At 33.0% G+C, this 226,862-nt stretch overlaps 11 protein-coding genes, 1 long non-coding RNA gene and 1 other non-coding gene across 18 annotated transcripts; 8 read left to right on the top strand and 5 right to left on the bottom strand.

Moving 5' to 3' along the window:
• Nucleotides 1-6,551: 6,551 nt before the first annotated feature.
• Nucleotides 6,552-45,190, bottom strand: LOC123714521 (neuroglian). 4 transcript variants are annotated; one of them, XR_006754319.1, is made up of 17 exons: nucleotides 45,031-45,190; nucleotides 44,625-44,706; nucleotides 41,664-41,790; nucleotides 31,512-32,129; nucleotides 30,019-30,209; nucleotides 25,078-25,353; nucleotides 20,530-20,671; nucleotides 16,547-16,674; nucleotides 15,955-16,236; nucleotides 14,754-15,121; nucleotides 14,079-14,240; nucleotides 13,196-13,399; nucleotides 11,436-12,213; nucleotides 10,622-10,826; nucleotides 10,036-10,133; nucleotides 8,889-9,616; nucleotides 6,552-8,574 (listed from the first exon to the last, which is right to left on the bottom strand). XR_006754319.1 is itself a non-coding variant. In XM_045668793.1 (16 exons), exons 2-16 carry the CDS (start codon nucleotides 44,677-44,679, stop codon nucleotides 8,459-8,461), a joined length of 3,750 nt encoding a protein of 1,249 aa, XP_045524749.1. In that variant the 5' UTR covers nucleotides 44,680-44,706; nucleotides 45,031-45,190; the 3' UTR covers nucleotides 6,554-8,458. The 4 variants fall into 4 exon arrangements, 2 of the variants coding, with proteins under 2 accessions (XP_045524749.1, XP_045524750.1); XR_006754320.1 differs by having other exon boundaries at nucleotides 6,553-8,574; nucleotides 11,445-12,213; nucleotides 45,031-45,189; XM_045668793.1 differs by lacking the exon at nucleotides 8,889-9,616 and having other exon boundaries at nucleotides 6,554-8,574.
• Nucleotides 45,191-46,467: 1,277 nt separating this feature from the next.
• LOC123714199 lies at nucleotides 46,468-48,014 on the top strand. Its single transcript, XM_045668387.1, has 2 exons — nucleotides 46,468-46,634; nucleotides 46,778-48,014. The coding sequence occupies exons 1-2, from the start codon at nucleotides 46,631-46,633 to the stop codon at nucleotides 47,809-47,811; spliced, it is 1,038 nt and encodes a 345-aa protein (XP_045524343.1). The 5' UTR covers nucleotides 46,468-46,630; the 3' UTR covers nucleotides 47,812-48,014.
• LOC123714198 (scm-like with four MBT domains protein 1) lies at nucleotides 47,824-53,252 on the bottom strand. The gene is made up of 7 exons (XM_045668386.1): nucleotides 53,000-53,252; nucleotides 51,746-52,156; nucleotides 51,520-51,642; nucleotides 50,917-51,045; nucleotides 49,786-50,648; nucleotides 49,000-49,175; nucleotides 47,824-48,689 (listed from the first exon to the last, which is right to left on the bottom strand). The coding sequence occupies exons 1-7, from the start codon at nucleotides 53,069-53,071 to the stop codon at nucleotides 47,872-47,874; spliced, it is 2,592 nt and encodes an 863-aa protein (XP_045524342.1). The 5' UTR covers nucleotides 53,072-53,252; the 3' UTR covers nucleotides 47,824-47,871.
• Nucleotides 53,253-54,181: 929 nt separating this feature from the next.
• On the top strand, nucleotides 54,182-57,616 carry LOC123714232 (CSC1-like protein 2). Its single transcript, XM_045668429.1, has one exon. The coding sequence runs from the start codon at nucleotides 54,441-54,443 to the stop codon at nucleotides 56,682-56,684; it is 2,244 nt and encodes a 747-aa protein (XP_045524385.1). The 5' UTR covers nucleotides 54,182-54,440; the 3' UTR covers nucleotides 56,685-57,616.
• Nucleotides 57,617-64,578: 6,962 nt separating this feature from the next.
• On the bottom strand, nucleotides 64,579-65,951 carry LOC123714134 (translocon-associated protein subunit beta). Its single transcript, XM_045668289.1, has 3 exons — nucleotides 65,840-65,951; nucleotides 65,298-65,674; nucleotides 64,579-65,014 (listed from the first exon to the last, which is right to left on the bottom strand). The coding sequence occupies exons 2-3, from the start codon at nucleotides 65,667-65,669 to the stop codon at nucleotides 64,814-64,816; spliced, it is 573 nt and encodes a 190-aa protein (XP_045524245.1). The 5' UTR covers nucleotides 65,670-65,674; nucleotides 65,840-65,951; the 3' UTR covers nucleotides 64,579-64,813.
• Nucleotides 65,952-66,049: 98 nt separating this feature from the next.
• Nucleotides 66,050-66,616, top strand: LOC123714193. Its single transcript, XR_006754283.1, has 3 exons — nucleotides 66,050-66,208; nucleotides 66,281-66,416; nucleotides 66,496-66,616. It is a non-coding gene; the product is annotated as an uncharacterized LOC123714193 (long non-coding RNA).
• Nucleotides 66,617-66,637: 21 nt separating this feature from the next.
• On the top strand, nucleotides 66,638-73,445 carry LOC123714192 (centromere/kinetochore protein zw10 homolog). Its single transcript, XM_045668379.1, has 5 exons — nucleotides 66,638-68,271; nucleotides 68,491-68,697; nucleotides 69,342-69,471; nucleotides 71,173-71,314; nucleotides 73,193-73,445. Exons 1-5 carry the CDS (start codon nucleotides 66,756-66,758, stop codon nucleotides 73,406-73,408), a joined length of 2,211 nt encoding a protein of 736 aa, XP_045524335.1. The 5' UTR covers nucleotides 66,638-66,755; the 3' UTR covers nucleotides 73,409-73,445.
• A 969-nt stretch (nucleotides 73,446-74,414) lies between these two features.
• LOC123714426 (RCC1-like G exchanging factor-like protein) lies at nucleotides 74,415-77,534 on the top strand. Its single transcript, XM_045668666.1, has 7 exons — nucleotides 74,415-74,628; nucleotides 74,818-74,993; nucleotides 75,304-75,495; nucleotides 75,889-76,091; nucleotides 76,541-76,713; nucleotides 76,824-76,988; nucleotides 77,135-77,534. Exons 1-7 carry the CDS (start codon nucleotides 74,517-74,519, stop codon nucleotides 77,470-77,472), a joined length of 1,359 nt encoding a protein of 452 aa, XP_045524622.1. The 5' UTR covers nucleotides 74,415-74,516; the 3' UTR covers nucleotides 77,473-77,534.
• Nucleotides 77,535-77,738: 204 nt separating this feature from the next.
• Nucleotides 77,739-79,370, bottom strand: LOC123714427 (mediator of RNA polymerase II transcription subunit 27). Its single transcript, XM_045668667.1, has one exon. The coding sequence runs from the start codon at nucleotides 79,287-79,289 to the stop codon at nucleotides 78,393-78,395; it is 897 nt and encodes a 298-aa protein (XP_045524623.1). The 5' UTR covers nucleotides 79,290-79,370; the 3' UTR covers nucleotides 77,739-78,392.
• A 739-nt stretch (nucleotides 79,371-80,109) lies between these two features.
• Nucleotides 80,110-83,270, bottom strand: LOC123714395 (15-hydroxyprostaglandin dehydrogenase [NAD(+)]-like). The gene is made up of 5 exons (XM_045668635.1): nucleotides 83,158-83,270; nucleotides 82,536-82,769; nucleotides 81,810-81,986; nucleotides 81,009-81,169; nucleotides 80,110-80,263 (listed from the first exon to the last, which is right to left on the bottom strand). Exons 1-5 carry the CDS (start codon nucleotides 83,251-83,253, stop codon nucleotides 80,110-80,112), a joined length of 822 nt encoding a protein of 273 aa, XP_045524591.1. The 5' UTR covers nucleotides 83,254-83,270.
• A 3,690-nt stretch (nucleotides 83,271-86,960) lies between these two features.
• On the top strand, nucleotides 86,961-162,083 carry LOC123714005 (neuronal acetylcholine receptor subunit alpha-7). Of its 3 annotated transcripts, XM_045667991.1 has the most exons (13): nucleotides 86,961-87,089; nucleotides 135,210-135,349; nucleotides 140,482-140,526; nucleotides 140,862-140,906; nucleotides 142,863-142,972; nucleotides 150,459-150,639; nucleotides 151,574-151,649; nucleotides 152,273-152,467; nucleotides 152,972-153,058; nucleotides 155,095-155,204; nucleotides 155,306-155,532; nucleotides 156,899-157,102; nucleotides 157,881-162,083. In XM_045667991.1, exons 1-13 carry the CDS (start codon nucleotides 87,044-87,046, stop codon nucleotides 157,963-157,965), a joined length of 1,551 nt encoding a protein of 516 aa, XP_045523947.1. In that variant the 5' UTR covers nucleotides 86,961-87,043; the 3' UTR covers nucleotides 157,966-162,083. The 3 variants fall into 3 exon arrangements, with proteins under 3 accessions (XP_045523947.1, XP_045523945.1, XP_045523946.1); XM_045667989.1 differs by lacking the exons at nucleotides 140,482-140,526; nucleotides 140,862-140,906; XM_045667990.1 differs by lacking the exons at nucleotides 140,482-140,526; nucleotides 140,862-140,906 and having other exon boundaries at nucleotides 156,914-157,102.
• A 35,956-nt stretch (nucleotides 162,084-198,039) lies between these two features.
• LOC123714237 (juvenile hormone esterase-like) lies at nucleotides 198,040-200,575 on the top strand. The gene is made up of 4 exons (XM_045668434.1): nucleotides 198,040-198,295; nucleotides 198,656-198,930; nucleotides 199,176-200,213; nucleotides 200,347-200,575. Exons 1-4 carry the CDS (start codon nucleotides 198,089-198,091, stop codon nucleotides 200,555-200,557), a joined length of 1,731 nt encoding a protein of 576 aa, XP_045524390.1. The 5' UTR covers nucleotides 198,040-198,088; the 3' UTR covers nucleotides 200,558-200,575.
• Nucleotides 200,576-214,321: 13,746 nt separating this feature from the next.
• On the top strand, nucleotides 214,322-214,401 carry Trnal-uag. Its single transcript has one exon. It is a non-coding gene; the product is annotated as a tRNA-Leu (tRNA).
• Nucleotides 214,402-226,862: the final 12,461 nt, after the last annotated feature.

Genomic DNA, 226,862 nt, shown 5'->3' on the forward strand with positions numbered 1-226,862 from the left:
ATTCTTTGTCAAGTGTTATTTATGCATTTTAATATGTTAAGTGCGTGTTTAAATGTTGTATTTAACTTAAATGCCAGTTTGTAATAGTGTATAAATCAGTATTGTACCAGGATTTTAATAATGCAGAGAATTTTAACATCAAAACAAATATATTATCATATTTTTTTTAATTTGTAATTCCTTGGAACCTCTTGCTTCACACAATGTCATATAGATAATATTAACATTATCTATGCTTTCTATATCGGAATAACAATCAACAGATGCATAATAAAAGTAATGTAGAAAAATGAAACCGTTATTTTCTTAGGCAGCATTTGGCCTGGTCGATCCCCATCCTTGTGCACCAATGGATTTTCTGTCTATGTGCGTATTTGACATTTACTCGAACGGTGTAGTTAAATATCGTGATGAAACCGACCTTTGACCCAAAAAGCCGACGGCGTATGTCAAGCAGAGGATCGCCTACTTGCCTATTAGATTGATAAGATGAAATGATCATGAAACAGATACAGAAATCTGAGGTCTAGAACTAAAAAAGGGTTCAGCGCCACTGATTTTTATATACATAATACGATAGGTATTATTTACCACTAGTAACATGTGTATCCTCAAAAACTATCGAATCGATTTTGATAAACTTGAGCATGTTTCCGATTTTGATAAAGTTAGAATATACCTAGCTACTGATTCAATTCAATACAATGGAACGTTTGAATGTGACTTGACCAGGAAAGTTAGCAAGTTATGTGATAATAAAATTCTATTTTATTCGCTTTAAGTTTTAAATCATCCAAACTACATAGTAACTATTTATCCTACACATATTATATTAGGTTTGTATGTGACCGAGTATTATATTAGGTTAAGAAATAGTACTTTGTGACAAACTAAAGTAGACTGCACTTTTGTGAAGCCATGGAATAGATAATGCATTACAAGTACAAATATAAGGCGATTTAAGATCAAATAATCATACTTTATAGATTGTATGAGTGAACTTCAATGCAAACGGTAACACTGGTATCCAATAGAACGTTACTAATTCGTGTATAAAGCTAGTAATTTTATAATCTATTCTTATTTTAAAGCTGATGAGTTCGATTCTAAGTCTCAAAAATTACTGATCGAAAAAAATATTTTTAATTTAGTACATTTATCGAGGAAGGTCATTCGGTTTACTATTATCAGGAGTAATGATTCCTTTTTGAGAGCCGGAGCGTGCGCTTTTTAAATGGTTAGTTAAACAAAACGCATGAAGCAAATGTTCCTCTGTGAATTTCCAAATAAATTGCAACAGTAGGTTTATCTTTTAAGGTAATTGTGAAGGAAGGATGGTGAAGAGCTTTCCTCTGACCTATAGGGAGGATCCTTGACTAGTATAATAGCTGGATATTCCAAATGCACCGGTGGCTAAGTCGAGAAATTGTATCCTTAAAATTCGGCCGGAATTATTTTGGTTAGCGCGTTTCAAGGTATGACGTCATTGTAGTGATTATAGGTGAAATTTTTAGTCGTCGCTTCATAGTCAACCAACTATAATATTTTTATGGAAATAAAGTTTGTTCATACATGAATATTTATTAGCTGTTTTTATTATCATAACTTTAATTCTTATCCAATTAAATAAAATAGTATGGAATTGTGCGCTTGACATTGTTGGATTTCAATGAATATCTCAGAAAATATTAGTTTTAATATGACCCCGTTAAAAATAATAGTAACCTCTGCGCATACAATCTATGAAGGTGAAACTAGTTCGCATACATACGTCCAGTTGCGCTACATCCCTTAATCCAGAGCATAGCCGCAAGCTCCTAGTACATTTTCTTCGGTCCGAGATGCGAGTTTTGATAACCTTTATAATATTTTAAATACGATCATTAACAAGTGAGTGCCAAAAGAACCCCTAATAAGTATACGAACACTCAAAACTTTACGGAGTAGTATAGTGAAAATTTTCATAGTTAAATAAAAGGAACAGCTTTAGATGTTATAGTTTTCAGAAAGTTATTATCGATTCGAAGTCAGCTGCATTACCTTACAAAATAACACCATATGATACTATGAAAATAGCTGAGATAAACGAGCTTTGCTGTATTCTCATCCGTAAGATCTCGTATCTTTTTCACTGCGAACGCTACTAATCCTATTCGAAAGATTATTTGTATTAAACCGATGAACTTCAATGGAGTACTCTTTACATTCTCAATTGGTTCATGTAGAGAAGTTGCTATTCAAAATCTAACCTAACAGCCTCGGCCACGAGACGTAAAAATAAAATAAAATATGTGTTATTATGGAACATAAGATACAAGTATCACTTATTCCACATCATTAAATTTAAATAGGTAGACATCCCTACTCATCGACAAGTAGTTGATCATCATAATTTGGGATGTGTTTTGAATCTACATATCATCCGCATATTCGTTACTACCGGAGCGCATATCAGAAGGAACCGACATCATCCTTGTATACCTTACATATAGGTGGGCAGAGGCAATTGAGTTCAAGCGGGAGGCCCTGGCGGTAAGTTTGGACATAGCTAAAGCTTTTGGCTGTGGTACAGAGCACTGCTCTCGAAGTTTCCAGCCTATGGGCTCCCCGAGAAATTATGGAACTGGACTTCCAGCTTTCTCGCTGATCGGATTAAGGTCGTCATTGACGGAGCATGCTTCAACCTTAAACCCGTCAATGCTGGTGTCCCACAAGGCGGTGTCCTACAAGGCTGTGTCCTATCCCCGACCCTGCATATCTTAATATATATAAATCTCCTGTCACGATGTTTCTCCGCGATGGACTCCTAAACTACTTAACCGATTTTAAATTAAATCGGCACACCGTGAGCAGTCTGGTCCAACTTAAGAGATAGGATAGCTTAGATCTTGAATTATAGTCGCAATGTTATTTTATTGCAAATTATTTGTCTATAATTAATTGACACTCACAATTATCTGTTAACTCCAAAAGATTGTAACATATGTCGATACTTTTCGACTGGATTGAGTAAGTAATCAATAGATGGCACTGCTATGGTAAACCGACAAACGTGTCATATAAGCTACAATTCAATATCATGATTACCGTGTGTTATTGAGGCTAAAGTATGAAATAAATTTATTTTGTAGTAAAAAAATACCGTGAAATTCAATTATTTCTACTTTTTTAGTTTTTGGTGTTAGCATAGCCAACCACGTGTTACTTAGACCGAAGTGTAAATCAAATTCAAATTATAGCGACGATAATACAGTGAAATTTTTCTTTCGTGTCACTGTATTAAGGCTAACTAAAACCATATTAAGGAGAAACGAAGTTCGCGGGGGCAGCGAGTCAATGATATGTTGCAACTTAGCAACATTCATTGCTATGCGTATGACAGCACTGGGAATACTTTTTACATTGTCCAGGCAGATATTTCTCGGGCTGTTGTCGACGAGTGCCGGTATAAACTTGTGTCTGAAGTCGATACTCTTTTACGTGGAGTCTCGGACTGGGGTAGACTAAATCTAGTCGACGTAGGGAACGTACCAAATCTTTTCTTGAAGTTCTTGAAAGGCCGGCAACGCACTTGGGAGCCTTCTGGCAATGTGAGTGTCCATGCAGGGCGGTATCACTTAACATCAGGTGAGCCTCCTGCCGTTTACCTCCTATTACATTTAAAAAGATGTATTTTGGAAAGCCACATTGATTTAGTATCTTTTCACCAGTCTTACTAACTTACTTGGGATACCAAGTTCCAACATGCCAAGGAGTGTTCCTGCGCTTTACTTTATCGAAAGATCTTCGTATTTCTACAATAATGCATCACCTTTTCATATATATAAGGCATTAAATAAAACCACAATATAATTTCTTAAAATTTATTTTCTATGCAACATAAAAAAATATCCATCATAGTTACAATAAATTACCGTCACTTAATGCGAAACAAAATGTAAATTATATTTAATTCGTGAACAGAATCTCACGTACCACAAGAGCGATCATGTTACATATAAATGCAAACTATTTCAAACTGTATAATTTCGACTTAAAAATATTCGCTTCCTTTTAATTCCCGAGTACTTCAAGGCAGTGCTGTTCCATTTAAAAAGAAGCGCTTATTTCACCGCACTACCATATTACATATTACTTAACAGTAATTAACTATGACATCAAAATCTCAACTATTAGATACATTGCAACATCAGATCTACATATATACACTTGCCAGTTAATATACTGCACTTGTGACGTCATAAATGCATTATTGTGCATATCTTACGTCGGCTGTCACTTAGCGTCACGCATGTTAATGTATGATTAATCATGTACATTTAGTAAGAAAAAAAACCGCGAATCTGACATTTCTGTCAAAACATGCCGGGACATGTTCTAAAGATACGGCGATCCATTGACGCTAAGTGTACAGTGGACTACTTATTCATAGTTAAGGCAAGTGTCGACTAACGGGTACTAGATAGATAAATGAACACATACATAAACATCTTAGGGGAAGGCAGTGATGAGTATCACCGTAATTTTGTGGTCAACAACTTTCATTTTGAATGCTAACAAATTCGAAACAACGCGGTTATAAAAAGCAAAGACGCGCTCTACATTAAATATTAAACTGGCGAACTCTCCAAACAATCGTATGAAATATCCGTAATTATATATTAAATTCTTACTAGACAATAGACGTGATAAAGACTCCTTAACAAACAACTCAAAGGGACTACAGTAACAGTGCCATCAAATATAATGAATATAAGGTACGAATGGTTACAAAAGCTCTAAAAGGGAAAGTGCTGTTCGCAAACAATATACAATTTGAAATTACCGCTGACAGTTCATAATCATTGCTTAGTTAAGACATTTTTAATCAAAGAAATCCTGGATTTAGTATTGTCTTATGTTAATATAGCTTTTACACATTAAGAAAACGCTTTTTAAACGGATTGAAGCTATGTATTATTATTATAAACTTATAATTATTTACACCGTGACCACGCACGTTGTAAAGCACGCGAAACGTCGGAAAATGTTAAATTATGTAAATAATTATAAGTTTTTAATAATAAAACATAGCTTCAATCCGTTAAAAAAGTGTTTTCTTAATCCTGGATTTATTAATCATATGAATAATCACAATGTTCCTCGCTGCCCGAAATTGCAATTATCGAAACATCTACTAAATACAATGCTTATACATGAGTTTTTTTTTTAAATCAACTAAAATACCTGCAGTGACACTACTAAATAGGAATCAAGATCTTGTTTTCTTTATGAACGTCAGCACAGCGTCAGTCTAAGTTTTATAAACAGACCGACGAAACAAATTAAATCAACATGGTCATACCGTGGAATGTATTAGGACCCGACACCTTTCAGGCGTTGATAAATAAATACATTGATAGACAAAAAGCCAAGAAACTAAGTTTTATCTCTTTATATTAAGTACCAACATGCACAGGTAACGTTCGAGTGTACGCCTTGGTTTTTTCTCTATCGATATAACATGAAAAGGCATAGTATAATAAATAAGGGATGCGAAGCGAACGCGTTAGCTGCCTAACATTAGTTAACACGAATCCTTACAACTAGCACATACAATTGTCCCACGAGATAACGCAGAGGGAAATTAGTTTTCCAGTTTCAATGACGAAAAGCTTTAAATGGGAATTGAAACCCGAAACTTCTTCATCCCTACTCTAGTTAATCGAATAATGAATTAAATCTTTATCAGAAACCGCAATTGTCTCGTGGATAAATTGAAACATCAACTGGTAAATATGTGAGGTGCAAACTTCACGAAGTCGATACGAAATAGTTAATACAAAAAGCCTAAATTACATAGCTAATAGATCATTTCCGCCAAATGTGATGGCATCTGTAAAAATATAGAGAGCATAGATCCAATAAACCGTTGAGATTCATGTAAATATCATTTACGATGCGTTCCTACCCACAAACTAAGTACACTTTGGGAACGCTTCGGGCCATCAAGCTAGCTGCGACCGCGTCTTTACTATGACACATAAATATGACATTAATTAACTTGACAATAGTAATGATTATTATCCGCTTACAATTCAACAAACTAGTAAACTGCACTCATATTTGGAACATCAAATATCCAAGATGAATAAACGATCGAAACCTTATACACTTTGTCCTAAGAATATACGTTCGGTTAAAACCCGCAATGCAGGAGTGCCGCCTCATACCTCATATTACTGTGTCATGGCCTAGTGTGCGCATACGTCTTACACTACGTACAATCACAAGAGCGACAGAACGCCATCATCCCCGCAAAGCACCAACATCGTCCGGCGGTCAAACTTTGCTTTCTCATATTCTGTATTTTCATACAAAAATATATTTTAAATAGATCCTTCGATGTTTGAACGTTGTTTTTCGTCATGTTTATAAAAATATTGTTGATTATCATAAGAATAATTGAAGAGGTACAAAAAGAAAGTTCGAGGCATTACAAATAGTGTGAAGTTTTTTACACCAAATGGAACATCCAAATGGTCCTATTTAGTACTTGAGGATAACAAAAGAAAATAAGGTAATTTTTATTCTTTATTCAAAAGTGTTTTACCCTCATTAAGCTTAAAATCTTCTTTTAATAAATTTTCGATTAAAAATTCCAACAAATAGGATGATATCATAACTTGATATCATAACATAAGTTATATTGCATATGTTTTAAAACGATTGCGCTATTGTTTAAAAAAATGAGCAAAAATTTCCGTAATTTCCCTTTGGTGTAAAAAGACTCCACACACCACGTTGTGAATAAATTCACATTCAGTTTTATTTCACAGCTAGATGGCACTATTTTTAATTATGTTTAATCTTTAGATATAACTTTGCTACGCATATTGGAGTATAGAATATAATTTAAAAGCGGGATACAAAATAATCTGCGTAATGGTCCTTCCGATATGATTTTCATATAAAAATAATTCGTTGATTTTACGATAAATTGACTCTGACGTCATGAAGCAAGTCTGACCGCCGGCACTCAGAGCTAAAAATTTACATTCTTTATCATGTCACAAAAATAGCTTTATCAGCCTGTAGCGAAGCGACGGCGATTTAAATTTTTTACTATGTGGATGATATTGTAGTCACTTAAAATCATTGATATATTTTAAACCTTTGTTTAACCTTCGCTTCGCTACCGGATACTTTATTTCTCGCTTTACCATCCTATTTAATTGATATCGAGCCAGATCTTAACCTACATATTAAATCGTATGAAATGCCAGGGACTCAAAAGAGGAAACAATTTTTTTTTACTTAAAATCAGTCTCATAAAACAAATCTATGTTGGTTTCTAATTTTCACTATTGTACCTGCGGTAAACAGAGCCTACTAATAAGGCCCATATCAATAAATTTCAACTAAAATGTCAATTTAAGTAAAATTAGCTACACAATTTTAAATATATTATTAGGGAGCGTTCAAGTATTACGTTACGAATTTTGGGTCTCGTCATGCGATACGGAAATTAAATTACGCGATTGGTTTGACACCATATCACCTTGTTCAGTATTTTCTATATAGAATTCGCTACTGCAACGCAAACTAATCGGAATCGTAACGGAATCGCCCCGCCTTAGAACAGACTCCGAACCGCAATGCGGGTCAACTTGCAGTTCTCTCCGTACCCGAACTCATGTCTCTTTGTCCACCGTTGCCCCTGTCCCCATCCTCTTCAGCAAGGTCTATGGCTATGATAGCCATCAAACTGAACTGGTGCCAAGCAGGTCGGCAAGCCGTAAGCGCGGTGTTGCCTAGCCGTAGTCGAGTTGACGTACAGGAGCTACTGATACGTTGCGTACGTGCGTACGTTGACGGCGAGGCGATATGGTGACGATCCCATTCCGAGTTGATTTGTGTATTTGTGTACTTGTTACCTTAAGTGTTAATAATATTTGTAACAATGTTACGTACATTGTTTTTAATGCAATCAAAACAATAACAAAAGTATTTTAGCAACATGACCAGATATGACTCTTAGGTAAAATGGTCACTGGGTGGTCACAGAACGTTTTAATATTGGGCTTAGAAAACCGTTACGGCGCGTTGATTGGTGGAGACGGGGTCGAAAAATTGCGTTACGTAATACTTGGACCCTTAAACGAAAAATACCATGAAGAAATTGTGACAGTATAGGAACAATATTAATTCCATTGGTTACAAAATCACTGATATTTTCACTAGCTTATCAAAAGTTTCAAGCATTGACGGTAATACAGATCTGAAAGGCAAGACTTGTTAATACTAACAGCGATTTCGCTGTTGTGATAAATAGCAGATTTTAAGCAAAGGAAAATATCAGTGATTTCGCTTCGAAGCTAACACGGATTACACGTTGACCGGTTAAAAATTATGGTGTGAAGAGCAGGCCATACTGAGGAACTGTGAAAAATAACAGTGATTTGTGAAATTGACAGTATTAGACGTAAGTGGGCGGTTGTTGCGCTGGAGCTGTTTGCGGCGCGGGCGGTGGAGGCAGAACTCGTGCGCCAGGCACGTACTGACCGATGAACGAGCCGTCCTCCGTGAAACGACCTGTGAATGATTATTCATACAAATATACATATATTTTATCAAACAATTTACTTGGGGTGACGTAAGCTTCGCTCCAAAATAATACAAAAAACGAATTTAATATTGTATCACTTATTATTTTCATAACTGTGAGAACACAACAAAAAACGTTATTAGTTTTCATGTACGAAAGATTACAGCTATATTTGAAATATTACGTCACTTAAAGTAAAATGCTTTAAATAATTGTAAACTAAAATATTTAAAAATATCAAACACATTATGCAAGATTCTTACAAAAAAAGTCAAACAAGCAAAAAAAAACAAAATCATACCTCACAAAAAATAAATAAATGAAATAGCTGCTCATACGCCGACGAGGAAAGGAAGGGAAAAGGACGGAAAACTGGACACGTCTATCTATCTATTCTAACAATAAATGCAAAACGATAAAAACAACACAAGCTCGTGCTATAAAAAAAACTAAAAAAAAAAACATTCACTGATCACTCAAAATATACTTAAAATCTTTTTTACAGACTACATTTAAATGTGTACTTAATAATAATCTAAGTAGCATTAAACTAAACATAAAGGACGCGTTGAGTCTTAGATAACTATTTTTTAAATAGTTGAAAGACTGCGCCCTATAACGAGTGAGATAATTTAATAAAATATGGTATAGCATACCATATTTTATTACATTATCATTCGAGATTCATACACAACCAATAAAGAAATGGACAGTAGAATTTCGGCGGGCGATCTTTAGAGAACAATATTTTTTGTATTCCAATATGGAATGGAAAGCCTTGGGCCTTAATTATTTGCATTAGATGCTGTGATTTTGTATTCAGATCTGGGTTATGTCATGAGTGGTTAAACAGTTGGGACAGGTTAAACAGGCCACAGGGATAGTGAAGTGAAAGGAGTCAAAGGGATAGACAATGTGCCTAGACGAGCGTGGCGAAGGCCTGCGAAGCGGAGTCTTGGTGAGAAGCCGCAGGGGGGCGCCTCTTTCTACCGTACTGACCGATGAATGAACCGTCTTCGTTCATACCAGCTGCAATACATGCGTACACACGGACATGCCACATTACATGCTTAAACAATGGCGATATACAAAACCTATACAAATCTTTATAATAAGCCTTTTCAAATATTATTTAGGCATTTATAGTCTATAGCTGAATATCTGATATGTCATGTTAACTATAGTTTATACAATTGTCTACGATAGAGCGCATTCATCTTATCTGTTGACGTAAGAATGTGGACAAACAAACAAATGCGCATTTGGGAGTTTAAAGGCAATCAAAAGTTTTGTATATCGATAAAAAATAGCTTATCTAGCAAAATATTGAACTATAGCTCAAAAATAGCTATAAACAAGTGTGTAAGCATAAAATTCAAATAAAACGAAACGAAATTGAATAATTTTATGCCAAAATATAATAAACACAAGTAATGGTCACGACTTACCCGTTTCTCCCTCGCCATACTCGGCCATCGAGTCAGTGTCGCTCTCGACACCTGGCTTGGGACCACTACTCATAGAGTGTCGGGACTTGCTGTCCAATCTGAAATTATTTATTTATTTTTGTCACTGTCATGATGACGTAACTGTCAACTGTCAAGGTTGTTTGAGATACCTAGAGGATTAAATTTTTTGTATTTAACATATTTTTAACTGAACAATCAATGACTTTAGAACCCGAATAGTATAGAATTGGTGTTCATAAATAAAAGTATCACTTAGTACCTACGTGGCAGTGTACGTGAGCTATAACAGAGGGAAAATGGGCAGCCCATGGACATTAACTTAGCCAAAAGGTTCGCATGAGCGCCGGCCTTTTACGAATTGGTACACTCTTTTCTTGAGGGACTCTATGTCGAAGTGGTTCACAAATAGGTCAATGGGCAGGTTGTTCCACAATTGCGGTGTGCAAAAACTATTTTAAGTAACGTAAGTTACTGAACGACAGACGTCGAGGTACTACGGGAATCACTTAACATCAGTTGAGGCAATTAAAATAACACAAATTTGGAATATTTAAAATAAACTTACGGATGATTATATTCATGGAAAGCGGCGTCTGGATAATCCGCCCGTCCGTGAGCGAGTTCGCGATCGTGCACGTCGTACTTCCCGCCTCGGTTACGACGCGCAACGCACACCGCTACCAGCACGAGAACTAAGAAAGCCAACGCCACCATAACCCCGATGAACCATCCAGCCGTGGCCATCGCCTCTTCCCGCATGATTACTGGATCTAGAAAATTCATTACTCTAGTTAAAATCCTTTAATTTTTTTATTGTAAATGCACTAAAAATCATCGAATAATATTTTATTTGTATTAATTTTTGTTAACACCTTTAAGTTATCGGAGGGTATCTTGAACCCAATAATATATACACAGTATGCCTCGCTTTTGATCCTGCTGCGTCGTTTTAGTTTATAATAAACAAAAATAATATTTTTCGCTATATGTGGTATAAATGATTTCAATCATTTTTGAGAATGAAAATACACAGAAAGGACTAAAAAAATGTTCACAGTCCCAATATTGTACTTTTTTTACTAGAAGACTATTAAGGAAACTAATTTCAAACTCAAAATAACTTTATTCATATAAGTAAACAAGCACACTTATGAACATCAACAGAAAAGGTGTTAAATTAATTTTTAATTTACATTTACTACCAGTGCCCAGTCAAGGGCGTAAAACGGGAGGGAAGAACTGGCAAGAAACTCTCTGCCACTCTTTTTAATAGCTAAGTTTTATTGACAAGCCAATGAAAAATACCAAAAAAGTTAACAATCAAAATCATATTTAGGTATAAAATCTCTATCCAAAAGGGATCTAAACTTGTAACTTACATAACTTACCGGTTGTCGTATCAACATCCATTACTTCACTGGTGCTGAAGTATTCTCCGTCATGAGCTGTCACTTTCACCTCATACACTTGTCCGGGCTCGAGGCCAGTTAGCACGACATAATCGTCTTCAGTTATTTCATTACTTCTCAACCAATTAGGATGACCCTTGAGCCGGTACCAGGCTATAAAATGGCTTCCGGCGTGACCGTCTAAGGAAGGCAACCAGCGAACCAGAATATGAGCTGACCCCTCTTTAGCTGGGAGGGTACTCGCTTCGAATAAGGGTATATCCGGAACGGCATTCACCATCGCTTTTGTGGTCTGTTCCACGTAGTATTTGTCTCCTTCCCCAGCCTTGGTCTTAGCCCGTATTTCAATACGGTACTTGGTGTTGGGTTCTAGTCCAGCTAGTTTGGCACGATCCAGTTTGGGGTCGATTTCCTTCTTCCTCTCTTGAAGTGGACCTAGGGCTGTGCCGGTGACTTTTTGGTAGTAAATTTTGTAGCCGGTTAAAATTCCATTTTCGTCCATGGGTTTGTCCCACTTGAGGAGCATAGCTGAGGAACCGATGGGGTAGGCTGCGAAGGATTTGACTGTTCCTGGTTTTCCCTCTGGGGTAACGAAGGAGAGGATTTCGCTAGGTGGTCCATTGAAGCGTCCATTGTAGACGAGAATTCGTGCGTTGTTTTTCTTGAACGGTTTGAACGCGGTTATAAGAGCACTGGACGCATCGGACTTCACGAGCACTTCCTTTAACCTGTCTTCTTCACCGTCAACCTGAAAATCCATTAAAATATTAGATTCAATAGTATAAACATTTCCAAAGTAAACTAATCCTAAATAGATATACATGTAATTTTATAATAACTTTCAGAGTTAATATCTACTACTTTAAAATGAATATATAGTAGTATAGTTAGTTATGTACTTTCGGCTTCGAACTCCAAATAGGGAAACTTTCTATAAAACATATTACACGTAGATATATTTATAGGTTATGTTTTCTTATTGATAAGTTGCTTTTATAAAATAAGGATTTATTTAATGTCGTTGTACATAGACAGTTTGTCTGCATTTAGCGAAAGTCTCTCAATGGCTGCATTGTTTCCATATTCATACTCTCCCCTAAACGTCAAAATTCACTTCAACCAGTCGTCGTCCAGTATATATATCGCAGTAAAGTATTTAATCAGATAAATAATTAAATCTCTAGACAGTTAATTAAATGTCCATATTCAATCAAGTAAAACAAGACTCTGCCATGATTATTTCATTTGTTATTGTTATTTCGGTGTGATCGTGAAGAAGAGCTTGGAAATTCCGTGTTTTGCTTTATTGTAAATGGTTATATTAGGTTAGTCTTGTTGCCGAACGTTTAGGAAACTAGTTAAACGTTACGTTCACTCACTTGTCTGACAGAACTTTGGCTACTTGATTGAATATCGATTTTTAATTAACTGTCTCAAGATTCAATTAAGTCTCTGATTTAATTACTTAACAGTCAAACACTGTTAAAACTACATCGTATGGACTCATATTTGGTCGTCAAAACCGATGAAGTTATTATTTAGTACCTAATACAATAGATTTCCGCCGGGACGTTTGATTTTGATCAATTTAACCGGTACGTTGTTCTAAACGATGCCTTTGTAAACGGTTTTGACCGTATATACTATTGTTCATATGAATTCCACAAGGCTTAAAATATTAAAAAAAGGACAATTAATAAAAAAAACATCCCTAAATTCAAGCTACATACCCAAGTCTGAATCTTGTACCCCTTGAAGTGTCCGCGTACAGTTTCAGCTGATACTGGGTTCCAGCTTAACAATGCAGTAGTTCCTGTAGTGACCTGCACTAGAGAGAAGTTAGCGGGAGATTGTAGGGGCGTGTCCTCACCAGACCAGCCGATTACTTCCACAGGAGCCACGTTTGATGTTCCCTTTGAATTTACTGCTATCACCTGTAAAGCAAATTCCAGTTATAATAATCTCCGGGATTGGGCATTATCATCACCGCAGCGACCACAAACCCGCACAACTAACCTCTTATAATTTCTGATCAGATTTTACTTGATCATTGATCAACTACTGACACGGCTCATGTTTAATAGCTGAAGGTGCGTAATAAGGTAATTTTATATACTTGAAAGTAGTATTTTGATGTTGTTTTATAACAAATGTGATTTGAATATATGAATAATATTCATTTCTCGCTTCCTCCCAAAGCGGTGAAGACACCTTGAAACCCTTAATTATCGTGAACCTGTCCGATACCCTTGAGATGATTCCACCAACTTGAACCTTTGATCCTAGGGCTCCATGTGTTATCTTAGGACTCTTTGTGCAGACATTACTCGTATTTTTTTTATAGTATAAGGTCGCAAACGAGCCTACGGGATGCCTTGAATTGGCAGCCATCACCACAGCTCATGGACACCCATTTTTTGTGGGTGCGTTACCGGTCTTTGAGGGAGGAGTTATATTCACTATTTATGTAATTAGGTTCTTAGGTATAACCCTCTAATAATTTATGTATCTGGTGTAGCTTGCTAATACACACACTACATATTATAATATACAAATATTCCAGATATTTATTACATATAAATTAAAATACACATTTCACAGTTTCTTTCTTACCTTAATTTTATAAGGCTGGAATGTTGGCGTGTTAAGGACAATATACTCCGACTGAGTCCAATCGCGTATTTGCTGTTCGCTCCAAGGCGTTCCGCTGATGTTACGTCGCCATGACACTTGGTAGTAGAAACCGGGGCCGTTGTGCTCGATTTGAGGCATTTTCTAAATAAATAAAAAATCAAATCATATCAGTATTATTCTTAGATTAAATATTGATTAATATTCAAAAAATAATAATAATAGTGTCACAAAAATTCGCCTCTTGCTTTTTCAAACGCGTGATTAGAGAAATCAAAAGCTAGAGTGAGTTCAACTATCAACTACTGAATTGTATGACGTTATCCAAATACAAATTGATGTTACTTCTTAATTGTTTATAGTAGAAATGGAAAAAACCCGTTGTGTCCTTATACTTATATTGGCGTAAAATCTCAATTTATAATTAAAACACTAACAAACTTCGTTTCACCTTCATTTTTTTAACTTAGCTCACAATACTTTTTTCCAATTATTCTCCATAAAATCTTCCTCACAGATCAGAAAATCAATTTAAAAAATACTCGAATTTGTCCAGTTAGTCCTCGAGATTTGCATTTAACAACATATTATATATGCGATTAATGTTTATTCCCATAGATAATATTGAAAATCACTCAATAAAAAAACCTCACTTACCGACCAAGATATGACCATATTAGTAGGATCCCGTCCTTTACCCTCAACATTATCCGGGTTCTTATACGGTACATCCGGCTGTGTGGTACAGGCATCCGAGTGTCTCGACGGCGTAGACGGTCCAATCTTATTCAAAGCTATGACCCGGAATGTATAGTTCGCCCAGGGGCTCAGTTCCGCAGTCCAGGACGTATCTAACCCGGGAACAGAATCGGACGCCGAAAGCCATGTATCGGGTGTAAAGGAGGTGTTATATTGTATCGAGTAACGGAGAATAGGGGCCCGATTGTCACCCATTGAATGCCAGCGTATGGTTGCGACTTTCTCGTGACACTCGATGCCTTCCAAGGATGGTGGATTGGGTTTGTCTGGAATTTAAAAAGTAAGGCAACTACTGAATAACGTAAAAGTATCAACACAGGTGGTCCATTATTACGCAGTAAGTCAGTTTACGAGAAGCTGGTCAGTCTGGTCAGTCTTCTCTACTCATTTAACACTTCTTCTTTCTTTGTGTTCGAAACATCCCAAGTATCAACACAGATATCATAAGAGACGTTTGCGTGCTGTATGACTATAAATTGTGGATTTGTGTGTTATTTGTCAAATGACTTTTATTTTGCATTCATTGTTATTTCTATGTTGTGTGATGGAAACAGTTAATTGTCGGGGCAGAGATTAATTACAGGTACACAAATGTATGATTCTTTTTAAAGTTGTAACAGAAATAAAGTTCTTCAACCATAATGGATATCAGCACCTCATACTCTATAGTGCCGTTACTTAGTTAAACAATGTAATAGATTAGAAATCCTGGGTTTGATTTCTGAGCAGGAACAAATTATGACAATTTAGTTCGTTGTAAATACGACTAACGAAAATAACATCTTTTTTGACTATTGTGAAAAGCATCATACCAAATGTCATAAGCAATTCCTGTTGATAAGGAATTCCTTTTGTCTTTTAAACTACTGTCTTTTTTCATTAATTTGATACGATTACCAAATATGTAATTATTCTAATTTAGCAAAAAAAATAGTCATCCAATAGGTCACCCACACCCACGCACTCGCTCTCTTATATACACACCCACTCACGCACCCTCTTACACTTACGCACACACACCCACTTTCTCTCTCTCTCACTCACACAACATGCATATACATACACACAGTTAGGCGCTAAATCTTTTTAATAAACATACCTTGAACAGTTAAAGTAGCCTGAGCCCTCGCTTCATCTATAGCTGTTCTCGCAATACATGTATATTCGCCGGAATCGAGCTCCGTTGTGTCGGATATTAGCAGCGAGTAGTCATTTGTCATTCTAAACCGCGGCTGGTTGTCAAAGTCAATTGGCTGTCCGTCATTGAGCCATATAATTTCTAGTTTTAGGGAATCGTCCGCATTCGCATTACACCTGAATGTAGCTGAAGCACCCGCTGCAACTTCATACGGCTCAGGTTTGTCCGTTATTACCGTGTGCTCTGGAAATTTGAAATTATTTTCAAATGCTATTTTTACAAGTATTTTAGAAAGTTTTATTAAAATAATAGAATGATAAGAACAATACTTCATATCTAATAAAGACTTATTTTATATTTTTTTAATAGGTTTATAATATCGCGTAAATTCATATACAACAATATTTCTAAGAACATATCTACTTAACCTTTCTTCGGTTTAAAATATATTGTTAATATTGACACTTATGCCTTTAAGAAAACAAAATAATATCTAAATATAAGAAATAAATAAATTATTTCTGTAATTAATTTCTTTCAATATGATACTCACTCTTGACAGACAAGGAACCGAAAGCAGATTTCTCGCCAAACTTGTTTTTAGCATAACATTGGTAGGTGCCCACATCGGTGTACGATACGTCAGCGATTACCAAATCACCTTCCGCTGTTATGTTGTATCTGTGAATATAAAAATAGTTTATCTACCACCATTACTATAAGCGGCAAACAAAAATGATCCAGAAAGGTGACAACAACAACTAAAGACGAAACGATTATGCTCTCTGTACGAATGTGATTGGTGAACAGCAAGACGTTGACACGCGACATGATACGTCCGTTCGACCAATCAGAATAAAACGCTACTTCGCGCCTTTTAATTTTGGGATAATATTAACCAGTAATAGTCGAATACGATATATTTCTACCAATTCCTGCAAACCTGCAATAGATTTTGGCTAATAGATTATCTCTCTACTAAAACACCATTATACAAAAGACGATACCTGACAACTCTATAGTAAATTGACTGTGTAAATAATAATTTATACTGAATTTAAAAATTCCTTCGTACATTTTCGCTTTGAAGAAAATTGTTATAATTTTAAAACTAGAACTTTTCACGACGTCCTAATTGTTTTAAGTACGCCTAACTACCATTGAGTATTCAGGCCATGCAATTTTAAAGTCGGAAACTGGAAATCATAATTGCCTACTACAAAACTAACTGGACCATTAAAAATTACGCCCTGGTTTTTTTAACAAATCAGAGCAAATTGGACCATGTGATAAGTCCTTGCTGCACCCATGTCCATTACACATCATTTATGTCGATATAGGACCCTGATTTCAAGGGCTGGGATGCAGGCAAGGCATCGCTGTTACCGTGTCCTGCCTTGGGCGATTGCTGGTAGCGCCGTGGGATTTTAGTCAAGCGACACAACAGCGAGTCCCACATAACCCTTGGCGATTTTTCTTAATATTTGACGAGCCTTCTGTCGTTAAAATGAGACACTACCTCAACCTGTGTTAAATATTAAAAACACTGCTACTGCGTCATTAATGTTAATTTAACTTATACTAATTATATTTAGTGGTTTGTTTACGTATTACAAATCCCAAACCCAAATCAAAATAAACTATAATATTCTAATATTAAAATGTTTCATTAAATAAAAAAATTGTGTTAAGAAAAATTACAAAATAAGGACATTCCTGTATTGTGGGTGAACACTCTTCTGAGGTACAGATAAGAAGAAAAAAGTTACAATAAAACAAAAAAATATTGAATGAAAACTTTAACACATAGTAACCAACCAAGGTTAAACAAAGGTTTCAGTGTACGCGTGTGTATATGCGTAAATTTTCTTTTGAATTGTCTCCCGTCTGCGTAAATCGTCTCATATAGGTTAAAACAATCTATTTCTATAGTAATTTCAAAGCATTTCAAATATTTATTTTAACTTCGATACTATAAAATACGATTTCCGGAAATGGAATATAATAGCAAACGTATTGAATTAAGTGTGCGCCTATGAACGCGCGGTTTCATATTACAGTGAATTAATTATAGCCACTCTCAGTGAGTGAGGGAAATGAGTTAATAAAATTATCCTGGTATTTATAAATGCCAGGGGTGGGTGACGTTAAGTTTATTGTGTATAGGTGACTTGGTTACATAAGGGCCATGTCACTGACCCATAGTGTTAACAGGGGTAGCGACAAACTCGGCCAATACGGTTTTATTGTTTATTCAGTTCCACATTACATAATAGCCAGTGTCAACAAGGTGTTAGGATTTTTATATGGCAACAATATCAAACGTGTATCAGACATGTATGTGCGTATACACGCGATGCAAAATTAAATGAAGATTTTGAGTTATGAAAGTAATATTAGAATAACAAAAATGTCAGCCGTAACCGGTTTGGGTTTCATCTGGAATTTTAAAGGTATTTATTAACTAAATTAAGTATAAGCACTGGAACCTTTTTAGGTCTGGACCTCAGATTTCTGTATCTATTTCTTGACCATTTGTCAATCTAATAGGCAAGTTGGTGATCGGCCTTCTGTGCCTGATGCTCGCCGTCGACTTTTTGGGTCTAAGGCAAGCCGGTTTCCTCACGATGTTTTCCTTTACCGTTAGAGTAAAAGTTAAATGCGCATATAGCATATACAACCTCAAGGATGAAAGCACGCTGAAGCCACTAGGCTAAATTTATTTAGTAAAGGTTTAGAAATAATAATTTTATGTATTTCACATAGTCTTCATATCAAACACTCAACACATAATTACTGAAAGTCGAGACTTGCGTCTCATTAAGGGCACCCCATCCTGTTAAATCGTTGGTTTTACGTCACAACTTCGCCTGATACTAATAATGGAAAATTTGAATATTCACGAAAACAAAATTGATGATTGCTACCCACGAGCCTTTTGTAGCTAGACCTTCACTGGAGGTACCCACATTTTACTATTATAATTTTTTATTTTTGGTTTTACCTAACCTACCGAATTACATTTAATTAAGATAACGATGATATTTTATATTATACTAAGTAAATAACATTAACAATTACATGACCATATAAAAATATATCAAATTAAACCTACATCCCATGATTTACCTATTATATGTTTACTATTACACGGCGACTTTTCCATTAATCTTTTAAAGACAATAAATCTTCGGCAGTGTTAGTTTTATTCGAATATAAGAATCTTGAGGACGATTGATTGAGAGAGGCGTTGACTTTGAACAGTAAATTATGAACGTTTTATAAAAGGAAAAATGTAATAAACCGTACACACAGACGTTAATTAGGAGATAACGGAAAGGCATTTGATTATTAAAATAGTTTGTTTTTCTCCGCTACGCTTGTCTATTTAATATCGATTTTTATATAAACACGCAATTATGAAACAAACTTCGTATCGAACTGAATTTTAGTACAAAAATAGATAGTACTAATAGGACATTATTATGACGTAAATAGTTTCGTTAAATTGGTACTTGTGATTGGATCATTATTGCCATAATAAGACCTACATTCACAGACAAGGCCATGTAAAAAATCAATTATTAAACGATTTGAAAGACACGCCTTTCAATTACCAACTGATCTGAGTGGCTCTAGTATTTTTTTTAATTCTTAGCTGCCAATCAATATTTTCTTTTTTTAATCTAAATGGCTTCGATTCTATTGCCATAATATTATAAAAAATGGCTTCGATACATAAACCTCCTTTTTATTAATAAACGTCAAATTAACATTAATTTTACTCTTACGCCGTTAAAATTGTGATCTGACCTTGATGATTGAGATATCAAATGATTCGCTTTATTTTTATATTAATAGAATTTTATTTCCGGAGGAAAAAAAATTGGATCCTTCACTATAGAGTCTCCAAAATTGTATTTATCTACGCATAGATGTTGATGATATAAGTTTCAATTATGAATATGCTGTAGGTATAATATTAATTATACCTACAGATTTAAAAAAGACTGTTATTGGACACAAGGATTCTCCCATGCCTGGTTTACGGGACATGGACGTTCACGGAAAGAGTGAACTCAATGGTGCCATGTGCTCAGAGAGCAATGTAGCGGAGTATCCTAAAAATAAAAAAGATTCACAAAATACGAAATAACCACATCAGAGCGAAAACTGACGAACGATCACTGGTGCAGTAACCCACGCTTTACAGCCCAAATAGAAATGCCGGCTGGACCTCCAGGAAAAAGAAACGTGTGAAGACGTGTACTGGACTAACGACATAGTTAAGCAAATAACAGATTCAAATGGAAAGTTCAGGAGAACGTCTACCCAAAAGAGGCGGGGTCCATACTGCACATAATAACTAACGTAGACTAAGTGTAAAGCTAAAACCCATTCGATATGTAATTTTTCATAGTATGAAATTAGAGTAGTTTTATAATTATTAATATTTATACCTATTAAGAATTTTGTGTTGATCCAGTATGGATAATAAATGTTATTTGGCAAGCTTAAATAGAAAATCGTACTCACTTTCCACCAGTAACATCGACGTCATCTCTCATCCACCTGACAATGGGTTTGGGTGCTCCAAACACACGGCACTTCAGCACCGCTTCTGAACCATCGACTTTGGTCAAGTTCTCTGGGCCTTCCTTGATCTCCGGTGGTATGGCTACAAACATGTCACAAAACATATTTAAAACATTATTTTATTATAATATTAGCTGCCCGCGATTGGTTAGTTCTGTCGCCTTCGAATAATGCGCTTAGCGAAATATATTCTATATAGATATTTTGATTTTCGTTTCGGAGACCTACACTAAAAAGATTTTTTTGCAGAAGAGGTAGGAGGCTCACGAGATACAAGGTGAGGTGTCCATGAACACTTTTAATGCCAGAGGGCTCACGAGTGCGTTGACAGCCTTTTAAGAACTGGTACGCTGTTTTCTTGAAGTACCTTAAATGAATCTTAGAATGTTAAAATTCTCAAGCTTTCAAAGTACGCCATTACTCTATACTATCACACACGCGAGCCCTATATATTTGTATGATTGTATACGAAATGAAAATGGTGTCTGCAAAATTAGCGTGGGCGTACGCTGACCTGTAGGATGTCGTATATTTCAGCTGACACACTGACATTTGTCTAGTTTACAGCAATCATTATTAAATAATATCCGTAATATAGTACTCTTAGGACAGTTCAGATAGTCGCCGAGTATACGTAATGGTTATATCGTTAGTAATAACATATTGTTTTCGTTTTCCATTCGTATTCTTCAATTTCAATTCATAAGCCCGTAGTCTCATACTTCTAAATACGCCCACAAAACGCTGTTTACAACTTTATGTTACTACGATTATGCTATTATTATTTTAATTCCGAAAAATGAATGAGATATTCAACAACAATTGTAGCAAACCTTAAACAATGATATTAAATTACGTATCAAACGCTTGACTAGTAAAGCCTAAAATTGTACATTACGCCATTGCCAGCTAATATTTTCTGAATAAAATCATAATATAGGCATTTAACTAAAACTATCTCTTCATTTGTGTCGCGATCTTATCGATAGGTAGCCTGTGTCGAACATAATTATTCAGTCAACATTATGAATCCTTTCTTAAACTTATAGTCTTCGCGATTTTCTAAACGTCTAGCGGACCCGAAACACGTCCTGTCTTAGTATGTATATTGATTTCAAATTGGTATAATTAACTAAAAATGCTTTATGATATACAACATTCTTTGTTTTGTTTTTTTGGCGCGTATATAAATAGTTTTGTTGGTATTCCGACATGTTACTGGCCATGTGAAAAATATAGATTTCCAAGATTAATGCCACAAACAATTAGCGACTATAATTATTTTATATGTATTTTCAATATCAATTTAATAACTCCGATCGAAGCATTTATTTTAAAATATTTGCAGCACCCATTCTGTCAATGTTATATCAAATGTCACAAGGTTACATAAAAAAATTGAATGAATTGAAAAAAAAATTACAATAATATTCTTAAATTATCTCATTGTCCGCGCAATTTTCTTAACTATTTCTTCATAAGAACCTTCCTGACCATAAAAAAAACACAACAAAAAAAGAATGAGCGATCGGTCCAGCCGTAAACGCGTGATGCCGCGATGACCAAGGGAAATAGGGATTCATTTTTATATATATAGATTGTCTCACGTGTTCATTCACAACCATCTCAGACCCTATTACGGGGTGGATGAGAAATATTTTTACGTCGCCCGGTCACTCACCCCATTCGCACCTCAACTATCGATTCACTCCAACTATTTGCGATACCGATCGAGTGGAGGTTGAGGGCAATCTCGTCCCTGTTATAATTTCTCCCTGTCTCTTTGTAAAGGATTTTTATGTCTGCTCAAACAAACCATATGTTTGAGGGCATAATAATTACATTTACAAAAATAATATCGTCGAGTAATGCCCAAGGTGCAGTTGCTAGTATTGCTAATAAAAAAGAAGAATATAAAGTTGTATTTAAGAGTGCCCTATTATCTTTTACGAAGCTTCGTGGCCTGATTTTTTAATATCAATAGTCAAGGCGAAAACTATAGTCTCGATCGAAACTAAAAGTTAAAAGATACAATTTTTTTTTTAAACTGTGTGGTGTTCTATGATAAATACACAAATTAATTGTAGAAACTAAGGGTCGAAATAGCCAGGTAGCGTGTTAGACACGTGGCCAGAAAAATGCAGCTGCACCTATTTCATTGTCACGCAACCGCCTTTAAATAGATCCTTAGAAAAAAGAGTATAATAGAATTTTATTATTATATTACGTACATTTTCAACGTGACAACCTTTGCTTATAATCGGCTAATTTGTTCCTACCACGGTTACGAGGTATTTCCATTTAAAATAGTATAAATAAAATTTACTTAATGAAACAAACAACAATTCATATAGATTTCTGTTTTAATTTTTCAGATTACTTTTCCGGAACGCTGAAGATCTGTTACCTCAGGACTTCTATAGTCATATATATATTCTTTAGACATATATAGGCCACCTCTTACAAAGGCAATACTTACTATTTAAACTTTATTATTATTTCAACCATAAAAGACGATGGCAAAAAATGTGTATTTGCGTTACTAATAACGCAGGTCTAACGATCTAATATACTTATATCAAATTAAATCAATGCAATTAGTGATGTTCATATACGATGACATCAATCTTTAAATTGATAGAAGGACTTTTGAATGGAGTTATTAACATTTTTTTCAATTAGCACACCGCGGATGGAATACAATAGTCATGCCATGTCATGCCATTGGTTGACGTTTTGTAGATTGTCTTGTTATTGATGTACTTGAATCGAACCTATTCTAGATTAAATATTAAAGAAATATTACAACACTCCTTTGATTTTTCAAGTGTTTAACTATGCTCACGTTCGCATAAAGCGGTAATTTTTTATCATAAAGTAGTTAAATTGTGTGTACTTAAATTAAATAAATAACTAAAGCTTATAACTTTTTGTATGGAAAGGTTTGATAAATTAATTTGAGAATATACATATGTTATAAAATAACAATGTAAACATTATCATGCTAACGTATTACTAATATGTTTCTCAACCATACGGAAACAATTCATACAATTTCCACTAACAACAACTGTCACATTGCGCAATTAATTTTAACGAGTTTTTGTATCTTTATTAAAGTTTAGGTATATAAATACCTACCGCATTTAACAACTAAATCTGTCTCTTTTCATCACAGCGTAAATACAATTCGATGGAAAGAAACAAATGAGTACTTTAGTTAAAACAAGAGTGGAATAACAGTGAGATTTCAAGATGTGTAAGAGTGTAACATAAAGCCGATATAAACACTCAGGATGATTATTTCTTTACTTAATAACTTATCATTCATTATATTATATAGATAAATCGTCTGCAATTTCCATATTAATAATAACAATATTCAATTTTAATTGTCACAATTAAATTTCTTATGTCAGATAATTAAATTTATAGTTCAGATAGCAAATAATCTTTTATTAAATATATAAACTAACGCAACGTAAACGTATAATACAAAATAAACAGAACAGAAATAACAAATTTCTTTACTTGTTATTAAGAGAGATTTGGATTAGTAAAATACAAACTGTAATTCATAAATTGTACAGTAGATCTATGATTAAATACTTGTAATCCCCTTACACTAACATTTTTATTGCACCCGGCCGTCACCCCACGCAAAGATGCTACCGTATCAGCAGTTTCTTTGTATCTACCCTCAGTTTGATTTTGGTCGATTACCCTCCCCTTTCAGTAAGTAACTCTTGATTTTCGTTCTTATTGCTTTGAAAGTTACGATATTGTTAATGGACATTGACAAATTATTATTTGCTTTAGCATTTCACTGATTAATCCTCAACACGAGGAAAAACGTACAACGTAAAAGTTTGTTTTTATATTGATCCAAATTTAGATTCTAAATATAAATCAGAAATCGATCTTAAATACATTACGGGAAGAGGTGAAACGACAGGATTAGTGTGAGCTGATTTAAATACATTGTAAACACTTCCTTAAGTCAACTAAAGGTTTCTATCGAGTTAGTAATATATTTATAATTCAAATGTATAAAGTCTGAAATAGCTATGATTTCTCCTACATTTAAATTGTCAATTTAGAAGATTTTTAATTTAAAATATAGATTAGTAGAGAATCCCGACCTTAATCAGATTATAAACGACTCTACACTTTTCGATCAATTGAAACAGCTATATTCGATTCCAAGATTCGTTATTATATCCAGGATTTTGATTAAAAAATCTATATCAAATCTTTCACTCAAGTCCGTTAAAGAACCAATTACGTATTAGTAACGCCAGCTTCGTGGCACAGTAGACACAGTTCATAATCAAAGGTATTTAACCTTCCCAACGGCCTGGAGTAATAATAATAGTTCGTAGAGAGTTGATCATCAACTTACGAATTATTATTAGTGAATCTCATGGCATCGTCCCTCCCTCTCCCTCGGAACTTCACAAAATATTCAATAAATTAAAAATAACTCACATTGAACATTAATGTATACATCCTTGTACACGTAGCCGTTCGAGTTAGTGGCGTTACAACCGTAGTTGCCTGTGTCTTTCTTCACCAAGTCCGTGATGAGAATCGAATTTGATGCCACTTGACGTCTGGAGTTGGGCTCCGCTTGCTCTATAGGCTTTCCGTTGTGGACCCATGTGATCGAAGGCTCTGGGGTACCGCCTGCCTTACAGTGGATGACTGCTGTCTCACCTTCGGCCAAGTTTTGGAACTGCGGTTCCTCGATGAAGAATGGCGCGGCTGTAAAATATAATGTAATTAGAAAGAATTTTAGGATAAGGATATTTTTTTTAAATACTGAAAAATATACAGTCTAGATATTTTAAATTAAATTAGTAATAATAAGGTACACTTGTGTAAATATGATATGTTATAAGTTTATGTCAAAAAATCTCCCTCGTCAAATTTCTGTCTGTTTCGTGTTCATTTATTTTCTTGAATGTAATACGCAATTTTTGAGCTGTTCCGGGTTACTTCACCGTACGAGCCAGTGTTAATTGCGAACAAAAACAGAAAAGTCCATTGGTGCACTGCCAGGGTTCGAACCTCAGTGATGAGAGTGGCACACTTAAGCAAATAGACCAATACTGTCCTTGCCAATCAATTAATGTGGAACTGGGAGATCATACGTCGTATATACAGTTCTTACTGTATTTTTATGTTATCATGATGGCAATAAATTATTATTATCGGACATTATTTATGAATGTTCATGGCTTTTAAGTACATACACTACTTTAATAAATATGCATATTTTTTCCTCTGACTGCTCATACAAAGTACAGAAGATTCAAATCTGATTATTGAGTAAACCACGCATATCTAAATAAGTAGTTTAGTTCAGACGTAAGCTTTATAAATGCGATTCAATTATAAAAAGTGTAATATGTGTTCAGTGTGTACACAACCACAAAAATAACACATACATGTGTGCGATCAGTAAAAATTCCTCTCATGCTCCACACAATTGCTGTTATGAAAAAACTGGGGCATTTGTATACGAAAATTCCAACGTACTAAATCCAGTGTAGCAATGTATTGCATTCGATGAGATTATTACCACTGCCCGTACGTCTTTACGTAAAATACCAAATTAAAAGTCATAAGAACAATCTAGATAAATCTTCAGCAGCTCTCTAGAGATTAGTTATTCCGTTTATATGTGATTTGGACCGTACTGAGAAAATCTAGAAATGGTTTAAGTAGTAAAAATCTATTTAAAATATATTTAATATCAAACGTTGTCTTAATTCCTTTCATTAAAGACTAGCTGAGCTCTGTAGTTCCACCAGGTTGTAGCTCGTAGTACGATGTTCTTTATATAGCCTAAAGCTTTTGTAGGAAAGACTTTTAAATGCAGAAAGCTTTTTTTAGACATATGGGTTCGTGGATTTTTTTGTAGATATTGAAGTCTTCTATAAAACTGTAGTACATTTCCTCTATGGTCAATAGTTACCGCAGCATACGCGATTAGGAATTTTCATTACACTTTGGGTTACACTATCGTGGGTGAGGTGAAATTTTTCAAATCAGTGCTGCAATTTTAAATAAGGAACATTTGTCATACAATATATAGCTCGGTAAGAATAAAGAGCACACAATGGGCCACTTAACATATCGTCAATAGGAAGCGGAGTCCGAAATAACGAGCTGTATAAGGCGAGCGGCGCTCCTCAATTGTGTGAGGGCATTTCCGGAATTTATTATTTAACTTGATCAAATTACTGCTATAACTATTTGTCAGGATCATTGTCTTCATTAAACTATGTAGTTGAGGGGCTTCCTTTCTCGTACGACGTAATTTATGCCTCACATTTCGTAAATATTATTTAACAGATACATCATCGAATTGAGGATTACGAAAATTTTAATGGTTTGATTTAAATGAAACCCCATCAATATGGTACATAATAGGATAACTAAATACATACATGTATGTATATATACGTGTATAATTTTTTTGGTTAAGATTGAAAAATTCGTTATTGAATGGAAATTTTTATGGCAAAGCTTTTTAGTGACAATTCAACTTAAAATAATGATCGCAGGTATTTATATTCTGCTACCTGATGTAACTTACAATGTATTAATAAGAACTGTTTTCTTGATTCGTAACATTTGATGCCAAGAGATAGCAATAACGAACCCTAAGTAAACTACCCCACTGGGACAAAATAACTTCTATACAATCACATTCGGAAGTTATATCATCGGGGGGCAATCAAGCATTTGATTCAATCAAAAATATATATACACGAATGCTTGGATTTTATGATATTAATTTTTGATGTGCCCTGCGGTGTAACCTTAAAACTCAGGCGTATAATAAAATTTATGATATTTATTTCTCATAAAGAATATCACAAAATTCATTTACATTAGAGTATATACTAAATAATTAGAATTATGAAAAAGTATAACAGTAGACAACAAACAGAAAACTTATTATAGAAACACAATTATAAATTAAAATAAGAAATAAGAAATAAAAGAAATAAGATATAATAAACTTATATTAAATAGTTTATCCCCAATAAGTGGAAAGAAAGAGAAAATCATTTTATTCATATTTCTATTCCGTTCAGCCAAAAAATTTGCTTTAAAATAGTTTAACTTTAGGAACCCCTTACATAGATAAAATCGCAATCAACCACATGACTAGCCTTTTCTAATTTTGTTTACGCTGAGATTAAAATGTGTACGCTGTACGCTGACGATGTCTGATTTTAAAAGTTTATTCTTTATTTAGAAAAACTACAGGAAACAATCAATCACAACACAAACATGAGATAAAAAAGCCTTTTAATTCTTACTTATAAAACAAGGAGTTAGATTAAGTTAGTTTACTTACATACAATTATTAGCTTTGTTAGTTATTAAGTTTGTATCCTAAATTTACTTGTGTTAGTTTTTCCATAACCTTACTATTAAACTATTATTCTGTAACTGTAACTGTAAGAACTTCTAGGTAGGTGAAGGCCTTCTCCAAAGATAGCCAGTCCTCTCTAGATTGGGCTACTTGAATCCAGTTGCAAACATGACATAATATAGGATATAATCTAATTTTTGACTACAGCTAAGTACCAACAGTTTAAATTAGGTACTGCAAATATAATAATACAATCGCGCTAAAAGTTCCCTAAAGGCCTATAGTTATGGCCTTAAATTACACCCGTTTCTTTGATCATATACTTAAAAGAGACATTTTTTTCCAACAACCCCAAGTTTCAAAAGTACAGTCGCCATGACAGTTCACGCACCATAATCTACCACGTTTTTTACTTGTTAAATATTTGAAAACTTTCTTCCCCTTATTTTCTTGCATGTGAATCATTCTATAATTTAAATAAGACGATTTGAAGTTTCGCTTCTATATATTTCAGAATGAAAACCATAATAAAAATGTATTTAGTTAAATCATCTGTTCCTAATGTACCTCATAAGATGGCGTAAGGCATAGAATATAATGCGTTATTGTTTATATTTAAAAATAGAATGAAACCATAAAAAGTTTAGACTGCACCCTTCACTAAAAGGCTGGGTTCTAGGAATTCACCTTAAACGCAATTAACTTATTTAGTTTCAGACATATGTTTTAGAGCTAGCAAAATACAATTTACAATCCGACCGGGATCCGAACTCGATATCCCTACATCACGGGACTGTTACGAAACCTTGATATTTTAATTTCTGTCGCAATTTGGGTGCAATTGTGCACGTGCTCATGAGTTTTAAGTGATGACATGACTCTTCTCAACTCTAGCAATATTTTTAACTGCCTCCCCATTATACCATTCCGCAAAACAATCAGCATCCCTCAACCCTTGCATCATTATCATGAACCCCTAAATCATGAAAAATTAAGGCTCACCCCTAGCGCAAAAAACTCACCCTTTTATCATCCCCCATAACTATTTAATGCGAATATGAATGGAGTTCTAATACTATAATCCTGGTACGCATATGTAATTTATGGGTATGCTTTATACCTGTGCGATTAAAAGTATCACAAGACCCCTACGGGGTATGGAATAGGGGAACCTTTGGTTTATCCCACGGGATTAATGCTAAATCGTTTAAAATTAATTAGAAAATTGAATTGCAATTCACTTAAGAGTACAAAGGTCACAAAGATTCATTCGATATAATCAGCGCTCTTGTGCGTAACAGAAATACAAGCTTCGGTGTTATAAGTAAAAAGCAAACGTCTCTAAAATAACATCGAGAGATAGACTTTGAGCTTCGGGTACAGAAAGGTGAAAGGTTCCACAAAATTAATTATGAAAAATTTCCATTGGGGAGTTGTGGAACTTCAAAGCCTCTTTATATATATTAAATAGTGATATAATATGAAAGGTACAAAGTATAAAACATGGCCTGTATGAACATAAGGCTCTTAACAATTTGTAGACGTGTAGAACTCACATGAATTTTTCAAACTGGAATGGGAGCCACCCCTGCGTTTAACGTTAAACTTTCCGCAGACATATGGTATTGAGATGTATGTCGAAGTGCAGACGGTACTCAAGTTAAATTACGCGTAATCCAGAGTGTGCGCATTTGACGAGAGCTCAACTACTACACAATATATAGATTATAACTTTAAATTATTGAACTAACTTAGTAAAATCATAATTTTTTTAAAGAATTGATTTAAAATCTAAAGCATTAAATTAATTATTTCGTTAAATATATCTTTAACAGTTTATAAGCATTTGACTATGCCCAACTCTTTTAACTATGCTTTCCAGTTTCCAAGCGAAATGGCCAATCGCCAGATACTAATACATAATTAAATCCTACACGAAACATTTCTTTGAATAATATCCCATGGACCGACATATGGTATAGACGTTAAATTCAAAAATTAAATCTTAAAATATGATTTATTTTTGAAAAACTCACCTTCAACATTAAGCTGTATAGAGTAAGATTGCGCTTGACCAACTCCGTTGCTAATTTCACACGTGAAGGTTCCTTGGTCTTCATACCCAGCACGTTTTATCACTAATGTCTTGCCGTAGTTATCTTGCGTTATTCGCTGTGACGATAGTATTGTTCGACCGTCTTTCTTCCATACCACTTGCGGCAGTGGCCTGAAAATTTGAATTTCGAATAATATACTCATAAATTAAATACCGAAGTTCGAAGACAATAAAATAATGTATGAGTTTTAATTTGCACAATTTACGAAAATAATATTATTGCGTAATTAAGTATAAAATGAATCACAAGTTGAATTGTATATACCAATTAAGTTGATTTTATTAGCGCGAAAATTTTCTGAATACAGGGAAATTGCGAACGAACCGAACTGAATCTTTAATAGGTCTGACAATTTTGCAGATAAACAAAAAAGTACTTATGGTAACCCAAGTAATAACCAACCAGCTTGTAACCTAAGACGTCCTTCCAAACCACTAATTCAAAAACAACCAAGTTATTACAACATTCTAAAACTAGGTTTAAAATGCCTCAATCCAGCTTTACATCGTACACGTTCTCAACATAAGGGTCTTAAAGCTCATAATCTCTGAAGTGTCGTTTTCCTTTAGCGTTTTCCATATACGAGACGTAATATTAACATTCCATTAAGAGATACATTTTTATACAATTATATAGGGATAATAATGTCTGCTACTCTTTCATTAAAGGTTTGAGCTGATTTTTTATGTCATACAAAGGAAGATAGAGGAGGTCTGTATGACCCACTAATATTAGCTGTGATCGGCACGTCATATTAACGAGAATAATAATTAGAATGACGTGTAATGAATCACGGTATGAATATTAATAGTCTTTATCAATGTTCGCAGGACAAGCTGGAGTGACGCATCTCAGCATGAGGCGCCAGTATCAGAGACTGATTTATGAACATGCAATAGTGACAAGTTTAGGGGACCCAGTTGGCATCACTGCACTGCTTTGGTTTGCCAATGAGCTCGTTAATTGCTTATGTAAACCTTGAAGGTTCTTTTTAAAAGTATATATAACTCGGAATCCTCTACCAAACTATGAATAGTAATTTAATAGACAACCTAATGTGTAAATATCTGAGAGAACTAAAAATTTGTATATTTTAATTTATGCGGGGTGATCATCTTATTTTATACAATTAATGGAGAATATTGTGTCAAGAGCGAGACCTAGTTGGCTGCGGTGCCAAATTGTTACATCGTTAATATCATCTAAGACACTTATATGGAGATAATAACATGCCACTAGCTTTATTCTCCTTTAGCTTTATATTTATCCGTGTAAATAAACTACAGGGATAAAGATCTTAAGCCCATACTAGAAAATACTAATTGGGTTCCTCATTAAAATTTTCAAGTAAAGTAAAGTAAAGTTAACCCTTCATGTCTACATATTGACCCGAAGAAAATTAAAATACTTACGTTCCGCCATAAATGCAGTAGAGTTCAACTTTTTTGCCTCGCCATGCCTTTTCAACTCTCCTGGTAGTGTACTGTCTGACTGGTTCATGCTTGTTCTGGGTAGGAGATATTCCCGTTTGCTGCACTTGAAGATATACTTTATTACCTAGTTTGTACTCGTTTCTGAAGACAGATTTAGCTGCGCAGGTATACGCGTAATCGACGCTAGCATCGTATCGAGTGACGTTAGAGAACCAAAGATTGCCTTCTGGATCTAGTGTCATTCTGGAGTTGTTTATGGTTTTGAGCTGACCTTGTTCACCTTGCAACATCCAGTATACGTTTGGGCTGGGGTGACCATCGGGAGGGTTACAGGTCAGTTTAAAGGGCAACCCCTCTTGGGCTGTGATCATTGTCTGCGGTCCATCTGTATCTTTGAAAGAATTGAGCTCGGCTTTCCGTACAAATACGGAGTTCGATGTGGCTGTTCCCCACTCGTTGTATGCAAAGCATTGATACTGCCCGAGGTCTTCATCTCTTGGTCTACTGACCACCAGAGTACCACGGCCAGGTTGCTGTGAGATTCGATTGTCGTAACTCGTATATTCGAATGATTTTCCGTTTTTAATCCATCTGTACCTGTTGGACAAAAATAACTCGGTTAGAACGTGACGTCAGGAGCATAATGGATGATTTATTGCCATTGAGCGGTAGGCCTATTACGTAGGCGGATGGGAAATGACTAGAATTATGCCTAGGAGCCAAGGTAGGCAAATAAAATCAAAATGACTTCTTCCCATAAATGTTTTCTTTATCATCAGCTTTACAGGTTCATAATAGAACATATCAAATAAAATGAGAGTCCTACACGTTGTGAGTAAATAATAAAAAATAAACATGACATAATATTTCCGATGGCAGACGAGATCGCCTGACTCAATCAAGGCTGACTCATGAATAAATTATTACTATACGCGTTTCACGACCGTAGAGGCCCTCGCCGTGTCTTCTAAATACTCTCCGAGAACTTTATAAAATATTTTTACAAATCCAGCCTGCGATTTTAATGTAAGTAATGAGGCTAGATGAAAATGCAGTTGGGAAACTAATTTTCCTCGGGAAACTGCTACAAAGGACTCCAGTCACACTTGACCGCTTTTCATCCCGCTTGCTGAGGTCGGGTTAGTAATCAGGATAAATTTAAAAGTAGATCAAATACATGCAAATACGAAAAAGTAGGCTATTTTCACATTCGTTTTCACATACAATCTGTATGTATCATATATTCAATTTGCAAAGTGTTTAATTAAGTAATGTATGTTATTATTTAATTAACCTAGTGAGTATGTCGTTCGTAATATTGAAAGAGGTCAAACAAACGTAAAAAAATAACTTTTTTATATTTCAAATGATACAATATTGATCAATAAAGCATGTCTGATAAATACGACCAAATATATTACATCACTGAATTAATATAAGTTTTCCATTCCATAATAATTACAAAGGAGACATTAAAAAATCCTTTAAAAAATAAATCTATGGTGCTACAACCTTTTTAGGTCTGGGCCTCACATTTATTTGCTTCCTGAGGTAGTAACTGATTTGTTTTTATATAGTTTTGTAAAGTAATTTAATCCTGCTTCATGATTAAATTCCTTTACAAAACTATATAAAAACAAATCAGTTACTACCTCAGATCTCCAAAATAAGATACAATCTGCTACAGTAAATATACAAACACGGACAACAGTTCGTCGAAACCCATTAATATCCATTATCAACACGTCCTAAGTCACCTCAAGGATCAAGACGATCTTATACATCAGTATATCGAAGCATGCGCCCAACGGATACTGCCACTTATGGCTGCTAGGAAGTGCATTGCAAGCCGATTAGGATCCCCTTACCTGACCTTCGTCGAAGGCATATGGCGGAAAATTTAGGGTTCTCTGTTTTATTACAGTATATCGATTAATGCCTAACAGATTAATACAAATCCTAATTACTACAATGCCTCACAAGCTATAAAGAAGTAGCCCTGCCTTTTAAAGTGGCCGTTCACGAGAATCGTAGCTAGTTGTTTTCATTCGGGTCACGTACCAACTGCGTATAAAGGCTTCATCTTAACTACTGTATTCACTAGAGTTCAAATACTCGTAATTTGTACCAAGTGTTCGTTCGCGCTATCATAAAAATGTAAAAATATATTAAGAGAATGCATCCTGTATTCATACAGGGTTTGAATGAGAAATCCCAACTGAATACAGTGGATGTCATCGTCAGAGCTTTTGCATAAAATCGCTGAAGCTTTTGCATAAAGCTACGTAGGCAGGTTGTTCAACTTTCCTTCCTTAAACAATGCTGTTGGAATTTTTCGGTTTTTAAGGAGTAGGGCGCTTGCAGTATAACATTAAACCTGATGCAAAAGTAGGAAAAGACGCAACATGATTTTTTCCTTGGTAACAATGAAGTTGGATAAAAACTAAAACACTTATATGACTTCCAATGTTTGTTATAATTAATTTAATATAATGAGCTAGCGTATTAAAATCCTACTTTACCGATTATGAAATATGTTATATCGATCCTTCCTGATTGTCATTTGACAGCCGTCTAGTTTTAAAAAAAAGAATTATGGTATCGATTGAAACTATAACAAATTCCATTGGATGATATAAAAGCAATACGGTCGCTGTTAAGGCCAATCCAACCACAGCGAGATTCCATTAAAAAAAATTAAGAAAGGACAAAACAGTGACAGTTATTATAAATTGTAGAATATAGTCAAATTCGCGTGTACAACCCTAATATATCCAGGGAAATAGACATATAATAAAATTTTGTTTACATATCCCTCGCCGAAGCACGCGTGCGGAAGGCAATCATACACCGGATATATATTCTTGCTGGCCGTTATAGGGTGTAATGGCTACACTCCTATGGGCATAGTAAGTACCTTAATTTTGAGCTCTAAAAGTTACGACAGCGACATAAGTACCCGATAAAAATGGTCTTTGTATAATAAAATACATGGAATTTGAAAAAATATCAATCGATTTGTTAATAAATTTATATACATATATACTAATTTGGTAAAGTATACGACATTAAAATTATGTCATTTTCTGACTGACGTTTACTTTTTTTTTAGGACAACGGCAACGAGCAGGCGCAAGAGCCAGGGTCACTTTGAACGGGGCTAACGGGTGCGACCTTTCAGGGAATAGTGCGCTCATTTCTTGATGACTTCTATCGTCGTATCGCTTTGGAAATACCTCTACGGGCATCTGGTTCCAACAAGAGGTGCTCAGCAGAAAGTGCACTAAAAAGCGTTGTGTTGTGGAACCCCAAGCGTCGAGATGGGAATTCGCATTCAGTCTCGACGTCCGATTATGGAATTCAGCCCCGGTATTAGTCCGAACAAAAAAAAATCGTTTCGTTACGACTACTATTCAAGTATATGACCGTGCTTTAACTTAGTTCCTATATAAAAACCTTTCACAACTATTATATTGCGTTAACTATTACATTTTTCAAATTGTTCGTACGAACTGTGCTTTCTCCATAGAGACTTTACCTTTAGTAAGAGTTAGTAAAGAAATCGACAGTAAATGCATTGACATTCAATTTGAACGTATTCATGCACCGTATGATGTCACTAACCTTGCCTTTTAGTGCCTTTGCAGCTAAATGACGATTGCGACTAAATACGGTGTCAGATGACGTAACGTTGTACATTCGATGCATTGATTATTTAAACTTTACTAAGTCTTGATATACATATTTAAATTCCAAGGTTAGTATCATATAAACTATTCGTACGATCGAGTAGTAAACAAGTAATGTTACTAGTAGCTGGCGTGCAATATATATCATCTAAGCCGAGGTATTCGTAAAACTGAGAAAGTGTTTTTCGAATTGTATTCGCATACTATATCATAGACATTCGTATATTCAAACATTCGTACTGCTAACATTATCGAATTAAACTATCCGATAAGGTTTCGTTTCGAGAACTTATTGCTCGGATTACTTGATCTTATTCAAAAATATCTCGAATAGATATTGTATATAACACAAACAACATCGTTGGCAAGCAATAAATTATTGTATTGAAAAATAATGTACAATGTAACATAATCGTCTAACTCTCGACCGAGAAAGCTGTCTGCGGTTACTACTGATAATTCAATAATCGCATTATCTGTAAGAAAAGGAAGTAATATAATGAATACAACTATATTTATCTCTTATCAAAAATATATGATATTAATAATTATATTGATATTAGTAGTGTTAGCTTTAACATGCGACTCTCATCCTGGACCAATGTACTTTCTGACTATGTTCGCATTTGACACGGTAAACAAACACATCGTGAGGAAACGGGTATGCCTTAGACCCAAAAAGTCTTCAGCGTGTATGTGAGGCATAAGGCTGATCACTTATCAGTAAAAAACAAACGATCAGAACAGGCCCGCAAATCTCAGTTTTAGACCTAATACATTGTAGCAACACTATTTCTGTTTTTTTTTCTTCAATAACATAAACAAACTAGGATGTCTTTCGCACCCTGAATCTTATGATGTGCATATGAGACGGATATATTTAATGCACACTGGCTGAATGAACAAGAATTGCATTATCTATAATTAGTTGTAAAAAGGTTTAGGTTTTATGTTTTCTTCTTTTGTTTATATTCTGTGGTTAGTTTACTTTTTATATTAATAAGTTTTCTATTGTATGAGTATTGAGTAACTGTACAAAATAGAAAATAAATAAAAAGCACACATACCATTCAATATACTATCAGTGACTGAGTTGTCTATCCAACAAAACATATTTTTATTGCATTTTATCGGAAAGCACACTTTAAGCCATAAATTATTTAATAGGTATAACTCAGAAACAAACAACGTGATATAAGTTAATGAATTTCACGTTTTACGAAACTAATTATCGAAATATCAAGTTATCATCAGATTGTAACAAGGAGGAAATATATTCCGAAGCGAGTGAAACTGGTCTGAACTACTTTCGCAAAAACATTTAAGACAAGAAGCCTACCTATCGCAACAAAATTAGATATAATTTTACCCCCTGCTCTGGACCAAAAACCATTATATATATTCAATACTTAGGTAGATATTACATTACTCAAAGAACCCTTATGACCCAATTTAAATGTTTCGACGTTTGTCTTTTAATATCCATAAACTGTCGCAAAAAGTTATTGGTATTAAAGTCAAAATCGGGATTAGAAACGTTATTGTAAGCTTAGCAGGTTTGTATTTTTTTCTTTGTATCCTTTTTTTAAAAGTGAATCTTTTTGTGGATATATGTGTGATAATTTTATGTGTTTTTTTACTTTTATTGTATAGAGATGTATCTGTTTTGTTTCCTAAATGAATAAACATATAATAAACTCGTGGGTTATACACGGGTACACTACGTTCCCGATACTCAACATTATATATCTATTGACCTAGTATAAAATCCACATCGTAGTTTTAATAAATGCGCCTCAATTATGCATTCAGCGTTATCCACTTCTTGGAACACGACCTAGTAAAACAGGTCGCTGAAAGTTCAATAAAAATTACATAGCTTTCCAGACAACTTCAATAATATAATCCGTTAATACTGGAAACAACGCTTTCTCACTTAGTTAGCATTTAGGCTTTATAAACAAAACTTAACGCCAAGTCTAAGTAAACTATGTAAAAAACGAGATTTTCGTCTAACAAAATAAACATATAAATTTTAGAGAATTAAAGAAAAATTTATAATCTTTCGTTTACATACGAAGTAAGATTCACATACTTTATTGCAAGTGAACAAAAAAGTGCAAGCCACCTGACCATTTGAGCGAACGTAGATCACTATAGTCAAACTCACACAAACGCGTGAGAAATATAAGTTTAACGTTGTCCCATATAATCCGTAGCAGTAAAGTTTTAATTGGTTTTAAAAGTTCGCTCGCCCTTCAATATCCGTTGACGCTTACATCAGCCAGTTTCTTGTTATGCGTCTATATTTAACTCGAAAACATGACGATATACGCGTGCTGTTAACTTCGTATATTACCAATATTTATTAGTTATGTTCTAGAAGAAGGACTAGTCAAATGTAATAAAAGTACGAGAGAGGCATGTCAGGGGAACGCAGCAAACCTTCGGGAAAGAGGTGTCAGTGTATAAATATATAAAAAAAAATAAGTAATATACAACTTCCTAGAAAGAAGACGAAAATCTAATCATAGTGGATATAGATAGGGTCTTCTAGTGACGAAAAATGACAATTTTAATACTTTTTAAAGTAGCAAAGTTTTTAATTATCGTTACAATTTACACGCTTACACTCTACTACTAATTCATGAGCGATTCCAAAATTACCATAACCGATTGCATTGATTAGATGGAAATGCATAACCCAAGCGCGCCATACAAAAAAAAACATCACAGAAATTGCATAGCTCTCGTTCAAAATACAACTTAAAGCTCTATCAACCTTTTTATCTATTCCATTACTAATTTGAAAGACATTATCAACATGGCCAATATTAGAGAAGCGTGAGTCAATATCGAAAAAAAAATTCTTCATCACGCATTATTACACGCAAACTACCAAACTCCGAACTACGAAAATATAAGCGGAAACAAAGCAACCTTTAACAAAAGATCGCGAATTAAAAGTTTACGGGGTGTTTTGTAGTCCGTTGCTTACGAGCCGCTTTCGAAACACGCTAACAAAAAAAAAACACAATGGCTGCGGATTCTACGCCGGAGCATTATTATAGTGAATTGAAAGAATATATTGAAAATTGCATATCAGAAATTGGCTTTTACCTTCAAGACAAACGGTGAACTAATAATTCGTTTATAGTTTACTCTATAAAGTAAAAATGTAATCAATTATTTATGAACTTAGACAGAGAAAGACTAGGATATATTAAAATTAGGTAAAGATTTGGAACTAGTCTCAATTCAATGTCTCTTGAATTTATCAGTACCAAAGTTCGCGCTAATTCTCGTCCCTGAATCTTACCCTTAAGACTCCGTTTGCCAAAATGCAATACGTTTAGGGGCGTCATAGTCAATGCGCGTAACTTGGCCACTTTATGCGTGATTAAAGTCTCGCATGTAATAAGAAAAATCGTAAGAACTATTTCAGTATATTCACTTCTGTCATCCATACTGAACATATTTTCCGTGAATGGAAATAAAGTACAAATCAATTACGCTTCTCGTCCTTATCTAAAATCACAAATCTACCGTAAAATACAGATTGCGTATATTTTTACCCTAAGGTTAAAAGCTTAACGCGATATTTGTATTGCAATGCAAAACCGTCACGTAAGGACCCTCGTGGAGTCGCGAGCATCGTTACGCTCCAACGAGTCGATGGCTTTTGGGATTTTGTGCATTCAGTATATTTCGCAATTTTGTTACCGTATTCCGATAATACGTATGACTAAGGGCGATAACTTACATGCTGCATATGAGCACGTACAGGATTTCAATGTAAAAAAGAACAAAGTGAAAATTATGTTTTTAAAAATATTATTGATCTGCTTGTGTGGAATTTATTTTATTGGTTTGTTTATTTATATACAATTTATTATGAAAGGTACACAAACCAGAATTTTAGTTAATGCAGAAATAATTTTATTTTGTACTCATGTATCTATTTTCATATATATATTTAGTTAATAACATTGAGTGATAAAAAAAAACAAATTACATTTAAAATTATTTAAACTATGATATAGTACACTCATAAAATGTTTGTTTAACATCATATACAGTCGCTTGCTTCGAGGCCTCGTAGGCACTCACAAAGCTTAGGTATCCACGCCTTGACCTAGTCCTACATGGATCTGGTTTCTATAGACTATCCAAGATGGACACCGAAGCCAAGGCAAGAGCTAACAATAAACTTACTAGACGTTTATAACACTAGACTTTATTATTATATATAATGTATAAGCAATGATAGCGTAGAGGCTTCAGCGTGCCACTCTCAACCTTGATAACAACTTAGAAAAAACTTGTTTGGCGTAACAAGAAGAAAATCTTTTCAAAAATTTCATTCTACGTTTGTAGAAAAAACGACACTAACAATAGAAAAAACTAAAATGTTGCCTATGGCTTTTAGGAAAAAGCCGGCTTTTTTATTACTTGTAGGTAAGCGACGTGCGCAAAGGATTAAAATGCTTTGCTCGTTATATTCAATGATTCTATTCAATGTATGAGTGGATAATATTATTAAAAAATCACTGAATATAAATAAGCTCCGGTTTATTCATAAGTTGTATGTTATTGCCCCACATAGTAGATATTTTTATAACACGTAAACAACGATGGGAAAAACATCAGTTGTAACAAACATAGGCCCATCGTCACAATCTCATATTAAGGCATGCATCGAACAAATTTTATTTTGACACAATCATACTAAATCACGTTACTCTTACCATAAATGTTAAAGCAAATAGGCATGACCGTAACACAGAGACAAGTAGTCGCAGCACATAAATGCCACATCAAAAAAACTTGAATCAATTAAACGCAGACCACTTACGGTTACCAATTATACCGGCTCACTTTTCCGGCCAGCGCGATGCAAGATTGAAGCAAAATTTTCAGAGAAAATTCGATATGTTTGAACAACTAATGGACCGAGGGCATTGACCGGAGCTTTATTCGCTTCAGGAAATACAAGCTTTGGGCAAAAGTCATGGGGACATATAATATATTCGTGAGGTTATTTCGCGTCCATGTGTAGAGGTATTGTATAGAGACATGATTTAAAAATATATATGTATATACTACTGTGTTTTGTTGCATATATTACGTAATCATATATCCGTAAATAAGTAACGAATGAAAGAGTTGATATTTTTAACTCATGTCATCACTACGTACCTAAACGCTATTTAACGGAACGGGACGAATGAGCGCTATAGTTAAAATAGTTTAATTATTATTAACAAATGAAAGACAAGCGTTTTCACGAACAAATCCACGAATCATCCCATAAGGTATGCGGATATGAATGCGGATATTAGGTTTTTATCGTTTGTAATCGAGGGCCCCCTTCTGAAACGCTTTTAAAAATATTGAAAATAAATGAAGACAAATTATGGATACTCAGCTTCGATCGTAAAGCAGGTATATAAAATTAGAATGCACGTTTGAGTTAAAACAAAAGCTTTATAAACGTAGAATAAATTTCCCTTTACTATGCAGCTAGTTTTGCTCTAACAAATTAACTGTATAACGCATCGACCGACTTTACTGTACACACAAAGACTGGTTCATATTGCGGTTTCTATATTATATACAAATTAATAATATTGTACTAGGACTAAAACAAAATTATTGAAATTTAGCGACCTGTTTTGGTTTCGGCTGTGGAATAATTTAGCATTGTAATGTTTAGTTAATATAGACAATTTTTCGTGAAATTTTGGAGTTTATACGTTAATATATTATAGGTATATTTCTATACAAATATATAGAAAAAAATAGGTCACAAGTTTCTTGTTTATTTTATTCCTTTAATACCTATTTTATATATTTAATTAAAATGACAGTCGTAAATTTCAATTCATACATATCTATTGTTAAATAATGAATGGTTTGACTGATTCAAATGGAAATTATGTTTCCGGCATTTCCCTGATAAACGAAATATAGGGAATTTTACATTACATTACAAAATAATTGGCCAGTGCTGCGTGGGCCAGACACATGCATTTCTTTCGACATTTCTTAATGTCTAAGCGACCAACCGTCCAGACGTCTCAAACCGAAACATAAAATAACAGTCAAAACCGTTTATGACGTCATCGTTTAGACCAGCATACCGGTTATGTTGACCAAAATCAAAGGTCCCGGCGGGTAAAAGTATTAGGTACTTAATCGTAACGTCATAACGTCATCGGCTGTTACGACTATCGGTTTTTACGTCCAAATATGAGTAGTCTCTTCGATCTCGATTTTGACTGTATTGCTAATCCCATATATAAGTACACGAATAATACTGAATAAATTCAAACATACCTGTTATAGGTTAGTTAATGCGTGGTCGGGTTTCGTATAATTTATTTTTTAAGACAAATGCATGAAAAATACTACGGAGTAATTAGTTTAAAAATATACATACTTAGGCGCCGGCTCTCCTTCAGCTTCACATTCTATTATAAAGGGTTTGTCAACTTCTCCGGGTTGTGCCACTTGGAACAGCAGTTCTTCCACCGTCGGTTGCTTGACTATCCGTGGTGGTGACGTCACTGTAAACACAATCAATTAATAACAAGATGTTACTCACCTGTTTGTATGAAAGCACAGCCCTGAAGTATACCTTCTTTGGATAAATCTACGAATTGGAGTTTTTTTTTCTATTATATCATTGACAAAATATTTCAATATAAGTATTATAAATAAAGTGTGTAAAGCTTCATAATGTAACCCAACACAATTAGCTTACTCTTATTATAAAAAAAAGAGATGAAATAGCCATTAAGTATTTTATCCTTTTTATATTACTTTATTTTCCAACATTTAATTTAGTCTTATATCCAAATGAAATAGTTTTTATAATTATAATCCGCCATGGCACAAAGACCCTTATTTAAAATTCATAAAACTAACATTCCCTAACTCTTAACTCGTGAGGGGAACAAGTGCCTTAATTATGCAACAGTTCAAGTGTGTTATTGAGCTGAGATTGAAGTATTGGATAATTTAAATACGTTAATGTGTAAGATGTATGTAATTCTGAATATTATATACACAAAAGATAAATAAATATGGACAACATTTCGCAATTTTTAAGTGGGTGTGAAGTTTATTTAATTAACCGGAGGCAAGAACAAGCGTTGACAATAAAATATTCTAAATTGATACTGCCATATTTTCTCTTTATATCTAGCCAGGGCATGTACTGTGAACAATATTAGCAAGATTGTTTTACTATTATGATGAGTTCTCATATTTCTTTATGACAATGCCATAAAGAATGCTATAAAACTTATTTTACAATGTAATGAATTTTTAACAATATTGTATCATCCTTGCCTTAATGGCAAATGGTAAGCCCTAAGTAACTTTGTCTACATATACCTATTTATATATATCTTGAAAGTACAGTCAAAGATAGATTCAAAATTTGTGTAGCATGTTGTCATTGATAAACATAATTCATAAGATTTTAAGTGACTATTATAATGGCATCTAATAAATATCTTAGTAACTAACCTATAACCTAACAATATATGTCTTTCTATTTCACTTTTTTATATAATTGTATTAGATATAAAATAAAACATAATTATGTGTCTTATTTGTTTTTATTTTATTTAAATAAGTAGTTTTTTTCATTCCATGTTGCCATTTGTCATAACATGCCCATTAAACAGAACTGTAGAAGAGACATAAAAATTCTTATACTATACATTTTTACTTGTCTCTATATATACAACATTCTTGTGTCACAATGTTAGTTCCCATAAACCTCCGAAAAGGCCTGCCTGATTCTTATGAATTTTTTATGCATATTCAGTAAGTCCGAGAATCGGCTACTATCTATATTTCAAACCTTATATCTATATTTCTATCTATATTTATAAGTGATAATGGGTGTCCACTCTAAATTTTTATTTTTTAGACAAATTTTTTTGTTTTTATTTTTTTATGATACATCATACATACAACACAAAATTTTCAACCCTCTACTATCATTCCCTATATTTACTTTGTTAATAAAAAATGATGCAATGTGAAAAATACTCAAATCTTTCATACCGGAAAACCAAACAGGTGTAGCATAGTAAAATGTTCCATGATGGTATGTACTAAATAGGTAGGCTACGTAAAATCACATTAAGGAGAAATAAAGTTTACGGGGTTTAAGTTTAATAATCATAGTAAACAGCAATGCAGCAGAGCTATTGCAAGGAAAATTGTATGAACAACTGAATCATTAGTCAAAAGTAATAGATTCATAATGCTTAAAACATTGAAGCAATTTAAAAATAATAAAAAGTTTCACCTCATTCACAGTATATGAATACTAAAGGATTCTGAAACTAAAGTGTAAAGTAGGTTTAAACAAGGATTTTACCCAGTTATGAGTTGAAACACTGTCCCTATTTTATGAAAAGGTTTTAATTAGGTGTTAAATAGGGTCTAAGAAAAGACTAAAAATTAAAATGTACTTGGGAATTCTTACCTTTGAGAAGTTTTAAAAACTTATACTTAAATTCATTAACATCCCAGAAGCCTAAACTAGTTAATTAATGTTTTATAATATTTTTTAATTCACAAAGTAATACACAAGAAGTAAGAAGAAAAATATTTGAGATTAAAATTAAAATAAATATTAAATTTAAACCAATAAGAATTTCTAATATATTTCCTGTGGAAAATGACAAATCTGTGTACATTTGCTGATGGTATTGAAGGCTCCTAGAATAAGAATGATTTCAGCCGCAGAAGGCCATCTATTAAAATTGAATGTCCCAACAATGTACCTCAGGTTACATAAAGGGATTGATAGAGAACACTAAAACCACCTTATTTATATATTTAAATTAATAGCGCTATTATAGTTTTCTTCCATATCGGTTTTATATAATGATAAACCAACAGATCAGTGCTTGAAGATAGTTTCTTGCTTTTATGTTTGAAAGTAAAAGTTCATTGCTAAATTCACACCATGACCAGTGGAATTTAGAAATAAAATATCATAGATGGCTAGGTTCTAATTTGGAAGTTAAACAGTAGTATTGAGTTATTTGATTATTCTGAGTTCAGATACTTTAATAGCTTGACTAAGGGATTAAGAGTTAGAGTAATAAATAATATTTACACATATTATTTATGACTATATCATTACATATACACAAAATTGATACTATATAATAGTCCTCAAATTAAAATGATCTTATAAGATAAGAGTGTTTGGTTTTGATTTTAATCAAGTTAATAACTTTGTCTAAAGCATTATCTCTTTGTTGCGAGACAAATAAACAAATAAGTTAATGAACTTGCCGCGCGAGACGTTGGCAAAGTGATAACAGTTAAGTTTCTAAAGCTCTATTATTTTACTTAAAAGTATACTTACGGAGGGCCGCCGCTTGAGAAATTAAAACGAAGATACATAACACTTTTGCATCCATTTTTGCAATGTTGTACTGCTTGTGGATCTATTGAGAAATTAAAAACAGAATTTTAATAATAGGACAACTTTTCGGCACACATGTTCGCGGCACTCGATGACCTAATCCGAAGCTATGACAACACCCACTAAAATAGTTGTAATATCACTCAACTGCCGTTATAACACAAAATGTTTTTCACAAATATTTTAGTGCTATCTTCTCTAATGCATTACACTTTGTAATACTTCTGAGTACAACTGCAAAATCTTACAAGCAAAACGAAGATTGTTAAGACTGTTAGTTGGCATACTAACAAAACCACTTTCTATTATATTAAAGAACTTAAGCTAAACAACATTTTTTTATTACCTAAAACTTATATTTTATAAAAACATCGCGAATGAGCCGTTTCAGTAATATTTACAGAATACTTTATAGGCGGGGCCTCTGAGATTCCCGAATCTCGTTTCGACAGTGATCAATTCAAGCACTGCCATAGACTACGGAAGAATGTCGCAACATAGAATGAGTTTTGAGAGGTGATCCGATAAGTTGTTTATACTACGTTGGTACGGTAAAAGCTGTCTCTTTCTTACAATAGGATTATATATAAACCGCTATCTCTGTTTAAGACCATAGACAAAATAAGTTAATTTATCTATTACATCAAGTATACCATCTTCCAAATCTTTACTAATTTAAAAGCAATAATTAAGATGTGTGAATTAATTTGTAAAAGAATATTACAAGCTAGTGACATCATTTTTACTTGGGAATAATTAATTTTATTAATAAAATGTATTTGTAGAGCGTTATGTTTCTACTGCAAAATGTAGTTTTTTTAATTAACATTTTTTGTAAAATAAATATTTTCATTTGCTTAAAAACCTTCAATAAGAAATTATGTGTAAACTCTTAGCCATTAGATAATACTTATACTGTATTAATGCCTTTATATTTTTATATGTATGTTTGTATGTATGTATGTTTTATATGTATTATCTTCTTTCATAATCAATCATAATATTAAAATATAATATGTTTACGTACATATTTTGTTTTTAACTAGCTTATTTCTTTGTTTCCTTTTGACGTCTTTGTTTATTTGTTCTCGCGTGTACTTTCCCAGCCTTTTACTTGACCTTGCCTGCTTGTTATATGCCCTTTACTGGCATAAAGTTAAAACTATTGCCATAATATATTAAAAACAAAAAAACTGTAAAATTTATGCAAAATAAATTTTCTGTGTTTAACTTTAAATGTTCCGATTTGAAAATTGTAGTTTTTGATTTTAAAGCTTATTATTGGATTTCGACAGAATCTATTGTAGAAAAATGTCCTATTTTTGTTTAAAAAAACATAATATTTTTGGGTCACACAGTGTTGATTTTCCCACCATAGATAAAGCATATATAGATGGAAAGCTGCCAATTGGAAGCTTTAAAAAATGTATAAACTAAAATCTGATATAAATACTGCTAACTCAAAGATATCCAGCTCCGTCATACAGATAACGTGACAATACATATACTTTGATAAACTTCCGACAAACCGTTACGGTTAACTTACCGCGAGTTTGAAATTCGAATTCCTACATGGTTAAAATATACATTTTAAAAATGCTGCTAAATTGTGTATATTATATATTTTTCCTTCAGTGGGCTAGAAAAAATCTAAAAAGAAATTTCGTAATATTTACTATGTTGCAAATTTTCGTAAAACATTTGGTATCGTAAAGTAAGGCATGGAGCACAGTTTTTTTAGCTTTTAATGTGTAATTTACTTTAAATGTACATTGGACGTGGTTAACTTAATATAGGAATACCCGCCTAATTAATTTAAGGAAGCAAAAATACTGGCCATATTAACTTTTTTCAATTAGTCATCGTTTAGTCAAATTTGAAGGTTGAACTGTGTGTTATGAGGTTAAATAAAATTATTTATTAAAATACAAATTACAGTGTTCCAAATGGGTATGTAACGATAAATGTAATGACTTGTATATTATTTTATGAAAGATTTTTAGTAGTTTAAATTAAAACTTTATAGTTTTTATATGTTAATTATTTACGTACAGCTAAAGTATTTTTAAATGTAACCTTATACTTCTCTTTAGATAACATTCAAGCGCGTCACAGTTCGTACACAAACGCCTACCCTTCAGTATCAGTAGATACAAGAACATTTTCTAAATCGGATATGAATATGAGCAAACCTAATTGCAGTAGCAAATTGAACGAGAGCGACATTTTCCGTGTCAAAAACAGTTGTGAAGAATACTACAAAAGATACGAATACGATAAGATACCAGTTAAAGAACACAGCTCAATTGACAACAGCTATAAGGAAGACCGAATGTCTGGCGACACCAAGGATTCCATAGCTAACTCAGAGCTTGATAATTTAGAATTAAAAGTATTAAAAAATATATCTCACGAATTTCAATCTGACGACACGTCAATTGAAAGCCTCGAGTCCAACATTAAACTTTTTAAATGTACTGTTCAGGAAATATTTGATAAGTTCTATAACAGTATGAATGATTATGAACTTTATAAGCAAAGATATAGAGAGATATTATCGAAAAAGAACGACTCTATCGTGGAAATGGAAAATTTTATTAAAAATATGATTCAAAATATACTCTCCATATCTGAAACGTCTATTGATAAAATTAATACAGAATCCAATAAGCCAATACTACCTCAGGGGAGTACTGCTGTTGAAACTTACAAAAACAAAAACTATTCATCTGAGTCGACTGATGATTCAAAGTGCAGAAATAAAAAAGAAGAAACACTTAACATTTATCTTTTAAGTGTCGCTCCATATGTAGCTATAAAAATGAATAATCGCAATCAGCTGTCTGAAATCGATATACGAGATTCCAGTATGGATGAACTTGAAGGGCAATTGGCTTCAGCAGAAAATATTAAAATGATAGCAGCCAAGAAAAGACAACTGGAAAAATACATAACCCAGCATAATGTCCAGTCCAATGACAGAAGTATACCTATAAAAGTATCATGCCCAAAAAAAGATATATCACTAAATGAAGATTTTGCTAAAGACAACCAAGAAGAGAATGTGTCACTTATATCTAAAATTTGCAATTACATCTGCAAGAGGTTTCGCAAGACATCTGACTAGTAAAAGTCAAGATTTTCCAGTTTCTTTATTTGAAGACTAGATATTACATACAACAACTGACTATTCATTTTCTTCAAAATTTATTACATAATACCATCTTATCATTGTTATGTGCTTACACAATTGTATAGCAAATTCCTTTTTCATATGGAGAAAATCCCTTATGATGTCCAGATCCAACATAATAAATGCTTGGCCATCTATTTCTTCTTGTTTCATTTTCTCTGCTACCAACTTGCAATCTTCTGTATTCTTTAGATAATTATACACGTCATCAACAGTCCAGTGCAATGGATTTGGAGCCAGTTTCGTTTTGCCTTTTAGCCAAGCCATTGGGAGATCTTTTTCGAACATTTTATTATCTGTAGGCAGTGGATCGTCAAAGCTAAATTTAAGTTTCTTAAGTTCTGGTTCCTCACTGTCTGAAACATCGGAAATGTTTTTATCTCTTGAATTGGAGCTACTTTCATTGGTTTCATTTTCTGTGTCACTATCATGTGTTTGTTTCTTTGCACATGAGTTATTGTATATTGTTTCTACATCTTTCTTATTCCAATGAGATTCTTTCATTTGTAGGGCAAAATTTGGTAGTTTAGCGCCGCGAGTTTTCATTTCCATTTTCGGGAAGTTTTTGGCGTCTCTCCTTCGTCTAGTGTTTCGTTTGTAGTCTGTGAGACTTTCTGGAGAGTTAGGCCTAGTTCCAGATTCTGATGGTGGTGTGGATCCAGCGCTATGCTCGCTTTCAACAAATTCTCCATCCTTTGGATTTTCTGTTTCAATTGGTTGTGGTTCTTGACGTTTTTCAGGTACAGGCTTTTTTTTCTTACGTCGTCCATTTACCGAACCTTTGGGCCTACCACGACGCTCGGTGCCATTATCTGAAACAGTTTTATTTATGTTAAATACACTTTAGGGCTCGATTTGAAGTGCGAGCTACAGACCAATTTATTTAGTATGAATTTTACGCACAATGAATAAATTGCATGCATTTAAAATTAGTCTCAAGAAGAGCCAACAATAAAGTTGTATTCTACAATCAAGATTACAATTTAGTATTTCATATTTTTACTAGTATAGTCAGTAGCGTCAAACTAATTTTATTTGAATTGCAATTCTACGGCTAAAGATTTAATTTTACACAGGGAGAGTTATATTTGAAACAACAAAAAGAAACAGAATTATACTTACGGAATGTAGACTTATCAACATTTTGGCAGTTATTGGGGCACACGTCAGGATAATGTGTAGGTCCGAATAAGACAGGGCATCCCTGCAGCTTAACACACACGGACCGGCAGAAAGACACAACTTGATCCGGCGAAGTTACTACGGGGACGTATGCGTGGTACGTACTTGTTTTAAGTCTGGAATGGTCAAAATAAATCGATGTTATAGCTTATGTTTATTTTAAGAATCAGCTTCAAAGAACGCACTAACTGGGCAATTAAAATTTTACCATTTCATTTGCAGGGTTACCATGAATGTTAAGGCAAGACTAATAAAAGATAGGTCTAAATTTAAGTTATATGATGACAGTCGGAACAAATTGCAATGACGGTTCCGCACGTGTACTATTTTTAATACAGTTGGAAAAAAATAAACTATTTGCTTTTTTTCTCTTCTTTCCACGCAATAAATTCGTCGTATGTAGACATGTATTGACTTTTGAGTTTTACGGTAAAATGTTTATTTTGAGTTTTGTTAGAAGTTTACTAAATATATTTTTAATACAGTTGCTCAAAAAGTGGCGTATTGCAGGACGTATAGCGTTCGGGATGTGGTCTATTACACACTTTGGCTTTTTCTTTACCTTTTCTGAACTCGTGCGTTCTCTTTCCCAACTGTCAAAATAATGTCTATTAAAAAGAAAAAAACAACCACGAAGTTTTTACTAAAAAAAATCGAAATATTTAAAGTAGGAGTAAGTATATGGTAGAAACTGTTTTCAATTAAGGACAAGACGACTTTACTCACTTGGCTCTCAACATCTCAAGCCTCATACCCTCTGCGGGCGGACCTTCAGTTTCCCAATCTTTCAATAATTTAGCTGGCTTGTATGACGCTGATATGATTTTATTCAAAACCTCCTTTAAGACCAGACTCAAGGGACCTGGACCAACATGTTTTGGCAACTGAGACAATTTGTTCCGGCTAATAGATGGACCGGCATAGCATTTGTAGTTAAAGAATATCCTATCACACCATTCCTCGGTGGTTTTCAATTCTTCCCGCACTTTTTTGGCTGCCGGAGGGTCTTTCGGAACTTCCTTAGGTGACACATCTGGTATATGTAGTTCGTAATTATTACTATCGCACCACCCAACAGGCAAAAGTAGGTCGCTGTCTTGAGAATACCAAAATTTTTCGCCAATAGGAAGTAACTCCACTAAGACCATGTGTTCCGCTATTCTTTCTATATTTGCAACGTGAATTTCTTCTTGGTTGAGTGGGTTAACAGCTTCCAACTTCATGTCTGGTTTGATGTCTTTAAGTAAATCCTTTTTACCGAAGCAATATTCTGGTGCAGGGACAGATGATGTGTCAGCCAGATATTCATCCCAGTCGAAGTTATCTTTACAGGTTTTTGGTTGCTTGAATGGAATGTTGTTTTGCTGAGCAAAGCCTATAGGATAAATGTATGGATGCATGCTATCACAGAGCCAGGCCATTCTGGTATCTTCATAGTCTTCTAAATGATCATCAAAGACAACTAAAAAATGTAGGTTATTAAAGATTTTGGTAACAGTAGCTGGTTGAATGGTTTTCATATCCTCAGGATTTAGTGCTTCCACTTTCATTCCCGTTGAAAAGCTATGAGCTTCATAGGTCTGATTGGCCTGTGGAAGTTAAAAATTACACTTAGTTAATACAGTGATAATTAGCACATATTAAAACAAGTCAATTTTATCCAGTAATCCAACCCAAGATACTGGGACTATGAAAATATTCCACAGAGGTGGGGAAATAAAAATTTGAAATCATGTGAATATTAAGTGAATCGCTTACAATGCAGCCATCGTTAATATAAATTTTTGAAGTAGGGTTAATATTTGTTAAATATTAAATTTGTATTTTATTATATTAATAAATTTTGAAGAAAATTACCTGAAATAAATCAGAAGGTGTTGGTTCCTTTATAGATTCTTCGGCACTCTGCCTTAGTTGTGCACTCAATTTGTTCTTACATGAAAACTTATTCACTTTGCCGGGATATTTGAACTGCCATGGTGACCCCTGACAATAAGAATACTTTATAGTGTATAATTGTTTTAATATTTTTTTATTAACAGTTTATTGCACTTAAAAAATCTAGTGGTGTTAAAAACCTCTTAGCTTCAGATATTTCTGTATCAGTTATGCACGTACGTATACGTAATGAGCAAGTAGGTGATCAGCCTTCTGTATCTGGCATATGCCGTTGATTTGTGGCTTAAACGTGATTTTCTCCTACGATGTATTCGGTACACGAACTTTAATTAAATGGGTACCCAGAATTATTTTGGTTTATCTATGTTTATTAAATTAAAAATATCAAATTACATGTAAAGTAATATAAAGATAGCATTTGAAGTTTTTAAATGTTTTATTTATAATTGGTCCAATAACCGTGGTAAACACTAGTCTCGTAAGGATTCTGGTTTTTGACAGACACTAGACTTATAAAGCCAGACATGTGGCACAAAAAATGTTATCCCAATAAATTCTCACCTTATTAGTTACAGAACCAAAGGTACTTATTCTAGGGTTGGAGAAAAATAACCACGACTGTGGCAGATCATCGTCTGCACCGTCGTAACGCACCAAGAGACGACCACCAATATTATCATGTACCTAGAAAAATATCAAAATAAAATTTTGTAAATACATAAAGCCTTATTGATAAAACATTTATTAAACTATTCTTAGTGTTATTTTTATTATTATATAAACTTACAGTTGCAATCCAATATTTATATGGATCCAATGAATTCTGTATCTCCACTTTCATACCAATTTTTATTCTATCTATTGGAGAGAGTCCTTTATTATTTAAAGCTTCCATAGACACTGATTGACCAACCACAAGGGCTTTTTTCATGATTTCTATGATTGAGTCCCCACATCTGTCATTAATTTCATCAGGCGGTTCTATTAGTTCATCATACTTCCCACACCACCCCAGAGGATGAACTTTAGTATTGGATATGTCACACCAGAAGTCTGTTTCAGCTCCAATAAATTTGATTCGCAGGAGGTGCCCACAAACCATAGTTATTTCGGCTATCCAGTAGACATCAGGATTGTTTTTGTGGCAAACTTCAAGGAGCATGCCTTGCTTAATTCCATTATGAAGACTAAGTTCTACCTGTAAAATTATAAAACTTGTCAGTAATACATGTAATATGTTTATTTTTCAAGATATATTTGTGCAGATGTACCCAACATGTGACATAGTGAAACTTAAAGAAATGTTTCTAGTTGTTTATTTTGTTTTGTTTCTGAACATGTATAGGGAATATATAGGAATATAATTTTGTTATGGTTTTTGAGTCTGGACTGATTGAAAATTTTTAATTCACAACTATATCAAATTGTAAATGTTGTTATACCAGATATAGTAAAATTAAGCTTTCTACTAAAACAAGACTGTATTATGTATATGTATTCCACATTACATTAATATTGCTTGACTTATAATTTAATTTGCATTCAAAATTAAATCCTGGCTTTATCCTACTGATCTTTTTATGAAATATAAACATATTTTTATTTAATTTAAGTAAAACAAAATTACACTTTAAATACCTATCATTAACTTTAACCCATGAATTTAATAAATATTATATCACATAAAACCCATATTTTTTCTTATATATATATATATATATATATATTTATTTTTAAACATTAAATATACGAAACAATTGTTGACCTTGTATTTATTAAATTAAAGCAGTAAAAATTAAGTGGGTGTGTTACTAAACATAGAAAGTTAATTGACTTTTTTCTTTCGAATATAACATATGAAATGAAAGAACTTAATAAACATGTGGCATTTAATTTTAGACAATATGCTGATTAATATTCCTTCGCCTTCCCTTCCTCTATAAAAAGAGTATTTTTAGCAAAACATTTATCTGCGAAAACGGTATAAATAAATATTATTTTATTGATACTTTATATTATCATACTGCAATTATGAACTTACGTGAGAAAATAATTCTTCAGGGACAGCAACGCTTTTATTGTCTTCTAAATAGTTATTCCAATCGAATTCCATCGCTTATTTGTTTAATCTACTATTGAAACAACTATAGTAATTAGTAATTAATATTGGTAACAAAAAAACACATACCTAAAAATTAAATAACTCATAACTTTTGAGATTTGCTTCATTACAAAACCTCTTTCTCTCTTTCATAATTAATTTTTACACCAATATTACTAACTAGTCTGTGCATGAATTGATTACTGACGAAAATTTTTAAAAAATCTTACTGGCAAGCTTATATGTACTGTATATACAGCAAGGGTTGCTGAGTTGGTCAGTTGCTATTTGCAACTTATTTTAGATTTTACAGTGACAAGATTAGTTTCATATTGATTTATTTGTGTTGTACATGTACTAAATCGTAACTTTAGCGTTGAACAAAACATAGAAATTGGATCATAGATTGGTTGGATCATGTACTCTAAAATATTATTCAGGATATAAATCCAAGTTATTTAGCACGAGTTGTACCATTTGATAAAAAAAATACATTTAATTATAATATAACGTTAATTTTCTTAATAGCCTGGATAAATGGTTTGTTATTATAGTAGTGACTCGCTATCGACATACCTTGTGACCATTATTAAATCGTCAAAAATAAAGTTAAACCAAACCAACCGTTCACGATGCCACATTTTTTTTAAAGAATAGGGACGAACGGAAAGGATTCTCACTTGATGTTAAGTGATCCCGTAGCATATGGTGGATTTATGATATTGTCTTCCACCTCGAGTTATGGAACCTAACTTTAGTTAACTTATACATAAATATTTTAGGTAGGTAGTAATTAAGTAACCGAATAGAATAGATTTATAAATCCTTAGATAAACTAAGTTTGTTTTTGTTAGCGTCGCAACTCGCAACCCCTTTGCCCCTAATTTTATATTAGTTTTAAGTTCATATAAAGTAATAATAAAGTCAGTTGTTACTGAGCTTTAAACAAAGAGTTTTATGTAAATGTCCTTATACAACAACCGCTACCGAATTTAATTCTCGTTATTTTTTGCTAAGAACTCCTGTGTTTTGCGTAAAATCTAAAAAGCATTAATTTGATACACTGACATCGAATTAAGTTTATAGAAATTGACGTTGACAGTGTCAGTCAATAATAATCAAAGTGACAACAATCTTTTTTTCCAATATCCATTTTACAATCGAAATTCGAAACAAAGTTAAGAACTAATATTTATGTGATTTTGTTTGCAATTGCATTAACGATTTAGTGTAGATATCCAAAGTTCCAGATATCAAAAAACTTAATGTATTATAAAGTATAATAAGTGTGAGTCATCGGTGCATTGAATTAAGTGCTTTATGAGTAGTGTTAATTATGTGATACCTGTCCTTTCACTGCTGCTGTATTACAACACCAATAATGAGTCGTTTTACTTCTGATGGGTTTTTATATACACTGTCATCAAATTCCTCAAACGGAACCGATGACGAAGGTTGTATGTTATGGAATTCAACACAAAATGTGATAATTACTGGAGCATACAATGGAATTCCTCAGACCTTGATTTTAAATGTCATATCTTGGGTTTGTTTAATTTTATTATTCTCTGTATTGCGCCGTACAGCATGGAATTATGGACGTATGGCACTGGTGCAACGATCAAAGAATCGTTGGACGAACCTTTTCTACCGTGGCGGCGATGATGACGCGCTTGTTGATCGCCGTCGCAACACCGATGAGTCGCTCAGTATTGATGAAGGTTTCTTCACGTGGCTTCCGGCTGTATTCCGTCTCACCCGCGAACAAGTGCTTGCAAAGTGTGGCCCAGATGCTGTACATTATCTTTCATTCCAACGCCATGCTATAACACTTATGTTTATTGTCACTTTAGTTTCTATTGGTATTATTTTGCCAATAAACTTTCAAGGAACAAATTTGCAAGTAGATGCAAGCACCTTCAGTAGAACAACATTGTCTAACCTTACAGGTACATCTTATTGGCTATGGGTTCATACATTGATAAGCATCTCATTCTTGCCAGTATCTGTATTGATAATGAGAAGATGCACAGGAAGAAAACCTGTTCCTACATCCATGACAGGAACAATAATGATAACAAATATCTCCAGAGCAGATAGAAATGAAGCAACAATAAGAGCTTACTTTGCCCACAATTTCCCACATATACAAATTGTAGACCTAAAATTGGCATTCAATGTAAATAAACTAATTGATGTACAAGAGAGGAAAGAAATGGTTTCTGAAGCTTTAGTTTACACAGACACCTATTTTAAGAAAACCGGGAAAAGAATAACAGTCCGCCCCCAACTCTGTGGACCAGATGTTGATGCCCTTGAGTACTACACAAATGAAGAAAAACGTTTGAAGGATGAATCAAAAAGGTGTAGGGCCATAGTACTCAATGATCCGTTGGGTATAGCTTTCTTAACTTTACCTTCTTATCAATTAGCTGAGCATGTTATTACCAATTTTAGTTTGCATCGAGGATGGGTTCTGAGTCATGCAACAAATCCATCTGACATAATTTGGGAGAACCTTAGTGTTCAGCCAGGAGTGTGGTATGTCAAGGCCATTGCTGTTAATTTTTGCCTTTTTATTGTTTTGTTCTTTTTGACTACTCCAGCTTTTATTGTAAATTTAGTGAAGAATGTTTTAGTTAAACCAGAGTCTGTGAGCAAATTTAGTAGCCTTATTTTAGATTTTCTCCCTACTTTATTGCTCTGGACTATGGCAGCTGTGATGCCTGCACTGGTTTCCTTCTCCGATAAATTTTTATCCCATTGGACAAGATCACAGCAGAATTATTCTATAATGACAAAAACAGTAACATATCTTCTCCTCATGACTTTAATATTACCTTCCTTGGGATTGGCTAGTGCAGATGCTTTATTCCGCTGGACATTGCACCACGTCAATCAGACAATGCGCTGGGATTGCGTGTTTTTACCCGATAAAGGCGCATTCTTTGTAAATTATGTAATAACCTCAGGGTTCATCGGCACTTCACTTGAACTGGTTCGCTTTCCTGAACTATTTCTTTATGTATGGTATCTTATGCAATCGAAATCAAAAGCTGAAAAAAGTTACGTAAAAAAAGCGATTTTGTACGAATTCCCATTCGGAGTTCATTACGCTTGGAGTCTAGCAATCTTTTCTATAACAATGGTGTACAGTCTTGCGTGTCCTTTGGTTTCTCCATTTGGACTAATTTACTTTATTTTGAAACACATTGGCGACAAACATAATTTGTACTTTGCTTATGGTCCAAGTGACATGAGTGGTGTTGGCGGAGGTCGTATTCATTCGACAGCCGTGCGACTTATACGAATATCAGTGTTACTTTTGCTTATTAATATGGCTGCGTGGGCAGGTTTGCGAGCAGGCTTCGAAGCTCGTACAATAATTCTAATAATGGCATCTATTGTAACATTTGGAACGTTTTTATTGCTTAGCCCATTCCCTAGTTGCACACCACCAGCACCTCTGCAAGAAGAATCCAGTGTCACCCCTAAGGAATACGTGGCTCCCGTACTATTACGACCGGTTGATACAACCCCTGTCTCAACGCCATCTACTCCAGATTATGGAGCTTCCTCTCCAGTAGTGAATCTTGCCTATAACCCAGATACCATAAATATATAATATGTAAGTAATAATAATTGGTATAGATCATTTATCGCGAGTCGTCATATCGTCTAATATACCAAATATCATGATAACTTATAATGATAGCCACATGTTTAAAACGAAATGTGAATTGGAGATTAAGTGTTTAAAAATATAATAATGCAATATTTTTATATCTAATAACTAAGTAAATGCATAATATTCACGTTCATGAAGATCTTAAATGTTCCAACACATCTCTATTAGTTAATATTTAGTTTTTAAATTTGTAACACCAAACAATGCATACCTAATTTTATAATGTTTTTTATGAGATTGTATATGAAGTATCTCTACATAAACTAAGTCATTAAATTCACAATAAACATTCCATTAGTAATCAAAATCGTTTGGAATTCAATTTGAATTTAAATTAATTAGATGCAATTTATTGACACTAATAAATATCAGTATATCACTCATCATCTTTAGCACTATTCAGCAATTTCAAGAATAAGTATGTATTGATTCCAGAAATACTAGTCGTCTACATAATTACTTAATTATTGATAAGTTGTATTTTATAGATTATTCCGCATATCCATGATAAAATATTCACTAGTGTTTTTGTATGGAAATTAAAGTGTCTGCCTGTTTTATCAACCGCCTCCATGAAGTATTAAACTACAATCTAAATTCATTTCAAAAAAGATATCAGCTAAAGTAGTTCCATTTGATTTTAACTTAGGCCAATTTTATTATAATTTGAATGAATAAAATGTTTTTTAAATATAAGTTTTTTATAACAATCCTAGTCCAGATTAATCAAATGTATATATGAATTTGGATTGTTTGATTTTTTGTAAAATTTTATTTAACAATCTGGCAGTCTATTTTCTTGCTTTATTCAATCCTTTGTTTTGTTTTGTACAGAGTATATTATATTATTTGTCGCATTCGTTATAGTAACTTTGTATGTGCGATGAATAAATGACGTTTGAAAAAAGCGTGCAGTTTTATTGTTGTCCATGTTCCCTTACACTTCCTGTTCATCCCACGGAAATGTTGTCTTAGCCATTACAAACAAGTCTACAAAAAGTAGTTTTATATTTTAAGTAGGTAATAATCCTAATTCATTTTTAACATTGTTATTGTTGTAGGTGATTCTAATAAAGTTATTGAAACGGAAAACGTACCTAGTAAACAGGTTATACCTAATTATTTTGTTATATTAAATATTTAATTCAAAACTTACGTGAGAAAATCATGTATTCAAATTATCTAATTAAGTATCTACTAGTTTCTTAGTAAAACTAGTTCACACATCAATATGCTTATAGCCATTTCATTTGTTGATTCATTAATTGAATTAACCAATTTGTTACTAATAATAATAACTATTTTACGGTGTTTATATATGGAATAATCATACAATCTGTAGCGTAGATGTACAATCCTTGCCATATAGTTAAGTGATTTTCAGTATCAGTTAGTTCACTGGTCTGACTTATAATAATATGAATATTGCACTATATCACTATAAAACTCTCGTTAATCGTAAATTAATCAATAAAGCCTTTTACACATTTGACGATTATTTAAATGATCGTTATCCTTGAGATTGATTTGCTCCAGTTCAAACAATTTGTATAAAATTTAAATAAAAATGTTCATGTTCATATTCATTTAACAACCATTCATTATTGATGATGATGATGAAAGATTGATTCAAAACTAGGCGATTAATAATTGTGGCGGAGAGTTCTTGCCCGCTCTACGCCCTTGAAGTGTAGTTGTTTACCTACACCCTAATAAAGTTATTCGCCATAATTAAATGCTAAAAGCTTGGTAATTGTGTTTCTTTATTAAATTCTTGTGAACTTTAAAAATTTTCAAACCATGAAGTGTGTAGAAGAAATAAAGGAAAAGCTTTATTGTACACAATAAGAGGATATTTAGGTAAAATAAAGTACACTAGCCCGGTGGCACGTTGAGTATGCTCAATTTTCAGCATTGAAGGCGATTCCGCTCCACCCCATACCCATATGCAGTAAGATAATGTCGCCTGGCATAATGCAGTATACACTATCTTGATTGCATGTGGATCAGAAGGTTTTTGAAGTCGTTCGAATACAAGAAGTAAATAAGTTTCCGAATTCGAGAACACTTCAATACCTAGTCTTGCCATAAATACTAAACCAAAGATTTTTTTTTTCAATGGCTTAAAATCGTCGTACAGCCGGCAATCGCTATCCTCGTCTGACAAATAATGTTACGCGTTAGCTCACTTTCACTATACCTTAAATATTTATCATCTTTAATAACCAGCAACCTTTATTTGCGATTGCAACAGATTTAACGAGGCAATTATAATATATCAAATTAGCTTCAATTTGATATATAATTGATAAATGTGCGTTATAAACGTATAATTGTATCGCAACGGCAACCGTTATTTGTTTTAATTATTTTGTAAATTGCCGTAATGTCGACGACATTTTATTTAAAAAACTAGTGAACGAAATTTGTTCCCAAAAATCAATATAAAATACTAGTGGCCAAATTTTGATAACTTGGTAGATATATATATATTCTTCTAATTATAAATAGGTATACGTAAAAAAATGTTTTTTAGCAAACAACAGATGACCGCATTAATCCTGCAGCCGGATGCTTAGCCTTATATTTTGTTTATTTTTAATTGTAACAGTATTTACAGCCAGACAAAGTATAGAGTAGTCATATTGAGCTGTGGATAATTTTTCACACTTATATCTATAATTGTAACCATATATGTATTATTATTTTTCATTTAACAGTAATATTGTTTAGAAAACCATATGGGCAATTTATTATGCGCGGTCCTACCATAGGCATGTATGTTAATTACGTCACGCAAAATTTCATAGAAAGATTTGTTCATTTACATCATCAAACAATTACCAATTATGAGTTTATAGGCAGGTAATAACAGTAATATAATGCTGCTTTATAGAAGTTGGGTAGGCTTGTGTTTGTATAAAATAAAGACATCGATGGGATAGGTAACGACATTATCTACTACAGGTAGAGCACCCTGCTCAGGATTAACTTTACTAAGTACTTGCTTGAGAAACCTGACATGCCTCTTAATCAGCAGAACACATTCTAGAATGTTGTTACGTTGGTTGGAAATATCTATAATTTAGAAAGTGCCTAAAATTCTTTAGGCTATACGCCATAGCTGACGTTTTATATGCAATATTGTTGTTAATAAGATTCCAATTATCGATACCCATATATCCTCACAATACTTTATGCTTTCCAAATCGTTTTAAATTGAGACATTTTAAATCTGTAACTAAGACCGGCCCTCCGTCTTACTGCTTTGAAACCCAGTGTGTCGCCGGTCTTTACTCGACACTATATACCAATCGTCGAATACCTATGTCGTTATCATGTATATAATTATTTTGCTATGATTCGGATATAATTATTAATACATAGGTTTTTTTATAGAAAGATTGAGTTTCGTAACGAAACCCATTTCCATAATATATGTAGTAGGATAATGTCTTAAATACTAGTTCAGAATTAGAAGAAAAAAATTATGAGAGATAATAAAAAGTAGGCCTCTACCTACTAATTACCTTAATATTGTGACATTCCAGGATCAATTTACTGTTTGTCTTTTTGCTTAGTTACGTCATCAGCACAGACGCACTGTCGGATAGGAACTTAATACAAAAGTTATTAATTTCTAACCGATGCACGGCTCTGGCTGCTTCAGTTAGAGCGACACACGATTGAAAGATCGAGTTGTATGTGCCCAAGGGTAGGTGTATATTGATGTTAAGATCAAGAGAGAATATACCAGCGCCGGAGCCACACCCTGTTTTTGAGCCATCGGTATATATGTGCAGATCATTCAGGGTGGATCTATCTCATTCCTCTTCTCTCATTTGCACATAGTATCTTCTATTCAGCATGTGTTGATTTGCGATCCTATCACATGGCGCGGCTATTAGAGGTTGCTATCGCCTTGTTGTGTGTGTGCTGTAGTGATTTTGCCCCATAGATCCAATACCATGAGCCTTTTTTTTTCGTCAGGAAATGCTTTTACGCATATCCCTACGGTATTTTACACCAGCAGGGATTATGTGGGACTCAGACTTAATAAACCCTACCCACTAAAACCTGACGGATGACTTCAGCTCGCCAAAGGGCGACGGCAGGTAACAGCTGAGCCCTATCCTTACCCCCGCCAAACGCGAATGCCACAATGCCACATGACTCCTCTCACACACAAATCTCCCAAATCTTAACTTAGGGCAGACGTGCGAAAACACGGCGTCGCTGCCCCGGTCGTCGTTTCCTTACTGGCGGAGCATCTGAATCATTTTCACGCTGACGCTCCGCATTCTCTTTCTGACTCATGACGGCCTCACAAAAAGCCTTGAAGGCATTCCAAGGACCGTCATTGTCAGCTTCCACCATTCTTTGAATAATTAGTGGAAGCGACAGATTGCCATCAATGCTATCAGCAAGCACCGAGCGAAAGTAGTATGATGACAAGCGGGTGTCGCCTCTCTTCCAACGATTCGATGCAGATAATTTCCGCAGCATCCATGGCCAGAGAGAACCTGCACGAGCCGATAGGAGAGCGATCCCCACCGTCGGTCCACCCAGTGTTTCAAAAAGGGACGAATAAGATCAACGGTATGTAAACCAAACCGACATTCACATAACTCTTCCCTCCATTCTTGCAAAATTAAGCGGTGATACTCCTCCTTCCACACCTTGACTACCTCCAGAGGTGGGTCAAAACCACCACTCCTGGCTTCAGCTCTTCTCCAAAAAATGTCTCCCAAAGCCAGAGCTTCCAAGTGCCAAAGTGGAGTGGCGGCTATGACACATGCTGCATCACAGGATACTGTACGGTATGCCTTCGCAATTCTAATGGCAACTTTACGCTGTGACCGCCTCAGTATACCTTTGTTGTAAAATGTCAACTTATCCGCCCATATCGGACAACCATAAAGAGCTTTCGCACGTACTACACCAGCATAAAGAAGCCTACAGCCCTCGCCTGGCCCACCGATATTTGGCATTATACGACCCAAAGCCATTGCAGTTGACTCAAGCTTGGGTGCCAGGGCTACAAAATGAGCTTTGAAAGTCCAACGGGCATCGAGAACCAACCCGAGGTATTTCAAAGTCGACTTTACTGCCATATGAACGCCATCTACAATTATTTCAGCGCCTCTAGGTGGAGACCTCCTAGCAAAACAAATGACTTCAGATTTTTGTAAAGCCACTCGAAGACCAAGTCGCCTTATACGAGTCACTACTTGTTCTACTCCAGCAGCAGCTAACAAACTCGCCTCTTGATAATTACATCCCTTGGCCGTCACAAGGGTATCGTCAGCATAACATATTAAACCTACTCCTGGCATCAGTCTACCTAGAAGGACTGCATCAAATCCAATGTTCCACAAAAGGGGCCCAAGAACCGACCCTTGGGGAATTGCACCTAAGGTTTATTTACTGCTTTAGTTTCAGAGAGTTGCCAATGCGAGATAACGTTGTGGAGTGATGATTCTGTTGATTTGCCTAAGCTGTAAGTGCTGATCACCAATTTCCAAACCGAGAAAAATATAGTAATAGTAACCAATTATGTAAGGAAATAATGAGCAAATATGGAGTGCCAGAATGCGACCCAACGGAAGTATTTACAGCAATATTATTATTCTTTACAATTCCTGTCACTACTGCAGTAGCTGAAAGCTTATTTAGCATAGAATAATAAAAAAAATATTTAAGAAATATGGACCAAACTCGACATTTATCGCTAATAGCACATGAAAACAAAATCGCATCAAGCCTGGATTTAAACGAAGTCAACTTTTAAAAGTATCAACTTTTGCGAAAACTAAACCTAGGAATTTTTTTTGGTATAATTGTTATTTAGTCAGTTGGTAGGTCCGACCTCTATATAATAAACCCTTGAATCTTCTCTATTTTGTTTTATTAGCCAAACCTACACCAAGTATTAATTGTAATTTATGTTATTACTGTTTAATATATTTACTACCTGCCATGCAGTGGACTAAAAAGAGCTTAAGTAGCTTAGCATTTTTAAAGTATTTGTATATTTTGAAGTGAAACTTCTTTAGAATCGTTGTGATTTCAAACCGGATGCAACGAAAAAACGACAGGTAAGAGACACAAATACAAAAATGTGTAGGATGAAGCCAGGGGAAAGAATGAGACAGAAATATACATACAATTTGTATATTATCGGTCTCTCCTCTTTGTGCCATACTTCGTAGCGTCCCCACTCCCGTCTTCTAAGCATAGTCGCCTGTAATTTGTGAGCCAGAGCGAGAGAGCAGATGTCAGTGTGTATGTATATTGCACACTGTTTAATACGTGCTTGTATTTGAGCATTTAACGTGTGTAGTGCATGTGAAAACTACGTGAGCTTACTGTACACTGTATGCGGCTGCGTATTACAGCGTTTTAGTAAGATAGCGTGGTGTGTTATTATTTAACTGTTTGTGAGTATTTTTTTCTAATAGGCAATGATCAGGCTTCTGTACTAATAGACAATTAAAGAAACACATAAAAAAACCTTAGATTCCTTGACTATTGAAAGCGATTGGAAGTGAAACTTATTTATCGGCGTTGGAAAAAAATTACCGTCTCATTTTTGAGTTACGCGTCACATATTTCCGTTACGTACTATCTTTTTCGTGTCCCTACCACGGTTGATTCATTAATAACAAAAATATATAATAACGATAACAACGATAGTAATAATTGTATTACAATTAATGAAATTCTGTAATAATCTTAGTAGTGATAAGGTAAAATGAGATAATTGTATTATTTGTATTCATGTCTATGATAATGAAAGCCTTTTGTTAAACTTTATCTAATTTAACTTTATTTAACCAATGTATATAAAGTTGCATATATTGGATCATTTTTCGAAAAATAAGGTCATAAAGACGTTTCACTTCTTACGTGTGTACACTAGTACACGCACACATTCTTTTTTTTATTTGAGAAAACCTAATCAGATAACATAGCAGTGGGGCCCCATTTTTTAGTTTTTTAGTTAGCTACGCCACTGGCTGTAGGCATGTTGATTTGGATGGAGGAATTTCGAAAAGGATACCCGACTACGTATCTCCAGGTCCCCATGCCTCTCCAGCGTTTTAAGAAGGAATGAAGTGAGACTGATGGGTCTCTGGGTATAGTCATATCTTCCTGGATTTGGGATAAATATTATTTTTACTTCCCTCCATTTCAGTGGTATATACTGATCAGTCTAGTCTAGTAGACTATTACTATTAGATTTCCACTCCATCTTAGTAGACCAGGGAAAATGCTGTTCAATCCACTTTGAATGGTAGGAAGGTGTTGATTGCCCATGTTAACTTTTCTTTAGTGATTATTTTGTCTGCTACATACAAACAGTTGACCGTGGCTCTTTCCGAATAAGGTTGCCATGACTGCTCATTAGCAATTTTACAGCCTGGAAAGTGAGTTGTCAGAAGTAGTTCACAAGTTTCTACATTGGTTTTTGTAAATGTGTTTTGAGATATTCACAGCTGTTCAAGTGATAGGTGTCTCTAGACAGGCATGATTTCACTCTGTTTGCCTGGTTGTTATTTTCAATACTAGTGCAGAACTGTCTCCAGCACTCCTGCTTTCTAATACGAAGAAGTTTTTTTGAATTCTTCCCTTCTCCTTCTTGCAACTGTATACTTGTCCCAGTCAATGGGTAGCCTTGTGCTTTAACACTAATGACAGTAGAAATAATTTGCAGTTGTCAAATAAATGTGTCTCCTTTATGACTACCTCAATGTATAGAATATATAATATGTACATTTATAACAATTTATTTGTTTCTTTGGATACAAGATTAAAACAAACCAATGTGTAAATTGTAAAAATTAATTTATTTAAATTAATAACAATAAGGATGATTGAGTTTGATGAAAATGAGACTAATGCTGCCTTAGGATACTACAGAAATATTGTGTTTTGTGCATGTATTAATTAAATGAACAGGATGAATGTTTGCTTTCCTAAAAAAACACAGAAAAAATTTGTTTAATATGTAACAGATCAAGCTTTGCAACATTAGCTATGTATGAACCTAACTATGTATAATTCTAATGAGTCTTTTTTGGCTTTGAAAGTTTTTCATATTTGCTCTTTGATGAGTACCATAGACCAAATGGAATTGCGAGTGAAGGCAGTGTCATAACTGCAAAAGCTGCCCAATCAAGAATATGTGACGAGAATTTACGGTCATAATCTTTCAAGGCAACAATAGCTCCTTCACCAGGTGCACTGCTGATTGACAATTGTATCTAAAATAAAGAATAGAATCATTATATATTGACAATATGAGACTGTATTTTAAAACCTAGCAGATGCAACCATGGGCATAGACTGACACATTTCTACCAATGTTGCACCTAAAACTTTTGTGCCAACCCAAAGCAATCTTTTTACAGTTTAGTTGACTAACTTTAATTTTATTATTAAATAAACTAAACATAATTGTAAATTACCATATTTTAGTTTTATACAGACTTTCATAGCTAATTTAGTTATATAAAGATTTTTAAAGAATTGATTATTCATGCTCACCTCAGTAGATTCCTCGTTTGGCCGGTATGATACTTCTGCTGCAGTAAAGTTGAAGTAACCAAATCTGTTCGACCGAACGGTAACTACGTGTGATACATTTGTTTGTGGTGGTATTCTATCAATTTCAGCAGAGAGTTGACCACCAACAACAGAGAACACTTCTGGATGAAAGCCATTGTCTATAAGTTTAACATCTACAGCTGGTGCAGTTCCGACATTATACAAAGTATATTTGATTAGTATGTCCATATTTTCGACTAAGTATTTGTTCAGTACTTGTTTTGACACTAATAATTTTGCGGAAGATGCTTCTTCATCTGCTGCCACTGCAGCAACGATTAACACAAGAAACGAAAATAATTTGAGGGCCATTTTATCTGAAAAAATAAGAAATTGTTACACATCAAATGGATATTTAAATCTAGTCCACTTCGCAGCAAGTATATAACGTTTTTTTCAATGAAAAAATATAGTATTAATTGACATTATTACCAAAAATCTAATTTTATATAAGAGGTGACAAAATAAGACAGAAATCTTACCAAAAATATTATCTAAAATCTTACGAAATAAATTATAAGCTCGAAAGAACAACACCGCAAAGTTAAAAGTGATTGTTTCGATTTTGACAATCTTTCATACGTGGCTGACGTTTCATTCCACGCGTTCGTCGTATTGGCAGTCAACTCGCGTTCAAGCTTTTTAATTTCTAAGTAAGCTTGATCAAGTCATAAACGTACCAACAAAATTAAACGCAACTCTTAAATTTGGTAGTACTGATTTTCATATTTGACAGCTATGTCAAAAAATTTGTAAAAGGGAGGACGGCGATTTTAATCACAATATTTTTGATGTTTTGATCTTGTTATATATCGCTATGGCTAAACAATCCATTGGATTGCTGTAAAAAGGTGATTGCTAATTGCTATCATAGTGTGGAGACGAGATAAGGCTAGTTAATATAATATTTCGAACTATGACAGATACACAAGATGATACAAAAACCCCGGATAAAGAAGTGTTAGATGACGAAACTCTAGAGAAGTATGTTAAATTGAACATATGTTTTTTGGTATTATTAAATATAATATTATAAAATACGTATTAATAAATACGCAGGTATTCAAGATTACAATAATTAATATATGCTATATAATTTTATGAATTTATCCCTGAAATAATACGCGCTTTGTTTTAGATTAGCAGTTGAGGAGCTTATACGAGAAGCAGTTCAGGGTGCAGCTAGAGCGGAAATTGTTGGCCCTTCAGGTTGGGTAAAAGCCCCACAGCAGAAGACTAACAAACGGTTTCTTGTCAATACACTTCGGAATGCTGTAAGCTCTAATAAATATAATACATCACGCAATAAAAATCGGCATTCCTACCATAAATATCCTAAACAAGACCAAAAACTCGAAACTACTATAAAAAAGGACAAAATTAAAAGAAAATATTAAAATGGAAGAATTCGATATTGATTCCATATTATCCAATATAGTTGACCTTCATGAAACTAATTGGACACCCATTGCAAAAATTCCCATTGTTTTAAAAGAGATTGAAAAAGTCAAAACTGAAATGAAAACTTTTTTGAACAATAATGACTTTGATATATCAGCTGTTCTAAAAGAGTCCAATGAATTATGTGTTGAAAGTCAGCAACTAATCAAGGAAATGAAGACCTGCAAACAGGAAATTGAAGAGGTCACTATGGATGAAATACTAACATCTATTGAGAGTCATGATTTAATTACCAAAGAATTAGAAGCTGTTAACTTTGCCTATAAAATAGTCAGTGACATTATCAACTGTGGGAAATATGTAAAAGAATTTGAGGAAAGAAAAGAAGACCAGAGTTATTCAAGAGCTGTTGACATTGTGTATGATTTGCTAACTTATGTTGATAATCCTTCAGAGGGGTTTAATCACTTGGAAATTTATAGTAATGCAAAAGTTACTGGGCAGCTCATATTAGAAGGACTAATGCATGAATTATTAATTGAATGGGATAGAATGGTAAACTATGGGACAAGATTAGATAAAAACAATTGCACTGTTGCAACCATTACTGTAGCACTAAGTGAATCTCTATCTAGTATAGACATTCTGAATGCCCTGGATAAGTGCAAAAAGTTAGAAGAAAAAGTCACAGACTTAGCACAGTTTATTTTGAAGGAGATTCTTATCCCTTTTATGCATCACCTTTGCTTAACAGACTCAGAATGTGATGAGGTTTCCATTGTGTGTGTGTCTATTGAACAGAAACCAAATTATAAACCAACTTATGAAGAAGTTATAGGAAATATTAGATTATTTTTCCAGTACTTAAGAGAAAAATTAAATTTTGAATTTAAAAGATCAGTAACTATAATAAGTTTGATTGGTCATCAAATTTGTGAACAATTTTGTGAAATGATTATTAAAAATGTTTTTATTCACACTGTTCCAAATAATATTACTGATCTACAATCATACAATTTAGTTACTACTGTTATACAAGATTTTCAAGTATTTCTTCGCTCAGTCCACTTTTTGCCTGAAAATGGACCTTCATTATTAAGTTATATGGATAATATAGATTTTCTTTTTGCTGATAAGTCAAGCCAATATTTCTTAGAAACAGCAAGAGGAATTATGGTCAAAGACTTGAGTATCTCAATGTCAATTGGGGTTGAAAAATTACCTAATATCAATCGCCAAATAAAGATGACCAATAATGATGATGTTGCAGAGGCATTGTCTATACTTGATAAGACAATTCCGCAAAGTCTTTTTTACTTCCCTAGATGTATGATCTCAAAGACAACTCAAGAGTTGTTGGATTTAGTTTATGGGCTAATGGAGCAAGCAGTACAATGCACAGATGTTGTTTGTAGGAAATTATATAATACTTCTCGGTTAATTTTTGAATTGTATGATGCTGTTGTTCCATACCATCATGAAAACTTCCTGCTGACCATACCACAATATGTTGGTAAGTCTTACTAAAAACTTTACAATTAGAAAAGATTGACAAGCGGAAGTAGTGTTCTGAGTTATGAAAAATATGGCAGTTCATAGATGAAAACTGTCGCATGTTTATTAATTATGCACATAAGGAATGTTTCTTATATGCAGCTGAGTGCATCTCCCTTTCATACTAGTCTTAATGAAATAAATATTTTGTTTTTAATAAATTGGAAATATTTTACAGCATTATTCCATAACAACTGTTTGTACCTTGCACACAACTTGCAAACACTAGGTGATAAATGGCTTAACCTGATGGAAGGCCGTCAAGTCAACTACGCAATCAACTTCGTAGACCTTGTTCAGAAGATGAGAGAGCTTGGTTACAAGTACCTCACCATGCAAATGCAGCAACAGAGAAAACAAATTTTGGATAATATACGCACGTCCGGTAAGGGTCACAAAATAAACACTAATAAGTTATTTAATTTAAATTTAATAATTCTGTAGAATAATAGTCTTTATCTCTTATATGATAATAATCTAGTAGTGCTACAATTCTTGGTCTCAGTTTGTAAATGTCTTTGATAATTATATTTTATAGTCAAGCAGAAACCGAAGTATGTAAGGAGAACAGCATTCTGACATATGTTTTTGATTCATTAATCTAAATTCTAAGACACAACAGTTTTCTTACTGATTTTCTTGACCACACAAACAAGAGTTATTTGCGACCAAAAACATCCATTGATGCTTGTGTTGTAGTTGTGATTTGATAGGGATGTTGAGATTTGCCTGCTGAAGCCTATCTTTGATTTGATATTTTAAAAGAGTTCCGAAAGTTTTTTACCCCGGCTTTTTCTCTGGGCCCTCTGTCTTCTTTGCCGGTGAGTATGCCTACTACCGGCACCACTACTACTACTAGACATCCCTGTCTACCGAGACAAATTTAATGACGTGAATAAGTGATACCTATCTTTTATTCCATAATAAACATATTTTATTTTTACCAACACTGCTCTTTAATTACTTTAATAATATACACTTAAATATTATATATCGATAATTTTACTGAACAATTTTAATATTTTGCAGATTTAAATTGCATGGTTGGAAAAGATGCACTTGGTGAAAACGCAGAAGCAGCAATAAGACAGTGTCTTCGTCAATTGCAGTTACTCAAGAATGTTTGGATCGGAGTCTTTCCAGCTAATGTATTCACCAGGTATTTTATATACTAGGTCCTTACATATGAAATTGGCGTTTTGTATAGGAGGAACAAAAAGTCGAATATTTTAAAATATAATATATTTAATTAATCAAACTATGAACCATTATTTTCTATCTCATAGGTAGTTCATTGCTCCTTTACTAAAAAACCAGTCGGACGGGAATCAATAAAATCTGTGAAGGCGATTTGGACTGCTCCATCAGAGTTAATTTTTTTCCCTTGCAAGAAGTTGTCCAAATTTCGAAAAAAATGGTAGTCTGTTGGAGTAAGGTCCGGGGAGTACGGAGGATGTCTTAGACATTCCAATTGAAGCTCTTCTAATTTGGTAGCCGTCTGTTGTGCAGTGTGTGGTCTAGCGTCGTCGTGAAGTAGCAGTGGCGTGGAGCGATTGACCAGCCTAGGTTGTTTAGCCGCTAGCTTTTCAATTACTTTTTGCAATTACTGACAATAGACATCAGCCGTAATAGAAAACTGCAATGAACAATATCGGCACTAGTCCACCAAACGCTTACAAGTAACTTTTTTGGGGTTAATTTTAGCTTGGGGCAGGATTTGGCTGGCTGGCCAGGATCCAACTATTGCGCTGAGCGCTTCCGATTATCGTAAAGAATCCATTTTTCATCACAGGTAATGATTCGGTTTAAAATACCTTCATTATTGTGCCGGTTCAGTAATGTAACGCAGCAGTCGTCGCGCGTTTGCCGGTTTGCTTCACTCAATTCGCGAGGTACCCACCTTTCAAGCTTTTTAATCTTCCCAATTTGCTTCAAGTAAATTAAAACAGTTTTATCACTAACACCACAGCCTGCAGCTAACTCGGACGTGGTTTGCGATGGATCCGCTTCCACAATAGCCTTCTATACTTCATTATCAACTTGGGTCTCAGGCCGTCCACGGGGCTTGTTCTGCAGGTCGAAATTTCCAGAACGAAAACGTTGGAACCAAAAACGAACCGTGTTTTCTTTTGCAACATGACCGCCACACACATCATTCACCCTTCGAGTCGTTTCCGCAGCACTAGAGCCACGGCGGAACTCGTACTCGTAAATAATGCGATACTTTAAGTTTTCCATTTTGTAAAATGAGTGACGCAAACAGAAAAAAACAAATGAATGACGGTCATCGAAGCATACATGAGTAAATAGCTGTACAAATTTGAATTTGGAATTCCTTACCAAAGAGGAGAACATCGTGATTAAAGTGGCCAGTACGAAATACGCCAATTTCATATGTAAGGACCGAATAGATAATAATTGTGGTTGATGAAACTGTTGTATGAGATAGATAGATAATTTTGAATAGCATTTTATTTTTAATACTAAGTCTTAATTATGACTATGACCTCTTTAACTAATTTATGACACAATTATGGTTAAGGTAAAGAAATAAAATAAAATGCCAATGTAAGTTTGGTTAGAAATTATACGCGCAAAGGGGGCAGGTAAAAAATAAAATAAAAATTGTAATTTGATTTAGGAAATTTATCTTTGTGTAGAAAAGCCTGCACGAAATTTCCATTTTAGTCCATTGAAATGGTACATTTGCTGAACATTTGATCGAGGATGCAATTTTATTTATAATGATAAATTATTTAATTAGAGCCATAATGTTATACTGATTTTCTAAATTCTATACTATATCTTGACATAATAAAATATATATATAAAAAAGACATAAGATTTTTTTGAATTACAGATTAATGGCAACACTAGTCAACATGTTTATGGATGAGCTAATACACAGAGTGTGCACTGTTGAAGACATTCCCGTGGAGATGGCAACACAGCTCACAGATATGTACAACTTGGTTGTACTGAAAGTACCACATTTGTTCCATGTATGGAATATTTTTAATAAATGTTATATCAAGATATATCTAGGGTTATATTAGAACACAAATATTCATACTAATTGAAGAAGTGTTAGCATTCTTTAGAAAACTATGAGTGTATTTTTGACATAACACCCAACCTTTTTTTTTTACTTGGGGAGATACATTGTGCATACCCTATCGCAGCGCAACTGATTAATGCAGGAAGGTAATGTGGGACTCGCGATTGTGCATACCCACTAAAATCCGAAGGCGCCACCATTAATCGCCTTAGGCGGGGTGCGGTAACGGAGCCTTATCCGCTTCCCGACATGCGCTGCGGTGGTTGCGTCTGCCTCTTCACGTCAATTATTAGTTTCTAAAGATACTTTATCGACCTGGCCATCCACTTTCAGAAATAACTAGGGAGATCGGATTGTGTACTTGCAGAAATGGATCACCATCCCATCTTTTGAACGCATTGACCCCTGCTTGCCACTTTGGCACATTTACGCGAAGGTATCTTTCGCCGTCGCAGATGGGTTTCGGGACAAAGCTCCCTGGTCCTTTCCGCCTATTCTTTGTTTTTCATGACCGCTTGTAGAAAAATTTCCACGGGCCGTCATTTTCCGCGCTCAATAAAGCTTTTACTACGTTTGGTAACCTTGCGTCTACGCCGTGGAGTGCATTTAGCAGAGGTCTCCTTTCCACCTCCTGTGCTGGGCAGTTCCCCAGCGTATGCAGGGCGTCGTCCCGGCTGTCTCCTTACACTCTACTACTCACTGCAGATAACTACCGAAGCATCCGTGTCCGGACAGTATCTGCACAAGTCGGTAGCCCAGGTAGCCCCAGCTCCACCTTACCCAATGATAAAGCAGGTGTCTGATGGCTCAGGTAGTACATTGACTGGCACTCGCACCCGCCCGGTCTCAGGGCGACGCGTTCAGGAAAAAGTTCTGCTGCGGAGTTCCGGCTCCATATTTATCATGAGTGGCGGGGCCAACGAGTGTAGGATGTTTGTGGCTATTTGATACGGGCCCCATCCCCAGGGTTCCCGCTCCAGGGTGTCAAGTAGTTCTCGCCATGTTATTTTTCCTTTGGCGATACCCCACTAGAGTACACTGATCCGTTGAGGTCCAGGGTGGCTTCATTGCATCGCAGCATCCGCATTGCACGTCAGAGCGCCACGAAACCACTTTGCCTCCTCCTCAGGATCTATAGAGGCTGGGCTGACGTACCACGCCTACACAATCATAGCCAACTCCGCTTGGTCCTTGTCTAGACTCCTAAGTGCCTATTTTTAGCCTAGTTCTGACGAATCTGAGCTAGGATTAACCGACGGCGAGAGAGTGCGGAAACGAAAACGTGAACGTGACATCCACAATCTTTTCATAATTTTTTCGAATATACGTAGCTATTAAGCAGAGCCCCTATTAGCCACTACCAAACAGTGAACTGCTGTCCAATCTACCAACGCTTTTCCCCTTGACCTGGACACCGGTAGACCCCAGGCCACGGACTTTGCGTTCAGATCACCATTGAATTGAGGTCGGGGACTCAATGGAGTCCTTGCAATGGCACCAGGCTTCCCAGTTCGTTTAGGAGCACTTGGGGGAGAAGTGCTCGCGATACCCAACTTTGCTGCCACAAAGCCGCGGCCTTTTTGGATAGAGCCAATGCAGGGCGAGTCGTATGACATAACACCTAGCCACATAATGTATTCATAATATAGTCAATGATAAAAATCTTCGCAAGTTTCAACATAATAGATTTATAATTAGTTTTGGACTGTATATAGATTTGTAGTAAATTTCGGTAAATTTTAGTTGAAATACAACTCCCAGCAATCTCTTCTACTGCTAATGTTATTGTAAATATGTTATTTACCGATTTTTGTGTTTATAGAAAACCGCAGACGTTGAAAAGCACGTGAAGCCCTGGCCAAAGTTCAAGGAGGTTATCTTTGTACTTGGAGCATCTCTTAGAGATCTTGACAGTCACTGGAATGACGGAAGTGGACCACTAGCAATATACTTCAGTACAGAAGAATTAAGGAGTCTCATCAAAGCCTTATTCCAGAACACACAGTACCGCGCAAATTTCCTTCTCAAAATTAAATAGATTGTAGTCCATATCTAAATTAAATGGTGTTTGATTAGATTGCTTTTTTAATAGTCTACCTATGTTACCGTCTCTGACCCATGCCACCTACCCCACATTGTTCACCTACAATCGGGGATTTTGTTTTTGTATTATAAAAGTGGTACACATTTGAATAAGCCCTAATGGGATATAAACTCAAATTTAATGTTTGTTCAGATTACATTTAAACATTGACCGACCTCTAACAAGGATCACGTGGTGTACCAAATTATAACAGCTGAAGGTGCGCGTTACTCCGCGACAGTTCACGACTGTAATCTTATGTATGTGCGAATAGGTATAAGTTGTAAATATATTATATACTTAGTATACAATAAAGGAGATTTGAACGTTGTTGTCTTATTCATTTCTCGCATCCTCTCAAAGTGGTGAAGACTTACAAGTCCTTCATTATCAATCGATCAAAAACAACAATGAAATTATGATTCTAAGCCGTGTTTGAAGATGTTCAGTCGGAATTTTTGGGGAAAAGCGACCTCCTAGCGACGACTTTACCTATAGATCTGAGAACAGTAAAAGTTCTCAGATCTTTCTGGACAGAAATTTTGCGCTGATGTAAGGTAATCGCCGGAACGGAAGCCCTTACCCTTTGAGGGTAAAAGACAAGTCGGTAATAAAATAGTATCGAAAAATATGACCGCTATAATCATTGTATCGCTCTAGAAAGCAACTACATTGACTAATTTAATCAAATACTATCAAAACAATATTTTTTCTCTGATAGTCTACGCCTACGAACTTTCCAGCCGACCTGTTGAAAATTTGAATCATGAAATTGAAAATCCAACCCGCTGACTTTTTTCTCGAATCCACCCCGGACGTTTTAATTTCCTTACAGTAAAAACTAAAATTAAGAAATAAAAGTAAAGTTGCCGATATTGTCTCTCTCTCGTCTCTAAAGTCATGTTTGTCAACACTCAAGATTGGAATTTGACAATGACATTATTTGCCTAGTACTGTCAATTTCGGTAATGCACGAAATACAAATGGTATTTTGAAATTAAAAACAGATGAAGTTTATTTTTTTAAATGATTTAGTAGTAATATTTAAACACAAACAGCGAACATGAATTCCCTAAAAGTTCTTTTCCGATATCGAAGTAATAATAACCTTATATTTCGTACAGCGACTACAAAAAAGAAAATACACGATCCTAAAGAAGAGGAACTACTACCAAGTAATTCTCTTTTGTGTTATTTATTTTGGACGGAGATTTTATTGCTACAACACGCCTAAGAACGACCCTGTGTATCGATTACGATAAAGAGCCATTCACAAGAATTCTATAATATATGCAGCATATGTTTCATTAATTATAAAATAATGGTTTAGGGCAATTATAAAAAATTATTGATTCCTTTTTTAGTTTTTCAGTACCCAGTAAGTAAAAGTTCTGATAGACGTGTGTATGTATGGGGACTAGCAGAGACCGGAGCTCTTGGAATACATATGCCCAATAAAAGGAGAGCTAAAAAATCATATATAAATGACTTTAAATTATCTTGGCATCCTATAAGATCAAGTTTTTGTGAGAGGTTTGATGTAAGTGTAGTGTGTACTTGATATGTACTAGATTATATTTAAAGTAAAGGTACTGTATTTACTTTAATTAAATAATAAATAGGCTATATATGTGTCTATGGGTATTGCTGGTATACACTTAAATGACCTGAAGGATGTAGGTTAATGTTTGGTGAAACAGAATTGTTTTAAATTGCAAGACAAAGATTGATAATAATGATACTATATTGTATTATAATGCATGTTTCTCTTGTGCTCTTAGGTCTTGCCATGAAAATTCTCATAACAATAAAGTGTTATTTTTGCGACTTTAATAGACAGGTTTTTTCAGGTTACACAAATTGCATGTGGCTATGGATTTACCGTTGCAGCCATTAAAACAAATGAACAACACAAGGTTTTTGGCACTGGTATTAATACAGACTCACAGATAGGCTATCATGCTCCTCGAATTGGTCATCCTTTAGAAATGCTTCTTAGTCCTGCACCTATTTATGTACCATATAAATCACTGGAAAATAAGGTATTCTAACATGTAACATTATTAACATAGAGTATGAACTGTGTGAATGGCTTTGTGAATTTATAAAACATGTGAACCCTGAGTATTTAGCATCCAGATTTTAAGTCTTTGGAAATGTAAACTATTACTTTAGGGTTTACTGATACTAACTAGAATTTGTATTATCCTTTAGTTATTTTATATTAAGGTTTAATTCTTTAATAAAAGCAAACTAGTACTCATGTGATTGTACACTGGTACATATTAGAACTTTTTGAAGTGAAGTAAGTAATACTTGTTGTACCTTCAATAATTTTATTAAATACTAAAATGATTCATATAACATATTTAAAATATATATTTACAATGGTTGCTTGGAAATTTGTAAACCATGTATCACTTAAAAAATTCCAGGTTATTGGGGTAGCGGCTGGACGGGCACATACTCTTATACTTACTGACAATGAAGGAGTTTACTCACTTGGTAATAATGCATATGGCCAATGTGGTAGGAAAATCAATAATTCAGAGGAATACCGGGGGAGTATGCATTCCCACCATATAAGTAAACTCGGAAAAGAACAAGTTATTGATATATGTGCAGGACAAGACCATAGGTGTGTTCAGATTAATTTTTCAAAAATTAGAATATATTTTGTGATATGCATTAAACAAAACACAACTTAGGAAAAAGCCAAAACATCAGTCTTCAATAAATAACTTGTAATATTATGTCTTAATCTCTACAATATATCAAATATCTTTGTTGTTTAATTAAATAATATAAATGTATGGTATAATGAAATTATATAATAATAATCAATCCTTTTTTTTCAAAGAAAGTGGTATGTAAGATAAATGTATTATAAAAACTTAGGCGTAATCTGCCAAGAAAAGTAAGCATGCAAATGTCAATATATAGACATAATAATTCAAAACAGTTAAATTATTTATAATATATTCTATCATGAATGTTAAAACTTATAAGAACTCTCCTGCATTATAAGAAATTTATGATATATAAGTATCTCTTACAATAATTTTTATGCAATGGATATTGTTGCAGTCTTTTTGTGACAGAATCTGGGAAAGTTTACTCGTGTGGGTGGGGTGCAGATGGGCAGACAGGTCTAGGTAATTTTGACAATCAAGGTCCACCAGCTGCTGTGAAAGGTGACATAACAAGTGAAAAAATTATCAAAGTTGCTTCTACAGTTGACTGTGTACTTGCTTTAAATGGTATGTTGATTATACTAACTTATATCCATTGACTACATAATGAATAAATTTAGATAAACTTTTAGTTTATACTTTATTTTTATATTTGAGATTGTGCATTTTTCTTTCAGATAAAGGTGAACTCTTTGGCTGGGGAAACTCAGAATATGGACAAATTCCAATGTCATCAAAACAACAGCAAGTAAATGTGTCATATGCTTTGGTCAATTTCACAAAAGGCTTGGGTAAAATCGTCGATATTGCAGCTGGAGGTTCCTTCTGTCTTATTTGTAATGGTGAGTTTATTTTACATACAACTAGTTTCAATAGCTCTTGACAATATACATTTTACTCTAACAAATGGAGTTTTTAAATCTCCCATTAAGCAATATCATATTGTATTTTGTGTTTTATAAGTGTATTATTTACATTTTTTTTTTAGATCAAGGCGACGTTTTTGTATGGGGTTTTGGTTTACTAGGACTTGGCCCAAATGTTCACCACACAGCCAATCCAAAACAAATACCACCTACCTTATTTGGGAGAAATGATTTTAATTCTGAATCTATGGTACAAAAGGTATCATGTGGCATTGGTCATTTAGCAGCAATAACAAATAATGGGGATCTGTATACATGGGGTCGAAATAGACATGGTTGTCTTGGTTTAGGTCATGATAAGGACCAGCATTTTCCATTAAAAGTCAGTATAGGGGCACATGTTTTGAATGTAAGCTGTAGTGTAGATCATACTGTTGCCATTTGCAAGCCTTTTATGTAGTTTAAAAAAATGTATGTACGAAATAAAATACATTGTTGTTCATAAATAAAATGTTAATTATATACAGAAAATTTATTTGAAAATTAATGATTGATAGTTTCTTCAAATGCCATGTTTATTAGCTATTATGTGGAAATCTACTTAATAAAGCTTTAATATTTGATTTTATTTAGAATAACAAATGAAAGAGCCTAATTTTTAATTAAAAAGCATAGTTCTTGTGTGTCTATTGAAGTTAAATTTTTACAAGTTTATGTTACTTATTTATTTCGTAATCCTACAGCTAACATAAATTATATATAATAACAAACAGATACAAAATTAAAATATAGCCAGAGATGGAATACATTTAACTACAAAAAGGTTCAAAAATTAACAAAAGGAAACAAATATTATTCAATAAATTTAACTAAGTGGTACCTAATTTTGGCTTTGTTGTGTAATTGTGTAAAAGTGAGGGTAAGTACATGAAGGTGTGTATTTGGGGTATGCTCGTTAATTATTGTTAATGGAGTATAATGGAGTTAATACTCCTTTTAACCATATTACATGATAGCTTATACAAGTAACTATTCTTTTTTTTTCTAAAGATCTTATAGCAATGATATATTAAGTTATATCATAGCATAGATATAGCAAAACACAATAATATGTAGCTTCAAACTTTATTACAAAATATTTTAATATTATATAGGAAATAATTGTACATAGGACTTAAAGAATTCCCTGATTTTATGTTATATTAAGTAATAAGACTGTACAGACACCGTCTTTAATTAAAAATATGTGCAGTGAAACAGCTAATCTATAAACTGAAATTATAATCTAACAATATTATACTACTATTTCAGTTTATGTATTGAATGAGAAAGTAAACAACACTGGTATGCATTCCACTTTCTCATTCAATACCACATAGACTATTGTTTGCATTCATCATGGAATGGTTCAAGTGAGCGAAAATCACGCCATGCAGGGGGAAGCATTGATGTGTGGTGGAGATGGCACCCACATCTCTTACATGGATCACTAAACAAATTTACATAACTATGCAGCCAAGTCATAAAAGAGCGAACTGCTAACTCTGGTATCATTGGAGAGTAAAAATGCAACATAGCTGCATGGGCATTTTCAGTAACTTTACGGAAAACATTATGCCTTGATTCTGTCCATAAATCTAAGGTTTCTCCATAGCCCTTTACCATCACCCATTCCATTAGGAGTCCTTTAAAAGCTACTACTGCTTTAAGGACATGGCTTAAATTAATTTGTACAACAGCATTGCTGGCAAATGGACGTGATATAGTTATTTTCATATCGTTGTACGATCTACCAATATTATTTATTACATTGTCTACTTGTAAGGGAGCAACATTGTGATTACTTTGCATTTTACCACGTCTTTTTGTGGCCGAGTTGATATTTGATCTTTTAAGAGAGTTTTGATTTAATAGCGTGTATGCAAAAGAACTGTACTCATGTATTTTGTCAGTCCATTTATAACTATTGACCAATTGAGTATATAAAGCTTGTCGATCTTGCGTCGTGTCTTGACTTAAAAATGTCGTATTGCCTAAATTAAAAGGTGCGGTAGGTATTGGCAAGCTGTTTACAGTTTGTTCTAAATCTCGTACATTTATATTAACATTATTTAGAAGTTCTTGGAGCTCAGATAGAAATTTGTCTTTACCGTCTTCGCCGTGATCAGCTCGAAGACCGTGTGACAGCGTTTCAAAGACATGGCTTACACTAGACCGCAGCGTTCTAAGTGATGTTAGTGCAGAGTTGAGTTGATCCACATTTATTGTCTGATTCATATTGATAACTTTTCATGAATTGTATTATTTGTAAAATACAAAAGAGGAACGAAAATAACATGGATTTGTGACGTTTTGTTACAGAGTATAGACTAGGAACACTATTTCAATCATTCAATGTTAACTTTTGACATTTAACATTAACAAATGAATACTTCATCTTTCTTGTTACCAAGTGTGACTGTCATTAAAATCAATTGGGACTTTATGACCTGAATAATATAGGTATATGTATTTTTTTGGAGTTTATGACCTGGTATCTAATATATATGTATGATACTCCTGGTCACAGACTGTTTTTAATTTTGACGGTTTATACGAACATAACAAAACTTGTTAGTGATTTTTTCAAGATACATTTTAAAACATCAACACATTTTAATAATAACATGTTTCAGTGTATTTTTTACAATTTTCCTGACTTAAGCTGTTGAGGTCAAATAACGGATTATGACACCTAAGAAGAATACAACAAGATCTAAATTCTAAACCATAGAACCCGTGTAAAAAAGAATACACTTGGATATTTGGCTCTATTTTTTATTCATAAGGTAATACTTTATGCTTTAAGGTTTGAAATACCATCAAATTAAGTGTGTCGTTCGTATACATTTGTTAAATTTAGTAAAGCGACAACGGTATTAGGCCAACTATAATGACAAGATTTTAATAGAATTTTTCTCGCATCTCGTGGTGCAATTATAGGTAGCAGTACCGTTTTAATTTTACGCTAATGCTACAGTCATGAATATACCACACTATTTAATATTATGTTTATTAGAACAGTTATAATTATAAATTTGTAATATAAAAAAATGCTTTAACGCCGCGCAATAACATGTTCACTCATAACATGGTATGCTTTGACTACACTCGAAGTAATATCCGATATGACGCCGTTATTTACCAGCCATGTGCTTCCACTTGTGCCGTTCTTGTAACTCTCTGCGACTCCTTTGGCAGCAATGTCTGTTCTGTTTAAGGATAAATTATATTAAATCCACTATCTTTCCCAGTTTCGCTTGCGTGGATTTTTTCTATTATGACAATATTTTTTGCAACCACTTCAACATAAATTATATTTTAATAAATTTACATAAAACCATAATGAATTGTATATCGTAACATGTATCACACTATTTAATAATAAACACGTAGAAAAATTATTTCGGCAGTTGTTGAGTTTATCGAGATTAAACATATATATGTGTAATCATACATATACAGGTATTTTTGGTTACGATTTCATGACTGTAAAATTAGGCTTTATTTCTCGTCCCTGCTTATCAAATTAAAAATATATTTATTTGTATAAAAAGTTAAGGGGGGATAGTTTTAGGTTGTACTTAGATTCAACTTTTATATTTTTTTAAAGTAATACCACGTGTCGGTATTATTGACTAATCACAAATGGTACTAGTTGTAACTGTTAACACAAAACACTTGGGAATAATTAAATAGAACTACATGTCTACACTTTTTTTTGTAGACATTTTTTCTTGTTACTAGATATCAAGAAATAATTGACGCACCGAGCTTAGTCAATTTGTTCGCAAAAATTGCACAATAGATTTGTTTAATAGGAGATAGGAGATGAAAGAACTACATCTAAATTACGTGATGCCGTTACGTCAGATGCTATGGATTATTAGCTTAAGTAAATATTAACATGGCTGCTAATTGATTTTCGGATTTGTAATTAATAATTTAGTCACCTACGTTTGTCCCGGACTTCGAACTAAAATATCTTGTAAGATCTTTTCCGCGTCCGTATTGATTTGTTCGTCAAAACTTTTAGTATTTTGAATAATACTGGTCTGAGTGAGTCCGAAACATATTGTTATAACTCTTACATTTGTCCGGGAATAATATGCCTCCATCTGAAACACAACAATAGAGATAAGTTGTCACCTAAAGATTAACATATTAATATAAAAGATAGGTTAGTTACCTAATAAAAATGATTTTATTTAACCTGACAGATTAAACACTGTTGATCCGATATTAAGGATCATCTCCATGGATGGATGATCATGTGAATAAGCATACATACATTTACAAAATCTAAATCCATACTCAAATATCTAAACTCAAACATTTAAGATCTTATAATGACACTTGCTGAGTAAAAATAATATTATTAGAGTTTTTAAATAAAGGGTTAATAAATTTTATTTTCTTAGATATTTCATCTTCACTAAAGCTCAGGGACATTAGGCTATCAACATGCTATGCTGTTGTGGGTAATAAAATATGTAGTTGTGATGATATATTTTATAACGTTTTCTGAGAAGCCAAAAGACTCGGCTTCTCCACAAAAAAATCGTCAAGATATAATGGATCATTTTAATAAACTTCATTTTTATAATAAGTTACAATTTCCTTTTTATCTATTTGTTCGATAATATATTCGCGAGCTATTAGACTAAAAGTGCAAGCGTAATAGTATGATTTTTGAAAATAATCCTGCTATTTACCCAAGGAGACGAAGTTGTGTTAGTAACGCGGTATTTATCTTACCCCAATAGTGCTTCCGAAGTGTACTAGTGCATTCTTGATGGCACCGTACACGAAAGGCCCCGGGGAGACCCTCATCAGCCCCAATATTGATGATACGTTGATGATCGTGCCTCCTTTTCCCTCTTTGTCCTTACGCATCACCTCCATCGCCCTTAACGTCGACGTGATTACAGTCGTCTGTACGTCAAATGATTAATAGACATATGTCAATTATAAAGGTCTAATTATTATCTTAACCTGACGAGCCTTCATAAACTAAACAATATATTGCTACATTTGTGATCAAAAACGAAATACTCACAAGCTATTTTTGTATTTTGTATGAATATGGGGGTTTACATATACACATCATCAAGTCGTAAATTCCATGTATACAAAATTTACTTAATTGAAAATTTAACTTGCTTTCACCGGTAAGTAATTATTCAGGATAAAAATATGCTTTAAAATAATAATACTAACTTGTAACTCTCAAGTATTACTATTAAGTAAAGGAATTTTTAGAAACGGGTCTGTAAATAACATAAATTTATTTCATAGAATATTAAGATTAAAATATCAGTAACAGTTTATATGTGTAAGATGAAAGGGCAATACAGAATTTATTTATCTATTCTTAAAGGCCGACAACGCACTTGCGAGCCCTCTGACAAGGTGGGTGTCTATGGGGCAAAATGTCTCCTGCCTTTCTGCCCTCTGTTTTATAAAAAAAGGGAAAATACTCACAAAATTTAAAGCGATTTGTTTTTTATACATAGGAAATGACTCATCAGCAATCCCAGCGTTATTTACTACGAGATCTAAATCACCCCAACGCGCGGTGACTTCATCGAAAGCGTTCATGAGCTGCTCCTCATCAGTGACGTCACAGAGAAAAAACTGGACTCGCTCTCCGTATTTGACTGACAATTCATCTTCAATTTGTTTGCCTGATTGCTCGTTGATGTCTAGAATCGTTACCTGAAAATAAGACTATTATTTTCAACTAAGATAATATTGAATCGATTTTGTGCATTAGTTGATATTTTTTGTTTAGAGGTATATACGAGTTAATTACACATATTATTTTTCCATTCACACAAATTCTGCTATTTTATTTAATAAGTATACTTTTTCAATAATAAATGCAATTCTTTTCACATGATAAACTTGTTATATAACCAAAGTGTTTGGTACCGGTATATCAAATACATTAATATAAATACATAATAATAATAGTCCAGTGGCTCTACACCCCTACTACAACAACTAGATTGCATCCGGTTTGTTATTATTATTATTGACTTTTAAAGTCAAATAGGTGATCGGCCTTCTGTGCCTGACACGTGTCAGATTTTTGTTCTCTTACCTTAGCCCCTTCCTTTACAAATTCCTTAACAACACTTGCACCAATACCACAAGCTCCTCCAGTCACTACAGCCACTTTATCATGTAAACTGTGCATTTTAATTTGGTCCGAATAAAATATTTGACTCAACTAAATAACATTAAGAGCAAACTCAAATATATACTGTTGTAATGCAGCAAAAAATATCCTTGATCGAAACCTAAGAAGACTGTTCCTCTATTATAATATGTTTGTATGTAATTTTAATTATTATAATACTTTTATAAAAAGTAGCCGTAATATTTGGTTTTATTGCACCCTGGTTTCAGATTAAGTGATTAGACACCGTAATTTTTTTTATTCATCTTTGAAGGATCCAGTGTTTGGAGTGAGATACGTTACCATTGATGGTAACGGCTAGTTTAAGTCTTATCGATTATTGGATTCCCTTTTTATTATACTGACATTCGACATCCGAACCAGCGCATATTATTTCACCGAGGGAAGGGAGCATCCTGGATATAGCTTCTGGATACCCAGGCCCACACAGATACCATGGTACACTTTTGATCGACTTAAAGAAAACGAAAAATAGAATTTAATATAAATAATATATTATATTAAATTTTATTTTATTTAAAAAGAAATCCTTAATATTTTTACAATCGCATTCAAGCTATAGGATATTTTATAAATGAGTTATTTACCAAACATTATTCTTCCTTGTTCTGTATACATATAAAAAGTATGTAAGAAATAATTGATACGGTTATAGGAAACAAACACGGCATGTGATAGTAAACATCGCGCAAATGCACCGACATTTTGAGTTGAGCGGTTCATTCATTTTCAATTTCATTTAGAAATATAATAAGAATATTTTATATATGATTTTTATTATATATATTAGTTTATAAGTTATAAAGATAAGATATCTAAATAGGTTACTGAAGATGTAAAAAGAAATATGAATATTTCATTTGGCAAGTTGGTATCACATTTTTTGTCTTGTGCGCCCCGCTAGCTTGATAATAGGCAGTAGGTGATTGGATGACTGTACATCATTAAACGCTGATAGTAACAAAAATATCAATATTACTGTTAAGATAAATCTATTTGTAAAAATACGAAAGATGCCGTTCTGCTGTAGGTATCAAATTTTCTCGATGTCACTTTCAAGGTTTGAGATGTTTCGGAAATTGAAATTCGATAATGACTTCATATATCGTATGTCGTTTGTAACGTAAACAGAACTATAACTATATTTTATCACCCATTGCATCACTGAAAGTTGATTTTGAAGTTTTGCTCAAATCAAAATGATTATATTCAATTCTTGCAAAACATAGGGTGTTAAAAATATTGTTAATATATGAGTCGATTTGGATAGATTTCTTTATTCTAATAATAATTCATGATAAGGGTTTTAATATTGAATATTTATAGGTTAAAACCCCAACAGTTAACACCATTTAAAGAAAACTTCATTACAGATATTAATAAATGTGGTCAGTGACAATGATGACGTGGTCGCTACAAATGCGTTAAATGACGTTGTTTAAATAATATAATAAAGTCACGTTGAGAGCAGTGTTGACCTAGTGGATTCAACATGCGACTCTCATCCCTGAAGTTGGAAACCCAGCTGAGCATCAATGGGCTTTCTATCTATACGCGTATTAACATTCACCCATACCGTGATGGAAAACATCCTGAGTAAACCGGAATGCCTAGTCATCCAAAAAGTCGAAGGCGTGTGTCAGGTAAGTAGGGGTAATCACGGACTTGCCTATTAGTAAAAATAATTAATCAAAAAACCGATACAGAAATCAAAGGCTCAGACCTTGAAAGGTTGTAGCGCCATTGGTTCAATAAATTCACGTTATTAGTCATAAAGACTAACTAACTACATAATATGTATCACATATAAATTCTTGAGCATTACTGACGCGTGGGATTTGATTACTGGCGAAACAATATTGTTTTAAGCTGGTAGACAAAGGTGATTCAACGTTTTGGATCACCGTTGTCGAACGATTTGAATCAGACGTAGAATTATCTGCACCAAAATGTCAAATAACTCTTGAACTAAAGTTACTATGATATGATTTTTATTTTTGTAATTTGTTTTGGAACGATCGATATAGGAGGCTCAACTTTTGCTTTAAATAATCACGAATAATAAATGAAAGAAACAGAGCATCACAAAATGTGTCTGTTTATGCCGTATTGGGTTATAATAGTTATACAATTTATCTGTTCGACATCTACTAAATCCTCTATTGTTGTTTGTGGAACTAATTTTTTATCCTTACATTTCGAGTGTGCAAATAATTCCTCAAAATTTCGGAGCGATCCAGCTGTCAGGCAGTAATGTCCTGTAATTAGACTTTTCACTTACCAATTAGTTTCAAGAGAATTTCGCAAAATGTCACTTTGTAAAAATTATCGGCGTCAAAGCGCTACTTTGAGCGTAATGAGTTTTTTCGTATATATTTACAATTATGTGATAATGAAAATGATTTTACAAACAGTCTTTAAACTTTTAACGTTTTCTAAATTTCTATATTTTCTCCCATATAACATTTGCAACAAACAATAAGATTACAGTTAAGAAGGTATTGGGTTCCTAACTAGGTGACCCTGTGATATGGATAACCAGGCTTATCAAAGTTATACTGAGTGGTAACAAAAACTACATACATATATGGGGTAGGCAAACAAATTTAACGTTTTAAATAAGGAAAGTCCACAGATTACTAATTAGTAGTAAGTAGAAATAAAGTTGTGTGGGTGTATGTGTATTTTATTGTTATATATTTTTGATAATATTTTCAATTATACCCAAGAAATCACTTTATTCAATCAAGCCAATCAATGCTTATCAAGCTTTTTATGCGAACATTGGGAGATGTTATTTGTTATATTTATGCTAATACGTCGTACAAGAATGGTATAACTTAGACATTCTTAAGGCGAGGCATTATACTAATTAAATTTAAGTCGTTGATGAACCAGATATCCGCGGTTGGATGAGATGGGTCGTGATTAATATTGCACTGGCTCCCTCTCCCGGGCGACCTTGCCAAGGCTGCCCTACTTGCACCTTTTAGCAACATTATAACGAGTTTTTGATTATAGAGATCTCAGGATTTTTCAAGGGGCAGGGCTCAGGTTTCGCGCACCTGAAGGCTGCGCAGAATAGCGCGGGGAGAGACGCGGGAAGTTTGAGGGTTGATGTTGAAGCCTCCTGATTATTGCAAATTTGCCAGATTTTAGGGTCCTTTGTGTTTTTATATTAATAATTTTTATTATTTTATTTTATCTTTTGGAACATTGTTATATATTCATTAAAGGTAATTCAAGGAAATATATTAAATTAACAGTTAAGAAGGGGGCATTGCTACTTTTATACATAGCAGACTATGATAAAGTAGTTAATATTGTTCTATATCGTATGCATACAACAATATGCTGCGTAGCGGGAATCTGCTACGGCGTAGCATAATTCGTTGACTCTAAAAATGACTAGTTGTAGAGAATTCTCTTTGGACTTAAAACATATCAAAGAAATAAAATTTAAATTTATATGTCGTATAATTGTTATAATGAAAAAAATATTACACTTATCTGATGATCTGATTAAAATCTAATTACTTTTGTTATTGAATTTTATACAATAAACATTATCATCCTTATAATTTATAAAGATATGTACGTGAATTTTCTGTTAGATTTAGGGTGCAATAAATTTCGTTATGGCAACACCGTTACCCGAAGATCCCGGGCCGTGGCGGGGTTAGTCCCGCGCCGAGCGCCGCACGGGCCGGCCGTGTTAGTCAATTGGCCGCATGAGCGCGCCGTGCTAGCGCAGCGGGCGCGGGTGTGGTATGCCCGCGCGCTCGCCATGGCCCCCATTCTGGCGGCCTTGGCGCTTCTCGCCCTTTTACCCGGTGAGTTATGCCCTTATAATGACTCAAAATGACAAGGAATATTAAAATTAGGACATTTTGAACTAAAACTATTTACTTGTATTTACTTTACGACGCGTAGGAATATTTGTAAATAATAAAAAGCTTTTTTGTATTTCACTTTGCGTTCAAATAATGATGAAATGTATAATTAAGTGTGTGGTTTAAAATATTGTTTGGTTTTAACTAAACTCAATAGATATATTGATAATTCTGTGTGTTATATCTAATAATCAGTAAATTCACTTGATTATTATGCTGATAAGCCGTCATTTTGAGATCGTCATTATAAGATCGGGGCATTTCCGCGCAACAGGCGTTCGCCGCGCCCGCGTTTGTTTATCAATCGATGAGGTGTTGTGAGTGTGTCCCTTACCCAAGGATACTCGGTGGTACGGTAAGGTCTATTGGGCCCGATATTGGGCCGACTGGAGCGTGACGGGCTGGGGAGATTGTGTCGTTACTCTAATGCCCTTTACTTGCCTTTGTCCGTAGATTGCTCTATTGTTTGCGATACTTTTCCTCTTAGACTAAAGCGTCTCCATCTATTTGTATCTCCATATATACAGTTCCTGTGATTCTCTTAAATAATTTTAACGCAAAAGAGCGTATATTAAATATATATTTCAATAGGCCTTTAACCTAATAAGGTAGAAAATAAAAATCTAATTTTGGATATAATAATTAACATTGAATATTATATGATACCATTCTGCTATCTTAAAATTATTCTAAATAATACAAAAATCGATAGTGACTGATGTCTTCTAAACTTATACCGAGTTTCGTATCAGGGCACCCTCTACGATTTTCGTAGCACATAGAATATACTGTACAAAGTACTTTACAGTGAAGGTATCTTTCTGATAATATTTAAATATAAAAAAGCATCATGTTCTTTATTATTATAATAGTTTTGCTAAGGTGTGAGGTAAAATCAATCATTCACGAAGGCTGTCACGGTACTTAGTAATGCTACTCAAAGTTGATGGATTGGTCCCATATTTCATGTAATTCCATAATGTGTATATTAGTTCGATGCAGATTTACATTATACAAGCTTTGTTTAAATTGCTCTGTATATTCTCTAGCGCAAACGTTTTTTATTTACACTTTTTATACTCTAACTAGTTAAAAAGGTTAATTTAATATTTATAGGACCACGGGCGACGATGGATGATCAATGTAAAATATAATTGATAAGAATATATATTTTTCAAATAGAAACATTATAATCAAAGATTTAATTATATTATCATATAATCAGTGATTAAAATTTTACAAAATATATACGTACGAAGATTAAATAGGCTATATAATTTACAAGAATTCATCTCTCTTATTAATTTTAATCAATAAAATATAGTTTATGCAAAAAGTAAAATCTTTATCATATATTGAGTGGTAATGTATTATTTTTGGAACGATAAATAATAAAATGGAAACTATAATTATAATACCCACTAATCACTTTAGTCTTTGAATCTTATGCTCGTGTATAAGCATGCCGTGTATAGCCGTGCCAAACCGTGAGAGAAACGCAATACTTTGACGGTGCAGACACGGAAAGGTTTTTTAATGTTGCATTAGTTAAAATATCTTTCTTAAGTGCTTTCAGAAACAAATTAAAAGAAAAAGTTTGCTTAAGTACCTTAAGCCTTAAGTTGATATTAGCATAATTAAGTTAATATTTAATGAGCGCTTAACTTCTTAAACGAAGGTACTGAATCAAAGTCACTTTTTATTAGCACTTAAGTAAGGTTTGCGACTTTAGACTTCTATCAATTCGCCAAGGCTTTTTGTTGTTTAATTTAAATTATAATATAAATGTTTATAATAACAGCAGTAATGTTATCTTGAAAAAACTTATCAGCAGCGTAGATGCGTTCAAACCGCCAAACAATTTTATGAAAGTAATTAATAACTATATAATAATTATCAACTAAGCTGAAATTTAGGATTTTCAATTCCATATTAATAATATATGGATAAAGCTGCGTGTAATATCGCATCAATAAAAGATCTGGGTATAATTTTATGTTGCAAGTGAATGGTCTTTGTATATCAAAACCTTAATTGAGGGTGCTACATGATGATACATCAACTTGCAGATTGTGTTGACATCAATATTCAGTTTCAAATGCTTGATCAAATAGTAGTACTTAATCAATATACATAACATAACATCAAGGGAAGCTGTAACAGGTTATGTTAATTTACTGATGTTCTTGTTAGTTCGTAATAGAATTCGAATAAATAACAAGTATTAACTTAATTAAATAATATATCATTTTAATTAGGTATAAACAGAACATCACTAAAATAAAAATTAAACAAGTGTAAGTGCGATAATTTTTTGTTACATTTAAGACTTTGACAAACTTCGCACATAAACTTGTTTCTGAATCTTAACAGTGTAAATCTCTGTCTCAAAACTTTATTATAACTAAAATGTAACAATAACTTTTCAGCACCAAAACAGCAAAGTTGATGTAGAAATTTTTAATAGAATTCTAGATGAAAAATAAACACTTTATTAGAAACTCAATAAAGTTCTTATAGAACGCAAGTTCAACATTCGAATTATAAGCAAAGTCGAGACGGTGACAAAAACAGTATTATTTTTTCCAAGATCCATTTAAAAGTTGTACGATTTTGCAAATCCGTGGAGTCATTCGCTGCGTAAAACGAAAAACTTGAAGATTTGATTTCGACTATAAAACCTTTACATACTCTTAAACTCCCCCAGCCATCTGAATAATATATGTAGCTAGGTATCTTGGGTGCTTCTAGTTTTATGGCGGTATAAAATCTACATTTACAAGTCAGGTTAGAAAAGGGTTTGAGGTTCAACGAATCTTGGGTTGCTGAGGGCACTCAAAGATGAAGATGTCAAGGTACGCGAAATATAGACCTTTTTGCATAGAATTTAATATCTTGACTTCGACAAAAAATAAGTAAAATATCAATTTTTGTCACTTCCTGAACATTTGATAACGACATTAGTAAGTTTTTCCTAATTACGTAGTATTGAAATTTTAGGATTGGTTGTTGAAATGGAGTGTATTTCAGTACGTAAGGTATAAACTAGGAATATCGATTTAAATTCTCAATTAACAATACATGCTTTTTCCTAAATCAGACTTGCTTTGTATGAAGTATATAAGTATGTAGCCACATACGTAAAACTTATTAGGAGGCTTTGATACCTCCTGGAAGTAAATATTATCATAATTTATTCGTTCATTCGTATAACCTAACGGTATCGATTCCACAAGAAGAAGAAGGCTGGATTTTTTAAACAATCAATTAAACGGTAACTATTATAGTCACATTAAAATTATTGGGTGCCATTTTGGTTAAAATAATCTTTTCTGGAAAATCGATGTCTATACTTTGAGAATTCGACAGAAGTTAAATTCTCTTTACCTTATAGTAGTAAATTGTATATTTAAATATTAATAATTTCATAACAGTAATTTGCATTAACAGTTACACATTATTCAAAGGCAGCTTCCCTTTGTATGAATTAATGTTCCATATTGGTGTAATATCCATCTATTAGTTCCCAATTTAGTTTCATAGTATATAAAGCAAAACCTATAACTTAACATATATTTTACTCTATAATTTAGTCATTGTATAGTACTAATTTAACATTATTTAATCATAAATAATATCGGATTAGATACAGTAAGTTTGCAAATAATTCGAATTATCAAAGTAAGGACGGTGAGAAAAACATTTTTAATGAATATTTTTCTAACGTCCATTTTGAGAAGTTGAATCAATGTCATAAATACGATTATTGGTCAGATTGATTGAAAATATGATTTTAGTCAGATACTAGCCTGGATCGTCTCCAAAATCTCTGTTTCCGATTTATATTCGGTCTAAGAAAGTACGACCATATCTCTGCGTTCCGTAAGCGGCTAGGCTGGTTACCCATTCGTCAGCGACGTGATGCTCATGTTCTCCATCTCCTATATTTCTTCCTGATTAACCCTAAAACTCCTTTCTATTTCAAAAATTACTTCAAATTTTTGGGAGCCCATAACTTATAGCTTACGCTCTTCCAAGTTTTCGGATACCCTTGAAATCCCATCTCATAACTCCTTCTTTCTTGGCGATTCCTTCAAGGTCTCTGCAGTTAGTCTATGGAATTCACTTCCCGTCCCTATTCGCTTAGCTCCTTCTCTATCTTCCTTTAAATTTCTTCTGTACAAACATTACCTGTCCACATCGTATCCCTAACTTTCATACTTCTAACTGACGTGAGGCTGATCTTGAATTGGATTATCGTGATTCATGTGCACTTTTCACTTTTTGTTTTTCATATATCCAGTATCAGTTTAGTTTATTTTTTATAACTATATGTAATACGTATTTTTGCACTTCTTGCCACCTTATATAATTTAATACATTTTTTCCCTTTACTCACAGTGCTTGCCTGGAAGAGATCACTCGAAAGCGATAAGGCCGCCAGTTGCCCTCCTTTTCATTTAGTTATATTAAATTTTTATATTGTTATTTTTTTTGTATTAAAGGCGTGTATTCAGGACAACGTCTCTCTGGTCCGCCAGTATGTAATAAATAATCTAACGTGAAACACACATTAGAACTCCGATCCTCCTTTGTCTTAAAAGAAGGAATCCTAAAGTGTTATTAAGCTATGAAACTGATATAAAGTTCAACGGAAAAAATATATTTTATATTAATTCCACGCAGACTTCCCGTAAATCAGCTAGTTCCACTATAATAGAACAATAGTTCGCGGAATAAAACGTGGACAATAGCAAACAGGCGTGATATAGTGAACGTGGCGAGATTTATAGAAACGCTGTCGTGAAAGCTGAAGGCTTTACATCTATCATTTTCGTACCATTTACGTATCGTGTTCCAGACTCGCATTATTTCACTTCAAGAAATAACATATTAATCGTCAATATTGTTTTACGATAATATTTTTTTGGTACTGTGCCTACATGACTAATTCAAAAACGTATTGATGTTTTAATATAGATAAGTATTGTACCAACATTCATATACTCATTACAATACTCAGTACCTTATAAGTATATACCTATACCAAATAAGGTACAGTAATAGCTTGTGTTGCTCTCCTTACCGCGAATTCATTGGGAAAAATATATGCTTCTTTTTAAGCATGTTAACATGATCGGAACATAATAGTTGTATATCAAAACCTATCATTGTTTAGGCAAAAGTATAATCTAATGTATATACTCTATGTATATACTCATTTGTCATGTCATCTATTCACAAATGTCCGTTACTACAACAATAGTAAAAAAATCGGCATTTTTTTAGTTTTGGCTCGAGAATATACGAAAAAATAAACCTTGACCTTGCTCGGTCACAGTGACCGGAACAAAACCTTATATTCTATTTGTTAGCTAACCAATCGAATATTTTCAATGTATGAATAAAACTGGCCTTGTGTTAGTGATATCATTAAGAATATTGAAATTTGTTCGCTTAGTTCGCTGTAAGAAAAATGCTCAAAAATAATTTTGGAATATGTTGGAAATTATATACAGTTATCATTTGTCCATGATATCTGAAAAACATCCAGTGCTTTTGAGTGTGTGACCAACTGCGAAATCAATTTTACAGTTATTATCTATTACATACACTTAAACAATTATGTTTTTAACATAGCGAAAATATTTGCTATTATTACTTAATCGTTTTATTTTGACTAAATAAGCCTTGTTGATTATTATTAACGTTCTAACGATCTAATGCTTACGTTTTGCTTTAATGTAGTTTTTGCCGCGCCACCATCACTATGTGGCCAATTGCCCACTATAGTACTTCCGAACCAATTCGAATTAGATCCTTCAAGAAAACAGCATACCAATTCTTAAAGGCCGCGGTATCAATTAACGTCAGGTGAGCGTTCTGCCCGTAAAATAATGGTTTTCTTAACATTCTCATATTCGTAAAAAAATATTTTTATTTAACCATCGTGAGTACAAAAAATATAAAAAGCGTTTTAAGACGATCCGTTAATAGATCCGTTGCCCTATAGGGTACACGAAAATCCACTTCTCACAGTAAACATGCCTCACGAAGAGAATTATTCGACGAGAATTTCGTAATTTACGCGACATTCCGTGACTCGTGTCGTATGTCCAAACAAAGCGATCCTAATCAAAAGCTAATTACATCACAGGAAATTCGTTTTAAGTTACAACTTGTCAAAGGAAACTAGTTATTTACTCGACAAAGCTTATACACCTCTACAATTGCTTCGATAACGCTAAATTTAACGTATTGTAAATTCAATAAAAACTTAGTACTTTAATCGCTTATACATATTTATGTAATCAATTTATAGTTCATATTAAACCTCTATTATAATAATATAATTATTGATTCGTAGCAATCTATGGATAGTCTGTGGATCTACGTTATACTCTGTAGTTATGGCGCCAAATGAAAGTAAAATTTAAATTCATTTTAGTATTTTTAGTTTATAAAACGCGGTGTTATATGATACAGCATTTGAATATTCTAATAAGTATCTTATTATATATAAGAAAAACATAGTTTTTTTAATAATATAAAGTTTATCCATATCGTGTGAACGTAATCTAGAAAACGTTATTTTCACTTATTGTTTGGTAGGCAATTGTCAAAAAGTGCTTTACTAGTTCGTTATGTAAACAGACGGTTATTCTGTTTGTAATACCGAGGATAGTATAAAAACTCCAGCAGCGCATGATAAAACGAAAGCGGGTGTGAACTAAAGCATTGTTAGGCTTGATAAAAACAAGCGTGGCTTTCACTCTTTGAGCTCGACACCTCTTTAAGAGCCAATTGCCACTTCATTGTTCGCTAAATATATCTTTTCACTCGATTTAAGCGTTAATTGCTATTTTTACTAGACAATAAGTTTCAATAGAAATGTATCTAGGATGACAAAGTATGTATTATTACTTGGAATATCAGTAATACTGAAGTGAGACTACAGAACTTTTTAAGGATATACTTGATGAAAATATTTTCATGTAGTCTTTTATTTAACCTAGTATCGCCTTTAATATAGACTTTACGGTATATTTTACTAGTTCCCTTATTGTTTGATATGAGTAGTTAATAATTTTACATACACGATAATTCTTTTTAATATTATACATAGGCTAATAAGAACTCGTATTATAATAATTATTTATGTCTAAGAGTGATCGACAATGTACCTTATGCCTAAGGTCAAATATCTCAATTAGGTCATTTAACATCCCCATTGACAAAAATGTATATAGCAATTTTTGCAACATCATTCTACAGTGTAAAAATTACTTAATTTAATTTAAAAACTTGTTTAATTTACAAAGCAAATACGGTACATCGGAACAGACGAATACAAACGCAATACAAGAACCGCAAAAGGAAAAATACGTGGAATTTTTTGATAATACCAATATTTATTCCACATATATTTTACAGAGCGGCACAAAATATAAATTCCGTACAAAAACTACTCTCTTTGCTGAGTAGATCGTATTCAACACGTGTTTTGCCTTCCGATGAATGCCAATACAAGCTCGAACCAAGCTTTTATTACATACATTCCTAAATAACATATGAATTATGTTTTGCCCTTGATATGTATGAAGACGAAAGATTTTGAAGCTACGACTCTGAAAAGCAGAAATTTTAGGAAAATGAATAAATACTGAAAAGGTTTCATATCGGGTTATTGAGTGTGGTTTAAACCGATGTTAATGTCATCTTTATGGATTAATATTGACAGCTTTTCTCCCTCGAAAATAAACGGTTTCAAAGAATTTTATTAGGCTTTAAAGAGAAAATTGGATCCTAATTCTATGTAGATGATGTTTTCTTACTCTAATATCACTTAAATATGCTTAGATTAACAATTGGACAATTTTATTCGATTTAAATAAATCGATTAATTGGATGAAAATTTCGATACATCCTAAATCCAGCAAGGTTTTTGAGAAAATATTATACCATAACTATGTCTAGATCATCGTTTCTCGAGCGAGGGATCGAGTTTGTTTTAAAAGGGGGCGCAGTCTGTTAAAAAATAATAAATAGAAACTACATATAGGTACCAAAGATTCGTTTCTTAAAGGAAAAAATAAATATAGTGTAGTGTTATAAAACTAAATTATAATTTTACAGAGACGGGGTCGCAAGATTGTTTTACTTAACTTTTTGGTTCTTATGTGGGTTGGACATAAAAATGGTTAAGATACGATATTCTAGATGATAAGTATAAAAAATTTAAAACAAAATTGTTCCATTTTTAAAACGTACACGTACGTACGTACGTTAAAACAAATAATTGTTTGTCTGGCAGGAAAATTAAATGTAAACCCTCAATGCAAACGCTGATTTATTTAACCTGAGTATTGTTTTATTAATTGCTATTGACTGAGCTGTTTTGTTGACTTTTTATTTGACCCAGATAGATCCTCAGTCTGGTTGTAAAATTAATGACGATTACTGTAATATGCCTTCTTACTTTACTTCTTTCAATTATTTTTTATTACTTTTTTAATTTAAGTAATCTTAACGGAGAACATGTGTATTGTATATTCGAGTAAAATGCGATAATGGAGTACCATGGACGCTCTCTGTCTAAGAATCCTATGCTAAAAAACAAAAGAACCAAAAATTCAAGACAATACAGATCCTAACAAATAAATTTGCTACAGAGTACAGTCCTAAAAACCGCACATAAACCATTAATCGAAGGAAAACCGATTCGCGAACGATAAAGTACCAATGTCAGTCATAACACTTAAGCCAACTCCTCACAGCCACTTTAAAAACGATGATACTTATTGGGCATTACGAATTCTTGGCAAGTACAGAGACAAATGTTCCGAGCGACGCCAAGTGAACCAACAGGTTTCAGAGACCGATCGCTTCACGCTTTGAGAATTTTGTATGAGCTAAAACGAAAGCTATTTTCTCCACATTTTATAAAAACGGGTAAGTACCCGTTCTTATAAAGGAGCTTGTAATCAGACAATTGGTTAAATTTAGTGAATTAATTTTCTCATTATAGGTTAGTTTTTTTTATAACTTGTCATTACTGTTTCATAAAAAAATTGTGAGAGACCGAAAGCTTACTTACTTACAATCACTCTTGACCACAAGTTTTGTTTATATGTAGTTTAGAAAACATTAGGTTACTTTTATAAATTCGCGTATAAATCGGTAGTGTATTAATAGAACAAGAAAGCTCAAAAGAAAGCTTCTTTTTTATAAAGAATTTTGGCGAAGAATTGTTATACCCAGAATGTCAAGAAACATTTGCACATATAATACGTAAATACAAGAGATATTTTACAAAATATGTAGGTCTTATTAACATACCTAAGCCTTATTGTGAAACGTAATGCTCCTGAAAAATTACAAGCTTAACACGGCTTCTTCATTTCTCTCATACTTAATGTGTTTGTCAGCGAAATCTCAGCAAGTTAACTAACTTTTCTCTTACATTTAAGCATATTAAATGCAGAGTTTCCACGGTATTTTAAATATATACCAAAATGTTGCCAGACTTCATAACTTATTTAAATATATGCGGAATATGTTCTGACATTATGAAATGTATAACATTATTTACAATGTAAGTGATTACTGTAGTTTAGCTTATAATTTAAAACTAGATGTACATTTAGTTTATATATCAATTTATTTAATATTTGACGATGTTAGCTCAATTAATTAATTATAAATTTGATAATTTTATTATTGATTGGATTAACATCACATTTTATTCAGTTGTGCGAATTTTTTATAATTTATTTTAAGAAAACACTTAATGTGTTAGGTGTTTTCTTAATGTGTAAAAACTATGTTAACAAAAGACAATACTGTATAATTTATTTACTAAGCCTTTCTTTTTTAGTAGCTCTATAGCTATGGAGACTGGTCGTTTTTTCGGAATAAAAATCTTAGTACTAAAACTAAATTTTTATTTTTTTTTAATCTTTTCCATTTTTTACTCCATAATAACCTTCCTTAGAGTTAAAGGAATAAATAGTTCTTGAACTTAGTGATATATTTGCGATTCATTTTATTTATATATATTACATGAAAATCTTTTGTAATGTAATCTTTGGCAAAATTTATTGTATTCTGTTTTTACGCATGCAGATCGTATCAAACAGATATACCTAAAATAATTTCTAACAAGATCTAATCTAGAAAAAAATTGCAAATTCCATCGGGAATAAGGCCCAGTTCTGGTCGTAAAATCCTTATTATCTTACATATACATGTATATTATGATATATTACATATACATGGTTAATGATTAATGATCGCCATTTTAAAGAGAATTAAAGTACGTATTTTTCCGTCTGTTTATAAGCTATATTATAATACGCTAATCTGCAAAGCTATACAGTGATTTTCTTCGCGGTTTGAAAATTGAAGTAACTAACCTATATAAGATTTCGTTAAAATAATTATATAAGAATAAATGATATCGGTAATTAAAGATTTCTGTGTAGTGTCCGAACGCTCGTTTGGTAATAATGTTTTCATATTACATGAAAAGCTTATAGGATTCTCCACCAATTAGTGAGGTTTCGAGATACAAGAGAAATTGCGAACGTACTTTGTCGAATGTTGCCATGTATACTCACTCCCTTTTGGGAGCGTGCCCGTAGAAAACATGACGCCAATTTGAACTTTGATTTTCGGTTTACAAATAGGAATGAACGTAATTAAAAGAAAACTTTTATTAAATAATGTTACATTTATACATACATATATATTTTTTAAACAAACAAGAAACGTTAAGGTATAAAACTACTTTAATTCCATACTAAAAAACTACAAATAAGATGGGTGTTAGTTTTGTTATTATAGTCTACGTAAGTAATTATTATTTCAATTACTTCGTGTTGTATGTAGAATGGACCTCTTTAGGGTAAAGACATTCTACGGAACTTTCCGTTTTTATCAGTCGGTCTATTGCTTTTGTGGTTTTGTTTCCTAGAGATCTCCTTCAGCAAGTGGCTTTGTCTTTTAGTCTTTTCTGTACACCTCGCAATATACTTTAACTATTTATCCATCCATTTCTGCTGTAATGCGTAGGTTAGTCCGGATGATTAGATTTCGCCCTGATGTGGTCACTTCGTATTTTGTAATTTTTTTGATTCTTAGGATGCTACACTCCATTGTTGTCTAGGCACTAGTCACCTTCGACGTCACTCCTTCCATAAATGTCCAGGTTTGTTTCGCGTAGACTAGACATGGAATAATGCTATTGTCCACAACAGTCTTTATTCAATCTATCTGTATAATCTAGGCTGTAGTGTCCTTTTAAAACTTATTTTAATGACATATACGTTACGGTAATTGGATCGGCAATTTTAAAATCGTTATTTTTAAATGTACGTTAAGTTTCTGTTAGATGCGACGGCCAGCATCAAGGTTTAATAACAATAAAATATTTCTGTCCGTTCTGTCTGGGTCAGTCATAAATGGGTTTCACTTAAGTTGTGCGTTGGTCACACAGTTGGTCCCGTGGTGTTTGTGTGTCGTTCCCACAGTGAGAATTTTTTCCATTTCAACACGTCTTGGTGATGGAGGTTAAACGAATGATTTTCTTATTTACTTATTCATTATTTAATTACCACAATGAACAGCTTTAACGTGTATTCAGGAGTATGATGTAAAGGTTGCTACGTCTTTGATTTGAGAACTGACAGTAAATGTAAATTTAGAAACCTATTTTTACAATGTTTATAAGTGTTCATTAAACTACCTATATGAATTAATTTTGGTAAAAATGAGAAAATGTATTAGACATTTGAAGAATAATAGCCTAACGAGACTATAGCGCCAGTAAAATTAGTCATTATATCTTTAACCCTACAACATCCAAACATTATATTACTAAAGTATATAAAGAGAAACATTACAAGGTTCATTAAGGGATGAGGAAGGCCACACTGACACATTTTTGCGTACAAAGAGGTATTGTCAAGAATGCATTGCGAGCGTCTGGCTTCAACTTAAGTGACATTGTTCTCTGTATTTTATACATTCTGAATGCATTTTTTTGTTTGTATTACTGTGTTTTTGTGTTCAAAATGACTCAATGTTATAAGTAGATAAGCGATACTTTCACTATAAGTCTGATAGCGATTTTCAATGAACTGTGTACTAAATGTTAAATTTATTTTTATTTCTTTATGGCGTTCTTATGGCGCTAATTACTAAAGCGATTTAGCTTACTCGTCTAGTGATCCCCCTAAAAATCTCCCTGGTTTTTAATTTTTGAAGCGTATTGTTTGTAGTAACAAATATTGCTACTTGATATTTTAAACCACAAACAAATATAAGTTGCTTGATGTTTTAGATCACGAAACTTATTTACTCTTTGGCTTTTATTCTAGAATTAGTTTATACTTCTTTATGATATGACGTCACATACAATCGACAATAGACAGTAACTGGCTTCGTACGTAAGGATAATTATAAGAAATTGAATGTAAAAAAATTCGATAAAAAATAATATTCCATAGCCTATTAAACCATCATATGATTTGTCTCTGAATTAAACTAATTAGTATTAATATAATTTAGATTTTTTAAATAAAATAACTTCATATATTTTAGTCTCTCAAGCTCTATAATTAATAATAACTAGACAGGAAATATAACTTCTAAACAAAAGTGCTAAGGAGTATAAAGTATCGCAACTTAATATTTAACAAAACCTCCTTTCGCAAAACATTAATTCCAGAGCTAGCTGAAAAGAAAATAGAAAAAAAACAAAGCCAGCTTGGACGGGCCACCGCGGTACTCTTTGTTTAATGAGACAGCCGATATTTCTATTTGAAGAGTTAAACCAACTAAAGCTTTCTTTATTTCAAGGCTACTTATTAACTTTGCAATATCAACTAAAAGATGATACTAAAACTATATGGTGACTTATTTACGTATAGTTTTATTCAAATGCATTTTTAAGCATTATTTTAAACTCATTAAAAAAATTAAAACATTCTGTATGAGTCAAGTCATATATATTGACTGTTTCAGTATTTTTATACATTTTAACAAAACACCCGGAAATAAATGTTTTGAATACAAGCGTAAATAAAATTATGTTTTATGTTATATCATCGTCAAGACCACAAGCCACAATTCAGAGCAGACAGACCGTAATCGACCCCTTTTTGTCGCAAGCAATTAGAATAATTTCGCTACAACACCCAAATTCTTTGTATAAATTCTGGCTTTGTTGAACTTAGATTTCAGTATAAACAACCCTGTTTGGTTAACCCTTTTGAGGCGTTATGTAGGAGTAAAAAGTTTTAAAAATAGCGGTATGTCTTTCGTACTTTAACAGTTTAATCAAACCACCTTGATATTAAAATTCAAATAAAGTATGTTTATTATGGAACATAAGATACAGGTATCAGTTATTTCACGTCATTAAATTTGAATAGGTAAACATCCCTACTCATCGGCAAAGAAGACAGAGGGTGTAGACCGAGAGAAAAAGCCGGGGCAAAAAACTTTCGGTATTTTTTTAAAATAGCAAATCATCAAACAACACTTATTTTAAAACAAATATCGCAAATTAATTAGAAATAACCTCTACCACTAGTCTCAGGCCCTTTTATCAACTAGATAATCGTTAACTTTATGGTAAGCCTTTTTACACAGCTTTTCTTTAATACATTTCTTAAATTTATTAAAAGGCAGAGATAAAAGAGCCTCTGGGATTTTATTAAAGAAGAGTATCCCTTTTCCCAAAAAATAGTATGTAATAATCAAAGTCGATATGTACTTTGCTTATGTGTTTTTACGATCCTATCTATAATATCCTCAATAGTCTCGCTGAAAATCAGTCCTGTAGTCACATTGCCCGAGTGTCTACTTTGACTCAGGGTCCTTTAAGAAAAGAGCGTACCAATTCTTAAAAGGCCGGCAACGCATTGTAGCATAAAAAGTGTCCATGGGCGGCGGTATCAGATGAGCCTCCTACCCGTTCACTCCCTGTTTTATAAAAAAAAATGAGATTACTGAGTGATGTCAATTGAAGACTGTGCTCTACAATACCTAATCATCAGTAATTGGCATTCTTAATTATATTAATTATATATTATAATTATAATAATTATATTGTCTCAGCTGCCCTCCGACGGATGCCATACGGTATTAACATTCTTAAGTATTTTCAGCAGAATACATAGAACGTAGATTTAGTATTTATAGCTAATTTATTATAAGTCTGCTTACTGTCTGACACGTAAATTTTGGGTGTAAGACCAATACTTATAACATTTTCCTAAAATTCAATTTGGGCAATAAACACAATCTGTTCTAGATGTCTCTAGACATAGAATTATAGAGTATAAATTATATATACTAAACTGTATGATAAAGAAGAAATAAAATACAGACTATAAACAACACGACACAATGTAAAACCATAATGTAGAGAGAAATAGGATTTTTATGTTTTATACTCTATGCCGTATAACTGATCCATTTGTGTCTAGACGAAATTTATTCCCCTCTCAATGCATTCCAATGACTAACAGAAGGCACAATACTGATAGTTACGAAATTGCAACAGGTTTTTAGGCTTATTCTATATCTTCTTTAAGTAAGCGTGTTTGACCATTGGACACGATTGTATTAAAAAAATCTTCACGGAACAGCGAGATGCATAATTTTTATTAACACACTATAAGTGCATTTCTAAACAAGACCTCTATCATTAAAACTGCAGCATTGCACATCAAAGACAATACTGTTGCATTGATATGATGTCACGTTCGTGAGCATGTTTTGACTATGAAATTCCTTTTTTTTTTCGGCACATTTTACCTGTGTATTACTGTATATGCCGAAAAAAAATGAATTTCTAAACATTTGTAAGAGACAAAATGGTTATTATATCTAATGTTACCAGTGGAAAGCATGATATTACATAAATCGCACCGTGCAACGGGTGCCACGTAATTAATGCATAAAGTTGTACCACTACATGTTCTGCCATCTGTGGCTGAGCAATAAAGTGATTGCAATTCCCTGTTTTAATGTTGGCGCAATAAAACAACAATCATGTAAACGTGTGCCAATAATCGTTTGTTGATTTGTTGTTACAAAACATTAAGCAAATCTTCAATTATCTAGTAAGTATAGTTTTTTAACACGTAATCTGTACGTTAATTGTCTAAAGAACCATTCAGATTTGTAGGCTGAATAATGCTTATGAAATTCAAATTTTAGTTAAAGATTTACATATTAAATACGTTATTGTCTTTGCTAGTTTATGCTTGTATTACACATTTTAATGTAACTCCTTCAACACATCATTCGGGAGACCGATTAGTTGTATTAATTAGTGATTATGACTGTAGAGATTTAGGAAGCAAGAGATGAAACCAATGTCCGCTTCGTTTGATTGATCAATAGTTAGTTTCAGTCCATAGACATGCGACATGATCTATGTCTTTGTTTGGCCAATCCCAATGAAATGCACTACCGTCTTTTGTTTAACATTGTAATTTCCTGCCAAGTTCGCAGTTCTTTAGAGGTTTTTTAAATGCAATGTTAAAATAGATCAAAGACCGTAAATTACATTTTAAACATTGCTTTTGCAATCTTAAAAGGAATTTAACAATTCTTTCAGACGAGACGAGCTTTTTACGACTATAAGGGTAATGAATTGTATGAACAAAAGTAGATGTATCACTTTGAAAAAAATATCATATTAAGTTGTATTAGGTGTTGTTAATAAGATTTAACTTCCTTTATAGCTTGCCGATGTAAGATAAATGAAACCTAAAATTTATTAAAGTTTAAAGTGTTTTCGCAAGCGCTAACAATTTGGTCATTTGAAAACTGGAAATCCAAGTCCAAAACTTTCTCTAGAACAAAATTGAAAATAAAAATAAAACTTTAAAGAGCTCGCTAAGCTGTTTCAATTTGCTCTCAGATGAGTTTTACGCAGCTCCAGCTTAAAATTTCAGCTATTATGGTAACTCGAGCTGGCCACGCAAAGTAAAATAAATTATGCGGATTCATTTCGCAAGATTAATTTGAAAATTTTGCCGAGTTTGAATAAGGACGGGAAGACTAAAAGTTATTCGTCTGTAGTTGGGTTAGGTTAGAAAGTTTTTTGCAAAATTCACAGCTTGCAAAATCACGAAAAGATCCTTAATGAAGAACAAAATCCAATCGAATATTTTTTCTGTCAAATAAATGAGTGAAAAGGGGGAAACTTAAGTTTATTTAAACTTAAAGTTAACCTCTAAGCGTTAGGCAATACCTTACTTAACTTGGTTCGATGCCCCGTTAAACAAAAGATTTTATAATTGCCAATAATACAAAATATAAAACGATTTTGTTTATCGATATTCTAACTTGAACCCTAGTGTTTAGTTTAAAGTAATTTATTTTGATACAGATCATTTAATTATAATAATTTTGCATTGTAATATTCGGTTCTCTTGTGAGTTACAATTAGTAGGGTTACTAATTTATTCCGAACACGGCATGTTCTGAATTGTAAATGTTTCGACTCACAAACAAATGGATAAATCAACTTTATTCTCATTTAATTTGTATAAATTGTGCAGATATTTTATTTATTTATACTTTGTTACCATAATATACATAATTATACAAACAAAAAACAAAGTAGGTACATAAGTTATTAGGCAACAGGCGGCCTTATCGCTAACAAGCGATTTTACGTCTATTAGATTAAATTAAAAACCCATGCTTATAAATCTATCTATCTATCTATATATATAAATATGCTTTTCGTTTGTCTTGCTAAATCTAGGGTAGTTATGATATTGAAATATTTGTGGAAGTTCAGGGAGAGTTTTAATGGTGGGAAACATAGGTAATGTAAAATACTCTAAAAAATTGAATTTTTCAATAAAACTTGGTAGCTGAAAAATATTTCATGTCTTTTGTCTTTTTAGAAAATAAATTGTCACTTGGTTAACATATATTTATAGATGTTTTTAGAGATTTGTGTTTTACAGCTGTAGTTTTAGGTTCACCGGGTCTAGTGTTGTATTTAAGATACTTTTATGTTAAAAACGTTTCGAAATTGCTTAAACTTATTGAATTGATCTCAGTCAAACTGACTATGGACCAAGATCAAAAACTAAGCGCGCTCATCGATATTTCGAGGAAACGTGTTTTGACTCTGACGTACTGTGCGACATTATTTAATAAATATAATATGTATTATGTAGCTGCAAGCACGTAATGATATATTTGAAATTCTTAATTTCTTAGATCGTTAGTTCAAGAATCTATTGAAGTTCTATGAAATCCAGTGATTTGCATAAAGTTTCTCAAGTGGCGCAATAAAGTTGGCGCGGACGTGTTCTTAATTGAATAGAAAATTTTAAATTAACCACACCCTTATCTCCGCTTAGTAGCTGATTATATCACGAAACTAACTCTTGTTCAGACTTCGACTTAATTAGTTTAAATTGTACCGTATTTTACTTTAAACTGGCTTTGATTGCAGAATATTATGGATTAAACTTCCTTACGAGTTAGACTTCTGTTACTATTAAATATAATATAGGCGTATGCGATTAATCCTGATAAATAAAGTTTCTCCGTCTGATTCGATAACGGTGGCTCATTTATTAGCACATGTGTTTGTGTAAACTCACTAATCTATATATCTCATAGCCTAATAGGAATAGGAGGAATGTATGTTTAACATTATCACGATTTCTAGAACTTAGACGTGATCGTTCGATGCACAGGGTTATTTAAACACAGCCAACTTCCTATCATACTAATTAAATTCACTCAGTGTATGTAGATGGAACCATAAATTAAAATATGTATATAATATGCTTACATAATTATATCTTATCATTAATGTATCTTAAAATAATTCATATTTGTCTTTATGTTTAAGGAATAAATAGATCTTTGAATATACGTCTTTGTTTATGAACAAGGACATGAAGACACTATGAAGCCATTTTTTTATTTATACGTCGGAGCAATGGAGTCACTGTCAGCTGCCATTTTGATATACGTCACAGAGCAACTTAATGATCAACGTCAAAGTCAAATCTATAGGTATGTTGGCTGTTATTTGAAACAATGTAACTCACTAATGAGGTATAGAATATATTCATTTCTTTGTAGGTTTCATTAATTGTTTAACCCAAAATAATACTCGTTCCAGTAACTCTTAATACGCCACCACGCCACGTATCGAAGTACCACTGCCAGGGTCTATAGTAGATGATTAAAGTAAAAGGAAAGACTTTTAAACTCATTTCTGATTTAAGAACCAGATGAAGGCATATGGCATCGTCAATTTGATTAATCCTGACAGAAATGTGTTCCGTTGCTAACGTATGAAAATATTGTTGATTATGGATTTTTTGATGAATTAATTTGTTACATGTTACTTTTCTTAGCGTTTTAAAAGCCACTATACATATTCAATAATATTTTATTTTTCATACTGTCAAATAGCCTACTTTACCAATGATATAAGAAATACTACACTTACATAAAGTGTAGTATTACAAATGAGTTTTATGTTGTTAAATTGTTACGTTTTACTGCGTATGAATGCGTTTTTATCCTATTACAGGCCATTGCTTTTATGAATCCTCTAAGAACTTGTGTGTATAATTTTAAACAAAATGTTTATAAATATTTAAACAAAAGCTGTATAATATAAAAGTGAGCTAATAATTGTATTGATATAAAAAAAATATAAGATCAGAAACTACGTTACAAACCAAAACCTTGACTGACTGAGAAACGTAGCTTATAATGTAGGCTTATACCCCTAACTTTAAAACATTACCTGAAAGTTGCACTAATATCAGCACATGTAACACAAATAAAAATTATTTAAATATGAAATAAAAATGCAAAAATCAATATACAAAACGGTATTCGGTTCGGTGTTCTATTTATAAAATTATAATTGTTTTTATCAGCTCTCAATTGGATCGTTGGCTTAAGTAAGAACTCTACTTATGTTAGTACCATAGAACATTTCGTTATCCTACAGCTAAGATAAATTATATAAAAAACACTTGTACTAAAGACATAGCCACATATGGAAATCATAATATATACAAAAAGGTTTAAACATTTACTAAGTAATAACTTATTCGGCGATGCTGCTGATGGTATGGTTACATGATGCAATTTATTTAGCACTATTTTTAATATTCATCTGTAGCTCCTTAGTATCAAATATATAATCATATACTTATCTACAACAATATAAAACTAATTTACGTGTCGCGTGCAACGAGAAGTTATCGGAAAGTATTTCTGTATATTCCAAGTGGAAGTCAAGAGTCGTAAAGTGGTATTTTTACGAGTGAACTAGTCGAAGATAACTGCCGGTTTGAAAAGCACTCGCATTATTGTCGACGTTTCCACGGTCCGGAAAATATTAAAGTTTGAATCCAATAATGAAATTCTATTAATATGTTACTCGATGTGATTTTGTTATCCCGATTGGATTGTTATTATGGACGGAAAAGAAAACAGGTTGGAACAACAAAGGATAAGTCTACGTTGATACTCACAACATTTGTTCTATATCTTTGATGTGTTTGTTTTGATTCCCTGTACAGTAAATAAACAAGTTTGTGAGATACCTGTGAACATATTCGTAGCTTAGTTTGCAAGAGCACTTGGTATGGTTCCAAGGTTCGATTTTAGAAAAACATCTTTGTCCCCACTGTCAGCCGTGGCATACACAAACACACAAACGGTAGTTTTTTGCGCTCTGAGTTCGCTAACAGACAGATAGATAATTATGACGGAAGACTTGTTTTTATTTACAATAAAAGTATTACATGCTATCCCTGATTTTCCTCTAGAACTCAATGATATTATTATATCTCTCATGGTTAAGGCTCTTTAATTAATTTATTCTTTATTTTCCTTTACAAATCTGACTACACGAAGTATTTTATTTTTCGTGTTAATATATAACACTCGTTCTATAAGGCAAATAATTTTTAAAATTGGTGCAGTTGATCCGGATTCTAAAAACTCTTTAATAAATTAGTATTATATAGTTTTTTTTAATCAACAATATTATATATATGAGATTGGGAAAATAAGGAACTAGTCTCCCTTTTTTGTAAGAGAATTTAGGGCCACACTAATAATAAAATTATAAATTATTTGTTTTCATTGAGCAGTATTTTGCCTATTAAAATAAATTGTTTGAAAATGCAAGATTACCTTTACCATTTAGCATAAATATAAATAAAATCTATGCAAAAGGGATCACACCTCAGCTGCTATGTAAGAGAGAGAGAATGGGTTTATTAGACGCTTAAACTTGTTTAACCTTGTTAATGATTAGGACCAATGTTAGGATGGTTTTTCATTAATTAATAGAAGTATTTTATCCTGAAAAAAAATGCCTAGGTTAAGGTAAAGTGTTGCATTAGTTATTACTATATAAGCTTTTTGCTTTAGCCATCAGGGAACCAAAACAAAATAAAACGTTAAAGCTCGTCGAACACATGAAAATATCTTCAATGTACGTCAGATTGTAGCCATCTCAACAAAACCATACAGGACCGAAAAGTGTTCGTACCAAAAAGCGAAAAATGAACTGAGTTGTCACCGCCCAGTTCAATACCTTTGTGCATCGAATTTTTCGATATTTTATGTGTATTTCGTGAACAAGGTGCGATATACTCGAATAGCGCGCAAATAGCGTTTAAAATTTTTTAAAAGCGTGTAATACGTACAAAAAAACTCATGAATGTAGCTATTTTAATGTACACATATAAATATATAATTAGTATAATTTACTTTTACTGACAGTCTCAAACAAGACTCTTTTAAACCGCTAAACTTAAATAAGTTCTTATGTAATTTAATACATTTTTATTTATTTTTTCTTTTAAGTCACAGTTGTTGCCTGGAAGAGATCGCTCGAAAGCGATATGGCCGCCAGTTGCCCTCCTTTTGATTTAATTATGTTAAATTTTCTTTTTTTTATATTGTAGTGTAACGAAGTGATAATAAATAAATAAAATAAGTCGTTCGTCGTTCGCATTCAAAATTGTGTTGCTGGCTTTTTGAACCTGATTTTTTAAGGCCTCTATGTGCTATCGATTCGCAAATAGCACGATGGCTACTCACAGTGGTGAGCGGCAAAGTGCCATAAAAATGTCATGAATCACCAAACGACGACGATACGGAATTTCGTATTGTGCCTCAGTGTTATATCATTAAGTTAAAGCTGAGAGCACTCTTACAACTTTTAGGCAGCAAAACAGTGGTTTTCCCTGTGTCATCATTACCTTTGTTAGTAGTGTACCTTTTTCGTTTTCTTGTATTTGCTCGGTGCAATTCGCAAAAATATTTTTTTCACGGAAATCCAACCCCAAAACTTAGTGGTTAATTTATTTAATATGCTTGAAACTTTATGAGTTTCACCTCTTAAAGTCGACAGCGTTGTGACTCCACATCATTAGCGAATTTAAAGAAAAATTGTATCTAATAGTTTATAAAATATCATGGACTTGGACAGAATAACAAAAATTTATATAGCTTTTAATTTAAATAACATTATTTTATACGGTGAAATAAAAAGTATTTTTTACTCCATTGGTAAAGTAAAATACATACATATATAACAAAAGTAATTCAAGCTCCTTGCCGTCTCAACAGTGATATGGCTATTTTTAATAAATATAATGCACGTTGCAATTTCTGCAGTTATTTTTATTCCTGCACACGAGTGCTATATGAATAAAATACAATAATAAAACTTCTGTAGAATTTGCAGGTAACGTTTTTTCCCGTTTTAAGTGTACTCCAACTAAACTGAGCTAATTAACTAAACTTTATAAACATTTCACAATAGTTTTTAGTGGCTAATTTATCAAAATAGTTTTGTTAGAACCATGGAAATAAAGTAATAGAATAAATATTAATAAAGCGGATACTTGATTTTTTTGTTACTTCCTGTTTCCTAATTTAAAATATGCCATGAATTTTTAAGTACGTTGTTCGACATTCACCTGGAGATCGAATAGTAATGTCCAGTGTCATTAAGTGTGTAGAAACAAATTAAAATGTAAACATTAGTATGAACTGTTAATTTTTTTTCAAATTGTCTTAATTTACTTTAATAATATTTTGACCAGTAAAAATCATTTCGAATAGAAATTATATTTTTAACATTCGTGACGTTTTGTCTGAAAGTAACAAGTATTTTTAATTAGTTCTTTAGGAGTTAATCAGAATATCGCCTATTGGAACAAGTCTATTTACACCCGGTATATGTTTAAAGAAACGAAAATAGGAGGTGACGTTATATATAAACCACTTCTTGTGATGCGCAACCGATCCAAATCAGACTAAATATATTCTAAAATTTGCATATATGTGTTTCCGAAATTAAAATTACATTCCAAATAATTTGGTAAATACTTGTTCATATTCCTAATATTTATCGTGATAAATAGTTCATAATGCCGAGTTATTGAACACACATGAACGCCCTAGAACCAGGGCAAAGACAAATCAACACATAAAACAAGCACAGACTATATATACACTATAATAACAGACTAAGGTATAAAAAGTATTTATATCTTAAAATTAAGTTGTGTAATAAATGCTGCTTTTTAGCTCTTATTAAAGACAAAAGGTTATTTAAAATGTATTATATATTACTGAGATTATCGGCTAAGATTTATTGAAACAGAAGATAAATAGGCAGTTGTACTAAACGCGTGCATTTTGTTGTGAAATGTACTTCAATGTAAGTGCACTTGGCAATAATACAGCAATGGTCTCCGACTCTTGGTATTAGTACCTCGAGGGACGGTAATAGTTACAATATTTCTACGGATATATACGTTATTTCCCCGATGGAATTTCTATAATTTTCAGTTCTCGTTTATTTTCCGTTTGCTTTGAAGTTGGAGCAAGATTATCTCAAAGCGTTGTATTCTATTGGGCTTGGAATCGTTCAATTCATAACTTGATACTTGTAATCCATATTCATGGATACTAAAAATAAAAATAAAAACATTTATAGTAATTATACAAAATATTACACAGGGACAGAAGTAACGTAACATAAATAAAGTTTATTACGATATTGTAATAAAAATCATACTTTTTATATCATATCGTCTTCAAAGCACATTTATTGAAACCAGCTTAAATCGTAAATTAGTACAGGGTACGTTAATAAAAAAATACTGTGAAGTAAAAGCAGACAATTCGTTAACTTTATCTGTCAGTGACGTTGTATTAATATTCAGAAATGTAAAACGAGACGGCATGGCAGTTCCGCCCGTATTTGCATGAAAAAGGCACGTATATCTCATACATATCGATATCGTGCTAGTGCTAGACCTTTATCAATACGTTTATTACTTGACAGGCTACTTTAAACTTGCCATTTTATGATCAATGAATGTTAACAAAGTAGATTTGTCAAGGTATTTTATTTATATTGAAACTCATTAGTATTCTACTTTAAAAGTCACAAATTTATTCATTCTAACACCAATAGAAGATATAAAAGTTATGGGTTGGCTGCAAGATATATGGCTTATTAGCGGCGCCCGCATCATGTTTTTTTTTAATTCTTGTGCATTAATGTGTGAATTAATAAATTTGAGTATTCATTCAAGTTACAGAACATGACGATTAACGAGTCTTATTAGATACACTTGGAAACACCTATTATCATACAGTCCCTTACGAATTAATATAAAACCGGCTATGTTAGACTAATAAAATTGACAATACCTTTTGTAAAAGGAATCATTTCTTTCTCATGAAGTAAGTTTAAAAGTTAATGCATTTTTTAATTAAATGAGACAGTAAAATTTTATAGCGAAGTGCACCGACTGTCGGGTGCCTGCATTTTATCGTTTTTTATTTCCTGCCCGGCTATGAATCTTTAAATATTCGAATTTTTCACTCTTTAAAGTATAACAAATTAGTCTTTAATTTATGCTTCATGAATTTTAAATACCAAGTGAGAGTTATTTTACAAACGTTATAGTTACATGAATTTAATGTGACACACGTATATAAATGTCTCTATCATAGAGACTAACTGTAATACTGATAACTTATGTACTACAAAAGATACCCAATATCATAGCCAAACTTCTTTTTCTATAACTTAGTCTCATTATAACACTATATCAATATTGCTTTTGCGTTTTGTAGATACTTTTGTAGCGAGTTTTCAATGCAGGTGCATTCCATAATAGTAAGTCATGCCGGTGATGGATTGAACAAAGTTAATAAGTTTACTGCATCAATTAGTATAATATCCCTAATGGATATTATACTAATTGAGGCATCAAAGCTTGGATGACAGGATTGCTTGATTCAATCTGTCACTACGCTTACCCTCAATAGAGCATCTTAAATTAGTACACGGTACGTCTACACGTGTTCGGATATTGGAGATGGACCACTAGATGTATCGATTTGTTAAATGATATGTACACAATAATAATAATTTTATAATGGTAGTAAAATTATTTGTGAAAAAAAGCTTTTATGTATTATTTTTTAAATACCATAAGCAGTGGCTATTTGGACAATTCGATTTTTTTAAAATGTTTTAACGTTTTAAATTTTTTTCACATAACAAAAACGTACACGATCTGCATGTAATCGGTAATTGTAATAATATCAGCAGGGATAAACTGTGTTTTAGCGTTTGAATTATGCATCAATATATATTTATTTTTACATGCGTAATAAATGTAACGTGAAAAGCACTAAAACGTTTATTTTCAAAGTAAAAAGTAAACTCTAAAGTGTTGAACATAAATTAATTTCCAAGATGGCCGCCAGAAGGCAATGATCCCGCCCTTCCATACATCAACACGAAAACAATTTTCAATTTTGCGAGAAGTTAAGCGTCAGACAAAATTGCCAAGAAACAAATTTCGCAATTAAGTTTAAAGCCTTGATGATAAATGACTTTTTAAATGAAAGAGACATCACATATTCGAGTATAATTTGTGTCAAATTTTTACTTATTGCATTACTTTTGGGTCATTAGATTAGGGTAACCTTAATTGTAAAAGGTGTACAATGAATTTTGAATGTTATCTTTATTCTCTCTGGCAAGATTATATTAGTTAAATCAACGGAATTATTCAGTTATATCATTAGGATATTAATGATTACTTGTTTCAATACATTTAAATACGTAGTCAATTGCTACTGATCCCGCGTAACCTTAACCTTATTAAGCTTAATAAGTAGCACGCAAAAATTGCATATAAAAAATTTTAAAGGTTAAAATAATGGAATATTAATGTATATTTAGGTAATTCATTACGGTGAATCTTTCATCCTTCGAGGAAATCTCTTGCAACCGGGCTCATCAGAGATCTGAAGTTTTATCGTGAATTTTGTAATCTGCAAATGGCAGCTCCACCAAATTGCTTTATTCACTCGAACGGGATTTCCTTAGGCGTAATATATACTAGCCTTTTCATTTATTCAGTATATCCTTTGATAATTAGGGCTTCATTATTCGGGCCATCGATTTAGGAGACCGCTGATCTGCTTTGCTTTTTTATAGCGAGTTTGTATTATGTGTGATTGCCAATGTCGTTGAAAATTATTCATTAAAAAATAAATTATCCTTATTCCTTTGATGTGCCTTATTTAGATGCTTCAACGCGGTGTGTGAGTACTTAAAACCAGTATAATGTTTAATGCTTTTAGTTGTTCTTAAGAATAATTGATATCACATTTGAATGATATTATGAATTTGAATTTGCAAAAAAAGTATTTTTGTAGAAATAAATTCTGTTAAAGAATTTTAATAATACAAAAACTTCTGCTAGTTAATAAAAGCCTAGAACAGTTTGATTTCAACTTAAGTCAGTGTTTACAGCGAGGTCCATTGTCTTCGAAACTCTTTGTTAATTAATTTTGAAAGTCTGTTTTTGCTTGAGCCTTGACTTAATTATAATGAACGGTTATTTTGATTGAAAACAACAATTCCAAGTCTAATTACTCTTAGATGGCAATATCAAAAAGTGACACTGAACTTAAAAACAAGTTTTCGTATATAATTAATTAAATTTGGGTATTCTTAAGCTTCATTTGTTTTCTTAGTTGACGAAACTATTTAAACAAATAGTAATCTTGATGATTTCACTATACGTACTACTTCATAACAAGAACATTTTAATATTGAATATTATAAAGCTTACACAGTCTAAACATATGAAGTTACAGACAGTCGTTTACCATACTCATAGACAAATTGTGCGAAATAGTAATTTCAAATAAAACTTTTTAAACGAATATGTTCCGAAAACATTTTCAAAGCTCTACGTTTCGAATGCTTTACAGCAGTTGTCGTGAGAGATTATATTACTAGAGATAGTACGTCCTTAATTTAATTATAGAATAAAATACGTAAAACTAGCCATTTATAAGAAGAAAATGCGCGTAATTTCGTAGCACACGTAGACGATGAGTTGTCAAGTACACCGTACATGCTACGTGTTTCGTAGCTAGTTGTTCAAATACGAAACGAGACTGTTAAACTGTCGTTTGAAGTTAGACACGTTTTCATTTTAATATGTTTCCATGTAGCTTTCATGTTATAACTCATATGGATTTGTTTCAGAATGCTTTATATACTATTTATATTCTTTAATTTGTATCTTAAGGCATATGTTTAAATTGATCATATAAGCAAGGGCTAAGCTAAGCTAACAAAATGTTCAAATGTATTGATCATATATTTTTTTACATAAAAAACTAAATCCATAAAATAGATATACTAATCTCGTATTATAGAAGGTATTTTATCACTCTCACTCTCTAAAAAATATCGATTAAGTTATTACAAATTTATTTAACTGAACGTTCAAATACCCTTTTGACATAATTAAATTTTGAAATTATTTGTAACAATGAAATTGCTGCGAGTATTCGCTTTCAAAATTCACATTGAGTTAGAATTCCTAACGTCATAGTCAATATAAAAACAAAAGCTCTCTCGTAGAAACCGCTATGTAAATTTTTGTAGCACACGAAAGGCTTTTGTATCCAACAAAGGAGTCTACGATAGTCTTGAAGCTCTTGAGATGTGTCTCAAGGTCTGCAGTGATTGATTTAATAAATTCTTTGTAGCGCTACGCTGTAGACGACTCATACTAGCTCAACTGAGGTTATTGACATTTAGAATAATTATGATGTTCAAGGAATGGTACGAAATTGTAGGTTCTTGTTTCCAGGTGGATCATTATTTATTTCGGACACAATTATTAAATATATTAAAAAATAATACTCAAGATTTATAGACAAGATAAATATAATTTTAATATTATTAGAGAAAAAGGAGGAATAATATAGTTACAACTTTTAAATCATAAATCGAATACTAATTAGGGTCATGACACTACTAAATTAACTCTATTAATGAAACAAAAGTATGTTTTTATTAAATTGCTTTAAAACTAAATATCTAGTAATAACGCAGCTAAATATTTCCACAATTGTACCATGAAATTGCTAAAGCATTTCATTGAAGTTGTTAGTTGAATAATTGATTATCACGGCCGTTTGTTTAATAACCGATTATAAAAGCCGGTTATCTATCGACTCGTTTATTCTACTTTTAAAATTTCTTTGTAAATAGTTCATTTTGTTTCAGTTTCAAAGAAAAGAAAATGTAAGATCTTAACTAAAAACAAGTTGTTTTTATGCGAATCAGACGTCGGAGCATAACAATTTAAACTTTTCTCAATGGAAAAAATATGTTGTTATTGAACTATTGGAATTATGAGACGATATTGAATTTTCTTTTATGTAGTGCTTGCAATGGAATAGTTTCTTTTGAAAACAATTTCGGATAAAAAATTTCCCTAATGAAAGTTAGTGTTATATTTTAACAAAGAATTACCGTGATTATACGCATTTTAAAAGCTTCTAGATGAACAAGGTTTACAGCAATTATAGATAAAAAAATAATGTTATTTAATTACATTAGCAAATTTTTATTTATTCTGTCTAAGAAAAATAATGTATATTTTATTTTAATTTATTAATTTAATCCAATTAATTGCTTTTTCGTGTAGGAGGTGGATATTTTTTTATATGAGCCTACACATGACTTGGTATAAGTCATGCCAGCCTAAAATATGTCCTTTCACTCTTCTCTTAAATAACGCCATGTAATAAGCGTCATTAATCCGTGCGATCAAGAATATGCCATAGATTATTTCCACTGACATATTCTAACGTGTACTGACCGTATGTAGGACTCATATCTAGTAGATCTAACACCACCTTGGATGCTAATCATAACGAACCTTATGCGGAGCCTGTCCCAGAGGTACACGAAGGTGCCCTTCTTTCACTTAAAATCATTACAACAATAAGCGTCTAAACCCGATTTGGTGCTTGAGTACTTTCAGTGCTCGTTAAAATACTCAAAGACCCAAGAGCTGCTTAGTGCCTAACTACCTACTTTTGTTAGTAGGCTAGTTAGAGTTGAATTCAGCCCATTATACTTTAAAAATATTTATTTTTTTGGGCGTACCACTACTATCGACGCTTATTATTTATTATGTTATGAATTATGTTTTTGTTATTTATACTACCTTGTCTGATGTAATTTATCTTATATATTGGTGTGTCAGGTTTATTTTTAACATTTGTAAATACTAATTACTAATAATTATGTGTATCTTGATCGTGCTTAGATAATGTTAGAAATATACCACTAGTTCACTTGTATTACACGAGGATGATGTTATTGAAAACAGTGGTAGATTTTATCGTATTCAAATACGAATTATTGTTATTAGACTGTTAGGTCAATCCCTATACAATTAAGATAATCAACTCAGCTGAACAAGCTTATTAAATAAGAATTTTACTATAAAAATATATATGGTTCAGTTTACGACAAAATATATGTCCGCAAACCAAATTCAACAAATCATTTGTCTGTTAATACGTTTCTTAAAATGCCAGTTTCACTTTTTTTATTATGTTAAGATATTCCTAGTAGCCATAAACAAAGTAAAAAAAGTTTTTCTGTTGCAAATAACATTCACTACTTTTACAGTGTATTAGTTTAATACATAAATATAAAACAATTACTATTAAATATTAAACCAGATATCAATAGCAGCACGCACTCTTTCTTTGGAAAAATCCTTCACAGCGAATTGTAGGGATTGTGTTAGGGATTCCAAAATTATCTTGGCATTTAGACTATTACGTTTTTTATAGGCTACAAGTACTAAATCATCTTTTAAAATACGCGACATGGTTCTAGGTGTTATCTTCATCTCCCGAGATAAAATCTTTTATTTACGGACAGGATTTCTTCCAATTCTTTCTCTCACTCCTTTGACTACCTTTTTCGTGTGAACACTACATGGACGGCTAGATCTTTTTCCATCACAAACAAAGGAGGTGTCGTTGTATTAATAGCCCGGTACACAAACATTTTTCTAATACCAAGCGTTTTAAAAATTGTATTTCACCTACTTTGTGAAATGCAATCACAGCGATTCGGTTCTCTTTACACTCCATTTTAATATCGCAAAATATTGTACAATCTATTGGTGCCACAAAGAGAAAACCCAATGAACAATGATATAAAAATGACAGATTTTAAATTCAAATGTAATATTTTGTTAATTTTCAATTGTAACAGTATTTATGGCCAGACTGAGTAATATAGTAGTAACATTAAGTGTCAGCATTGTATATAAAAAATCATTAAATAGTATTAATCATGATATTGCACAAAACTTTATACCCGATCGTGATATTCATAAAAGTTTCCCGGTTTATAATAGAGTGTGAAAGCTCCCGTTTCAGATTTACTAAGCTTGAATATAAGCTTTGTATAATCTATTTACACTTTCTATTGGGACCCACTTCATATAAGAGTTTTGTTATGTCCCAGGAAATCGGAAACAATATCATTGTAATTCTCAGATTATTTTCAAAATAATCTAATAAACTTGTACCTTCCAACCCGAAACAATTATTTAATGAAATAAACAAGATCTTTGGCTGCGTACTAATGAACTCTCGCACCAATACCAGGAATGATATAGGTCTTATATAGGTAAGAGAATAATCATATAGAACTTACTCCTACCCTACTATGTCAAAATCAAAATATCATTTAGTCATATGGGTAACTCAATGTATGAACGTCAATAAGAAAATTTATTAATAAGAAATGCTCCTAATTTTACATATCTCAAATCAAGGGCGTACAACCGACTAGAAGAACTGGGTATGTAATGACGAAATCTAGTAAATCTTTACCTTAGGTTCGAGTCCGACAGATGCTCTAGGGCTACTCGTGCGCAGCTGTTGCTTTTGGAAAAGCATTTGAATAGTTTATAAATAAAATGAAAATACAATTATTTAACCATTGAAATTATCGTTTGGGATTTTACAAAAATTATGTTTATAGGCGCGTACATTACACCTGCGCCACAATGTGTGCAATATTCATTTCAATATCAAAATATTGTTTTAAATACAAACACATAGACAAAACACAGTTAGTTTTAACTCTTTGTGCACAATTATTACTTGCACGTAGGGTGACAGAATCCTGCAGTAGTGTGCTAAGCTGAACACGTTAATACCATTTGAGAAAAGTGAACGAGGACCCAACATCAACGATTGTAGTGCCAATATTACCAACACTACGTTTGTACAATTTATTAAACCACTTATACAAAATATCATTTTACCTTTAAAATCCAGCCCTGTTACAAATATTTCCATTATCCAAACTTCGAAATGTCAACAAAGTTATGGTAACAAACGAAATCTGTACGCTATGAAGTTAGGGTTAATACGCGTCGAATAAAATAATACTTAATATACTATGTTACACTTAACATTTTTTAATAGAATTAAAAAAAAACCCGTTCGGTGTACTCTTGCATACGCACGTAGAACAAAAAGTTTTGTTTAATATATGACAAATACCTATCATATATTTTACAAAAATTTGAATTAGTTTGATTATTAATATGTATACATACATACTACCATCCGAAATTAACTTCACAGTGAAAACGAATAAAAATGCAAAGCATAAGATTTAAATGGTTGAATCGTTTTAAAAGATCACTGAATAGAAATTGAATGAATTTGAATTAATATCCCTTAGCGGTCGACAATCTCCTGGTGGATTAATATTAAAACAAATACCGGTCTACCGCTTAGCTACACTTAAGAATTCCTGCTTCTTTGCGGTAGTCGCTAGTTTAAAACGTTACTTTAACTTGTCAGCCCTAATGCTTTTCAGTATTCGATATGTGAGATGTCGATACGAGTCGAGTTAACGAAACTAAACTACAATTTTCTCAAACAGCACGTGTAACTCAATCAGTGGGAATGGTACGGGCAAACAAAGTGCTTCGACATGAGAAGTTTGTTTCAATTTAAACGTATATATAAAGGCATAAAGGCACTGAATGCGATTAATCATACCATTCTCAACCTTGATACCTATTGAATGTTCTTTTTATATTAATCGCGCCTGACGAAAAATAGTTGTCTTTAAAAAATGATAAATTGATCTTAAGCAGGAGTATTAGCTTAATTGATAAAAATCTATTTTAAAATGTTATACATTTTACTAAACAATGCGGATTAGCTAGGGGTTGGAAAACCAAATATATCAAGCACTTAATATAATAATAGGATTAAAAAATAAATGTCTTAGTTTTTATCTAATAAACTGATATTTTACATAGTATATATAGGAAGGCTCCAGTAAGGGTTGGTATTTATACACCGATCAATCAAGCTTTATTCCAGGCTCTTGGACAGAGGCAGTCGCACGAACTATGTCAAGCGATAGGCACTATGGAAAAACCCTTCGTATATCCAACCTTATAAAAAGCCAAATGACGACATATTAGAAAAAAAATCGCTGACTTAGTTTCAGCAATAGACTGGGTCTGTCAATTTTTTTATAGCCTGCATCGCAAAATCTAGCAATACTTACAAAAATTTAAAAAATATTGGGCTTATTATTCTTCTTATTATTATATTATTCTTATGCTATTATTAATAATCTATAACTATGCATACGTAACGTCGATACTAAAATAAAAGTTCAATATTTACATTTACCAATCAGCTCACAAATCGAGGACGTGGAGCGGAGAAGAACAACTCACAAGAAAGTCTCTCCCACTCTTTTGTTTCACCATGTTTTTGATTTAAAAGGAAGTTCGAAGGAACTGCTACCATTGACACAATGCTTATTGTTGAACACTATGACTTTTCACGAATTTATTCGAAATCCAGTCTAAATTTTTTTAAGCCGCTTTATCTGATACCTAGAAAAAGTTAAGCAATAATAAATTCGAGCTAATCGAAAATGTATCGTAAATGTTTATTTATAAGGAGTAATAAAATATCGTCATATTTAACAGAATATGATGTTTTTAACATAAATCGCAAAATATAAAAATTAACTACCTCGGTAGGAGAATTAAACAACCGTTCGGTTGTAAAGTGAGTTATAAACTTATACTCCATTTTGGATTTAAATGAAGCGACTTTTATGGTTAAAATTTCGCAAATTCTGTCGCAAAAATACTTTTATACATAATTATATCTAGCCTATTCGTTGGTCTTAAAATTGTGTCATATTTTGTTTGTATTCTACATGAAGGATATATATACTCTTAGGTTAGGCATCAGTTGTTTTAAAGTCAGTTAAACAAAGTCTTAAATGTCTAGCTAGGTAGGGTTTTCAGTTTGAAGCTTTTCGAGTTTCAATGTCGGAGAATACAATCATTGTATTTGAATGTACATCGTAATGAGGTAATATGTATTTGTTTATTCGACGAAAACCATATGATTCTGCTAACATAAATTAATATAACAAAAAGCAATAACTAACCTTAAAATATAATAATTAAAATAGATTATTAAAAGGAGTCCCTTTAGGCAAGGTTACGAATATACTGGCAGCGTTCCTCTATTGAATAGCCAGACTAATTCTTTGTCCAAGGTAGCTGCCAGCTCTTCGGTCTCCTGTGATGTCGACTAACCTTTTTTGCTATTTCCTTAAAAAGCCTTAAAGCGCTAGGACATCATAGATCAAGGATCTCCAAACCGACGGGAACAAAATCCTAATTGCTACCCCTATAATTTACATAATTCATTCAAAAACATTTCAGCAAAGTCGGAAAAAATGTAGTCCAAACGAAATGGTTGACTTGTTCTTCTCAGAAGTCGCAGGGGGGGGGAGAGTTTCTTGTATATGCTAATAACCCGTTTTAATTATAAAAAATATGACGCCTGATGGTACCACTTTAACTAAAGTACTTATCTACCTCTCTTCTTTAGCATAGACACACATTCACAGAAAGATCCGAAAGTGACAATCGCTCATCTTTTAATACTAAGTGATAAATGTATTTTCAATTTTACGTACCTTTAACTATTATATAACGACCTTTCGTATGTTACAAAGAAATTCAAAGCTCATAAAGTTTCACATTAGATAAACGCACTTACTATACGAGAAAACATTCAGAGGGCTGAACGCTAAACATCTCGATACTGAAGGGCCCTTGTCCCGTCTAACGGGAGATTGTGCATCGATTTCGGAACTAGTGATGCACCAAAAGCGAAGGATTATTGGATGAGTTTCCTTTGAAAAGAGCTGTAAAAAGTGTATTATATTTAAACGTAGATAAGTTTATTAAGCTCAGACTAACATATGAATATTTAATTGATCGCTAATGAAGAAATTACTCTTGATGACGTATGGATAAAAACAACTTCATACACTTGAGCTTCTGATTAAGTTTATGATAGCAAAAGTTCCACATCAAGATATTCTTATGCATACTAGAGGTGGATTACATAAAATATTATTTTCCTTCAACCACAGTTCCAATATCAGCTCAATAACTTCGACAAAGAGCAAGTTAAAATGGCGTATCGTGATGATTGACGCTCCGAGCCTCCATTGTTCATCGACTATTGTTGACTTGAAAAACAACAATTGTTCTATAAATGCTTCGCTGTTTGTAAAAATATTAAATCCTTGGAGATTTCTTAATGGTTCTGATTAAAAGGCCGCCTTCTTTCTTTGTTTATTAAAAGATTTTCATTGCAACTTAGCCACTTGGATATCATAATTACGATGAAAATTTTAACATAGTTCACGTAGGCTTTAATAAAGAAAGTACGTCGTAAAATATTTCTTCAACAACGCTTCTTTATAATGCAAAAGCGAAAATGAAAATTTCAACAAACAACGTAAAATATACAAAACAAAGCGAACTTGAAAAAACTTGAAAGTACTGGCCGAGGGAAATGTAACGGGCAATTTGCATATCCCAACAAAAATGGTGACTTTAACAATAGAAAGTTGAGTTTGACATAGTATCGAAGTATAACTGGGGTTTAGCGGAACAACACTATCGGGACAACGCTTCCGGCCAAAGTAATGTGTCCCACATTAACATTATTGTTGTATATGGCCGTTTCTATGTTATCTCTACTTATTACGAGTAGGAACTTATGGCTATTCGAATTTTTGCATGTAAATGTTAAGTGTAGTTTTCCCAATTATAACGCGTTGTTCTCTCGGAAAGCGTTCCACTTTTAATAATCGGAATAAATAGAGTTGACAGCTGTCAAATTTCAGAGTTGCCACTTGCACGAAAAAAAAAACAAATTTTTAAAAGTGCACTCTAACTGAGACAGTCTATATAAGGAGAGTTTACATCAGTAAATTTAAGAAATATTAAATACTAACATTATTTCTTATTATTTTTATTGCATCGCAATTAAATTTCATTTTAATTTTAGATTAATGTCGGTTGTAAAAGATTTGGTTATGCACTTACCAATTATATTTCTTTTTTATAGTATTTTCCTTACTAGGGACTCTGTCTCTGACACAAACAAATGACAAGGGACAAATGTCTCTGCTCTAAACCTCACTACGAGTACTATTATATTAGTATAATATATTTTTAGTAAATGTATATAATAAGCGCATCCTCTACTTCTTAAGATGTCATCGAAAGGGATTTCAGAGCAATTTACATTAGATTAGTAGTATACGTCTAAAGATTCAGTTTTAGCCAGCTCGAACATATACATTTCATACATGCTTCCGATTAGTGCCACAAATTTTCCATACAAAAATCATTCTTATTCGATTTTACGTATTGCCCGTATTGGACCTCTATGCATTAAAACGGAAGTTCTTAAAAAATAAAAATAAAATAAAGCCCTTACATTTTGAGGACAAATAATAAAAGCGGCTTAAAAGCATAGTTGAATAATTGGCCCAGTGCTTATAGCCCAAGTTAAATGACCTGTTCCATTACTGGTAATACTGGGAGTATTACCAGTATGGTGATTATGTTATGTTTATCGTTATGTCTACATGTTTATTACACTATTAAGGCCTTTGTTTTATTAGTAGTAGATAAACCTCGCTATTTCACAGTTGATTCGGTCATAGCGTTTTGTTGGACTATCAAACCATGAAATAATTAAAACCAGTAATTGTGTAGGGAAGCATCATGACTCTTTTAGGTAACGTCGTCGTACCATTTTATCGGTTTGCGGCCAGGCGGTCTTTTATTCTGCCAAGGTGTCCATTTCAGGAGCTTTTGTAGTCCATCCAGTGCGCTATATGGCCACGCCCACCTTCATTTTAAGGTCCATAGAGTACCACGTTTAACTAAACAAACGCATCAGCACTATGTTTGTATCAAAAACAGTAGAAAAAATAGATCCAACAATTGTAAGTACACACCAATGTAGTATTCTAGTTATTAAACATACAGCTTAAATATTATAACTACCTACTTATGAGGACGTTCGCCAACAAGATGGACCGATCAAGGGAAAGACTCGAAAAAAATAGGTTTAGGAAAATAGCTATTAAATGCTACAACCTCATTTAGGCGATCTTATAGTATCTACTATTTATTATTTCTATAAAAATATGTTACCTGAAAGACAAAGTAAAGTGTCTTTCTCAATGTCAATGATTTATCGGTTATTTCAAAACCTTTTTAATCCACAAATTCCCCAATGAGACATTTCTAAGGTTGTAATTTATCGTTTTCTTTTTTCTATGGGACCTCGTTGTCAGCGAGTTTTACCGGGTAAATTATTTTTGGGACGCCAAGTGGATTAATGTCCCTTAAGTGGGACAATGGGACACGCTCGATGCTGTAGAGCCTTCGTCAATCAAACCTTTTTCACGGTGCCGATTTCGATCTTGTTCATATGTTTATAGGATTAGTTATGTAAGGGGAATTATAAATCGTGTTTTTGTAAGAAATTAATTTTAAAGGTATATTTAATTATTGTATTAAGTAGTATATAGGAAATATACACAATATACAAATACAAATAGGAACAGATCTGACTATCAGAAAAAAAATAGAACACAAAAGTATGTACTAGACAATAATGTTTGGTGGCCTAAAAAGTGTATAAAGATATCCATTATAGCATTTAATATTTGTATTTTTAAATTTAATATCTATTGTATCATTTGTATTTTTTTAGACAACAATAATTGTAATTTATTGATAATGAAGCTGCTCTCAACTCTAAGGTTGAACTCGCGACAAAATTAGAATGTCTTAGAGCCAACATAAATAGCAGATTCTTATTATCGGACGAGGTAGCTGTATGTTGAAAGAACTCAAGCAATGAATTTTCCAATAAGAATGAAATGAAATGTTTCATCGGAGAAATCTTTATAAACGGAAGTCTAAATAAATTGTCGTTTCCCTAATCTACGAACCCATTGATTAGTAGAGTACTTAGTGCAATATATTATATAATTCAATATATCTAAGTATTACGACATAAAAATAATTAAAATGATTACATTTTTCAATATGGCATGTCATATACCACTGAGCTTGTATTTTCTTTCAGCCGATTAGTTATACACGATGCAATCGTCACAATGATGTCTAAATATAATATAGAACGTAACAATAGTGGTAACTTATACAGTGGTTAATTTGAATTTCCCTACTGAATACTAATTAGTTATATCACTTATAAAACCAATATTCAGTGTAGCTTGTTTGATATCTAAATTAATTTCATACACAAATATGTTTGTACTAATTATTTTAATTTTAATAAATGTCGTAGCTTTAAATTCTGTGATAACTTATTTGAAAGAGGCGTGAAAAAACAACATTAACTTTAAATATAAATGTAAGTGCAACAGGCAGATATAAAAACAATATATTATTGACCCATAATATGTCTATGTATATTATTACCCTAAGTAATATTTATTTTCCTAATAAATAGCTACTAAAATGAAATTTCTCTCCTATATTCATAATGAAATAATAGCCAAAGCCGTGAATAAAAGCTAATAATTTGAGTTGGTCCCTCTGTAAGAGGTTGTGTAATATCGAGTCGGACGCTCCACCAGGGTAACTGGGGCGAATTTATCGGTTGCCTTGGCAACGCCACAGGCTCCAACATTTTACGCGAACTCAAAGCTATTTGTTAAAATGCTCCGTGAAGGTGGATTTTTCAATCCGTGTTAGGTTATTGATGTGTTTTCAAAATATATTTAATAGCTTTGGCTTAAAAGAAAATTTTAATATGAATTGGTTTTGGTATAAGTAAAGCGCTTGCTCCTGGATAAAAATAAAAAAGGGTTGGTTGACAAAACTGCACGCAGATAATATTGAATAATACAGGTTGTAAATGACTTTAAAAGTGCTGTTGTTTTATTTACGATTCTCATATTTCTCTTCTCCCTGATTAATCCATTTAATGTTTCTCTAAATTTAATTAGTCATACGGTTTCAGAATAGTACTCATCTGTTTTCATCAAACCGTATCTGTTTATAGAAATAAGGGCAAAAAATTACAAAAGGCGTCCATAGATTTCGACCGTTACTCGCTATTCCAAAATAAATACGGTTTTTTTCATCACAGCGTAACCACAATATAACGGAAAGAGATCAGAAATGATACTTTACTTAATAGAATGTAATTAGATTGGTTTAGTTTATGAACCAGGTTAAGACAGAGACGGATGCCTCGAAAACATTGTTTGGCGAAAATCACCTCCAAAAACATAGGTAGTAGGTACAAAAGATAATTATCCGACCAAAACTTTAACCTACAAAATCTTAATAGCATATAACGTCCCTTCCATTATAAAACCCTTGGCCAGAGATTAAGAGCCCTTTCCGAAGTTCTAAAGGCGGATTGTAATCGCCTTTCTTGAGTGTTAAGATTTTGTGCGCGTTTGTTCGCCTAAGCGGCTATTATTTAATATAAACAAGATGGCGGGCGTTGAATATTGTTTTCGTAATATATAAATAATGTTTGTAATTTTCATGAAATGGTTGTTTCTATTGATTCTAAATACGTTTCTATTTTTCTTTATCTTGTGTTATTTATATAAATGTTTTAGTTTCGTATTAAATGTAGTCTTCCAATTTGTCAATATTATACCTTTAAGAAAGATGTTTGGAATAGTAATGTTACACTATTGTACTTAGATAGTAGTAAATGCTTTATCATAGTAAGTAGTAAGCGTTATTTAATTATTTTATTTACGCTTACATACTGTTGAGTATTATCGGTAAAAACATCCTTATTTTATAAAATTTGAATTGTGTTTCCAATGCAAAAGGTTTTTGTTATTATTGATAATAGGAATTTCTCATTGTTTTAATACAATGAGCTAATAAATACAAAAGAAATAATATCTACGTTTGTATTGTTGTACTTGTAAAGCGATAATAAAAAATTAATAATTTACGTAAAAAGTTGTTCAGCGCTGTTTGTAACGGCTACTTGCTATGTAATGTTTAATTATTTTATTCTACTAAATCGGCCAATTAAAGGATCAACCATAACATTTGGCATAGAGGATACATCTTACTTTTTGTATGAACGAAAATCTTAAATGTGGTTGATTTCATTCTCTCTTTTATTTTATTTTTGCTCTCAAACATGTGACGAGAAGGACAATTAGATACTTATTAATATATTAAAGAAAAGATATACATGTGTGAAAATAATATAAACACACACACACACCATGGAACTTCCACACAATTGCGTATCCCGCAATATCTAACACACAACTCACGCGGTGACTCTTTCGGAGTCACCGGACTCTTTGTCCGCCAATCTCTCTTTTATTTTGTTTTTGCTCTCAAACATGTGACGAGGAGGACAATTAGATACTTATTAATATATTAAAGAAAATATATACATGTGAGAAAATAATATAAACACACACACCCACAGATCCATGGAACTTCCACACAATTGCGACTCTTTGTCCGCCAATCATCTGCAGTGTACACTGTAAATACATAATTATGTAGGAATAAAGAATATAACAATAATAGCGCATAAAATATTTAAGAACAATAGGTAAACGGTCTTCTTTATAAACGTAGCATGATCAACTTAAAAACATATGAATCAAAATAGTATGTACGAATGGTTTTTGTGTATGTTTTGCAAAGTTAATTCGTTACATTTTCGGGTGATTTACAAGTCGTCGTCAATACGGCTGACAATATAGAAAGTACCAAGCCATAGATAACTCTTATTATCATATTTTAAAGAGATAAAATGCATATAATATTTTTGAAATTTTCTAATAAATAAAGTAAATTCTTAAATCAGAAGGATTTATTCTGAAGCTATGCTATGATATGCACCCTACACGAGATTAAAGCTATTTACGCTTTATAAATACGAGTTTATAAGTAATGCAGTATTGGCCTAGTGGCTTCAGCATGCCACTTTCATCCCTGAGGTCGTAGGTACAATCCCCGGCTGTGAACCAATGGATTTTCTTTCTATGTGCGCATTTAACATTAGCTCGAACGGTGAAGGAAACTGGCTTGTCTTAGACCCAAAAAGTCGACGGCGTGCGTCAGGCACAGAAGGCTGATCACCTACTTGCCTATTCGATTAACAAATGATCAAGAAATAGATACAGAATCATACCTAAAAAGGTTGTAGTGTCTTTGTTTTTTTATAAGTGATTATAGTAACTACAAAAACGCGCTACGCATTATTCTATAATAGAGATTGCTATGACCAGCACTCCACTAAAGTGCACTAACCGAAATTCAATTTGTGCGTTAATCGAATCTCCGCTTCACCACAAAATATAGAAGTACCCGCTATATTATTTCACGTGTCATCAACTATTATTGAGCCGGGATTTACGGAGTGATACTCGGGAAGTGGTTTCTGCTTTAAGTGTGTCAATTTGAAAAATAAAATATATTATGCTTTGTTTTTAAATTGTCGGGAGTTGGACATTGGACAGTTATATTTGTTTAAAATGGATACTATTTTACGTGAATAATTAAGCAAACAGCAGTGTCTCAACAACCTTTTTAGGTCTGGGTCTTTTGCCTCTGTATCTGCTTCATGATTAGTTGTCAATCTAATAGGCAAGTAGGTAATTAGCCTCCTGTGCTTGACACACGCCATCGTGTTTTTGGGTCTAAGACAAGCCGGTTGCTTCACAATGTTTTCCTTCACTGTTTCGCGAATGTTACATGCGCACATAGACAGACAGTACATTGATGCACAGCCGGGAATCGAACCTACAACTTTAGCGATTTAATTCATTAGTGACACGGGCCACTAGTCCAACTGATGGTGCTACAAGTATAATTAGAAGTTCAAAATATTCGGCATGTGCGATAGATAAGGCAACGATAATATGCCAAAAAAACCTTATTAAATTATAAGATATATAGATAGATCTATATATATATATATATATATATAGTATATAGGGAGTAGGTATTAAAAAATAAACAAAATACACATGTTACTGCTCAATATAGCATATTAGTTTTCATATAAAAATTTGCTATAGAATTTAAAACCTACTAATTATTCCTGAAACTTATATATTATTTCTACCCTTTACTCCACAAATACTTTTAATTTTGTACGTAGGGATTTACATCTTTTAATAATACAAATACATATTACAAAAAAACTAACCGTTATCCGTTAGTTGAAAATAAAATGATCACCCACGGAATCCGTAACCACTCATTTAATAAATGAACGCGTCGGTGATCCTCTGGGCTCATTTACACTCGTTTTAATGAACCAACTTTTATGTACGGTTTAATAGCGCGTATACTTTTTATGTTCATATTTACCTGGTTTAAGTGAATTTCAGGTAAATAACATATTACTTACATCATTTTAATATTGCCTTGCTATTTAAAAGTCGAGTGCCGATAGCGTTTGTGGTAATCGAATATTTTCGCTATACACTTTTAAAGCAATATGATTAGTAATGAAGTACTTTTGAATAAACATTGTATCTATCTTAATGTGTTAAGCAATAGAATAATGTTTTGTATCTAACTAGCAATAACCCATATTTTCACGTGCTTATTGATTCCTCATAATAAGCCTTCTCGTAAAATGGACTATCTGAGTTAAACGCACCTAACTAAACAAACTCTTCATGTATTAAAAACTATCCTCATGTATTTCACACGATAATTTTATGTAGGTACTCGACATATAAAACGGAGACTACTTACTTTTTTGTTAACAGCGACTGTCTTTATATTTAAATTACAAAATATATTTTAATACCACATATTACATGGTATGAAAAACTAAAAAGCTTATAGCGTAATCTCAAAATGACATGAATTTATTAATTAATTTCCTATTGGTTATACTTTGACTATTTGAAAGTTTCAATTGCATATTAAGTGACACAATTACTAGATATAAAATATCTTTATTTTGTCGAACGATGTTGTCCATGAAATTAATAAAAAAGATTATTAACTAGATTTCAATAAATATGCTTTATCCTTTTTGACTACAAGTCTTTTGTAGAGCAAAATTCAGTCCCTTAAATTGATTAGTTAAAAACTTTTAATCTTCAAGAAAGTACTAGGGTAGCATAAGAGATTAGAGGCTTGAATGCAGTCCAGATGAAATACGCTTAGTCAGTTGCGGGATTATCACTTAGCTGGTTCACCTCGCCTTTATAAACTACATATAGGAATACATTTCTCGTTACTTAGTTGATTAGTAGTGTTTTTCCCGGTTAAAATAAATATACATATAAAATGTAATATATGCTATCGCGAATTGATCATGCAGTATTTTTAAAACACTATTTCACAATTTTCTAGAAAACACGCGGGCTTAAAATATTCACAGGACAATACGGAAGTTCTTATTCATATTTTTCATTGATTATTAATTTCTAAGAATAAACCTAAAAATCCAATAAAAACATAGCATAATAAGCTATTAGGACAGCTATGTTATGCGCATTTTTATTGAATGGTGAATCATCCTAGTGTGAAGTAAACAGCAAAAGTTAATAAATACAAATAAGTAGGTGACATTCGCAACACCATCCTCAGCTGTCCATTTTTAATGGCAATAAACCTCAAACAACATGCAAAAGTCAAACAAAAATTAAGTAAACTACTTACTTGAATTAATGTCCTATAAACCGAAACTTGACAGAGGTTGTCCACAGAGAGTCTCCATCGCGTTAAGTCTTCAGTTTGTATCTCACCTCGCTCCAAGTCTTTCCGGCTCTCTTTGCCTCCTCTGCAACTGAACGGAGCCAGGTTTGCTTAGGACGGCCACGCTTCCGCTTGCCTTGTGGATTCCAGTACCTGTTTGGCGATATAATTGGTATCTCCATTTCCACTAAAGAATTATCATATGTTGTTGTATATATACTACGATTACCTTTACCCCCTTGTTCATAAAAAAAACCTTGGTATTATTACATAGTATTCTCAAACATTATTTGTCTTTTCGTCGCAGCGTAAATTTAAATTGATAGATAGTGACAGAATACTTCATCTTTATTAATAAAGCCATCAAAATTTTCCATTATTGCATTAAGTATGGCATATGCATAATAGAACATTTAAGTGCACCTATATCTATGAAGGCTTTTGCTCAACAATAGCAGGCAGGATGATGATAATTGCCTGTCTAAAGAGCCTCTCTGTAATTATTTCAACCGTTGTGCTACATCGCTGACATGCAGGTATTTCTTTCCGTTCTTTTTATGTCTCATAGTTTATGCAGTTTTTATTTTTTTAATAAAAAGACATCTACTGCACTGATTGAATAGTGTCCAGTACCTGTACGTTTAAAAATGGAACTGTAAATCTTACTAAAAAACTATAAATTTGTAATCCATTTTTAAAAGATTTTAGTTGTACTTACTAATTTAGATCATTTTTGTTACATATTTTCTCATTACAAATTAACGAAGGTTTCGCAGCTTAACAGTTTATTTTAATAATTGATTGTTTGGCTGGACTTTAAACTACGACAAAAGATGATACATATGTAGAGGTTAGCCATACTAGTTACAGAATATAGATGGTTTATATGTCAAAGAGGTGAAACATATTCATTCGCTCGTAAAAAATATTTACTCTACATATAACGGCATAGTTATACCAATCGACGTTAGTCTCTTTGCAATTGTGTTGAAAAGAGACTAATTGATGTTCTTTTAAACGGTTAACTTAGTCTGATATGAAGTTAGTCGCCCACGAAAAGGACGTGAATCGTTGAGTTATCTAAACAATGCCCTCCATTCTCTTTTATCAGTTACAGAAGTTTTGAAAGTGTAGTAAATCCAAGCCCAGCTTTACTTAGCTTTTATATATAACAGGCCCTGTAAAATTCACAAGAGTGAATGAACTTTACAGATGAAGAAATGAAAAGATGATTGAGTTAGTAGGTTGAGTTCTACTGACTTTGACTGTGTTACCTCCCCTAACGCAAATGCTAGCCGCTCTTGAACTTTCGAAGCTTTAAGTAGGTTTGTAAAGAGTATGCTAAAAGAAGTATTCACACTTCTCACGGACAAACTAGGTACTCGTTAATATAAAGGAGCTTCACGAAGTTCCAGTGTCGGGAATGCACGCTTACTCTATTTGAGGAACACTTCTTACAAAGGGTTAATTAAACCGTCACCAAAGACTCAACATTCTAAACTCTGCACAGGCGTCCATCAAAGCGTCTTCTGCTTCAACTATCAAAGTTGTTGGAGCACACTATTCCTTAATGATACCTTGTAGAATTTGACATCAATTACCATATATTTGATTTAGATTTTTTATTAAACGTGTATTTTACAGCTTTTTGTTTTATAATAATTATTCTAGTCATGAATAAGTAATAGGAAAATCTGTGCTATGATAATGAAACGAACCTCGGCTAACCTAAAAATGCATTGACAGACACAGACCAAAATAAAATAAACAATCCTTTAATGCCGCTAAGTTTACATGCTACATAAAAAGTAAATAATATTAATATAAAGTAATAAAATGTGTCTAAAGTAAATTAACATCTATCTATACATATATATATATATATATATATATATATATAAAATTCTCGTATCACAATGTTCGTTCCTATACTCTTCCGAAACGGCTCCATCGATTCTTATGAACTTTTTAATGCATATTCAGTAAGTCTGAAAATCGGCTACTATCTATCTTTCCAACCCCTAAGTGATAAGGGGTGTCTATTCAAAAAAAAAGCATACAAAAATACATTCAACCCTTAATTTTCACCCCTCTACTATCAACCCCTACACGAGCACCGATGCAAAATAGTCTATTATATTTATAATAATGACTAGCAATTTTTGTCATTTACCGGCTATTTATTTCATCAGCTTGCCCTTTGACAAAGTAATCTTGGCGTTCCCTAGAATCAAATCTCTTGATTTTCGAATCCACATTGGACTCGCTACCCATTTTTATATCGTCTTCTATTTCCCTATCTGCCTCCGGTCTGCCTCTCTTTCATTTCCCACTCCGTTACGATTCTGTTATATTGTTGTCTTTTCTCTCATCATATGACAAGTCCATCTATACTTTAGTTGTTGGTAGACACACATATACAATTTAGATATAGTAACTTTTTAATCTATGAAACCTTGAAGTTAAAATAACATTTATTATTTTCCTGGCTTTTATTTTAAAAATAAACAAGCTGGTTATCAATAGATAATATTATGTTTTGATTAACAAGCAATCAATTCGGACAAAGGCCAATTGTTTAGCTAAGGCCAGTTTAGGCTTGGCAGTAAGCCGGCCACTGGCAGCTTGGATTAACATAATGCGATAATTGTTTAGGGATTTGTGTGCAACGGCGACACACTCTACTAAATATGCACTCCGAATAAAGATAAGTTTATTTGTTTATATTTTGATAATATTTTTAAGAGACCATTAATTATATTTTTGTTTAAGACGTCATCTGATTTTTTGATAATTCGTATGTCGTCAATTTTTCAACACGTAAACTAGGTAACGATCTAACAACGCAGGAAACGCACTGGCGAGCCTTTTAGTATTGAAAGTAGACCTTCCTAACTTTAAAAAAAGCACACACTAAAAGAAATATTATTGATAGTGCATTCCAAATATGTAGCTTTCATAAGGTAAAAATCTTCTCTTTAATGACGGGATATTTTGCAAATAAGAAATAAAAACATTACTACGGTATGAAGTAGAGTATATAACCTTATGATTTTAGACTTTTGTTATTAGAAATAAAGATCTTTTAACACGAATTAGTTCTTATTATATTAATTAGTGAGTACATTCTAGCTAATTAAATAATAAATTGCGACGTTGTACAAACAGTATTCGTTAAGGTATTTGTAATAGTTAGAAAGGCTACAAATATTTCCTTTGTGGAGTATATTTTACCAGTCAACCGCTCACGGCTCGAAGGCCCCAGTGGGTAACGTCGAGAAGTTGTTATATACTTTGTTAATGCATTTCATGATACGTCATCATCGTACTGAGTAGCCGAGTATTGAAGATATCCCTGCAACTCTTTTATTATGCGTCTAATAGACTATGACATATATATTTTACTATTTTACACATGCCAGTTCAATTTGACCAATTGAAGCTATATGAGGAAAACTATTACCGTGTAATAGAGGCCATTATATCAAACTCGGAGCTTCCTAAATCACCTGGATTACTACATGTATCCATCTCTCTTCCACTTGTGATCAACGGGATTACTAACTATATTCCTCCCTTTCCCACCTGCTACCTTCATACGTCACGTACATAAGAGCAATTTAAGCCCGAAAATGAGTGTTTATTGCTAGTACTGAAGTTAGGGGCGACAACAACAGCTATTAATTTAGCAAACAGCGGTGTAGAGGGATCTACGGTTGGTTTTTAAGCTGAAACTAGAGTTTTGGTAGAATTAAGGAATGTTAGGAGTATTTAAAAAAATATTTTAATACAAAAACCGTTATTATATCAATTTTAAAAATGTCCTTTTATTATTGTATTAGATTATATGATGAACGTAATGTTGTGTTTTACTTATTGAAAATTATTAATTGCAGTCTTAAAACTTCAATACATAATACTTAAATTCTTAAGTATCCAGGCATTTCATTTTAACTACATTAATAACTATTAAAATTAAATTAAAATGATTATCAAAGTGTCTGTTTGTACTGTAAGTTATGTCTTATGGACGAAGGATAGCGTACCGCCGATCCTCGACCCTTCTAACCACTGACTGACCCGAAGGCCCTTTTTTTTTTTTTTGAAGAAGGAATCTCGCTGTTGGCCTTAAGGGCCTTTACAGCTCAGCTCGGGCTGTTTTGGTGAGCGTAGCTCGGCCTGAATGACTTGTTGTCCCGCGGCTAGCGCAAGGGCGTCTCCTGTGAGACTCGAACCTCGGCTTGGGCCGTCGCGGGGCGGTCAATCGCCTGAAGGGCAGGACGGAAGCTCACTGGAGTGAGCGAAGTGCGAAGTAAAGGTCTTCGCCTTCCCCGGTGAAGGCGGTTTTTTACCCTAATCTGTGATTGGCTATTTTTATTATTTTTGGCCGCGCGGGCGTCTTTTAATTTATCGTTTGCTACGTTAATTGGATCATCCGGATCCGTTATTATGTGTCGGGGCCTCCTACGAGCCTTTTTTGTCGGGAAGGGGTAACCGAAGGCCCTAGACTAAGGTCTAGTATATATCCTTAGCAAAAATACTTTGTTAGCGCGTTTTAGGGTATGACGTCATCGCAGTGATTGAAGGCGTAGGGTGTAGGTGTCGCAGTGATGTGTTAGAATCAACAGCTAAAGGGATTTGTGGGTTGGCAAATTATTTTTGTATTGTAGCCTTTTACTTTTATAACATTATAATGATGAAATTAGGTTATTTTATTCGGTTAATCTTACAAAAATACAAAACATTCTTCTTTATCATATTAATCAAGATATATAAATCCATTGTCGACAGCCCTGTGCTAAGCCGATTTGTGCTCTCCGTCTTTACATTAGGCCATAAATCTTTCGGTCCAGGTGTGGCTGGGGAGTTTATATAGCTGTTAGTGTAGGTCGAGTGTTGCCAGGATTTGCTCAATTTGTTGAGGTTGGCCTTTGTCTCTGCACGTTTGTCCTTTCATTATTAATCTAGTCGCAATGGCACTTCTCACGCAGTTCATAAAAGTTTCAGCTACGGTCCTGTATGAATGGGTCTATACTGAGAATTGGCTTAGATAAATGCAGTGGACCAACTACTGTAATAATGGCATGACTTAATTTAGTTTACTGTTCTGTTAAATGTGAACAAATTTGAATGTTTATCCACCACCACTACCTGCTGCTATTGAGGTTATAGAACTGAGGTTTTCTTCCAAAACAATTTGACAGGGTCCTTCAAGAAAAGAGCTTACCATTTCTCATGCGTCATCATCGATTTGACTAACGTAAAAACAATTAGTATTTTTAATAGATTTTAAAATAATTTTAATAATTGTTTACATATTATTTACTCCATAATGTTACTTTCCTTTCCACGTGTTGATTATACGGTCAAATAGTTTATTATTGAGTCGACTCCCGTATTTTAAATAAAATATATTAAAAAAAAACAATACAACCTCTTGTCATTTATTGACACTTATGATAACATTTTTTTAAATACATTCTAAATTTAAAAATATTAATTACAGTGTCGGAACAAGGCCCGCATGAGAAAAAGTTGCTAAACGCTTTACTAGCTTCATACAACACACTTGAACGACCAGTCGCCAATGAGAGCGAACCACTCGAAGTTAAGTTCGGCCTCACGTTACAACAGATCATAGACGTGGTGAGTACCTTTTGTATACCTTTTATATGTAAAACGCAATATTATATTAAAACAATTTCTGATCAACAATTTTTCTTCTTTCACTCGAATAAACGGTTAAGCAGTTGAATTATATAACTGCAAAATCTCTAGAATATTGTGAATGGAGAACGTTCCAAAACTTTCCTTATATAAAACCTTTTTAAAGAATAGTATTTCTTAAAACCTAGCAAAAAAAAACATTAACTAGCTGCCCCCCGACCTTAGTTTCTCCTTAATGTGATTTTACTTAGCCTACCTTTTAAGTACATACATAACAACATGGAAAATTTTGCTATGCCACCCTAGACACTGTCCAGTTTTCAAAAATGAAAACTATTTAGGTTTTTCTGTGAATATTTCACTATATAAACCTCAGTGTTCAAGTCATAATTTTTTTTAGGGTGGACACTTAGGTTTGAATGATAGATAGTAGCCGATTCTCAGACTTAGTAAATAAAATATTTCATGAGTCTCGCCATTTTGGAGTAGTATGGGAACGAACATTGTGACACGAGAATTTAATATATTAGATAAAAAATAATGGTATTATAATTCTAAATTTAAATTGTTAAGAATGTTATAAAGGCAATGAACTAGTAATCGTATAATACAAAGTAATTGATCGAGACGGACTGTAATAAAAGTTAACATAAATAACGTTATCATGTATTCACACTTTATATAAAATATAAAAAATATAATATTGCGTTTTCCAACGTCTTATTTTTTGTTTTAAATATTATGCAAATTCACCTTTCTGAGTGCTTTAATATAATGATATTATAAGAATATAAGAAACATTATAGTGGATTATAATAATAAAGCATTTAGAGAAGAATTATTCGTCGATTAATTTTAAGTTATAAAAAATTGGGATCGTATGGACGCAAAAATGTCTAAATATTAAAAAAAATATATATACGTTACGAAGAATATCATTAAATAAAATTATCATTTTTATTAACCCTTAACCACGAACAGTTAACGAAATGTCAATGTTTTGCGTGTTTGAAACTATGGTATGACAGCAAAACCTTTACTAACTGTCATCTGTCAGCGGTATAGCTGTCAGATAAAGACGTCGTATTCACTCATTGTTTTTCCCTCATTTATAATAAATACGTCTTATTGAACCATGCTACCTAAAGTATGTCTTTCCATCACAGGATAAACAATTTGTCAGAAAGAGTAAGGGAACTCACTTTATTTATAAAACTAATTTAGTTCGCAAAGTTTGTGCTAATTGTACTAATTTCTTTTATAAAAATAAACGAACTCAACATGAACAACTAATTACAATCTTATTCAGGCTATGGAAGCGAGATTTTTATATTTTTTATTAGTTTCATACCAATATTTACTTATTTCGTTATCTTTATTACATACATCGTGTTAGTACTCGTTAGTGTTAAGTGCTGAATAGTGGCAAGTTTACAATGTCTTCATGGACTATAAGAACTGTTGTAATTGGATACATTCGTATTTTAATTTATTTATTAGAATTAACTACTACTACTAACACTGCGCTCTACTAATACATAACAAGAGTACTTTCAATTATATTTATACATATGATAAAACAGCGACGTCTCTATAATAATAAAAATAACTGTAAAATGTTTATATACTAAAAACGGTCCAATCAACAAATAAATTTAATACACGGCTATGTCATTGCGCAACTGTTCAAATGATAGCTTATTCATACTATTTAGTCTAAAACAAGCTTAGACGTAGCAATTGAAACAAGTATGTTCACCAGAGTTGCATTCGGTAGCCAAACGTAAATTTTATTTATTTAGGTAGCTTACACCAGAAAAAAATACCACAAACGGTCTTTCCTAGGAAAATGCCTATGTGTGACTGTTCGATATTTTATTTTGCATATTATTACAGTGCGGTAATTGTTTCATTAAAAGAATCAATATGAGAGATGGCGTTACGAGAGAGTTGTACAAATAAGAGTATTTTATGAAATTCGCCGTAAAATTTCCGTAACCATTAAATACAGATTTAATAGAAAGTTAGATAGAATCGTTACATATTCACTTAACGGATTCGTGTTTGCTGAGAACCAACAGATGTGATTACAAAATGGAAATTCAGTTTTCTATTCAAACATGTAGAATTCCATTATTTCCACCGATCACGGTATGAGGTTTCTGTAGATTGTAATTATGGAGCTTAAAAGGCACTTTAACTTGTTTAATTATGTGTAATTTTTTACATTTTGTGATTATATACGTTATAGCGCTTCGTGATTCAGTGGTGATATGTCTCAGATTCTAGGTTCTCGGAGTTTAATGTTCAGATTGGGATGGTTGCTGCTTGCATTTTATATTTGATTAGACGGTCATGAGAGATAAATAGTCACAAGGTAACTTATTGAAGTTTTACTTCTTTTCTTAGGGAATAATAATAAGAGTAAATTTTTATGATGCGCGCGCACACCGCCACAAAAAACCGACACCCACATACCATCACAAAAAGCCGACACCTTGAAGTAAACATAGTGAACATTTTGAAATAAAAAATGTCTATTACTATAATTATGTAGAAATATTTTTTTGTGACATTAAAATAAAGTGTATTTAACTAGAAAATGCGTTATAATAAAACTTTCAATGTATTAAATACCTTTTTTCTATCGTTACTGTCGTTTTTTCTACAAACGTAGAATAAGGCGAAATATCAAGTTTTTAAAAACATTTTTATCTTGTTACGCCAAAGAACACATTTTTTTATTTAAGTGGCTTATTTAGGAAGGATTTAATCATATATGTTATTTATAAATTTAATCGTAGTAAAATTTCGTAAAGACTAAAGAAGTCTTTTGAATTTTTTAAGGCATCATGCACACATACCTACCTGAAGTCATCGCGCATGTAATATACACACATACACATATTAGTTTCTATTAAAATCTTTTGTTATAAACATACAAAGGTAACGTCATCTATTTAGATGATGATTTCAGAAAATATTTGTAAACTCACTAATAACTTTTAAGATATAAAAATATAAAGCAACATTTATTTTATGACATCTTGGTCTTTTTTTCTAAATGTTTGTACAAAATGTATACTCGTTAAGGAGCCTGTATGCAGTATCGTAGTTGAGCACTTTAATCTCTTTGAGCCGAGTGCTCAAAGGCGGTGTCAACACGTCGAATGGAAACTGAAAATCCTGTTGATTATGGCCAGAGTCCGAATAAGGCTGATCTTACCATTTGAATATAAAAAAAAATTGTACAAAAACTATTATAGATTGTCTCACTAGTACCAACTGTGAATTCGTGTAATGTATTTAATACATTGTTCCAAGTTTCTACATCTATCTGTCTAACGATTTTAAACTTTATTAGGGTAAAATAAATCTGAATTTTAAATACCAGCTGTTGCCCATAACCTTATAGTTAGAATTCAAATATTGACAATCAAGTTTTGTTAACAATCAAGTGTATTAAATACATTGTTCCAAGTTTCTACATCTATCTGTCTAACGATTTTAAACTTTATTAGGGTAAAATAAATCTGAATTTTAAATACCAGCTGTTGCCCATAACCTTATAGTTAGAATTCAAATATTGACAATCAAGTTTTGTTAACGTTAAACTTGGTTTGGTAATAAGAATTTTTTAAATAGGGTTAAGAGTTCAAGGACTAACAAACTTTTTTTTAAAAGGGCACAGCTTGCATTTCCATTGAAATTAAGCCATGAACTGATTTTTCTATACAAATAATAGTGTACTGTAAGTATACGAGGCTTATAAAACATAGGCTATAGATACCGTGTTTATTATGATGATTTTAGATATAATATTAGTAACCATATAACTATATATGTATAGTTCTATTAGTTGTAAAACGTGTACCGCAATAATTTCTTTTGCGCCTTCCACAACTGTTGGTACGTTCTCGTATATTCTGCCTTTAGCAGTGAAAAGCAAATGGTGAAATGTAAAAAGTTGTGGAAATGTAGTAGCGCGTCGAGTGGCTTACACGATGAAGGATTCTTTGTAAGATTGTTGAGCCGCGGGCGCTAGACGCGTTAAAGGCATTTTCTCTTGAAAAGATTTAGCTTTGCTCTTCGGAGCATGAAGATACGGTTTTATACTTATGTTAGACTTAACGAAGCTTTGTACCCAATGTTTAGTATTCTCGGTCAAAACATTGGAAGTTAACGTCCATTGCGTTTGTTTGGAGTTAGACTTTCTCTACTAACTAATGTTTACCAGACTGAAAGGGTTGCCACTTCGATCGTGAATTCCATAATCAAGATTAAACAAATACGAAAAAAGTGTTTCTCATTACTGTTACAACTAAAACATAAAATCAAGACCATGAGCAATGCAGCACTTGGTTTTTATTTGTTTAAACTTTAAATAAACTCTAAAATAGATAATATCGTGTTTAGATAATATCTTAAACAATTAAAATTTATTTTGAAGAGGTTTTTACATTTGTAACTTTATTTCATTAAAAAAAGTCTTGTCTCTATTGCCGACCACTTTTTATTGTTTGGTCGTGTGCATCAATTTTAAGAAATTTATACGAAAATGCTAGTATTCACTTCACACGTATTAATTTACACTATGTTTTATATACAGATGTCAGACAATTAAGTGTCATTTAATCAACTGAATTCACCTTACAATCTTAATTTCTTTAGGTGCTTTTTGTCATAAGAGTATATATAATCATGTTTATTCCTACCCTAGTATAGATCAGTTATCATTATTTTTAGGTAAGGATATAAAGCGCCAAATAAAATAAAATTTGAACATTACATTCCAAGCCATAATATTAAAGTGTGCAAAAAGTTGTAATGTCTTTTTAAGTGATTCCTTTGAGCGGGCAACGTTATTTTATAAGACGACTAACGGCTTGCATGAAATCGACGACGATATTAAACCTACTTTGTGCTTTCATTTTGCACTTTTGGTGCATCTCGCTTCCATAGCATATTAAATTCCCGGCAAGTTTATTGGTTAAAATATCGAGTAATTAAATAAAAATTAAATGGAGCTTTAAACTCATAAAATTAGCAAAATATTTATGAAATGTTTATTGTTTTCGTTCCTTGCGTCGCCGTGCGTTCGTTTAATAAAGGATGAGAAAAACCAAATCCTGACGACGAACGTCTGGCTTAACTTGGTAAGTGGTAGGTGGGTGCGTGCCTTCACCGTCCCGCCTTTGCTAACGATATTTTATCTGCGCACACTTCTTAACGCACTTTTTATCTAAACTTGCGCACATTTCTAAAAAAAACGGTTCAACGGCGGTGGCGGATAGAGGGCGCTGCCGCGGCAGCTCTGTCGCATGAAGAGTCGGTGTTCATTGTACAGCCTCAAACTAGATTGTATGTGAGGCCACGCGCGAGCCTCTCGCGCCTGGCCGCTCCTTGTCTACCCAGTGTTGATCAAATACTAGAACATTATACTGACTGCGCCCTTTCTCTCTGTTTCTGTTGACATCGTCTAACCAAATAGGACGAGAAGAATCAACTACTTATAACAAATATATGGCTGTCATTGGTAAGTGTGATAAAAGACAAACTTAAATTAATACTCGATAAAATTTCTATTTTTTTTCTTCCTATCTTTTCCTTCGTTATTGTTTTCTTCTTCTTTTGTTCTTCTTGAAAGTTGCATTGCATTTCGGAGTATGCGGCAGTGTTTTTGTAATTTCTTACTAAAGTTTCTTGTTGGTAGCATAGTGGTAGTGTCATGCATCCCATTACATTAAAGTAGTCAGTCTAACCTGTCATTTATCGTTGTTCATTGGTATGTTAAATCCAAGTGATTAGTAGAAGATCATTGCCCCGTTTATTTTAAAATCGAGACGCGAATGGACTGCCGTGTAACCCGCAATGCATTAAATAACCATATAAGTTAACACTAAATTATTGCAATTAATTTATACAGGACTGTTTAACTTTGAATGTCATGTGTTGGTGAAGAATGTTTGTATATAATGTATTGAATTATAACCGATTTTTGTATAAACATAACACTGTAAATTGATTCTGCACAACCCGTTGCCCGCTACTATTTTGTTTGCCACAAATACTGTAGTATCTACTGCATGGCAATGGAATGTTACGGGGTCAAAATTTTCATATATTAAGATTTAATTAACGATGCAAGTTTTAATACGTTATTTAATCCGATATTGATGCTTTTTGTTTGATTTCGTTTTTTTTTATTTAAAGCTAAAAGAAAATATAAATCAGTCGCAGAGTATCCTACATTTTTGCGTAAACAAACATGTATGTACTCATGCGTTTAAATATGAAATTTAGCATTTACCAATTTGGCAGCTTAGAAAAGAGACTTAGTTCCCCAGTTCCTTATAAAAATCTTTGAGGGCGGTCAATATATTCCCTAGGCCTGATCGTATTGTGATATAAACATAGCATGATTCAGCATGAGTCGATTGTATATAGTTGTGTGACGTCATCCGTGTTTGCGTGTTTATTACTGTTTCATATAATTTTGTTTTTTAGTGAATTTTAATTTTGAAGTTATTATTTTAATTTTACATTTTTGCAGTTTATAAAATAGCTTGTATTGTCTTTCATATAGAAATTAAATATTTTAGTAAATATGGTTACTACATACATGTTGGGCATCTAATTTATTTATTAACAGTCATAAAAAATATACATCTAACTGGTGGTTGAAAGCAAAGGTATTCATAGTAATAAAAGACTGTCGTGTCGAAAACCTTAAGGGCTCGACGATGAAATATAATCGTTGTTGTCATTTACATTATTGAAGGCCTGAAACAGTTATTGTTTCACCTAGACTCGAAGCATGGGTCTTCAGGTTATACGAGTACGTACCTGTGTATAAACTGATGTACTATCTGGACGTGAATTTTATCGATAAGTACTATCTCTATAGTTTACTCACAATCTAGTGACTAAAATAATTTCCAATTATAGTCCGAACATGTGTGTAGAGGCCCCTGTACACATTGACAGTATACGCACTGTTACTGTTATCAAAGTTGAAAACTTTTGTAATATAGAGGTCGTGTTTGCGAGCGCTTTGTTGGAGCTATCTAAACGTTGCGTTATTGTTTCACAGCATATTTCAGCCAGCCTTGATTAGTTGGGGGCAATTTTGAAACTTATCGAGTTACCAGTCTACTATTACTATAAAATGATCATTACGTAGTCCGTGTACAGATTTAAATAAATGATAATAATACAGAAATATACAATGGACATAATTAAATGAAAAGCAGGGCTACTGCCTTATCGCCTTAGAACGATCTCTTCCAGGCAACCACTATTATATAAAAATACTTAAAACTTATTCAATATAACTATAGTGCTTAGAGCTTTTAAATGAAATAAATTTCATAATAAAAAAGTATTTCAACATTGCTACCAAACCTCAATATCACTTTTATAAATGCATTTTCTATTTTTATAAAATGTATTTAACCCTATCACTCATGTGTATTTTAAATGCGTGTGACAGGAATGGAATGACTACAACTTAAGATGGAATGACAGCGACTACGGCGGAGTTAAAGACCTGAGAATAACGCCGAATAAATTGTGGAAACCGGATGTACTCATGTATAACAGGTACAATAAAGTTGCATGCGTTTTATTTGAAATTCAACTTCTCTTACAGACTTATATACGGAATTGGTAAGGCATTTACATTTATATTATTCATTATTACCATTCAAACGTCTTGAGATTTGAATAAATATTTTTCTTATAGCAACACATGCTTTACTACGTTATCAGAAAGTTAAAAAGACGGTGAAACACTGGTATTTATTCAATTTTCGAATACGTTTGAAATTCGCATACTGAAATCTATATAGCGTAAGTGTTCGAATTTCAAACACGTTGAAAATTCGAATGACTGAACAGTCATTGGTAAGGTATTAATATTATAATAGGGCGGGCTACTCACGTATCAATAAAATAAAAGTAATAGTGTACTTGCAGCAAGGTTTTGTCTGAATATATCTAAAATAGATTTATAAAAATTCGCCTTTGGTATATCCCTCAAAAACGAATTACCAATTAGTACTACTTCGTCGCAGCTGTAGCGCCACTGCGATTAATTATCAGTCCCTAGTGCTGACTTAAATATTATGTACGTATTACCAATATAATCACTTCGGTCATATATGTTACTGAACTTTAAAGACGTTATAAAGATTCGCTAGAGACATGAAAATGGCTATCGATATTTCATGAAGCCGTAGATGAGCTAACATTCCTTACATTACTGCTATCAATTTCATTCAATCATTTAATATTTCACATTTGGGAGCTGAGAGGCAATATATTCACCATAAAATATTGGAGTTTATTTCCCAAACGGTACATGTTAACCACGATAACGGTTAAATTGTATTAGGATACTTTAGATCGATTTGGCGAGCGAATAAAATCGCCGTTAAAATGAGATTGTATTCGAAAAGTATCGAAGAGAGTTCTAGAAGATATATGAAAAATCCCAACGTGTTATGTGATTTGAGATAATCCCTTATTTAATCGGCTACAAAACTATATATTGCAACGTGCCTATGTTAATTTTAGATGGTCTTAACCGACACAAATTCATAAATTTGTTCTTTTCGAATACATGCATTATGCACGAGTCACAAATATCCAAATTGTCCAAAAGTTGCCTACAATTTGAATCTCCTTTATTGTTAGTCAACTGATCAGTTCCTAGTCATAGTATTTGGAAGGTTTATATCAGGTTTACTCTCACATTAAGAACACACTGTACACGTAAAAACATTACACACACGTAATAACACGTAAAAAAAAATTGTGGTCAACTATACGCTATGACTTAAAAAACGTCTAACATTTAAATATTTATCGTAAAGTGTTAAATCGTATGTAAAAGGATTAATATTTTTATCTCTATGAAGCTGGCTGGCAGCCAGTTAGATACGTAGTCATAAACAGGTCGAAGACAGGTTTAAACTCGGGGACTTATTAAATTTATTCACCGAGAGTAAACACGAGTTCAATGTTTCGTCGTAATGGCACTGACAATTGGGGTAACTAATTAATTTAGGTATTTACACCGCAATAGAGACATTTTATTTGTAATAAGTAATGAAATCTTATATGTTCATTTACATCACAATTGTTCGAAGGAGTAGGACAAACCTCCTTGCTAACGTCGTCTCATATTTCTCTCGCTTCTACTGTCATATTATTTACCTTAGGCATCGGCTTGGTTGAATTTGATTATTTAATTTTCACTATACCGCGATACCGCGATTTTAATTATATATTTTTGTTACAAGGAAATCAGATCATATTTTATACAGTAAGCAAAAGCCGTTAGGTGCGAAATATAACAAATACAAACTAGTTTCAAGAGTAGACTTTAGTTAAATAACTATTCAATAAAAGTATAATTAATACTATTTATGTCAATATTCATTATATGTGTAAAGGCCTAACCAAATTTCAGTTAACTCCAAAAGCATCTCGTCCAAGCCAACCTTAAGCTTAACTTTTTTACTAACGAATAAATGTGTGTAATCTCTGAACCCACTGTATAAAATGAATATCAAGCCACTACTACGTTTACCTGACAACGTGAATTTCGACTTCAAACATTTAACTTTAATGGTCTGAGAGAGGAACTGCTATTTGCATTTAAATGGCCTGTTGATAGTTTAAGAGTGGGCGTCTCTGTAATATGTAATCTCTGTTTAAGGCCAGGACTGTTTTCTATAGCAGTATTATAAAGAGGAATAATTGTAATTATATAATTGTTTCTTGTTTTGTTCCTGTATGAGCTTTCATTGTAGTTATATAGAGAATTTATATAGTTGTTTGATATCTTCAAGAAAAAGCGGAGTAAAACCGATGACCGAGACAAAGAGCTGGTTTTAAAGTTAACTTGTAAAGAAATCTAGCAAATAAAGTAATTACGCAAATGAAATAATTTCTGGTCGCGTTTTACTTGGCAACTAACTCAGTTTTTACTAGAAAAATTAAAATGTTTAAATGCCGTAACCAAATTGGAATATCGCCAAAATAATAATACAATTTATTTTCACTATTTATGATGTTGCGTTGAAGACTTTTATTAAATTTTATTATACATTTAGTTCATTTGGATGAAAGTGAGTTTAAATTTTAAATGAAGTATATATGATAGAACAAAAATAACGCAATAATCAGCAATCCTTTGATTCTAGTTCAAAATATAGTAATTTCCTTAATTCAGTGAAAGAATTCAGTTTTATAAGTAGCACTTTCAAGTATTAGAACGCAAATCAAAACTACCGCCAGAAAGGAACATAAAGTTTTAGGATTAAAAAGAACATTATAAAGAATATACTATGCATGAATAAAATAAATTAAAATAACGAAGGATTCACATATTGTGCACATTTGCACAAATAGAATGCAAACGGGTGTGAATACAAATAAAAGGATTTTCTCACTCTCACATGATATTTCTAAGCTCATTTTTTCCTCTAACAAAGAGTAAAGTTTTGAGTACATATAGAATTGGCGCGTACGTAAGAAGCCTTTTATATTTACTTATTACATATTGGAAAAGGCCTTCTGATACTAACATAAAATAAGATATATTTAATTATAATATTAATAACAAATTCATTGTGCCGTTTTCTTGAAGAAAATAATACTTATTGTTATACATCTTACATTATAAATATAAATTAAAATTAATTGACAATTAGTTGATGTCGACGATATTTGATTAAAAACTAACAAAGCAAAATAAAAAGTTAACTAACGTGTATGACTCACAAATAATTTTAAATAGAACAACAGAAAGATAAGACTATTCCAAAGTTAATAATTGTACAAGTTTATGAAAGCTGAACTGGATTAAACCACACCAAATGAACAATCAGTTAAAACTAAATGCAAAGTTTTGGTGAATTGTTAATGTGATTTCTACGCCCGTATATATTATACATGTATATGTTATATGTGTTAGATCATATGGCTAAGTACTTACTTAAATTTGATAATTTACACTTGTAAATTATCAAATTTTGGCAATACATATGGCTTAAATGTATTGATATATTGTTTATTTACTGGTGTAATCCAGTTTAGCCTATAAACTTGTACAATAATTATATTTAGAATTGTCTTATATTTCTGTTGTTCTATTTAAAATTATTTGTAAATTCAAATACGTTAGTAACTAAATTCTCTATTCTAAGGGGGTTTGTAATACTTTTAAGTTCATTCATTCGTTGAAGTATTCGCAGTAATACATTTAGGTATTGATACGATTATACAGATATATCACTTTTACATCACTGTACCTTATTTGGCTAAACGAAAGACGGCTTTATTGTTAAAGCTTATGGAACACATTCATAAATGCATTATTAGTAGCCAAGTACTTAAAAAATTTACTATTGTGAATCTTAATACAGTTAATATATACACCGAAAACAATTTTGTATATCAAGTTACACCTTCTTAAAAAAATCCGTTGGTTTAAATACATACAGTAAGCATTATTTTAAGTATATGTCTATTTATTCTTTATTTAATATATTAAATATACAAAAATCTGTGACGGTAGAATATCAAATGATTCCACTGTTTCTATCTTTCTGTATATTGTGTAGTATATACAATAATAACATTATACTTAGGAGCAAAAAGTTTTCTAGTTTAACGACTAAAATAAAAAAAAATGAGATATAGGACATAAAATTAAATAGAATAACAATATAGCAATAAAGTATTTGTAATTAAGGTATGTGTACGTGTCTTAATTATATACGCACAAACTTTTAGAATTTTAAATACTAAGTATAAAGAGATGGAATTGAATTCATTTTAATTATTAAAATCTATAGCATTATTTACACAAGGATTTGAGATCTACAATCGTGGTCAGAGAAACCACTCAAACGACGCAAAAATGTTTGATCAAAGGAAATATTATGTATACAAATTGCTAAAATAATTCTAATTCACAAACCCACATCAAACGATAACACCACTTATACTTATAAAGGTGCTTGATCCCGTAAATGGCGAATAAAACTTAATTGTACATTTAAAACCGCTTAACTGGCTTCTATGAATTTCAAATAACGAGCAAACGGAATTTAACGGCTTGGATAGATCGATATTAACGAATTTAAATACTTAATAATACTAAACCTTAGCAGATTAGCGGTTTACACTCGACAAAAACTTAAACCTGATAAAATATACATACATTATGAATAAGAACGCTTGTTACCGATATCTGTCTTAATAAAGACGTTTTGAAGTTGAAAGAATATTAAAATAATATTAAGAAGTGTACCGCAATGTAATATATATAAAATATAATTTTATTTTACTATGTTTCACAAAGAATAAATGAATTCAATACAATACATTGAAAAAAGTTGTGAGGTAACAAATTGGTTCTAGACTAGAGCTTTGGATGTCGTCCAAAACTGTAGGGTATTTGATAAGCAAGTCTCGGAATCACTTACAGATTTCTGTAATAGCAACCCGCTGCCTTGTTTACAGTTTTTCTGGTGTTCCACTACAGTGGGAATCCTTACACCAAAGTGTGATATTTCTTTTCTGATTTACTGTGAAAATAGGTTTAATAAGACTTTAATTGTAAATGTGGCATAGGCTTTTTCAGTCCTGACATAAATTTCAGTTTCACGAATTAAAATCTACAATAAACTTTAATTAATTTTCCTTGGCATTAAGAAAATACTCATTATAACATGTGTAACATTTGGAGAATAGCAGTTATGTACAAAAAAGCAACCCACGTGAAAACTACAACGGGCTTAACACAACATGCTCTTTTAGGTTCTTATAACTTTACCATAGTTCATAGAACTAACGTAAAGTAGATTCACACGTAAATTCAACCGCAAGTTTGTACAAAGCTAACGTAAATCCAAACAATAAAATCCTTTATTCACCAAGAATCGGTTTCAGAATACTTAATGCTTATCCAAACGTCTGACTTTTATTCCGAACATCACTGACCGCTTGCAATGTTTACAAGATTCTATTCGGTACGTTGTGACAGGCGGCATAATAAAATATGCTGGCATACGTCCAAACTGACGCGCTATACAATTCATGAATACAACCTCCTACTACCAGCTGGCTCGTGTTAAATTTGCACCAAATTTGCTCATTGTTTATTCATTTACATAGATTTTAAGTGCAACTAAACAAGAGTTGTAATTTAACGTTTAATTCAAATGAGTAGCTAATGAAGCCCACGGCTATGCTCTTTATATTTAAAGAAACAATGTAAATATAGGTGTATAATGTTTTACGCACTACACACTGCTACGTTGTTGCTACGGTGAAGCTACGACAAATGTGTAGCAAACAGAATTTTTACTAACATTTTTTTTACATACATTTGTTCTTTGAGTTAAATTTCTTTGAATAGTTGTATAAATATCTTAGTAAGTAACTATGTTAATTATATATACATACCTATTAAGTAGTTGAAATAACAAATACATTTACAATATTTATCCAATTAACATTATAGTTTTACATATAAACGTTTTCTTACAAGAGGTCAGTATTCAAACTACTTTATTTTCACTCTAAACGTATGCACGATAACCTGCATATAATTTTATTCATAAAATAAGCTTTGCTTGCATTTTATGAAATAAAACATTGCTTGAAAATATCCTAACAACATATTTAACGTCTCGGGACTGCTGCTGAGAGTAAAACGCATCTAATTTTCTAAATATTACAAACAACAAAAGAAAATTTAATAATGAACTTGCCATATAGATTCTAGTATATAGAATAAGATGTACTTCTCATATGAAATTTTTTAATCCTAGACGCCATTTGGATCATAATTTTACCTCCGAACTATGAGAGTTATTAGTATAAAGAAATAATTTTCTATTTAAAATCACTTTCAGTAGTGCAAAAGCAATGTATCTGACTTAGTGAACAGTTCTTTGTGAAGCAATGCGATTACCTCAGAGCAGTCTAGTAAGACACATTTTTTTCAGAACGTATGACAACTCAGTAGGAGGTCCAGCCGATTTACGATTGGTACTTGTTAAAGTAAGAATCGTTTGCGTGAGTGGACCTCCTGCTTCGTGTTGCCATAATAACGTACACGGCATTACAGTCGCTGATTTGAAACACCACGGTCATTGTTTCGCTTATCAGATATTCAAGGCCTATGATGCCCTACAGATGCTATGTTATTGTTAAAATAACATATATAAAGAAGTAAAATAAATAATTTAGTCGATTATATGCGGCGTTTGTCGTTATTTATTGATTAAAAAGGTAATTCACACCATGTTGTGAAAATTTGTGAGTTCATTTCTCAATGTCAGTCGCACAAAGAAACATCTGTATAAGCGAAGGAATGATTTAAACATTTAATGATAAAGAGATTTAATTTTACGATATATTTTATCGTTGACTGAACATAAATAACGTCCCGATAAAACCTGAGCACTAAATAAATAATATAAAGCTACTTTATTTCGCTTGACACAAATAGACGTTGATTTTGTTAATATTCCGTTAGAAATTAATGTACTCTTTAAAATAATTTTTTTATACATTTTATTTTAAAATCACTTTTCTGTAATTTTAATTGAATCTTAAACGATTTTGTAGATAAAATAGCACCATTTTGCTTGAAATATTCATCTTTTTTTAAAGATTTGTTGAGAGATTATGAGGGTGTTTTATGAATAATTTTAAATATTTATCCAAATCACCTCTTTCAGGGTAAAGATATGAATATATTATAATAACATATTTCTTGAAATGTTAATAATAGAGTTTAATGCTGTTGAAATAATATTTTGATTACGACTAGTTCTCCCTTACAGTCTAGATATAACTAATTTAATATGTATTAACGGCATACATAACAAATAAACAGTATTTTTATTACATATTTTATGTATTGCACATATATGTTATAAAAAAAGATTAATACGATAGAGTTTATTTTGAGTCAATAATTGCTATAGCTTCTTATAGCAGATATAATATTATAGGCATCAATGGTCTATAACTGTAGTACGTTATGCGCATTGTTCAATAGTGCTGACGAGGGTTTTGACGGGACGTACCAGACGAATGTGGTGGTCAGAAACAACGGCAGTTGCCTGTACGTGCCCCCGGGCATTTTCAAGAGCACATGCAAGATAGACATCACCTGGTTTCCCTTCGACGACCAACACTGTGACATGAAGTTTGGTAGCTGGACTTACGATGGCAACCAGGTACTTGCCGATATCGTTCTTATTTTAAATTTAAACGGCGGTTTCGTATATTCAAATCATCATAAACAAAAGCGGAAATGCCATTTCAATTCCATTTTTGAATTCAGATTTTGAGATAGAATAAAGCAAAATAAGTAATCCAGTCGATAAGAGGTTTAAGCTGAAACGATGTTTGAATGTTAAAGTTAAAAGCAAAAGTATATATTCGTGTTCAAAACAAGCGTAATATGAAAAAGATGGTAAAGAAAAATATTTGCATATGTTAAATGTGAGTACTTTCTCTTTGAATTTTCATGCATATAAAAATCTAATTAATAAGCCGGGTGTAGTAAAAAAATTCAAGCTTGTTACGCTTTTACTCTTCGTCTGTTTTTTCTACGGCTCGGTGATTTTACCAGCGCATTCCTTTCAATCTTTCTAATATTAGTAATGAGCATTAATAAGCTGTTTGGAACAAGTTGCCAAAATATCGTCTAATGTCAAGCAAAAGACTATGTAAAAAGAGAGTTGAAAGTTAAGGGAACCATGTGAGAAACCAGGAGGATAATTATTATTATCCTAATGATTTGTATGTACTATTTTGCATGGTGCAAAAGAAATAAATTCACAATAAATTCTATTTTATCTGCCATACGGTTGCGCAAGTCTAGTTGCATTTTGTAGTTTTATAAACCATATAACTAAGTCTAACTATTTCGTTGTGTGTTTCAGTTTTTTAGAATTCTTGCTTCCATTTTTTGCTGCGTACCATATGGCAGTGTTATTTAATCGTCAATGTAAACCGCATGAAATTTGGTTAGAAAACAATTGGTTTAATCCTTGAAACCTAGCACTATTTCGTATTTGGTTCTCACATTTCCCCGTACGATAGGCATGGCAGAGCATGTTATATGGTAGTCATGGATTTCTTTTTTTAATGCATATTTCTTGATAGTTGGATCTGGTGCTAAAGGACGAATCTGGAGGTGACCTTTCAGACTTCATCACAAACGGAGAATGGTATTTAATAGGTAATTACAATCTTATAAACAAAACAGTGGTTGTTACTTCCACTTTATGATGGATACAATTCTAAATCGATTTTTGTATATAACCGGTTAAATATTAGCGGGAAAAGGTTATTAAAAAGAAATATATTTCAATTATTGTATGTACAAACACTATGGTGAAATTAGTGGAAGAATTTCTTGCTTGTTGTCTATAATATAAATCTAGTTTTAAGAACTAAACTACTAAATACATAAACTATAGCTTTTTTACGCGCGTATAAATTTGGCTCGTAAAGGCACACGCTCAACTCGTACAAGCGTTGACGCGCTTCTAAGCTCGTATAATCAAAAAACAGCGTTTCTTCGAATCCATGTTGATACTGGCACAACACCACATCAGGTTCGAGCGAACACGCCGAAATAGGCCAGTATTAGCGGTAGCGCGCGTGTAATCGCTTATGCTGAAACGACCGTATATGCTCAGACAATACGCTAGTATGAAACCGCATTAAGTCATGGCAAAGATTTTGCCTATTTGATATACGACTATTACGTCACCATATCTTTTAGAGAAACTTCATTCATTAGTAACTAGATTTCACATTATTTTTCGCAACCTAGCCGATTTACAATATACTTTGCAGGGATGCCTGGAAAAAAGAACACAATAACATATGCATGTTGCCCAGAACCATATGTAGATGTGACGTTTACAATAATGATAAGAAGAAGGACGTTATACTACTTCTTCAATTTGATAGTACCGTGTGTACTTATATCTTCAATGGCTCTTCTGGGCTTCACATTACCACCAGATTCAGGAGAAAAACTAACACTCGGTAAGTGTGAATTCCATCGGAACTTAAATACAATTTCAGGGTATTTTGAAATGAAATGTTTAGTTAATTTTCTCTTTTACATCTATTCCATGAATTGTCGGTAACTGGTATCAACAGGTGTGACGATATTGTTGTCGTTGACTGTATTTCTGAACCTGGTTGCTGAAAAGATGCCTACAACTTCAGACGCGGTGCCTGTCATTGGTACAGTAAACCATAGGATGTGATAGTAAGCCGTACGTACGCTGTTTAAATAAAGAACAGAATTTACAACTGAAGCAAATATGTTTTTAATAAAGAGTTATTACTTTAATTTATCTTGTACAAGATTAAAACAAAGCAGCGTACGTCATTAGCACTAGATAATCGTGTACACTATGTGTTAGAATTGACATCGTCAGCGTCATTAAGAAGCACTTCGTTCAACGCAATCATCTATCAAGGAGCAAAATGGAGAGTTGTGTAATGTGGTCGAGGCAGGGTTAACGATGTGTTTGATTTCAGGAGTCACTATTCTTCTATCGCTGACGGTGTTTCTCAACCTGGTGGCTGAGACCCTGCCGCAAGTTTCCGACGCAATTCCCCTGTTAGGTACACTACCCACACCTTGCGCGTCCGAATTGTTTCTTCCTTTCATCCCAATTTGTTTTTCACTATCTTTATATTTTTCTTTATATCTTTACGTTTTATCCGTTTTTAATTCTAAACTGTCATTATCATTTCCTTCCGTTAAATAAAAATATAAAATACATTTTAAAACATTACAAGGAGTAAACGTATCGATAGTTGAGATTAAACTTTTCTGTATCAATTTATAAGTTTGTTATGCGCTTGGCTTGTAAGATTATTGATATTATAGGTGTTTATCTTTTGAAGATATGTAACGCTTTATTTTGGTTAATTTTAATAGTTTTTTAAATTTGTTTCAATGTCTTGGAATCGATTTCGTGATCCTTTCAATCACTTAACTCTAGAGTATCCCTTAACTTAATTAAATGACTTAATGATAAGCCTTCAGGTTATATGACTTTTTACACACCTATTCTTGGCTACGTGTAAACATACTATCTAACGTTTTGTGGCGTTTCTGCGCGAAATTATATATATTTTATAATGCCTCGGAAATTGGCAGTGCAACAAATGAACACATTAGCATCTATTTATTATTTCTCAATGATTAACTTAAATGTATACTCAATGCATGGCATGGTTGTTAAATTTCAATTTTCTTACTCTTTAAGCTTGAGGTAAGTTTTTTTTAATTTTTGTAACTTTATTTTAACGCAATCGATTCCAGGGTATTATATTGTATTTAGGTGTTGTATTATATTGTATATAACAGTTTAGATACTTGGAGGGCAACTTGGGCTTGGCTGTTACTGTACTCTTCCCTTTAAAACATAAAACTAAATTTAAAAAAAATATCTAAAATAGTTTCTGCATGTTTCTGTTCTGTTTATGGTTTTACTTGAGCCCTGTACCAACTCTGCACACACACAGGAACTGTGTATAGATAGGTGTCGTTATCGGGGGAATCCATTGCTATTACTATGGAAACGTAGACGATAATTATCATAGATTATATGTTCATCTTTGCAGGTGTTACAATTCTCCTGTCACAAACTGTTTTCTCTCTATTGGTGGGGCACGTCATCACTAAAACGTCAGAGGCGATCCCCCTAATAGGTGAGAAACGGCGATCGCTGTAAAATTACGCTAAAATTCTTCTAAATTTTCACTAAACGAAAGTCGAAGATTGAGCGACGAGGAAAAGTTTTCACGAAATTCCTCTACTCATTCTCGAATAAAGCCTAAATAGAGATCAGTTTTGCTTGTAAATAAAAATTAATCAAACTTTAGATCCCATATCTAATTCTTTGCTTAAAGGAACGGCCAATTGCATTAGATTTCCGATTAGTCTTCTTAATCGAAAGGAATCTTCTTGTAATGTCTTAAAGTACTACTTCATACTGTCTATCAATCCTAAGCTCATTTAATTTCCAAAGTAGCACTGGTGACTACTGACGTCAGATAACGATAACGCATGTTTTAAACAAAGAAATAAAGCACAACTCTCCTTAATTGACTTTTGCAAAGAAGCTTAAAATATGCGGGAATGGTTTTGCTTGTAGATGTTTAAACAGTTCGAAGTAAAATAGCGGGTTGTCGACTGAATGCGACGTAGAGGGTAGAGGGCCCATCCTCCAAGTATCTCCTGGATAGGCCGGTCAGCCGGTCTGCATCAAAAGTACTGTCTAACAAAAGCGTATTGTCAGAAAAATCTCTTTGCTTATGAACTTTGCCACTTCTAGCTATTATTGCACAGTTTTAAATATGCATAACATAAAATTAAATTTAAATCGTATTTGGCTAAACAGGTATTAACAAATTAGCTTTCCTTGCATGCTTCAAATTTGCGTTTTGCATGGCTTATATTTCTTACATACAAACATTTAAATCGGTTTAATAATCGGAAGTTTTAATTGCTTTTGTTTACTTTTATTAATAGTACAAATTGTATTTCAAAATAATAATTATTGTTTAATGATATTACAAAGCTTAACAGTTGAAAAATAACTTCTTAAGTAATAATTAATGGTTTAATTTGTGTTTTCTTTTTATAATAGGGACGTACTTCAATTGCATCATGTTCATGGTCGCTTCATCAGTAGTTCTGACAGTAGTAGTTTTAAACTATCACCATCGAACTGCTGATATCCACGAAATGCCACAATGGGTAAGTATAACATTTAAAATACATATAATTGATACTGAAAGTCATTAATAAAAATCTTTATTCTTAGATGGTATTACTATAGTTTAGAAATTTTGTTACAGATAAAAACTGTGTTCCTACAATGGCTGCCATGGATCTTGCGAATGTCGAGACCAGGGAAAAAAATAACTAGAAAAACAATAATGATGTCTAATAGGATGCGAGAATTAGAACTAAAGGAGCGTTCTTCCAAATCTCTCTTAGCTAATGTATTAGATATAGATGATGACTTTAGACATGTGCCTCCACCGCCGAACAGTACTGCTTCGACGGGCAACTTAGGACCCGGGTAAGAGTTACCTTGCCAGTAATACATAATATATCTAAAATCTATGAAATAAAAGTAAGAACTATTAGATAAAGAATATATTAGGTTGAAGTATACACGCGCGTACATAGTGTACGTACACAAAAAAAATCAGTTATACAAAGTATATTAATATTGCACCACTTTTTACTTGAGTACTATAATCTCCTTGTTCTCCAAAATAATGGAATCCATTATTAATGGCCAGCGCTTGAGGTATCTAGAGGGCCACCAGCTGATTAGCGATTATCAGTACGGCTTTCGTCGCGGTCGTTCGTCTGGTGACCTTCTTGTATACCTACGCGCTAGCGGCTAATTCATTGCTATTCGGATGACAGCACTGGGGATACTCTTTACACTGGTCGGGCAGTTTTCGATGAGTACCGGAACAAACTTGTGTGTGAAGTGGAGTCTCGGACTGGGGTAGACTAAACCTAGTCCAATTTAACCCCAAGAAGACACAAATTTGTCCGTTTTCCGCGAAAAAAACACCCTTTGCCGCTACTCCTCTTTTCAAAGACACTCTTCTTAAAGCCACAGCCAGCATCGGAATCATATGTCAACTTGGCGTTGACATATCGAACGACGTTCAGTTTCGGGGTCATTTGGAGGGAAAGGCTTAGCTTCCAAAAAGCTTGGTATGCTCAGCAAGGCGAGATGGTACTTCACTCCGGGCCACCGCTTTCAACTCTATAAAGAGCAAATTTGGCCCCACATGGAATACTGTTCTCACCGCTGGGCGGGAGCCCCAATACCAGCTCCTGCCACTTGACCGAATTCAACGAAGAGCTGTTCAAATCGTCGATGACCAATCCGTCTCCGAGTGGCTTTATCCCTTGGCGTTGCGTAGTGATGTGGGGTCACTCTGCATCTTCTACCGAATTCACCATGAAGAGTGTTTAGAGATGTTGTTGGAATTAATACCTGCAGCTGAGTTTTATCATCGGACGTCCAGGCAGAATACGAAATTCCACCCGTATTACCTCGACGCTAAGTGGAACCAGCTGCCCACTGAAGTATTTCCAAACCAATTTGACTTAGAGTCCTTCAAGAAAAGAGCGTACCAATTCTTAAATGGTCGGTAACGCACTCGCGAGCCTTCTGGTATTGAAAGTTTCCAAGGGCGGCGGTATCACTTAACATCAGGTGGTCATCCTGACCGTTTGCACCCTGTTTAATAAAAAAAATAGGTCTGAAAACTACTTCATCTAACGATACTTGTCAATTTACGTCAAACTAAAGATGCTTAACAATTTACGTCAAAGCACGTTTGCTAATTTACGAACTGGGAACTGTTTACTGCGCAATAGCGCTAGTTCACCCAAAATTCATTTATTTTTGTTAACAGCTGTTCAATATTTAGAACGGATTTCCGTCGATCGTTCGTGAGGCCATCAACGATGGAAGACGTGGGGGGTGGTCTTAGCGGCCATCACCGTGAATTGCACCTCATTCTGAGAGAACTGCAGTTCATTACCGCACGAATGAAGAAAGCTGATGAAGAGGCGGAGCTGATTAGTGACTGGAAGTTTGCTGCGATGGTTGTTGATAGGTAATGATCTTGAAATTAAATTAACAAATAATAGCAAGATATATTTAGACAGTAAAAAAATATTGTCATGCATATAAGACAAACTGAACGAGCCTTGGCACGTACATAGGAAAACATCACGCTTATAAAACTAAGAAAGCCCGAGTGAGCAAAATTTTAAGCCTTGGCTAGTACAATAATTAAATTTAAAAAATAAAGTTAACATTATCACGTCATAAAGATACTGCAACTCCTGGGACCATTACATTAACTCAAGCTCTTCGGCCTAATATAGCTACGCTATAACATGGCGTATAACCTGAGTTTTCCATTCTTTCGGGCTGATATGCAAAAGACTCATATATTTTTCCCGTGTTTTACCTTACCAGTAAACCACAGAGTTCGAGTTCTATGATTAGCTAGACTCTTGAAAAAAAAAACAAAAGCCAGCCAATCTTTTTAGGTCTTGGTCTCAGATTTGGGTCTAAGGCAAGCCGGTTTCCTCACGATGTTTTCCTTCACCGTTCGAGCGAGTGTTAACTGCGCACATAGGCACATTGGTCCACAGCCGGAGATCAGAGTTGAAAGTCACCCGCTGTAGCCCTTAGGCCAATACGGCCAACAGTCTCTAGAGATTGATTGGGTAATATTACCTAATTAATATTATAGACGTGTTATACACAAAGAATTGAAGATAGAAATATCCGTAGTTTTGTTATAACTTTGCTGATAACATATATATATATATATATATATATATATATTATAGGCTTATAGCTATAGATATTGTGTTTCGCAGGTTCTGTCTCTTCGTGTTTACACTATTCACAATCATCGCGACAGTCGCCGTTCTTCTGTCAGCACCTCATATCATCGTTCAATAACAATAAACCTAGGTCCGAACCGCAATTCTTCGAGAGAACTAATCTTAGTAACTATTCTAATTATATGTACTATTATACTACTCAAATACGTGGTCTATATACACGTATACTATAATTAAGTCGAAAGACGGTAAACTATGTCATACAGAGCCGTATTGAGTGTCGTTTATTAGTAGATTCTGATATACATATATAACAGCAACAAAATTGAATTCCCGATTAGTTAATGACTGTTCTAAGAAATGTTCAGTAAGTTTTTCAAAAACAAGTTTTCATTGTTTAAATATATATTGGAGCCTCCGAAATAAGTCTAGGGAGACCTGTACATCAGGGTACTACGCTCTTCCAACGATTTAATGAAATTGTAACTTAGCAATCGTTACGAAAATACTATATAAAGAAAAATAGAAAAACTGAGACTTATTACTAAAATTAATATAAAGATATTAAATGGCTAAAACTATTAATTAACGACCCTGACTACGGCTGTTAGAGTGTTAAGAGCAACATAAAAACAATTGTGATGTTGAATAGGAATTAATACATATTAATGTTGAATTGTTAAAATGTATATTTCTAAACGCATTTAAAACACTCGCTTACTAATTATTCGTGTTATTATAAAGGAATTGTATCTGTAGTCGACTACAGTCTAATTAATGGAATTTAATGGGAATCAGACACTGCAAAATGCAAATGTGGGAACATTGACGATGACATTACCTTAGATATAGTGTACATAAGCTAATAGTCAGCTATTAGTAGAAGCGATAGCTCAAGTAGAAAGCGTAAATATGGGGGACTGATTCTAATAACCATGGATCATTCAATGTAACAATAAGATACCGAAACTAACTATAGTATAACAGTATTTATAATCAAAACAAGATCTTAATCGGCCCCTTGCCGTTTAAGATTGTAAATAGGTGGAATCAGGTCCCAGATTCCATTACATGAAATTGGTTATCGGATAAAGATATCCAATTTGAATTTGGAATAGTGGCATTAAGATAAGAACCAAGCACATTGGAGACAAAAATCAAAACCAAGTAGTATCTTGAGATGAAACTGGCTGAAACCTTAGAGTACCACTTAAAATCGCAGGATTGCAGGATTTCATACTCTTTGGCTATGCCCATCATACGACTTGATTACTATAACTTAGCGTGTATTGTAGATATAATTACATGTATTGAGTATCGTATTTTGTATAATAATTCATGGTACAATGATATACAGTGTTACAATTTGGAAATTCTCATAAGGTGGATGAAAAGTATTGTGTAAGATTGTATACCAATTATAAAGTATTGCCGGTAATACCTTATATGATTGTAGCATGTCTTCTAGTCACATTATTAGTATTGAAGTGTAGGACTGAGCAGCTAAGTTAACGGTTTTAATCGCGAAGTACACTTACCACAAGTTCTAGGCTTGCTTAGTCATTTTATAGAAAAATAAAAATATAAAAAATTTATATCAGAGAATTTGTGTGTAAAAAATGTTGACATACAAGATGGGGCATACTGCATTTAAATAGTGAATTTAACTCTTCGTAAATGATTAAATCTATGTTGATGTTATTGTTGTCTTTTTCGCGGACAGTTTCGGCAACAGCAAGAAATAATTAAAGCTTATTGTGATTCACAGTAACCGCCAATTAACCAGAAAGATATAGAAAAACAATAAAACCTCATTCAGAAAAACAAAACAAATGATTCACCTATAAACGTTAGTATTCTAGTGCTCAGTCCTCACTGTATCGACGTACTTTATCTATATCCGTTCCTCAATTTCGCTCTTATAGATGTCGTGATAGGCTAGTCGTCGTGTCCCTCTTTAATAGGTTAACATCATTAATTACGTAATAAGGAAGCTCACTAATTAGTGAAGTAAATAGTATAATGTTAAATTGTTTCAAAATCTTTTTATAAACGTATTCCGTTAAATACTTTTTGTTCTTTCAAAGCGTTAATGTAATTTTTTAAGTCTCACAGTTGGTGCTGAAGGTATATCACGATTATTATCTATTGTGACATATGTTTCCTTCTTTGTACCTATTTGTTATTATTTAAGATTTTTATATAGTTATTTCAAATCTTAAATTTTTAAAAGGTACGATAAATAACGTGCCAAAATTATCGTGTTATAAATATCGATTTAAGTTCGTTTGTAGGCGGTTAAATAAATCATAAATGAGAGATTTATAGTTAAATTAAACGAAATAGTGTCTTTGTTAATTTGTATCGTTAATGTTGGGACATTGGGCCCCGTCAATTGGGGAAACCAGCCAATTTTCAAAGCTTAGTTATTTAATATTCAGAGGTTGTGAATTATTGAGCCCGTTGACGGCGATCCAATGTTTGCTAAAATGTTAAATATAAAATGAGTAAATGGATCTAAATTAAAAAAAAAACTAAACCTGCCTAGGACGAGGTACATTTCAAATATTTGCGTAGTTTTATTATTTGACAAAACTGGATTAGTTAGGAAATAACAGGTACTTTTAAATAAGAAAATAAAGCTGCCATATTTTAATGCATCAATTACATAGATAGGAACTAATAATAATGAAGGTCGCCGAACTTGATATTTTTCATACATTCGCTTACGCATTCCTACTTTGTCAAAAAATTTTTTGGACCAAATCGAATTCATAATGCACCCTAAGCACAACCGAAACTAAATGCTTTAAACTTGAAACAGGTATTTTGAATTTTATTAACGCATCATACCTTGAAGTATAATACAGTCAACAGTTTTTTATATCAAGGATTTTCGAGTTTACTCCCATCGAAATAGGGGTTTAATTTTAATCAGATTTAATACACTGTATATCAAGTCAAGCATCAAGATAATCGATTCAATGGTTACATAAAAATCGACGTCAATCAACGCAAAGTATTGGTCTTAGCGCCACCTATTTTGACTGGAGTACGTAACTATTCTGAATTTTTAATATATTTAATCTAAGATTTTTAATTCCCCGTTCCATAAAGTATCAAATGCACACACCTACAAACTATCGATATACGATTGAAGTTTTTTTAACTAAAACAAATTTTAATTATATCCTGTCAAGTTCGTTATTCAAAATCATAAGCAACATTAAAGTTTAAAAATCGCTTTCCTTGGTTATTGGCTGTTGACCAATCACAATCAAGCGACGCAAACTACTATTATTTAAAAAAATGTATTTTATTGGGAAAACTTCGGTCACATTTATGGATAGATTAATTTAAATATAGAACTGCTCGCGATACACAGCCTCCTTCCAAGGATGTGATGTCATTGGAGAATTGGTCCGAAGACGATTCACAGTATATTTAACCAATTATACCCAAGAACGTCATATTGAATGGACAGCTGATAATGGATAGAGAGCTTTAATCTTAAACATTGTTAAATCCGATACTATCTTCCTTTCAACCCTACACAAAGCCTATTCGAGCCTTTTGTAGGCATTGTAAGCTTATTCAACTATTTTCTTGTAAGGTATTGATTTGCTATGTACAATAAAAGCAGATATAAAGATATTTTTAATAATTGTGTTAGATTTTGTATAACTTTTATTTAAATTGTAATATACGATCGCGTAGATTCACATGTTTAGTTTAATATTGGTTTAGGTACATAAATCCACTTCTTGTTACATATAGTTTCATGAATAAATCAGACATACAAAGCAATGATCACTATAATATTATATCATAAAGTAAATCCAGAGATTCAGGCAAATTTCGATTTTGTTTAAAAAAGTTTTAGTAGATATTGTGAAGTGGATTTACTGTCGTCTCGCATCAAGTTTGCGTACGGCTAAACTGTACTTAGGAATTTTCGTAATAACCATGCATTTAATTTGTATTTATAAAACTTCATGGACGTGCCACGCTTCTTACATCAAGTATTTTTCTCATTCCAAGTTGTGTTCCTGTGGTAAATAGTCAAAATAATTAAAAAAATTAATATGACTGCAGCTAAGATAAACAGACTAATGTAAGTTTGTAAAGAAGCCCCTATGGAGGCATTTGTAATAGATGTCACTAAATAAAATGAATAAATTTGTAAAAAATATTTAAAAACAACGGGTAATACGGTTATTCGTAAAATTATCGTAAGTAGGAGTCGATTTGTATTAAACTAAAATTAAAGCAATCTGATTTATAAAATTCTGTTTTATTTCTTCCTATCAACTTTATTTATAAGCTCATAACACAAAACTACAAATACAAATATATAGAAGCAAAACATTGATTATCTGAGGCTAACATTTTAGAAATGTTCTTTTTGTGCACGAAACATATTTTTAAGTAGAATTCGAAGTAAGAAGTAGACATGGGGAGAAATTGGCTGTGCTAAAAATCAACCTGGAACTGTTTGTGAAAAACACATTCTGTATGGCAATTAAGGCTTACAAGTCTTCCGACGAGTCTTTAAAAATTGACTTGTGTGACCTTTGGAAAAAATAGTATTCAATAAATGATTATTTGCGTCAGACACTGTAGTTTATATAAATTTAATAACGTATGATATGATATATACGATACAAATAATATAAGAATTGATCAATTCATATGACTAATAATGTAAAATGTAAAACTCCTTTAAAGACAAATTTGCGCGGCATGGTGTGTGGTAGAATATGCGAACTTACTATTGTACCACCTTACACATTTTTGTACCATATTCTTGCAATAAATTATTGTTATTATTATAAAATAAATTTAGTACATAACAAAAAAAATAGTATATAAAACAAAACTGACTTGTTATGGGACAGCCGATCGCTTATAAGCAATCTCTTTCAGGCATTTATTTAGAACAGACAAATCCCAGGTGTATAATTGATCACAAACTTCGTAAAATCTTACTTCAAAAATTACCTATAAGTTCTTATTACGTAAATGATAAACAGTACTATCAAATGTTTCGTTCTACAGAAAAGTCTGTATATATCTCCTCGTCCAGTCAAAGCATCAATCGGGGAATTTGTGTTATTTTCTTTGGTCTCCTTCATCAATGTCAATAATATTTTCACTCACTTAATTAAAATTCTCTGGCTCATGTTTAAAAAGATTATCACAAAACTGTGAAGAAAATCATGGGACAAAAGGCTTAATTTTTCTCTATTAAGCAAAATGTAAACATACAAAAATCGCAACAATAAGGATGACAAGAGAACATACTAGAATTTTTATAGAATGGGCTAATTTCATTCACTTAATGACTTTAATTACATATGAAAACTGGGAATATTTATTTATGATTCTGAATTTTATGTATCAAACGATATCCCTTCTAACAAAGTGTGAATCACATTGAGAATATATAGAGGAATAAAGCTCCAATGTCGTCTTTAGTTCACCCCATTGAAGCACAAATCGATCGAGCTGTCCCGGGCGGAGATACCTTGCATTCACTACAATGTTTCATTCAAAGCTTCAATTCTTGGTTTAAATTGGAGAAATATTTAGTCTATATTATTTCATAATTACTATACTTTCAGTTTTTAATATTACCGCTGTTACATATAGAGATAATTTTAGATTCAGTCTTTTACAGAAAATAATATCTGTTAACTATGGTTTGAATTTAACTATCGTTTTCTTCTCATTATATTTCCATAGCTATACCCAAAGCTAAAAAAATCAAGAGTAGATAGAGACTTTGGGATTATGGATGTCCCTTGGCGCTCCAGGCGCTTTATGATAATGTTTTAATTCATTTTGTTCAGTGTACAAAAAAGGCGTTTGTTAGGATATTGACTATAACGTTTAAAAGCAATTTGAATACTGAACTACTATATTATTGGCACGTGTGTGTATATCGCACTTATTCAAAGACTAGACGTGACCCGTCTCTGACGAAAATGCTAGATACAGAATATTGCCTTGTATTACATTTTTGCCAGTCAAACTCTTCTATATTACAAAATAATTTGAATGTTTCTCGTAAAGGAACACGAGCATATTGACATGTATAAACTTGTGTAATAGTGATGATGCTCTTCTCAGACAATTTTTGTATAAGAATAATTGGATATGATGCGATTAATATTAATCCATTAAAATTTATGCTTCATAATCAAAGGCGTAATCTTGCTTTGGTTACTAATATTAATTACAGAATACTAGTACATTGAATCAATTTGAACGAAAAACATTGATCGAAACAATCTAACGTCCACTTGTGAAAGCCTATTTCATGGCATGCAGTTTCGTAATCTCACAACTATACCGTAATAGAATTAACTTTAAGCTACTTTCAATGTTTTTTTTGTGAATACATTATATAATCTCTAGCATGTGTAGGTTTTCACAAAGTTCGCTAGATATATTGATGTCTATAACGACGCTATTTCGTATGAAATATGCCGTGCGGTGCTCAATTTGGTTTTCTATTTGCAAAAGCCATTTGGATGGTTTCACACGAAAATCGTTATTCGATTTAGTTTTAGGTATTGATTTATATCTAGGTAAAAGTTTAAACGCTTTATTTAACAAGCTGACAAAGGTCATCTAATGTATAACTTATTTCGTGGATATTAACGTGCATTTATATTATAGGTATATACTAACTCGCTTTTCAGCAATTGTTGTTAGCGAGATTTAGACTTGCGCCTACATTCGTTAAAAAAGCGTTCGTTCGAGCATCACACCGTGGTGCTGGCAGAAAGTGCCTCAAAAACCCCTAAAAGACAGACGGACGTCGAGCCCATCTGTCAGGGCTGTGATACGGGTATAATTTTGCATTCTGCCTTTACGTTCGGTAATGAAACAACTGTGGGGTATGAACAAAATATCTAATTACTTATTGTATCATAACGTTAATTACAAAAACACATTTTTTTAGATCAGTTTGAACGCATACTTATTGGATATTTTTTAAACTTAAAGGATTCTCGAAATTCAGGGTCGGTCATTTAACAAAATATATATTATTGTCATATATTTAAATGTCTCTCTAATTGTTGATATATGAAAATAATCATTTTACTATACTCACCCCAATAAAGACCGAGAAGTTAACGAATGATTTAACAAACAATATTTCAGAATATTTTTGGTGATAGAGCTGTTGTGGGTTTTTTTTTGTTATTTTATGAATAGGACATTTGCAAATGGCCTTTCTGTGTGCTGTGCAAGTCTTTTGGATGCATTAAACATACATATTTAAAAATAATTGCTGCAGATGGGGTTTGTAGGCACCGACGGTTGTTTAAATAAACTGTTACATGACATGTTACACACGCCTCCAAAGTTACAATATAACTTTGGTGATTCAACCCAATTCACAAGATGAGAGCTGGCCTACTACATAATTAATGCAATTCTACTCCAATAGAATTTAGGATGTACTTACGGACTGAACCGTGAAATTGGTTTACGTATGCTTAAACTAGGTTTTGCCTAGGTTTTACCGGGATTAAATGTACATTTTGGGGGTATACACATTATCAATGGAAGCGAATGGATTAAGATTTAAAATCTAACGAAATATAATAAATCAATTCCCATAAAAATATTTTTTGTTGTCAACAATTATAATTAATTCTACATAATTAAAACTATAGGCATATATACTGAAACATGTATAAAAATAGTTTTTAAAACTGGGTAAATGTGCTAATAGAGTCCTGATGAAAGGAGTGAATGCTAAGCGAGTCCTCTTTTTAATGGAATTGTAATGTAATTTATTTAACCAATGAATCGATATATTATATGGAGAAATGGTTACAATGAACATGGCGTTTTAGTAGAAGTTTAATATATGAACTAGTCACGAAACCATAATACAACCAGCGAATAGCTGAGGTTTGACAATATATTACTAGTATTGTGACCACAATTCACTATAATTATCATTGTTATCTGCCAACAGTAATATATTAGATTTACACATTTGGTTTGGCCTCATCTGTGCACAATGAAGGGAACATTAGAAAATTAAATAAAGTGAGTAGGTAGCGGAAGGGTTCGAGCAGTCCCTTTACCAGCGTGTAGTTTAGGCCTTAGTTTAAGATATTATTTGTATTCTTTAGTGCATAGATTTACGTAGCCGTGCCAGACCGACTTTAGTCAAAGGATTGCTTCGTCTTGTAATTTTGTTTGACCACTAACGTTCGATAAATAAATCAAAAGTCAAAGTGAAAAATCATTTATTCATATAGGTAACACAATGTACACTAATGAACGTCAAAAAAAAATAATACAATAAATGCTTCTAATTTTACATTTACTGCCAGTTCTAAAATCAAGAGCGTAGAACGGAAAAGAAAAACTGGCTATAAACTCGAACAATTAGAACAATTATAACTCCACTTTGAGTTTCATTTCGAGAGTACTTCGGTGGTTAAGATCGGACCATCGTATGTTTATTAATACAATGATACAACAATTAATTGATAGCAATATTATTAGCAAATATATATGTCAAACATTATTTGATGCAGGCAGACATGGGCTGTATATAAATAAATAAATAAAGATAATTTACAAAAATAAAAACATCTTAAAATAAACGTATTTGTTGTTTTGGATCTAATAGATGAACATCGATTATTATATATACCTAATAAATAAGTATAGAGCTGTAATATGCTGACGTGTTTTATAAGGAATTTCATACATGGAACAACTTTATGATAAAAAGCGTTATTATACAATTCATCCTGCTGTCCAATTGTGTATTGGTGAATATGTCATCCATCAGTTCCAAGACAACTAGTATTACAGTCGGAGTATATAATGACCTCGATATTACTCTGTAGGTACCACTCGGTGTACTCCTCCAAATAGCGGCATTATTTATATTTATTGCTTAGAATTTAAATATTTTAGTGTACGTAAAATATTCTATAGTATAAGATATACACAAAATTATTTCTAACTATTAGCTCAAAATAATATTAGCTATTTTCTTACTACACCAAGAAATTCATATCCTCGAATAAAAACAACCATTTATTTAATTAGACTAGCTTTAAATATTGCTCCAACAAAGATTTATTGCTCACCAGTGTACAAGAATATTAGATTCTAGTGGTATTATAATACTGAAGAATAAATTAAACCAGTCAACTGAGGTCTATGAAAAATGGTTTCCGACACACGTACAACAAAGTGAAATTTCACATTTTTATAACACGCGGATATAAAGCGATACTTTTTGGAATTATCCCATCTCTCTCGCGCTGTTTCAATTCTCTGCTTCGAATTAAATCCGATATAAAACAAAATGTTAAAGCTACAATTTTAAAATTCTGTTATTTCAAGAATTCGTTGCGTTCGATTAATTAAAATAATACCCCTTAATTTCTACTAAAAGCTGGTGGTCAGGGTGTCAGAAATATTGATCTTTTACTTTACCACTTATCTGCTTTTCGTTTGAGATATGATTCAATCATTTTTACTAAACGATTATTGAAACTGGAATATATTATTCATTGTCATGTCTCATTCTGTCAGATTGTGTTTTAGCTGCGATTAAAAGAGACAAAATATATTATGTGTTCTAGGGTCTTGCAGTGAAAATTGTATTTCTGTTAGGTATATTTAATGTGTAGTAATATAAAATTGAATTACAATTTTAATTACCAAACAAGTGAATTGAATACAATATAAGGTTACCTTATATGTTAGAGCACTCAGCAAGTTCCTTCCTTCGCAGCAGCTACAGGGCCACTGTACGGGGCTTCCATTTGGCGAGTGATTGCGATGTGGGATGCTTGCTGCTACCCTAGCGTAACGTTCGTGGTGGACTGTGTGTGGGGTGTGCTGGCACCCCTTCCTGAGAGCGGGAGGTGGAACTTCTCGGACCCTTATACCGCGTTAATGGTGAGGGAAAGATTAGTGGGAATTACTCATGGGGAAAATGGCGGTACCTGTGAAGCATCAAGCCAAATAATTTTTTTTCGAGAGGCGCACAGACAGGCAAAGACTGTGGGTGAATATACGGAGGGATGTGTTTCGCAGATACAGAGGCCATTAAAGTCAGTCCAGCCATTTAGGAGGCGTTTAATTAACTAATTTGTTTTATATCATTCAGATGTTCCACATCTTCATTCTTAAATCTTCGATCTCAAATTCTTGTATTAGCGTCGTAAACTTTTTGACTGGAACAAAGGTGTACGTGAACCCGGCTAAAATATTTGTAAATGTTATCTGTAAAAAATAAAATAAAATATGTTTAGTATGGAATATAAGATACAGGTATCACTTATTCCACGTCATTAAATTTGTATCGGTAGACATCGGTAGGCAAATAAGACAGAGGGTGTAGGCCGGAGATGTACCATCTTCAATCAATATTATGTGATGTTTTTTCTCCACCGTGAAAGGTAGTTCATTTATATGAACAAGAAAGAGGAAAGGGCCAAGAGTTGAACCCTGTGAAACACCCATATTAACTACCGACCCAGAGCACCTCTTATCATTCACTTCAACCTTCTGAGTTCTACCGTGTAAGTAGGAAATCAAAAGACCCAGAGCGGTAATATAAGTGACACTGTTTTTTTTAAATTAGGAGAACTTACGCGATTACATATTGCATTAGTTAAGATTATAAATTTGAGTTCGAGAAATTGTGCAGTGTTGGCCTAGTGGCTTCAGCGTGCGACTCTCATCCCTGAGGTCGTAGGTTCGATTCCCTGCTGTGCACAAATGGACTTTCTTTCGTCCGCATTTACCATTCGCTCGAACGGTGAAGGATAACGTCTTGAGGTAACCGGCTTGTCTTAGACCCAAAAACTCGATGGCTTGTGTCGATGGATTGACAAATAATCCTGAAGCAGATGTTGATTTATTTATTTTAAGATTATAAATAAAACATTCGCTGATTTATGAATATGTTAATGAAAATATTTTATACATAAAGCGTAGATGATATACGAATATTAATTGGAAAAGCTAACAAAAAGGACAGAAATTTTCGTTGGTATTATATCACTTTTAAATTTCAACTAAAGTTTTCAGAATTTTTCAATCCACGTTCTGATGCAAGTTTGGTTCTGAATTAAATGCGATTTTAAGTCGGAAAATGGATAGATGTGAACATTATTCACGAACGAACGATAAATGTTTGAAATATTTGGAACGTACATCATTTTCTAACCCTATATCATGTCAAATTTTAAACATAAAATCAGTTAAAACAATAATTAATATAAATATTCTCCATATCAATTGTTCGATAGCAGATTACTTATAAATTTTATGAATAAATTATTTAAATTTGACCTAACAAGTAAATTGATTAAAAAAATCAGACTAGTAAATTGACACCTCTTGTACAAACCTTTATTTATATTTATATAAATATAATAGATTTTTAAATTATTAATTTTAAATAATTATTCATTACCCATTAAATTTAATAGTTAAGGTATATAACTTAAAATTATAAAACGCTAACATTTTTGACTAAGGGGGCCTGAAAATTGGGTAGGAGGAACTGTGTAGGAATCATCTAAGAGCAATGGGGAAGTGTATTCAAACTCAAACTCAAAATAACTTGATTCATATACGTAAACAAGTACACTTATGAACGTCAGAAAAGAAGTTAAATTAATTGTAAATTTACATTTTCTACCAGTTCGCAAGACAAGGGCGTAGAGCGGGCAAGAAGAACAGGCAAGAAACTTTCCGCCACTCTTTTTAATCGCTAATATTGATAAGTATTGAGTCATACAAATTGTTTGAACAAATCAATCCCAAGGATTAGGATCATTTAAGTATTCAATACAATCGATATATCTGTTAAAAATTACAGACAATTCAGAGCTTATTACATCAATAACGGAATTTAAAATGACTGTTGACAAACTACATATTATTTTTTTACTTTTTTAAAAATAAATAAGCTTAAAAGTTTTAACGATATCATTAATTCATTTAGTTATACATTTTTCTAGTAATGAGATCGCAGAAGCATATGAAGAATCCAGGGACTTGGTCGTACTTAGTGGTACATTTGTAAAAACTCTTCAAAAGTAGAAGCTACCTGTGGGTCCGCTTTTATTAATTTCCCTTGAACTTTTAACATATAATTGGTTCGTTTGTCAATCGTTTTACCTTACGTTTATTCCTAATTTATTATTTTCCAGGTAGATTTTACTTTATCCACACTATTTAAATATTATGACTTAGCAATTTTGCAATCTTTTTTGATATTATTTGAATACAATCTACTTTTTTTAAGAAGCTCGCCCAGAAACGTGGCAGGTGGTAAAGAATTGTGTTTTATAAGTCTACAGTTCATAATCAGGTAATTTATAGTTTATGAGAAGCGTTGGTTGAGTGGCTTCACAGTGCGACTCTAAACCCTGAGGTCGTAGGTTCGAACCCCGCCTGCTTAGACAAACCTTTTGCTCATTTAACACTCGCTCATACGGTAAAGGAAAACATCGGCAGGAGATATAGAGGAGACCCAAAAAGTCGAGGACGTGTGTCAGGCATAAAAGGATGATGTAACACCATCATTAAAACGAATATCGATGTCATTATTATTTAATAACTTCATTAGGAGCATGTAACTAAATCTTCTTTAAAAAATTGCGCTGATAAACCCAGCCCCTGACACAATTAATTAATTGTTGTAATACGACACGTCCTGAAAAAATAAGAGAAAGGTCTTGAACACGCAGCACTTCACGAAATATTAATTTTAATGTCTTACTTTGTCAGTGCCTAGCTGACGGGGTGCTATTAAAATATTTAGCGTTAATTTCAGCCGACCTCTAGACTTAAGTACTATGAATATTATGCTAAGATTCTAGCTAAACTTGCCTAATTGTGATGTATATTGTGAGCTAGGCGAAAGTTGGAGCGATCATCTAGATATTCTGTTATATTAACGCGTGTATAATCCATAAACATTACTGTTTAAAAGTCTAGCGATGTCTTTGTAAAGACAAAAAAATTACGTTACATTAAATTTAAATTTTAAGTTTTAATATATATATTTTATATATCTCCTGTTCTTGTTAATTTATGACTTATGTGAGAAACACGGAAGTAAGAATAAATTTAAAAGATGTATTACAATAATAACATTCAAGCAACACAATTTGTTTAGTTTTTTGTGTTAGAAGTCAGGTAGGCTTTTTGCGCGTTTTAACCCAAAGTAGATGTTTGCAGAGGAAAAATCCAGCTTTAAAATGTGTCTACGGTTACCCACTAAACTACGAAAATTTTGAATTTTAATACTATGCTATCGAACCTATAGCTATACCTCCATTAAGCGTTAATGTATCGAAAGAATTCCAATTTAAAATTTAATCGTTAAATATGTTCTGTAGTTGCTAGATAGCTCCTTCCCTTGGCCTCTTCGCAGGTTCAAACCTGGATTCGCCAAAGATCTGCAGAACTCCAAATTCAACGATGGTTGCGAAGTGCGAACTGCAGACAGACCAAAATGGCTATGCCAGCAGTTAACCTGCAATTTACAAAGCAACTTATAAATTTAAACATAAGAGAGAGATTTGCTCAAAACAATGATAGGGACAATTACAGGCCGTTGTCTCCTTATTAAACATCCAACATACAACTTGTCCTAGGCGCGACAGACAGCCCCATGTGCAGAGGCTGTTTCAGCGCAGAGGAATCAGTCACCCAAATAGTCCTGAAGGAGTTAGGCTGGCTTAGATAGCCACCACTTTACGCTTTTACTTTACTTAACTTTGGTGGTGAGAGTCTAAGTTCGGAACTGAGTCCACAAACGAAACGAAACCAAACCAAAATGTTCTATATTTTTTTATATTTATAATCTATGGCAATGCATTAATCTATGAAAATATTCTAAATGTGGCAAAGTATCAGAGAGTCACGAAATTCCCTTTTCCCAAGGGATAATAAAGGCAAAATCTGTTGATTTGTTGCAATACTTTAGCTGTATTTTTGTTCCTCGAAATATTGCTGATTAAGTAATTGGATGTGCCCTTTTGTCGGCATCCCTTTACACAAAGTTACTTGCTGGTCCAATATTACTTCTGAGATTATTTTCTATGTAGCTTTAATAGTTCAGAAGTGGCATTTGCATCAATTCAATATATTTAGGCGTCAATTCAACAGTTATATTTTAATAGCATGCTTAATTGTATTATTTGCTTTAAATAATTTATTTATTTTACCCAATTGTAAAGATTTTATTTATATATTACTGAATTACTGTAATAAATAGAAAAAGTAAATAATGTAGCACCAGCAACAGTAGGTACTCTGTAAGTCCGAACAGCGATAATATTGGTGATTTTGTATGCAATTTAATTTCGTTCTATCAGTATAAGTACGATAACTACGTAACTTAGGTATTTCCAATTAACACTATGATGGAGTCGTTTGACATTACATGAAGAACATTTTTTTTATAACGGGGCAAACGGGCACTCCCGTTTCCATATTACATTGCCTAATAGCTCCAAGACTCACCTGATGTGATACCGCCGCCTACAGATACTCACATTGCCAGAGGGCTCGCAATTGCGTTGCCTTCCTTGTCTACAACCAATTGGTTCGGAAATACTTCAGTTGGCAGCTGGTTCCACATAGAGTGTGGGGTATGCGGTATAAAACGGTCAGTTGTGGAGATGATTCAATTACGTCTGCAATATATGTGTAAGGTAAATGAGAAGGTCACCAGTTGAGCGACCATGAAGAAAGCTGCGTTGATGATCGCTGATCAGCTGGTGGCCTTCTAGATATCTCAGGAACTGGCCATTAACAATGGATTCCATTATTTTGAAGAACAAGAAGGTTATGGCTATTGGGCGATGGTTAGAAATACCGTTTTTAAGGTACCTATAGAATCAGTCGTTCAGCACTTTGGGACAATACCGAGTAGGTACTGAGGAGCACGACTCCGCGGAGTACGGCAACTACTCCTGCATTACTTACAACATAGACCTTATCCTAACACAACTGCATAAAAACGAAACAAACCAATCTTTCTTCATCGTCATTATGTATTAAAATAATAGAGGACTATCTAAGAGCCTACACAATAATTATTTAATATATTTTTTAATAGAAGCATTTCTTTAAGAATCTCGTATTGTATTAAATCAATTCAAATCAAAATCATTTATTCATATAAGTACACTTATGAACGTCAAAAATTAAATACATAATAAATGCTTCTAATTTTACATTTACAGTTCTCAAATGAAGGGCGTTGAATGGAAAAGAAGAACTGGCAATAAACTGTCCGCCACTCTTTTTAATCGCCAAGATTTTTGTTTTGCACAATGTTTGTAAGGAGTTGCAATAATTACACCATATTAAACATGACATAGTAATTAATAATAATAACAAAAATTGAAAATAAAGATTTGCCCTCTATGGGCAGGATGGTGGAGCTGGAACACTTACATTCTCGTGGGAACATCACGCAAATACTGGTGTAAATATCATGAAATTTAGACACACCTCCATACTATATGAATAATAGATAAGAGATAGCTAAGATCTGTTAGCGGCTCGGTACTCCACTCCTCCACTGAACTCAACAACAGTCACACTGAACTTCTTTTTTAAGATACTGCTAATGCATTAAAAGTATAAAGACAGTGTTGTGATAAATAGTTGTAAAACTGATGCTAATTAGTATTTGGAAGAAAGTAATTTCAAACATAAGAATTTTGTATTTATTATTAACTACATAATCAATGCAAATTAAATTCACCAAAGATTTTTTTCATATTTTAACCCTTTCATAAACTTTAGTGTCCAGGCGATAAACCTTCAAAAGCTCACATTGGACATTCATCCCAACTCTTACAAAGTCGTAGCACGTCCTAGCGGGCGTTACTTACCCCCCAGATAACCCTTAACTTATTAATTGAGGTCTCCGTGACCCATTTGCGAGGTAAACTCAGGTCCTTGGTTTTTATACACCCTCTGTGTACGAAGTTGTAAACTTAGGAAATCTGCTCACAAACTTAATATTTGAGAACACAAGTACTTTGATTACATTAAAGTCTGTTGTTATCATAGGCCTGGGCAATTTATCAATTATATATATATTATGGTCCATTTCATTTACGCCAATAGGAATAATCGAACTTTCTCGACGTCCTTTAAGCCGTCGAATCGGTCTGGTCGGGTACCGCTTTCCTTGCAATATTTTTTGGTTATAAACGTTAATTGCCCGCATAGAAATAAAAATTTGTTGCGAAAACACTCTATGGTTGATAATCTTTTACATAAATACTAAAGTTAAAGTTATCCTGGATAGCCGCTCAATTCAAACTAATAGCTATCAAAACAAATGTTTTTGTGTGAAAAACTAAAGAAACCCTCTGTGGGCGGAAACTGAATGCATGAACATGAATCGTTTGAATAGAATACTTGTATCGATATAACAAATCGTATGGTCGGTACTTTTGAGCTGACTGAAACTCAAATTATTGTATTAAAATATATAAACCTAAATCCCCAGTTCTATAATGATAATATTTTCATTTCTACTCATACTTTTATTAAATTACAAGTATGTCTTCCCAAATAAGCAAAATAAGATGTGTCCTAAGAGAAGTTTACCTAATTATAACTTGAATTTCTTTTTATATATACTTTATATAAATTTATAAATACATACAAGGCATTTTAATGTAACAATGTAGATTAAAGTTGTAGAAATCTAAGTCCGCAGTGCGATCGCGTGATCACGGCTCATTTGTCTTGTAGATACTGCACCTTGATGCCTGTGTTTTGCAAACCGGGTCACTGTAGTTTCTAAGCGATTTATGATTTACAGATAATCTTGGATTTATTGTACTGTAAAGCTTATTTACGTAATGTGGATTTTTCAGTGAAAATCAAATTTAACATTAAATATAACATAAGCCTTATGTTTCTGTATCTTTTTGTATTTTTTAAACTTTAATTCTTCTATAATATAATATTATTTAAAATAAACAATTATTATTTAGTATTATTTTGCGTATAAGCAAGCAAATCAGTATGTGTCTGAAATGTTATCGATTTATTAATTATTGAAAATAAAATCTATTGTTTTACCCAGGTTTTGAACGCACAAAACTATGGCTTAGACTTGCTGATGGATGGCTTCTTTTTATAGTTTGTGTCATAAAGATTTACTTTAAACTGAAGTATAGTATAGAAAAAGATTTATAAATATATATGACGATAATGTAGATGTTTATTTTAACTAAAGAAGAACTTTGAAATATAGGGCAAGTTATAAGTATAAACAAGAAATATAATTCCAAACGTTTTTTACACTTTTCTCTGTAACAAGACAGCAAAGAAAGCTTTACGATTTAACTATGTATATGTAAATACAAAACATTGCGAGAAACAATTTTTTGAGGGAATTCATACGTTATGAATGCAATTTACATACATACGAAAGCCCGCAATAATGACATAATGCTGACTACTGCTTCCTGCTCTTATATAAAATAAACGAAACAAAATTTCAGTTTGAAAACGATGTTTGCTAATATTTGGTAAAATGTGTAATATATTATATAAAATTTTGTTTTAAACATGTACCCTGCATCACGGAAGCGATGAAGTATACTCACCCACAGAACGGCTGTCTACCTGTTACCAGTGTAAATAGGGAGCGCACATTAAATTGGAAATTATTTTTAAAAATATTTTGAACGCATCTTGAATTATAGTAAAGTCTAAAGAAAACACTTTTTTACCGGATTGAAGCTATGTATTATTATAAACTTATAACGCGCGCGTAACATCGGGAAAAAATTTAAAATTATTTATTATTATGTGTAAAAGCTATGTTAATAAAAGACAATATTATAGTAAAGTCAATAATACATTTTTATTCTGGTTAAAAATCATTGCACTCGCAAATAATGTATCCTTTTAGGACACCTGCGTACCGTACAGCGTTTTGTCCGGTAGAACATTTGGGGCATTCTCATTATACTGGACACGTTGGAGTACATAAATGGGTCAGCTATTTAAGTTAACTCTGCAATATAATAAAACGTAGAGACTAAAGTTGTGAGAGCTCACGAGCAAAAAAAAAATACATTTTATCATTAACATTTAGTTTATGAATGTATGACATAAAATAAAATATGTTTATTACGGAACATAAGATGCTGGTATCACTTATTCGACGTCATTAAATTTGAATATGTAGACATACCCCATACTCTTCGGCAAAGAAGACAGAAGGTATCCCAAGAGAAAAAGCCGGGGCAAAAAACTCTCGCTATTCTTTTAAAATAGCAAATCATCAAACAACAGTTATTTAAAAAAAATATAGCTAATTAATTAGAAGTCGCCTGTCCCACTGTGTAGCACTAGTCCCAGGCCCTTTTATCAACTAGGTAACGTTAACTTAACGTTAACTTTATAGTAAGCCTTTTTACACAACTTTTCTTTAATACATGTCTTAAGTTTATTAAAAGGTCGACAAAAGAGCCTCTGGAATTTTATTAAAGAAGAGTATCCCTTTTCCCAAAGAAGAATTACTAACTTTAGATAATCTAGTACGGGGCAATTACAGCCTGCGTTTGTTCCGAGTATTAACATTGTGCGTATGTTCTATTCTAGTAAACTTATCACTATATTTGTATACATACAGAATATTTTCACAAATATATTGCGAGGGAAAGGTAAGTATATTTATTTCCTCGAATTTATCTCTCAGAGATTCCCTGCATTTTAAATTATAGATTGCACGAATAGCCCTCTTCTGCAGGATGAAAATAGTTTCGACATCAGCAGCATGACCCCATAATAATAAGCCATAAGTCATTTAGCTGTGCATGTAACTGAAATAAACAAGTCTAGGTGTATCAACATCAGTTAGTGAGCGAATTTTTTTGACCGCGTAAGTTGCAGAACTAAGTCTCTTCGCCAATCCATTAATATGGGGGACTTCTGAAGTTTTAAATCAAATTCTAATACAATGATAATATCATACAGTATATATATATATATATATATATATATCATCATGAGCAGTGTTGGTCTAGTGGCTTCAGCGTGCGACTCTCATCCCTGAGGTCGTAGGTTCGATCCCCGGCTGTGCACCAATGGATTTTCTTTCTATGTGCGCATTTAATATTAGCTCGAACGTTGAAGGAAAACATCGTGAGGAAACCAGATTGCCTTAGACCCAAAAAGTAAACGGCCCTGCGTCAGGCACAGAAGGCTGATCACCTACGTGCCTATTCGATTAAACAATGATCCTGAACCACAGAATCTGAGGCCCAGACCTAAAAAAGCACCATTGATTTATTTATATATATATATATCATATTGTATTAAGAGAAACAGTATTTTTTGTCGTAATAGGTATTATTTTGTGTATATTTATATAATGAATATGTATTACGAAAAGGCTGTTAAGTACACAAAATTGTTTGAATTGTTTACTATTTTTGCAAGTTTTGATATTTGTATCGATGTTTTGTTAGTATTTGATGATATGAGATACTAAAATTACGCATCAAAAAATAAGGTACATATATGAATAAGGAGGTGGGAATAATTTGTATTTAAAGACGATAAATAAACATTCATAATATTAATAATGAAGTTGAAATGTATTTATTTTTAATTTGAGAAGTTGTTTAGTACAAATTTTCACAATTTATTACTCCATTTTAGATATAAGAACAACTGGTTAAAGTCAAATAAATTTGAAATAATAAGGGGAACGAGAATAAAATTATCAATAAAATTCTACTGGCGAGTTTCCGGTCCATTTAGTGAGCTAAAGGAAAGGGTAAAAAGGGATTGTTCGTTGCCATCATTGTCCGCTTTTTTACATCGCAGATTGTTGGCAATAGCTGCACGATAGAAAGTTACTGGCTATCTCGATTGAATGAAATAAGGAATTAAATAATAACTTTTCCAATTTTTATTTGTTGTATAATTTATTTATATGTATACGGGGTATGACGAAGCAAATTAGGCTGTTGGAAGTCTACGGGATATTTTCGCTGTAAATGAAAATCATTTAACACCTTGATCATTCAAATCGGTCCACTGACCTGGTCTTTGCTTGAAAATATACAAAAAAACGTTCAATTGATAATATCCTTCAGGTTTCATTTGAAGTAGTTTGAAATATTAGTTATTTTTTATGTATTATACATATATATTTATTATACACGGTTTTATTAATATCCCGATCAGACCTTGATTAGTTAATTATAGTTAAATTTAAACTAATTCTTTTAATTGTTAAAATTGACCAGACAATTGCTTTACATTATTTTTTTCTATGAAGTGTTATCAAAACAGAGTATATTACGCTTCACAGATAGGTGATAATATATACTATATATACAAATTGATCAAAAAACATAGTATTATGTCTGAAATAAGTATCAAGGACAATTATGTGCAAAGCAATAACTCTGTCTGTAAAACATCTGTTATAACGACATCGAAAGGACTACTCATATTTGGTCGTACAAGCCAATAGTCGTAACAGCCGATGATTTTGTTATTAAGCACGTAATACAATAGAATTCAGCTTTGATTTTAGTCAATATAATTGGTATGTTGTTCTAAATGATGTCATCGTAAACAGTTTTGGCTTTTGTATATGTAGAATGAACACGAAACTAAATTGAATCCTATAAAATACAACGGCGATTGAAGAAATATTCCTGATACGCCAGAATAAATACGCTATCTGGTACATATCAACGCGTCACTCAACCCAGTAGACGTACCGTAATTAAGGACTCATGTAATTACGATCGAAATTAACAGGTAAATTACACCAGCTGTAGAACGCTTACGATGCTAAAAACTTGCACATTTTATTTCACATTACGAGGGTTTTCACCTCCGTTGGTAAGATGGCGTCATTTTTGGGTGCTTATTAATTCAATTACATAAATAATATTTCTGTAACGGATATTACTAGAAGTTTTTCAATTCTGTTTGTGTGAGTATCCGGAAGCTGTATCTAAGATGCTCCGTTCCGTAAAATAATATGGGCTTGTTCAGCTGTCACGTTTCAGTGTAGTAAAAAAAATAATTCAACAATCAGACCAAGAGTTACCATCAACGATGGTGTGTCCAACTCCAAGCAGAGCCTGCATCCCTAACTTGTAAATTATAATAAAATTCGGTAGTAGGTGGTTCAATATCAATGCAACTTGCTAGGCTTGCACACTATTACGCCGGAACACCCACCATTTACGGTTCGTGTGTCAAAGTCAAAATCGACAATTTTGACCATTGCACGCTTGGCTCAGGCGGAACGAGACAGTGAGTCGTGTTTTTTCGTGCGTGCAGCCGTCGTTCATCGATTTATAAGGTTCTAAGGTCTAAAGTTTATCTATGGAATTGTAATTGTTTACTATCCAGTAAAAGAAAAATTAAATAAAGAAACACAAAAATGTACCTATTTTGGTATTTCCGGATTCTCAAACACATATTACAAGGAGCAACGCCATGCTATATTTAAATATAATCTAGCTTATATAATATAATAAGACCTTGATAGCCTCGAGGCTTGAGCGTGCGCCTCTCAACCTTTCACGGCTGTGCACCAATGTATAATTACTAGCTATGTATGGCGTGTGTCAGGCACAGATACTAATCACTTACTTGCCTATTAACTACCATAATTATAATTTAACATAAGATACATAAATCTGAGGCACGGCTCTAAAAGGTTGTAGCGCCACTGTATTTTTTTATATGAGCTTAAATTATCTATAATGTTTTGAAAATAAAATAATAATCATAAACTTTATTTCTTCTTTCATATATATAGAAGGTTATTATGATTAAACTAAGATGATAACATTTGGAAGTGTATGTGAGAGACTGGTCTCTGTAACAGGAGACCTGAGTGACAGATAGCCTCTTTTCTTCACTTCCAGCCCACCGGACCGGAACACGTACAATCAGGTCATTTTCATAAGATACATTAGAAGAAAATAAGAAACTAATACGACTAAACTAAAAGAAAACCAGTAAGTAGAAAAGCTTCAATAGCTATTCTATGCTTATAGCACGTTTATGCATAATATATATAATTTATATTTAACTACTATATACCCAATAAATATAAATACAAAGATACACACCCGACATAAGAGAACAAACTGCTTTTAGAAGTAAGACCGCCCATTTACATATTTTGTCACTTATTTTGTGTTACTGAGATGTAAATAAAGTTTTTTTATGGTATACGCAAACATTCACCACAATTATGTGAAAACTAACAATTAGATCTAATAGTTGCATCAAGAGAAACTGAGCCATCCAAATATGCAATAAATATATAAGTGTTAAAATCTATACATAAAAAAATTAACATTTATTCAGAAAGGTAGGAATGTTGCGAGCGTTAACAGTAAATTTATATATACAAACAATTTCACGCAAAAATTGTATCACCAAGCTGTCATATAAATCAGGCTTGACCACAAACAAGTATTTACAAACAACCTTTAGGCCCGTATATCACTGTTAATGGAAGCAAACATTAACCAGTTTTATACCATACTAAATGATTCTGTTGACAACTAAGTAGACGTTAAAACTATCTTATACTCAATTTAACGCATATGCAATATTATTATTTAATTAGAAAAGAGTGCCTGCTTCAAACTTCACTAGGAAACTTTGAAAAAGTGATTTTAAAATTGACTAACCGATATTAATTACCAATATTTTTAAATTTTACGGCTATCTAAAGGGTCAAATAATGCCTTTATATTCATCAAAACACCTTGCAATGGCAAAGATGAAGTTACAAGTATGTGTATTTATAATCAGTTAACATAAAGAAGGATATAGAAGAGTGTAATCTCACTTATTGTAACGATTTTTTTTCTACAAGAGAGCTTTTTGCCAAATTGTGTTTACACGGTAATGAAAAGAGATTTCTTACTAAGGTTTAGCAAAACAAAATAATTTTTATTGTAGTTTTATGTTTACAATAAAAAGCTGATATTAACTGAACTTTTTCATAACATTGGAATCGCTTTTTTTGTTACAATCAACGTTTTACAGGTGCAATAGTTGTCCAGCGTCAATAGCTATTAAAAAATCTCAATATCAAATAAATAGTAAACTAAATATTTTTATGCATAAAAAATGTTTTGCATTCAACAATTTTAACTTCGTATTGGGAACAAGTGCAATATAAGGGGACAAATTTGTTGAATGGTGTTGATGAAGAAAAACAGTTGTAGATGTATGTCTGTCCCATACTACACTGGGTACTTCACAAGGTGATTTTTAAATGTTATAATAATAAGTATAAATATTGATTGTCAATTCACGTACTAGGGACTTCTAGTGTAGATTTTCTAATATATAAATAGTTTGATAGATAACAATCGTGACAAATCTACTGCATTTACCATGGAGAACGTTTGTACGAGTATTTTAACCAGGATTAAAAAGAACATATACAAGAATAAGTAAGCAGGGCAGACAAAAATATATTCTATAATGTACTTGTTGCTGCCATAACACCATGCATCATGACATAAATGAATCAAAATAAATAAAGTACTTTTGAATGTATTGTATACCATCTGGAAACGCTGCTTCTAATATGACTATTTTCATAAAACAAAAAACTTCTTGGGCGTCAATTTCGTGAAGCGTGTCTTGTGCTATGCCAGATACTGAAACTCTTCCACAGTTGTCATACCCGTCCTCCGTCCCTAAAGTAAAGGAGACATAATTTTTCCAAAACGTCATTTATCTTGGATTTTATTCATTTTAATTAATTGTTTGGTCATGGCGCAACACTTGACACGCAATAACACAAAATAGTTGCGTGGAAACTACCAGATTACTAAGTGGTAGCGTGTTTGTCATTGATATTTACAATCCCAAAATCCTACAAATCTTCAAATATTCGCATAATCGATTTATCGGCAATATTTCTTCAGATATTTTACGAAGTCACGACCGTTCTAACCCTGCCATTACTCACACATTGGGCCTTAACGTACTTTGAAATGGAATCCAAAGTCATCTCTGTTTTTGTGTAGTAAGCATTATTTTTGCTTGGTCAGTTTTGTGAACTCTCAGGAACGAGCCGGTTATAAAGAAAATTATACGAAATATTCTTGACGTGAATGAAGTTGAAGAAAATCTATAGATTTTTTTTAGTTCTCACATACACTGGTGCATGATTTCCTAAACCATTATTTTGGAACATTTGTGACAAGAACCTCTTTAAATTATGTTGTAACAATAATATCGATATTATATTTTTAAGGTACTAAAACCTTACAAAGACACATAACGGGAAGCGAACCCGATACGTTAGGCGCCACGGTCTATTGCTTATTTTAATCATAGTCAAATATTATAGAATAACATGAGCAAATAAAACTCTTTGTCATTTATAACAAAGTTTATCAAAGAAAGCAAAAACATATTGTAGACATGTTTGTTTTGTGTTAAATTCAAACGAAAATAGTCTCTTTTCCAATACGCTAAAACTTTAATTCCCGTTTGAGCTCATTGTAAGTTATTAAACAAATTCAGTAAGTTGGTATGTTTAATATGAAAATATTTCAGCTTCATATCATTGTGAATTCACTGAGAGCAATAATGTCGTCTGTTTATTCCGCTACCTTTTGCGATATGAATGTTTCTAGCATTCCCAAAATTAAATTAAAAAAGTTATGCCTCAATATCATGTCGTGTGTTATTTAAAAATATTTGGGTAATATCATAACGAACGAAATTATCCTGTACTAAGCGAAGTGACACCCAGATATGGGTATGATTCCTAGGTCTTTTGATACGCAAGTAGGCGATCCTAGGCCTAATTTTTCTGGTTACATACACTACAATTCCCTATGGTTTATAACCGTTTTTCGAGAGCATGTTGGTATTGTTGTTTGCCAACATTGACAACAGCGCGTGACCTTGCCAGAAACGGGCAAGTCGCGTCTTATTGTTTAGTATCAACAGTTTCGCGTCGCCACTCGACGTTAGAGACGCAAGTTGAGGGTCAAGTGTTACGCTTCAAATGTTGCTAAATTAATTCATAGTTACGTGTTGTAAGGGCATAAATAAAACAATCATTTGCTGGATGTACAACAATATACTTATTATATACACATGACGTAAAGTGTCGAGGAATAAATATAAACATTCGTCCAATTTAATTATCAATCCATGATTGATGAAAAAAAAATGAAAAAATACTTTCTTTTTCAAGATGAGTGTTATAATAAATTTTCATATATGCACTATGGCCAATAGGATGTTTCTGACAATGATAAAATATAAATGAGCTCTCTCATACTTCTCCTCTGGCTGTACGACCAAAAAGCATGGATTTGGGTTACAGGAATGCAATTAACTGCGTAAGATCTGATAATATTTGTTTTTCGTTTTTGGGTTAATATTACGATAGTCTCTTAATAGATGGGCTCAATATTATATAATTTCAGAATAGTAAACTACTTTTTAACCCCAAATTTGTGCAATATCTCGACACCTCAAACTAAAAGTAAGAAACAGGTAATCTTACTAGCTCCAACGCTCGCTCTCTTTCCTAATCCTGGATTAGATCGTCCTTACACAATTCAATGTATTCATGAAGATCTGTATCGGGCTTAGCAAAGCTAAAGTAAAGGAAATTTCGAGAAACCCTAAAGGAGAGGAGCTTTAAGTTTGGTGTGAGACGAACGGTAGCCAGTTTTATAACGTGTTTGTGTGTCTTCTGAGCAGGACTACGCCTGAGAGGAAAAAATATTTCAATTAGTCGTGATAGAAGAAAACAAAAAGTAAAGGTACTGTAATAAAAACAATTGACCCTTATTAATAGATTGATAACAAAGCTTTGTCAATAGATATTGTTCTTATTAAATAATTATCAAAACTGTCAACTCGATGTGGCAGTCTTTGCCTGAATATGATTCTTGCAAAGTACTCACAACGTTGTCAAACAATATAATATAATTAATTTTGTGTTAATAAAAAATTGTCATTTTTATGAAGTTATATTAAAACTTCATAACTTGTATAATCAAATATCAACTGAACAAAAAAGCTATAGTAAATTATAGAAATATTTTTTTGAATATAAATGAACATATACATCGAATTGATAAACTCTTCCCTCAATTTTTTTATTAATAATTAATAATTTGATCTATGTACTATATATTTAATGTCATACGTACCAGATTGATAAAAATCGTTTGGGTGAACTAGAAATTTGGAGCATCATAACTAGCTTACAAACTAGTAATTACAAAAATAAAACTCAACAATTCATTCACATGCCAAGAACCAAAATGACATGACATAGATGACAAACGCAAATTGCTTATAGAATAATAGGTTTTACTTTATTAAAGCCGACTCATGAACTCTTCCTAAAAAGGCACTAGATTCTATTGCGTTTCAAGTAGATTTTCTCTGTCAGTTAGTTCAATAGAAATCCATAGGTAATCCATTGTGAAATGTCTATTATAAAGGTGAGTTCATAGAAGAGTGAATAGTATATTGTCTTTTAACAAGTGCTATTTATATGATGAACAAATTGTTATATAATAACAGTCATTAAATGCTTTACACATGTATTAAGTTTTTAATTGGTATAATTGTTACTTTAACCTAAGAACACTAAGGGTAAATATTAATGATTCTTTTTACTTTACTATACAATATAACCAGTGATATATATGAGCAGCGTGCGACTCTCATCCCTGTCGTAGGTCGTAGGTTCGAACCCCGGCTTTGCACCAATGGATTTCTTGCTATGTGCGCATTTAACATTCGCTCGAACGGTCAAGGAAAACATTGTGAGGAAACCGGCTTGCCTTAGAGTCAAAAATTCGGTGTCCGGCACAGAAGGCTGATCACCTACTTGTCTATTAGATTTACAAATGATCATGAAACAGATACAGAAATCTGAGGCCCAGGCCTCTAAAGGTTGTAGCGCCACTGATATTATATATTATACAATATAACCATTGGGTGACAATTTTTTTTCTTATTTCTCCGGATTACATTGGATACATTATATTCATTAAAAGGTTCAAACATTAACGAAAATTTAAATAAATAAAAAATATTAAATATATTTAACTAAGTGATACCTAAATCGGTAGTGTTGTGTGTGTGTCAGTGAGAGTATGCACATTTTTGGACCATAGATTCGACACCGATTGTAAATAATTTAACTTTGACATTATTTCATGTTCTTAATATGACATTGTATAAATTTATATGACATTTACATGCCTATTTATATATGGCTGATTGTGCGGATATTTGTAATTGATCTATCTAACCACTGTACCACTATCTTGACAAATAAATTGCATAATATAGTATATATATATATGCAAAAAGCTACATATACAGCCTTAATTTTAGATCATGTACGCATTCCATTAAAGGCCTATCCTTAAAACATCCTATTTAACGCAAAGGCTCGACTCTAAAATAAACTCTGCCTATAAAATAACTACACAATATAACGTAAAAGCGTAGTTTTAAAGGGTCGGGTGTATTTAATTCGCAAACACAAGTGCGAAAAATGTTTTTCACAACGTTTTTACATTATTCCATGAAATAATACGTTCTAGTTGTTTGTGGATGTAAAGTGGAGTTTTATATGAGAGCTTGCGTATGGTCTATTTAATTATTAAACTTAATTGATTATGTTTTTATTAAAAGCTGTGATATTTTTGTATATAGCTGTGAAAAATCGGCTTTTTCCTAATAGCATTATTTGGTGTTATTGTGCCAAATTTGATATATATTTAGTGGTGCAATGGAAAACCCAAGAGCTTAGCACGTCGGGATGTCAACGTACCGCTGTCAATACTGAGTGACAGCAATTTTTAGTGCTCGGCTAGTTCATAATCTAGATATAATGGAGAGACTGGGTCTAGCAAAAACCTGGCGGACGTCTCAACTTTTGGATGTCCCGCGCGCACACTCCAACCTGGTTACCGAAGTAATACCCGAGAGCAATACATATAATAGATCTTTATCGAGGTAGACCTTTGTTTGTTCACTGACTGGGTTTAAAACAGTTGCTTGCTATATTATTAGTTATAAGATCTAGGTATCTTCTAAGATTATATATAATATATATTTTAAGATTTTCAATTGTGGGATTATCGGTGTAAAACATTGCAAAAATTATTCACCTATACTGTATAAATAATCAGAAAGAATCTTGCCTATATATATTTAATTAAAATTAGATAAGAACAGGTATAAAATACAAAGGTAAAAGTATAAAGCCTACAATAATAAAGGCGTATAAAAATCAATATGAAAATATGTCTACACTATTTCTCCTTTATTTAGACGAATTGGGGGTCCCACATTAAAAAAAGTTGTCGATTTCCGCGTTTCATGTATTAAATAGGTATTTTATACACATTAAAAAGAACAGTTATATATGTCAGAGATTACGTAATAAACGCGCTGACTGTGTTTTAATATTAAGTTAAAATGTCGGATGACGGTAGGAACACCAATTTTGCAATTACTATTCGCGTTGAATCTGTGACATATAGTATTATATATTTCCGTCGGAATCATTATTTATGGTCTCCGTCAAATGCTCAGAATATAAATTATTTATTTTCGTATCTAAGATATCTAACAAGAGCCACTTTCGCGAAAACAAATATCAGATATGAAATCAGTTCAAAAATCATCATTGGATTATACATAAGGGGAAATATATTTTCTTGGTGAAAACCAATTCATTGCGAAAAAAAAGTTATAACGTAAAAATATTACTGAAACAATATTCATACGAAACACAACTTTGGAACTTTTAATAGCAGACGAAATACGCGATTGCAGAGTATATTACGCTACGACCACATTGGACATTTTGTTTCGCAGTTTTACATATAAGTTTAAGTATAGGTTTTTAGTAAGTTTTATGTGTTAACGCCGTTTTAATTATATGCGCGTATGATATTAATACATACATGATAAGTATTATTATTTATTTATTATGACTTCATTCGTAACCTTCGATGTGTTGGTATCTTTATAAGATCTATGGAAAGAGTGTATTAGGTCCTTACATATGAAATTGGCGTATTTCGTACTGGCCACTTTAATCACGATGTTCTCTTTGGTAAGGAATTCCAAATTCAAATTTGTACAGCTATTTACTCATGTATTTGTGCTTCGATGACCGTCATTCATTTGTTTTTTTCTGTTTGCGTCACTCATTTTACAAAATGGAAAACTTAAAGTATCGCATTATTTACGAGTACGAGTTCCGCCGTGGCACTAGTGCTGCGGAAACGACTCGAAGGGTGAATGATGTGTATGGCGGTCATGTTGCAAAAAAAATACACGTGTTTTTGGTTCCACGTTTTCGTTCTGAAAATTTCGACCTGCAAAACAAGCCCCGTGGACGGCCTAAGGCCCAAGTTGATAATGAAGTATTGAAGGCTATTGTGGAAGGGGATTCATCGCAAACCACGTCCGAGTAAGCTGCAGGCTGCGGTGTTAGTGATAAAACTGTTTTGATTCACTTGAAGCAAATTGGAAAGATTAAAAAGCTTGAAAGGTGGGTATCTCACGAATTGACTGAAGCAAACCGGCAAACGCGCGTCGACTGTTGCGTTACATTACTGAACCGGCACAATAATGAAGGTATTTTAAACCGAATGTATTGTAAACCTGTGATGAAAAATGGATAAATGAATAATCGGAAGTACTCAGCGCAATGGTTGGATACTGGCCAGCCAGACAAATCCTGCCCCAAGCGAAAATTAACCTCAAAAAAAGTTACTTGTAAGCATTTGGTGGACTAGTGCCGGTATTGTTCATTGCAGTTTTCTCAAATCTGGCCAGACTATTACGGCTGATGTCTATTGTCAGCAATTGCAAAGCTAGCGGCTAAACAACCTAGGCTGGTCAATCGCTCCACGCCACTGCTACTTCACGACAACGCTAGACCACACACTGCACAACAGACGGCTACCAAATTCGAAGAGCTTCAATTGGAATGTCTAAGACATCCTCCGTACTCCCCGGACCTTGCTCCAACAGAGTACCACTTTTTTCAAAATTTGGACAACTCCTTGCAAGGGAAAAAAATTAACTCTGATGGGGCAGTCCAAATCACCTTCACAGATTTTATTGATTCCCGTCCGAGTGGTTTTTTTAGTAAAGGGATCAATGAACTACCTATGAGATGGCAAAAGTGCATAGAAAACCATGGTTCATACTTTGATTAATTAAATATATTATATTTAAAAATATTCGACTTTTTGTTCCTCCCATACAAAACGCCAATTTCATACGTAAAGACCTAATATTTTATTGTGTGTAATACTTTTTTTTACCCGCGGCACAAAGGAGTGATCGGGTTCGCAGTTTGAAGAAAGATGTAAGTCCACTGTGAGCGTGGAAGCGGTTGCCTTCCGTAAATTCATTCGTTTACCCTGAGTTCGAAAGTTCTAAGTTTTTCAGCGTTGTTTTGAAAAGAGTGTGAAGTGTCCACCACCACTGTGCGTACACCGCCATATACTGTAGCAATGTGATTATTATGATTTTAATAAAATAGAAAAGGATTTAAATTCCTACTCAAAAAAGCAATATGATTATACAAACGGATGAATACAAACATTTTCTTACATAATAATAGTAATAAGCCTTTTTATTTCCTGTACCTGTACCAACTATTGTAGTACTTGCTATATTACAGTAAAAAAAATATAGTTTTTTGTTAGTATGTTTGCTTAGATTATGTTAGTAATATATATATACATTATTTATTTATGAATTAACAGGAACCCCGCTTTGGGTAAAGGCCTCCTCCAAAGATGCTCATTTTCGTCGGTCTTGTGCTATGGAGTGCCAGTTTATGCCAGCTGATCTTTTCAGGTCATCTTCCCAGCGGTCTAAGGGTCTCCCCTTCCGCCTCTTGCCTGGTGGTTCTTTTCCATTGGTTAACTCGTTTGGTCCACTTTCTGCTAGACATTCTCGCTACTCAACAAAAGTTATGTAAAAAGATGATTTTGATAATCAACAAAAGTTATGTAAAGAGGTCTCTGAAACTCTTGATATTTTTCAATAACTAAATCAAAGGTGTGGATGTGGTTCATATTAGAGTACCCTTTTCTGAATCCTACCTGTTCTACTGGTTGTTTTGCCTCCATTATCCGGCTTAACTTATTATTTATAATAGATGCAAAAAGCTTGTATATATTAATAAACTGATTGGTCTGTAGTTGCTGATATTTTTTGGATTGCATTTTTTATATATCAGTACGATATCTGCTTCAGACCATTCTATGGGCGTTTCAGAACTTACAAGTATAGAATTAAACAGTTCAGTTAATGGTTCTTCCAAAATTAGGTGAGCATATTTTAGCGATTAATTTGTGATGTTGTCAGAACCGGGACTTTTTTCGAGTTTCAGTTTCTTTATTGAGTTTATTACTTCAGTTTCGTGGATTGGTTGTACAGAGTGGCAGTCTACAGTTTCTGTTACAATTTTGTAACTAATTCGTGTTTTGTCGAATTGTAAAGTTTCTTGTAGAATTCAGTTGCTGTGTTGACAATATCCGTTCGACTGTATAGGTCTTTATTAAGGGTTTTCAGTCCTTCTTTCCAGGATTGGTTTGTTCCGAGTTCTTTGTATGCTCTCTTTGAGCTACGGTAAAGCTGAAGGTGTTTCTCTATTAGTTCATTTTTCAATGAGCATGTTTTATTTTTTGTTTGTTGTAGTTCCTGACTTCTTTTTAATAATTCTAGATTACGTTCTTGTAATATTTTATGTTTTTTATTATCTTCTGTATTAGGTTTCGCAAGGATCAAACTTTGTTGGATGGCCGTTTTTATTTTGACGTACGAGGTCTGTACCGTTTTGTTCTCTAAGCTGGGTTGACCTGATGGCTCCAAAAGAAAGCTTGAAAGGTTTCCTTTTTTTTCTTATTTCATCCTTGGTTCTAAGTTGACTGTAAGCCTTATTTTACACTTAATAGGTCGACGGTCTAATGCGTAGTTTAGGTTCAGAACTTTTATATTTTGAAAAAAAATCATCTAGAATATCCAAGTAACGTGTAATTGATTTTATTCTTGCATTATTAATTACAATGACAAAGTTTTAATAATGAAACGGTTCTGATTGCTAGGTATGTATGTACCTTAAAAGATATTATATTAATAGTACAGGTAACAAAACCTATCTTACCATTTGTTTCTAAGTTTGTGTCACATTTATTTAAGACTAGAACTGCATTTTCTAGATTAATTGTTTTATTGAGACATTTCATAAATTATTTAGTTACCCTGCAAGTTAGACTTCGAATCATTCCCCTTATAATGGTATATTTTTATTTACTGGCAATACTAATATCCATGACAGCGACGCTCTTACGGGCCAAGAAAAGTATGTGGTACTATACATTAGTGCGATATTTAATACAGAGCAGTTTAAAAGTATTTCAAACATCTATATCCGTCAAATAAGTTTTTAAATATACTCACGTAAACCAAATATAATATACAATCAAAATGACACAGATGTGGTCACAGCATAAAGCGAGACGGTGAGTATTATTTTTAAACATCTACGACTTTGCAAAGAGACATAAATTGAAGTGTTTACGTTTTGCAAATGTGTTGTGTTGCCAACTCGAGCCTAGGAGATACTGTGGTCCCTTGAGTGTTTTTTGCAATATCTTTGAATTTTTGTTTGGGTGTTTTGGGAAGGTATTGAGCAGATTGATGATTAAGGTATATTTTATTATAAAGATAACGCGCTTTTGCGTGATAGGTAAAAGGCAAATTGTCATTATATCACAGACTACCTGCTGCAAAAGATGGTTTTTTGATGAGATTAATTCGTCATTGAACGTTCGTTCCTTCGTTTTAGCCAGTAGATGTCCACTGCTGGCTATAGGCCCCTCCCCTAAATTTCCTTGGCGACGCGGAACTTTTGTACCAGGTGTGAAAGCTCATAACCGTAAGTCATCACTGTTCGAAGACAAGATCGCTGAAAAGAAACTTTTCAATTTACAGAAGGCTGCCCATCCAAGGCGGATTCTTTGACTATCTCCTTCCCGAAGTTGGAACTAGAGTTTTAAGACTCTCTGACGGACAGCAAGCATTCGGTTGAGATCTTCCCGAGACTCTACCATGAAACCATACGAAAATCGGAAGTGTGAAATGTCGAGTACATTGATATTTACGCCTTGATCGTTCCATTCAAGGAATTTGAAGGTATTTTCCATTGCAGCGGTAAAAAGCTTGGGGGATATAACATCGCCCTAACAGAAGTTTCGCTGAAGTGGAGTGGACTGGGTCGATTGTTCTTGAAGTCTATCTGTCATAGTGCCACTGTTATATAGACATTTTAGCGAATCGATGTATCTGTATGTTTGTAGTGATCCCAACACAGCCCAGTCAATGGAACCGGACTCTTTTACGTAGTCTACAAACGCTAGGTAAGTGGTAAATTCGGTTTTCTGTACGATCTGCCCTAACGTATGTATGTGGTCGATTGTACTATAGCAATTTCGTAAATCAGCAAGTTCGTACAGTTCAAAATCATCTAGCTTGCGATCGAGACGGCTTGTCAGAACTTTAGAAAACAGCTTATAAACATGGCGCCGTACTGCAATAGGTCGGTAATTTTTCACGTGTTTTATCACCTTTTTTAAAGAAAATAAGGACTCAGGAATGTACTCCATGCTTTCTTCTTCAGTTTTAATTATACTAGCTTAACCATCCTCAGCGTGAGTGCATTATAAGTTACCAGGACCAATGGTTGTCGGGAGTGGTAGTCGGATCTCTTCCAGGGATTATTAGCCCCCCCTGTATTGCCGTTTTCCTGACCGTTACCGTAGCCAGGACTAGCAGGGCTGCCGGGTACTGGGGCCCTCTTGTATTGTTGTACTGTTCATATTGGGAGGAGGTGAGTTACCAATACTCGCCACGCTTGGCAAACCGGTTGGCGAGCGCAGTTTATATTGAGGTTAAATAGGAAGAAAACGCTCCATATTTTATTATATGTCCCCTTAGCCTTCTACGACACCCACGGGTTAAGATGGTGTGATGCTTTTCTTAGCCGGCACTCCACGGCATTGCACAATTTACTTATTTCACCATACATAAGAAACTAATATTTTCTTATTTAAAGAAGTATTTAAGCCGAAATAAAGAAAAATAAGACAAAGTTACACTTTAACATTTCTCATGAAGGTTAGATGTCAGTCCTAAGTAGGTATTTATTATCATATCAACGGTAACTTTATATTTAAACTATCATTTACAAATAGAACACTAAAAAAAATTAAAGAATATGTCGATTTTATTTAGTCATCTGGTAACAGTATATGTAACACTAAATTTTAAAAGCGATATATGTAAACGCATTTCACCCTATTGATATTAAAACGGGTGGTTAAAAACCTAACCCTTATAGGGTAAATATTGTACGAATCTAAATTGTTTCGTAAACAAACAACAGCCTAATAAATTGGGCTTAATTGAGGGTTAATTAAAGATTTACGTAAGATTTATTGTCGCTTTGTTTAAATTGTATTATTATTCAAGTTTTGTGTTGCTCTTCTACATAAAATCAAATTCCTCAAGCTACATTACAAATACAGGTGGTTCCTAGCATTACTTCAATTATACCTATTCAATACAGACCGTATGGACCGTATCGAACGTGAATATTTTATATTTCTTCGATACTTGCGGGGTGAATTATTTTATGCAATATGAACAATGGCTCCCGTAGCTTTCAATAAAAGCGTAGAAAAAGAAAAGATACGGCTGTTCATTTGCTCGTATGAAACAAATGTGAATACATAAGTCAGCTTTCAAGGGCGTCTCTTTGACAATTGCAATTCCTCCATCTTAAGAAAGGTCATAGAGCAATCTTGGCCTAGTGGCTTCCGCGCGCGACTCTCATCCCTGAGGTCGTAGCTTCGACTGTTATAACGATTCGTTGATCACCTACTTGCCTATTAGATTAAGAAATTTTCATGAAACAGATACAGACATCTGAGGTCCAGACTTAAAAAGATTGTAGTTCATACTATTAGGTACACAATGAGTAACGTGGTAACAACATATTCCTTTTTGTAGGCCAAATTAAACTAATAAAACTTTTGTACACGTTCGCAAGTTCCTCATGATTTTAACTTGTCCCTTTTAAAGCAAGTCCGCTCCGGTATGTACATTTAAATAGCAGGAATTCACACGTAAACTCACCTCGAGTGAACTTTCCATTGGAATCTAAAGCGACCTTCGTTTTTGTGATTTATATAGCACTATTCACGTAGGCACTGACCCCGTGGATTAGATGTTACCGCACATGTTGCTCTTGATTTGATTCCCGGCGATTTTTTTGTGTTGAATGGTTGAATAGACGCAGATGACTTTAAAAACATTTGGTTTCAATATTTTTTTCTATTCTTACAGTACTTACCTTATACTAATGCCATAGAAAACATAATACTAATTTAATAATAAGTATACAATCCATCATAGCTGTAAAAAAACAGAACACAAATAAAAGTATTTTTGTTTACGTTTGTTTCGGCTATTTTCCCTACAATCGACTGTGAAAACAAGCTTTTTAAGCTCTTAATGCGATTAGCTCTATATTGTCTCCTTCTCTTATTTAGTATCGTTAAAATAATGCCATATAATTTAATAACACGAAAAACACATAACCATAAGGTATTATTGCTATTATTACGAAATTTCTGCGAATATGTTTTAATTAAACCGAGAGTTATACACATTAATTGTAAATGGAATATTAATGCCGGTTACGTTTCGTAATGAAAAGCCGAATGTAAGCAATAACATACTGCAGTCGATCTAATAAAAGAAACATAATCCTTAACGATATATTATTTATTTTCTCACATAATTATTAATGCGATAGAATTACGCAATAACTCTGATTAAAAAGCACAAATAATAAAAACATGCTACAACTTATAATAAAAAAAACAAACCGCTACATTTTTATGTCAGAGCTTCAGATTTGTGTATCTGTTTCATGATCATTTGTCAATCTAATATGCATGTTGGTGATCAGCCTCCTGCGCTTGACACACACCGTCGACTTGGGTCTTAGGCAAGCCGGTTTCCTCGCGATTTTATTTTTCACCGTTCAAGAAAATGTTAAATGCGTATACAGACAAAGTAAATTGGTACACAGTCGGGGATCGAACCTACAATGTTGCACGCTGAAGCCATTAGGACAACACTGCTCTGCACAACTAATAATAAAACAATATGAATTATAATCTCCTGTGAACTCAGCCGGAGGACAAATTTATTATATGAAATCTAATTAAATAATATATATAACGAATATAAGGTTTATTTAATTCATAATTTAATGTACAAGACGGAGTGAGAAGTTAGGAATAGATTAAAGAACGAGGAATCGCAGGAATGAGGAACGAGGGCAGCACCTAAATAATGATGCAGGCAGATTCTCAAGGAGCATGCGTGAAGAATGTAAGATAGAAAGTGATAAACAAGTTTCGTGACATTACGTGAACTCAAACAAACAGTTGTGGAAACGAGTGTCAAATGTTTATTTTAATTTATTCTTTAGTTATACTAAATAATTTAATAATACTAGTGACTGCGAGGTCATTATGATCATCGAATGGTCGTTTTTTATAGATCTATCAACATTGACAAATCAAATAAACCACCCGGTTTTAAACTAATTTTGACTTAGTTGCTATTAAATTATAAAGACAATGGCAACTGACACTAATGCCATTGCTACGACATTAATAACAACGACTGAACCTACTATTACTACAGACTTTCAAATAGTTTGTTAATTTGTTGATCTAGCAACATTGACAAATCATATAAACCACTTCGCGGTTTTGAATGCCCAAATCACCTCCCGGTTTTAAACTAATTTTGACTTAGTTGCTATTAAATTAAAATGATAATAGCAAACGGACACTAATTCCATTGCTCCGACATTAATAACAACGACTGAAGCTACTATTACTACAGACTTTCAAATAGTTTGTTAATTTGTTGATCTAGCAACATTGACAAATCTATTCACCACCTCCCGGTTTTAAACTAATTTTGACTTAGTTGCTATTAAATTAAAATGATAATAGCAAACGGACACTAATGCCATTGCTCCGACATTAATAACAATGACTGAAGTTACTATTACAACAGACTATGAATAGTTTGTTAATTTGTAAATCTAGCAACACATCAAATAAAACTCTTCGCGGTTTCGAACTAATTTGACTTAGATGCTATTAAAATATAATGACAATGTCAGCTGATATCAGCGTGCTCTAAATATAACGCAAGATCCCTTGAAAAACAAAGTGCGCACGTATGAGTTGTGTCAGTTCTCAAATCAAAATGTGTCAATATCCATATCGTTAATGCCGTAACGAAAACACAATATTAAAGTCGTGTTCGTAATTACTATTGTTATAACTATACCGTATAGTACAACAGTAGCTATAGCTACTAGGCTGATTTTCCAATAAAACAATAACATTATAATTTTCAAATATAAAAATATACAAGTTTGTTTAAGCAAGAAAAAAGCTTCTTAAGTGTTTTTCTCATAAACGTTTGACGCTTCGTCAAAGTTTGTAATTAAACGCAGTCCTCGCAGTCACGCAGTAGACTGTTATTGTTAGGTTAGAGGGCAATATATACTAAATGAACAATTTGTCATCTTTAAAAGCAATTTAAAATTCAATTAATTCGTAGTATTGTTGGTTTTTCTCTTGTCTTTAAATGTTTAAATATTAGATTTATAGGAGTTAGGAGAATATATTATACCAAGGTGCCTTTCAAAATTTGGCTTCTAGTCTTTTTAATTAAATGATGTTTGGAAAAAATAGTTTACTTGTTTTTTAAATAAAATATCGTTTACATCACAGAGATTTACATAAAGATTTTAAAAAATCAAGGTTGCCGGGACGCACCTGTCTGCACCAGGTATGATTTTTACGTTTAAAACGTACGACATTTATACGTACAAAACGTACATCAATTATGAATCAAATTGAAGGTATATTTTTCTATTAATTATCATATATGGTTGCCTAATTAAATCTGGCCGTAAATAGAGGTTGCTGGCTGTTAAAAATGATAAATATTTATGGTAGAGTGAAAGCGAGTTAACGCTTAACATCATTAGTGAGACAAAGATAGCGTATGCCGGCAGTCCTACGCTTTTAAGCCATTGTTACTTGTTATGGATAAATATAGATAGGCAACTGGTATATTTACCTTTTTGTCTTTGATGCAATGATATCATATCCTAATAAAGATAGGTCGATATGATCTTAGCATTTCTCATCTTTAATGTTATATTAATGTAATTGGTTACATCTTCTGTTTGCCATACGAGTGCTGCTTCATAGTAAATAGTAAAAATTACTGAATTGAAAAGTAAAACTACTTGTCAATATCTTTACTTACTTACTAACTTTACTCTTCCGGTTTCTGACAACTGTTTTTTTACGTGTACACATAGTCATTTTATATGATATTTTACTAAAAATGCCACATTTAGACCAATTTAGTCTTTATGAATTAATAATAATAACGTTATCTATTTTTGCAACAGCTCGATACACGTTTAATATTGAGACATACCAATTGCAAGCAATAAAATCTTGTCGCAAATGGTTTGGCAGGCAATAAGTGGGAGTTGGCACGGCCACCGCGACTTTACGACCGATAAAAGGAGCTTTACTGCACTGCAAATGCGATTATTTGCACTTCCTAGCGACTTGCTTCAACATCAAAAGGATGACAGATTTAATACTGTGTTGAAGAAGAGAAGGTATATTCAAAGGCTTTGGTAAACAGCTTGGGACCCAGTGTCCACAGTTTTATTATATTTTGGCTGCAATCAAAATTTGAAGTATATTTTATTTGTGGTTTTGATTTAGTTCAATTTTATTTAGTGTTTATAAAATGAAATTATTAAGATTACTAAAAGAATCATTCATCAGTACTTTTTGTTAAAACTGGTGGTTTGAATGACATCTTCTCAGTGAGTTTATAATTATTGTATTTGTTTTACAAATGAGATACATAAATAAAACAATGCAATGTTTAATGCATCTGATTAAAAGGTAGGATTTTTATTGTGTGTCCTATTATGGACATTAAGGAACCTTGTATTAATTGTAAATAGCTTGAATGAGGCGTTGGCTCACGTTTCATCTGATATCAATAGCTGCATAGATGAAGTTATCAATACGACAAATTGGATCAATTTCCTATAGAAATGGTTTTGAAATCGGATAGATAGACTTCAGGATCTTATCTGAATTGTGTCCTAAAAATCTAATAAAAATCCACTAAAACGGCATTTTAGAGTTGGTAATTTTTTTTAACGAATTTATTATGCATACAGCATTGTACTAAGTTATGGGTACAATGATGTGCCTTCATGTATAAAAATGAAGTTTATAATATTAGTTGCAAACTTGAGAGCGGGTTCAGTATTGTTTAATGGAAAAACTTCTGTAGTCTATACACTTCTTGACGTGAGACGGCTTGTTTCAGAATAATCCTCTTTTTAAAACATACTATGTTATTCTAATACAATCTAGTACACATCAAATGATTTTGGCAGAAAAAACTGGTAGTGCGTATGCAAACTTAATGATAAAAAACAAAAAATATTGTTACATATAGTCAAAAATAGTACTTTTATTCTACTAGCGACATCTAGTTATATATAAAGAAAAAACTACTTTGTGGGTGAGTGGGAAAAACTACATTTTTATTACATGATGTAATAAAAATTTTAGTCTGTGGCGAGCAGTTTTCCATAAATATTTTAACTGGAAAACGGTAAATTCTTACACAAGAAATTTAAAATATAACCAAAATAAATTTAGTTTACACAAATCAAATTAAAGTATTGAATAAGGCATTCATTTAATAAAATTTTATAATTTAAAATATTTTATGTTTCTAGAAGAGGTACGGATAACATCAAATTAATTACATGTCAGATAACCTTACAATTACAAAAGTAATTACATAATACATTAATTAAAACTACCAAAATTCAATACATAAATGAGTGCTAATTATTTTTTTTATTATAATCATTAGTTTTGGAACCAAACCTTTATCATATTTATTTGAGTCACGGTTCGTGTAACATGGCTGGAAAAAAGAAAACGATTTTAGTTTTTCACATTATAGCAATTATTAATTTCTGTAAAAACACTCTAGCATTTTACGATTATACAGTGAATACGAATAGTGGACTAGTCAAGGGAAAATTAAATGAATTTAAGGGGTTTCATTATTATTCGTTTGAAGGGATACCGTACGCTGAAAATACTGCCGGCGAGAATAGATTTAAGGTAAATTTTGTAGTTTTTATTCATTTAACCTAGCCTGTGTTTGACTGGCAAGGGTTTCTAGCCCAAGGATTTTTGAACGATTTTGTACATACTGGAGTTATCTTCAAAGTTAGAGCGAAGTTTCAACTCCAGATATCACCCAAAAATACTAATTATATTTATTAGTGCATATATAAGCATCATATTTTGTTAGAATATTTATTGGTATAAACATTGTTTTGTAACTAAATAAACTATTATACTATACCAATTTATAAAAGGCCGGCAACGCACTTGCGAGCCTTATGGAAATGTGAGTGTCCATGGGCGGCGGTATCACATATTACATTAAAAAAATATATATATTACGACATTTCCCAGCCGCCTGTCCCCAAGAAATCGTGGTCTCACATACTTGATGCAACGAGAAACGGACCTGTATGTCCACAAATGGAAATACAGTATAAAAGAAATCAGATGAGCGAAGATTGTCTGAATCTCAATATATACGTACCAACAAATATAACAAAGTCACTACCAATATTTGTATATATTCATGGTGGTGGCCACTTCATGTCTTCAGGAAATACAGAGTTGAAGTATGGTCCTCAGTACTTACTGCAGAAAGATATTATTTTTGTGACAATGAATTATAGGTATGGTTATTTAACTTTATTGTAATCGGTCGTTATTTGGTTATTAATAAAAATAAATAAAAGTTTGTATAATTATATTTTTAAATACGTATACATCTAGATAACCTCTCACCCTTTAGCTGAGAACTGTATGTAGTTTGTTTATTTTTTATTTACGGTAATCTAAATATCATATTGCTCTAGTAATAAATTATGTAAAAATAATTATAACTGCAAGAATTTTACCATATAAATCTTTATTGCAGATTGCATGCCTTCGGATTTTTATCACTAAATACGCAGGACGCTTGTGGTAATTCTGGGCTTAAGGATGTTATCCTTTCTTTGAAATGGATAAAACAAAACTTACAATATTTTGGAGGTGATACTAGTAGAATAACAGTCGGTGGCCAAAGTTCAGGAGCAACATTGACAAATCTGTTAATGTTGTCAACTAATACTAATGGACTTTTTCAACAAGCAGTTTTGTTATGCAGTTTTGCTTTTAGTCCTAGAGGTATTACAAGACATCCTGAGGAGACAGCGTTCGTACTGGGTAAAAGATTAGGTATTAAAGGCAATGATTCTACTACCTTATTAAATCGTTTAAGGCAGATGAACGCATTTGAAATTACTGATGCATTCGAACAAATGTATAAAAATAATGCTAACATCTTAGCTCCATATTCAGCTTTTGTTCCTAGTATTGACAAAATGTGTGCGCAACCAAGTGTAGAAGATGTACCAGCTAAAATGCTCGAAAACAGAATTCCACAAGTTCCAATATTAATTGGTCACAATTCAAACGAAGGCGCTTACATGTTGAAAACAATTTTTAATCATCTTAATGAAGTAGAAAAGCTAAAAAAAGATTTAGAAACGCTTATACCAACAGATATCCAGTACCCACCAGGTTCCAAAGAGGCAAAAGAACTAGCAAAAGCAATAACTTACTTTTATTTTGGAAAATATAACATTGCAGATGACGAGTTTTGTTTCATGTGTTTAATTGATTATTTGACTGATATTTCGTATGGTGTGTATAGCAATGATGCTTGGATAAGGAAATATAAAAAACAAAGTAATAGTAAGAATCTTTATTTATATGAATTTGGTTTTGATGGTATGCTAAATTGGGCCAAAATCGCATATGGATTGGATTCAACTGGAGCTATCCATGCTGATGAATTAGGATACCTTTTTCGTACCAAATCGACGAAACCATTTCTTGATAAACTCGATAGTAGAAGCAAGAAAATGCTGGTCACAATGACTGATTTTCTAACTGACTTTGTTAAATATGGGTGAGATATCATTTCATTTTATCTGATTTACTGTAAAAGTTAGGACTTTTCTGGTCTTTGACTTCCATTACTAAATTAAACCAGCAGTTTATTAATAACCATATTACTCTATATAACATTTAAAATTTTACAGAAATCCAACGCCTTCACATAGCAATAATGACATGGTATGGTCCGAATATGGCAAAGAAGCAAAGTTTTTAAACATAAACGATAATTTAAGAGTCATGCGACGTGGGACGACAGTTAGAACGGCAAAATTCAACTTTTGGAACAAAGTGTATGAAGACTATTTCAGTTACGTTAACGGCGGTGGAAAAATGACACAAAAACCTGTTCAATAGAATCTACAATAATTTACACTATGAATTTTTATTTATATAAAGAACCCTTTTAACCGACTTCGAAAAACGAGTTAAAGTCAAGAGCTACATAATGACATAAGCTTTATTAGTAGGAGTACATTATTATTAGTTCGTGGTGTTTAAATACACCCGTACCACGGATGGGTACGTTAAGCATATACCACTCCGGTCGAGTCGAACATCCACCCGAAGAGTGAGTTTCTGTGTATCCACTTATGCATTAACGTATCGTGTATGGCCTGTTAAAAAAACGGTTATCCAAAGTGGAGAATGCATCCATGCATGCATAAATAATTAGTACAATGCAGAACATTTAAAAAAGATTCCCAGTAAAAGTCCCAAGTTTGCAGTGTTTGATAAATATCAGAACCTTAGAAAAATGCAACGTCAGTTACTGCGGTATGTCTTAGAATAGCACTTTATTCTATTGAATAATATAAAAGGTTGCATTTCCTAGACCTCGGTCTGAACCTTTGGCGCTCAAACAAGATGAAGCTAGTTCCATCCGGTTTCAATTTTACACAAGTTTTCCACGTGTTGCCTTTTTGCGTCGGCCCTTTTCCGTCGGGAAATTGCACACTAACATTGTTTTAACGTGGAAATTTGTACGAAACTGAGGCAAAGTAGCGCTTTTAATGCTTTTTACAGTTGATTTTTTCTTTATCAATTTGGTATAACAAATTACTAGGAACTATTATTGCATATTATCAAATAATATTAAAATAATCAAAATAAATTGTCTTTTGATAGGATACACTCTTTAGAGGCAAGTAGGTGAGTCGACAATCGTACATAGTAAGGATATCTTAATTACTATGTCTTTAGTAATATATAATTCGAACCTCATTCATAAATAATACACTGACAGAAAGGCGAAAGATTAGTTAATTAAGTATAATTAACTGATATAGTTTGTATAAAGGGTATACGTTTATTTTTTTATATACAGAACTGGACAGACGTTTGGCCACAATCTTACCTGATGTTAAGTGAGAAGCGGCCTATTGGGGTCTGTCTAGAAGAAACTGTCTTGCGAGGAGGAGGCAACAAGTTCCACTCCTTTGCTGATACAATTCAGTTCGTTCTTGTGAACGACGATCCAAATCGTGCAGTGCGCCACCTGGGGATGCCAACAACGAAGGTGAAAAACTCCAGTCTGCTTCTAGATGAGCGTTGCTTGTAAGAGGATGACGGAATCAGGAATTATGTAAATCCTATTATTTCAATAAAATAAAACTATGAAAAAGCGCGATCGAAAATTAATAAAAAATGACTTAATTTTAAACTGTAAAAAATAATAAACTCCTACAGTAGTACCTTTGTATACTATAATTGGCTTTTGGCGTATCTTAGCTTTGAAGTAGAATTCCCAGGAGGGGGAAATTATTTGTGCGGGTTTTAATTAAAGCCTACGTGGAACACGTTGAGTTCTCTCGTTATCTAAAGAAATAAGGGCACAATTAAACGTGGTTCTAATGTTCCGACCATAGACTATAGAATTAGCAGTTACCAAATATAATATGCGTAAAATACTAATGCAGACTTTAGATGTGTGGCTAATTTGGTAACTTAAATTAACACAATGGCTCAAACTGAGTTTCAGTTTAAATGTAAAATGGATTTATTTTTTCTATGGTATGTCTATGTACCAAAAAAATTATTCGAAACCCAGAAAGACTTTTATCTTGGACAAAAAAAGAAACAATCAATAAACACGTAGAAAAATATTTTTGTCATTTCGTCCAAGGAATGATTTGGTTGTACGGCTGCAACAATAGTAGTTACGTTAAGGATTTCTTGGAACCCCCGAATTGCATCTATTGTCAAAAATAATGTTTATTTATATTTATCTGTTAGACTCAAGATTAATAAATATAAACCATACACTCTTGTCCGCTACGGTGAGGCAGTTTTAAGAAATCGAATAAAGTAAGGTTCAAATGTCTATTTATGGATGTCCGACGCTGGACTGTACTTCAGTATGCGAGTGATCACGGTAGCCCCAGGTCAAACATTGCATTTATGAATAATATATTCGCAATTCACCATTTTATATAACAAACAAACAGGTATAATGGGCACCTGATGTTAACTGATACCACCGCCCACACATTGCCAGCCTCGCAATTGCGTTTCCGGTCTTTGGAGTTTTATTTCTAATGTGTAAAATAAAAAATACGAATTAAACTTCTTTCTAATTGTGTACTCCTTCTCAAGGCCAAATGTTCTTGTTTCTCCATGTCCATTGTTATAAAAATATATCCGAAAACACTGTTATAAAACACTCACGTAACACAAAGACAATATTAAGTAAACTGTGGTACATCTAAAGTATCCTATTTCCTGCAGGTGGCCCGCTGAAATTTAGCACCTTAGTCAACATTTTTATCGTCAATCCTATTCAAGTTTTGTTTTGCGATAAAGGTTGAAAGTATACGTGTAACGTTTATAAAGCTTATTAAACTAGAATGACAAAAATTATATAGACAAGGATTTAATATAATTTAGATCTAGATAGAACGGAGCAAACGGGCAGGAGGAGTTATGTTATTTGATACAGCTACTGGGACTCTTCACAGTCCGTTTCACAAGGCGCTTTCTTTTGCGGACTAGTAAACTGCGGAATCAATTCCCGGTGGGGGTCTTCCCTGAGAGAAACGATCTCCAACTATACAAAGTTAAAGTGTTCTCCTAACTCAAAGGCCGGCAAGGCACCCACTAAAAATAGGTGCCCATGGGCTGTGATGACTGCCCTTTATGGACGTCCCATAGGCTCGCTTGCAATATAAAAAAAACAGCTACCCAAGGACGTTACCAGTATGTTGCCGGGATATTAAGAATTGGTAGCTAGTTCTGGAAGGACCATAAGTCCGTTCGTTATTTCTATGGTTTCTCATAGTACACCGTGGCAGAAACGCTTAGTTGAGGAACAATGGAATGACGAGATATGGAATAAATAAATATCAATATTAGTACTACATAGTTTATTTTGTTAGCGTTTTAAGAAAGTACTTGTTAAGTGAAAAATACTACTTGGTAAAGCAATAGTGTTAAAATGGCTTGACTAAGATATGAATTAGATATTTTTCTTGTAGACGAAGAGAACTCGAAGGTAGTCGATTCTTTCATTATCAGATCGCATAGACGATACAATTAAAACCATTGCAATATGTATAATATAGACTATAACTACCAATACACGATAACTACTATTTTTATTGAATGAAAATTGATTTTAATATTTAATACATAAATCTCGTTATTCAATGCAATAGCAAAAGCTGTTCTTGTCAGAGTGAACGCGACTCGCGGTATAGTCTGTGATAGACACCTCACCGCAGATACAGAGGGTTGCCAATTTTTATTAATTTCAATATATGCGCGCTTTGAACAACAGAAAAAAAATTAATGTTACTCGTTGGCGGCTTTAGTGCAAAAAAATAATTACACAAACCCGTAAACTACAAAGAATTTTCAAATGAAATTCTAATTACAAATATTAAGTAGACTAAAGAAAATTAAATTAGGTTTCGTCACTGTATGTTAACTCATAATATTCATATTAAATTAAAAATAATTGTATACATCGTAATAATCGCATTTGATAATAGATTTGTCAGTTGAGTCCTTGAGTTTATTGATGTTTAGTTATATGTGTAACTAAACTATCAAATTATTTATTAAATCCTTTTGTTGATAACCCTAGAGAAGAAGTGAAATCAATAATCTCGAACAATAGAAATTCCCTTAGATAGAAATCCGCTTCTTTATACTTAGCACTGGTAAAAAACATTAAATATAAAGTGTTATAATCGAGTTTTCTACTATACTTTAACAACATTTGGAACACTTCTCAACCTTGCTAAGATCACCTGCATCAATATACCTGAACCATTGTGGAAGAAACTTTTACCCTATTTCGCTATAACGACATTAAAGAAGAAAGAAAATATTGATTTTATTTGCCGCATACGTTAAGATATTTCAACTTATTTCCTTTTTAATATTGTATCTCAAACACAGAATTCAACCATTTGCAATAACTATGAAAACTCACGTCACTGAACGGAAATTGAAAGGAGGCTGTCATGGAAGATTTTGGGCTTAAGCATCAATTTAGGATACGCATCCTTTGGAATCTTTCTATATTTGAGGATCAAGTACACACAAGTTGTGATGGGTTGATTTTATATACTAGATAGATAGTTTTATAACTGTATTTAGGACATTATTTGATGTTTAATTTGTGGGTTAATTACTATGTAATATTTAAAGTTCATTGAACCGAAAAATACAATTCAAAATAACAATAAACATTAAGAAATTGCCACTGTTGTCTCTGATTGCTTCAGACAATGCAATCATTTCCCTATATCGAAATTATGCTCAGAAAAGACTTTGCGAGGCTATACTTTAATTTGTACTAGAATGCTTCTATGTATATAAAACTCTCGTGTCAGTGGTTGTAACCAATTCCACCGAAATAATTACCTTATATATTTTTAGTTAGGTTAGGTTAGACTTACCCTAAGTGTGGTCCCCACGCATTTTAAAATAAATATTTGTACCAACAACACCGATTTTAATTGTAATATCAGTACTCTTAAAGTCTAATAATCTTAAAGTCTCAGCAGTTATTAATCCCCTAACTCTTATTTTAAATAGGGCTACTTATTATTTAACTACCAAAATAATAACTATTTAGCAGGGTTGGTTGGTTTATTAACTTCAGCGTGTGGCTTATCCCTGAGGTCGTAGATGTAAATCTTTCTTAACTCAAGTTGTTTTATACAGAATTGGCTGTTATTTAATAAATACATCTCGGTGTCAGTCTTGGTATATAGTAGAGCGTCTTCAATAAGATGAGAAATTACAACCCTTTTCTATAAATTGCATTTTTAATAAAACAGCATTACAGGTGAATATTTATTTTAACTTTGTAATTATTTTTCTTTGAATGTATGTGTTTTATACAACTATTTCTGTACGAAGGTTTTATTGCTATTTGTAAGTAGGTTTTACATTGAAACCAGCTGAAGAAAGCGACAGATGAATGCAGACACTCAAAGGAACAAGTAACAGTGTTGCCTTATTTCAAGAAAACATGTCATTTATAGATGGTACTTGTTAAGCTACACCCAGGCGAGCGTAAATGTCACATTGTAATTTAGCGTTACGTCTACATTACAATACTTGTTATTTTTAGCAATCTATCGTATACATTTTCATACATAGGTAAATTATTCTATTTTAGCTGGGTGCAGTATCTTTTGGCATATATCAATGTAATCAAATACAAAAATAATCTTGTATTATCTTTTGCAAAAGAAGCAAAATCTACAGCAATTTATATTGCGTGTTCATCATAGTCGAACAATATTAATCGTATTTACGATATATTTATAGGTAATGATTTTTTTTATTCAATGTAAAAATATTATATTCTGGAATTGCTAAAACAAATCTAAGGTTAAAAATTATTTAAAAACCAAACTTCTTGCTTTTATCAGTATGTAACTTGGGTATCACTACACCTAACACTGAAACTACTTTATAGGATAAAAGTAATTGTAATTAGTGATCACATACTTACCTATACCTACTTACCAGAAAAAAACATCCAAAAAACATATCTAAAAGACACATTTCGTTATAACTATATAATACCATTTAAATGTCTTATTTACGTATGGACTTAATTTAAATGAATAAAGAGAAAGCCGACGTTATTTTGCAATGTAGGACAATGGGAGGCCGTATTTTCAAGCCATTCGCCATGTCAAGCGCTCTGTACCGCTCTAACATGTACTCCAGAAATATCTTAAGTGAAGAATGGCAATATACTCTTGTTCGTTTAGAAAATGATTTAAATATAGACGTATGTTAATCGCTGTTTTTCAGTTGTCTTGGAAAAAAATTCGAAGATGAGTCATCCGCCATACAGTCCTGACCTGACGCCCTGTGACTTTCATTTATTCCCAAGAACTAAAGATAAAAGTCGAGGTATTCGCTTTGCGAGCCCTGAAGATGCAGTGAATGCGTACGAAAATGCCATAGAAGAGACCCCTAAGGAAAAATGAGCTCACTGCTTTTCTCAGAGGTTCCATCGAACCTGACGATGTGTGAGGAGGAAAGCAGATTACTTCGAAAAACAATAAAAGTATTGGCAACTTTCTACATTAAGCTGTTTTTAATTTTCTAAACATTTCCAGTGTCACCTAGGTATTACTACGGTAAAGTCTTGTTAATTTATAATCGTATTAAAACTTATAAAATTAGGCCTCAGTTCATAATAGTGTACAAATTTAAAACGTATAGAATCTATTCAGTTAGACCCTTGACATTTATACCAAAAATAGATATTTGACTGTGGTAACTGCGCTTTAGTCATTTGGAGAACAATGACCCAAGATCCTATTCATTATTTGAATAGTCGGTATTTATCAGTGACGAACATTTCTGGTCATAAAGAGCTCAGCTTTCAAGAGCATAGAAAGACCAGTGGTTAGCGTACGTTCCCTGGTCTTCGGTTTCAGCCCCAGATTCGCCAATGATAATGTAAATTAATGTAGGTATATAAAGAAAATGTTTGTGGTTCCTTCAAGAGGCAAAAGCCTCCAGCCATCGTGGCCACAAGGAACGTCTTCCTATGACTTTGTATGTTTGAGTTGTTAAGGAGATCGTCGCAAGGCATTTAGGTCTTGGTTCTAAAATGACGTCAAGGCTCGATCTTTGATCTAAAAAAACGGTCACGGAAACAGATAAAGAAATCTGACAACCTCAAAGGTTGTTCCACAAAAGGATTTTTTTCATTTAAAATTATCCCATAGTCAAGCGCCTAGTACTTAAACTTATTTTAGGTTAAAATAACTGTGGTTATTAATTACAATGAAGAAACTCTGAAGCAAACTGTTAGTTTCACAAGGATTATGCAGATTTGTATGTTAGTGAAGACTAAGCTGTCTTATGTATTCATGTAAAGAGGTAGTAGGATGGTGTTCAACAAAATAATTTCTTAATAATTTCGAAAAATTTCTAAACTTTAAAGTTTAGAAATTTTTACTTCATTATAATACCATTGTCAGTTATACTATTTAGTATACAATTTTGTGCTTTTCCTCCAGTGGAATACGACTTTAGCTCCTTCAAGAAAAGAAGATACCGACTCCTAAAAGACTGGCAAACTTGCGAGCCTTATTGCAAAGTTAGTGTCCATGGGCAGTGTCACCATACAATGACGTCATACATTTTATTGTTTGAAGCGGCAGATTGTAGATGTCGCTAATAGAAGAAAACGCACATAATCACAGAAGGACCTAAGACTCATAAAACTTTTTTTACAATTCTGTTAAACTACATTAAAACGTCATGTAACTTTTACATCGCAATACAATTCTAACTTATAATTTATTTTCTATTGCAAAAAGCCGAATGTGACTTACAAAATAGAGCTACACGTATTTATAATACAGCTTATGTTTGTAAGAAATATGTTTAAAATCACCGATAATTATTTAGGTCAAGTAGGTGTTTATTAACCAAAGTAAATACAAGGTCACTATGTGCTTAACGTCATGTATACTAAATATTATTAAATTCGTACTTTAAATTCTAACCTACCATATTCTGAATCGACAATATAATAATTGATTTACATTGTATAGCATAAAGCTATCACGCCGAACAAGCCCACAAGTGCGATGCGGTAAGCCATCACTAATTCATGCCCTCTGATGAATCCTCTACTTCACGTTGGTCATGAATTTAATTGACATTTCAAATTAATGAGCCATATTTCTATAGAAAATTATTGTAATTCATTAATAAGGCGGAAATATTATATATGAAGAAACAAATATGTAGTTGGTTGGTTATTACGTATACTCATCACGTTTTAGCTTTATACGTACACGTTTGGTGCAAGACTGTAAAGAGATAATGAGATTTAATTATTGTACAAAACATTTCTGGTAACATTATAAAAAAATTGTAAATACCAAAGACTTGTTTCATTTGGGTAGAAGGAATTCAGTGTTGGAAACACATTTGACAACAAATCGTACATCATTTGGAGTACATTTACAACTGTTTCGAGGTAGGAACAATGGAACACTTATTGGATATAAAAAAAATATACATAACACAGATTTCTAAGAAATGTAATTATAGTTAATGTAAAAAGTTTTTAAGGTCCTTCAAGAAAAGAGCGTACCAATTCTTAAAATGTCTTAAAACGCACTCGCGAACCTTCTGGCATTGTAACACCTGGTGAGAATTCTGTCCATTTCCCTATTCTATAAAATAAGTAGTATAATGTGGTTAATATAACCACAGAATGTAAATAAAAAACATTTTCAAACGTCATCCAAAAGGTGATTACTTAAATCACGATTGTTGAACTTCATTTGCCTTATAGTCTGTGTAGGTTAACCGTGTGATACTCGTAACAAAATTGTATCCTTTAACAAAAACTTCAATCATATCCGCTGTCGCAATCTCATGGTTCTTTCAACAACCTGGTAATGAATAACGTCTAGCAACCCAGTGACAAGCAAATAGAGTATAAAACAATAATTTATACCAAACTCCAATTTCCCGCGGTTTGGCTGCAATATCTATTCATGAGCAGTCACATGCACGAGGACAAATTTGATTAACCTCATGCTGGCGTTATTAAAAGGGACTAAAGACTACTTTCCCATATATGACGGTTAGTTTAATTTGGTCATTTGTTATTTTGGTTGATGTCGCCGCTTTAGAGAGTTTTTCTCTTTTGTTGTCACCTGTCTGGTATGGCTATTGATTATAAATTGTACTCGCATTTTAACGAGGTTTGTTTAATAAAGCGGTATTTTTGTGTTATGGTTATTTAACGATTACAATGTACTAACACAATAATAATCAAGGCCCTTTTTAAACTTAAAGTGGCTTCAAAACTCCGTTAACGGCTCGCTGTAGGCATTCTCCATCAGGCATGTGACTGACAAGGCCATTCTTAAGGCGTAATGACTCTCTTTTGCGACTGACATACAACCGAATCTAACACAACCGTACCGTAAAAGGATTGAATGTTTGCGACCTGATGCACACAATTCACCAGTTGCAACAAATACAAAGAACAATTGGTGCTTAGTAGACATCCGAGGCCAGCTACGAAGCCACGAGGTCTTACTAGGCCTGCAGTATCCCTTGTCTACGCCTTACAGATATGTCTAGAGAACATTTGGAGGTGAAATACGAGTATCAAGACCGAACGCGATGGAGACTTACAGTGGACGCCCCGTCGTTATTAAGTCAAAGTCAAGTCTAGAGAGCACAGATGTTTGTCTTTTGAGAATTTACAAGTAGCTTCATGGAACGTAAAAATTAAGTTTAGCAGGTTAGCTGTTATAACAAATTATTATTGTAATATATTTAGAATAATAATGAGGCCGTTTTATTATTTACGTGTCACATATGCGATATAATACCCACTAAGATTGTTAAAGCCTATTACTTTGAAACTTCGTACTGTTTGTATCATCGTTAAGATTAAGCCGCTTAGTATTTAGCGTAGATAATTAAAAGCATCGCGAATAAGTGAGGGATAATTTCACAACAAACACATATTAAAATTAACGTTGCTTAAATCTCATTTGTCTACATTTGGAAAATAGCGGTATGCTCCGAGTCGGTTAAGTGTTTACACTAAATAAAGTTAAAGGGTTTTTTTTTTGGTTCGAATTGAACACCGGATAGTCCATACTAAATAAAACTGATAAAAATAGGCTTTTCTAATAGTATAAAGTATAAAACCTTATTGAAAAAAAAAAAACCCAACGAGAGCACGACTGTTTTTTACTTTTCATGACATAAGCGAATAATAAAATAAATTAATAATTATTATCTATGAATGAATCTAATTTCTAAATGTCTCTCTCTCTATTGAATATATAGGTTGATACAAACGTGCGCCTCTGTTCCCTCTGACAGTTACTTTGGAGTCAAACCAGCTTTCCCCGGTGGTGGTCTCCGAGCAGAGTACCCCAAATCTACAACAAGGGCTGAGCATCGAACACAACGAAACCATCCCTGAGGTATTATCCTTGGCATACGGACTGCAATAGATCGAATGTCCACAAAGAAAACCACGCCGGAGCCTAAAATCTTATGTACAGTTACGAGAGGAAATGCAGTAGCCCCTACCCTAGTATTTCCTGTGTCGTAAACAGCTAGTCTCTTTTATCTGAATACTAAATAATAAAAGTAATTAATTCTACATAAAACTTAATATAAGTTTCTTCTGTACAAACATAACCTGTCCACATCGTATCCCTAACTTTCTTACTAACAACTAACTGATGTGAGACTGATCTTAAGTTTTCGTGATTCATGTGCACTTTTTACTTTATATTGTTTAGTTTGTTTTTTTTGTTCCTGTTTAATTGTGTCTAACAATGTAATATGTATTTTTGCAGTTCTTGCCTACCTTATGTAATTTAAGAATTTTTTTCTCTTCTCACAGTGGTTGCCTGGAAGAGATTGCTCGAATTGACTTGATTTTTTATATTGTAATGCAACAAAGTGTTAATAAATAAATAAAATATAATTTTACTACTATTGTACAAGAAGTATTAGTATATAAGTTCGGTAGTATATAGCCTAGTAGTATTATAAAATATTGCTTAATATTGTTAGTGAATGTATGAAGTTACAAAGGAAGAGTGGAAGTTTTGCTTTTGAGAAAGTGGTTAAAGACGAAAGGCTCTCTGAAAGACAAAAAGCATATGGCCAAGAAAGTGCGTTATTTGATGGCTAATATGCATATATAACCTACAGATTTTCATCGTGTAAGATGTTCCGTTTATAGCTTAACAGGTTGCAACAAATCATTTTATAGGTAACATACACGGTACACATTGGTTACAGTCATCATGTAACTTCATACAAGACTTCTACCAGACTAATACCACTTAAGCCTAAATTATAATAAGCAGAGGGTGTAAACCACCGATCGATTAATCACAATCTATTAGACCCAAGTTGGGCCAAAATCTCATCACCACACTGCTCTACTGAATACTCAGACGCGATCCTGTACGCACTGCCCAAAGTCAAGATGGCGTCTCGACATCACTCAAGGCTTGCTTGTCGTGACGGCGTGCGTCGACAAGCAAGGCACAGAAGGCTGATCACCTACTTGCCTATTAGATTAACAAATGATTATGAAACAGTTACAAAAATCTGAGGCGCAAACTTCAAAAGGTTGTAGCGCCATTGATTCATTTTAAGTAATGAGTGAAATAAGATAAAGAGTCTTATTTCACTTATTACATTTCGTTTAATGTGAGGATATCTCTGAATTGCTCCTTTAACTTGTATGTACACAATATGTATGCATGTATACGATACCTATAGCGTTTTCCTTACCTTGTAGCTTATGGAATGCGTTAAGCCTGATTTGATCTCTTAAACAATCTCACGATGCATCTGCAATCAAAAATAATAAAAAAATCCTAAAAATGTTTTATTTATTACTGTAATATGCTGTCACAAGTTTTGTTATTTTTTAATAACAAACATATTGATTAAATAAATATTTATTCAATATGTTTAAAATGAATAAGTAATCAATGTATAAACTTATTTAATTTTGATATTTACATCCGAATTCAAAGAATATAGTTGTTAAAAAGGCCGGCTTTCATATTTTAAGCAAAGTTTTCCCGATATTTACTGGCAGGGGATCACGGCTTCCTTACGATACCGCTGTGTCGTTTTGCCACATCACCGACCATTTATTGTGTTACGATAGTTTTGTTGCCCTGTAGAGAAAATATTTTACCGAATTTTGTTTATTTAAAATGAACTTCTACCTTATACGAACCCATAAGTTTTACAAAAGAACACATGTTTGATATTGGGCCATCATCGCAGATTGCGTCTTTTAATCGTTTCTTTTATAAAAGGTAATAATAAAGCAGTGTCAGCCTGGTGGCTTGGTGGTGATCTGCTGATGCGTCTAAAAGTTGACGCATCTCCGCACGCACTGAATCTGTTCCGCCGGCTCAAAAGACGGATGAGGATTTGAGAATGACTTGCTGCAACAAAGATCATCACCAACTATTCATGCCCGTGTAACAATGAACGGTGGGGCGCGGCCATGGCTCGGTGTTACGGAATCCCATCAAGGCGTAGTGGGGTTTTAATAGGCTATGCATATATCACGAGTCCCACATAAACATCCGGCCCAAGAATCCCCGCGTGGTAGTCTACAGAAATCTAAGGCTAAGACCAAAGGTTCCTGGGCCACTGCTTCAGGATATTCTTTACGATGTTAGCGTTAAAAGTGCACAAAGGATAAAAATATTTGAAGATATTATATAGAATATTTGAATCGCATTACACCACTGGGCCAAAATTGGCGCACGAACCACAAGGCTGCATAAAACGAGTAATTCTTTCCAAGTCAATTGTATAAGTTTTTCCGACGAAATCCCTAGTGAGATACAAGTGTTGTCAATAAATACATTTAAATCGTACAATAAAGTAAAACTGCCTGTTATATTATAAATGAATATTTAAGTGCTTGAACATGAATTGCTGACTGACTCTCTCGGCTGCGGACTCTGGGGCGATCGTCAACATCCGCTATTGTTTTAATGTAAAGTGGGAACAAACCGTAATCCATGTGGTATCATATTTCGGTATAATTAGAATTATTATTATTTTCTTATGTAGCCAAGTTCACATTTCAAGGATCGTCATGCTCGCTTAAATGTCATCGCTTGTGACGGCGTCCATGCGTCGGGTTGTCTCTCTACCTAAAATATGGTGAAGGGGCCGATGGAGGCCATGCGTGATACTGAAAGGGTGCTACTTCGGCCCTTGATTTGAGAACTGACATTAAACGTAGACAGACAAACGCAGACAAACGTAGACGGTAAAATGAGAAGCATTTAATGGATATTTCTTTCTTTGACGTTCATAAGTGTACCTAGTGTTGTATGAATTCTTGTATAAATATATGACTTTGACTTTGATATAACAAGGTGAAAAATCATATTTCTATTTCCGTATTTTATTATAAAGTACTAAAGTCATGTCCTTAGTGTGTCCTTACATTTGTACTTCTCCCACTTGACCCGTATTCGTTTTCGCGTTTGTTCGCGGGAGTCGAGTGGCGAGTTACCACTATATTTACAAAAGTGTACATATATCATAAAAAAGACGTTTCTGGTGATTTATTTATTAATTTAGCTATAGAAGCTTATAAGAATTAATTATATCCTTTAACAAAACTTAATAATTTACTTTGAGACATATGTAGTTAAAATAGTATTTTAAATTTATTATTTTGTCAAACGACATGACTACCTTAATATTTTCATTATGAGGTGATTGTAGCAATTTTAATAATCAGTTTGGTAAAATATGTAATTCCGGCCTGTCCCAGCATCGCTGTATATTAAATTTTAAATAAATTTAAACTAACCTTCAGAAATAATAAAGGATTTTATAGGTGAAAAAATGTTCGATAATGGTGCAGAAGTTTTTCGTTTTCGTTATATATCTCTATATATATATCTTTTCTCGTAACAAAATTATATATCTTTGATAATTGAACATGCGTTTTATTCATTTAGTGGAAATTATGAGATATGTAAAAATATTCTTATCTCTGAAGATATAAAATATATCCAATGGTAGTATTGTGCAATCAGTATGTAAAATTTAGCATTAAAATTTAAATACATGTCATCAGGCAGCGTGGCCGAGCGGTCTAAGGCGCTGGTTTTAGGCACCAGTCCGAAAGGGCGTGGGTTCGAATCCCACCGCTGTCAAATTATTTTTACTTTTTAATTTTATTTAAGTCTTAGTTATATTTTTGAGTGTGATATTATACTAAATAATCAAAATTTGTGTACCGTTGTAAATTACATGGATTTTTACAATATTTCATAATATATAACTGCAATATACGGTATAAGGGTAATATTTTTAAAGAACTCAATTTGTATTGGTTGTGTAAATATATATTATCTTTTTAGCATTGTGATATAAACTAATTCTATCTTCTTTTGTGCTGTTTGCGACGACGGTGTTTGGTGTATTCGCTACAATGAAGAACTTTATAACATCCTTGACGAGGCCAACATCGCCCAAATCATTAAAGTTTAAGTGGCTGACAGACAGAACGACAGAACCCCAAGGTCTTTACTGAACTCACAACCCGGGGCAAGAGAAAACCAAGTACACCGAGGCTGCTTTGGTGGGATGGAATTGTGAAGGACATCGAAACAATAGGGGTTCACAATTGGAAGCGGGAAGCAAGATTGCGACGGCGAAGTGTACTTCAGGAGGCTAAAGCCCACAATAGGCTACTATTGATGATGATACAAAATAATAATAATCTGTGACAGAAATCAAATAGGAAGTGGCTTCTGTCTATTTATAGTTCTTTAAGGACGTGTTAAGAGAAACAATTCAATGTTTATAGCCAGTAGTCCAGCTCTCACAGTAATGTCGGTACACATGTTGGTACTCTTACAACGAATTAATGTTCTTTTTTATCTTGAACATGTTATTTATTGTAATATATTGTACACAAAGCCACGTTACAAGAAAATAGGAGGGCTTTCTTCTTGAATATTAGACTCAACTAACAACTCCCTTAGAAAAGTTGTTAAGACTTAAATTTTAGATAAATTTTGAATAATTTCATTATTTAAATCATTAATTTCAAGAAAAGAGCGTACCAATTCTTGTAAGGCCGGCAACGCACTTGCGAGCCTTCTGGCAATGTGAGTGTCCATGGGCGGCGGTATCGCTTCACATCAGGTGAGCCTCTTGCCCGTTTGCCTGCTATTACATAAAAAAAATTTTTTAGTTATTTAGTTACACGTAACATTGGCCTCAATAGTATGAGAGCAGTATTTGGGCTTATGTTTTACAAACTATGACTTCTATCGTCCGGGATTTCATTCCCGACGATTTAATATCGAATTGATAAACAATTAAAATAAGGCATTGCAAACTATGATATATAAATATGTATATGTTTTAGAGACTTTTTTGTAGTTTTAAGTTATTCGTAAATATTTTCCTTTCGTTCAAATCAATCTCAAATTATAAGTCCGTAGCATTAAGTTGCTAACGACTGTTTTTATAAAGTCTCGCGAAGAAATTAAAAGTTTTCAAATTATAGCTTTTACGACGATCGTAAACATTCAACTGAAAATTTAATATTGTTAAATGAGATTAGATTTTGATACATATTTTATTATAAATTATAATTCCTCGCTTTTACGATGTCTAATTAATTTATACGAATATTATAAATATTTCCAAAAGAAAAGAAGACGTTTGAAACTGTTTTTAAATATTTGTTATATTAATAATTTTATCTGAGTACCTAGTTCTGGCAACAGTTGGTATGAGTATCATGTATATTATATTTATTTCAAGGTTAAAAGGCAAAAAAAATGGTTCATAATTATCTGTCAAGCCACAAATTATTACCATTGAAAAACTACATAGGTCACCGTGACCACGCACGTGAAAAGCACGCAAAACGTCGAAAAAAAATTTAGAATTATGTAAAGAATTATAAGTTTTTTCCTTTAATCCGTTCAAAAAGTGAATGTGTAAAAGCTATTTTAACAAAAGACAATACTACATAGATCCTATTGATATAGGAATATAAAAAAATACATTTTATCAAAGAAAAAATTAAGTTAGATCCACGCAAAGTTGCTTACAATCTAAAGGGATGTGGTGTGGAAGGATGAAATATATACAACATAAGACTTATACAAATTTTATATCTATTTTATGCGGGACAATATGGTTCTGTTATAAATAAGATGAGATTTTGTTTCACACATAAGGGCGGGATTTCAGTTATAGTTTTGTGAGCGTCAGAATGGCCGGTCACTAGTTGTGTAATATGTTAAAATGTCGTTTAACAATTACTTCCGAATTGCTTCTATTTAATTCCTACTATATTACATTTTAAAAACCGAACACTCGTTGCGTTCCATCACATAGTAATTATTCATAAAATATGACTTAACGTATTTTGCCAGTGAATGTTTGTCGAATTTATCGCATGAAATATAGTGTCCTTTGTCATGTGGGTTGTGCGTAAGCCCCTAATATATCACAAAGAAGTATTCAAACAGACTCGCTGCAATAAAATATAGATTTAGCAAGGTCCTTTATCATACGACATTTTTGTTGATCAAAATTTTGTGTATCAAAAACTAAAGTAATAAATTTGCCTCGTGTTGCCTCGTGTAACTATTTCCAGTCAAAGATTCCGCACTGAACACAATTCAAACAAACTTCGATCGTCCGTTCGATTCGTCTAATACATCGTAAGAAAACCAGCATGCCTTAGACCCGAAACGTCGATGGCGTGTATCAGGCACATAAGGCACCTACCTGAAGCCATTTAGGAAAAACAAATGATCACGGAACAGATAAAGAAATCTGAGGCTTTAAACGGAGCGCTGTTTTATTATATCGTGTCGTAGAATACAAGTGGTCCCTTCAACAAATAATTCTCAGAAGTTTCTTAGCACAGATCATTCTAAGTTTGCGTTCTCTCGAACATACTCATATTGCCTAACAACCCAAGCCTACAGAACATATAACTTTCAGTGGTTTAACTACCTATTACAGTGGACCCCGGTAATCCGGCTTTCCAGCGCCTTCTGTTATCCGATATACCTCTCTCTTGCGTATTTAAAATCTTTACTAAATTAGTCAACATATCATTGTGAAAAATATGAGAGAACTTTGTGGACAAAAACTTTATAAAGTTAGAAAACATCCATGGAAATTCATTTTTTTAAATTCGTTTATTAATTTAAAAGTTTTATAGTACAGAAACAATTAATTTTCTCTAAATATTTGCTTAGTGGCTAAAGATATGTGAGGTCTAGCGTTATCATGATGAAAACCACACCCCTTCTGTTGAATTATTCCGGCCGCTTTCTCTCAATTTCTTGCTTTAACCTCATCAGTTATTCGCAGTAGAGTTCAGAATTGATGGTCCTGCCTGGTGGTAACAGCTAATAATGAATAATGCCCAATCCCATCACACACACAGCATCATCTCGTTGCCTTTGAACACGACCTTTTTCGCACGTTCTTGTCGTACGTGATCCACTTTTCATCACATCATCATCATCTTCAAAAATGTTTCGGTTTCATTACGTCGTATTGAATAATCACAAATGAGTACACGGTTCATTAGGTTTCTTTTAGTGAGTTGGTAAGGTACCCCAATATCGAGCTTTTTTGTGTAACCAGTTTTTTTCAAATGCGGCATAACTATTTTGTGGTCAATTCCCAGTTCTTCAGCTACCTATGCCGATCTTGCTGCACTTTTTCAAAAATGGCATCCATTTTATCCGTAATAAGACGATCAGAGCGACGTGCATCTTTGACATCAAAATTTCCGGATTTCCTCACAGACACGGCAATAGGTCCACAAACATTTTTTGGCAAATTTTTTGCGTGATTTGCGTTGCATTTTTATCTTTTTTGTAGTATAAATTTTGCAATGAATCGAATTCCTTCATTAGATTTACTCATAAACTTTTAATGATACCAAAACCAGCCAGATACAAATAGTATAGCCAAAGAGATTTTATTACAAGTTCATACACACTATAATACGAAAAGACTTTTTCCCCAACCAATATATAACTTTGGGAGCCAATAAAAAATCTTCACATATAGTTTTTCTTAAATAAGAAGGGAAACATGCCAAATATTTTGGCTGTATCAACAAAAAGCGAAAACAGAATTTAATTTAGTTGTCAATGAAAGGTTACGAAGTTCATTCATCATAATCGAAATAATTTTGTGTCAGAGCTCTCCTTGCTGTCACCACAATCGTGGCGAACATATCAATGTCAATAGTTACCTCATTAAATCTGTTCACTGCTCTAACCATAAAGCTGCTTTGGTTCATGTTTCTTAGAGTTTTGTTATATCTATGTAGGTTTATTTTCCTTAATTGCTCGATAAAATCGACCTTACTAGTAAGTATTTTCATTAGGTACATAGTGTCCGCAATATCACGTCGTAATGACAATGGTAGCAAATGAAAATGTTTACACCGGGCTCTGTAGTTGGGCAGCGAAATTTTGGCTTGATATTGCAAGATGAAAAAAAATATTTTGGATAATTTTGCTTCGATTATTGTAAATAGTATACTGAGGGTTCATAATTTGTAAGTAATGCTCTAAGTTGCTTCTAACATACGAACAATACATAATTTGCAATGTCTTTACTTGGCTAAAACTAGATAATGTTCTTAAAATAAAAACGAGCATTTTGGATGCCTTTCGTACAATACTGTCAATATGTATATCAAATATTAGCTTATTATCATGCAAAACTCCTAGAGATTCCTAATAACATCGACAGCATCTAAAGTAGAATTTTTAAGCTTTTATGTTATAATGATTTTATTACTTTTTCTGGTGAATGACATTTGACAAAAGCATTTCGAGACATTGAAGTCCAACTTGTTATGAAGACAATAAAATTCTCTTGTATACGGGTCAGTAAAAATTATTTTTTGAAGTGGGTTAATAATGTTAAAATTATCATAATTATACACACTAAACTAAATATTCAAAGATCCCGGAGAACATATGCGCAAACTGTATCATAAATTTATTTTAAATTTTAAGCAATAAAATAATAAATAGAAGAAGAATAGAAGTTTTTCGGCGAATAATAATGTTATTTGCTTTAAATAATTCTAGTATTCGAAACATAACGAAGTCAGATAAAACCTGAAAGTTTCAAATAAAAATCCATCTACTTGCAAACCGCGTTCCAAAGGTGAAACTCTGAATATTTATTACCCCCGACGGGATTTGAACTCGGGACCTTTGGACAATTTACAAACACGGGTGTCTTCAAGTTTTTTATCGCGAAAATTTCATTTTATGTACATTTCGCTAAAGTACCTCGAGTTACCAAGATTACTCATAAAGATGTTCGTAATACTTTGTATATCATGATTTTTCGTATTCAACAAGAGGTACTAGGTGTTCTGTCTCTGACTATGTCAATGGGTTTGTTCTTTTTTTATTTACCGTATTGAAAATATCGTAAGGAAAATGTCGTGTTGACACACAATTAAAACTTTGTTTTTTTTTTAATTCTACAGTGCTTACCTTTTGTTGTATTTATAACTGTCAGGCATAAAAGGTTGACTATCTACTTGCCTATAGTTAAAAAAACCACAAAACTGACACAGAAGTCTGAGACGACACGTGTGAAAGTAGCTTTTAGCTTCACTAACGTAAAATTGCTGTTCTATATAATTGTTCTATACCTCCGCCCAGCACAATATGAAACTATATCAACTGTAGCGATCAGCGCAGAGGATGAAGGACCCTCCACTCAACTACACTCGGGGACAAAGTTGTTTGTCCAGCACTTCATTTGATCGTAAGTGAACCTTTTACTCATATTTTGTAGTATATTTAATTTTGCATTCAAAATATTATCATTCATGATAGTTGAAATATATATTATAATAAATAAATAATGGAACACAATTTTTATTGATTTAAAATTATAAACCACTGGGTGTGATAAGAAAAAGTAGATAAATTATTAAATAACATAAAACTTCTTTATACAAAACACATATTTTTCTCAACAATATAATTTTCTATTTTGACGATCTCTCATGGTCATGGACCACACCCAGAAAGTGGGTAAAGTGGTCACGATATTTTATAAGTACAACATGAAAAAGTGCATGCTCAGAGTTAGGTACTGGCCCAAGACATGTCAAGTGTTTTGTTTATGTATGATATAGGAAGTAGTGTGCTTATGGATACAATATAGCAGGAATATAACAAATTAATGCCACAAAGCTGTCCGATCCATGTCAAAATCGGTGGGTTGATAACGCCGAGCTGACAACGTAATAACAATGTTAACTATGAAAACGAATTTTGAGAGAGCTTTATAATGGAATTGTATGTAAACCTTCCTACTCCTGAACGAACGTATGCAACATTTTTCTATGCTATCCCATGGACACTGTTTTATTGTCCGAAAAAAAAAATGTATTTTTCATTTTTTTTCTATCCATAAAAACCTAACCGTTCGAGAATTAAATAAAACATAATCCCGAATTTATTCACCCATCTACGAGTTTTGCGTTTAGCGACTTATAACTCAAATGAAAAGCCATAACCATGAAAATAAAAGAGAAAAGAAGTCTTTTTCTAAAATTTCTATATTTGTAGACAAGTAGGTGATCAACCTTCTGTACCAGTGTCGTCGTTTGGATCTTGAGAAACGAGGTTTTCTGCTGGTGGTATTCACAGAGGATACGGTATTAGTATAAACCGTAACTAAGCGAGTAGGTGAACAGCCTACAGATATATATATATATATATATTTCTTATAATTATTATAAGCGACTTGGTGTTGTCTGATTATAAGCCCAATATATAAATATTAAATATATATTATTAGCTGTACACGTGAGGCAAGAAGTTTCGACTCTTTTCAATTGAGGTACCTTCAATGACATATGGAAAAATAACATTATTTAAGGTTAGATTTACTAAAATACTTCTTAATAAACCTACAAAATATCTTATCTTCGATCTGGTATCATTTTAAATTTGAGAAATTATTTTGTTATTAATAACTATTCAATTTTAAAATTTGTCACGTAACATGAGCGAATAATTATTTATAATTAAATTTTGATAATAATTGACATCCCGCCTGATTACTGATCAAAGGCTTAATATTTGTATTCGCATAATTATACACAAACATGAGTGAGGTCACGCGACAATTAGGATGTATACGTTGACATCATCCATTTACATAGAGAAAAGCCACCATACCATATCCTGATCAATCGTGACTTGTGTAATTCTTGTATTTCCTTTTTATTTGTATTGCATCGCCATTCATGAATCCGTGAGCTATTATTATATTAGCTTTTTTTATTTTTATTTGTTTTTTTAGGTACTCTAGATTAAGGTTCTATATTTTTTAAAGATTTGGTTATGTACTTGTTGCACTTTACTTATCATATTTTCTAGATTTTTACCTTACTAGCTTTGCCTGGAAGACTCGCTTGTTACCGATAAGGCCGCCCGTTGCATTCCTTACAATTTATATGTTTTATATCATTTGTTTTCTTTTTTTAATGTAAATATAAAAATAAATAAAAAAGCCAAAGGAGAAATGACATGACTAATAAGATTATTTATCTGTGTCCGCTTTTTAACGTAGATTATATATGATGAAGCGCTCACTTACACCGCTGCGACTAAAAATGTGTCTTAGATTCTGAAATTAGTAATGTAGTTTCTGGCTTTTAGCTGCAACAGGTCCTCCTCCACTCTATCGATTCAGCTCCTCAGCTGTGTATATCAACTTCATTAGATTTGAATACGTACTACAAGTTGTAAGACAGAATTATTGTAAATTAAATGACAGATTAATAATTATACATTTCAAACGGGATGTTTAACACGAAATTAAAAGTTAGTGATTAGTTGACCTAATGTCCTTAAGAGGTTAGCTTCCGAATAATCTGTGGGGAATTCATAAAAAAATAAACATTAATAAGGTCTGCTTTTGGATGTAAGTCTTTCTCGAAGCATTAAATGTTGCATATTTCTTTGTCGTTCCATAATATAATACCTGAAGCCAACCACCCACCCAACCAGTTCTCCATAGAACAACCACCCATTAACATCCTCCACTTAATTTTTATGATTACTTACTTTTGGTTTTGTAAATATGTGATAACAAACAGCCATGATTTGAGCCAACAACTTCAATGAGAGGTACATACTCGTAAAACTACTAAGCTGACAATTGTCATACTATGAACGATATATTATATATTGAATGCAACCATTTTGCACTTAACGCTACGTTTTCTGAAACCCATATCACATCGTAAAAGATGAAGATTACTGCCAAAATAGCACAATAAAGACGATCAGAAGAGGCATTAGCCGAGCATTAGGGTAAAAATCACACGCTATCATCAACTTTATTTACATGGCAGTTAAAATCTCATTTTGCGATAACCATAAACTTGGAACAGCCGTTTAGAATGTACGGTTTGTTGTTAAAAGTTAAAAAAATATTGTGTTTTTTTTATTGTGGTAGGAAGCAAACGGGCAGGAGGCTCACCTCAGGTAACTGTCGGCCTTTTAAGAATTGTTACGCTCTTGAGGAAATTATGCATGAAATTACAAAATGAATTATTTATTTGTTTAAAACATAACACACAAACAAAAAGTTTTTACAATATAACGTATATAATAAAAAATTGTAAACGCTTAAATAGAAAATTTCAATAAATTTGAAAAGTTTGGGCCCGTGGCAGTGTACTTTTAATACTGGCAGCGTCGCTACATTACGAAACGTATTCGAGCGAGTAAAGCAACATTTCTTTTGTCACCAGTACAGCTAAACCTGTCAGGTGTCCAGGTCTATCTTGAATTAGCGCCTCTACACTTGAACCCCACGGCCCATGTGTCTTTACTCCAAAGGGATATTTCCCTTCCCTTCTTTCATCTAACTTCGATTAATAAATATTGGATGAAAGACTCTTACATTTTTGCCTTTTATTAAAAAAAATAGTGATAGTTTATTTATTTTACAACTGACTTAAAACTATTTTTTATAATATATCAGTCGAGTAAAAATACTTCAAGTCGTAGTCTGTTATATATACTTACTTACACTTATATACATTTCTAAATTTCGCAGGAAATTAGTCCGTTACCTTATAAAATCAATATGCGTATATAGAAACCATACGAACCAGCGTACGTATTACTTGACGATAAAATAATTAATTAGTATTGGTAGGCACACTGAAAACACACTTACACTTCCATTAAGAATTCGATGGCACATATTAGAGATGTGACCACCTCCACAAAATAATGCTTTAAACATTTCCTATATAAAATTCTCCACTCACTAAGACAAGTTCACTAATGAAATATGAGAGAAACTTTGTTTTCCGTCGGGTTCAGAATCCCCAGTTGCTTAATCACATTACAGCTACACGTGCTGACAATACCGTTAACTATGTTTATTTACTAGACTCCACTATTGTTAGTGCTTTGAATTTGTTAAAAGTTATACCATGATATAGCCAAACTTATTGCAGGTAACTAAATGTTATGTAGTGTATGTATGTGCCTACGTAAGTTATGTAGGAATAATATTTTACATTATAATTTAATAATTGTTTGAGGCCAATATGTTTCACTGCAAAAGTATTGACAAATTAAAAACAGGGTTATCCTGAATATACATAAAACCTGATGTATTCTAGTCATGAATAATTGAAAAAAGATTTGTTGTCACTCAGTTGTTTCTCAAATATCATTATTGTATTGGACGATACGACGATGTATCTATTTGCCACAGACGTAATTAAGTGACGATATGTACGTTCTTTTAGTAGGATTCGTAAGATAAAGACACCACAGAATAATTTGGATTACGAAAACGTCAAGGGATTATTCTTGAAGGGGAAAACTTTGTATCAAAAACGTTTTCAGTGCTGCGTTAATGGCTTATACAAGTTTGTCAAGATTCGTACGAAATTATGTATAAAGACGTCAAGTTAAAGTTGTTATGAGAGACAGGAGGGTTCTCCTCAAAAGTGGGATTGTCTATCTTAATATATATAAATCTCCGGTCACGATGTTTGTCCGCGATGAACTCCTAAAATACTTAACCGATTTTAAATTAAATTGGCACACCGTGACCAGTCTGGTCCAACTTAAGAGATAGAATAGCTTAGATCTTTAATTATAGGCGCAGTTTTATTTTATTGCAAATAATTTATCTATAATTAATTGACAGTCACAATTATCTGTTAACTCCAAAAGATTCTAACAGATGTCTATACTTTTCGACTGGATTGAGTAAGTAATCAATAGATGGCACTGCTATGGTAAGCCGACAAACGTGTCATATAAGCTACAATTCAATATCATGATTACCACGTGTTATTGAGGCTAAAGTATATATTAAATTTATTTTGTATTAAATGAACCACGTGTTACTTAGACCGAAGTGTAAATCAAATTCAAATTATAGTGACGATAATACAGTGAAATTATTCTTTCGTGTCACGGAATTAAGGCTAACTAAAACCACATTAAGGAAAAACGAAGTTCGCGGGGGCAGGTAGTAGTTTTATATGTTGTCAGCGCTTATCCAAGACATCAAAGGTTGATTCGGAATCACTATTATTATTTTTAATAGACAGTTAACTTTTAAAAAACATAGTGCAACGAGCGTCCTAATCGCCGCTAAGCGATCTTTTTCAGGAAACCTTTTCATAAATAAATTAAATGTAAAGAACTGCAAGCGAGTTAAATTAATTTATAATATACATGGTAACAGAAAAACCATATACAGGCATATAGACAGAATGTCCTGTACCGGGATTCGACACTACGACCTCAGGGATGAAAGTCGCACGTTAAAGGCACTAGGCGTGTTTCCTAGCGTCGTACTTACGCCCCACTTGATTTTTAAAGGGGCAATTGGAAAATGGATTCGACGTTTTTCATTACGTTTCGAAATTTTAGTTACTGTGTTTCGGTAACAATTTCCTAAAATCTTTTTAAGTTTTTCAAGTGAAAGTTAAAAGTCATTTATTCATATAGGTAATATAGTGTAAACTTTGAACGTCAATAAAAAATAAATATACATTAAACGCTTCTAATTTTTCATTTACTGCCAGTTCTCAAATCAGGGGAGTAGAAAGGAAGAGAAGAACTGGCAATAAACTCTCCGCCACTCTTTTTAATCGCCAAGTTTTTTTTTATTACACAACGTTTGTAAGGAGCTGCAACCATCACACCATGTTCAGCATCAGCAGGAGGCATAGTGAAATAGGAGCACGCACTTACATTCTCGTGGGAACAACACGCAACTACAAAACAACAATTCAATTACATATTAATGTTATATGGGACATAAGAATTTTAGAAAGGCTAAAGTAGGAAATTGCTCACAAAAGGTTGGAAAACACTGCACTAGACAAACACTGCTCCGATTAGATGTGACACCATCTCCTAAATGAATAATTTATTCATCGAAGTATTCAATACATTTATATTAAAATCAAAAGAAATTTGTAAAGTATCAATATGTGTTTTATGTTATCGGTAGTCACAGCACGACACATGCGAGGTGGTTTTACAGCCCTATTCTGGGTACTAAATTAAATATTAATACAGATGCCCTTAAGGGATTCATTATAGGCCTGATAAAAGTAATATGTAATGTAGTAATAAAAGCACTGAAATTACTCGGAATTATCAAATTTGGACAGTTGCGTTTTATATTTAATAAATTACCCGATAAGATAATAGACAAATGAAGTGTAGTCGGCAAAACATACTATTTAAAAATAGGAATATTTTTAACAAAAATATTTGTGACTAGAGGAGAAGACTTTCGACATCTTTTTGACTTACAAAAGATTCCTCTTACAAAAGCTAAACCTGTCGAATTACACAGCTTTTCATAAAGCATTGATTTTTATATTTCTAACTTACACTGTCCTAACATTGTTATGAAAGGAGATATACCAGCTCGGACAACGTAATTAGACGCGAATAGATCAATTTACGTTATGTACTAGCTGCTCTGGTAACCAGTTTATTACTTAGCGTACCTTTTTAGTACCTACATACAAATATGAAACATTTTGCTATGCTACCACATAAAAATGTTCGCTTTTCCGGAATATAAAACTAAACTTTCCAATTTCTCTCTTCAGAGAAACCTTCAAACCTTCCTCAGAGGTCAAGCAATAAATTTTAAAAAAAATACTCGAATTGGTCCAGCCATTTTCATGTTGCGCTTAGCAACCTATTTTTGCCATAATTTTTTGTTTATATAGATAACAAGTAATGCCATCTTCCCTCTCTATTCTTGTTGATGTGATCGTATATCCAACCGGCCCAATACAAAAGCAGAATAGTGCCGCGAACCAATTCGTGACAAGAATACTCCAAAGACATTGCACTTTATTGAATTAAGTGCCATGTGCAGCTGACGTTGTACAAAACGGAAAATGGAAACAGATGCCCGATTCCGTGTAAGGAGTTTTAATGTATGAATATGTTGAAGGAGATCCGATCATAGGGGAGAGATTTTCATACTAGACATTGAGTTTTAATGAAATAGTTATGAAATCCATTGTTTTCAATTTTCTTCATTTATTTTTGTATGACAA

Source organism: Pieris brassicae, chromosome 9, assembly GCF_905147105.1.
Source record: "Pieris brassicae chromosome 9, ilPieBrab1.1, whole genome shotgun sequence".
NCBI classification, from domain to species: Eukaryota; Metazoa; Arthropoda; class Insecta; order Lepidoptera; family Pieridae; genus Pieris; species Pieris brassicae.

Excerpts from the sequence above, each read along its gene's own strand:
- LOC123714521 (XM_045668793.1), bottom strand. The coding sequence starts at position 44,679 with ATGGATGCAAAAGTGTTATGTATCTTCGTTTTAATTTCTCAAGCGGCG. Across the intron at positions 15,122-15,954 it reads GGCTACTTTAACTGTTCAAG|ACAAACCCAATCCACCATCC; the intron begins GTATGTTTATTA and ends TTTAAATTCCAG. Across the intron at positions 8,575-10,035 it reads GTATGGCGAGGGAGAAACGG|GTCGTTTCACGGAGGACGGC; the intron begins GTAAGTCGTGAC and ends AATCATTCACAG.
- LOC123714198 (XM_045668386.1), bottom strand. The coding sequence starts at position 53,071 with ATGGAATTCGATTGGAATAACTATTTAGAAGACAATAAAAGCGTTGCT. Across the intron at positions 52,157-52,999 it reads CTGAAGAATTATTTTCTCAC|GTAGAACTTAGTCTTCATAA; the intron begins GTAAGTTCATAA and ends ATAATTTTACAG. Across the intron at positions 51,643-51,745 it reads ATAAATATTGGATTGCAACT|GTACATGATAATATTGGTGG; the intron begins GTAAGTTTATAT and ends ATATTTTTCTAG.
- LOC123714232 (XM_045668429.1), top strand. The coding sequence starts at position 54,441 with ATGAGTCGTTTTACTTCTGATGGGTTTTTATATACACTGTCATCAAAT.
- LOC123714134 (XM_045668289.1), bottom strand. The coding sequence starts at position 65,669 with ATGGCCCTCAAATTATTTTCGTTTCTTGTGTTAATCGTTGCTGCAGTG. Across the intron at positions 65,015-65,297 it reads CAAACGAGGAATCTACTGAG|ATACAATTGTCAATCAGCAG; the intron begins GTGAGCATGAAT and ends TCTTTATTTTAG.
- LOC123714192 (XM_045668379.1), top strand. The coding sequence starts at position 66,756 with ATGGAAGAATTCGATATTGATTCCATATTATCCAATATAGTTGACCTT. Across the intron at positions 68,698-69,341 it reads GGATAATATACGCACGTCCG|ATTTAAATTGCATGGTTGGA; the intron begins GTAAGGGTCACA and ends AATATTTTGCAG. Across the intron at positions 69,472-71,172 it reads CCAGCTAATGTATTCACCAG|ATTAATGGCAACACTAGTCA; the intron begins GTATTTTATATA and ends TTTGAATTACAG.
- LOC123714426 (XM_045668666.1), top strand. The coding sequence starts at position 74,517 with ATGAATTCCCTAAAAGTTCTTTTCCGATATCGAAGTAATAATAACCTT. Across the intron at positions 74,629-74,817 it reads AGAAGAGGAACTACTACCAA|TTTTTCAGTACCCAGTAAGT; the intron begins GTAATTCTCTTT and ends TTCCTTTTTTAG. Across the intron at positions 76,989-77,134 it reads CTTCTGTCTTATTTGTAATG|ATCAAGGCGACGTTTTTGTA; the intron begins GTGAGTTTATTT and ends TTTTTTTTTTAG.
- LOC123714427 (XM_045668667.1), bottom strand. The coding sequence starts at position 79,289 with ATGAATCAGACAATAAATGTGGATCAACTCAACTCTGCACTAACATCA.
- LOC123714395 (XM_045668635.1), bottom strand. The coding sequence starts at position 83,253 with ATGCACAGTTTACATGATAAAGTGGCTGTAGTGACTGGAGGAGCTTGT. Across the intron at positions 81,987-82,535 it reads AACAAATCGCTTTAAATTTT|ACGACTGTAATCACGTCGAC; the intron begins GTGAGTATTTTC and ends TTTGACGTACAG. Across the intron at positions 80,264-81,008 it reads GTTCGAAGTCCGGGACAAAC|AACAGACATTGCTGCCAAAG; the intron begins GTAGGTGACTAA and ends ATCCTTAAACAG.
- LOC123714005 (XM_045667991.1), top strand. The coding sequence starts at position 87,044 with ATGGCCCCCATTCTGGCGGCCTTGGCGCTTCTCGCCCTTTTACCCG. Across the intron at positions 140,527-140,861 it reads CGAACGTCTGGCTTAACTTG|GACGAGAAGAATCAACTACT; the intron begins GTAAGTGGTAGG and ends CTAACCAAATAG. Across the intron at positions 142,973-150,458 it reads GATGTACTCATGTATAACAG|TGCTGACGAGGGTTTTGACG; the intron begins GTACAATAAAGT and ends ATTGTTCAATAG.
- LOC123714237 (XM_045668434.1), top strand. The coding sequence starts at position 198,089 with ATGGCTGGAAAAAAGAAAACGATTTTAGTTTTTCACATTATAGCAATT. Across the intron at positions 198,931-199,175 it reads TTTGTGACAATGAATTATAG|ATTGCATGCCTTCGGATTTT; the intron begins GTATGGTTATTT and ends TCTTTATTGCAG. Across the intron at positions 200,214-200,346 it reads ACTGACTTTGTTAAATATGG|AAATCCAACGCCTTCACATA; the intron begins GTGAGATATCAT and ends AAAATTTTACAG.